This window comes from Hyalella azteca, unplaced genomic scaffold, assembly GCF_000764305.2.
Source record: "Hyalella azteca isolate HAZT.00-mixed unplaced genomic scaffold, Hazt_2.0.2 contig10761, whole genome shotgun sequence".
NCBI lineage: Eukaryota > Metazoa > Arthropoda > Malacostraca > Amphipoda > Hyalellidae > Hyalella > Hyalella azteca.
Window position 1 is genome coordinate 185,578 of NW_025940784.1, and position 288,358 is coordinate 473,935.

General features: G+C 37.9%; 8 protein-coding genes across 12 annotated transcripts in view; 2 read left to right on the forward strand and 6 right to left on the reverse strand.

Moving 5' to 3' along the window:
* Positions 1-5,589: 5,589 nt before the first annotated feature.
* On the reverse strand, positions 5,590-12,454 carry LOC108680828 (neurotrimin). Its single transcript, XM_047882574.1, has 10 exons — positions 12,400-12,454; positions 10,924-11,051; positions 10,549-10,759; positions 9,127-9,285; positions 8,858-8,983; positions 8,497-8,672; positions 6,829-6,946; positions 6,474-6,626; positions 6,201-6,272; positions 5,590-5,748 (listed from the first exon to the last, which is right to left on the reverse strand). Exons 1-10 carry the CDS (start codon positions 12,452-12,454, stop codon positions 5,630-5,632), a joined length of 1,317 nt encoding a protein of 438 aa, XP_047738530.1. The 3' UTR covers positions 5,590-5,629.
* A 17,125-nt stretch (positions 12,455-29,579) lies between these two features.
* On the forward strand, positions 29,580-30,955 carry LOC108680829. The gene is made up of 2 exons (XM_018169743.1): positions 29,580-30,209; positions 30,941-30,955. Exons 1-2 carry the CDS (start codon positions 29,580-29,582, stop codon positions 30,953-30,955), a joined length of 645 nt encoding a protein of 214 aa, XP_018025232.1.
* Positions 30,956-41,192: 10,237 nt separating this feature from the next.
* Positions 41,193-46,599, reverse strand: LOC108680824 (inositol monophosphatase 1-like). Its single transcript, XM_018169738.2, has 7 exons — positions 46,423-46,599; positions 45,563-45,696; positions 44,593-44,675; positions 43,883-44,059; positions 43,461-43,566; positions 42,568-42,719; positions 41,193-42,266 (listed from the first exon to the last, which is right to left on the reverse strand). Exons 1-7 carry the CDS (start codon positions 46,486-46,488, stop codon positions 42,160-42,162), a joined length of 825 nt encoding a protein of 274 aa, XP_018025227.1. The 5' UTR covers positions 46,489-46,599; the 3' UTR covers positions 41,193-42,159.
* Positions 46,600-48,758: 2,159 nt separating this feature from the next.
* LOC108680851 (inositol monophosphatase 2) lies at positions 48,759-67,132 on the reverse strand. Of its 2 annotated transcripts, none has more exons than XM_018169766.2 (6): positions 66,875-67,132; positions 58,086-58,219; positions 57,594-57,853; positions 57,295-57,400; positions 51,906-52,057; positions 48,759-50,418 (listed from the first exon to the last, which is right to left on the reverse strand). In XM_018169766.2, the coding sequence occupies exons 1-6, from the start codon at positions 66,938-66,940 to the stop codon at positions 50,312-50,314; spliced, it is 825 nt and encodes a 274-aa protein (XP_018025255.1). In that variant the 5' UTR covers positions 66,941-67,132; the 3' UTR covers positions 48,759-50,311. The 2 variants fall into 2 exon arrangements, with proteins under 2 accessions (XP_018025255.1, XP_018025256.1); XM_018169767.2 differs by lacking the exon at positions 51,906-52,057 and adding an exon at positions 54,089-54,240.
* A 3,298-nt stretch (positions 67,133-70,430) lies between these two features.
* LOC108680845 (inositol-trisphosphate 3-kinase A) lies at positions 70,431-186,084 on the reverse strand. 3 transcript variants are annotated; one of them, XM_018169761.2, is made up of 9 exons: positions 185,993-186,084; positions 176,486-177,713; positions 85,123-85,225; positions 77,967-78,091; positions 75,048-75,197; positions 74,662-74,744; positions 73,920-74,088; positions 73,536-73,607; positions 70,431-73,267 (listed from the first exon to the last, which is right to left on the reverse strand). In XM_018169761.2, exons 2-9 carry the CDS (start codon positions 177,695-177,697, stop codon positions 72,698-72,700), a joined length of 2,484 nt encoding a protein of 827 aa, XP_018025250.1. In that variant the 5' UTR covers positions 177,698-177,713; positions 185,993-186,084; the 3' UTR covers positions 70,431-72,697. The 3 variants fall into 3 exon arrangements, with proteins under 3 accessions (XP_018025250.1, XP_018025248.1, XP_018025251.1); XM_018169759.2 differs by lacking the exons at positions 176,486-177,713; positions 185,993-186,084 and adding an exon at positions 106,931-108,491; XM_018169762.2 differs by lacking the exons at positions 176,486-177,713; positions 185,993-186,084 and adding an exon at positions 89,581-89,999.
* Positions 186,085-191,578: 5,494 nt separating this feature from the next.
* Positions 191,579-202,542, reverse strand: LOC108680846 (GATA zinc finger domain-containing protein 7). 2 transcript variants are annotated; one of them, XR_001931453.2, is made up of 6 exons: positions 201,887-202,542; positions 201,171-201,687; positions 200,854-200,984; positions 200,364-200,528; positions 199,001-199,106; positions 196,602-196,666 (listed from the first exon to the last, which is right to left on the reverse strand). XR_001931453.2 is itself a non-coding variant. In XM_018169763.2 (5 exons), exons 1-5 carry the CDS (start codon positions 202,232-202,234, stop codon positions 196,553-196,555), a joined length of 1,275 nt encoding a protein of 424 aa, XP_018025252.1. In that variant the 5' UTR covers positions 202,235-202,542; the 3' UTR covers positions 191,579-196,552. The 2 variants fall into 2 exon arrangements, 1 of the variants encoding a protein (XP_018025252.1); XM_018169763.2 differs by lacking the exon at positions 199,001-199,106 and having other exon boundaries at positions 191,579-196,666.
* A 12,051-nt stretch (positions 202,543-214,593) lies between these two features.
* On the forward strand, positions 214,594-230,193 carry LOC108680831 (glutamate-gated chloride channel subunit beta). The gene is made up of 9 exons (XM_018169744.2): positions 214,594-214,675; positions 218,123-218,320; positions 219,013-219,110; positions 220,878-221,189; positions 228,030-228,138; positions 228,609-228,835; positions 229,002-229,169; positions 229,309-229,499; positions 229,793-230,193. Exons 1-9 carry the CDS (start codon positions 214,594-214,596, stop codon positions 229,845-229,847), a joined length of 1,440 nt encoding a protein of 479 aa, XP_018025233.2. The 3' UTR covers positions 229,848-230,193.
* Positions 230,194-278,757: 48,564 nt separating this feature from the next.
* Positions 278,758-288,358, reverse strand: part of LOC108680837 — a 24,444-nt gene continuing 14,843 nt past the window's right edge. Inside the window, exons 2-11 of the mRNA XM_018169752.1 lie at positions 286,833-286,961; positions 286,293-286,386; positions 285,397-285,741; positions 284,799-284,992; positions 284,177-284,302; positions 283,781-283,853; positions 283,160-283,260; positions 281,776-281,880; positions 281,392-281,538; positions 278,758-280,956 (exon numbers count right to left, since the gene is read on the reverse strand). Of these exons, the coding sequence (XP_018025241.1) occupies positions 281,395-281,538; positions 281,776-281,880; positions 283,160-283,260; positions 283,781-283,853; positions 284,177-284,302; positions 284,799-284,992; positions 285,397-285,741; positions 286,293-286,386; positions 286,833-286,952 (1,302 nt within the window). The 5' untranslated portion in view covers positions 286,953-286,961 and the 3' untranslated portion in view covers positions 278,758-280,956; positions 281,392-281,394. The remainder of the gene's footprint in view (positions 280,957-281,391; positions 281,539-281,775; positions 281,881-283,159; positions 283,261-283,780; positions 283,854-284,176; positions 284,303-284,798; positions 284,993-285,396; positions 285,742-286,292; positions 286,387-286,832; positions 286,962-288,358) is intronic.

Below are 288,358 nucleotides of genomic sequence, written 5' to 3' on the forward strand. Positions count from 1 at the left end.
TGAGTTAGGTATATTTTTTTTGTCTTGCTCCTTATTTTATGCGAGCCTTTTTATTTGCACCTTATTTTAGACCAGCCTTTATTGTGTCTTGTACTTTATTTTAGACCAGCCTTTTTATATCTTACACCTTATTTTAGACCAGTCTTTTTAGCGCATTTTCTCATTTATGGAAAAAAATGCACTATTGTGCTCGCCATGTCCGTCTGTCTGTCCGTCTGTCCGTCGGTCTGTCCGTCTGTCCGTCCGTCTGTCCGTCCGTCCGTGACCTCAAGTTTTCGTCGACGAGAAAATGCGCTCTCTGTCACTCACTGCAGTGAGTACTGAGTTATATTTTTTTTTGTCTCTCGCCTTATTTCATGCCAGCCTTTTTATTTGCATCTTATTTTAGACCAGCCTTTTTGTACCCAAGATCTTGTTGTGGACCACCTTTTCGGTGCCCTATATTGTACCTATGAAATAATGATACAACTTGCTTGCTTTCAAGTTTACATAAATAAAACTGAAAATATATAAGAACCTGTATTATAATTAGTTATTAAAAAGACTAATCTGCCATTCAATTCATTCCGGAGATCAATAATTTGTATTTTTCGTAAAGTGAGTAGGTAAATTGATGTAGTATTCAAGTAATTTATTACTTTTAAAGAAAACATTCGCTTGAGGGCTTATGAGCATCCAACACTTCAACTGCATGAAACAATTATTTGTTATTGTTATATATTGTTAACGATAAATGACACTCGCACCGCTCATGACAAAACTACAACACCAACAGCAAATAACTCTCTTCATTTGCAGCCATTCGATTTCTGTGGTCATTTGTCGAATATTTTTATAGGGCGTCCAATCCGGAAACGAAAGTTAACAGGTCCGAAATAAAGGATGAAAAGCATTGTTATTAAATTTACTCCCACGGACTCCCACAGTCTGTCTGAATATCGATGAGATTATTCGAGAGTTAATGAATAAACTAGCATGGAAATACGGCGAGATGAGGCCAGATATGGGGCGAGGGCATCACGTACATACAAGCTGAGCGTGATGTTTTGTAGCGGTAATTACCCGTCAGCCGTGTCACCAGAGCCTAATTACCTCTCCAAGAGAGATGCATTTGCCCCTAGAAATATTATATGCTTCGTAAATATCTGTTTTTGTCCAGCCGCACTGATGGGATGGAGTGAGATCAAAGCTACGTGGCATCGCACCGCTCATCACGGTATGATTTCTTTACATCCTGTGGAAATTACGATGCGATAAGGTGTTGATAAATGGTTGTGGCATAGCATGCATAATCCAGTCTGTTTATATATAATTTGTTAGACAAAATCGAAAAATGCTAAAGTAAGACTCTAATTGATATGATTCGAGTAATTTCTAACTTGTTTGTCACCTGGTAGGTCTTGGTGAAGGTTAAATTACTTACACGCCAGACTGCACCTAGAACTGTATCTAAAACACTTTAAACCATGAAAAATACATCATTTCATAAACATTTTACATTTTCAGATTCTGCCTTTAATATCGGCTAATGCTATAAGTTCAGACGCACATGCAACATGCATGTTTAAATCATTTGTCAAATACTGCTGAAAATAATCCAATCATGATTGACATAATGTTTTCGCACATGCCAAACGCAATTCTAGCGAAGCTGAATCTTGAACTGGGATAAATTACTGCTGTGAAATTTGAATGATTTATATGATTCTCTGTACCTAAATAAGAACACATTATTCTATCTTCAATCTTGTATTCTGAAGAGATTGTGATATTTGTTTATGTAGCCGAGCTAGCTGCAGTTTTTTACATATCCCATCGACAAAATAACTGGTAACTAGCGATTTAAGGCACTTGAATAAGTGTAAATAATTTCAATATGAAAAAATATTAACTGTTAATACATCATCAGGTTTAAAAGTGGCATCCGCGAGGTAGTATTTCTTAAGTTGTTACATTTGAACGAATTCGTTTGCATAAGACGATACTGGCTTCAGAACAAGAGCCTGATGCATATTACAGACGATCTTCGCGTGCAGGCTGATGTGTTTCTTGTGATAAGAGACAGTCGGGCACAGTTAATATTTTTTGTCATGTTAAAGTTATTGGATTAAGCAGGAAACGAATTGGTTAAATAAACAGGAGCGTCTAAAAAATATAGTTGCGGATACAGTATCTATAGCATGATCTGCATAATACGTACCCTACTTTTCAGCATAGTTTAAGAAAATTCACGAATCGCGGACCAAAAGCGACTTTTTGGAAGGATGCAATCCCCTGTTGAGCTGCGGATTCAATCAGCATTGATACCCAGAATATAAGCACAGCCAATCCGCGAGCCGTACATATTTTATTGAAGTCTTTGGCTTCTCCGCTTAATTTTTATTACAGCTTAAATCATATAGAAAATATATGTATATATAAATGATATCCATTGTCACTGCTTCTTTCAGTTTGATATGAAGGCGTTGAATTCAAATATTTTATCAACTTGAGTCACCTATAAAATCAACAAGCAGGCCTGCGAACAGAACATTTCAGTTTGCTGTGAAACAGTTTCTGTTACTAAAACCTTACAGAATGGGTTTTATATGGAGAATGAAGTTATAATAATAACTTATAATTTAGTAGGGTAACATGGGGCAGCGAGCCCACCGCGGGTCATGGGCCCATAGCGGGTTTCTCGCTAAGTATGGCTGATATTGGTCCGTGTTCTCTACCGCCGGTCGACAGTTTCACTGGGATGAAGTGTACGGATTTACGTTTTGCTAAGTGCTTGCGTTATTAAGTTATTTGTGATTAACTGTTTTAGCCAAGATGAAATTTTTTGCTGCTAATTAAAACTGGTTTCGATTACTGTAGGTGAAGCTTTTGAAATTACTGTGAATTATATTTTGAAAGTAATATTTATAGGGATTATTTATAGATCAAGTTTAGACTATTAGCTTTTTAAAATAAAATGTTGTCACGATATAAATTGAAATGATACCTAGTGGGGGCAACGGGCCCACAGGTGTCACGGGGCAAAGCGCCCACGGTGAAGTCTTGTGTTATACATCATTAGATTTGTCTCAATGCCCTTTTCAAAACTATGACTGGCTTTTTGAATTACAAATTACACTTCATATTGCATGACTTTTTTATTTTGCCGCCTCAAGGCAGCAGGTTTAGTTTCTAGTTATGCGTATATATGACCCCTTCTCGGGTTATTGACTCTTGCCTTGTCAAAAGTTGATTTCAGTCAATCAACACCAATGGCAGAAATAACGATTATGTAGGAATTCTCTGCACATAATATCTGAATTATGGACGAAATTGGAACGAAGTTTTTTCTGATCAACTAAATATATGTTTTCTAGTCAAGGATACATTTTTTTCATGTCACGGACGAATTTTTTATCGCAAGGATATATTTTTCAAGTCAAGGATACATATTTTTATGCCAATGAAATATTTTTCTTCACGTCAGTGATAGATTTTTTAAGCCAAGATTTTTTCTCAAGTTAAGGATAAGATTTTTTGAGTTGTTTATAAATGAATGAATGTCATATTTTTTATCACATTTTTCGTATTTTTACCTGTAAAGTGCTGTTTCATCATTTTTTAAACGAAAAATATGCAATTGTGGTAAAGGGACCAAGGGTGGGCGCCTTGTCCCAATCCCATGGGCCCATTGCCCCACAGGTTGGGCCATGGGCCCATTTTGACACTTTTTACAAAATACTGTTTCATTACAAATTGAAAAATCTATAGGCGACTAATTCACATCATACATTACTCATTAGTTGTACCTTTAAACAAAACAAAGAACCACCTCGTATCAATTAAAACTTCGTCAAAAATTTAGTTTAAAAAGGGGGGGGGGGGCGCTGCCCCATGTTGCCCTACCAATCTGGACAGAATCAAAACTATTTATTGTCATAGAACAAAAAAGAGAATCTAGTTTTCATCAACGCGTGTACATTTTCCCTTTGTTCATGGAGTTGACTGCAGTTGCAATGGATTCGGAAATACTAATATAGGATTCAGCAATTTTACCGCAATGTTGAATGTCATTCTCTCGAAATAGTAATGAATGTGCCTCAAACATGAATAGCTGAAAATCATTCAAGGCTCTCAGCAAAACATATCGTATAGCATGGTAGGCTTCCAGCGAATCTTGTTTCTTCCTACTGTGAATTTTTCAAACAATTAATATTTACCGATATTTCAGTCTCATCTGCATATCCTCTTCAAATGATACAGGTACGACAAAATTCATTGTAACGGGCGGCAATGTCATAATTTTTGGAAAAATACATGTCGAGTATAGAAAATATAAGTCGAGCATTATCTAGGCACATGTACACCTATTTCATCAAGTACCAAAGAATATTTTTTACCCATTGTTCAGCCTCTTGAAAAGCTTATTGATCCTTGCACAGGCCAATACTTTGCAAAGATGTTTGGAGACTTCAGCTTTCAAGTTTTTCATGAGAAAGATCCGAGCACGATTTTTTGTTCTGCTGAAAAGGTCTCAAAATTTATCTGTAAGATTAGAAGAAATATATTATTACCGAAAGAAAGCTTATCAGTTTTTAAGAAGATGAAAATAGCATCAGATGGTCAAATACCGATCTCATCAATACATTGCATCAAGTCAAACGTCCCAACATTCATCGTAATTTACGGAGCTCAAAATCGCATCAATTCGATTTTGTACATCCCCACGTATATCTCCGCCCAATTTTGTACATCCCCGCATTCATTACGTCCGGTCGCCAAGTTTTTCTCCCATAAAACCTTCATATTTCATATGGAAGTCTTTCAGAAGCATTCGGAGCATTTTTAGCGCATTTTCTCATTTATGGAAAAAATGCCCTATTGTGCTCGTCATGTCCGTCCGTCCGTCCGTCCGTCGATCTGTCCGTGACTTCACGTTTTAGTTGATTTTGAGAAAATGCGCTCTCTGTCACTCACTGCAGTGAGTACTGAGTTATATTTTTCAACAACTTTCGTGTAGACAACAAAAAAAACACTTTACTTCCAAAATTTATTAATATTAACAGTAGCAGCATTACAAGAACACTAGAGTAACAGTCATGTAGTCCGGCGTGATATGTGCTTATAGATGGTCACAGTGGTAGATATTTTGCACTGTCGCTCGAAATGACCTTAAACGCTTACATTTTGTAATTACTACGTTTAGGATGCATTGTACAATGAACGATACGATTGAAAGCTTGATTATGATATGATAAAGCATTAACAATAATGTAATGTTACATGTAGCACATGTTTGATACTTTGGCACATTCTACTCAAAAAGGTCAAGGTGTTGAATATGCTGAATATCTCCAATTATTTTATTGAACAAACTATTTTTGAAAATTAGAATTAAATCTTCATATTTGAACTTAACACAACATTCAATGAACTTATGTCATCGTTTTTTGCCGACATCTGAGTTGATAACATCAGATAACATGTTTACAACAAGTTTGTACTCCTTTAGAATGATTGTTCTACAAAAACCCATCTGAGCAATTCAATCACATATATTTACAATGGCTTACACTACCTCGAGACAACTCAATGTTCAAAATACCCTAATTATAACATTTTAATTATTCAAAATCAATTATATTGATTTTTATGCTTGTCCGTTCATAAAATGGTTGGCGAGGAACAATATCGTCTTCACTACGAGCAAATCGATGAGCAGGAACCATTGAGGTGGCCGGGGGCGAGGGCCTGCTGAAACGCTGCCTCCTGTCGGCATCACGTGACAGTTTCCACATTAGGCATTTAATGTTATAGCTAATTAGCTTAATAAATTTACAGAAATATAAAAAAATCAGCTGTTGAATATGCACGTGCTACCTCCAAACAAATGCAATGGATTAAAATTCAGTGTTGTAATTTTTTATTGGATCAGTGACAGTATTGCAAGGTGAAATTAGTTTTTTACGTTTTTTACATGAATACGCTCGAGATTACAAAATAATGTAAAAGTTCCTGTTCAAGACAACCTAGCATCCGGTAATGCGGAGCACCTGATCAAAAATAATAAATGCATTTCTGGACATCGAAAAAAAACGCACAAGCTGAATAAATAAATAGATGAAGATCTGAATGTCAGTATACGATAATAATTGTGATGACACTTATATTGACAGCGTCTCATAAACAAGATGTATGGTAAGCACATCATACTGCAGTACCTTGGAAATACTGGCCCGTGTGTTTGCGTGGACTGGGCGCCGCTCCAGCGCCTGGCGCGGGGGCAGAGGGGTCTAGGGGTGGGGAAAACACTATTCCCACCATCACTTTTTTTATTGTTATCAGGATTTATAAAATGTATTCACGTGTCTAACTATTATCAATTATTATGAAATCAATCATTATTAAATGTTAATATTAATGATGATCTCTTAAAATCTAGATGGACTAGTTCATTGTATAATTAACATTAGATCACACATTAAGAGACTCACCAAGTGTGCTGGGACCCCACCAAGGGATGAAGGGGGGTGGGGAAGAGGTGGGCCACCAGGTGGTAGTGATGGCGGGCAATTGTGATGAAGGTGGTGGTGAGGTCCAGCCTGCTGTAGTGGTGATGGTTGTCGGAGGTGTCGTGGTCGTCATTTCTTTTCCGAAACGACATAAAATTTTCATAAATATATATGAAAAGACGGCGAAAAAAATGCCTAGGAACAACGTATTAACCCATATGTATGCATCGATACTTTTTGATACTTAATTTCCATTAAAATACTGATCTTAAATATTATTATTTTCACTATTTCTATTATTTATGCCCATTGCCGAGCACAACGCAGATGTGCTCACCGAAGAGCGTGAAGGAGAGCGCATCGCTGCCCCTGGCGTTGCGCGCCTCGCACTTGAAGCCTCCGAAGTCTGCGCTCGTGACGGCGCGCAACAGCAGCGAGCTGCGCCACCGCTGCGGCTGAACCAACGGCACAATATACATCAACAAATCTGTACAATTTTGTATTTTTTGTACAATTTGTATATCTATGAATGTATTTGTTACAACACTTCTCTTTAACTTCACTTCTTGTTGTTTGTTTGTTTGTTTGTTTGTCTGTCTGCTACAAATCTTATAATCGATATTTAACACACTTCTACCTGTCCAATCGATCTGAAATTTTGCACACTTGCGTAAAGTTGGATACAATGCATGAATCAATTGATAAAATAAATAATTTTGAAAATTAAATTTTTTTCAATATTAAAAAAATTGACAAAATAATTTTGTCAGCTACAAATCGTTTAATCTATATTTAACACACTTCTACCTGTCCAATCGATCTGAAATTTTGCACACTTGAGTAAAGTTGGAGACAATACATGAATCAATTGACAGAATAAATAATTTTGAAAATTAAAAAAAAAATTTCAATATTAAATAAAATTGACAAAATAATTTTGTCAGCTACAAATCTTATAAATGATATTTGACACACTTCCACCTGTCCAATTGATCTGAAATTTTGCATACTTGTGTGAAGTCAGAGGCAATGCGTGAATCAATTGACAGAATAAATAATTTTGAAAAAATTTTATATATTAAAAAATTTTGAAAAATTAATTTTTTTAATTTTCGAAAATAAAATGAGAAATTCATTGTACATCTTTAACATTGGAGACACTGGATTCTTTAGAAGTGTTGTCTTTAAAAAGTAATTTTTAAACGTATATTATTAAAAGAAATACCCGCGTAAATTCGCTGATAAATCTTTGGTAACATTCCGAGTTTAAATTTTGTGTGTTTTTTTCACCTTATAATCAGCATTTTATATTAGGACCACAGGAACGGCTAAACCAACGTCACATTATTTGTCAACAAATCAGCACAATTATTTATTTTTTTAACATATCTATAAATGCATTTTAAAGCAGAAATTACAGCGTAAATTTGCTGTAAATCTTTGGTAATATTCCGAGTTAGAATTATGTGTTTTTTTTTAGCTTATAGACTGCATTTTAAATGAGGATCAACACGGTCTAAAACAGTGCATTAAAATCAAATCAATAAATCAAAGTTTTCATTTCTACGCCTGTCACAAATTTGAATACGATATTACACCCTGCGTCCAACAGAATTGTTGTCATAACCTGCAGTTCCTCGTTGACAACGGCATTAGCAGACTCAGCAACTGCCAATGCAAAGTGTAATTTTGCGTCTGTCATATATATAAGTAAAATATTACACCATGCGTCTGACTAAACTGCTGTCCTTACCAGCAGTTCCTCGTTGACAACGGCCTTGGCAGACTGAGTAACTGCCAATGTAATGTTTCATTTTACTACCGTCACAAATATAAGTAAGACATTACACTGTATGCCCAACTAAATTATTGCCTTTATCTGCAGTTCTTCGTTGACAACGGCCTTATCAAACTCATCAACTACCAATGCAATGTTTCATTTTACAAGCGCAACAAATATAAGTACAACATAACACCATATATACAACTAAATTATTGTACTCACCTGCAGTTCCTCATTAACCACGGCCACCCTCGGGGACTCGGCGACGACTCTGTCAGCGGCGTCGCGCCACGTGAGCCGCGCCGCGGGGTGGGCGGAGAAGCTGCACGAGAAGCGCGCGTCGCCCCCCAGCACGGCGCCCACGCGCACGCTGCTGGGGGGCTCCAGCACGGGGGCGACTGGGGAGAAGGCAGAGGTGGGTCATGGGGTTGAAGCATGAATTATTCAGTGAATAGATCATGGGGAGTGGTGAAGGGGAGTGAGTAAACAAACATCTATTTAGTGAACCCGAAGAAAAGTAACCTAATGATATTATTAAAGAAAACTTTGAGCAGCACACGCTTGCTGACGCTGCAACACTCACAGTTGACGTTGAGCAGCACGCGCTTGCTGACGATGGGCGGGACGCCGTTGCTGGCGATGCACAGGAAGGCCCCCGCGGAGCTCCGCTGCAGGGGACCCAGGCGAAGCTCCCGCCCCACCCACTCGTCTGTGAAGAGTTCATGAAAAGAACAAGATGTAATGAAAATCACCAATTAATATATGTTGGTAAAAATAAGAAAATAGTCCCCAAAGTTCACTCCAATAATGATTTAATAGCAATAACTGTCCTCCAGCCATCTTTGGTCTCACCGGCCGCTTTGCCTCCGCTGGAGATTTTTGCGCTGTCCTCCCTGACCCAGCGGATGGACGGCTGAGGACGACCGCGTGCGTCACACGTCAGCGTCACGTCCTGGCCTTCGTCTGCAGTGACGTCTCGACTGCTGCCGACGTCCACTATCACAGGTGGCACTAGAAAAGCACAAACACTCACATGGTTTATTGAGTGTGCGCTTTTGCTGACTTGTGCGTATGCTTAAGCTTGCGAGAAAATAATCATTTTTATCTATTTGGTCTTCGTCAGAGCATAGAGGGAATTTAGAAATTGGTATTTTATTTAAGTTCTTATTTTGTCCTGTCCCAAGGCGAGTTAACTTTTTTTCAAATGAAGACAAATATTTACCAAAAACATATCCTCTTCAAAAACATATATATAGCCACGATCCACTTTTATGCTCAGCTGCCTATATACCTGACAAGAAGCGAGGACAAACCTAAATATATTTTAATTTCTTTAAACTTATAAAAGTTTGGAATACTTCCTTTTTCATGAATACAAGTTTTCACGGAATATTTTTACGAATATAAGATTTCACGAAATTAAAATTCTAGATCGTGAAAACTGATTTTACTAATCCTATCAATTTTAGACAAAATCCATTAGTCTCATATCAATAGTGTGAAAATTCCATACGTATAAATGACAATGCTGCAGATGGGCAGTGATCTGAAAGTAACATTATGGACCCCCAAAGGTTGTTAAATGGACGACGCCATGAATTTTTCACCAATCATACGGACCGTTCAGTGCTGACCGTATTCAAACCGTATGGTTTGACCGCCACATCCCGACCATTTCGAGCCCCAGCGTTCGACCAGGACTACCAAAATATTCCTGATTGAACCTTCAGTTCACACTACGCCCCTACAAGATTGAGCCCGAGGTTTGGCCACAACAGGCCAATAAAATTAACACCATGATTGATCAAATTAAGCAGCACTACGACTACGATTTCCAGAAGGATTGAGTAACAGGAATTGATTGTTACCAACTACATTGATCACCAAAAGTCCACTGCCGTTCACCGAAACCTTGTGCACCAGAATTGGTCCATTATTTATCAACCAAATAAAGCACGAAAATATAACGGCTACTCACCACCCTCAACGAGTGCAATAGATCGACAGCCATTCAAGAACCACATTAAGCACCATGTTTCGACTGTTACTCACCGACCACATTGAGCACCAGAATTTGACTGTTACTCACCGACCACATTAAGCACCATGTTTCGACTGTTACTCACCGACCACATTGAACATCAAAATTTGACTGTTACTAACCGACCACATTGAACACAAGAATTACACTACTACTCATCAAGCACATTGAACATGAGAATTCGACTGCTGCTCACCGACAACATTGAGCAATATAATTCAAATGCTACTCACCGACCACATTGAGCCCTAGAGTGTGCGTGAGGGTTGGCTTGGTGTTGAGCTGACAAAGGTAGTCACCCTCGTCCTTCTCGGTGACGCCGTCGATGTTCAGCACAAAAGTTTGTCCTTCCCTCGTGACTGAAATGCGCGGATTCTTGGTGACGACCTGAGATCCTGTTGCTAAAACAGCGCGCCTCGTAGTGCCTTTGTGGATCCACGCCATCTGAGCAGAAATCGTAATGTGCTAAATTAGAACCACCATTAAAGAAAACGAAAAGCTTCATTAAAATAAGAAGTTCCTGAGACAATTTATTCGGCAAATATCTCCTCATCACATGGTACATGCCTTATCATTACCTGGATCTATTTAATTCCCGACGAACTTACCTTGAAGTTACCAAGTGCATCGACAGCGCAGACGAGGCGTGCACTACGACCCTCTGCGACGGTTATGTTACCAGGACGTGACACGAACCGAGGACCAACTTCATCTCCTGATGAAGTCCCCGCCTCAACTGCGGCGTGGGTAGAGTAACAACGGAGAATAAAGTCTGAGATGAAATGGAACATTAACGCTCATGAATACTGTCTGGGATTTAAATGAAATGAAATAAGATCACAAGGAAACTACGTCTTGACGGGTGATCTCAAGAAAAAAATCAAATATTTTAAATGCATAATAATAATAATTATAATTTTCTGAACAATCACTGGGAATTTATTGACTGATATGCATAGATGTGATGGGAGCCTGTGAATGGAAAGTGAACCACGATATATCAATTGATTTATTCATGGAAAAGATATTAAAATTACGAACAAGATAAAAAAAGGAATGATGAATCTGTCGACCGAAACCTCGTAATTTAATTAACGAATTAGACACTTTGAATTTCGGTCAAAAGATGGGTCTAACACGTTGATATTCATTACAAATTCTGAAACTGTCGGTAGAATCTCGAGAATCTGGTAACACTGTTCAGAGCCTCAAGGCACAGGAGTAAGAAGTTATTACGGCCTCCTTCCTTTGAAGGTAGATAATTTTCAATTATTTTTCTTTCATAGAACATTGACAGGCTTCACTTGAGCGCGGCCTTTGATGCATTACAACGACATCTTCGAAGCTTCATTAAAGGTAAATGCTTCCATCACATTAATTCGCCTTGACAATAACTGACGCTTTTCTTTCTCGGCGTTGAAGGAACCCTTGTCTCCTCTTGTAGCGTATATACGAGATTTGCGCCAGACAAGGTGTCGTTCTCCTTGTACAGGGTTTAATTAATTCCATGCCTACTATTTTTACTTGCAAATAACGCCAGATATTTGAAACAAAGAGTGTAAATTAATTTAAATTAATTATTGAGTGGTGGCTCAAGAAAGGGCGACTCGCATCTCATCTAGAAACACATAGGCACAATAAAAAACATGGATGTATTGATGGCACCTAAAGCATATATGTAAATCTCGTTTATTTATTATTAGGTAGAAGTAACAATTATAAACAATTGAATTTACAATTTATGAATTATAATAACCTATTCATGTTATACTAGTAGCTTTATATTTCTTGAACAAGCATCATTAACAGTGATTTACCATAAAGAGTCTTCGTGCAATCCACGTACGTACATCCACCATGATGCTAAAAGCCACATCATCAACTCTGTTTGCTACAGATGTATAATCTTTTAATGAAGAAAAAGCCAGAAAGCAAATCTAGGCGAAAACTCAATAAAAATTGATTGACTTCAGGGTATATTTCAAGATATATTCTCTAATATTCAAGTACCTTAAAATCATTCTATTATTATATATATAATGCATTTCTTGAACTAAAAAATATAATGAAACCACATTTCTCACCTGAAGCGCAGATGTACATCAGCCACAATGTCAGGGCCGCCGCGTGTAGCTGCATTCTTGCAAGCCCCGACGACGAGTTATTCAAATTTCCTGCAACCTTTGCAACTCACTGAATTTCAATATGGGCATTTGTGAGGCGCAAAATATTCTGTAGAGAAAGAGCCCTCAACTGATTTGATTCAATTTGCATTATGTTTCTCAGAAACAGTTAGATCTTCACAATTCTTTTGATTTCACTATGATAAAGGATTTTCTGATAGAAATTACTAAGCTGTAAACAATAAAACAAAGAATAAAATATCTAATTTTAAAACGAAATGAATCATTTCATTGACATTGTCACATTTATTATTAAGTTGGTGTAAAATCGTCAAGCACAATCTTCGAGAGAGAAGTAAAATCCCAGTTAGAGATTATTTACTGTTCTCACCGACACCTTTTTGAAGGCTCAATTTATTTTATTCTGGTAATATTTTCGCTTCTTAGCTTAACTTAGACTTTCCGTAGACGACCACAAGATTACAAGCTTCAACAATCTTCACACTGAACCGAAATCATAAACGTCATGAAGTTTCAACTGGTGTTAACTCAATCTTTTTAATTAGACGTGTAACGTTGCCGTTTTGTTCATCAGTAGGTATACCGTTAATTAATGTAGTAATTTCCAGCAGACTTCATCGCGCATGGCTTGGAGTCTCATGCTAGGCCTCCACTCATGGTTGAACTATATAAGGTTGACCCACGAGAAGTTCCGTCTTTCAGTTCAGCTTTCACGCTACGTCACTGAGATCGAGAAACGTCAACAATCTCGTCATTCCCATGACGGATTGGTTGACTGGTTTGATCGCATTTCGGTGATTGGTTAAGGCCCGTGACGTCACTGAGATCAGTAACTTCACTGGCGAACAACGAACTACACTTTCTTGTTACGTCACTGAGATCGAGAAATGTAAACAAACCCTATATTCTCTTGACGGAATGGTTGACTGGTTTGATCGCATTTCGGTGATTGGTTAAGGCCCGTGACGTCACTGAGATCAGTAACTTCACTGGCGAACAACGAACTACATCCGCAAAAATGGGCTTCTGATGGGTCAACCTTATACTAGTTCAACCATGCCTCCACTCCTGCGGCCTCTTCTTAAATCCAACCCGTTAGCTCAGGCGGCGCTCGCCGGAGGCGTTGAAGCCCGGCCGCGCGTTCCCTCATTTCAGCGCCGTTCGCTTCCCGAATTTTTTTTTCGTGATAGGTCACCCGCGGGCGCGGCCGATCCTATCGCTGCCTCGTAAAATCAAGACACGCGCATCAAAAATGCAAGGCCTTCTATCAAAGCTCGAGATTCTTTTCGTAGATTAATCTGGCGCCAAAGTCTGTATGGAGGTTTTCTTTGGGACTAAAGAAACAATTCGTGGTTCATTGAAAATATGTTTAATGAATACAGAACGTTTGGTATATATAAATTTATTTCAGTTTGAATAGTCCAGTAAGTGAGCCTGATTGAGATGAATTTTGAACTTTGTTAATAAATTTATGGTAGGTTAGAGTATAATTATAGATCTTCAGGTGAAAATACGAAATATACGAGAAAAGCTATATACGAAAAAAGCTTTTCATGTTGATTTAAAAAAAAATACTTGCCAAATACGGAAAATGCTGCGAAGATTAGCAACAGCAGTTTAATACATTATGAAGTTTGACAAAAACACAGTGAAAATACAGCACCTTAGTTGGACTTGTTTTCGTTTAATTAAAACTAATAACTGAAGACTATAGAATCATTTAAATTTATTTTTTGAGTGCAATATTCTAAATTTTGTTTTTTCCCTCAGAATTCATGAGCCTCACTAGAGTACTTTGACTAGAAAAGATTATCACATACCTAGCAGTAAATTAAGGCCATTATTTGAACAGTGACTTTGAGTCGTGAGCGAGATTTTTTCCAATACGAAAATATTGCTCTGACGAAATGATGCATCTTTTATATATTGCATTGCTTAATTTACCTGGTTTACCTAGTTTACATGAGTTAATCTTGTTTTGATGTAGAGATATAATTAATTACATTTATGTATCTCAATAGATATTTTTCAAATCAAACCAAATGATTTTAATATCACTCATAGGCTACTCGAGTGTTAGTCAACTACACACAAATCTTTGACATCAAAACCCCATCGCCTAACTCAGTGAACGCACACAAAGGTTGTTACTGGATTTAATTTTCCATCACTCTAAAGGTCAAGACTAGACTTCATCATAAGACTCCGAAGGTCAGCTATGAACATTTAATTTGCTTCGATTTCGATTGCGGACATCAGCCGATTATTGCTAGTAATATAGTAAATGATAATTTTTGATACAATTTCAAAACTGATAAGCTAGGCATACTGCGCGTTTACATTGAAAAGATTTCATTTTTTTATTCTGGTGTAAATAAAATGTCACCAGTACTGGCTGAAAATTTTAACGTATATTGAGGATCAGGATCAATAACTTTATTCGCTTGATGCTATAAGTAAATATTCTAGAAGTAGAGCAAACCTTACCACAGATTTCCGGAAAATTATATTAAAGACTTGACGATTGTTTGAAAAATTATCATTAATTCTTTCTAACTTTTCTCCTGCAATATCACAAAAGATCTGTATTTTGCAGTCTTTGGCTATTAATATTTCAATTCGAATGTCAGACTAGTAATAATAGGATATGAATGTAACATAATTTTCAAACAGAAACGATTTCACCATTCCATTCCATATCACAGCGAATCTCGACCGTCTTTTACGCAACACCGAATGCAAGATATTACCTGAGACACTGAATATTCAATGACTACAGAATAATGTTTAGGCCACGGAGGATGACAAAGCAAATACTTACTTGCACGTAATCTGAGAACAAATATTTTTTTTCCGAAATAGCCAATCAGAGAATTCAATTTGCACTGTATTCAAATTATTTTTAGTATAAAAATAAACGAATATTGCAATATCAACTCGGCTCACGTAAAAAAATAACTCTTATAATTAGAAAATCAGGACAGTATTACGAAGAGGAGCGCCTGGCGAGGATAACTATCCTGTGAGAGTGAATGTGTGGAGCGTCGTCAACCGTCCCGCGCCACAGCCTGCAGCAGACTGCGGTTTGGACCACAGGAATTCGGTATTTTCCCTAACACCGTCATATACAGACGACTTATTGAGTTAAGTATATGGGCATCTTTTGAAAGCTCGTCCCTGACGAAATCGTAGATTTACCAATTTTCATGAAAATCAGTGCTTTTTAAATCCACGGATAAAACTACCAGGATTTAAGTATCCTTCTATGAGATGTCCTTTGATTATATTTATGATCATTTCTCACCAAACTTTTCATCTTAGGTTACGAAATAGAATATATTTGATGATATCAGTGCAATAATTAATAATGGGTAAATTCAGCTTATTATGGAGGAATTTTATAGTCCGTATTTTGTTTTTTGCATGAAAAATTTCAGCATGAGTTTCGCATGTGTGAATTGATTGAATGTGATCGCAAATCACATCACACTCGTATCACCTACTGTTCAGGCCTTACCTCCTCGCACGCTTGAAGCTCATACGTCTCATGAATCCAACAAAAAAATGAGCGAATCTCTATGATAAAAAATTATTTCTTCACACTTTCGTCAGAACTGTACCTCAAATCTCCTCTCAAATTTTGTTCAGAGATTGCGTTGCAATTTTGAGCCATTGACATCGTCAGTAACCGCGTCTGCTGACAAAGCAGCTCTTGCTTTGCTTCTTTTATTCCAAACAGAATGATTAATTGAATTACATTCTCAGAGCTTCTTAAAAGAAATAAATCAAAACTTCATTACATAAACGCGAGCGAACTCAGGCTCGAGAAAATGAACGTGAAGTGGCTTACAACAACACTTTATCAGCTTTCTTTATTGAATAGAATTGGAGTGCGTATTGCAATCATATTGTAACCAGAAAGACTTATATACGTTATTTATGCAACATATGATAGTCAATTTTGTCTTAAGTAATAAAACTTATAAAAGAGTGGGCAATCGCCCTCTTAATGAGCAACAAATATAAATACATGAATACAATAGAGCATCCAGTTTTAAATTTACTCTGATGACTGGTCACTAGTTGTGACCAATTATAAATAGTTGTTTCAGCATGTTTCTTTTGATGGTAGGAAACACGAGAACTTCAATAACGCCTCTAAAAGAAACATAATAATTTTCATTATCTGCAGCCAACGGCATCAGTTGTATTGAAATTTTGAGCTGTATTGAAATTTTCTAAAATAAATAAAGCATGATGGTCCCTCGGTGGATGCCAATCAAGAAAAGCTGAGCAGTTTTCTTATCAAGGTGGTCGTGGTGTCGAGGTTCATATTCATCACAGAACAAGTGAAAGATGTGGATTGTATGAGCTTTCAATTATAAATGAATTTTCACTCGGTCCAACAAATAACATAAAAAATTGTAGTGTAAGGAATTACAAATATTCGTTTCGGTGAATTTAATTTGCCGTGAGCGAATTTTATTGACTTAACGTGTTTTCTCAATTTGCATTTTCTACCGTCGATTATTTTTCAAAATTATGAACACATCTCCCATTCGTGTAAAAAAAAGAAGGAATTTAACCCGTTTTGAATGAACTGATGCCAAATATGTCGGCCGTCATGACATCAAATCACCGGCGCATATTAATGAAATGAGACTACGATAAACAGTTGCTCATCAACAACGGTGATTAATCCTCATAAGGGAAATTATCACGTCGGTAATGTTGCCACAAAGAGATTAAAGCTCTCGCATTTAGCGGAAACTTGTGCAGGCTGCAGCTGCGCCGCGGTTCACAAACTTTCTGCTTTAGCCGCTATGTTTCTAGAGACGTTCTCGGTGGAGCGCAGTGCAGTGTTATGTTTAACTAGGGGGTAACTTCTCGATCGTTTACTTCATTGCAAAGCTAAACAAGTGCGCAGCGAGGAACTCCCACAACATTGTCGTGATTAAGTGTTTCCCGAGTTGTATTTAGTTCCTTCAGTCAACTAAAGTCGGGAAGTTGGAAGATTTTTCGTCCGTCCAAATTTCTTTTTGACTTGATTCATTTTTTCGAATTATTCCACTGTACTTGTAGTATTGTTTCCCTTACAAATCATGAAAAACGTGGCAATTTATGCGTTCCTTATTCATATAGAAAATCACAACATAGAAATAATAATTAATAATATGGTATATCATTTATCACTAAATGATATATATCTCATTTAAACAAACATGTGATGAAACAGAAAACGGCATGTCATGATAGAGACGACAATATAAAAAAAAACAAGAAAACAAACATCATATTCAGAAAACAATCATGAAAACAAACATCATATTCAGATTAAATTGACGCTTGACAAGAATAAAACTAAGAAATCTTTTCTCAGAACAATTTTGAAGTAAAGTATTCTAAGATCGTGTAGCAAGTCATTAAGATATTTCCCCCATTATAAACTGAACCAACTTTTTAAATTTCAATATGAATCTTGAACCGCTTGTAAGTGAGCTTCTGCCATTGAGAATGTGAAAAAATCATTTAGATTGTGAGAATGCTCAGAAACACGAAGAGCGATCATCGGCTCAACAGTGATTTATCGTGGAAAAGTGTTTTTCAAATAATAATTCAAAAAATAGAAATTTATAAGTAACATCAAATTTTGATATTTTCGATTGCCTATATATTTCTAAGTCCGTGTAAAAGAAAAAGGTTGTCGTCGTAACTAACTCAAGGCGTGGACGATATTGACTTATTAATAATTGACGTTAATCTTAATTAAAAGCACCCTCCAGATTGATAAATTTTTCATTATTCGAGTACGTCATGAATGATTCCTGAATGAATAATTAAATTTTTACTTGGATAATAATTATTTTTAATTGTTTTTAATACTATTTTTTATTACTATTATCTATTCAATGTTCACTATCCCATCACAAGTACTTTTTTCGGAAACCTTCAAGCTTTTTATATGGTAGTTCAACAAATAATAGGCTGAAAATTGTTGTCGTCTCCAAATTGTAAATAACGCGGAACGTGAAAGATTGAATAACTCAAAGTGCTCGGAATACCTAGGCTCTGTTTCATTATATATTTTTGTCCTTCAACTTTGACCAGATTCATAAGGAAAAAGGAAAATACAGGCACCATAAGTCGGAAAATAAGTACATGAAGAATTGAGCATCACCATTAACAATATTTCAGAATAATTTATCGAAAAAAAATAATGTCGAGGTAAAGAAAAATAAAGTTTCTTATCTCCCGACTACATCCACTCGAAATAAGGGAAATTGTAACGACGGATTTTATGTTAATTATGTTTATGGTTGCCATATTCATAAGGTTATTAGTACTTTCTAATTGCCAGGAACTGATACAAAAAAATTGTGAGAACCAAGCGCCAATTTAGAAATTTTTTTCTTCATAGTTTTTTTTCTCAGAAATTTTTTATTCATAAGGTTATTAGTACTTTCTAATTGCTAGGAACTAATACAAAAAATTGTGAGAACCAAGCGTCAATTGCGATATTTTTTCCCCCTGCACGTCAAAACCCGGTGCTGATTGCAGGGTTGATACGAGGCGCGTCTACGGGGAAGACATTGTTAGCGCCACAATGGAATGTTCGACCAGCAAGCAAGCGTGCCGGCGCTGCTGTGTCTATCTTCATTGAAAATTTGGGACTTAAGCGATCGGTGAGCTTCGAGGCAGAGGTCGTCCATCAAGGCTTCGACTGGGAGGAAACCTGCCAAATGAAGACTGATCATCAGCGTCGGGAGTCTGGCTCGCACGTCGGTCTTCAGCGGATAAGTTCCTTCACTCAGAGCTTAACCGTCGAGCACAGCATGCTGTGCTACTTTCAATTTGTATATGTGAGACGTATTGCCATTAAAATTTTGAGACATTCTTACATATAGCGTACACAGGACTTAAAAGCTTTGAAAATCCACCACAAATAATTGAATAAATAACGAGGTAATAATCTCCAAGAAAAAGAAGTTTGGTGTCTGGCCGCCATAATATAACATTGAACTCACTATTCAAAGCTCAATGTATCGGGGATATCATCTGCTTCTCTATCATCATCCTAATACAACGTCACACGGGATCATAACAATGCTGACTGTTAAAAATGTATAAACACTATCATCTTCGTGGCAAAATTTGATCCTGTATGGCAGCCGATGCGCATTCCAAGAAGTCTTATTGGAATATCATTTGCGTAGCAAAGTCAATATTTATAGCAGTTCAGGTAAAGCTCGGAACACCATTTACCCAGGTCCTTCGTTTTTAGTACCAAATTTCCATTTAATCAGTCCTGGTGTTTTCACGGACTAGAAGAGCTCAATAATGCTCTACGAATCGGTGTTTGATTCAATTATAGACCACAAAATAATGGGAAATAATCAACCGTGAGAGATAAAACTTCGAAAAAACTTCTTAATTGATTGAAATTTGTATGCAGCGCACCACTCGGGAGTTGTGAATTTCGATTCTTTCTGCGTATTCATGGCTTCCATCAAAAGAACTTGAATGATGTTTTCTGACTTGGTTCGTCATGTCATCGGTTGTCGAATTCTCCAGCACGAACCTAATAAAGTCATCACAACTTTAGATAGCAAATTGAGCAACTTCAGTGCGAGTGCAATAAAACATTGCTGACTGGCAGCGTACGGTCCAGACACTCGGCCGGCGGTAAGATTCCTTTGTCGAACATTTATATTATCCAAAATTTTATTTATTGCTAACACTGGGAAATATCCCTGCAATCGGAACACTTGAGCAGAATTTTCATAACAAATTTGATCTCAAATAACTCAATCTGAGGAAACGAGGATCTGAATTCAAATAGTTTGTACGCAAGATGTTCGATTCACATCTTCCGGTTTCCGATCTCGCATTTTCAGTGAATATTTCAGATTGATTGCATATCCTCTCTGCCATCCGAGCGAAATGGTAATGACTAATTGGAGAGCGCCGTGGGAGACTCGTGTGCAGTTGACAACTGAAGTGTTTGCAGGAGCCTGGGAAGATAAAAAACGACTTTGAATTTGAATCTGCCAGAAACTAACAGTTTTGCGCTCATCCAGAGTTTTTTGCAACCCACGAGGTCAACTTTAAGCCATCTCGATAACCTATACCTTGATATAAATTTAACATAAAAAATCATTCAATTTATTCTCATATGGGCTTATGTAATATTTATAGAAGTGTAGGTTTTCATACACTACGAATATTATGTATATGAGCATGGATACATTATCATTTCATTATGACAACCTGTTTATCAGAAATGAGCGTGCCTTTGATGAATGCTTAAAAATATAGCACATTAAAACGATACACATTATTAATTAAATTAACAGTCGCTTGAGCCGTCACTCGTTTACTAGAAATTACTCGGTAAGCCAGCAAGCTTCATGAACAATGAGTGCCTGAATACCTAAGTCATGAAACCTAAAAGCAGGGATTTTGGAGTGCTGAGAGATGATTGTCTGTTCACCAAAAATGAGATAGTAAAATTAAAAAAGTACGTATATTTTACTGTGTGTATGTAATTGCACCGAACATGGCCTCTGTGTTCCTTATTCCCCCAAAACGCTAACTTATTATAAAAATGGCGTCGCTGACAGTCCGAATGAATCGTTTATTAAACACTGGTGCATGAGGCCAAGAATTTCGAAGAGAAATCTATTGATGGTTTTGGAAACGCTGAGTCACAGCCCTCTCTGTCAGTCTCCTTGACGCTGCTTCGCTTCACAAGGGCCTCGTCGAGCTGCCTTTAACGAGGCAAGTGTCGTCTAGAAAATTGAAGAGAAGAACTGAATTGAACAATTCGTTAGAATTAAAAATTTTTAGCTTAAATTTGTACCACTTAGTCATATTCTAAAGTAAAAATCAAATATGGCTGCATATTTGAATTATCAGTGAGAATTTTCTCACTATTGTCCAGAAAATTCATTAGATTTTTACCAATATATGTCTAATTTCGTCCCTTTATCTCATCTGTTGTTATTTTTTGTTCTTTATATAATAACAGTATGCCAGTAAACAGCTTTGAACTTTCCAAGTTTTCAATATAATGAGAAAAATATCATAGGTGATGAGCTCATGTGCCTGCGTTGCGCCCATGGAGTTCTCTGGTCACAGAGGCGCCCGAGATCTGCCGATTGATGCCGAGGGATCACTTCAAATCTGACGGGCATTTGCGAAAGTCGCAGCCGACGATAAGTCTCGGCCAGCAGAGTTATCAGCGCTGATACTCGTGGCTTGGATAAATGCGATAAATGGGTAATGGGCCACGTGACGCTCTTCAGTGAAATGATTCAGAAATGCTAGGCATTGGGACTGAAAAAGCTTCATGTCCCTTGGGTCAATCTGATTTGAAATGGAACGGACATGAGAGAATAAATTTTATTTACTCTGCACTTGAAGTTCAAACTTACTTGTTGGTAATCTATTGATCTATTTGAAAAGAAAAAGAGTATAAAGAATTGTTCTTCAGCGCTTTTGTTTTGTATTTTAACGGAGGAGCAAAATGAAATTCAAAATTGGTACTTCTGCTCCAAAGGATGCTTCTTCTCCAAAGGATGTAGAAACGTCATCATTTACATTGATCAAAAACTCGGCAAGAAAATTTGCTGTGCACGTCCAGACCAAGATAAAAAAAATTAACATAACATTTGATCGGGCAAGGATCTCGCGACGTTGCTTTAACATTGATGAAGAGCAGTGAGACCAGCGCGCTGCATTTCGTTCCGTAAGCTTGGCTGCACTCTCGTAGATATAGATTTTTTCTTCAGTGGACAAATCAGCTGAACCGAAATTTACGAAAGGAGCAGCAAATTATGCACCAAATAATTAGCTGTGTTTGCGGCAGACATGGTCTTTTGAGGATTGTACCTGAGATAATTATATCTCTTTCAATATAGTCAGGTAATCTGACCTATGCATTTAGTTGAAATGAGTTCAAACATCTTGACTCTTCAAGTAGGAATATAACGTTTTCATATGGAAAGAAACTATTCATAAAAAATAATCACGCAATATTCGCAATATACAACATTAATAATTAAGGAACATAATAATACCATAATAACATAACTTAATAACACTGCACTAATTAACTTGTAAATGTTCCTCTTATTGCCTGTCCGTATTGCGATATCGGTTTTGACCAATTTTTTATTTTCTGTTTGACATAACAGAAGCTCACGAAGAGCCGTTGAATGCAGTCGTTGTATGACTTCGCATGCAGGATCGTGGTGTAATACGGCAGATAAAGGCGTCAGTGCTGCAGAAATGCAAATTACTTTGGCGAAGCTAAGAGGCTTAGAGCCCGCGTCACCGGCAGCGGTGGTCGCGATGCTGTTCTCTGACCCGTTTTCCATGGCAGGCTCCGTTGGACGAGGAGGTCGGCATTAAATAACGGCGTGTGATCTCGTAGGTCTCGAGAGGAAGCAGTTCTCGGGTGGATATCTTTTTGAATTTTGTCGTGCATCCAATTTTTTGAAGTTGATGTTCCGGGCTTGTCTGACCTAGTAATTCAACATATCTGTGCGTTTAGTTATTTACCGTCATTGCATAATTTGTTTCATATTTCATTTTCATGAGTGACGGAGTTATCAACGAGTATTTAGTGCATTTGCACGTGTTTGATAAAGTATGTATTGGAAATTTTCTTTCTAACTTACCATGCAGCGTTGTGCTTATCGAGTGCATCATTGTCTCTTATTTGAAAGGTAAAACTGAATACAAAAAGCGCTTACCAAAAAAATTAAATTCGTACACAGTGAAGAATATAAGCTGCATATGACAGTGGAAAAATCATTATTTGTTATCGGTTCTGAAGTATTTCTTCAGAATGACAGGAGAACGTTATCCGAATGCAATGATCGAAACAAGACATTAATTATGAAAGCGTGACTGTACGTTCGGTATTCAAAAAATAGGTTGTGTACACTGTCTTTTTTACTGAAATAGTGTATTATCCCTAACGCGCTTGACCGCCGATACTCAGCGATATGGTTCATCTCGCAGGAAATCTAGCAAGCCATGTGCTGCGTGCTGTTGGTTTTCAATACATCATCATTCCAGTTTATTAATAATTTTACCCGTTTAACATCATTTCTTCTGACGATCTACCTAAAACTGAGTTCCAATAAACGTATACCTTCAGATCGCCGAATATGCACGCTTTCCTTGATTCTGCTGAACATAACTTTTTCCTCCCGAAAATTATGAAGTTTCGATCAGCTAGGGAGGAAAGTTATCCTAAACTGTCTTGAGACGTTCCCAGTGGAGGTTCGAAATTTTTATCAAGAAACACACTTAAGCTAATTACTTAACATGTAAAACTGAGCACGTCTTTTTTTAAATATCTATTAATTTTTTGCTGAGTTGTAGAATCATATTAGTATTAATACATGAAATTATACAAGGAATACTTGTACGATATAATTCCAAATTCTCTTTGTTGTCTTACCTCAACACTTTAAATACATGAATAAAAAATCTGCAAATCTATGTAAACGATGTGGCTACAAACGCAGTCCTTTCATTAATCTATTCATCACAGAAATAATCTGAACATCGATAGCAAAAATCTTAGCTTTGATTCAGCCTCCGTTACACCGCAGAGGCTGCGTGGCAGACACGGAAAGATGAGCTTCATCCTGGGAGTGGAAACTTTTTCGACTTCCGCACCGTCGACATTCCGCGTAACGAGCGTGCGAGCAGCGATGCATGGGACAAATTTAGCAAGTAACTTGTGACGGAGAACGTTATCTGTTCCACTGAGTAGCTTCCAATGTACCTTCTTACTTTTTGTAACAATGAAGGAGTGTAGCCATGTGCAACGAACTAAATTACAGAAGTAAGCAAACACGTTTTCAATACAGCTTTAGGAGCTAAAATCAGGAAGTATCTTCCATCTTTAAACAGCTTATACTTTTAAGGTCTAATAAATGTCGTGTATTAGGTAGACGGTTTCAACAACTTTTTGCGAACTCAATCAACGATCCATGGGTTACTAGTTCTTATAATCTTGAAGCTTGTTGTTTTACGTAGCCTGTCCAGCGGCACGTTTATCGTAACTCGACAACGGCGACGAGTTTGTTTGCTGGAGTCACGTCGTCTTGCGACGGCATAAGCGCTCTCAGCCTGATGAGACTTCAGGTGCACGGTATTTGTCTTTGATCTATAGTCCGTAAGCTCACTTTGAGCATGATAACCCTTATGCTCAAAGTGTCACGCTCCATTCCGTCTTTTTTCAACACTGGATGCTGATATTTTTTGCACCTCAAAAATATATAAATGAGTACGAATTTATTTGGGAAGGCCGCTTTCTGGAAGCTACAGAATGTTGAGTATGAGAGATCATGTGTACGATAGCAACTCATCGTCCAATAATGAGTCAACACGGTCGCGCTTGATGGGTTTGAAAAATTCCTGCTCTAAACTCATGAGACGTTGGAAGCACTTTTAAGAAAAACAGGTGCATTATTCGCATGTAATATCTTGAAGAGTACTTTGTGATGAGCGACGCTCGAACAACTTGCTTTGATGATCAAGATCAAAATGCAGCCCAGGATCTCGATGACTTCTTGCCCTAGATTGCAAAGCGTGTTTAGGGCGCTACTCGAGCCGGCGACGATAGTGTATAGCATTTGTTATTTAAGGTCTCATGTAGAATCCCATGAAACTTGAAGCTGCTGACACAATTACTGATAACACTGATTCGGGTCTGATGAGTATGATCAGAAAAAACATTTTAGGCGAGATTACGTAACCAATGTTAAATAGTTGAACGCGGTTGTTAGAAATGTTTATATTAGATAATCAACTACAACAATATTTCTATTCATTAAACAAACTGTTTGTTATCCCGATGGCAATATTTAATTGCTAACATTTTTTATATATGCTTGATGTATTTTATTTCATTTTACTCAAGACCAAAATAATGCCACATTATGCTGACAATGCACTGCACTGCATAAAAACTTTCAAGTTTCCTTCCGCATGTTTTACTTTTCGAAGGATCATGCTAGACTGGGAGACAACAGTCAAGCTGCCGTTATCTCGGGCTATCAGATCCCACCATCGCTGCCCGGAACGCCTACCAACCAAAAGGAAATCCAGTGACCTGCCTCTTTACAGCCCGCCAAACTTATCGCGGTCTCTTGGGACGATACAAGGAATCCTTGGTTATCTCGTAAAGTTTTTTTTTTTTTTGGCCGCTGATAAGCACTTGAGGAAGAAATTCCGAAGTCAAGGAATGTCAAAATTCGATGCAAAATCCGCAGACTTTCTTGCATAAGAGGAGCCTAAACGAAGGAGAAAAGATAAGTAAAACCGCTAGAATCTTGTGAAGTAGAATATTTTCATTTTTACATCATGCTCTTACTCGGCAAAAGGCAAAAATATTAATCGAATATTCGACGAATTTCAAATCTATAGATTATAAGCTGGTCGTCATGCAAAAATAACATTGTAATTACAACATGTAAGGCTCTAATGAATCGAAGCCTCGCCTCGTATTCATTGACATCCAATCAGAAATCGAGTTTGGCTTCGCGATTTTTCCTCCCCGACACGCAAAATTTCTTAATGATTCCTTTGGCCAACTCATTTGCTGTCACCAGTGTTTTATGACTGAAAATTATGGCATCGATATTGACGGGATAATCTTCTGATTATTCTGATATTCTTCACCAGCAAGTTTTTCAAGTTTAATTGGAGGCAAATAAAAGTATTTAACGTTGTATGAAATGCTGGATTATATGTCAATTCGTCTATCTTTCATGTCCAAAACGCGAAATGACTTCGCTTAAAAAAAATTGCTATATTCCATGTATAGTATATTCCATGTATAGTGATGAAGATTTTCTGGGCCGGACTTTTACACATAACATTTTGCGATTAAAAGGCAACCTTTGTAGATTTTTTATTATTTCCTTTGATATTCGCCAATCAATTTGAGCCAGGTTAAGGAACGTATTAAAAGTTCGTTTTTCTTCGACTCAATGAACACCGCAAAACAAGACTTTTTTGTAGCTATTAAATAGTTTCTGTGAGGGTCTTACTTATGAGTACGAAAATCCTTTTTTTTCATTCGCGTTTGTGTAGATTTGCAAAAATAACAGAAATTGACTTCGATGTTCACAGAACCTTTCCGTTAATTACTTTCCGTGTGTTTTTTCGTGATCATTTCTAACAATTTAGATGTAATTAGAATCACTATCCTTCAAATTTTTAAATAATTTATTTATAATTAGCTAGAAAAGAATTCTAATTAGCAACAAAATTTATTTCTGAATTGTGGTATCAATTACTACTTTTACATTTCCTAAATTCTTAGATGTTATCTCTTGTAGCATAAATATTACTTTTCTGTCGCCATCCCAGAGAATTCATTGAACAAAACAATCAAATCGCGCAAGTCAACAATTATGTGGAATTATATCATGCATGTTATTTCAATAACAATACATATTATGTATTCGGATGACGCAAGTCAACGTCACATCATCGAATCATGCAAATTTCTTGTTACTTCATCATGCAAGATTCTTGTCTCTTTTTATCAGTCGTAAAGGTCGTGGAAAAATATTGTGGGACGCTTTAATGACTTTTTGGTTAGTAAGATAATCGGGAGTGTAATGACAACAGGATTACGACGTCGTTAAGATTTTATGTCCTAGATAAACAGTGTCTTAGCAAGACGCTCGTAATAACGCGCCATAAATATCGAGGGGAAAATTAAAGCTCTATGAGTGTCATTACGAAATACTGATTAACTTACGCGTACAGTCTGGAATGCACCAAACGATCCTCGGGAAAAGTGCTTGTATCAATTTTTAATGCAAGCAAATTAAATTCTTATACTATAAGCGACAATCAGCATCTATTATCAGTTTCAAGTCATTAAAAAATCTCAGTCTCTGTGGCCTGAATACAAATTTTGGTGGACTGGATTGTGTATAGTTTGAATGAAAAATTCGTTAATTATTCTGCAGATTCAAAATTCACTGTCGTCCATATACAACAATATTATCATTATATTTCAACCACAACATAGTAATTTGCGAAAGGAAGCAGACAACAGTTTCCACTTGCTATATAGTAGACAATTTCGATTATTCGTAGCAGAGGCTTTGTGGAGCGCGACAGTTCATCGCAAGGTAGCAGGAGCAGTTGTTGTAGCGTGCGGGGCGAGCAGTCACGCATCCTAAGCGCGATGTGATGTGTGAGGTGAACACAGCACAGCTTCATTTCCTGCACATCAACTCACTTGACGGACGATGTTATGTGTACCGCTCCACCATGGAGTCGGCGAAGGTATGAACCATAGTGATCATACATACGGCATCGTTGAATACATACATACACCGTTGAACAATGAAGAACTTAGATTCTATAGCAACACGCTTAGTTCATACACTTAACTATTATGTCTGCGCTGCCGTACCATGTTAGTATAAATTATATGCTATAAAGCAACTGCGTACAATAATTTGCTTTGCGACACATTCACGAGGAACGTATAAATTTGTTGTAGCGAAAAAGAGGCATTATACTGATTTTCTGTGCATCGATCCAATTATCGATCGAAAGTATTTTTATTAGGTAGGTATTAGAGTTGCCTTAAAATATGTTGTCATGAGTCTTATTGTAGCGAAAAACTTTGTTCTCGAATCCAACTCACTTCAACCATATGGTAAAAATAACATCAAAAACTGTTATAGGTAAGAAAAATTCAGAATTTTCGGCGCAACATTAAAACATATATTATTTACAATGTGCATGGATCGTCCTAGCCTTCATCGTGGTTGGTTCTACTGACCTTGCAATGGTTTAAATTACTTATATTAAGGTTTATTTTAATTACTTTAGATTTTTAGAAAATTAAGCCAGTGCAATGCAAAATCTTTGCGAACGAATTTTTAACAAAGAAAAAAAAATTAAAATGCACTATTTTCTTGAAATCATGAATTAAAAACTCCTTTTAAATTAAAATAGTTTCTTTGCTGAGTTTTCCAGTTTTCCAGAGCATAAAAAAAGTTCAAAGAACGGCGTTCATGAATCCTTTTCTCGAATAGAGTAGCAATTGTTGAATTGATTTGCACCACTATTGTATTCTTAAATAATCTTTTGATTGTAGGGGTTTTCATATGAATTAAAGTGAGCAGAATACAGCCGCTTGTGCGTCGTCTGAATTCTTGTTATCTCGGCCCCTACCGCAAGAATAGGATTCCTGGCAACTCCATCTCGCTAGTAAAGGGAGCTTCTGAATATAACGTCATTATTCATAAGATCTTTTTCTGACACTCTTCAGGGGAATTTTGGTTGAAATATCTTCTCATGCGCTGTGTTCTCGACGTACATTTGGGGGCAAAATGATGGCTGAAAGTTGATGCTCATAGAGGTGATCGAGTTCGAGTTGAATCAAATCAGGTTCAGTTGACCAAAACGAGATCGATAAATCAGCACGGAGTAAGTTGAACTCTAACTTGAATAATATCATTAGGATTTCGTTGCAGAGGAGAATATTTGCTGAATAAGTATGCTACAGGGTGACACAAAAAAAACAGAGCTCATAAAAAGTTGAATAATTTCCACAATACTCAAGTAATCCTGTTATTTGTTTCAGATTCATTAAGAAGACGGATTGATCTAAGAGTCTACCACGTGTGAGCTTCGAGATGCCTTGGACTACAGAGCAAAAGACATTTGCAGTTGAGACATATTTTCGGCTAAAGTCTTTCCGGGAAACGCAATTGCGATTCAAAGACCATTTCAATTGTCGTGAATTTCCTGTCAGCTCAGTGATCTGCGGATGGGTTAAAAAGTTCAGAACCCATGGGACTGTGAATAACCTCAATGCAAAAGACAAAAACAGACAATCACACTCTGGGCGACCAAAATCATCACGGACACAAGACAATGTTGCTGCAGTCAGAGACTCTGTTGTCCACAGCCCAAGCAAGTCTGTGCGTCGGCGAATTCAAGAGCTTGGCATCAACCGGAAGTTTTTAAGAAGAATTTTGATCTCAGATCTCCATCTGTATCCCTACAGGATTCAAATCAAGCACAAGCTCACAGCTGACGACATGCGGAAGCGAGTCACCATGTGCCAGTGGTTGTCAGACAAGATTGATGATGAACCGGAATTTCTCGACAACATGTGGTTTTCAGACGAGGCCCACTTTCTGCTGTCTGGGCACGTTAACTCTAAGAATAACATTTTCTGGGGCAGCACACCCCCTGACCACTGCCTGCAAAGGCCCTTGCACTCTGTCAAGTGTACTGCCTGGGTGGCCATTTCAACTCATGGCATTATCGGGCCATTCTGGTTTGAGGACGATGACGAGCGGTCCTTGACTGTGAACACGGAGCGCTACATCCAGGTCCTGCGCAAGTTCTGGGTAGCACTTGGCCGACGTAGAGGCATTGACAGAGCCCTCCAGTGGTTTCAACAGGACGGAGCCACCCCTCACACCTCCGATAGATCCCTGGAGTGGCTGCAGCAGCGCTTCGAGGACCGACTCATCAGCCGCAGGTGCCACCCGGAGTGGTCACCGCACTCACCAGACCTGAACCCCCCAGACTTCTACCTGTGGGGTTACCTCAAGGACAGGGTGTATGAGCACAACCCCCAGACCATCCCTGACCTCAAAGCAGCCATCACAGCAGCCATCAGAGCCATCCCGAGAGAGGAGTGCAGGAGGGTCATTGAGAACTTTGCCAGGCGAATCCAAGTCTGCCTGCAGCGCCGGGGCGCGCATCTGGAACATATCTTTGAGCGGCTGTAGAACAAAGAGTTTTTGTGGTATAGAATTGAGATTTTGCAGATGTTGGCTACATAGGTTGTACATAATTCCATAGAATTTTTGTTTCAAACTGAATAAAATTTCAGGAGTTATAAGACTTTTAGTGAGCTCTGTTTTTTTTTGTGTCACCCTGGATTTAAGAAATTTTCTAATTTGTTTTGGGATTGGAGTTGGAAGAAATATTTAGGAAATGTTTGAAGGATGATCTGCATAATGAGATTATTTTTTTGGGTGGATTCGGGATAGACGAGAAAATGTAAAGCTACGGTACCAGAGGCGCTAATACCTAAACGATTTTTTCCGAAAGAAAGCATGCTTACATATCTAGGGATTTCTGCGAATTAATGTCATTTTTAGATATAAGTAAGCATTGCAGAGTTAAGTTTTCGCTAAAATAAACTGGATTTATTTCAACGGAAGAAATCCATATTTTTTAGTTACCATCGATGGAAATAAATCTGAGTTTTTGGAGAACATTTTGAGGACCTGCACGGTCGCTGCCTGTTACTAATGCTTCATCGTTGGCGCAAATATTGTATCGAATATCAGCGGCGTCAATATGTTTTAAGGACTGAGGGAGGTAGCTAAAATCCCTACGATTTATGATCATATTCAAATTAATAATGATTGGTTGTGTAATTATTTATCTGAACTTTCAGACAGCTAATTTGTAATTATTTTTTGAAAATTTTTAAAAATTTTATAAATTAACATGAAATTATTTGGGCCTTGCGAATATTTTTGAGGACCCGAAGCTCACGAAAAATAAACCTTTTGAGACCTTTGCATTTATATTCCATGTTGCGGTAATGCATGATGTGTGTTTTACGGAATAATAAAAGCGTCAAATAAAAGTTCAGCTTTGTGGGGTATTGTAGCAAATCGTTGATTTAGCAAATCGATTTATGATAGGCAGTATATATTTTTGGCAGGTAAAATTAATTGGCCTTGACCTGGCTACGGTGCGGTAGTTTTAGTTTGCTGAGGGAGCCTGGCTACACGGAGCAGGAGTAGTAGTAATTGATTTTATCTAACAAATTTATCGGTTTATATCACAGTATATGACCATATAACACACAAAACAAAACATTAAAACAAAGCATACTTATTTTGCTTCTTAGAAGAAATCAGACGAGTTCCTAATGAAAAAACGAAAAATAAGGTAACAATAATTGGTATGTCCACTCGCCTTAAATTGGCGATTAAGGGTCTGCAAGCCTGACGATTTACAGCTTTGTTAATACAGTAATGTAGGAACGCTCCACCGACGATAAAACGGAACGGGGGCGAATTCCAAATAAATAAAGGTAAATTTATAATAGGCAGGAAAATGGCGTCATAATAGGTCCGCAAAGTGAAAATATTAAAACAATTTCATCCCGATTCAACGAAAGATTAACCATATCGCCTATAATAAAAAGAATCTGGTGAAAAATGTAATATAAAAAACGGATTTTTTTATTAACAGAGTAGAGCTAAATTATCTTATTGTCGCCGCAAATGTCTTCTTAAATTACTCTGCTACGAAAAAATCGCCCTGGACGAAATTTTAAAAACTTGCTGCACAGCTAAATTCAATTTAGCGCTCATTGGTAGAATGTTGCTAATCAATGTTGTTAATGGATTTTCAACCGTGACTGAAAATGAATGTATGATTACGAATAAAAAGTCCAAATAAAAACTAACGTATAAGAAGAGCAGAATATTTCGCAGATATTGTGACATGTCCTAATTCAATTTATTGATATTGTGGTAAAAAAAATTATCGTCTGATGTGCAAATATCGCAGACATGAAAATTTCACGAATGGAAGCATAAAAAAAGAAACAAGAATGTTGTAAGTGGAATTGCAGATATAGAAATTGCAGGTAAAGAAGCAGAAGCAAACAGCGCTCTCACTGAGCTCTTCTTCAGACTAATTGCACGGCCGTTGATGGGGGCTTGATTTGCCTCGCGTGCCAGGCTGTGAACCTGCAGGCAGCTACACTTACCTGCAAGACGCACGTTACCTGCAAAATAATTGTGGGTAAAGTTCAGTACGTCCTCATGTAAATTCCACATTTTTTAAATTATAATTTATATTAGGTTGAAGATCCAATATCTAGAATGACATGTGGCTAACAAGTAAAACGTAGAAAACACAATTAATTTACTTCAGAAATTTAGTGAAAGAAGACGAGGAAATTTAATTCAGCTTTAGAACCTTGATGGAGATGTGTAAACGCATTTTAACAAAACAATTCAATACAGCGATATAAATTCCTATTTTTAAAAACGATTATGCGCTGTTAGTTTTGAACTGAACTATCTGAACAAACAAAAGAGCACGACCCAAAAAATAGGAACCTTGATCAGGGTAGTAATAGTTTTATGTAATTAATTCATTTAAATTTATCCATGGTATCAAATCATTAGATTGCAGAAATAGAAAAATTACGTGTGCTCAATCAATTATAGTTATTTTATAATCGTTAAAATTATTGAATTTCAAGGTTCCCAATATATTGTTTATCGTGAGGCCTAGTTGCTGGCCTAAGGCTGATGTTCTCTAGCCCCGTTTACCGAAGGTCTGAGGGCCCCGTACCTAGTAGGGGCCCTTAATTGGGCCTTTCGCTAGCACAGCATAATAATTAATGCTGTGACCATTTTGAATACTTATATTTCTTAACATCGACTGCTAGACAGAACAGTTACTTTGGTGTTCCCAGAGTTTTAAGAAAAAGTATCATTTGCTGCTTGCAACTTTCAATACTAAATATTTCTTCATGAAGGAGACGCGAGATTGGACTGTAAAACCCACAAATCCCATAGTACGATCAATAAAATTGTACATATTTGTTATACAAATTCTGATGACCTTGCAAAAACAACTAATAATTAAAATTACGAGGGCATCAACCACTCTAATAGACTATGGCCTTCAGATGATGTTGCTCCATACAAAGTCGACTAATTAGTTTTCTGGGACCGAGAGAGTGAACGCTTGGGTGCTCGGTGTCGTTGCCATGGCAACAAGACTGCACTGACGCACTCACCTCATGGAGGCATATCTTCATCCACACTTGGAAGCGATGAAGCAAATATTTTGTCTCAAGTCGGCGCATCATTGTTTATAGCTCTTAGTTAAAGACACTCTTTTTATTTGATCGTATTATTGATATACAAGCAGAGGAAATATTATTTATAAATACCAGAAATTGGAAGTAATTGGGATTTCTTAATTAAAGATCTTTTAATGATCACATCGTATGATCCAGACATTTTAACCGAGAAAAATGCCAATTTGCACAAATTTTTGTCCTTCTGTTAAGTTTATAAGTTGCGTTCAACGAATATTCAACAAAAAGGCGCGTGTCGGTATTTATTGCCCAACATTGTCCGATGGAGAGATGTTGTTGGTGTAATTTTTTTTTCTTACTTTTGTTTACGGGAACCGTTACGGTGGACCATACACCACATTAACGGGAGACCTTTTCTTCAGTAAGAGTTAATTTTGTATTTTTTTACAACTATTCATAAGCATAGAAGATTATTAACGCATGTAATTAAGCTTGTTTTTTCGACTTCCTCCTTTCAAGTCTGTAGATGGACATCGAAATGGTCTCGGTAGTAATTAATATTTGCTTTTGCGACAAACCTCATAATTAATCTCCCGCCTCCTGTAGAAACTTAATGAAGATCTCGTGGAAATATTTCGACGACATGCATATTCCGCAAGAGATCGCTCATCAGGCATGACCTGGAGCCATACTTTCAAAACTCGCTAAGTGAACGTAAGTACTTACGCTCTATTTTCTTGTCTATGATTGGAGGATTTTGCTTGAAAGGCCGTCAATGATTGGCTGATGAACTTACGATCTCTTAACTTTTTTTTTGAAGGTATAGGCCCTGGAGGCTTAACATGACGAAGAGTTTTAGAATGACGTAGGCACTCCTGGAGTCGTTCTCGAATAATGTATGAGCTGTCAAGTGCACCTATGAATTTATTATTATATTAATATTTCTTTATTACGTTTTTCGAATGTACATCTACGATAAAAATTGTTTTATTATGCATGCGTGAGTGAGTTAAAATTTTGAACATTAAATAACAGTAAAGAATACGTCTACAAAGATATCAATAAATAATCGTTAAATCGACATTTTGACCTCAGTTGTATGAAGGTGAAACGCGTAAAGTAGAACACCATATGCAAACGCTGGTCATATGATAGACGTGGATGACCATAAGTATTGATGACATCGTTCGGCCATCTAAATGGGACAAGCTAAATCTCTTTTCCATTCTTAGTGACAACTTACCTTTCACAGATACATTGCATAATTTACTGCAATCGACTCCTTCCAGTGGTAGCGAAACATCCCAGTCATTTTCTAGAGTAGTTTCGTGGTATTGATAGTCTTTTGTAAATCGGATTTCGTTAACTTTCAAAAGCCTTAAAGTCTCATTGGATGAGACTTGAGGTCACCGTCATTCGGCGGGATCTCCAGCTGCGATGTCGTGGTCGTGAGAGAAGAAGAATGTAATAAAAAGGAACAAAAATATAACAGAAAAAACGATCGAATTGCGCGGGCTTACTGGAATATACTATTCCACACGTGATTCGGATATTCATTGAGAGATTAGTTACATACGTTCGAAAACGGAGGTTCATGCGGCATGCAAGGGTAATAGGGCAAAACAGAAACATGAAGTCAACAAGTATGGCACATGATGACTTGAAAAATTAGGATTGATAAATCGACATTTAAGTGACTAAATGAAAATGCTCATTTATTTTCAAGTCCAAACGAGCGACCGTCTAGCATCAGCATCAACAGCAGCAGCCGGTATATGCATGGAGAGCAAAAGTGTTCCTAAAAAGAAGCCCCTGACGCACTCTCCTCGACGAAGTTGATCAGACCTGCTTCTGTGTTTGTCTTTCCAGTCCAGCCGTCATGGCACAAATTTGCTTGTCGGATGAAGATTACGAAGAGGAAATTCGTCGAGATTTTACGGAGAGTTCGCGCTTGCAGGAGCGAGAGGGACAAAGGCGAAGCTGGCGCAGGGAGTCACGTGCTCCGAGGCTCAGCTCAAAACAAGCAACTTGCACCAAGTCCGCCAAAGAAATTCTGTTTTCTTTGCGCTCTGTTCTAGGTTCGGAAAACATGTTATTGAATAATATATGGTACATTTTTGAGTAACTTCGAGCGGTTTGCATGTGCTCCGTTTCCATTTAAATCATTAATGAACAATTTAAGGGATGGAAGTGGAGTTGGCATGCAGGGGAACAAAATTCTTTGTGACCTATTGAAAAACTAATTGCCCAGGAACGTTTAAATTTATGTATAGGATATTCGAAATTATTTACTTGTTGATCATCTTACCATGAATCTCTTGTAATTCGATGCCTGCGCAACATGTGTTTAAAAAAATGAAGACAATTGGGTATTGAGAAATACGTTTCATTTACACAGGTCATTAAAAAAAATATTTCCGGTGGATCCTTTAGACACTGCAAAGCAACATAGGAAATAAAACAAATTGGCTGTCATGTCAACAACCCTTTTGGTCGTCATGTCCTCTATGACATCAAACATCTTCTCTATACATTGTAAACGTGAAAAAATAATGCTTCATGGTCCTATACCGTTGATGTCGGCAACAAGCTATTTATCCGTCTTTCTGATATCAGTCGATGGCATAATTACGTCTCGGGTTTAAATATGTTCCGTAAAGAAGAAAGGCAGCCTTAACTGCCCACAAAACTATTAAATGGCGGAGAAGAGCCGATTATGGCGGAAACTTGGAGTCGGAACTCGCTCAGGAATTTCGATGAAGCGTTGCACGCCGAGCTCCCTCAGGGCAGACTTGCTCAATAAATCGCATTTAATTGAATGCTAGAGCAGAAAATATAACTATTATAATTCTGTGCGCGAGCAGACACTTAAATGCGCAAGCGTTCGTTCAATGAAAGGCGAACAAATTCAAACGATTATAACTTCGGTCCCTGATCATTGAATTGAGGACTCTATAGGTATACACAAGAGTAGTATATAACCTTATGCCCACTGAATTTTATTTGTTACTAGACCTTCTGATAGGAAGTGTTGAAGGAAATTATTCGTATCTGTAGTGCAGAATACCACGCAAATGAGGATATTTTGAGAAATCTCCATTTTCGATGCAATCGGTCCGTCAATCTGAGTTCACGAAATGTGTTGGTTCGCCGATTGGAACTCAGACGTGTTTATCGAGACGGAATTTTAGCAAGAATATTTACTGTCGGTTTTTTTGGTATGTTTAGCTATTGCCGGTATTGATCGAATAAATTAACCGTCATAATAAAGAACATTTTAACATTTTGACCTCATTAAGTGCCATAATACATACTGTATTTTACGGGCGTCGCAGTAGTTTAACGGTAAGTGAACTTGCGGTCGCCGGTATCTATCTATATATCTTAATATCTATATCTATATATCTAATATCCGGTATCTATATATCTTAATGAAAATATGCAATTGTAGAGGGAATCGATTTAATCTATTATTGTATACATTAAATTTTCATATTGCAATGTATCAGGTTTAGGATTTTGGAGCGACCCCTTACACAATGATATAAATTTAGAATTAGAGCCGTAGGAAGAAATCGAACACGTATTAATCATTTTTCTCCCACACGTTCCTAGTATTAACTCAAACTTAGTGTTCATTTTTTACCAAAATGTTATGAAATGGCAAAACCTTGCAACGTTTAGTGAAAGCTTCTCAGGCGCCGAGCTAAGACTTACTTAGGGGCGGCTGTTGGGGCATCTGCACTGGATGCTCTGGAATCTAGATGAATATTTTGAGGTCAATAAATTCCCTCCATGAATGAGTGCGCCTTTAAATTCTTTTGGTACCCCGTGGTATTCTGAAAATATTTTCAACATTTGGAAGTGAAACATTTGTTTCAGGATATAAGGTAGTAAAATATCGATTAAAAAGAAAATAATGACATTGGATGTTTTGGTGAACATTTTGCTTAAAGTAAATAGAATAAATTATCGTAACCAATATAAATACTATTTATTCCAGTGCGCTCAGCTTGCGCGTTAACGAGGACTGAAGTCAGAATTTTTACGATTACCTATTATATGAGCAATACTTTGTTAGCAAATAATTACTTCTATAAAATCATTGAACTAAATTCTACTATATGTGATTCAAATCTTAGAAATCCATTAAAAACGACAAATATGCTCTTCAAGAATTTGCAGATTTGGTAAAGTCATAGAAAGTTCACCGCCTCGGCTGCCATCGGGTGCCGAAACAGCCGGTCAATATCCATACCAGCGCTAAACTTGATCACAGCTGTTAATATGCATGCCGAGCATCATTGAGCATTAAAGTTTGTTTTCGACACTATTTTTTTTCAAAGTCCACATCAAGTGTATCAAATCAGGTTTCAAGAGAGTAATGGCTCCAAAATTTAAGATGATGTTTTCCCCAACATAGGAATTTCAAGACGTATGAGAAACCCTTATAGCAATTGCGATGAAAGCGGTAAAAGCTGTCCTGCTCTCAATGATTATCAGAATTAATTAATCGCCTATCATCATCATCAATATCATCGCGCGCAAGTTCAGTAGGAGACATCAAATAATTGGCTCCCAGCTCTGTGCTTATGGCCGAACCTACAGCTTTGACCTGCGCTCGCGCACTCCCTGATTGATGATATAAAAGCGGATGATTGATGATTTTGATGCAGGTCTACAAGCCTATCAGCTATAATATCGCTGTTCAAATCACAAATAAAAGGTTTACTGTTAACCTGGATGAGTCCCTGGATTCGAGATGACGGTAAAAAATAGGAGCATGCATTAATTCGATTGGTTTCCGATATTTAATAACTGTTCTCCATCTGATTAAAAAATTTTATTTGAGACCGAATTATAATAATGAATATATATTAAAAGAATGCAAAATAGATTAATAGATATTCTCAATAAATAGACATTCTTGCTAAAAAGTTTTAGCTTTCACTAAAAGACGAACGAATCTAAACTAAGTTTCGTCTCGTCGTTTCGAAACTCTTTGTAATTCGTTGCAGAGAGCGATGCCATGCATGTTTGAAAACATTTACAGTCTCCAATCAAGATTCGTGAAAGGAAGTTAAATCCCATGCTTCTCGGCAAGTGAAGCATGAGCTTTCAATTCACCGGCATCATAAATATTTTTCTAACGTTATTTCCATCAAATGACATATTTAAAAAAATTTCCATATCGCGTGAAAGGTTGTGGACGTTGGGCAAGGCTATTTCGTTTTGTTATTTTGCTTTTTACAACACTTCTCTTTAACTTCACTTCTTGTTTGTCTGTCTGTCTATCTGTCTGCTACAAATCTTATAATCGATATTTAACACACTTTTACATGTTCAATCGATCTGAAATTTGGCACACTTGCGTAAAGTTGGAGACAATGCATGAATCAGTTCACAGAATAAATAATTTTATATATTAAAATGTTTTTTTTTCATTGTTACAAAAAATTAAAAAATAATTTCGTCTGCTACACATCTTATAATCCATATATGACACAATTTGACCTTCCAATTGATCTGAAATTTTGCATAATTGCATAAAGTCAGAGACAATGCATGAATCAATTGACAGAATAAATAATATTGAAAATTTACAAAATTTTGATATCTTAAAAAATTTTTGAAAAATAATTTTTTTTCAATATTTGAAAATAAAATTAGAAATTCATTGTACATGTGTAACATCCAAGACACTGGATTATTCAGAAGTGTTGTCTTTGAAAAGTAATTTTTAAAAGCATATTATTTTAAATTCTAAGATATAATATATTTAAGTCTGCTATCGTTTGATCGTTTTCGCAAGCAGAAATTGCTTGTGTTCAGTTCAAGATTATAGTAATATGCCCGGTAATATGTTATTTATTATAGGGTATAATATATTTGTGTCTCCTATCGTTTGATCGCGTTAAGTAGAAGATATCGCTTGTGTTCAGTTCAATATTATAGAAATAAGCCCAGTAACCTTTTTTTAAATTATTAGGTATAATATATTTAAGTCTCCTATCGTTTGATCGTGTTCACAAGCAGAAATTGCTTGTGTTCAGTTCAAGACTATAGTAATATGCCCAGTAAATTTTAATTTATTCTAGGGTATATTATATTTAAGTCTCCTATCGTTTGATCGCGTTAACTAGAAAATATCGCTTGTGTTCAGTTTAAGATTATATTCATAAGCTCAGTAACATTTTTTATATTTTAATAATATATTTAGGTCTCCTAACGTTTGATCGTGTTGACAAGCAGAAATTGCTTGTGTTCAGTTGAAGACTATAGTAATATGCCCAGTAATTTTTTCATTTATTCTAGGGTATAATATATTTAAGTCTCCTATCGTTTGATCGCGTTAACTAGAAAATATCGCTTGTGTTCAGTTCAAGATTATAGTAATAAGCTCAGTAACTTTTTTATATTCTAAGGTATAATATATTAAAGTTTCCTATCGTTTGATCGTGTTCACAAGCAGAAACTGCTTGTGTTCAGTTGAAGACTATAGTAATATGCTCAGTAATTTTTCATTTATTCTAGGGTATTAATATTCAAGTTTCCTATCGTTTGATCGCGTTAACTAGAAGAAATCGTTTGTGTTCAGTTTAAGATTATAGTTATAAGCTCAGCAACTCACTTGTAAAACTTCTCTTTAACTTCACTTCTTGTTTGTTTGTCTGTCTGCTACAAATCTTATAATCGAAATTTAACACACTTCTACTTATCCTATCGATCTGAAATTTTGCACACTTGCGTAAAGTTAGAGACAATGCAAGAATCAAATGACAAAATAAATGATTTAAAAATAATTTGTTTTTTCGATATTAAAAATTTTAAAAAATAATTTTGTCAGCTACAAATAAAAACGTACTTGACACACTTTTACCTGTCCAATTGATCTGAAATTTTGCACACTTGTGTGAAATCGCAGGCAATGCATGAATCAATTGACAGAATAAATAATTTTGAAAAAAATTATAAATTAAAAAATTTGAAAAATTAATTTTTTCAATATTCGAAAATAAAATGAGAAATTCATTGTACATCTTTTACAGTGGAGACACTGGATTCTTTAGAAGTGTTGTCTTTAAAATGTAAATTTTAAACGTATATTATTATATTCATGGCATGTAGTTCCTGAGGTTTTTACGCGATGATGCATTTGCTGTAAGCCAAACAGATCCATAGCTGACGAAGTAAACAAGGTGAAATATACCGTAGCGTCGTCGTGAAGTGCGGTGTGTAGGACACTTCAGATTTTTGTAGTGCGCGTTATGCTTTTGGCCCTATTTAGCATGCCAACCGTAGTGTTCCATGCCGCACTATGGCTTGTTGTGCGTAGTGCTACTTCATAGTGCTAGTGCCCTATTTAGCATGCCAACCGTAGTGTTCCATGCCGCACTATGGCTTGTAGTGCGTAGTGCTACTTCGTAGTGCTAGTGCCCTTTTTAGCATACGGGCCATTGAATGTACGGTACCAGGAAGTAGATTGAGCTGTTAGGCTGCAGAGCTATCCGCTGTTGCGAGTCTGCAGTTCCTTTTACTTTTATGTAAAAAGTGGATTTGTTTACACCCCTTTTATCTTGATGTATTGTAACCCGATGATCCTGCTGTTTATTTATTCATGTTATTTTATTTATCTTGTAGGGCAGAGCGTAGTCACTCTTTTCTATAATTCTCCAAGTCTTGCATATACTTGACGGCTTCTCGCTACTTAAGTTAAATTTTGCCAGGGTCATTTTTAAATAAAACTAAATAATGCTCGTGTAGTGAATGAACTTTATACAAAATTCTGAGACTCCTCAGCAAGATCTGGAGGTAAAAATCCAGTTTATACAGGAATTAAAATAAAACTTCATTGAGAACACGAAGGTTCCTGTAACAATAGGTCATATACAAATAAATATCCAGGTCTCGCCTAATTATTCGGGACTAGAATAATAGAAAATTAATAAATAGAGCAAAATGTAAGAAACTGGTGTCCTACTCGACGTAACTAGCCATATGAAAATAATTAATAATTAATTAGTAATAATAATAGTAAATAATTAAAATGGAGCTATATTTAACCATGACGCTCCTAAGCGTCAAAATAAATAGATAAAAAAAAACTGATCAAAACTTAAACATTGCTAGGAACAGATGTACGCCTCATTCTAAAAGTTTCTCCTGGCACATCTAGTAACTCGGATACAAAAAGAACTAAAGTAACCAGGCTAGATATGGCAAATAAGCATAGGGGTAGGCCACACTGCCAATATTATTTCTTTTTCTAATAATGCATTCCATCTTTACTGCACGTCCAAGCATAATTTTCCTTCGTTTCCTATTATTGCAAACTATGTTGTCAACCAAATAAGACTGTTATGTTGTCTAGCGATGATTCATAGCCATGCAATAATACAAAATTGATTTGAATAAAGAGTTGTCCATAAAATGTTTACGTAATAAAACATTCATACCGCTGGCTGTAAAATAAAACCTAAAATATTGAAGACACTCACAATTTTGAAGAGCATAAGACAATTATGATGCATTTATGCTCGATACAAAAATTATATTTTGAACCTTCAATGATATAGAATCAAAAACCACCAAAAATTTGAACATGGATGCATGAACAAAATTACATGGCAACGGTAAAACTTATCTCAGCGAGCTACAGGAAACAAAAATTAAATCGAAATAAATAGCTATAGCGCAACGCGATGGAATGATGCGAAAAGAACACAGTGGGTGTTATCAAGATCCAACCGAACAATTCATGGTCTGAGAACATCTGTGTGACCAGTCACACAGGTTGCAGCCTCGTCAATATCTTCGTCTCAATCCCGGTCTTCGTCGTACACCTCGAGGAGCTCAACCATCTGCTGCGCCAGCTTCAGGTTAGCGGCACACAACACGCGTCGATTCATCAAATCGTAAGGACCGCCTGCCGAATGTTTGAACATGGATTAAAAATGTATCGGATAATGTTGGGCATGATAAATGCTTGAAATGAAGAGAAATATATTGAATTTTTTCATGATTATACGTTTCGACTTCGATCAGCAATATTCTCGAGCAATATTTCCGTTATCAATATCCAATGATATAGGCGAGAGATCTTTTCTAAAATATAAATGAAATAATTACGACCATTCAGTGGAAAAAGCAAAACCCACGCAAAACTTGAATAAATTTTGACCCAAAGTAACATAGAATCGTAGAAGCAAAGAAAAAAGTTAATGCACCAGTCATGTCCATGACGACACCGCCGGCCTCCCTGACTATGAGCGAGGCAGCCGCCGTGTCCCACGCATGGATGCCAATTTCGTAGTAGACTTCAGCCGCACCCTGCGCCACGTGACACATGTTCAGGGCAGCCGAGCCCATACAGCGAGGCCTGGACAACCAACCACAACAAATTAAAATTGTTGCACCTTGAATTATAAACGCACGAGAACGGATAATGTCTACAAAGCTCAGGTAAAAAATAAAAAACGTGTTTAAAAATTACTTTTTAAAGACAACACTTCTGAGCAATCCAGTGTCTTGGATGTTACACATGTACAATGAATTTCTAATTTAATTTTCAAATATTGAAAAATAAATTATTTTTCAAAATTTTTTTATGATCTCAAAATTTTGTAAATTTTCAAAATTATTTATTCTGTCAATTGATTCATGCATTATCTCTGACTTTATGCAATTGTGCAAAATTTCAGATCGATTAGACAGGTCAAATTGTGTCATATATGGATTATAACATTTGTAGCAGACGAAATTATTTTTTAAATTTTTTTTACTAATGAAAAAAAAAATTGTTATTTATAAAATTATTTATTCTGTCAATTGATTCATGCATTGTCTCCAACTTTACGCGAGTGTGCCAAATTTCAGATCGATTGGACAGGTAGACGTATGTTAAATATCGATTATAAGATTTGTAGCAGACAGACAGACAGACAGACAGACAGACAAACAAGAATTGAAGTTAAAGAGAAGTGTTGTAATGAGGATGAAGCCTATAACAATTTCATTTGTTAGTTATAATAAATATAAAACCTAGGAAGATAACATTTACGAGCTAATTCCCTCATGATCCTATCAACTCTGCCCACAAGGCAGCGAAGACAAGCCTCACCCGTGGCACTTCTTGATGACTTTCATGGCGTTGGCTGTGGCGACGGCCATCTTGGCGGGGTCAGGGCGGCACCAAAGCTCTGTCATTACCAGCGACTGCGACAAGTCTGAACATCAGTGGATTAAAGTCTATCAGGACTTTTTAGCACATAATCTCATTTATGGAAAAAATACACTATTGTGCTCGCCATGTCCGTCCATCTGTCCGTCTGTGACTTCACGTTTTAGTCGACAAGAAAATGCGCTCTCTGTCACTCACTGCAGTGAGTACTGAGTTACATTTTTATTGATGATATATCTGTATGACGAACGTAAGATCATTCTTAGAATCAATGCTATAAAAGACGGCCAGGGAAGCTAAGCCTACTCTGGTAAGACAAAATGTCTACGCAGCTTTCTTCAATAATTTCACGGCCATCTCACCGTCCTTGAGGGAGACGCTGAGCTTCTTGCCGTTGAGGAATGCACCGTGGTCTTTCCTGGCGGTGTAGGTGAGGTCCAGGATGGGGTTGTGCACCACAGCCACGCACGGCTGCTGCTCGCACCACACTGCCAGCGAGATGCACGTGTACGGGAAGCTGTGGACGAAGTTCATTGTGCCTGCACGAGAATAAACAGTTATGCTTCGAATTTGGATTAAAACAAATCTTAGGAAAGAATGCAATGCGAAAAAATGTTATTTAAACAATATTCGTCTTAACAAACAGGGGCGGTGCGTTAGTGTTAGAGTAAATAAAAATGCTGTCACTGTTTGAAGAGAAAAATGGTTAGTGTTTGAAGCTATAATTTATCGTCAGGGTTAGAGAACACAAATTCTCTGAATTTTGTAACTGCCATAACGGTCATTGCTATAGCTGTATACGCTCATAGCGATCAATCGTCCACAGAAAAAGCCTGAATGTTTAAAGCCTTCACATGATCCCCAAAATTATATTTTACCGGAGACATTAGACCGGCTATTAAATGTTCAGGAAATCCACCAACCATCCACAGGGTCGATGATCCATTGTATGCGTACATAGCTATCAATCCACAGGAAAAGCCTGAATGTTTAAAGCCTTCACATGATGCCCAGAATTAAATTTTAAAGGATACATAAGACCGGCCATTGAATGTTCAGGTAATATACCTACCATCGACGGGGTCGATGATCCAAGTAGGGGAGTCTGTGAGCTCGCACTTCGCTCCTGCAGCTGTCGATTCCTCGCCAATGAATCTGAATTAGAAAATTTGAGATGAAGAAAAAGGGATTCACAATTTAATGTAATCACGATTTCCGACGATAGCTTAAAGTTGTTTGTAGCTTTAGAACGAACAACGGTGTCTAACAATTAGGTACTTAATTCAGCTGAAAAAAAATCCTAAATTTCGTGCACGACTGAAGACAAAACTATGTTTCGTTTGATTAAAAGGAAGTAAAATCTAAAGAAAACGTACACGTCCACAGATTTATGCTAAATGATAACTCAATTCACTTCCATCTTTACTCCGCGTCCAAGCCTAATATCTCTTCGTTTCTTATTATTACAAACTATGTTGTCAACCCTATAAGGCTGTTATGTTGTCTAGCGATGATTCATAGCTATGCAATAACACAAAATTGACTCGAATAAAGTGTGGTCCATAAAATGTTCACGTAATAAAACATTCATACGGCTGGCTGCAAAATAAAACCTAAAATATTGAATACACTCAAAATTTCAAAGAGCATACGACAATTATGATGCATTTATGCTCGATACGAAAACGATATTTTGAACCTTCAATTATATAGAATCAAAAACAACCAGAATTTGAACATGGAAACACGAACAAAATTACATGGCAACGTTAAAACTTACCTCAGCGAGCTACAGGAGATAAACAAAATTCATGAAGCTCAGTGAGCTGAGGTTCAAATTTGGAAATTACGTAACTTGCGCCCAATACAAATGCAGTACTTGGTATTGGGAATTCCAGTTAGTAATTAAGGGATTGCTCTTTTTTGGCAATTGGAAATGTATTCCGGCTCTCTGCCCTTAATTAAATCAATAACATTAGTTCATAACATAGAATTAACCATATATAAAAATTTTATTGCCTAAATTAATACTTAGTACCGACTTGTGGTCTGGAAATGTCTTAGATATTTCACCGATGACGAGAGCCTCGACGGCCTTGTCCGTATCCGTGACCAGGTCTCGTGGGTTGTCTTTCATCTCGATCGTCTTGGTCTTCTCGAAGCCGTCTTTGATCACCTACGAAGAAATGACAGTCTAAGACAGGGGCAAGATAATAGTAGTGAGTTCAATCACAAAGGCTGAATATTTTGGAGTAGACAAAGTCGACGGCACAAGCTGAGCGAACAGAAACAGAAGTCTCCATACAAAGTTGCTTACAATGCACGTTTGCTGCCCGCAACAATGAACGGGTACATTCTTGTGCCTATTTGCCGCCATAGTTAGGTGCTACGAGCTTTGTTGCGTGTTATCAAGAACAATGTCTGTGCATTTTGAGTCGTCGAATATTTCGCCATTTGACGTGCACATTCTTATGCGCTGTTAACGGATGTGCAGTGCCATCATAGAACACGATTTCACGTATTATTTCATCTCTAAGAATGAAATTACCTTAGCACAAATGTAGGTAAGAGCGGCGCTGCGTCCATCAGACAACACAATTATGTTTTTTCTCCGTAAGGGGGAAATTTCTCGAACATCGATGAAGAATCACTTCGCAGAGTGATTAACAACATGTTTTGCATGAATATTCGTGACAGAGAGTGTTGGTTGCGAATAATACGTTTGAAAAATATATTAATTTACAGAAAATTCAAAGAATGCATGGATAAACCCTGAACAGTTTGATACTTAAATAGTAGGGACAGAATAAATAAATAATAAGGAATGTCCTCAAAAATAAGGACAGAATTAAGGAAGTATGGTACATTTCATTATGACCAAATATTAATTATCACCACTCACCAGCCCAGCCCTCTTGGCGATGTCGAGAGCGAAATCGAACCATTGTTGTTGCTCCTCTGCCGACATGACGTAATTTGAATTTATATAGTACTTTAGATATCAAGTTGGACAATTTTTTGGAAAATATACTTCGGCATTAATTGAAGAAATTTAGGCCGAATGGATGCAAAAGTGGATAAACTCTCGAGGCAGAAAAATGTTGTCGAATTATTATAATGAAATACAGCTCAAGAACCAGAAAGATCTTCATTTGAGGCCCATTTTAAGGAGGCGTCAGCCCCTTATTATGCTCCCTCCAGAATTTCATGTTTACTTCTTAATTTTTTTTTAATTTGTACAAATTCAAAATAATGCGGTCCTATTGAAAGTTTCAATAAATCATCAAACAACCAGTCATGACTGAATTAAATACAATTGTAAATCTTCGAGGGCTTAGCCCCCAGCCCCTTCCCCCACGTCGAAATTTTACGACTCGTTCCAGAAAATTTATTCCTAGTGCGAGAAAAGTAAAGCTCCCGAATATGAAAGGATTGGACCAAAAATGTAACTTTGATTTTTAAATTGAGATACATGAATTCTATTTTGAATGCGACAAATAGTTCTTTCCCGTACTTTTAAACGAGAATGAAATGGGAATTCCATGTAATATAAAATCTCGAACGCGCCTGTTACTTGATTAACGAACATCAAATTCATTCTTATCCCGGAAAATAGGATTCTACAATTGTAAGGATTATTGATCCTAGGCAACGCCGGACTAACCTGCTAGTGTACGAATGTAATCACGAAACGTCGAAACATCGCAAAATACCGCATGACGTTAAGGCCCGCTAAACGTTAAACGCCCGTTAGAGGCAAAATAAACGTTAAAGGCCCGCTAAACGTTAAATGCACCACGTTAAAGCCGCTAAACGTTAAACGCCCGTTAGAGGCAAAATAAACGTTAAAGGCACCACATTAAAGGCCCGCTAAACCGACAACTGTAGTGAGAGTCGCAGCGGTACCAGGGGGTGCGACCACGAGCCCCTCCAGAGCAACCACTCTGCCGCCGGGCCGTACAAGGAGTTCCAGACCACAAAAGCCCAGAACAATATGTATTAAGCAAGCTAATAGAAATGTAAAGTAACTTACTTTCCAAACTTAGGTTTTTTCCTATTCAAATTTAGGTTTTCCTCCTAATTGTTCATATTTCTTAATTTTTTTAAATCTCAAACATCGTTCATACATCATCAATAAATACGAAACCATTTTCTAAATTAAACCAAAAAACTTCATGGGAAAATGAAACCATAAAATTTTAAGAAAAAACTTTCATTTAATAAAAATACTGTAAGAAGATAATTAAAAGAAAAGAACCCGTTTGAACTCGTCGAAAAAATTACTCAGTTAAAAGATAGCGACGAGTTTTCATGGAAAAAACCGTAAATATCCCACAAACATATCAAACAAATAAAGTAATCATAGACTCTAAACAATCCCATGTTTGAAACCGCGACACAAAAAATACAGAAAATATCTAACAAAGACAATATGCAGAGCACATGCACGAATTCGAATAACGACACACAATATCTAGTACAAAAACATAGCGCAGCAATTCATTCAGCATGTGACGCCGGCAATACCATTAACGAAAACGTGACAACGTGCAGACAAGAGCTACCACTGCCAAAAGTCGTATGTCCGCTAAGCAGGAAGATACCAATTTAAGGTTCCTGCACCAATTCAATGGTTCAATCAAATGGTCATCTGACGAGACGTACGTAGCAGGAAGATACCAATCAATAAAAAGCCGAGAATAAATTCAATCATAACAGAACTGGCCTCAGTGCAGAATGCAAATAAAATTGTATGAATATTTTAGATTGCCTCGTCTATTAACTAGTAAGTTCATGAAATATGACAATCGTCTCTTACGACCTGCCTCAAGCAAGCAGTCGGCAGCAACCCGGAGAATTTTAATATTCCTATATTTTTAATCTCGTATTACATAGTTGCAAAATTTCATTAAACAATTTTGGTGATAAAATTCATTTCAGCACGATAAAAATAACAATTTACATTAGTAGTCAGAGAACATGAGCACAAATAGGAATCAGGGTGGCCCAGTGGTTACAGTTCAGAGTATCAAGATTGGCGCAGAGAGGCGCGGGTTCGATCCCAGCTCTGTGCGCCAGTTTCTGGTCAGAATCGGCGAGGAGGCCGGGCGGTTAAAAGCAGAATTGAAGCAGTGAGTTGTGGGTTCGAGACCGTAAAATACTGTGAATGTTCTGCGATGTCAAGAATCGGCGACAGGCCTACGGCCTAATAAACGCTGAAAATGCTATTATTATTATTATTATTATTATTATTATATTATTATTAAATAAGCCGACACTCCTTAGTTAGTTTACTGGCCCCATCAATACAGGGAAAGTTTTGCATTGCTTACGCGATACCCAGCAATTGAGAGATCAGCAGGTCACTATGACAGTTCAGAGACAAAAATACATAAAAGATAAGAGAAATACTTGGCATATGTATGCATATAAAAATATTTATTTAGGCAGTAATAATTATAATTATTAATGTCTAGATTATTACTTAATATTTTCTCTCGAGCATAAATCTGCAAAACAAAAGCTCCATTGTACATCAGGAATTTGTAAATGTCCTATGGAACAAAATTTAAGTAATGGAAAATATGAAAACAGTATAAAAAGCATATGAAATCTAGCGTAAATTTTTTTCAACTTTAACAGAAAGCGTGTATTATATTGAAGGCTTTGAATACTTTTGTAACTTTTGCAATGCTAGCTGCCTAATATTCAATTACAGACAATTTCTAACAATTATGCGGAATGCTTATTTTTAAATCATAATTATAGGTGCATAAGAGCCACGATTATTTTGTGGCGGGGATGGTGTTAATTAAACTTAGTTAACTAACTTAACTTAGTTAAACTTAACTTAGTTAAATTAACTTAAACTTAGTTTAATAGGTTTAATAGTTATGAGCGGGAAGTTTAAAAAGTGAATGAAGCTCTCAGAATGAATTCCTCGGAAATGTGAGCACATTAACAGTTTATTTCTTGAAACCTAGAAACTACTTGATATGTGTTAAAACCCCACTAATAATTTCACGATTCAGGCTAGAAGTCTGAAACAAAGCATCTTTACATAAAAAATATTCCCAAATGATGATCAGTTCAACCAGTTGAGCTGGTGTTTAATTTACAATTGCACTTAAATCTTTTGAAATATGGCCTGAATTAACTAACGAGTTGTTAGTAACAACACTTGCAGCGATACAGTCCAAAAGCGGCAAATTCAACCCGAGTGCACCAGAAGTAAGCTGCCAGGTGTCGCTATGCTTGCTTTTTGGTCAACCGTGAGCTTGCTGCACGATCACTGCGCTCTGCAACTCAACCGAATATATCCATACAACGACACAGAGCTCTCGCACTACAAAATTGTACGTAACTATAACATGTGCACTGCTCACGGGACAGCTAGGTATTCCGCCGCACATTAATGCACAGCTATCGCGTAGTACAATCGTGCGCAATGCGGTACAATCTTTCAGAGCACAATAAAACTGATGAGTACAACATAATTCATTGCGCAGTGCATCAGATTATCACAACAACTGTCACATTCATCAAACCGGCAACTGCACCATACACCAGACAAGTTTGTGCACCGTACACCAGACCAGTCGGTGCACCATGCACTAGGCCGGTCTGTGCACCATACACCAGACCGGCCTATGCACCATACACCCGACAATTCTGTGCACCATACACCAGACAGGTCTGTGCACCATACATCAGACCGGTCTGTGCACCATGGACCAGACCGGTCTGTGCACCAGATACCAGACCGGTCTGTGCACCATGCAGACCACGCACTAGTCGCGGTCTTCATCGTAGACCTCGAGCAGCTGGACCATCTGTTGCGCCAGCTGCGGAGACGCGGCGCACAGCACACGGCGGTTCATCAGGTCATGGGGGCCACCTGGGGCAACAGGAGTGTGTCATGGCGGCATATAAGACAATAAAAAAAATGTTAATATTAAACCTAATATATAATATAAAATTTATAATGTAATTTTATACATAAATAATTGTAATTCAAATGGGTGACGAATATACAGGATATGGTATGAAGATGTCCCATATTTTGATCAGGAAAAAGATGTTTTTAAAGAAATAATTAATATATAATTCAGGAAAATGCACAGCAACAATTTTCGTAAAATGGGCTTTAAAGGTCGTCTAAAAGTATGGCGGCCGCCTTTGTCAAAACATTGCAGACGACATAATCGGACGTTTCGATTATTCTATAAGTAATTCTCGGACAGAATGGCGTTCATTTCCTGGCTTATCCTTTTTTTCAAATCCTAAGAACAAAAAAATGACAAAGCATTTCTGATATGAACTTTTTAAGTATTTTTAAAGCAAGCAAGTTCTACAGTTGATTGCATTAAAAAAACATTCCGTGCTTGTTGAGGCGGTTACTTACAGGGCATGCACATGTCATATGATTAAAAAAACAACATGCTGGTCATCTGGATAGGGAGCGTTTATCTACAATGTTATTCAAATGTATACTAGTATTTGAAAATACATTTGACTAGGGGAAAACTCGATTTCTCGACACTAATTATTCAAATAGGATTGCATGCAATATTCTCATATCATTTTGGCATCACGAAATACTATTACCAAGGGCCTTAACAATTTGGAAATGCTCATAGTTTCAAGAAAAAAAAATACATAACCCACTTGGTCTGCATGATTTTAAAAAGCCAAATGCTGAAAATTACCTTTGCAAAAATTCACTCGCACCTAATGTCCAGTAGGTACAACTATTCAGCCCCACTAAGCATAAGATCTTTAATGAACAGCGTGATAAAGCTGGCATGAAAAATGAAGCGTTAGCAAAGCCATGGAGATGGAGAGTGGAAAAAGGATAGGTTAAAAGCAACAGGAACTAAGATAATACAACAATTGGTAGCATGCACAATAAATCGGCCACCCGAGAGATTGACACCACAGGGAGGAGCAAGAATGCCAGCCTACCGACCAAACTTAACAGAAACTGCGACTCGCATTCAGATACCATGCACAAACTCAATAGTAAATCGCTCAGTCAAGAGAATAGAACCCATCGGGTATCGGAAACTTTAAAACTCTAGGTAGTAAGAAAAACGGAATACGTTCAACAGTCCACTCTAATATTATCTGCATCAAGCATAAATCAAGTTCTAAGATTCAATCGACTTGGAGTTGCACTCCGAGAAGCTCCCCTTAACTTTGATATCAACGTATCATCCGTGGAGTTAATCGATCAATCATTCCTATCCGAGATCAAGCACTACCCTCATAAAGCCTCACACCCGTTATTACTACTAGAACTCACAAGCAACGTCTTTCCTCTTAGTATGAAGAAAACTTTAAAACCATATGTGACTACAGATACGAACTGCATGCATCGCTCACCCGTGATATCAAGAACCACTCCCCCGGCCTCTGTGATTAAGAGCACCGAGGCGGCCATGTCCCAGGCATGTAGCCCGTTCTCCCAGTAGACTTCGGCAGCGCCTTCAGCTACCAGGCACATGTCCAGCGCTGCCGAGCCCAGGGCGCGCGTCCTGTGAGGCACGAGTAGCCTCAGTGACATCGACTCACTTAACTTAGGGACTTAACTACTACAGGGGACTTGACTACTACACCCGTAACAGTGGGACTTAACTACTACACCTCAACTTAACTACTACAGGGGACTTAACAACTACACCTTAACTCAACTACTACAGGGGACTTGACTACTACACCAGCAGCAGATAGCGCGCTATTCTGAGGCAAATACTAGACTTGATAATGAAAATCACATCTACGGTGTATTTTAGTAGGCTAGGGACGATACGGCTGGGGATTTAAAATAGTCCAGAGAACTTAAAAATAATTATTGATTTGCCACAATAATTTATTATATATAATTTATATAAGCCACACAAAAGAGTAGAAAGCAGGAGAAACACTAATTGTACAGAGTTGAAGAGAAAGAAACCTTGAATCGTAAAATAACGTCTATACAACTTTGCAGTACAGGCGAAAGCCAAAAATTTTACCAAAGGAACTTGTTAAAACGGCTCAAGCAAACGAACATAAATAATTAGAAAGCTATACGCAATAAGGTATGCATTCTAATGTGATGGTGGTATCTAATAAGAAGGGATACATAATAATTGAGAGTCCATACGAACAACATGAACATCAACCAAAGACCATCAACCCAAACAAAATTTGAATGCGGCTCGACTGTGCACCATGTGCCACCTATGTTTCTAGTAGCACGTAATAGCCACTCTGACAATTATTATCTGATGATCGTGAGGTCGAGCAAACCGACAATAACTCTAAGGTCTAAGCCGGGTGTAGCGTCTCCTGGACAGACGCATAGGCGTTAACATATTTTGTTTAGGGAAGCGGTGCAACAGATCTTGTAAGTGGATTCAGAAAAGGCCAAGTTATAAGAAAAGAAAACAAGAAAAGTTATATACATGTAAACATGAAAGAAAGATGTATATACAGTTATAAAAAGTTAGGCAGAAAAGTTAAATAGATGTAGAAACTTACAAATAAAGATCAGTGAATTCTTTAAAAAAAAACAAGATTAACCTTGTCTTTAATTATGCGTTAACACCGTAGATTGTGTAACGTGTCGAGCATGTAGACGTAGTTTAATAGAAGTGATCAAAATTGCCGTAATTAGCGTGTGGTAAATACAATGACATTATTGCAGAGCTCGCGTGCATTTGATTTCCCCCATAGAAAATCACGGAATCATCCAGTGAATAAAGAGTGAATAAGCAATGAAAGAAATGCGAAATATGTGTGAATCAAATGAAATTTCTCAAGAATCATTGAGAAATCGTTTATTACAAACAAGCAATGACTATAAAATGCCAACAGTGAAGCAAAATGAAATATCGGCGTTTGTTGAATTATAGATTTTTAGAAATACTGGAATTAAAAACTGGTATTTCTATTTGTCTAGTTTAGTTTTAATCAATTCATTGAATAAGTTTTTTATTGCACGTTTGGCTTTCGACCTTAGCTAAATGATAATTTTAGTTGATCCTTTTGGAAATTTCGATGAAGATTTTAGAGGCAAGCATTATCAATTGTACGATATTCCTTATTGCATTTGCAAATTTGAATCCAGTAGAGAAAAGTTAAAATATTGGTTCTCACTGCTTTTTTGCATCATTTATTTGCAAATTTTTCAGTACAATAAAGTTGATAAGTCATCCACGGCACCAATTTCTTTGTAAATATTTAACGTTGAATTAATATGTCTAAAACATATTTTCCATTGTTATTGTAAGTTTAAAAAATCACTGTCTCGAATATTTTATTTTCCCTCTGATTCAGTTCAAGTTTTCTTCCTCGAACGTAAACGTAAGTGCGCTGAATAATAATACTGTAACTCAAATTCTGATTTTCATCATTCTATAGGTAAACCCAATCTTCAGACGAGAAAAATTACGATTTGGAAGCTCGATTCTCATACTACTCAGTTTCATCAGCACTCTTCTGGGGCGTTCACAAATAATTCTTTTATCCTATTGCCACCAAATAATCTCAAGAAGCCACAGCAGACAACCAGCAGCACAAACCTGCGTTATCGAGGACAACACCACCAGCCTCCTGCACGATGAGCACTGCGGCTGCCTTGTCCCAGGCAAACAAACCCAAACTGACGCTGCCTTCAGCTGCGCCCTCGGCCACCATGCACATGTGCAGCGCAGCTGACCCCAGCGACCGCACACTGCACACAACGCGCCCCAACACATCTAAAGTAGGGTTCCCCGCAAGCGAATATTGAGAACGACAAAATTATCATGCTGCGAAATGGGACGCCTGTCGGAGACCACCACTACCATGCATTGAATGGACTATAATGATCCCTTCCCTCAAGAAAGTAGCCAATAAGGCTATAACACTTTTTAACTGTAACATTATCAGCCGCAAGCCACCAGACTGATCTCTTCCATTGAATTAGATCAATCAGCTCACAGGAAAGTAGCCTGATGTAGAATGTCCCAGCATCGTCTGCCAATATGCGAAAAAAATTTACATCACATTGACGGAGCGCGCCGGAGCCGTCCATATCTGTCCCGTGAATCAGCCTATGGTCGAATGGCCACGCGTCCTAGGACGATAAATTTTGGAACAGAACTATGCTAGCTGAAACCTAACCCAGATGCTGTGAGCTAGAAGTTACGTGATTTAACAAAGCTGCGGAAGTCACTCGTCAATGGACGATAGATTTTGGAACAGAACTATGCTTTCTGCAACCTAACCACTGATGTTGTGAGCTGAGACCGTCTGGTAGTGCACGGCAGGATGCATACAGTCCGTTGTCCGCAAGTTACAGTTCGAGCTAAAGTCAGGGTATGAAGTGATGATTCGATGCAATGTACCAATGTTCAGTGGGGGACAACCATTTCTCTATGGGTTATTCGCTTCAGAATATGGTGACTTAAAGCTCCTAATATTCAAAGCAAGATGGGCAGGGTGGGCACCACTGGGCAGGGTGACCCAGTGGTTACAGTTCAGAGTACCAAGATTGGCACAAAGAGGCGCGGGTTCGATCCCAGCTCTGTGCGCCAGTTTCTGGTCAGAATCGGCGAGGAGGCCGGGCGGTTAAGCACAGCAGAATTGAATCAGTGAGTTGTGAGTTCGAGACCGCAAAATGCTGTGGATGTTCTGCGATGTTAAGAATCGGCGACAGGCCTATGGCCTACTAAACGCTGAAACCGCTATTATTATTATTATTATTATTATTAAGATGATGTCACGGGCTGGTTACCGACGGATGGCTTAATCCGTGGCCGATTGGTGGTCATCCGGAAATATTCAAGGCTGATTGGTGCACAAATATGGTGGTGCACGGCTTCGTACCCTACGAAATGATGCAAATGAACACCAGGAGATGAATACTTGAAACACTTTTCAAAAAACTGAAAGAAAATATGTTACACTTTAACATCAGTCATAGGATATATAAAATAATAGCTGAAATAGAAATGAAACTAACATTGAGCCATTGTTCAAATGTTTTGAATTAGGATATCTTAATACAATAAAGAGTGTTAAAAAGAGACAATTTATCATTCAGAAAAAAAAGAAACATGGAACAAGAGATAAAAATTCAATAAGGAGAAAAACGCATGTAACCATTTAATAGAAAAAAAGTATTTTATCATTAATTGATTTGGTGACAAAATTCAAACTTGATTAGCCAAGGAACAAACTTTTGTCTTGATGAGCACATAAATCATTAGAAGTACCTACATCTTCAATAAAACTATAAATTAGAGGATGAATCATTTCGTTCTCGATCCATTGTTGCAGTTATTTGTTGCTACTAAAGAATAATACAAAATTCACCCATAAACAGAGAGATTCAAAATAAACAGATTGAAGATTGTACCTGAAAAGCTCGTTCTGAACAAAATTTGGCATGCAACTTACCTCAATGTCAACCAATTTAGATATCAAGTGATATTACGATCAAACATAACAAGATATAAATAACAAGTTGATCGAATAAAAAGACTACCATTAAATAAATTTGGATACTATACCGACAAGGGGAAGTAATAGTAAGTAATTAATATGTAAAGCCCACATAATGCTCAACACCCATGACTATTACTAAGAGATTTAAAGGACACTGCATATGGAAATTTAAAAGTAGTAGGAAGTTTCCACCATCCAAGTGACTATGGTACTGATTAGGATAGAAATGCTCAAAATTGGGAATATATGTAGAACCGTTGACGATTGGATAAGCCGACGGTTGAAAACGAGCGGGAATACGACTCTCCGCGCGTGTAGCGTTCGGGACTATAAAAGCAGTGAGGTAGGAGAAAAAGGAGCTCAGAGCGTGGCGGACAGCGCTGCGTACGGACGTGTGTCAATAATCTGTGAAGGAGTCTCGTGTTGGAGGCTGGGACAATCGTTCAACGACTAGTCGTGCTGGAACCCGGAGTTATTTTGAAGCCGATACTACCCGACCTGCGAAGATTCTGCTGTCCAAATCCTGATTTACCGGCAATCGTTCAACGACGAGAAACCGATGTCCACCGAGATAGAATGTTATTCCGGAATACGACATCTACAGAAATAACCAGTATCTACACCCCAAAAATCACGTACACCCGGGAACGCGGACTGAAGACTTCCGAATTATAATCTTCGCCGTCACTTAGCCTGGGGAAACTCGCCACCGCTGCGTATTGGCCTCACGTCTTCAAATTTCGGTGATGTACTCCGGGAAACTGTTAGAAACTATCTTATAAAAACTGGGTGAATAGGTCGGGATAGGATTTTATGTGTACTCTGTATGAGCTACCTATTTTGGTGACAGTATAGGACTATATTTCGTGTAATCGTGCTCTGCCGACTGTCTCATTTGTATTAGACTAGATTTTTCCTATAATATAGTAACTATGGAATTTATCCCCATGTGTTGTCATTGTTTTCCTTTGCTAACTAGTTCGCTGTTCTGACTTTTGAGAACCGTAAATCATCGCGCCGTTTACCGCCACTCTGGCATAAAGTCAACCTGGTCAATTCCAAATATTTATCAGAAGGTAGAAAGTCGATGAGTTAACTCAATAAATTTACGACGGAAAATGGTATTTCAGATTTAAATTCGTGGCCAAGTAGAAATTATTAACGATCTCGAAAAGAGATAAATAATAGTGAGAATTAGGAAGTCTTAGACTTTATAACAGACCTACAAACCAAAGTTTTATTCAGTACTATATAGGAGGTAGGTATATAACCAAAGATGCACCATGAATAAACTTACCCATGGCAACGTTCAATGAGCTTCTTGGCATTCCTATGCACAACTTCCATCTTCTTCTCATCTGGACGGTAGCCCATCTCCATCACCACCAGAGACCGAGATAAATCTTGTAAAATAAAAATTTATGGTTTCAATTTACTGCTTTTTTCATTGCAATTGGATGACTTTAACAATTTGCCTTGCTTCTACTCCAAGGTGATCAAAGAGAAATATTTACAATACAACTGTAGTCCCATTTTTACTTGTGATTTGTAAAAATAAATGCAAACATTGTATGCATTATCTTTAGAGTTTCTCACCTTCTTTGCCAGAAACTCGAATTCTTTCTCCATTGAGAAAGGCTCCAGCATTTTTCCTAGCAGTGTAGAGCTGCTGAAGAACTGGATTATACACCACACCAAGACACGGCTTCTTGTCGACCCACAGTGCAATCGAAATGCAGGTGTAGGGGAAGCTGTGGACGAAGTTCAAGGTCCCGTCCACTGGATCGATGATCCATGTTGGATCGTTTGTCAGCTCACATTTAATTCCAGCAGCTGTGGATTCTTCTCCTATGAATCTAGAGAAGCGACATGTTTCAAGTGATAGCTTGAATATATATGTTTTACAGTGAATACATACAGAATAGAAAAACTGAAGAATAATAGTTTGTTCTTCCTTAATAATAACAATTGCAAGAAGTATAGGAAAAGTGTACACAAACAATTTTTTTGTTAGTGGGAGCAACAAATTAATCAGACAAACCTGCTCCAAACATGAATAGATCCAATTGAATGAAATTTGGCACTTACTTGTGATTGGGGTAAAGTTCTTGTAGCTTAGAGATGACTTGATCTTCAATGAGCTTGTCAGTCTCAGTCACCAAGTCCCTTGGAGATGTTTTCTCCTCTACTTTCTTAGCTTTCTTGAAGGCTTCTGAGATAATCTGCAAAAATCAAAATAAATTACCTATAAAATATAACTGAAGCATAAGACTGAGAACTGAAGATTTGATAATGAGAGGAATTCTAATTGAATCATTGGTCATGATTCACTTGGTGAGTGAAGAACTCAAGACATATTGACCACTTATGGTAGCCTGAGCACTGGAAGTCATTTCTCAATACATTTATTTGAATCCAAGTTCAAATAACAAATATTTAGCCAGCTGAAGCACAAGCTGGACATCAATCCTAAAGCAAATTGGATCACATTCATAATTAAAAGAAAAGTAGAAGAACAGTACAGCAGCAGGGATCCAACTATGTATGGGCATAAATCCACTACAAGTATTGCAGTGTGGTGAGAAGCTACGATTTTGTCATCATAGAGCTGCCAAAAGCTGGCAGCAGCACTATCTCTGCAGTCATCATCATGGAACTATGGATGTCAATGATTGACTATGCTCATTGCTGCCTGGTGGCATGGTAAAAATACCATGTTGCCTGTACAGTACCATATGTATATGTATATACAATATCATCACACAGTGGCACAGATGCTGCTGCTGACAGGACAAAGGCATGTATGTATGTAATATGTATACATGCATAGTCATGAGATGAGAGAATATGATTAAGTCAGTGCATAGCAGTAAGCCATGCATCCAAGTTTAAACCCTTTTTAGTTATGGGCATGACATATTTCAGTACACCACACAGATTAGAGAAATAACAACATAAATTCATACACAACTGGCACATATTCCTGACTTTGGTCCCCTGTATCCATTGTCTGGAAATTTCATAGCAAAAATAAAAAAAAATGGGCCAAAGATACACACGAATGAGCCTAAATTGCCTATGCTTGTGATTAATTTTATTCATTTCTATGGCCTTTGATGAATTTCTTTCATGAAAATAATTAATAATAACACATTTTTGCCTCCTGTTTTTGGAAATCATAGGCGAATCCATTTTTTCACCTATGATTTCTTATTCTGCTCCATTTTACAGATTGATTTGACATCTCACAGGGCTTGGTGCTTGGACCAACCTTGTTTCTGATATATGTACATACTTCAATGACATTGGAGAAGGAATCAGCACCAGAGTCAGACTTTTTGCCAATGACAAATTCCTAAATGCCCACATCAGATCCCAGCTTGATGCACACCATCTTCAAGACAACCTGGATAGGCTGGAAGGGTTGGAGTGGAATTGACAGATGGCCTTGATTAATGCCACCTGCTGTGACTGACCTGCTGTCAGTCACCAAGTAGAGGGAGGACTGAGGAGTGCCCACTTTTTATTTTTTATAACTGGGCAGGTACTGAAGCAAGTTCCCAGTGCCAAGTATTATGGCATTGATGCATCAGAAACCTTGCATAGGGGGAAATACATTGAGGCAACTGAAGCCAAAGCCAATCAATCATGTGCCAAAATCTGAGGGATGCCAACTCAAATCCAAGCTCAGTGCTATAAAGGTCTAGCCAGTGTGGGACTTTGCATCACTGGTCTAGAATCCACATCAGCAGAACCTGAAGACCACCCTTAAGATGGTACAATGCAGGGCAGCCTGCAGGTTCCTAGGTTTCTTGAGCCTCACATCCAGTACCACATAGATGGCAGCCAGACTGGAATTCAACCAGTTCCACCTGAGGAGAATGGCAGACAAGGCATGCATGCTGTCCAGGCTACAGAATGCTGCATTGCCTGGTTATGGTCACGATTGAGAACTGCAAGCCCTAAGGCAGGCTTGGCTGGATACCTATTAGAATCTATTACTACCGTCAACCGGGGCTACTCGGGACAGATTTGATCGTTTTTTTTTGTTGATAACTGTTAATAACTTCTTACGATTAAACATTTCATAAACAAATTTAGGCTCATTTTATAGCTCTTTGCGAGGGCTATCGAATGGCATTGTCAAAAAAATTCCATATGCTATTCGTAAGGTGCCAGACGCAAAATAAAGATTGTCCCGAGTAGCCCCGTTGGTCGGGGCTACTCGGGACAATGGGAATAAAACTTCATTTCAAAACATTTGAAGCATGCAGAGCGTACTCATCCATTACTAACAGTACTCTGAAGTCCTCCTCTTTCATTGTAGATGATGTAGAGGTAGAATAAATGACATTTTCTGTGATTTTTACTTGTTTTTCCTTTATTGATATGATATTGCCATATACATTAATTACCGTGTTATTGATGTGCAATTATCATATTATTGATGCAATATTACCGTATCCATGAACATGCCGTTGAGCATTTACAACAACCTTGGCCACTGCAAGCTTCATATCAGCAGCCTTATAGCATTTTCATATCTGTAAGCTTACAGGACGGCTCGTAATTTCACATCATTTCAATTGGGTTAAGTGAATTCACTATGGTAAAAAAGATCGTGAAAAACATACCTGAAACAGAAAGGAATGTTTCAGTGACAACCAACGTATCTTTTGGAGAAATAAATCATAGTTTAGGTCAATTATTTTTCATTCTATGATGCCTGGTGCACAATTCTATGCATGACATGCTATGCACAATTTTGTGATGACCAATGTTGCACTAATTTTTTGATAAGTGAACTTTTTTGCTAAGCAAGGAAAATGTGATCAATATTCTTTGTTTTTTATCAACTTTTTTTCGTAATTGGAGCCTTTGCTAACTGAGGTTCTACCGTAAATGCGTTTTTGGGGTGTCCCGAATAGGCCCGGGGGGATGTCCCAAGTAGCCCCGCTGTGTGGAAATGGCTGCCATTTCTTTTTGGAATGAGATAGGCAAATTCTGTCAATTACGTTTTCAAGCGGACACCTGGGTGCAACTTTTACGTCAGTAAAAATTTTTAATACAGCGAATATTTTTTTTGCTACATACCTTAGCAGTTGTAACTTTACAAAATATAGTTTTTCACCATTTTTTTCAGGAATTTTTCAAAGCAAGTAAATGTAGTATTTTTCGACTTCCTTTATACTACATAGATAGGAAAAATGTTGACGTTTACGCCACTATTTTTAGTTTTGCAATATTCCAATTAGTTTCGCTACTACAACAGTTTTATGCCGTGTCGGAGGCCTGTCCCGAGTAGCCCCGCTTGTCCCGAGTAGCCCCGGTTGATGGTACATATATGTAGTCGTTATAACTTCGCTCGTAAATGAACTATCAATCTAAATTTTTCATGCTTATTCAGCTATTTATTTACAATTTCCCAACAGTTACAAAATATATGTAAGTTTTGTATAACATCAGTTATGATAGAGTAAAATGTTGCTCATCAATGTTCATTACAGGGTTGGCAATGATTAAATCAAAATGATTAAATCATGTGATTAAATCACTTGATTTTTTTATAAAAAAATCATGATTTTTTTTATTTTTTCGATTTATTTGATTTTTTTGATTTTTTCATATATTTAAATATATTGAGTGGCAGTCTTTAATTTATATTGAGGTATTGTTATTCATGGTTTAGTATAAATGTCCTATGAATGACAGATTGGCATATAAACTTGTTGCCTTTAGTGTGTATTAGGTTCCAATAAATTGAATGTTTTTGGTACAGAGGCATCAAGTGTGCAATACATTGTACATAGCTAGCAGCTTAGCTAATTCTTATAAGGCTATAAGTAGTCTTCAACTATTTGACTATTTGTTATATATTGATTACAATATACAATTTAAATGTGTTAGCTAGCTTATACAAGGTGGGGCAGAACTGATTGAACAGTTTTGAGATGAAATAAAAGAGTAATGGAGGTACATAAAGAAGAAAGTTTATTTTCCTCAAGATTACCATAACATACCATTTAAAATACTTATGTTTTGAAAAAAATATCAGGAAGATGGGGTTTGTTAGCTGCATCACACTGTTGGAGTCATGCTCGGAAGTTTTCTACAGCACGTTCACACTTATGGCGAGGTATGGCCATAACCTCTGCTACAATAATCCGTTCCCTTAGCTGTGGTATATAGGGTGTGAAGGCGACTTATGAACCCCTTTCTTTTAGATGTCCCCAAAGAAAGAAATCGCAAATGCTCAAATCAGGTAACCTCGCAGGCCACTGTAAATTACCCCTCAGAGTTTGGGAACATGTGTTTCAAAATATTGAGTGACATTCGAGCTGTGTGAGCTGTAGCCCCATCCTGCTGGAACCACATGTCTCCCAATGCTTCATTTTCAACAATGTTTTCCATCATGGGCTGCAAGAAATTTTGCAACATTGCAGCATAGCGATCGGAATTCACTGTCACGGTTACTCGCTCCTCTGAGAATGACTCCAACAGTGTGTTGCAGCTAACGGCCACCATCTTCCAGATATTGTTTTCAAAACATAAGTATTCTAAATGGTATGTTATGCTAACCTCTAGGAAAATAAACTTTCTTCTTTATGTACCTCCATTACTCTTTTATTTTACCTCAAAACTGCTCAATCGGTTCCGCCCCACCCTGTATATTGAGAGGTTGAGATTGTATTGACATTTTAGGCAATTAGAAAGATTTTCCACCCTAATACGAGTATGCTAATTAAAATATTTAATTTCAATCTTCAAATAAGTGAATTTAATACTAGGAACAAGACAATTACAATTATAAGAGTATACTATATAAAATAATTATATGCAGTGAATGGATAAAAAATATTTGAATTGTGCTCATATTTATTTCGAACAGTGTTAGATTTTCTCATAACTTAAGCCTCGTTTCAAGTCGTTTGAGGTTTGTTTGGTTATCGTTCAGTTTATGTTTAGTATTGGTTTATTGGTCCTAATTAAATGGGAACAGTGCAGTCAGTCACTCAGTCACTACTAGTCGGTGTGTACAGAGGGTAGAGTCTGGTAGATTTATAGGACATAAAACTAGTAGATCTATTGATAGTGTTGTGCACTGTGCTATCAGCTACCTATCTGTTACTGTTATGTGACTCTTCAATGTTTAGAAGATCTGCATTCCTGAAGTGTTTTTGTATACTGAAGCCAGTTAAATGGTCAATATTTAGCTCATTACCTTGCTCCATACAAACTTTACAAAGCTAATGAATAGACTAATCAATAATTGTTTACCTGAAAATCCCTAAGTGGTTAACACCACCTTGGCCTGTTGGCCATTATTGAAGGCAATAAGTGCCCTTTTTAGCCATCCATTATGATCCATATACTGTTATTGTTAGTAGGCTAATTGCAACATAAAAAAATAACACTTCAAAAAGACAAAAAAGTTGAAAAAATCAAAAAAATCAAATAAATCAAAAAAATCATGAAAAAATAAAAAAAAATCATTGATTTTTTATTTTTTTGATTTTTTTAAAAAAATCAAAAAAATCGCCAACCCTGGTTCATTATAACTGCGAGTGATGCGACTGACCAAATTTTAGAGACATGAGGAAGTAGTACTATTCATTCTCTATTGATTGGTAGGTAGGTATTATAGTCATTTTTGAATCACCCTCTAATTTGTGGAAATATTTGAACAAATACTTTTTCATCACTCCTGAATCATAGATTTCCAATTTTCTTTGAGCTGGCCCTGAGCATGTTAAAATTGTTGTACCGTTAGCCATACCTTTCTCGACGATCATAAATCAGCTTGCGTGAAGTGGCATAGTTCTCCTCTACCCTCTCCCTTGGGGGAAGAGGGACAGCCACCTTACCCTCCTGGCTTGTTGGTGTTAAAAGGCAAGAATGTTTAGATTACAACCTTCCATTGTTTGTGTGTAAGAACACTGACAGCAAAATGCATTTCTCTCAAGAAATAAAAAAAACTGTGCCTTTCATCACCACAAATCAATAAAGGTCTCCAGTTGAAAAGATGGAGGTAAGATTTATTACAGTCATTACTTATGTATCATAGATATAACAAGATATGAAGCTCATCAGTAAGAGGTCTCTAAAATAGAAGTTCAAAATTCCTTTATTTATTATAGTAAATTTTAATAATGTCAATGGTGAAAGCCAATGATTGCAATGAAGTACAGGGTCATCAATATTTAGCATTACAATGTAGCAGTTTTGACTATTGTTATGCGGGTGTGATGAACTCGTCATCAGCTTGTATTTGTCTATTGCAGCTACTTAGTTTATGGGGAATTAAAGTTGGTGTTTTCTGAGTTTTAATAAACAGAGTTAAAACAATGATACATAATTTATTACATGGGATCAGCGGCTTATGAGAGAAGTCAAGGATTGTGCCAGAACAAGTAGTTAAGAACTTGCGAATTGGGGGAAAAAGAAGTAGTAAAGAATTAAGGAATAAAGAGGAACATGGAATAGTGAAGAATTAGCAAATAAAGAGGAACATGGGATAGTGAAGAATTAGCAAATAAAGAGGAACATGGAATAGTGAAGAATTAGCAAATAAAGAGGAACATGGACAGGTGATGATGCCTATACCATGGAGCAGATACATTCAATGAGCACTTTGATCAGACTATTGCACTTGCTGGTTGAATTCTGTTTATACTGTAATTCTGTAATACTGTAAAGAAAATAAGAAAAGAACAATATTAACTAACACAAAGTAAAATGAATGCTCTACCTGTCCACTCAATATATTATTAAAAATGAGAATAAAGATCATGAACGCAGGAAGGTTGTGCTATAAAAATAGTATTTACAACCCCCAGTAACAACAACTTTGAGTGGTTAGAACTATGAAATTAAACACAATTGTGAATGTTTGAAAATGTATTTATGTAGGCAGAGATTCAGAGATACAATTCCCACAATTTCATTCAATATGTCTACCATCTGCATCAATAACGAGTTGTAGATGCTTAGAGAAAGCCTTACACAAGTCACGAATGACACTCTGCAGGATTTTGGCCCACTCCTTCAGCAGTTTGACCTTTAGGGCGTCCAAACTGCAATGGTAAACGTCAAACAGTCCCTTGCTCTCAAGGTATGACCAGATCCCAAAATCCAGAGGATTCAGATTGGGTCTAGATGGGGGCCATTCATCTTTGGTAATGAAGTGGGGAACATTCTCGGACAGCCACTCCTGAATCGATTTGGCCTCATGGCCCATGGGATGGTGCAGAGTCCTGCTGGTACGACCAGGGATGTTTTTTGAAGTGCTTTCATGCCCAGGGCAACAATGCACCAACAAGGATGGCATCTTGATAGTTCTTCTGATTCCATGGTCAGGAAGATGTGCCAGGTGCGCGGGAATTTATTTTGTCATTTTAACAACCTGCGCGGTGCGCCGTACTACGTTGGTAAAAAAATGCGCAGACAATATACACGAGTATATTGACTACACGAGTCGAACTGACAATAATAAAATGTAAGACATATCCGGGTTACTTCTGACTCTTCCGGTTGTCCGCCTCGTTGGCTACAGAACGTACGGTAATCGTTAACTGTGGCTGTTATACATACGAAATGTAAACAGATGGTGTTCAGTGTTGCCATATGACTTTGGAGAAAATTTCTTCTAAAATAAAATAAAGATGGCTGGGATTGCGCGAACACGTGCGCAAAGATAATCAATTTTCATTACATTGCGCGAACTGTGCGCAGCAATAGCTTAAAAAAAGTGAAAATGCGCGGGAATATTCACCGAAAACATACATCATCCTGAGTGTGGTTCTGATTCAATTTCACCCCTTTGTCACCAAAAAAGAGGGGACTCCTTGAGGACTCTGTTACAGCTGCCCAGACCATCACTGAGGTCGGGCATTGCTTCCTAGTCACCACACATGATCCTTTGTCCCTATTCTTTGACCAAATTTGATCATTTTGGGAAATGAAGTGGTGTTCAACATTGAATATCTTCTCATCACTGAAAATGAGGTTTGGCAGCATGCCATAAATCATGAATGCGGGAAAGAAGAATCTTGAATCTTTGGAGGCATTTGTCAACAACTTGAGCAGACAGTTGGTGTTTTTTGACACCATAAAGATGATAAATGATAAATAATGATAACGATTAATGAGAAGGTATAAAAAAATAACAAATATTGAGGACAATTATCAACAATTGATTTGTAAAAAAATGTAACGTTAAATATTGCTGACCACTCATTAGTATCAATGTATCATAGTATGCAGGGCAAAATTCCCAAAAAACATGCATCATCCTGAGTGTGGTGATTGTGCACTTTTCCAGCAATGGATTGGTGCAAGTCTGCAAGATGAATTAGCTATCTCCTATACAATTATTTACAAAAAATTTAAACGACAAGATATTTCAAACATTTAGGGTTAATTTGGAGCTGCTAAATTGCATTAGCTAATAAGCATAGTGGCAAACCAGTGATTGTTTAGGATCAGTTCATTTTTAATTTCCTCATTTACTCAATATTTTAACAGATTTCTCATGTATGATAATTCTGGTATCCAAGATACTTTACTGATCTACTTATAGGACTCAAAAATGAACTTGAGGGAGAGTCTAAAAAACTCTCTGCTTTGCCACTATGCTTTACTTGTCTACTTATAGGACTCAAAAATGAACTTGAGGGAGAGTCTAAAAAACTCTCTGCTTTGCCACTATGCTAATAAGTAGGTAGTAAGTAAGAACTAAGAAGTTTATAGCCTAATAATATGGTTTAAAAATTTTAGATGACTCATGCCTCATTACATACAGGCTACAGCAACCAGCACTCGCCACTCTTGAGTTCAGCAGTTAGGTATATTAGAATTTCTTAAACATTTAAACTTACCAAGCCAGCTTCTTTTGCCAAGTCCAGAGCAGTTTGGAAGCAGTCATCAAGATCAAGAGAATTCATCTTTTCATATAGAATAGGTAATTTAATAGAGAAGAACTTAAAATTTAGATCAAATATTTTGTGTTAGACTTTTTTGAGTCAGAGATAAGCATCAAGCAACATGGCAAATTGTCAATGATGTCATCATGTCATGGAATAACGATATAAAAAAAAAATTAAACAGAGGTCTATTACAAAACCTAGAGTCCTAGACTTCTACCGAGATAGGCCTAACCGAGGTCCGAGTGAGAGTTCTACGTTCAATTTTTATCCATCAATCAGTTTACTAATGCAATTCTTCACAGAGGCAGTCGGCATGAAAATAATATGTGGTAACGAGGTAAGTATTATGTAAGGCTTATACGGGCATAACCTACATAAAAAGTTATGTTTATTCGTTTTTTGAGGATAAATAAAAAATTCGTTTTTTTTTTATTCCGGTAGTTGTTGACATCCTATACTATTCATCCGCAACCGAAGAATGAACATATTTTTGAATAGAATTTAATTTATATTCGAGCAAATAAATAATTACGTTACTGCAAATATTTGCGATCAAAATGCTATTATGATGAATATTTTAGAAAAATGAAAGATGATCAAAGAAAAGTGGAAATATCGAAAGAATATGTGATACCATCAATCATTCATCATTATTAGGAATTGTTACTTGAGAAAGGAAATTTAGTTTATTATCTAAAAAATTGAAAACTATATATTGCAGTTTCAGGGCATATGTCTGTCTCTTCACTGCATCCAACAGGTATTTTTATGGGGCAGGGCGACCCTGAGGATACAGTTTTTGATAATACAGAAACCCAGAGCAACAAAATTGGAGTAGGTAGTTCATAATTGTGCTATCGATCACGACTTTCTGTAACGGTCCTGAAATCATATTCTCAAAACTCGCATAAGTATAATTATTAACCAAAGGACACTTACCGAGCGATTCTTCGAAGGTAATGTGTGGTTTCAGCTTGATAAGCCGTCTGTGATTGAATGACGGAATTACGAACGCGTAGCTATTATTTGTAGTGCGACTTCAGGTCAATTGGATTAATTAGGATTAAGTAAACAAGGTTGACGCAGTTAGTTATGGGTTCGATACCCGCAGCAACCTGCGGAAATTCTGCGATGTTCAGAATCATAGATAGGTCTATCAGATTTAAACTTCAATTTCATATGAAATGACACAGGTTTCTCTCAGAGCCCTCTCAGCTCGGTTCTTCCACTCCTATGTAATTATTGTATAAACGTGGTCGGTTAATGACCAGAGAATTCATTGATTTAACTTTCAAGATCGAAAAATATCCTTCAGATGACGTTGGTTGTTCAAAATGCAATTTCAATGAAGTAATTTAATTTATTAACGACATTTCGAATGTGAAAACATTCATTTTCAAGTCTTCTAACGCTCATTTCATATAATCTTCTGACAGCATTTATGTTTAGTTACTAGACTATACAACAATTAGTATAAGATAGCAGAATATATATAATATTAGTATAAGATAGCTTCAATGGAAGCACTGAATACTGAAATTTAGGCGGAAATGAGTACATAATACACGTAAGTACGATACAACACGAAAATTTAGAACCAGAAAAATAATTCCAAAACAATCTCAAGGTTAAGAAAATCTGGTAGTTACGAGATGGATAGCTGGAGTCCAATCCGTAGAGATGAAATCGAGTCCAATCCGTCCAATCAGACCAATTCAAGATGACGATGCTGCATGGTGGGCTCCTCCAGCACAGTGCGAGTTGTTGTCAAGGGTGTCATGGAGCCTGTTAAATTCATCACGGATCTTGAGATGCAGTTGCTCGATTGAAATACTTTGAGACCTTGTCTGGTTGGGAGCTTGTCTCATGTGGCAGGAAGAACGGCTGCTCAATGTCGTTGAAGTTACTCCAATTACTCCAATGTAGTCCAAGAAATGAAGAAGTCTACAACCTTCTTGGAAGCAAAATTTATAGATCACACCAGATTCTTGACGAACTCCTTCTTTTTCAGAGAGGCCGTTGCTGCGTATTGTTCGGCGTTTGATGTTGTTGTCAAGGGTGTCACTGAGCCAGTTGAATTCATCGCAGGTCTTGAGATGAAGTTGCTCGATTTTAATACTGTGAGACCTGATCAGGTTGCGAGCTTGTCTCAGGTGACAGGAAAGTCTACCACCTTCTTTGAAGAAAAATTTATAGACTACACCAGATTCATGAAGAACTCTCGCTTTTTTGAAGGAGCCATTGCTGCGTATAGTTCGCGATTTGACGTTGTGGCAATGGGTGTCACGAAGCCAGTTCAATTAATCGTGGATCTCGAGATAAAGTTGTTCGATAGAAAGACCCCGAGACAATTCGAAATTGATTCCCGAGTTTTCAAATTTCGTTTTTCTGAGTTCCCTTATGGTTAATGGGATTTTCATCAAAATTAATTCAGCTTTGTGTCTCACAGCTGTCATTTCATCTCTTGCTTCCGGGTCACGGGTGCAGAAATTTGAATATGATAGCAGAATAGCTTGTTTAAAAACGAGTGGTTAATGACCAGAGATTTCGTTGATTTAATTTTCAAGATCGAACAATATTCTTCAGATGACGGTTCCAAATTTTCGTGTTGTATCATATTTACGTGCGTCATGTACTTATTTCCGCCCAGATTTCAATATTAAATGCTTCCTATAACTTGAAAATAAATGTTGTCACATTCGAAACGTCGTTAATCAATTAAATTACTTCCTTGAAACTGCATTTCGATCAACCAGCGTCATCTGAAGAATGTTGCTCGATCTTAAACATTAAATCAAAGAATTCTCTGGTCATTAACCAACCTTGTTTAAACAAGCTTATTCTGCTATCTTATACTAATTTCTGTATAGTAACTAAACACAAATGCTGTCAGAAGAATATATGAAATGAGCGTTAAAAGTGATTGCATCGTTATCTGTTAAGATGGGATGGTATAAATGCAAAAGTGTCAATGATATCAAGGGATGTACTCACACATGTACAATATTATATATTTTCCTCAAAGTTTGTTTGTGTAAGATTCGACTACCGAGGTACAAGTAGCTCATGATCTCAAGGAAGAGAAAATTCGATCAAGGTTTGAATGTCTACACATACTTTAAAATCGCAGTGTAGTTATTGGTTGATTTTCAAGCTGTTCACGAGCGTGAACAGCTTGATCAGCGTTCAGGATATCCCCTTATCCCTCATAATTTATAATTACCTTTAATATTTTTTTAATAATTAGCTCTAAAAAGACTCAGTGTGTCATATTTTACAGATTCAAAACATCCGTCATGTTATCCTGTGAGACTAGATTAAATTAGGACCCGAATACATTAGAGCATTAAAGCAATTGCTCAGGGGAACTGAAGATCGAGATCCCGACCGAAACAGAAAATATTACTCTATGATATTTTGACCTTGAAACTCTCTTTAGAATTGTTTTAAATTTTGCCCAGGAGTGCCTGAATTTAAAACGTGAAAAGAAGGAAAATGAGCGACAATGCAATCCAGAGAGATTCTTCTGAAACACATATTGTCAACAGAAACTCGTTATATTTTCAGATAAACATTGAATTACGAATGACAACACTGGAAAGCTGAACCTAAATGGGAACCACTCTAAAAAACTCATCTATCGTAACTTTGAATTCGTCGGTGATGAAAACGAGTCAATTACATTCATGGAATTGACCACTAACATTTGCTTGGAACATATATCACACGTTCTTGCGGAAGTCATTGACTTCATTTTTCAGCAACCAAGATGACGGCTGAAATACGAATGGAGTAACACACCATTAAGCGATTGTCTAGTAACTCTCAAACATCTCAATTGTAGCGCGATTGTAGCGAGTAACTCTCAAACATCTCAAACATCACTGGCAGTAATTGAGAAATTACATTTCATTCAGAAATAATTAGTGTAATTAATTGAAGGTAGGTCTAAGTCACAGAAAAATTTGCGAGCACTTACAACAAACGATTGCGTGTCGATGCATCAAGTCAATCATACACACAAAGATTTTTCGGAAAACGTTTCCATGCAACCAATAATTTGCATCGACATTTGCTGAAAATCTCTTTACATTTCAACAAAAATGAACTATCCCGTGAGAGTACAATGACAAGAACGCTAACTTGTGACGTGGCACTCATCCCCCATAAGCCAGTCTTACCCGAGAACAGATCATTTTAAAAAGAGCAATTTAAAATGAGCGACAGATTTGTTCCCAATGCAACTACAACCTTCCCCCCCTAAATGGTAAATTTTCTATTAAAATGGCTTTATTAAAGCCAATCGATTTACATTTGGGGTTCGATGAATGGCATCTATATGATGGACCGTCATCGTAATGCTGGTAAGGCACACCAAGGCAGTGTATTCGCTGCACGCATATAGCAATGAATGTCCAATCAGATGCAGAAAAATATTATTGAACGAACAGAATTATTTTGTATAAATAGAGCATGCATTTTTTTTCATTGCATCAAACCTAGATTTAGAAAAGCCGTGTAGCGGCACGATTGCATTTGTAGTCAATAATTTGTTCCGTCCGAGCAATAAATGAAGTGTATTCACACACATACACGGAATAGTAGTTATAATAACAATAAACTTCGGTATATATTTAATACGTAGGTTGTCATGTACAATTTGTAAAATAAGTGCTAAACGATCACATGCGTCTCTTTTCGGTACATAAAATATCGATATGAAACATGCGACATATAAAAATACAAAACTAAGGATAACCGTAGTTAGGTGGAATAAGCTTTTCTTGCAGATGCACCTCAGCCTCTCGAGAGACAGTGGCGTCACTAGGCCTATTTTAGGGGGGCCTCCGCTCGTCTACAATATTCTAAAGCCCACTAACTAATTGTATGTTTAATAATTTTCTTTTAAAAAATGCCGAAAAATTCAATATATTTCGGCCTGATTTTCAGCTTTAATAAATATTCATGCAACCAGTCATTATTAACTGGAATATGATAATAAATCTTTGGGGCCTTAGCCCTCTCAGCCTTCAAAACCCAGTGACGCCAGTGCTAAAGGATAAAAGGTACGCAGAAGTTTACTTTAATTCATATCTATGGACTCACAGAGTCAAAGCAAGAAAGCCAATCAACGAGTTCGGGCGAATAAAATGAACCCGAGCAAATAGATAGACGCATTGTTTAGAATTAAATCGATCCAAGATGCCCTCAGACCGAAACGATATTAGCAAATACACGTCGCCTACGAGATTCAACTTAAACACACAGCACTACACGTTTTCAACACTAGCATGATAGAGCTAGTAAAACTTGTGCCCTTATTCTATGTTGTTCTTTATTTTCTCCATTTACGGTTTCTGTTCCATGACGTGTAACCTATTTCAGCTTAAATATATGGATTTGATACAAATGCAGCGCAATGAGAGGACGAGGAAAAACATAGGCCAACGTTCAAAGCTTAAATTTCATTCAACTAGCGAGAAATTTTAACTAATTAGCAAATTTTAAGGCACTCGGATGAAGGCACTGCATTTGTCTCAAATACTGCATTGTCGTGCGATACATCACAGCTCATTTGCTTCCATTTCGCCGTACCAAGCGACTAGAGGAAGTACTTACGTTAGTTCAACTATTATGCGTGCTTTAAATTACAATAAAAATATAGCGGATGTAATTAGAACGGCACGATATGGCTGCCTCATCCCATACACACGTCACGTTCAGTCACAATAACGCATGCATAGTAACTTTAGGTCACGCTCTCGTGACTCAATCTCATGACGAACTAACACCGCCCGTTGTCCGTAAATCTGGACCGATACTAGAATCATTAACAGATATAAGGTCGGTGTTCCTATCATTTTCGGATAAAACTTTAGTGTTTACTATAGAAGAATCTTTCGTCTGTGAATTGGGAGAAGATGCGTCTTTAAAGCTGTTACTTAAAGATGTGGAGTTTGATATTTTTCCAGAATCATTATTTTTTAGTTGAAGATTTTCGAGTCTGTGAGCGGCTCCTTTGAGTACATCATTTTGTAACGTCTGAATTTTAGATACAGAATTTTTTACTCTGTCCAGAGGGTTATTACTATGGGAGCTTCGTCTCGAGGAGCTGTGTTCGGTGGCTTCTTTTTTACTTTGGTTGACTTGAGAGTCGAGGGTTGTCATGAGAGCGATGAGGTTGTCTAGCCCGATAAGGTAGCCGTCCTCGTGGGAACCTTCGACCCACGGAACTTTGTGAGTGACGACCACGTCGTCAGGCAGAGGGATGCTCTTAGCGAAGTCAATGAGCCACACGACGGCGTCGTCTTCGTTGTGCACGAACAGCAACGAGCTGCCAATCAGCTGCGGAACAGCAATAATAATTGAGATAACCGAGTTTCAAAATAACAATTTACAGTTTTAGATTCTTCATCATTAACAGTCCTGAAATTTAAAGAAAAAAAATCAGACTGAATATGAAAATGTATAGGTAATGAATAAATTTCACGCACAAGCAGTTATTACGATGCATATGAAGAACACTGTACGCGTGAAAATCTCCCAACCTACATTTTAGAACTCGAGTCCAACATAACAAGCATTTCTTGTTAAGTGGCACAACACTACTCACCTCATGCGACTTGAAAAACTCGGAACTCTCGAGAGTGGCACGGATTTCCTTAAGACGTTTCAAATAGCGAGCCTGCAACAGAAATAATATGAAGATTGATCCTGGGCTTTGCAGTGTTATTTTGATCAATGTGATAAACAGCGGGTAATTTGAATATCTTGAACTAAAACAACTCTTATATTTTTGAAAATAGTTCAGAAATCGGAGACGCTCAACAATAGTTGAAAAGAAACTCGTTAAACATTTATTGACACTCTGTAAACAAAATTAATTACTGTTGGACATTCAGCAGACTTGCGGCCAACAGTTATCACCTACAATCCATCCTCTTTCAAATAAATCTTTACAGCATCCTGGCATGGCTACAGTGCAGTGAAGACTCACGGGGGCGTGATCGTATCCCTGGACGAAGGACGCGAGTGATTCAAGGACCTGTTCCTGCGTGCGCGTCGTCTTGAAGTCTTTACTGGAGGTGCCGTCGCTCTTCTTCACGCCCTCGATGCGGAAGCCCAGAGTCGCTGTTGAGGAGATCGTCTCACGCCACACCATGTACCTGTAACGTGTGGTGCAGCTAGCTTTACAATATGTTAATCTATCCAATAGATAATATATTAAATATACTATATTACTCTATACCCTATATATTATATACAATACAGCTCTTCTTAGTATGGTAATTAACTCACGATAGGAAATTAAAGAGCTTGGAGGAGTAAAATAATTAATAAATATTTTTGGAATGAAAACGGTCACAGGGATGAGTGACGAATCGCTTAGTAAATAAATTCGATCAAAACAGACAATTAAAAGTATACAGAACATAAACTAGTGGGAAATTATTGTAGAACTGTTGAACAATGTGCAGTTATTGCAACAGTAGTCAACCAGTAAGTCAAGAAAAAAAAATTTCTTCGCAGGTTCCTATCATTTTCGTAACACGAGAAAGCGTCCCACATAGGGAGACGTGCATCAATCGAAAGCTCTTCACACAGAAGATCTCGCTTCGATATGAGATCACTCTATTCATAGGAGATCATTCTATTCATAGAATGTTAAAAAATTTTAAAATCGCCTAGTAAAATACGCACCACGAATGATGCATGGCGGCAACGTTTCTCTTGCGTACCTTGGCTTGGTGACGGCCTGGGCTCGCTGCTCGGCGTCTGACGGAGCGTTAGGGTCGATCTGGACCATCTTCTCGAACATGTCCTGACATAACAACATAATTTTCATTATGAACAGTCATAATGACACCCTCTCATCAGAGTTGATAATGAAAAGAAGCATTAACTTAGCCCATTCATCTTGCGAATTAATGACACTTTTGCAAGGTAGTCTAATAATATGAACAACATTATGTTGCCGTTGAATGCATAGGGCATAGCTTCTTCAATGGCAATGTGAAAATAAGACATTGGGTGATCCCTTTTACTTCTAGGCACAAGATCCATTAGCACTAGTAGAAACGCTAGGGATTTTGCGTATGTGGTTAAAAAGAAAGATTATACTTGCCTTCCTGAGCTTTGGCTTGACTCTAGCCTTGGCGAGCTCTTCCTCCAAGTAGGTTCGGACGCCCATCTTGATGTCCATCACACAAGGTGCCGTGAAGTTGCTCAGGAGGTCCTGCAGTTCCAGGTACTGTTCCTGGTCTCCTTTGTCCACCTGAAGGGACAAGAGAAGGTTCAGTATGAAACATACAAACATCAAATCGCTCGCTAAAAGCTTTTACCCTCACGCCGTACCTAGTGTCACTCTCCGGGAACATAACTTGCAACTTAAATTATACGTAAACTATCGAGTGTAGCAACCTGAGGACGTTTGTACGCAACAGAGAACATTTTAAAGTAACTTTCAACTTAAATTATACGTAAACTATCGAGTGTAGCAACCTGAGGACGTTTGTACGCAACAGAGAACATTTTAAGTTGACGTACGTGGCGGCAACCATCAGTGCAAGTCATTTTGCGCTCACTAGCAACGTATCCTTTTTGGATAGGCTCGTGTTACAATATTGCTCCTGTTGCTCATGACAGAGGGTAGAGGGTTAATTCCTTTCTTAAACTTTCGATTCGAGAACAACTTTAATCAATAGAAAGATCAAATTTACACGGTAGATTAAAACCATAATTGGTCAGATAAACAGGCAAGTAAAATTAAAATACAGAAGAATTTCTAATGGATAAGAACTACAGGCGCAGATATGACAAGATTTTCATTTGAAAATATGACAAAATTCTGGAATGTGAGACTTCCTTGAAGGAGCGTTAAATCCTTAAATAGCTTCAAGAAACAGGAACGTCGAGATGGTGCACAGCAGGATGGGGCGGATGGGCAAGTCATTTTGAAGTACACTAATACGCACTGCGCATAACTATATACTCGTAATCCATGGAAGGCCGTATCCGCGCGGGAGTTACATCCTTACATCTGATGAGGAAACCTTTTCACAAATTATTGACCGACAATATATGCAAGTGAACATTCCGATGGTATTTCTTGTTTACCATATCTAATCCATATGACTTTATTTTTTACGCGGAGTAAAAGCTGGGTAAGGTGCAATAAATGGTTTTCCTCTGTTCAACCTCAAAAACAACTTTAGAAAATCGCCTAGTTATTTTGATACTCGCAAGATTTGATGATAATTGATTCAGGTGAATTGGTGAAACGTAGTAGGGTTTGTAATAGGGAAATCTGTTGCAGGTTACTTTACTTTCGTTGCGAAATCGAAACTACGTCAAACGAATAAAATGTTCTATTAATGAAATAGTTTTCGAATGTTAACTTGAATAGGTATATTGTGGGTCAATCATTTAAAGATAGGTTAAGAGATCAGGTATACGGAGGTTATCTTGTCGGATGCGGGTCTTTTTAGCGCATTTCCTCATTTATGAAAAAATGAACTATTATGCTCGCCATGTCCGTCTGTCCGTCCGTCCATCCGTGACTTCAAGTTTTCGTCGACGAGAAAATGCGCTCTCTTGTCACTCACTGCAGTGAGTACAGAGTTATATTTTTTGTTTATTATTACAGTTGCGTGCAATGCGCGTCGTGATAAATCGTAATGACATCTCGATCTTCTACATCAGACTGGCCGAACACCAGGGCAGGAGTTATCGTTGTGAGCTTCTGCTTGCCTACCCGCCTCATTCTGCTTAGCGAATTCACGTTAAACAGAGCTACGATCCTTTTCCGAAAGCGATTTGAGTTCGGCCTACCTCTGGCGCTTTTTATTAACGGATCTCAGAATCGCGACATATTTTTAACAGAAAACCTAGTCTTACAAACACTTAAATTTATTAATCGCTGTAAATTATTCATCGATAGGTAGCTTCTACCTTTTCTAACCCGTTTATCAGGTTACTTGGGTTTCTGTCTCTTCGGTGTAAATTGGATAGTGCCAACGATGATACTTGTATTATTGGAGTTTAGAAGCTGGCCATCGAAAAGTTTTCAATGAAAATATGTTGTACTTAGATGTTATTACCTTTGATTTGAAATTTTTATTCAACTTGAGTTTAAAGCAAAGTGATAATTCCTTAATTATATTGTAATATAATAAGCATTTATCTTAACGACTTCCATTACGTTTATTCGATGAACACGGAATTATTTCTCCTCTGAAAAGTTTCATTTGTTATTTTCTCGAAGCCTCTTCTTGGAGAATGGAACTTTCAATCTCTGTGGCTTGCTGAGGTGCAGCGGTGACTACAAATAGCGTGATTATATCTCAGGCAGCTGTACAAGCTGCATGCACAGGTGGAGCTCCAAGTTGGGAGTATAGGTATTATTTAGCAAGAGATTATTCAGTGACGAACAAGAATTCACCTCCATCAACTATGAGATGTGATAAAACCGTAGCAGGGAAATATGATATTGGGGCACAATCAACGACATTAATTCACTAGATAATAAAATATCAACTATATATTAGCTTCCGCAATGGCTGCAAGGGGAATCAATGAACACAAGAAGAAGGCGAGACTCGTCAACATAGATTGTGTCGTTGATCTAACACATTCAAATTTCTAATTTGAGTTCACAACTTAAAAACAATTTTCAGGTACACCACCCTAGCTTCTGTCACTGTTTTAAAATAGTTGAGCAGTCCATATTAAACAATATTGAACAAAGTTCCGAAATGAAAAACAGCGCTTTGATTTTGCGATTTGCACAAATTTGTCGCGTTAAATAAATGTCCATTAATATACTTCTCTCTATAGTTTCGTTCTGATTTATGTATATCTAATTTTCAATAGTTGGCATTAACACCAGAAGTTCGAAATTTAGGTTAAGTACCGTACATATCGCAATAAGTACCATAATTTAGATTAAGTATAAGTAGTAGCATGAAGTACTACTTATGGTACTACTACTTTCTCATAAGTACCATAAAGTTGAGATTGTAGACTGCGAGAAAGATAGACTCACCAGGCCCAGGTAGCGAGGGACGTAAGGCTCGAGCTTGTCTTTCATGAGGCGCTCCAGCGCTCGCTGCTCGGCGAGGCAAAGCTTCTTCAAGATCGTGCCTTGCTTGTCGCCTGCCTTGAAGTTCCCTAAATAAAATAAAATTCGTTTAACAATAAAATAAAATTAATACACAAATGAAGATATAAATACAGTTCTGCATTTAAATTTGGAAAGGATACCAATGCCGCAGCCTCATGCGATTGTCAAGGCGATTCAACATTGATCATCACGAATTAGAATGCATAACGATTAAAATATTCATTGAAATATTTTCAACACCGAAACCGGATATGAAAGGAAGGATTCGAGGAAAAATGGATTGGTCCCGTCAGCAAGAAAAATTTCAGTCATTAATAAATCAACTGACTTCTTAACTATCATGAAAAAACTTGCAACATGCGGACAAAGCACTGAATGAAATGTACTTATTCCTTTTCACGAAAAGGTAGCAACTATTCAGAATGAGTGCCTATAGTCGATTCCATTGACTGCAAGATTGCATAGTTTAGGTGAGAGGCACATAAATTATTTTGGAGCACATATCGGATTTTACAGAACGTATCTTAGTGATAAGGCAATGCAACGGAACCAAGTATGTATTATCTTTAAGAACAAATATCCTCAGCTGCTCTCAAATTCTGACTGTCATGGCGTCAGGAAATTATATATGGAATCCAAACGCAATAGCCACGACGCAATGTAGTGACATAAAGATTCCAGTTGTGTGCCCAATATTTAATTTTTATTATGATCATACATGCAGAGTTGAAGGGAACACGTAGCAGAAGTCCGTGCCAAGAATACAGATGAATTACACAGCACGACTAAGAAGTCTAAAAATAAAACATCACTGACCCTATGTGCCAACGAAATAACATTAGTGTTGTGGTACACCAAATAACCTCTAGGAGTGTTGGCGCGTAAAGCAGGTGAGCGTTTGGTGCAAGTTTGGAGCATTTCCAGATTTTAAGGACCATAAATTAAAACATTTAATTCAAAAACTGCATTGAATTAGTAAATTTCTAGTGAAATTTTAAAAATAGTAAGGGCCAGAAGATGCGTAAATTTGTTGGCGCGATTACGATAACCATTGCAACGAAGAGGTTTTGTATATTAATGAACCAAAATATGAAGAATCGTCAGTGCCTGTCTAGAAAAACATTCCGTCATCTAAACTCGTGTGCAATTGTGCAGCAAGGTTGCGTGCGTAGGATACATGAACGAAGAAAGCGCGCGTCAGGCCTCAGCTCCGAGACCGAAGAAAATTTCAAAATTATCTATACGGAGGTGCTGCAACCTCTCGTGCTAACCACCACCGAGTGCTAACGAACTGTAATTAAAAGAGCACCTTCAAAATCCACGGAATTTGAGGCAGGTAATGAAATCTAAATAGTCACACCGAAAAACACGAGCCTCAGTAAAACAAATTAATCCCATAGCAGTAGTCACTTGACTTCACACAGTTGTCATTCAACAACCCTATTCAAAATTGTAGGAGAGAAACAATAAAGTTGCCTTCAAGATAATATTTCAGACTAAAAATGCAAATTATGAGTGACATCAAAATTCTTCAGAGGAAAGACTGTTACTTTTAGACTAAATTTTTCAGAACGTAAGTTAAAACACCCAGCCACCTACAGCTCCCAGACAACTTTATTGGACCTGATCAACGTTGGACGAAAAGTCGGCAATAAATCTTAATATGCCGTATTACGCGTCTAAAACATTCAGCAAAAAACTCTTCAGTTAGCAAATAAAATTCACAGACCTTAAATTACTCGAAGTAATTTAAGATAATGGGTACACCTCAAAGAAAGATCTCTGAGGTGGCGACATCAGCCTTAGTAAAACATTTTGATTAATGTACATTGATAGTGCATTTACCCTAAATTGTTTTAAATACTTTATAAAAAATATAAAGGGTGACGAAAAGAATACTTGAGAGCTGCAGAAAGAAGCGTTAAAAGGTTGAGGACTCCTTAATGTGACGAGAGCCAGCAATCCGACGACCAGTCGAATGAATTGGATTACTTTACTACAAAGAATAAAAAACATGGACCAAAATCTATCTAAGAGTGTTGTATAGATGATAATCAGACAAGGTGTCATTAAACGTTTAAAAAGTAACAGCATTCATATTAGAACATAATATTGAACTCCTTTTCATTCACAACACAAGGATTCAATGGTTTATTATCCAACATTATTTTTCTATCGATATTTATGAAAGAGAATTTATGATTTTGAAATTTATATTTAATATTAAAAATGACCCAACGTATCATGTGTTATGAATAACCAATGCTTTATAGTATGATGCATGATTTATATCGCTTTCAGTCACAACTCTGTCCGACTTGGGGAAAAAACACGTGAATCTAACAAGATTAGACGTAACTTTCGTCAATGAAGCTATATATATTTTGAAGCTATATCTTGCGGGTCGACGCAATAAAATATAATCACAAACAACACTGAGCATTACCAGAGTACTAAGATATTTAACACTTAATTAGTTTTCATGAACGGTTGCGATGTAAAGAAGCGTCGTAAAGATGGTATAAAATGATGCATAACACTTAGGAGTGAACCTGTTCTCGAGACAACGACATGCAGATATTCCAACAAGTCAGATATGTACTTCTATTGAATGTGAGTTTGGACACTGGCAATGTACTTCGCGGCAAGGCTTCACTTCCAGACTTCTGTACATGGTTGCGCAACTAAATGCAGGCTTTGGTAATCTCGAGTTTATTTTAGTCATTTATAGAACCCACTCAATGTTAAGTGATGCCCTAAAAAACGTATATAATCGTCTCCATAAATAATATGATTCATCAGAGATTCCAGATAGTGGGCATCATTGGTCGCATAGTTGTCGGCCATCATTGTGTCGTACAAATTCCTTCGCAAATTGATTTAAATCGATGCTCTTAACTATGAACTGAATCTTGAACATGTAAAAAATGGAGTATAGATGGAGAAAAAACGACTAATTGCCAGAGACGTGAGACGTGAAGGTGAGAGTTGAGACGGCCATCACAATAAGAATAGAATAGAATAGAAGTGTCGGCGTTGAAGAAATAGGTCCATGGCCTGTTGCCGATTCTTGAACTTTTCGTGACTTGATTCACAAGGGATCCGGCCTTCGAAACCCGATCTTTCCAGAGCTGACGATTGATTGAGATAGCTGCTGGACTTATTGCCTGGTCCGTAATTTGCTAGGCATTTAAGATTGAACATATGCTCCTGCATAGCTTCGTCGACTAAGCATCGGGTCGAGCGACAAGATTTAAACCGAATGACAGAGAAGTTCTTAAATGACGTCTTTTATTATTGATAATTAATTTCGTCTACTTTAAAGCAATAATGCAACATTTTAACAAGACGGAAATTATATTAATGCAATTCTAACAAGTTTGAAGTAGTCAATAGTGGAATAGCGAAGTGAATCATAGAATTCTAATAATAGAGCATGGAAATATAAATGAGCATAGGTTCAAAAATGTACAAGACAGGATAGATACTTGGTTAAAATTGCATCTGATTAAAATTGCATCTGACTGAGAACAAGTTCGGCGAATATAGAAGCTCGGTACAGCAATGAAGTAGCAAGCTTATCATCAAAAAAATTTTTTACTGCTGCTGCAGCTGCAGCATTTAGCAACGATTGCAAGTTGTCTATGAAAAAAAATCAACCACTTTGAGCTTTATCCTTGAATGGGCGCTATTCTGGCCACTAGAGACCAGTTCCTTGAGAGCTCAACAAGTTCCCAAACAAGTAAAGCTTATTACAGACCAGCAGCTCCACATGCAGAACCGGTCCCGAAGGTTCAGAAGTGTCGTGCAATACTACGCACCTTCTGCATCGTCGCTGACAACGACAGAGCGACGGTGACGTGTAATAATGACGATACTAGGCGTGCCTTTCATGGTAAAACAACGTCACTGATACCGGATATACAAGTCAGCTATCACGAGAGAACGACATCACCAGCCTCAGTAACGCCGCAGCAACCCATGTTTTGACTGTCCACTCGTGTTCACGACCAATTGGTTCACTGAATATCGCAATGAAATCAAGAATTCAATGATCGTCGCTCGGATCACGTCGTGGTCAAATTAATATCTTATTTTATTTCAGACTGCAGTATTCTGAATAGTGATGACTAAGCTTTGAGTAAGCTCATAATTTTGAAATAGTGGAGTTGGGCTTGGCGGGGATCTTCGGCTGGTCGCGGTAATCGGCTGAATTAAGAAAAAAATTTTTAATAAAACCACGGAAAGTAGCTCCTCCAGAATCACTGCATGATCAACAATGTTCCAGAAAGACGTCCAGAATTAGAATATTGTAAGAAAATTTGCGAGAGAAAAATAACTCATTTAACTCTTGTAAATTTACACAATGACACAATATTGACATACACACAATACTATGCAAAAGGAGGAGTAGGTGACACGATATTTGAGAATTTATGATGATTACGAGCTGCGAAGCACAATCGAATAAAAAATAAACCAACAGGAGACAAACTTCTCCTCTATTCGCTATTAATAATAAGCAACAACACCGAACACGAGCGACAGACGAAGTAACAGCCACTGCGGAAAGCCGCACTCGGGGCTCAGCGATAACGCAGCTGCAGGTGGCGCTGTGTTGTCACCACAAGCCATGTAGCAGTCGTACATGTACTAACATAACATAACATAACATAGTGATGTCGGCTCTGAAGTGTAGGCCTGATGTGGCCTGTCGCCGATTCTTTTCCATTTCGTGCCTTGTTCATAGATCTAAACTCGTGTCATTTGACCGGATCTTTTCAATACTAGCCGTTTTTCTCACTATTCGCACAATTTTGATTGAACTGCACTAACATTGAACCTTTCACTGAAATCGTTTCGGTACAAAATTCGCGAGATAAGTCAAACCGGCATAGTAAGAAGTGAGAAAGTTGGGACCCGCAAACACTACGTGCGTCCTCGATCACTGCCAGAACTCAACTCTGGTCTAATAACACTGGTCACTCAATACTGGTCTAATAACACGCATACTCCTGCAATAGCACAGTCAATAGACAGCACACACTCCCAAAAGGTATATTATGCCTCTACCCTTGAAAAAAATTGAACAGCAGTATGCCTGAATTCATGTATCTTGATATTTGAACAAATCTTATTAGTGTTGGTGATAACGCAACCGGCTATCACTAACCCGTCTCCAGCCATTTTTCTGGTGCATTCAGGAGCACATAAAAATTCAATGTTTGTCAAATCGTCAATAATTTATTAAAATATAGATACTTAAAGCACTTTGTCATAGGACAGTCCACTCAAGACCGAAAATGGAGCTCAAAAGCAAACAAGCAGAGAGCTTCGCCCACGAGAGCTAACAGCCACGCGAGGCCCAGCGACCGCCCACCACTGCGTCAATTGCAGCCGCATGCCGAGCGCAGCTCACGCACTACGTTGCTATAGTGCCAGTGCTTACTCGATGAAATGCAAACATTACTTCATAAAACATGAGATTAAGAAATAAATGTTTATTCTTTAAAGAAAATAAAGCGCACATGTAATTAGGTAAAAGAATGATGGCGATTGAGAGCCTGCAGAAATATAAACTTCTCGCTTAATCTCTGTGAGCAAATACACTTGAGAAGCGAATTTGTTAACGCCTTCAAAATACAAATGACGCTTTGAAAAAAATTTCCCGTGAATATAGTTTCTGAATCAACATGAAGAATGTACGAACGAACGAACGACTAAGCTAAATCAGTAAGAATTACTACGTATTAAGAACCGGAACTATTTCGCCATCAATTACGAATTTTTTAAGTTTTACCGGAAATATTTCGCCATTCCAATTACGAATTTTATATTTAAATGAGGTAATGTGTATATGGTTGTTACTCTGTTTCTGGCTTTCATTTCTAGCTCTCAAAATTGCCAAACAAGCTTTTTATGAACATTAACCCACACTTTCCCTAAAGTTGTTTAGACGAAGGTACAATTCAGGTGGCACTCTTTTATGAAACTGGTACATGTTTTGATTGTCGAAATATTCGAAAAAAATTGAAACAAGACACTAAACTCTAATCTACGAATGTATTAACTGATTTCAATGTTCCTGCTGCAATATTTACGCCTGATAACGGGATTAACCTTCAGTAGAAGGAGAATTAAACTAATAAATTTAGCTACTTTTATTACGGGAATAGAAAATAATAATGATTACGGGAATAGAAAATAATTTTGAGTAACAGCTAACGCGAACGACACGTGAAAAACTGCTTTGACAAACGAAAGTTCGCCCGCCGTAGCCACCCACTAAATCCCGGCATGGCAACGCATTATATTCGACGACTGACGCACTGAATTGAACAAACAACAAACATACGTCAGATAGTCACTCGAATTAAATTTTATTTCATTTTTCGGTAATACAACGTCATGTCGAGTGCGCCTCCTCCAAGAAATGATAAGACCGAGAGACGTGCGACATTGACACTATGCGCTACATTACAGATAAGCGACACCTTGAGTCGCAGGGTGTACAGAACTGTGAAAGATTTGTCTGACATCGCAAACATCTAAATCGATTGTTGATGAAAAACGGAGACAACGAAGCGCCAACACAATTGCTACAAATATTTCCGTTGAAAGCACCAACAGTTGAAATAACGAAAAACCTAGGTATTAACATATAAAGCTCCTACGAACGCTGAACTTTCATTTATACGATTTCGAGTTAGTTTAAACCAATTCAAAAGATGAACGATTTAAGAGAGCTTTGGTAGGTTAAAGGAATACGTGTACGTCGTCCTGATAACATGCTTCCCGTAACAGATTGTTTAAGGCCGATAAGCTCCGCGATAAGATACGAACCTCAAGTACCATAAATAATGAACATTTTATTAAATGCGTGTTAGAAGTGTCAAAGTTAGCACAAAATTGCACCTTCAGGAATATGCTTCCACGCAGTTTAAGTAAAATCGAACAAGAGTATTGGAAGAACTTTAATCACAACCTGAGGGTAATAAGCTTAAGCAACTCATCGTACGCTTCAAATGATCTTAGTTTATGAGGTTAGGTTAAAAGGTGACAAAAATCGAGAGCTCACCTTGATGACCAGCGAGTTGCACCCAAGGATACTTGTGTCTCTTGTACGTCTGAATAAACGGCGTCCACTGAACAACATTCTTCACTTTACGCCAGTTGGATGTCTGCAAAAGAAAAAAAACGCTTTCGTTGATATTGTATTGCAAATAAAATTTCCAGCAATAAAATACGATGAAAAGTGCTTCAGTTATTAGCCGGTTTAATGAATCATCGCATCCCTTGCTTTAGAATCTTAACAAAAACTAAACGATAGGAAAAAGGAAACTACAACATAGTCGCAGGTAGCGGATCACTCGTACCATGACGTGAAGAATTAATTGCTCCCATTGTTTCTCTAGCAGGATATTCGGGGATCATACAGGAATAAGAGAGACTCGTATAACCCGCATGCGGCAAGCTAAACCGGCGCTTTTTGAAGCACCGCTAAAAAGGCAAACATCAAGAACAAGTCATGGGGAAAAGTGAACTGATGAACAAAAAAATAACAGGCTGAAACAAAGATGTACGGGGAGCTAATAAAAACAATCGTTAGTTTTCATTTTTTAATAAAAATATGGAATTTTGAGAATTCTCGAGTGAAGAAATATTAACTAAAATTAATATCAATTAAGGTGTTGAATTAACTTGAGCAGGAGTCGCTGTCCAAGGCGAAGAACTTCAATGATGCTGACCTAATTACTGACTTGATTTTCCTTGGCTTCATAGAATCAGGAGACCCTAGGAGCTGAAGTGCAAGATATGATTTATGACCTCGCACACCATGCATTAGGAGCCCTGGATCAACAGGCGGGAGCTTTAACATCGAGCCTTGGACCACCAGTCGCTTCAGTAAAAAAAAATAGCCTTTTGAATGTAGTCTTCCTTCGTTGCATGGCCAGCGCAATTTAGGCTACGATAAAAAAATTCAAAAATGCTATGTACATCATGGCGGCACACTTTAGTAGATGATACCAGACACAGCCGAATCATGTATGAATGTTCTGCGAGCACAGGGCAAGTTCAATGCTCGAGAGTTGACAGAATTATTCAAATGAAATTATCTTGACAGTCCCTAATAACCTGCATGCCGGCCTCAGCAAAAGTTCAGAGTGCACCACAAGCGAACTGTTTGTATGAACCAACCCCCATAGTGGATGCAAAATAACCCACGCCGGCTACAGTTATTATTTGACAAAATCAAATCAGTAACTGAAGAACCATCGCTGAACATGATTGCATAACATTTAAAAGAAGTTCGAGTAATTTCTTCGAGAGATTACCTGATTGAAAACGAGTTGCATGACTTGCCAACCGCAGGAAACATGGCCTAACACGAGACACATCAAGACCCAAGCCTGAGATTACTGCACTTGATTCGTGATCAAGAAATTTAGAGCGATAATGAAGCGAACTGTTAGATATGCTACAAGAGACATACGGACCTCATCAATACAAATAAACAACCCATCGAACTTCACACCTATAGAAGATATCAGGCGAAGTATGGAGGGTCATAGCAGAACAAACGATTCATCAAATTAAGGTGCACGGCTTGAAATGTAAAGATTCATGCTCAAATAGGAGCAATGGATGAGCTTACGCCAGTTAATTTCCTTCCTAATAATATTTCCAGGTTATTAAAATCAAGAAGTATTAAAAAATGGAAAGATTTACCACGTGCCGTCTAGCTAGGCTTATCGTCCCAAAAAATCGCCTAGTGTAGAACCTACGGACGCCCACGCTGCTTCTATAAAAGCGGAGCTTCGTTAAGCTCCGCGCCCAATAAGGAGGGAACGACTTCAGGAAAGACGGCGCGCTGGTATAACCTAACTTGCGATTCAACTACGACATGGCTGACGCCAACGACAGAATGGCTCTGATCAACGGAAGACAAAATCTAAGTTGGCGTAATTTCAAGCTATATGTAAATTATCAATCTCTATTACGAAATATCACCTATTGATTTTTCCAATTTTTAGGCGATTTATTGGTAGGGTTGAGATGATTGCATTGATGATCAATTGAGAAATTATTGTATTACAATAAATTGTCCAAGTTCTTTTTTAAATAAGCAAGCAATTGAGCACTCTTATTTATCAGTTACTCAATTTTTTAATCACCATAACAATCGCTAATGATGATCATTGCAGAGAAAAACGTATGTGCTTGAAACAGAGAATTATGAAGCAGATTAGTTTGTCAGTTCACTCAACACATGTCAGAGCAAATTCCGTATGTCGGATCAGGTCACAACACAAATATTTCATTTTCTTGCCGACATATAAGTAAAAAATACTAGCTCAAGACTGGAGTAGTTTCTATCATGTGACTTGATCGTAAATATTCATTGTAAAGTTCCTGCCCTAAAGCTGATGGTGCAATGTAATTATTTGGCACTCACACGCGTTTACATTATCACCGTAATGAAATATATCATTTCCGAAAGAACAAAAGATCATCATAACGATATGCGCTTAGACCCAAATGTGAGCATTGGTCATCGAGTTTGTGCGTTTGACTCGAGAATTGAATTATACCAGGACAGAAAACCGTTTAGAAAAATAATTACATGCAGCCATCGCTTCAAAAAAAAATAATCATACACCAGAATTACTTTTCAAGCGAACGAATACTATATACACCATTGTAAATAAATGAGTAGTGATGTAGCGAGAATGTTAAAATTATTCGGCAAAATTGCAAAAAAAAAACTCATTCGACATTTGCCATGAAATAAAAAAACAGCTACTGGTATCTGTTTGTTTCTCTGGTATAAAAGCAAAAATTTACTAAATTAATAATTCTTTCGTCACTGTTATAGCGTATTTATCAACTTAACAGAATGAACTACAGAAGTTAAAATATATTAAAGAAGGTAATAGAGGGACGTGACGGATGAAGCAACATCCGAAATTTACAGATGATAAATTTTGAGATTCCTGTGCACCACAATCCATAACTATGCAAAAGGAAGCGTGCCGTCACAGGTGTTACAAATCACAGGAGTGGTGAATACATGACTGACATTATTAATTGAATTGTATAAGTTAGAAGTGCCGGTCATTTGTCATAGACAATTCCACCCACGCGAAGAAAATATGGTATCTAATGAAGTTAGACGTTCCTCCATTCACTGGTATTGGAATTGGGGGCGTGGAGACCTCCAGGTCAGACCTTAGCATACATAGGTCAGCTCATAGTCATATATTCAACGAGTACAGCAGCACACTTCCCTCCCAGACAATTAAAATACATCCATACCTCTCAGATAGTTGAAATATATTTAACCAAGATTATATATGTGACTTAAGACGTTCTTTGAGACCAAAATTACCATCCAAAACTAGAATATTGAGGATTGTGGTGTTAGGCTTTGCAGGATACCTACGGCAAAAAAAAATTTTTTTGTTGCAAAAAAAAAAGACATTCAAAATATAAATACATCCTGAAATAGGAATCAAGGCGAAATATTTGGTAATGTTGGTGCTCAATTATTTACCTAATCTCACTCACCAAGCATCGAAAATCAATCCAGGTCGTCCACCGAATCTTTTTCTTTCTTTCTCATCATCCAAAAATATCTCATGTCACCATGAGTCACAGTCACACCTGCTCCCTGTGACTAACTCACAATTACTGGAATCCACACATCGCCCGTTTCCTCTCATCTAGTCTCTCACACATCACAATTCACAATTCTCAAACACCTCACACAACAAAATTAGGTGCTGCACAGTTTCCTTCACACCGCAACCGCCCAAGAAGTAATTAATACTCCTCTGCACTCTTCCACTCATCTCCTCACTCCACGAGTATGCACAGACTTGGTAATTACTTCCATTACGAGGAGTCGAAAGCAATGCTGATTTATAAAGGTGGGAACAGGCAAATTTTATTCGTAATAATTCTGTATTAATTAATATTGCAGAACCATATTATCACAAAAACTGAAGTTGAAATTCGTCAAAATACCTGTAGAGTCGTATTGTATTTCAATTGCCTTTGAGTAACATATAACAGGATATCCAACTCAACTGCTAGTGTACACTGTCCACAAATTAGTATAATTGAAACCCTTATACTGGAAAATCGTGTCCGCACTTATATCACTACAGTAACACGGGACATTTTTTATCTAAAGTAATAATATTTTAATAGTAAGCAGAATGTAACCGACATAGGCAGAGTTCTGAAATTTACTAGCGACGGTATTCTTAATTCGAGGTTATTAATGGAGATTAAGATGGCCTGCAATGTGGTGCATTCGATTCAACAAATACCTAGAATAGAAACACAAATACGGTACAAATTTTGCAGGAAATCGCGCACTTGCAAAATTAGAGTCGTCTTCGTTCCATGTGAAACAAAGGTCTTACGTAGCGTTAAAGTCCCCTTCCACTCACGCCCTTAAAACAAAGTTTGTGAAGATATAATATGCGAGTTTTCAATATTATTTAGAGACTAAATTATTTGTTTGTACCTTCTGCTGAGCGGGAGGAGACTCTTGCAGAGGTAGTTCATATGTCTCGTCAGCAGACAGATCATCGTGACTGGCGGAATCGTACTCAGTAGGAAGAGGTAGCAGCAGCGTGAGCTGGTAAGTGTCATACCCGGGTGACAACGTCACCAAGCACTTCTCGCCCTCGGCCGCAGTCACGTGTATGGGAGGTGTATGTGTGCCATCCCGTGAACTACTCATCGTGTTCTAAGTCCTGATAAATGAGTTCAAAGTTTTGTACAGACGCCGTGACTGTACGATGTTCATCGACTTGCAAATGAAATGCTATGCTGGAAAACTAACAGTTGAGAATTTTCAAGACCCGTTGAAAGGAACTTTTTATTCAACGGGGGAGGAAGTTGAGAAACACTATTAATATTAGTCCGAATAATGTGGGAGGTAAAAACGATTATGCTGCATATTTAAACATGAAAATATTGAATAGGTTTCAAACTCAGTTAAGCTAGGGACCTTCATGGATTGAAGGAACGCAAATGCTTCACCCGTCAAATGCATCAAACTGTGGGTTTATTGCAAATTTCCAAATAAAAGATTATACGTAACGTAACGGTACGTATAATCGTATAATCTTTTAGTATTATAATCGTATAATCTTTTTTTATCCATTGATAATTCTGCAGGACGGACTGATTGCTGGATTTATCCCCTATCAAGCCTATTAATATTAAGCTTGATACCTATTATCAAGCCATTAATTTTACTAATAACAAAATAGTAACATATCATGGTAAAACCTTATTTCAAAATACATTTAGTCGTTCAAATGTTTGAGAAACCTAGAATAACGTCTCCAGAAGCATGAATGCGTAATTGAATCTTCCAACTCAGGCTACTGTGCAGTACCCAAAAAGCTACTCAATTCGAAACTACTTATGTCTACAAGCAGCACGAGAATCGAATTCGACAGGGCATCACCTTCCTCAAGTCAATTGGCAACAATCGGTCTTTAGATCTAGAAGTATTTCAGCAAGTGAACATCACGCCTCGCCATCGGTCGATATGAACAATACGCGTTCTGAAAGACATTTAAACGCACGAAACGAATCTACACAAACCGACTTTTCACATCACTCATAGCCAACTGTTCTCGGCACGAACGTGTAGCGTGAGTTCCTTTTAGCGTGACTGCAATGCACCGAAGAAGCACTCAACACAGGAAGGGGTAACGCTGTTCAAGCTGGACCGGAGTGACACGCACCATCACACACGACTTGTAGGCACTCACTGAGCGTCTGACTCTGAGACTGAGAGTCAAGACTCTGAGAGGCCAAGTTAGGCTACTCCTCCATGCTACTGAGGCCACTCTGCACGTCACGGCGCAGTATAGCTGACTTACAAGAGAGCACTTGTGCTATCAATGACGTCAAATGACGTATATGGACGCACCCAAGCTATCAATTTTCAGAGAATTACATTCACCGATCACACATGTTCGTTACCAATCTCAGCTCAAGTGTCGCACTCCTGGCAAGACCGTGCCGTCAAACGAATCGAAACTGACATTACTTTTCAATTGGCAGCTTACGATAATGTGCTAAGATATCACGAACATAAACCCTTCTAAAATTCATGTTAATATTCTGCAAACGCTTCCATACAACAGCTCTTTAGAAGCAGAAAAAAAAACTTCTCAAGATGGATACATGACAGACCTCGCAAAAAAATGCATAGAGACCATGCAATACCATTTCGTTCGTAGCAAATTAATCTAACTCAAAGAAGAATATTTTATTTCAAATCTACAATCACACAAAAAATAACTTTATGGTCCGTCATCACCTCTCTGAATGCTGTTCTCGAACGGCTTCACCTCAAGCGCCGCTCACGTAAGATGTGCCATACACTAAAGATCCTCATATTTTTTCAACATTTAGGTATAAGAATCTCAGGCAAATGAGATTCACTTGAACATTTTCACTTTAATGACTTAAAAATTTAGCGCAAATTTTTCAGAATTTCAGCAATAACCGGACGTACAGTGCGTGCGTGACCGACAAAGAATAGCTCCCCATTTTAGAAGAGCCTCTTGTTGATCACAGGATAAAGCATGCGTCGATTCGGCGAATATTAAAATCGACTGCGTCAGCCAAGCCAGGCTCTGATGGTCGATAGCCAGCACTCATTACAAATACAACCAAGAATATAACGCAGCCGCGGGTCGCTCTGCATTATCCAAAATCTTGTTTAAAAAATTCTAGCGACAATAATTAGGTGCGAGGTTAATAATTATCGTATACACTTCCGCTATAATCAAATTTATGCATATAATTCGATCATTTCCTGAATACCTGAATACCACATACATTTTGTTTATATTCTGGATGCGTCTGTGAGTTGCTAAATGAAAAAAATAAAAGCCAGGGTCGATGAACGTCGAATATTGGAAGAAATTCAGCGAAAATCGAAAAAATTCATGTCTCTCTGCTGACGCATAACAACGTAACCAAAACAATGAGAGCAACTGGCTGACGTAAGGCAGTTACCAATGGATGCAGCAGACAGGCATAAGCGAGGCGATCATACATGAAGATATGAGAACCCGGAATGCTAGCGCCACGTTCTAAAACAATAGAAAGTAATTTTGATTTGATTTTATACCATTATTTTGAACGTAGCTTGTGTGCGCCGAAGTTAAGAAGGAACTAAACGACGTTAAGCAATTTAAGTCAGCGTATGACTTCACCACAATACGGGTTAAATAATGGGAGTTTTTTTACCGACGGAGGGCATCGCGAGGGCTGACCAAAAGGGAAGCCTAGAACCATCGTTAATGGCACCGCATCGTTTCCTATCCTTTCATTAATGGTGCATTCGGTAGGCCTAATTGTGCAGAATGCCTGCATATATAAGGATGCGAAACTCGCGCCAAAAACTGCTTGTTCTGTTGTAACCCTCACGTAGGCATGATCTACAGCCAGCTCCGCAGACGTAGGATAACGGGCCGGCCGTCAGCCGGCGGGTTTTGAAACAACGGCAGCGCAAAGCTTTACACAACTAGGACTTCTGCAGGTCCTGTCTAAGAACTTGATACTACACAAGACGTCCACGACTTCGCCAGATTCATGTACGGCCAACTTGAACAATACAGCCGTGAATTGGCCGTGAGGCAGCGAGGCGTTCAGCTAATATAAACCTGCGGCAAGCACGACATTGAAGTATCGAGCACAACGCTAAAATTGTCATCGTTACCGTCATTAATACTGTACGAGTACGACGGTCAAGGTCATGAAATAACATGATCGAGGGTGAAGACGATGCCAGCAATCCGAAGTACGGTCTTTTAAAATCTACGGTCGGATCGACCCTGAGGCATTACGGCAGTGACTGCGAAACAAGACGGCTGCATGTTCGCATTGCTATGGCCGCGATACGGCTACTCGGAACAAGACGGTCGCGAGCACTCGTGTGAGATACGGTAACGCGCGGGAACCGTACCACTCCACGTATACGGGGCAGCACCACGGTGCAACGTTTCTAGTAAAGTAATAAGTTAGGGTGATGTGAAGGGATAGGCGACTCTGATTTTTGCGGATTACTTTTTCCACCTGCACTAGTAATTTTGTTAACTATGGATGTGCTCTTGATTCAAAGTTTAATATTGAATGCATCAGGTGATTCATTGTCATCCCCTCTTAGTACTATTTTTACAGTGGCCCATTCTTAGGATAACTTTTACACGAATCCTCCTAATAAAGTCTTGAACGCTACGCCACCTGCGGTTAATAAAAATTCAACACCGGTCATTATAGAATAAAAAAATTGATAGAACTATAACATACCAGCCCTCGAAATAATTCAATACGATCTACATATGTTTAACATACTACTATGGAACTTGCAATCATGCAACAAAATTTATGTTTAATTTTGCAGGTTAATATTATAAAATAGGTACTGTATCTGTAATACTACGGTTTACTTCTGTTACTACTGTATATATAGTACTGTATAATACTATCACTCTACTCTACAATTTTGATACATAAATTTGTAGGGATGAGCTTACACTTGATGCCTTACTTCATACTTCGAACCTTCTATAATGCCGCAGTTTTTGCACAAGTGCCTTGTGGCACAGAAAGTATAACTGAATCATTCATCAATATAAATGAAATATTTCGAGGAAGTTTACAACAAATTTCAGATAAATTAATCATATTTAAGTGTGAGCACAGTGGGCTTTAAATTTAGAAAATAAAATAGTTAGCAGAAAATACATTGGAAAATTTCTTTGATATAACACCCTCTGTTTTCAATTGACAAACCAAAGTGACAAAAAGTATTCCCAAACCAGACATAATTTATCAGACAAAACAATATTCTCAGAAGCCATGTGGAATCGAAGACTATATAGTAAAGTTTAAAGCCAAGAAACCGAATGGAGATAACATTTTTTGTAAACATGCCACAAAATATTCTAAAAAATCAAGAGACCCACAAATAGGTTACGAGATGGAGCATACATCAAACACTCCGCTGGCAATAATTTGGTAGAAATTTAAGACTTGGTTCGTCCGAAGTACGCCATGAACGAAAGAATATCTAACGATTTCTGTGAAATCAATGTTGAGCATCCGAATGCGAGCAAAGCAATAAATAAACGTTGACCAAATGCAAGATTATCTCAAAGATAGCCTTCGCTGGAAGGCGTATCTTTGAGCTGGAAGGCGTAACGCATGCATTCAAGAAAAATCCCGTAAATTATAACGGAACAACTAAAAGTCTTGCAAACTCAGTGCTTTCCTACGGCGTAAATATTGGAGCTTTGTACAAACTGCGTGTGTCTTCCTCTTGAACGAACAACTTAAAGGAATAAGATTGAGAGGGTCATTCGATAAGCATCGCAGATCAAGGTGACCTCAACTTGCTTTTTTAGTACGTGCAGAGTCGTAATTTGGAGTTGGCCCGCAGGCAGCCTAATGTACCAGCTAGATGAATGCCATAATATGCAATACCATGCAGATAATGAGCAGAGAAGTAGAAATTAACACGATGATTTAACAGCTAAACACTGGACAAGCCTGAATGAATCATCTATGTGGGCATTATCCATCACGGACGAGTCTCTAACGAGCCTTAACTTCTATTCTTACAAGTCTTGGCTGAATAATGATTGCACCAAACATCTTCAGGCACCCGATCGATGCATGTAAATTGGACTGACCAGTAAGTAAGGCCAGTAAGAAGAGCGCTAAAAAACATTAAGACCGAGAAAGAGTCGGGTTGAGTGAACCACCACGTATACACACGTCCTCACAACCTGGTTGAATTAATTGAGAAATCGAGGACTTTTACCGAACGTCCATGACACTCAAAACTGACAATACTGATATGAAAGAAGCATGGAATGAACTGGCCAATTACAGACATTTTTTATTACCAATCCTAGAGACTTTAAAAAAAATTGATCTTTGTGAAGTTGCCGAACCGAAAAGTCCAAGCAGAACACTATTGCCTCGAGCTAAAGCTCAACGTAGTTGTCATGGTTCCGCTGGATTTCCGCTTAGCTCTTTTTGAGTGTTTGAACCGTCGGATTCACCAATAAATTATCAGATTCAAGGCGGGAAATTTCTCAACCATCCAACTAGTTACTAATTAATTTGAAATCACCTCAATGAAAAGAAATATTATCAATAAATCAAATAATAAATAATCCAATGACAATAATTCAGTTTAAAATAAACAAAATAAAGGGGGAATGCAAAACAGCAACGATAGCATAGAGTAACTACAGTCTCAAACATTGATGCATCTGAACAATTACCATTAAAAAATACCATTAAACAATTATTAAGGTAGCAGTTGGAACGTCTGTTATCAGCCTTCATCCTCGTATTAAAATTCACTATCACAAACTGTTGACCTATATACACGAGCTATCTAATTGTTCAACAAATGAGCAAAGCACAGCAAAATTTATAAAACGAGACAGCAAAATGTTTTATGGACAGGGCTTCAAATGCCTTTATCAAATAACTTCTTTACATGTATAACCTTTGAATACTTCAATTAATAGTTTCAATGCAACTAAAGCAGAATTAGTCAATTGCTTTTGAGCAATGCGCTCGTATTTATATTAGCAAAAAAATCTTAGTTTATACAGGGTGTTTCAGAATTAAGTAACCCTTTTAATTTGTTAATAAATAAAAAACTAAGAACGTTATGAAGTTGAAACTTGTTTTATTTAAAAGAAGAACATTTTCATGGTAATATTGTATCATAGTTACGTCATTATCCTGTATAGTTGCTAAATTTGTGTTTAATTATCAAGCCTTAAATTTTCATCATGATTCGCTACAGCAAAGAAGAAAGAACAAAAATTATCGCTAGTCAATAACGATGTCAATAACAGAAGTTCAACGTGATTACAGGATCCATTTCAAAACAAGGATCCTTCAAAAAACACATTTAAATATCTTTATCGAAAATTTGCGGATATCAAAAATTTGCACTCTCGTCAGAAACACTAATAAAGGTTATGAAAGCAACGAAGAGAAGAGCCCTATTTTGTCAAAACAATTGTGGTGGGCATTTAAAAGATATATTTAAAAACTAGGATACAATATTACCATGAAAATGTTCTTCTTTTAAATAAAACAAGTTTCAACTTCATAACGTTCTTAGTTTTTTATTTATTACCAAATTAAAAGGGTTACTTAATTCTGAAACACCCTGTACATGCGATTCACAGAAACTTCCTGATTTGAAAGTTCACTTCAAAAAGAACTGGTAAAGATATCATTACAATATAAATTTTATTGAAAAAAGTTGCTGTTGGCGTATGTTGTTCTTCAAATGAGGTAGAGTTCTTGGACAGTCATTGTAAACAATTGATTCCAGATAACTTGCCCTATATGTGTTCACTCACGTAACAATCGATTTCCGACCTGAATCGATCGATTTCTGGAATCCGACATGATAGACGATTGTGGAACCGATTCCGGCTTCATAATTTCAAGACGAACGAAAAGTTCCGTTCATTATTCGAAAATATGTAATTCATACGGAATGCTTATTGAGTAGTTATAATAAAATGGTCATTAAAAAGCACCCTGAACAGCAAACGCACGCGGCTCACTTGTCCAATGCACAGTGTCAAGTGACTAGGCGGGACACACAACTTCATGACCATGTTTTTCATATGAAATATTCGCTGTCCTTTTCCTACATCATCTGGTTGCTTGGCGCGAAATACAAAACAGGAACTTTCCGTGAATCACTATAATGTACGGGGTACTTCTCAGCAACAGGAATTCGACTGAAGCTTTTAGCTCGTTTATCCTATATATACATAGTCTATCTGTGAGCAAACGAATGTTTGTGTTAACAGGTGCGACAAGCTGCGAATTTGTTCAAAATTTGTCTAAGAGTTTGTCAAACATGAAAACGCCCAAGAAAATACTCAGGCTCAATCCTTCTAGAGTACATGCATGAATTTAGTTCACTCCATCATTGTAAATTGAAACTGAGTACAGCGATCGGAATCATAGCTGGTAAGCTGGATGTTCGCTTAGTATTGCTTTTAAAAATACGTTCAATAGTGAGTTGCAACTTTTATTCCTGAGCGATTCGCATCGATAATTTGAAATTAAAGTTTATTCTTTTTGAAAACCTATGTTTTCAGCCAGTGAGAAGTTACAAACACGCTTATTCTAGTTGGATGCGAATTGTTGCATCATCATTTCTCTAGAAGATAGATACCTCTCACATCTTTGCTCCCATCGAGTGCAGCGTTTCGTGGAGGGAGACAAACAGCCTCATCAGGAGATAGAATACCTTTCGGACACTTGCGTGCAATGCTGCACATGCCAAGTTTTCTACAGTCTAGTAGTGCGCATAGAAAAAATGCATTAATTCAGTTCTTGACTACGATGCATTCCGAATGGAAGAATGCATTCAGTTCAGTTCATTCAAGAACTGAATGCATTTAGTTCTTAACAACGTTATCGCTCAACAGCACGCGTGCACAAGAATCTAGTTAATTGTAATTTCCGCAGAATACCGGCTAAAAGTATGAGGAGAATCATGCATCTCCGCTTGATTTAAGCAGGCGTTGAGGACGTTCGATAGTAACATATTCCAATCCTCAAGTATATACTCAATGCAAAGTTTCTTTATTATTCAGAAAATTTCGTGTAATCAAAAAACTATCCGACCAACACACGACAACGTACGTTCACCGATTACTTTTCCGTTTATAAAGCTACTTAGATCTAATCAGTTTTCCTTTGATTCGATCAGAGCGTGTATAATACACTGATTTCGTTAGATTTATCTTTCATCCACCTTTTTTTTGTTCAAATTGTGATTGCAGATTTTTCGTATCCGTTTAATCATGCAATAATGGCATTCAAGCTCAACCCACACTATTATAAAGTTTTAGCTAGTTTGTAAACTCCATACGAACTAAAACGAGAAATATTCAACTGTATCGCGTCATTTTCTTTACACGATATCGTCCCATTACATTCTACTCAGTTAGAGGCATTATGTCCATGAGCGCACACATAGAAACGATATTTGTTTCAGGCAAATGCGATTCAAGTCCGATAAGGAATAAATTGTGCGTATATTGAAAAAATAATTTCACACAATTGGGCAGTTGAGATCTTGCATCCTAGAATTTAAGCGCCCGCTGTCGGTATTAACAGCTCAATAGAGTAATTAAGTATGAAAGTTAACAATAGATTTGTGGTGATGATGATAGGAAAATTTCTTCGTGCTACGTTATTTTCCGAAATTAATAAAGGTTCTCAGCAACATCGTATAATTTCAAGGTTAATAACGTCGCAGCTAGCATCGCTTGCCCACTGATGGGCTACGGACATCTGCGGAAACAGTGTCTAGGGTGAAAGTCTACATCAGAAAATATGCCTCCCTGAAAGATGCATCTTGTTGGCGCAGGAGCAATTTTACACTTTGCATCAATAAAAAATATACCTAAAACGGTAGGCTGACAGGACATTAGAGCATGGAAACAATTTTTTTAGGCAGTTAAAAATTCAACCTCGTTGGTGAACAGTCAGAAAGTCGTTCCCATCAAAGGTTGAGAATGAACAGGAAGTCATTCATGCCACGGTTAAGTGTGAACATGTTTTCGGGTGCTGCTCATCATATGCGTGTCAGCGAGTTACCGCCATTAATTGTGGTGCGGTGATGGATTATGGTGCAGCCTCTGCACGCTTTCCCGAACACGAGTCTCGGGCAGAACACTCACGTAGATGAACAGCCTCAGATATTACTCGTAAACCTTCAGGTATGTATGGCAATTCGAACAGCACCGACTAATTCTGAATGTACCTAATATATATTCCGAATATATTTGAATCCAAGCTCGTATGCAGGTGAACTAGCAAAAAAAAATCCTAGACAAATATGTATTGAGACACATATGAAATTTAATTTAAAATCAAGTCTCCAGGTTAAAAAAATTCGCATCGCCACAATTAGCATCGTGACCCAAAATTGATAATTACCAAAACGTAATTCTCTATTTTCATGCAAATTTCACAGATACATTTGATAGTGCTCAAATGTATTATGTTAACGAAATGTAGAGACGTATTTTATAAATTTTAAACAATCTTTGAATGCACTTCGTCAAATTTACCTACAAAAAATATAATGCTCAACATATGAAGACCATCCTTCGGTGGATTTTAATCTCCTGACTCTGCTTCGATTTCACTGTTTTTTGCACACACTTGCTAATCCAGAAGAATTTCATCGTGAAAATATTAATGTTATTCAATACTCATTTCCGAAGAAAAAAAAGTTATAGTCGCGATGCAACCGTACGCTGTCAATCCGGGTATTTGCAATGGCAGTTGACAGAGGATGTTTAACCACCGCCACTACCGCATTTTGTACACGACGTGCGGTCACGCTTAAGATTTGTCAGGCGCAAATCAGTGATGACAAATTGTCTGTCATCCCATGCCCAAAATAGCATGACAAACAGCGCGTCGGATTTACAGTTAGTTAAGGACCTACACTCAACTTTAGAATACAAAGAGAAGACGCAGCACTCGAAAAGACCAGGCAAATGGAAAACTCATCTTCTCCAAATCCCGAAATTTTAATAAACAAATAATCTATTTTAAAAATCGATAATTTTTTAACGTGGATAATGAATGCCATTAAAGAATAAGAATGGGATTTTGTTTAATAATTTTCAACCCCATTTCACGCAGTAATCGTTAGTATTCTAGTCCTTGACTCTACATTGACATTCAAGAAGGATGAAAGTAATGGTGAACTGCTAACTTGTGACTCGCATTATGAATTAAAGTTATATAATCTGCTCCAATTTTAACGTTATCACCAAAAACCACAGGATATCAATTTTCAGCGAAGCATACAAACAATTCCCTCTAAAAATTGCCCTTCGCAACCACAAAATTAGTGGTAGACCTCATTAGGGAAACATTCAAACGTTGCTGGTTATTGTATATTGCAAAGAATCTAGCATATGAAACTCACGGATTTATCAGATGTATACAACACAGCTTAGGTCCACAGGAAGTCTTCTCAGATACACATGATGATCAAATAAAGTCTGGACAACAAATACAGCTGTACTAGCAACTTAGCAAGTGTCAATCTTTAGATGAATTAACACTAATAAATTGTTCGTGGCACACAAAACTGTACTAGCAAGTGTTAATCTTTTGATGAATAACACCAATAAATTGTTCGTGCATGGCACACAATACCGGCACTGAACAAACTGGTCAATACCCAAATAAAAATTGAGAGTGGAGCACCTATGTTTTTATGGTGGCTATCGGCGGACCCCATAGGTGGAGCTTATATGATTTATACAGTGAATTAAGGGTGGCGTGCACCACCTATCCCACACCTATAACCTGCCAATGGCCACCACACCCGTAAAGCTTTTCGTACATCAATAACTACCCATTGGCACCGGTGGCGCATCAATGAGCCACCAGTGGCCACCTTTAAAATGAATTCAATAAAAAATTTTCCTTTAGTTTCAAATTCGATGCTTCTGCATTTACTGATATTGCATCACCCAATCACCATTCTAAGTCCTTAGTTTCAAATCCGATGCTTCTGCATTTACTGATATTGCATCACCCAATCACCATTCTAAGTGCTACGTATGCAAATCTACCATGGCAGTACAAGTAACAATGTCAGACATGTAGCAGGAACATATAATCAGAGTACCATACACATACCTCGTGAGAAATCGACTTGAAGAAGTCCCTGCCTGCAGGATTCGAACTCCGGTCTCCCACACGCAAAGCAGAGCCTCTACGTTGCGCCATCGGAGAGGCCATGGCAGTCGAGTAATTTTAAAAAATTTAACTGAAGTATTGCAAATATTAATTTCATCAAATGAGCAAAGTTAATGCTACCACCGTGATGATTAGATGGCTTCATCACCAATTTTATTTGAACATGCTACTACATTCGAGTAAACACCCGCTGAAAGAAACTTCATTAATCCGTAACGAACGATGGTTCAGCTCAGAGTAAAGGCTACGGGAAAATGCTTAATAAGTATCGAAGTTCATAATATCAACATTACACCAATTTTGACAGCGGCTTAATTCGGTATATTTTCACCAAGAATTTTTCTGACGTGAAGTAAGGAATTGATATTACACGATTATTTGAAATATCAGACGTGAACTACCTGCACCACTTCTAGTCACAATTTTTCTATAGCTTAATCTTTAGTCTAAAGAATTTTAGTCTTTAATCTAAAATCTAAAGAATTATCTGACTGTATATTAAATTTCACAATCGATGTCAGGATGGATAACCGAATTTTTACTCAAAGCACACAAAACGAAGTCATGGTTTCGTCTTGATCTCGAATGACCCGCAATCCAATAACACCTTTCTACGTTGGATAAATTACTATGGCAAATATCTTCGTGCATTGTGTAGGCAGACGGTTTTCGGTGGCCTAAAAGAGATTTGCCTGCAATGTGCTATTGATTATTCAGACCTTACAAATCAGCGATGATTCATAGATGACTGCCACCTTTACTCGCCACCCTCTCGATTTATTGATGTTTTATTGTCGATTTTTGGCAAATCTGGCCACTCACCGTTACGCCACCTATAAACTACTATCGCCACCTATAATCATCGGTGCACCACCCTTAATTTTTATTTGGGTACAGATGTTCAGCTCATGGAAGAAACGCTTAATCTTAATCAGTGCAGAAGTTCAGCTAACAAAAATATGTATGCACTGGAAACCCTGATGAATGCAGATGCTCAGCTCACGAAAAGTTGCACTGCAAAGCCTTATCAATGCAGACGTTCAACTCAACGCCTCACAAAATATCCTGATCAATGCTGACGTTTATCTCATAAAAGCTGCTCTTATTACATTGGTCAACGCAGACGTTCAGTTGACTCTAATTGGATTGTGTTGAACGATGCGCAAGTGACGCAGCACTTGTATGAGCAAAACCATCTTTTACTAACAGTGTATATTCACGCAGTTTATTCGCAATACGTACCGTCGTTTAGAATTCATTTTTTTCTGTACATTGTGTGTGGTATCAGCTATGTTTAACCTTCCGTGTGCATGCAGAAAATGATAAGGAGCTCCTAATTTGAATAATTTCTTTCATAAAAGAAAACAATTTTGAACATGGCTCAGCACAACAATTTGAAACAAGAGACGCTGAGCTGTAGGCACAATGAAAGTCCTTGAGTTGTTGGATGACAGATGTGCTATTGTGGCAGTTCACACATGAGCTGCCACCTGCAGCCGTCCATTCTTTGATTAATTACAAGTTTGATTAATTACATTCTTTGATTAATTAAAAAGTTAAATTCGGGAATGAATTATTGAATACTAAACGAAGGAACGTGAAATAATTTTTATTCTAAAAAGTTTTAACGATGCCCAATAAAATATTAATTGAATGTTATAAAACCATCTCAATTATGCTTTGGAAGTGTTGCGAGAATGTTTTAAGATCAGAGTCGATTTTGACTTGTTCAAGAGCTAACGGAACACAAGGCCGAATGGCGTCAAGATAATGAATTTCTAGAAATAGTATCGTAGAGACTATACGATTAATTCGTAAAGTTTTCCCGGTACAAGGTCTTTGCGCTAAACAAAAAAGTACGATAAGGGCCACATACGTCACAGTGCCATGCTGCTAATAGAAGTACAGCCGATCTAGCAAGACGACTAGACTAGTTTAATCAAAGAGGTTCTTCACAGCTCCGCACAAGCGTTAGCTTAAGGATGCATGACGTCAAGGTGACGTCACAGGAGGGCTCTCAGCAGCAATAAGTAACTGGCCTCAGCCAGTACAGAAGATCCTCGCAATATCAAGCTCTTCCTTATAAAGCTCTATTGTCCACACACAACTCTTGACACAATAATCGTAACCTCGTTTAATTCAACCAAATACAACAACACACTATGATCTCTATTGCAAGTGAGATGCTAGACATTGCAATCGCCCTAGATGCAGCAGCTCAGTTCGCCAGTGTATAGAGAGATACGAACAATTCCTCCTATATGCCAACAGATAGGAGAGCAAGGCAGCAGGGTTGTGATGCTCTCAAGAAAGATCATTAAGTTAATGATCTTAGGGGAAATAACAAGATTCCATGATACCGAGCTGTAATCATGTCTCCAAAATATTCACGATTTAACTAAAATTTGACGTATTTTATCATATATTTGTAAGATTACATTTGTTTAATCGTGTGTTTGGAGCCTGAGTTGTACATATAATTAAGGATTACTCGAGCGCGTATCAAAATACAAGTACATTTCGGTAAGGATATATAGCAGGTTAGGAAATTTTATTTGAATTGAAGGAATATAATGAGCCATTTGATTTGATTTTTAAGAAGATTTTAAATTTCTTAGTCGCAAAACTGAATTTATACAATATAAACTATTTTTCACATTTACAAACGAAAGTAAAGTGGGAGTTCAATGTTGAATATCATTTCGAGCTCGTCTTTTCTCAACAACCGTTCTTTTAGTCTGGAAATTGAGTGGATTCTGGACAAAAATATTTTAAATACATGGATTACAGTAGCTGGTATAAAGAATTTTTTCCTCATGACTAGACATTCAACTGTACTTCTTATTTATTTATTTATTGACGAACATTTTTTTCTGGGATTTTCTATTCTCTATGCATATAATAAACATTATTAAAAAGTTTTGCAAATATTTTCCATAAATTTATAACACATTTCGTAATTTACTGTGCATTTCTTGAGGGTTTTCCGGAGTTGTTTTCATGACCTTACTAAAAATACGTCGAACATACTCCTTAAAATTTTCATACAATCCCATGCATATTTTAAAACGGTGTTTAATATATACACTTCCATTTATGTATATTTCTACGCTAATTTTTTCATTCCCCTTATATCATAATTATCGAACCATGCATCATACGTCGGTCCAAATTAAATTATTATCATACAATTAACATTTCATTTGATTCTTGATTCGGTACAATTTACTATTTATTCGAAAGAAACTGTTCAAATTTAGATTTAAATCGCAGAACGTATTAGTTTTTAGGGATTTGGTCATTATTAATAGGACTTATATAGTTACGAATACATTTCATTAAAAAATAAATAATGAAACTCGACGTACGCACTCGTATAATATTGAATGTAATTTTAAGGCGGTTCAGGGATTATCTTTCCCGGCAGGATGGTCTGACAGTTTGTAATACTGTTATGCAATACTGTAGTAACAGTTGTAATACGAGTATACTATTTGGTATTACCTACGGTTAACGTAACGTATGGTTGCCTAACAATTTGTATCAAAATTAATACAAATCATGTTTTACATATTACATAAAGGTCATTATTATTCACAAACAAGTCACAAGAACGCGTAAATGATAATTTCTCAACAAAGAACAGTGCGGAAAATTTAGTTTTGGAAAAAATACGCCGACAGATTTATTAATCCACTGAATTACTCGATCATAAGATTAAACGAATTACGAGTTAAATACTTTCCATTAATATTCAGTTTGATCAATAATAAGCAATGAAGTAAGTAAATGAAATAATAATCAAGATTTGTTGATGAAGATGAAAATTAAGTAATTATCTACGTTATGACCCTAGCACGGCAGATGTGAGAGGAATCTGACCGTTGCTATAGGCATTCGCAGTACAATTGGCGTGGCAATAGTTTATCTCTCGGAATATTTAGCAGGCTGGTACCGCAACTGAGCTTTTGTATCTCAAGATGAAATTCTTTGTCGAGATTAATAGACGAGTTTATTCGATTAAATATGTGGAATAAACAAATCAGTTGACGAGAGTCGACTACCGTTATGTCGTAATAAAACAGCGCGATGAACATCACGCTACTACGTACGCATAATAATTCAATGTTGCGTACACGTTTGTCGCGGCACAACAAACCCAGCGCTGCTGCGGAGATAAGGAATACCAGCGAATAATTGTAAGCGTTTAGGGGGAAACCGTTCCTAGAGCATATGGCATGCGACTAAAGGCCGTCAGACACACTTCATAGGGATTTACCCCAACGGCGTTCAGCCGAACAGATACGGATACATTAGATCAACCGGGTATGAATTCGTTATAATTTAAACACGCTGAAATCGAACGATCTAATTATTCCATGCGCTTGAAACATATATCAACAGCGCTATACAGAAATGAAGATTCAAGGCAGAAGGAAACAAATCGATCAAATGTTCAAACAAGAGGGAACGAGAATCATAGAGGAACGCAGCAGCCACGGTGAAAACTCAACGTAATTTTAACTACTTCAACGTTAAAACTCACGTAGTACGTACCACAACAATATTCCCATTTCTCACAAGGAGAACGTTTCGATACATGTACTTGTCACTGAATGAATCTCCGCTGTTAACAAATTATTCAATGAAATAAATCCTTTGATTGATAGTACACGGGTTCAAATATTTTAAGTATGTCAGCATAATGTAACACATATTAAACGCTGGGTACAGGCAAAGAACATCACAAATCCTATCCCTTGACAGGGCCCGCTACCGATGTAGGGTAGAGCCCCAGCTGCGGCCTTCATCTGCGTCATCTCACTAACACAGCTGAGCGTCATCGTATGTACAGCTGTGTTGCTCGTATCACTGCTACGAAATTGGAATGCGAGTGTTCCTCATCTCACGGAATCCTATAAGCCTTAGGCCACATCTGCACTGTCATTAAATAGAACTCGGTCAGCAAAATAGAGGGCGAATGCGCAATGCTCCATTAAAAACACTTGTGCGAGCCAACACCACTGGATTCTTATGTGTCATGAAATGACAGTTTGTCTCATATACAGTTCGACGAACGAAGAGAGAAGCTTCGAAAATGTGTTCAAACAACTTATTGTATAAAATTTCTACAGCCTCTACTTTTTAGATGAATTGAAAAAGAAATGCCTGCTGTTTGTATATTTAAAGGAAATAAATTTTAAAATAAATAAAATTCGCTTTTATTGTAAGTGGCAAAAATGCAAAGCCAATTTGACCGACAAACGGACTGTAAGATTTCGAAGCAATAGGAAAGCCGAAATTTTTTTCAATCGAAAATCCTGGTATCGCAAGATATGTTCAAGAATTAGCCCCTGAAGGATCTGCTATGTATGTACTAGCGTCTAGCTGCGATTGACATAGTTCAACACCTCGTGACTAACAACACTTCAGTTATGCATCAATTTTACAGTTTTCTAATTTTCACGAATGAGACCATAGAAAACGTATTTTCACCAGCAACTGTGACTTTATAATCTCGTTCTTCAGTGCTATATTCTGCTGACCGGCAGAGAGTAAGCAGGCACGCCTGCATAAATTGAGAATTGTATTTTATTGTAACGAAAAATTCCCATTACCATCCTAATGATTAGCACCTCATTATCAAGACTACAATAACACTCTTTGTCAAATCAATTAAACATAGCTGGGCTCAACGTACGCATATAGCCTCACTCGAAACGACGATTACAATTTACAAACTCCTGAGTCCAGATCAAGCTTTCGATGCAAAAATTTATCCAATACATGTGATATTTTACTCGAATACTCAAACCTATATTCACGAAGCAAGCGTTGCTTCGATCAATTTAAGTGCAAGAAAAATAGAAATTGTAATTTCCTACCCCAATCAACACATTAAATCAAGTCTTTTGATGTCAGTCGGTTTTATAAGTCATGAAACTTAACAGAAAGTATAGCAATGTTTTTTCATATGTACTCATGGCATCTGCAACAAGATGACTTTAAAAATAACATCGTAAGCACAATCAATACTATTGTCTTACCTTCTTTGGTCTGGGCGGCTGCGTGAGGCCAAGAAGGCAGTCATCACAAGGACAGCCCGATGTGTCGGACGCAAGGCTGGACGTTAGGGACGACGCAAAGGACGAAGCGCTGTCCAGACTCTCAGACCTGACGAGGTTACGCCAACCGCCCTTCTTGGCTGCGAGCACAGCCTCCAGCAGCGAGTCTCGCCGTACGAGAGGGTCGGGACTGTAGCCTGTCTCGCCCGAAGTGCGCCGGCTCACCGTCTCTTTTATGCCAAAGACAGAGTCAAGTCGTCGACCGATGCGGTCTCTCTGCGTGACAAGAGACGATTCGTCTATGGGTTCGGTGGCGGTATTGTTTGATGAACGTCTGCTAGGCGCCTCGGAACCCTCTTCGTCTATGCTTTGTGTTCTGCTGTAGGAGCTACGCCCGTCAACGCTGCCGATGCCACTCGACGCTCGTCGGCTTACCGACTCTCCAGGATCAACGAAACTTTCGTTATCGCCGGCATTACTAGATGCTCGCCGACTGAACGAATCAGAGTCGTCAGAAAAAATGCTTCCTATTCGTCGAATTTCTCCCGGCCAATCTTCCTCGGCCGCGGGGTCGGCAGTGAAGTCCACCTCGATATTCTCAGGGAGCAGCTTGAGGACGCTTTCGTTCAGCGCCGATGTGAACGAGGAACGCTTGGGAAGTTCTCTGACTGGAACCGATCCCCTTTCCTTCTCCCTAACCCGTTCAGAAAAGGAAATATTTTCATACTGAAAATTGTCAAAAGTTTCAGAAAGGTAAGTCGGTGTCAACTGATTGGATAACGTTGGTCTCAAGACCTTCCGTTCAATAACTTTACGAATAACTTTGTTTTCTATATCAACAGGAGCAATCAAATCACTCTTTTTTATATCAGCCATGACCGCACTGCACCGGAAAGACCGATTAATTTTCAAGCAGCGCACACTTTGGTTTTGACCAGAAGTTCGCAAACATACACCCTTGCCCAATCTCTCGGCATGCATCTTGATGACGCAGTTATCCCTGAGATCAGGCAAGGAGGTCGATTTCAGATTCTTGACTATTTTTGAGCTCGTTTGCAGAAGCTTCAAAACTTTCTCCCGATCAGAAGCGGTCTCTGCTGCACCATTACCTCCAGGATTTCCGACAGCATTACTGTAGGGCTTTTCTGGAGGCCAGTGCTCCAAGATTGTCTGATCGACTGGAGGCACCAGTAAAAATTTTGAACCAGTCATGGACGATGGAGAATCACCCATGTTTTAAAAATAATTAAAAGAGTTCACTGAATTACGATGCACAAATAGATAAACATTATTTGTTCTATGGCGAAATTTCAACAATATCAGACAAAACGTTTCACCGTTTGATCACAGACTAATGTTCGAGGGCAGAATAAGAAATCAAAATTTCACGGTTTGGTGGTTTTACAAGTATAATGAAAAAGGCATTTCATTTAGTGCAGCGTGTTTGCAAGTGGTCACCGAAAATTTGATAAACTACGAGTGTGAGGAAATGTAAACCCACATTGAATTTAATTTCAAAATTATATGCCCCCTACTAGACCCTGGAAAATGAACAAAAATAATTATGGTTAGTTTGATTACGACTATTAAAAATCGAAGAATAAGGAGTGTGCGGAATCGATCAAGTTACGTGTGAATCTTCAAAAATAGAAGTAGCTCGCGACCAAATTAATACATATTTGCAATTTCTAAAGTAAAATATGTGCTGAGCCATCGACTATCTCAAGACTTGATCCTGTTTTGCTGAATTCACAGAAACTTACGTGTTTAAATTATGGAAATAATATCATAACCCTTCTAGTTTTAATAACAAAGAATGAATACAAAATGCCAAGTTGTTCAAAATGAGCGGAAGATTTTAGTGCTAAATGCGACCAACATGGTATAATCACAAACTAAAAAACCACTGCTTTCAAACATAATAGGTTCAGATCCTATATAGCAGACAAACAGAGCGTTTCATTCTCGCTGGTATCACAGAAGGCAGATAACAAGTTGCTCAAGCAATAAAAAAAGCAGGCTAATAGCAGTTAGGAGTGCTTTTAAAAAGGAGCAAAATGCTAGCAAACAAAAACGAGTTCCTGGCGTCCAATAACGCAAGTTAAAATACAGTTGGTTTGAATGATATATCAATTCTAACGATCGAATCGTCTGCGCCAACGAGGCAAATTATTAGTGGAATTTGGAAAAAAAATTATAAACCAAGTTCAAGATAACAATTGTTTTGAAAAGCAATAAAAAATAATATCAATGCATCATTTTTTCTATAAAATTGAAAAAACACTAATAACGACGCTAAAAATATAGTACCGCGGTATTGGCTAAAAAAACGAAGACTTGTGCATAACAAACGAACTAACAAACGCTAGTCAAACAACCAGCCATGCGACGTCTCAATTATCCAACAGTGTCCGGTATTCAGAGCCTCGGCGTGTCAAAGACTACTCGCACATTATCCATGCTATCCAATTATCAGCAGCTTTGGTTCAGCAACGATTTAAACGATATTATTATTAAGTGTTCCAGACATTTTCCGACTAGATAAGAAGCTAGCCCATAAGGGATGTGAATAGAAACAATTTTTGTCATCGTTAATAGCTTTTGATCTTTAAAAAAAGATAGATTCTAGTGCAAATATCATAATGAAGGAGAAATCGAAACAATAAAAGGCTGCAATAGTCACGGAGGTTTCTCCTTATGCCAAGACGAGGATGCCGCAGGACACGACGATGAGGAATGATTTTCCATCATTGGCGCACTGGCATGACAGGTCGCTCGTCTCGCACCCTGACATCAGCGGACGCTAATGATTTCGCAGCAGCTCTAGTCACACTCCGAATATCTCTTATTAACTTGGCAAAATAAAATGAAATGCATTCGCTACACAAAGAAACATCACGAGCAGAGAAATGGTCCGTGATTATATGAAGCTTTCCACCTTCGTTTTGAGGAGACCGCGAGTTTAGTTATTTTTAAGGATTTTGCGATAGAGCAAAAAATTTGGTTAAAGTTGCAGACGTCAAATACACGCAAAAAAGTGCGAAAAATAAAAAAATTAACTGTAAAAAAAGTGCCTTATACAGAAACAAGACATAGAAACAGAGAGAGACTGTGATAAATATTCGACCAAATCCACTTCCAAATGTAAAAATTGCGAGTTAAAATTTTATGAAACAAAATAATTTGATTACTTTTCAGGCAAGTAAATCGGTGGCACAAATCATCAGCAGTAAACGCACAAAATTAGCAATGAAATCATTTCAAACGCTCAAATAAGAATTTGATGATAGTTTCAGGCACTCATGGAAGAAAACCTTTTGTCATTTACTAGAAAAATCAATCGAGGACTTCACGGAATATGAAATTAGAACAGTCAAGTTTCAATATGCAAAATATCGTTAGATTTAATTCAAATTGGACACATTTTCGTGCTTACATTTTTACTGCTATAATACCTTACATCGCCCGTTGAATTGCTAAAGTGACAATCCAAACATTGTATATAACCATATACAGAAATTTACTGATTTACTACTGAATTTACGGATTGAATTTACTGAAAGAAATAAATCAGATAAGTTTCGCAGAGATACATAATTTTTCAGCAGTATTTCAAGCTTTCTTCAGAAACTCAAGGGCTTCGTTCAATTTCGCTGTTAAGAGTTTCAGAGTTAAACGCCACCTTGAATACCTCGTCTGAAACTCAAGCTTCAACTCTGATATTTATGAGGCGGCAGCCACGTTCAAGCGGTATTTTATGAACGAATGAGAACTCCAGAAATGAGCCCCTAGTAGTCAGTAAGAAGTGAGTCAAGAAACATGAAAGAATTACATCTCTTCTTCGAGCAGTCTGAAAATTTGGCCCAAAGTGGAGGTTTCTAAAAATTGGCTACACGTAAATTCTTTTAATACAGTCAAGGATAAGATGTACATAGATATTTCACAGCCAACAATACTTGAAATTTATATGATTATACTGGGTTTGTTCAGTGATTCGATGAACTGTGGTATTAGTAAGTGCATTCATTACTCCATAAAGTGTAAACTACCATGACTACTTTATTGTGAGTAGTTATTTACACACCACTCTGAGGGCACACCACTTGAGTACACATCACACTGTGTGCACAACCATAGGTGTGTATATACACCACTCACAGTATGCCACGTTGTGTACACCTTTGTGGGTACAATAGTGTTTTTGTGAGTAAGAATGGTAATGAATCAAAATTAATCATCAAAGATGAGATCATTGAAATATACAGATGTAGATAGGATTTTAAAATAAAACTGTCACTAATTGATTGAACGTGACCTAATGGGGGTTTGCGAGTAGAAAAAGTTAACTTCTGAAAAGAACGAACTCTAAACGCAGGTGTAATAACAATCAATATAAGCTTAGATTTGCATATCTGTGATAAAAAGTTTCGATTTTAGCTAGCTATGCCTGAATTATTAACGTATAATCCACAGGTTCACTAATTCAATTTGCAAAGTAATTATCTGAAGACAGAAGCATTAACAATACGAGATACTAGTGCGAAACCATGCAGGAAAAAAATTCCCGAATTCTCAAGTCCAGCAAGTTGATAGAGACTATACAAAGTTGTGTCCTTCAAATACCTTAAGTTATGCGCGCTATTTAGAGTTTGGCCTTCGAAAAGTAGAGACAGTCATGGAGGCCACGTCCACAATGATCTAAGAAGTCTCGGTAAAAAATGCTCTCTGCCGCACTGCATGAATGCAAGATTAAATCATGCAAGAAAAGAGCGAAGATGAGATGAGACTGACGATCCTTTGAGCTAAAGCTCTGCGTGTAATAATATGAGCTCCAAAAGTTGCTATGTTTGCGTACGCTTGGACTTGATGAAATAAAATTTTATTTATATTCAAGTTATCAAGTTCTTTTTTACGCAACCTGGCACTGATGAGATTATAGGGCGAAAATTCATGCTTTGTGACAATTATGGCTAAAGCAAAGACCGCAGCTATCAGCCATGCATGTGAAGTAACTCGTCAATGAACTTAATCCCATAAAGTGCAGGTTGTTTAATGATACACGACCCAGCCGAGACTAAGGTCATGTGAGCTGGCCTTTAAATATGACGATTTAAATGGCATTTGGTTTTGTATTGCCGTCCTCCAAGTTATGTTACATTTATTAGACAGTGGAGATTTTTACTGAAGCCTGGTTTTTCTCCTACCCGTTCTAAAATTCACTGCATTGGCAAAGAATTTTAAATTGATGAATGAGAATTAAAGACCAATAAAACAGGAGTCGACCGTGTGATATGAGCAGAAAGATTAGGGCAGTGAGTTGCTGGTTCGGTCCTCAGCAAGCAGTTAAAACTAGATATTGCTAGGTGGCCAGGTGATTCGAAACACAGATAGCGGAAAAAAATCGGCGATATCTACAATCAGGGCGGTGACCGACTGGATATGGCCTTACTATTCAGCGCTGACACTATAATATTATGGCACATATTATATTTTTGTGAGACCGCGAAGAAAATGAGGAGTTCAAAATCAATAGATGATATACTTTTCAAAAAAATCGTCCATAAATATAACTAACTTAATTACCGAGTAACATGTTACCTTGCAGTATACATACACAACTTCGATATTTGAACCAATTCATTTAAATAGAAGGAACCATCTTCCTTCCAATTCAGAAATATGAAAATACGAGGATAAATGATTTTAGGGCAAATATGAGAACAAATAATTTTCTTTCATGCAGAGCCTAATTCAACAGTTCTCGCTATGACGCAGCTTATCACCCATTAGAATAATATTTCAGGAATATTTTTCAGGAAAACACCAATATTATTCTGTTAAAGGTACGTTAAGATCACAAAAAATTAATGCGTGCTTATAGTTATTGACCTGGCTGAAAGGAGCACCGGTTTACCTCCTAGCTGATCTTAGGCATTTAATTGAGAAACAAGTCACTTGGAAGCTACTCTTCGATCGTTGCAATGCTAAAAATGAAAATTTTTTGAATTTTTTACTTCTCAGCTGTTGCGACTCAATTCAAACGGAAATTTTTGCGCTTTGGAACTTTTGATTGTGAACTGGGCCCAACAGTTCACAGTTCACAACAGTTCGGTTGATTCCGGTCAACTCAACAAAACTTGTGTCCAGGCATGCGCAGTCAAATGCTAAACATGCTTGGGCTCTCACTAACCTTACCCAACCATTTCACAGTAACATGATAGTCCGTCTGGTGTAATGCGATAGTAATTCCAGGTGAACATATCTAAGCCATGTAAGAACACGGCCCACGCATGCAAAAGAACAGTTTGGGTAAGGTAATGAAGACGTCACGGAGGAGGAGGTAATAACCCTTTGTAATGCTCACGAGCCTTCAGTTGACGTCAGTTGGCCGGCCCAGTCATGAGGATAAGATGCTCGAGGAACCGAGCGGGCGCTCTGTAATCCGCAGGCGTGATCAGCGCTGATAAGGATGTGCTATTAGCGAACATTCCAACCACTGAACAGCATTGCGTGCCTATTCTACGCGGAACATATTGCAAATATATTTTATCTTAAATCTGATATATATCGCAAGGCATTCAACATTAGTAATTCGAGCCATCACAGAGGGTTAAATGCAATATCTATGAAAACTAACAGTTTTGCGCAACAAAAAGATGCCGACCGATATCGTTGGCACGAAATGAATAAATTTTCCAGATAAAGTACCCATAATAGAGCAAGGAGAGGCAATTTACTGAGAAACAATATTTCGTTGCAGTCAAGATTTACCAACAATCCATCGTAAGAGAGAATAAATCATGACAATAAGTGGGCTCGCTGTTCCATGGAAGGAGATGGAAGCCGCTGAGAAGCTCGGCACTGCACAGCCGCAATAAAATCTGGACCACAGAAAGCAGACATCGTCTACGGCACGAAGCATCTCCATCAGACACGAACTGACCGAGTTCGAGTAAAACCCAGAACGAACACAAACGTCCATAGAGGAGCATTATAGGTGGCTGCTGAGCAATAGATCAGCGGTGCGCGTATATGTTTTTGGGCGCTAAATGGCGCCTAGAGGAGCCCATGGGAGGTGGCCCTCTTTCTGCCATTTCCAGACAGTTCATAAATCATGATGCCGCTCCTTTCAACATCTCCGTAATTAATTTAATGATAGACCTGAGAGAAAACAACGAGACTCCGCAGGGATTCGAGCACGATCTCAACCTTTGCTGAATATGGCTTACGAGTTGGGATTACGTGCTCGACTAGACTTGAGAAAGCAAACTGAGAGGGGCAATAAGCTTGATTTGAAAGACAATTTCATCAGGACAAACAGAAGGCACGGAAGAAAAGAATACGAGAGCAACGAAACACGGATATCAAGAGTAAAATTAAAGCTTACGATAATATCAATACTTCAAGATATATGTTAACAACTCGCAAATTAAAAGATATGCCAGCTAGCAATAAACGACGGACAAAACTATAATAATTATTGAACTGGCGTTTTGTAGTAAAACAAATGATAGCTGAAAAAGGTATTGAATAGAAAGAAAAAAACTTACAATAACCACGATCGAAGTTATACATAGAAAACGTACGACGATCAAAAATGTAGTACAAAACCCATGAAACTTTTAGGCTACATTTTACGGTACGATAAGCCTTGATTGAGCGCAAATTCGAAAAAATACTACTAAAATATTTCATTATTCTTGATTTTATTATTTCCTTTCTTCAGCACCGCGAGAATTTCCTTGAATTGTGGCATTAGATAGTGTCCAAGCACGGGCTCCCAAGTGACCATTTAAGACGTAATTCACTTTGGCCGATTAAAACCTTTATTAATTAAAGTCCGATACAAATACAATTATTCAATCTTCTTACAACAAATGATTCCCTAATTACATTTTTCCCTAATAAACATGTACGGCAATGGGGAAAAACGTTTCAAATATCGTTCACTAAGATAATGACACTGTGGCTGTATGTCAGGCAACATTTCTAGTCATTTTTACTACGAAACCATTGTAACGTCCAAATCAAATCCCGCACATTTCTCGAACATAACCTTTCTTCCGTACCACGTTAATCAGGTATATAATAAATAAATGTCTTGATAATTGCATTCATTCAGAAGGTTACGTTCCGACTAGACCAATGTCTTGTTAATGATAACCCTTGCAACAACACCGCAATTATTGCAAGCCATGTTCGAGATACGACGAATAATGCACAACGCTGATAGCCAGCTTCTTGAGATATGCTTCAGCAAATTTACGGGGGAAAAAATACTAGAACTTAAATTCAAGCATGAAAGCTAGCTCAATTATTCTTTATTCTTGATTATGCACGAAAGCAAATTAGGCGTTAAGATACCGCTAACATGCATGAGTTATCGATACTGCTCTCTAATTTTCAATTAATTTATATGTAAATGAATTAGATAACGAGAAAAATAACGGGCTCAAAAATGAAATTGCAGCGAGACATTTTTAACCATGAAGCCAGCATGCCGCTAACTTACAAGAAACTGAGACTTGTATTAACTGCATGTGGAGAGGAAAGAACGTATGAGCAATGTACATGTGGCCAAATAGTTGCGATAGCGAACGACTGGGAGAAAATTTGAAATTTGATGAGAATCTTCTATGCTGAGCAATGGACCATGCCTGATGAGCGACAGATGCTATAAAGTGGCGGCAAGTATCAGCCTGCAATGTGGCAACCACGACGTAGCAGCCTGCAATGTGGCAACCATGACGTAGCAGCCTGCAATGTGGCAACCATGACGTAGCAGCCTGCAATGTGGCAACCATGACGTAGCAGCCTGCAGTGTGGCAACCATGACGTAGCAGCCTGCAACGCGGCAACCACGACGTAGCAGCCTGCAGCGAGGCAACCACGACGTAGCAGCCTGCAGTGTGGCAACCGTGACGTAGCAGCCTGTAGCGTGGCAAGCAAGATGTAGCAAGTAGCAGCCTGCAGCGCGGCAACCACGACGTAGCAGCCTGCAGCGAGGCAACCACGACGTAGCAGCCTGCAGTGTGGCAACCGTGACGTAGCAGCCTGTAGCGTGGCAAGCAAGATGTAGCAAGTAGCAGCCTGCAACGAGGCAACCACGACGTAGCAGCTTGCATTGTGGCAACCGTGACGTAGCAGCCTGCAGCGTGGCAACCACGACGTACGTAGCAGCCTGCAGCGTGGCAACCACGACGTACGTAGCAGCCTGCAGCGTGGCAACCTTGTTGTAGAAAGTAGCAGCCTGCAGCGTGGCAAGCATGATGTAGCAAGTAGCAGCCTGCAGCGTGGCAAGCAAGATGTAGCAAGTAGCAGCCTGCAGCGTGGCAACCACGACGTACGTAGCAGCCTGCAGCGTGGCAACCTTGTTGTAGAAAGTAGCAGCCTGCAGCGTGGCAAGCATGATGTAGCAAGTAGCAGCCTGCAGCGTGGCAAGCAAGATGTAGCAAGTAGCAGCCTGCAGCGTGGCAACCACGACGTACGTAGCAGCCTGCAGCGTGGCAACCTTGTTGTAGAAAGTAGCAGCCTGCAGCGTGGCAAGCATGATGTAGCAAGTAGCAGCCTGCAGCGTGGCAACCACGACGTAGCAGCCTGCAGCGTAGCAACCTTGTTGTAGCAAGTAGCAGCCTGCAGCGTGGCAAGACAGTGTAACCAAGTGAGTGACAGCACAGCGACGCAGGCCAGCACTTGAAGAGCGCAAGAGGCAGCCGACGGCATGAGGTCAGGAGCATCGTTGCGCATGCCGCAGCCGCAGCGCCAGGGCCATGAGAGAGCGACCACAAAAACATTGCGTTACGTCGGCCACAATGCGCTTTGTCTTGATTTCCTTCACATGTCACTGTGAAAATGGACCAATATATAGTGGAAATATAGAAGATAATGAAATTTTGTACACTTGTACAAATATTTGAACCACGAAACAATGGCCACAATGCGCCTGGTTTTGATTTCCTTCACATGTCACTGTGAACATGGACCAATATATAGTGGAAAGATAGAAGATAATGAAATCTAGTACACTTGTACAAATATTTGAACCACGAAACTATGACCACAATGCGCCTATAGTATTGATTTCCTTCACATGTCACTGTGAACACGAAAGAAACTCTAGAAAAAATTTATGATAGTGAAATCTTGGACACCTGTACATATATTGGAAGAGAATCAACTAGAAGTTAACTGCGAGCTTTAATGTCGAAGTGACGGATACATACGGGTAAATATACTACCTTATTTAGAATGACGCAGTTTTAAATTTAAAAAATGCAACACGATATTTTAGAGTGACTTCACTGAATTCAAGTCCTGGATTTTTTTTTAACATACAACACGATATTTCAGAGTTACTTGATTGAATTCAAGTCCTGGACTTTTTTTTTAATATGCAACACGACATTTTAGAGTGACTTCAGTGAATTCAAGTCCTGGACTGAAAAAAGAAATCATGCATAAAAAGTAAGATAATGGAAGCCATTTAAGAATGCATAGGAGTGTTTACTTTGTAGTAGACAATGCGCTCACATTCTTGTTGATTGACAAGAGAAGCTGTCCTTCATGATCAGATTGTAAACATAAATATATAAATAGTAGGAGATCAAGTAAAACATAGAAAAATGCATGTCAATTCACAACATATTTGTTAACTCTTCAATAGAAATTACATCCATTTTATTTTTTTTTCAAGTAGGTAAACTATAACTAGAATAAAAAAGCCGACGCTCAAAATACCGCAATCAGGTCCTAATTGCTCAGGATCCTTCATCACTGCTGGGCTGTGGCAATAATTCATGAAGTAGAAGCGCGACGACAGGATTAAGTTGAATGGAAACTGACGTTTGTTTATGGCCCGTCGCAGTTACGTGAAGGAGACATCGCGAGCCTGGCGAGGTTAATTAAAATCTTGCTTTAATTAGCGCGAATTCCTAGAGCAACACGACAAGAAAAACTGAGCAAGAATTAATGCCTCGATCTCCTCACCGCAAAATTAGCTAGATTATTTAAACTGAGCGCAAAAAGCATTGAGCAGTCACGGCCGAGCTCATTACGAGCAGGCGCCGGCCATATAGGAAGGCATATGGACGGCACTGAAGTCGGTATAACCAGCCAAATATTGAAAAAAAAAAACAGTATAATAATAATGCTCACATTTTCAACAACTCAAACCTTTTTAGTGTTCGCATAAATCTATGTAAACAAAGAAGGATACGGTTAAGAGTTTCATCTCAATTAGAGCTGCATTTTATTTGAAATTTAGGACAACAAAATTAAAATTTCATATTGAGCGGAGAATAACAAAAATTTGGGGTTTGCTCAATGGCCGCTAATTCAATCATGAGCCTAGTACTCATAAAACCCTTTCTTTCATTTTTACATAGTTTCTATTTTTATTCTGTAGATTTGTGACGTAGCGTTTCGCTAAATATTAATTCGTATTATATTAATAAATCATACCGACAAGAGAAATAAATAAAAAACTAAAGAAGCATGGAATAAAATTAAATTTGTGTTATCCATGAAATCACGTCATCGTGTAACAAATATTTAAGCTCGATAGAAGGAGAAAAAAAAGAAAGCACACGTTCAGAGATTCGTCTAGATTGAAAAGCGCAAACAGAGAAGAGTTCAGAGGTCCCTTGCAGTTCTCTCGGGGTTCACAATTTTTTCCCACGGCTGGTCGCGTATTTGAAGGCGAAAACGAGCGACGGGTTCGGACACACCGCATGGTGTTGTTGGAGCAACACAAACATTTATGATCATTTATGATGTCTGAAGACCCAAATAAAAGCGCCAATACACGCCGTTCATGAGGTAGAAAATAAAGCCTTCTACTCTACGCTCATAAAAAGCTTCAGGGACGACACGGCGGGTCCTAAAAAAAACTCCACAGTCTAGCGCTAGCCCGTATCGCAGAGTGGCATCGCGTCCGACTAACATGAATCACAAGGCAAGAGTTCTTGCGTCGGAACAATATATTCTGGCAGCTCTCTTACTAAATAGACCTATACTTTCGGTCGATAAAATAGAGCCAGGGCGTGTGAGGCGGAGAGTGGCAGTGAGCCGTGTCTATCACAATGAAGCTTAGTAGAGGACAAAACTTGGTGAGAAGAAAGCTGAAATTTCATAGAACTCTTCATGAGCTATACAAGCCATTGTGACTAAATAAAATGAGATCTTCAGCTGCAATAAAACTGCGGTCAAACTGAAGTTATAAACAAACACAAAAACCATAATCATATAGTTAAAGGATATTAAATTGGTTCATGAAGACATGTTTTGAAAGTAAGTAAAATTACTGAAATCTTTTCACGATTTCACATACCGGTACATCGTGACCAGTTTGTGGAATATTAAGGGGAAAAATGATTAGAATTATTATTGCTCGAGGCAGTTCAGGCGAATGAGCGTTTCGAGTAGGTACTTGACAAGTCTGCAATATGTAAGAATATGAGTCATATTCAAGCCAAACGATTTGAGGACATAAGATATATTTTTCGCACGTTTTTTGACAGCGCAATTGCTCAACTATCACAGTACCGTATGTCGATAATTTCAACATTTCTTATTAATAATTAAACTCCATATGTGCAAACATCACAGAGCTAGTGAGAGCTTTATTGAATAGATACTTTCGTTTCCTAACACACTGAATGATGACTCATCACTGCTGTTCATCCAGGTAACATCCATCGGTCTGATAAATTAGCAACCCTTATAATGTTTGAATTAGATTCATTCTCTAGGCAAGTTTCTTCCGGGATTCAATTTACGCAAAACACAGGACCATTATTCACACTTGCATAAAATTACAGATAAATTATGTTCTTACTTTCAAATTTTCTCCTTCCATTCTTTAGCTATAAAGTTCAAATCAAAGTCTTCAGTTTAGGCAAATTTTATGACGTCCACTTTTTGCCTGATGGGACCCTTGATCTGACCGCACGTTCTCGCTACGATACGCGCGCCATAAGATTCGTTCCAGGAAAAAAGTCAACTGTGAGCAGAAAGTCAAGAAAGCCACGCTGGAAAAGTGCCTTATCAGCGCAATCGTATCGTCGTTTACGAGCGTAAGAAGATTCATTGCTGCGACTGCCAATGCTGCAACGTCCTTATAGATTTAAACAGTAATATAGTCACGCAGAAACTTTTTTCAAATGCTTGATACGAAGAGCAAGTAATCATAAGTTAGCAATAACGTACGAAAAATAAATTTTTATTTATGTAAACTTGCAGATGCTATGCGGAAATATTCCGCGCTACATTGTTAAGAAACAAAAAATGTAATGAACTAATCTCAATGTATAGGTGATCAACTTAATTATGGGTTAATATTTATCAAACGAAATTCTAATAATCATTCGAAGATGTCCTGGCATTTATCGATATTAAAAAAATTGCCGAAAATATACAAAGTTGCGTATCGCACCCTGGACTAACATTTACAATTTTTACTCTTCAAAATACAGTGAATCTACGGCATTAAGAAATATATTCAAGAACATATGAATACACTTTATAAAAGGTATCTAACTGAGACGAACTTCAAAACTCTAACGAGAAATCGCTTAGGAAGTGTACGATAAATTTCAAGAGAGTTGGCTCCTAGCAGACAAGAAGTGTGAGAAGTTTAGCACTAGAGTTACGAACTTTCAATGGCGAGGCGTTCGCAGCAACAAAAAATACAAGAAGCGTGGAGCACACATGGCATCTCATGAACGGACGCAACTCTGAGTAAAATGTTGGCAGCGTGTGGATCTCGAGGAGTGAGTTATCTCGGGTTCTTACTCACCTAAATCATCGCAAGAGCCTCATTAACATAAGCATGAACATAAGAAACCGCGTCAGGACCTGTCAGTAATGTAGTGTCTTGCAAGAGATCACGCCGGATACCCGCTACAGAGAAAGCCCGACTGTATACAATATCAAAAGAGCGAATTATATTTTTTTGAATTCATGAAGATTATTCACTGGAAAATGTTTATTCGCACTAAATTTGATATGAATGATAACAAAGAATGAATCAGTTACAAGTATTCATGTTTTAAAAACGGTGCGGCTAACAAATTTAATTCGGAATTCAAGTTGGTAATAAAGGCCTACAGCCGCAGCGTGAAAGACCATAATACCTGTGCAATTGAGTTCTTAGTATTTTAATTGCACTGGGTTTAAGACCGACATCGAAAAAGAAAGTGTTCATATCGTTAGCTCACTATTATTGAGCATAGAGAGGAGAAGGACCACACGTTCTGCTCGGTATTATCGAGCAGAGATGAGAGGGCATCGAAAAGAAAGGGCCCGTTCCGTGTGCTGGGGCTATCAAGCATCGAAGAGGTTGATTGGACGCATGCTTTGTTGCGCTGGTAATTTGCAGCACACAAGTACACAATGGATGCACCCTCCATTAATGAGTTCTGATCCATCACACCAGACTCAGTTATGAAGCGTATCAACATCTGCCTGCAGCGTCAACCAGTACGGCGAGCTACGAAGAATGTGCAGCGCAAGTTTTCTTCCTAATGGCACGACGACGCTCGGCTGTCGCTCCTATGTCTATAGCGCAGCCAAAAGCCCACTTTTTACGAGACTATTTATCAGGGGGCCGATCAACGGCGGGGACACCTCACAGGTCGCCAATTAATCAGGGCTGCGTTCAAGGCAGTGTCAGGCTGTGCAAGGTGCAGCGTTGCATGCAATGCATAATGCAGAGCGTAAGGTTTATTTCTCACTGAATTGCAGTCCGATTAAGAACATACCTGTGTACAACATGCATTTAAACATTATTTTAATTAGTGCAACACGGCCACGCAGGAAAGTTGTGATGGTCACTTCAATTCGATTTGCGTCGAGGTTTCTTTCCATTGATTTTATTTCAAAAGCAGAGAAATTTATTAGCATTGCAGAAGCAATACCAATAACACAAACTAGCAAACAATCAAATTCAAGAAAGCAAATTTCAACTTTTGTACTAGAATGCATTACTAAAAAGATTCCACAAATCAAAAATTAGAAGATGACTGTAATGAGGAAGTTTACGGCCAGTCTCGAACCAAGTTGAGTTCATTTACTGAACTGAGTCTTCAATTTCCAAAGAATACGCGTATGGTCAAGACTGCGGATTTCGAGCTAAGTACGCAATAAATAGATGAGCGTTGGCCGATGTTAATGACCTGATTTCGAGGAATCAGAGAGGTTATCGCACCTAAAAATCTGGCGAAGGTTAATAGCACATGAGATTACGGTCTTCAGGCAGCCATTAGTCTGTTTCGTTCCATGGGCAGGGGTTCGAACGATCATAACCGAACTACATGCCCTATGGGTAAAGATTTATGTCTCCTCCTTAATACAAACAATACAGTTTGATTGAATGTAAAATGCCGAGAATAAATTGTAAACATAATAAATTGTTTTTGTTCTAGAATGAAAATCTTTACAGTTCATACAATTTCGCTGCCGTGCGTCGTTAATACAACTAAAAACCTGAAGTAATTATAGGTTATGTTGAATGCATATCTTCTAAACAAAAGGTGGAAGGACATCAGTGAAGACATTTTTTTGTCTAGGTGATCAAGACGAATGATTCAGTCACTTTTCCAGTTGAAATTCATCCAAAGTTAGACGGAGAGTGAGGCTAACCTCGTTTTCACGCAGCGGACAGGATAGCAGCAACATGTCGCGCTCAGACTCGCAGGCGGCGCACACCTAACTAATAAGTTGGACTAATACGCGCACACCTAAGTTGGACTAACTAATCGATGCACCCGCCTTTATGCGAGTAAATTATGTTTCAATGCATCAGACGGTCTCGAATAGAAGTAAAATGTTCCTATTTATTACCCAGAAATATAACGCAACTTAATGCTAAGGTTACTCAATGCGTCCAGAATATGAAAGTAGACTAATATAGTCTAAAATACAAGTCTAATACTGTATATAGATTAATAAGAGTAGAAAGACTAACGCTTTCATTGTGTTCTCGTGAGTGCACCGTTAGCGATTCCAGTTGTTAATTATGGTACTGTCATCGATGATCGGATTTAAATTTACTGCAAAATTAACGAAGCAACGTTAAATTTCAAGTGGTAATTTGATTTAAAAATTGTAAGGGTGGGGGAATCGGTTGCGGCGGTTCGATTAGGGCATGTCGTAGAGTGCAAATGTGATAACAAAATAAAACTCAAGCAAACCACCCACTTCTACTGTCCAGAGCTTTTAACGCTGCGGCAATAACAAGCTCGGCACAGCCCATCAACGACAAGCAAATCCTATAAAGCTTGAGTGATTCCCTTACTTGTCGCGTGTCAACTTATTTTGATGCACTACGAAACCTTGGCTCAATAAAAACTTGGTTCGGGTTAGGTTCATTTCTCCCATGCTTAATGGAAGGCAAGTAAAAATTTCATTCTTCAGTGAGAAAATGAATAAATAAAATAGATGAGTTATATGAATCCGGCTTAACATTATGTACGAGTATGCCAAGTGAGAGCAACTGATAGTCTTATGAGGAGTCGAGAATAAATTAAGTCATTCACTCAAACGGCTCGCAAAAACCATAGGAATTCAATATTAGGCATGCATAGACGCACGGATTAAAATTCTCCACCTAGTATATGATAAATCGCAGGACACAATGAATATCGAAGCATCAGACTGCATCATCAATTATCCCACAAATTTTCAGAGTGGAGTCCGATTATGCTAAGCGGTCTAGACACTTGATTCATTGGCGAAAATTTGAGTGGTCGATCATAAAGCAATCGCCAGCCCGCAAACCCGATCCGTAGCGCTAAATTAATGAATAATAGACAAAGGTGTCCAACTTTATCCCCTTCACTGAGAGAACATGCAAATGAAGGGCATTCGATGGAGAAAAAGCTCACCACATCTAAGAAACAAAGAGCTCTTTCTGTTGATATCTGATGGCTAGACTTCAAACGAGAGAAAGCAAGCACGGCAAAAGCAGCACAGAAGGCCATGATTTAGGAGTAGAGTTTCGCACTGGGCGAGAGGTCGGATGTACAATCAGGAAGCGCAGTGCCTCATTAATGAACGATAGAAGTCTGATTAGCGGACACAGTCTAAGCTGGTCAACTGGAGGAGAAATTAAGCGCTTGACTGATCATCTCCGATTGCAGCGGACGGATGAAGCGGCAACTGCCATAAACCATCAGATCTCAGCCGTGTATGCAGTCAACAAGCGATAGTTCACAAATCAATCCTAGGAATAAAAATCTCCACTCGCGAAATAAAATTGCACTGCAACACATTTGCATTAAATACAGTTCTCACATTGATAGATTCGTCGAGCTTTCGTCCTGCAGAGTACATAAATTTTACAACTAAGGAACACTTAATATAGTATTCGAAGAAATAGTCATGAAAAAAAACAAGATAAATTCTTGGTGTTCTTTCGACTCGGATTAGTATTGGAAATAAGATCGATATTTAAACATACCGTAGTATAATTTGAAGTAAGATTCACATCTTTAAATGAAACAAACGTAATGAAATGTTAAGCTAAAAGGTCAAATTGAGTGATGATCACACCACAGGCAGCAGCAAAAAGGACAGAGCATTTGGTCCAGTAAATGGGGTTTCGGCTAGTCCAGCCAGGTAATAAATTCCCCTATAATTCAATTTAATTGATTAAAGAAAATAAATACAAATAAATACTGCATAACTGGTGGTCGGTCAAAAATTGGTTAGGCCAAAAAAAATTGACGCCGCATATGATTGGGTGAGTCATGCAATGATGAGATGGTCTCCGAGCGCACGTAGGAAGCTAAACAAAACGTATGTCCGCTAATGAGTCTATGATGAGTGCAGGGCAAATCCTCAAGAAGGAGATCAAGGTTCAGTTCATTTGACTGTGACCACTTTTGCAGCAATAAGAGTCAATATAGCCAGTCACTTCATGCAAATGCTTTCAAAGACGCCAGACTCATGCAGCTATATGTGTCTCAGAATTAGCGGCTTTCGAGCACTGAATTTACTTTTGAGCATTGCTGACAATTTGCACTAAAGTTATCATCGCCATAATAAACACTATCCAAATTTTAATGATTAAATGCGGCACACAGTCAAAAGGCTACCATGTTATTTGAGTGTTAACAATAATAATAACGATAGAGATCTGAAAGGTAACTTTTTAACACAATGAATACTTTCCTTCATAAATAACTGGAGAATTAATTTTATTCCCTCTTTCTCGATAAATCGACGTTTCAACAACGTAAATTTTCAATTTCCTTCACAGTATGTGGGTTGACACTTGATAAATTCGTATTACGTTGATAGCTTATAAATTACATTCTGACGTCGAATTGTAATGCATTCGTGAGATTTGGATGCAGGGAACGTCTATCAAAGCTGAAAGAGGCAAGATTTTGCAAAATCGTATAACTAAAAATATTCACTGATAAATTCGACGAAGACCAAGCAAATGATGAAAGACGACCGGTACTGCAGCGATGTAAAACGAGTTCCTGGTACTAGTAAGATAGTACGCGAGTACAGTTTACACCAAAGAAATAAGACATTACAGCTCAGGGTCCCAATAAAACGAACTTAAGATGTGATTCCTCGCTTTATAGTCATTGTTAAACACGCGCATATAAGAAGCACCGCATTCCGCAGGCAGGTAGCTCTCACTCTGAGACCGTCTTTACGATCAAAGTTGTTTTTCATGGTGATTCAGATGAGAATTATGATTTAACCTCCGGAATGGTCTCTCACGAAGTCTTCTTCGGGGCACAGTCCTCAAAAAAATTTCAAAAACAACACTAATTCTCTAATAAAAAGACTGAAAATTTGACTTGAACAGTTTATCTTTCATCGATTTTGCGTTTATATATATATATTGGTTATTCCAGGCCCTCTGTTGAATGGGATAACCTCATAACCCTAAGTTTCTGCTAAAATAATTAGAAAATCTTTAATTAATGCGTACAATCTGGAAAATCATTCGCAGATACTAAAAATAGGCGCGGAGGATCAAAATTGTCACAGGTGCAAGGCCCCACAATTAGCGAGCCCAGCACAGCGATTAAAGCAGATCAGAGACACCGCCACAGCTGTGTCCTCAATAACATCTCGCTATTATTAATGACTAAAGCCGCAGCTAGCTTACTGCCACCGCACATGTGAAAAATTTAATTTTTCTGCTAGCAGATGCCATTTCAAGTAGGACATGTTGTATTTTCAAGAGCGATTTCGCTCTGAAAACGTTCAACTTCACATTTTCTTCATAGCCTCAAAAGGACGCATTAACATCGTAAAAGCAAGTCTAAAATATTGATGAAAATTGTTCAGATCTCAGTTTGCCCATTAAATCTCAACAATTCCCAGAAAATTTATAAGTACAAATCCAGTGAACATGATTTGCAGCTTTTGCTTCAACAAATAATTCCTGACCCGAGACTAAGAGTAATGTTGACTTCTCAACGTCTAGGAATCTTAACGCCACGATAATTCAATTATTCCGCTCAATTCAACGGGCAGCCAAAGAAAACAGGGTGCGCCTTTGGGCAACCGTGGAGGCAGGCAAAAGTTCGCGGATGCATCATGACGCAACAATATTAAAATGATAGGATGATTTGACTGCCAAACAGTTTGTAAAATTAGTGTTCATTCCTTCCAAACACATCATTTACATAATTATACTTTATCTTCAATCATAATATAACTCGTCTGAATTTTCCACATTGATAACGTAGCCGTTAACTGTAAATAACTGTAGCCGTTATTCCAACACACAATTTGCGCACAGAAGACGGTCGCTACTATCCATTAGACATAAATTCATGCCAGCAGCTCGTGACCACAAGTATCAATAACTAATAGCGATGGAGGAGGCTGCAATGTACATATGCGTCCAACAGTTGTTAGGATATAGGAGCCAAGTTTGTATTGCAGGTGAAGCCAGCATCGCCATATTCTTATTGTTTACTATCAGGTCAAGCATTTGCGGCATGGCATCGAATGTTGTCTCAATGGAAGTAATTGGCAACTGAGAATGCGAGGTTTAATTAGCATGCATGATGCTAAGTGCCGACGAGTAAACCTTTACAATTGGCTTATGACGACGAATTGAATAGAACCAACGAGAAAAGAAGCGCAATTCACAAAAAAAACCCTACACAAAGACACAATAAAATGTTCCCGTGTTCCCTCAATTTCATCGTATAAATTCTATAAATATTTCCACAGAAACGCATAATTTTTTTGCTGACGAGTATTTGTTATACATGACGACGACCCACTAGAAAATTTAATTGAGAAAATACACAAGCGCCATCACATTGCCATCTATGATTTACGAATTTCCTTGCCATGGCTCAATTTATTCAACCAGTTTTGGTGGCGCTTAAGTGAAATGCACGACGTTGCAATAGAAGTCATTTCAGATTCAAATATGTACATTATTGATATCATAAAAAATTTGAATTTTTTAAATAATCAATCAAGTTCACATGTCATATTCATTTTTACATACGGAGCATCGTTGGCATCAAACGAAACAACGATCTGCATTTAGGGTAGAAGAATTAGTGGGTGATCGAATAAGTGGGCTACATCGAAGAGCGATGATACGATCTCACTATCCCATGCGTTACCTCTTCAGAGTATAGAAGGAAAGCGAACATAATTTAACGAGTGGCTTATAACGCTCAAGCTCACCTCAAATAAAGAAACACGAACGTAAGCGCCATTCATCTAAGCACTCATCCATCACGCGACGAAATAAGCTTATTTTTACATGCTCAAAGTGTCTATCATTGCGCAGCATGCATGTGCTTCCTGGTGCGGAACAGATCTCGTATTTGCATGCCAATTCCAAGAAAAAAAATTAATATTTAGGCGCCAGGTCAATGTTCGCACGCAGAGACCCCAGACCCCACAGACACGAAAAACACCGTTCCTACATGAGAGGTCAGCGATGGAGAAATACGATATGCAAAGAAGTCCCGGGCCTCCATTCGAATGAGACGCTAAACGTCTCGTTTAATGTCACGAGCAAGTGTTTCTTCAAGTAATGCGATAAATTATGTGACAAAAGCCAATGAAGACTCAGTCGTTTATCTCAAGTTCATAATGTAAATGTAATACGATCAATAATTTTTTCAAATCATCAGTCAATGCGGATGACACTAAAAATCGCATCCGCAGCTTTATGCTGCGAAGTAACAGTAGCAAAGCTCTGTCATTTTCTTGAACGATCTTAACGACGAGAAAAAGAGGTGCCGTGCCAAGCGAAAGCAAAGGTGAGGCAGAGCAGACTCGTAACGAGCATGAAGGGAAGGTAAACGATTTGCGTGATGTTATGAATGCTGAGTCACCCAACAGACCCGTAATAACCTAACAGAAAGCGGCGCTCTCATAAGAGTTGCAAATCTAAATGAACATCAAGAAAAGACTAAAGATAAACTGAGCAAATCAGCCCCTCCCGCTATCTGTCACGAGCGCACTAATGGAATAGAGCTAGAGAACGTTCATGGTAATGCATCAATCGAGATCTTCAAGAGAGCTTAGCGCAATCCCAAACTAATTTGACTTCGTGATCAGCATGAAATTTGCCATTGGCTGGGTCTGAGGTCCTCAGATGCAATAGGAGATAGGGCGTCTCCTGCATGGTGAGGGCCATTTGAGAGCATCGCTCAACACCTTCCTCGATCGGAACTCCGATTTATTCTCATGGAGGTCGCGATTTACATGCAACGATTGCCAGCTTTAGATAAGTTTTTTCTTGTAGTTCACGGCAAGAAACATTAACGTCTCGTCTGGGTCGCCACTATCACCCAATGCTCCAGCCGTAACTTGAATCTTGGCGAACGAGTGACTTCCTACAAGCAGATAACTAGGCTGCTCCCAGACAACCTTCACAGAACGAAGTTCCATGCATTCGACCTTACATTCACAGGAGCCATAAAGATCGCGATGACAGTTGGAATAAAGTCGTGAAGACTTCTCTCGAAAAAAGACCATGAGACATGAGAATGGAATAGATTATCTCGAGAATGACACTTTAAGCAATAAGGATGTATCACTTTACTTGCAAATCGCTTCTGCACCCAAAATTTGTTCATGCGTCAGTGTTGGTGGAGGGAAGAGGTAGCACACAAAGAATTGGCTCTGCAAACACAGCGATGCCACCACACGGAGACCAAGATGACTTGCACGGCCTCACAAGACACGACTCATTTCCCTGTGCGCCTTAGAGACGACAATAACAGCAAGGCTGCACGCAGGAGCTGCATGGCCACGTTAAATATCTTTGCATCCACACAGGTCTCTTAACATAACATAGTGATCTCGGCGCTGAAGCGTAGGCCTGATGTGGCCTGTCAACGATTCTTTTCCTTTTCGTGCCTTGTTCACAGAAGATCTAAAATCGTGTCATTTGACCGGATCTTTTCATGACTGACGATAGTTTGAAGACATGGACTTCTTGTCGAAGTCTATGTCGAAGCTTCGAAATTGATTACGAACTGCAACGCTTTTAACTACTATAAGCAGCAAACTAGTTTCGGGGACTCGAAGAGCTCTGATATGTTAGGAAAAAAAATTCATCACGCCAAGCTTGATAAATAAACATTCATCATTTCAGATTAAATAAAATAAGATAAGAAATTAAGAGGCAATGACCAGCGTAGGAAGATATAGAAGACGGAAAAATTAAATCCTGATACCGTACACAAGTTATCAATTGGCAATCAAGGTAGTATTTTATTCGAAAACATAGATGTATGATCACTTCGTCTACAACTTCCGAGCTTCCCAAAAAACTCAACGAGGGTTCGGCACAATTATTTGAGCGCCAAGAATTTGTAAGGTGCAGTGGGCGGCGTATGTTAAACTTCTAATGTAGAATTAGACGAGGTATAGATAACTCAACAATAGGTGGATATAAAATAGGTGTCAATATACGATTTATATCACCGACATCACATTTTCGAAAGTGAATGAACTTGAGAGACTTCAATTATTGAAGGAAAAAAAAAATAAATGATTGAACGGCAAATCGTACAATTCGCCATGTTCAAAGACTATTATTTCATTGCTGTTTTAAAATTCGCAAGTAATTCGTGGACACAAAGATGATGGATGATAACTTGCTACGAGTTCACGGAAGTTGTGCGACTTGCCTTGTTTCCAAGGCTGCCAAAGGAGATAGTAAGTTCGCCCGATGCGACATGGCTTTATATCACAGCCGAGGTTTAATTATGGCCCAGGCTCAACAGGACTCGGCAGATAGAGCAGCCCTGCGTGATGGAATGAGCTTATGTGACGCCCACGTGCTCTCCGTGGGTGAGAGTAAAATAATACGGAAGTGAGCGCGCCATCAACTGCAGCAGAGGTGAACAACAACAGCAACGCACCCAAATAAGGTTGGTGAGTTATAATAGTGAGGCAGAACTGAACATTGGTGACAGATGTTGTCACTGGTGACAGATGTTGTCTCTGGTGACAGATGTTGTCACTGGTGACAGATGTTGTCACTGGTGACAGATGTTGTCACTGGTGACAGATGTTGTCACTGGTGACAGATGTTGTCACTGGTAACAGATGTTGTCACTGGTGACAGATGTGGTCACTGGTGACAGATGTTGTCACTGGTGACAGATGTTGTCACTGGTGACAGATGTTGTCACTGGTGACAACACAAAATCATTATTCACGGTACGTAGCAAATGAGCTAAACAAATCCAATACACTAACGCCAGATAAGTATATATCAAGGAGAAACGCGTATTCATTAAATAACAATTAATACTTGAATACTTGAGAAAAATATTTATTATTTATTGTTTTCATTAATTAGCGATCAATACCGGGTACTTGTATTCAAATACGCTATTGGAATCCGTTGATAATTTGTAATCAGTACATTTGCACAATTTAATTTAGAAAATTGAAATCTTTTACTTGGTGAATTTCAAATTTGATTTTCGAAATGACATTTGAAAATAAACAGAGGAAACGAGAATGACGACCAACAATGATGATAAGACAGGAAGTTCATCAGAACGTTACTCTCTCCTCATCCTCTGATCAGATTTATGGGTGACGAAAATTCATTCAGAGCTTTTATTTGCTAGCAATACGACGAGGGCATCAAACTATTTTTAGAGTGATTGCTTATTCAAGTTATGAATGTATTGCACTGCATTACCGAGGTTGGTAGTTTAAACAACTTTGGATACCCCATCGTTTCCAGAGTTGAGTTTTTGTCTATATCAAAATGAACTTTTCCGATCAAGTGTCGAAGAAGTAAATCTCGTCTAAGCACCGTAAGTAATAGGTGGTACTAAGTACTAACCTGAAATAGCTGCAGTACTACAAGTGATGTTGCTAGTTCCAGCAAGCGATTGCAATCACAGCCATGCTGAAGAATTCATATGGCTATAAAAATGCACTGGCAAAAAGAATGGACTAAAGATAACTGGGAGATCTTCATAAAAAGGATGTAGTCTATCAGCCCAGCTGATCAAGCAGAGCGGTTCAGGTGGCTCGCACTTCAAGATTTATATTAAAATACGTCGCCTAGCGATAAATAAAAAAACTAATATATACCCGAGCCCGGATCAAATCGCGCGAGCTGGATCTCGATCTCACCGAGATCGAGTGGGACGGCAATGATATAAGTTGATGGCCGGCTAGGATCAAGTCGCGAGCGTCTAATAACACGGGCTGGAGTCGTTGTCTACCGCAAAGCATTAAGTAAATTCATTAGATGATAGCTAAGAGAATCTACGAGAACGCTCAGTAAAGTCGTCGTAGAGAGATTATCCAAAATTAGGCGCCACTCGGGCGTGTACAACGATGATGCGACCCAGTAAACCATTTAATGTAAGTATAGTTGTGCTAACAAAAGACCATGATCGGTATCGCGGCGCGCAGTTTAAAAAGAGGCACTATAGCTGCGCCACGCAGCGAGAAAATGACGAGCGCCAACACAAGAAAATTCCACGAAAATGAAAGTCATTAATGCTCGCAACCTTGGAATATGTAGTTAAATTTTCTATAAACGCTTTACCATAACATAATAACCATTTCTTAATAAAATTAATAGTAAAATTTTTGAGGCAGCACAGTGTAACTGCATACTTAGCAAACTGTTTCGGCTGAAACTTTGAGATCTTCTCAAACTAAAAAAAAATTAAATTGTAGAGCATATGAGAATATGAAAATGAGTCAGATCCACTTTGATGCTTGGGAGGTCTCTTTTAAAGGCTACAAGGCTACATGACGTCGAAAACTTGAGATTGAAGCTATAAATACGAGCATATATGTGGTAAACACAATTCAAGTAATTCCAAACTTTAATGATGGATTAAATTTCATCACACGCATTGCTTCGTTGTCTTTCAGCAACGTAATTAATCTTAACTAAAGTAACAAGTTTCGAATTCATTGAGAAGAATTATATGTACATTTTGGCATTGTTTGTCGAGCGGTAACATGGGATCGTGAATTAAAACACAGCACGAAAAGACGTTAGAAACCTGAGAGGGAGATATAGACTACCGCGCATCAAGCAGTGATTTATACCAGTATAATCAAAGGCCAAACTCAAGAGAAATAACACTCGGAGATAATTAGCAACAAACTCGGCCAGGGCGTCGCCAATTAGAGACTCATCTCGTCAAGGAGTCACCGAGATAAATTGCTAACGACGGAGCTGTCAATTGCCCTGTAATCCGGCGAGGGAATTAGAAAATTGGTTAAACGGGAGTCGCCAACTGGTAGCGATAAAAAACATTGATACTTTTATCCACACTTTGATCGTGCAAGCGAAGAATCTTCCAACCGCCCTGGATTTCACTGTAATATAAGTAAGAAAAATCGTTACATTAGGAGGTACAGTTGCATCCAATTAGTAACTTGGGTGCAACTTAACCTAATGTAAGCGATTTCAAAAATAACGGTGAGTGTTGCTGCACAATTAACCTTAAAACTTAAAATATGTAGATAAATAACTGTAGACACCCCAAATTTGCATGACTTAAAAGGAATTGAACATTGATCTGTTGCGTAGGGATCAACAGAGAAGAAATATAAACATAGATCTGTTGCATAGTGATCAACAGAGAGGAAATATAACGCTAGAAACCAAATATTGAATTTGTTTCTCTCAACGACTAGCTTGCCTTTGTATTGAGATGTTGCACGAGGCCTAATATTTTACGGGGCTAATGGCCAAAAAATGCTCGGATAGAATCTTGACCAAGAAAGGATGTGAAATCAATCAGAGGAGCTCGGATTACGATCGCTCAATACCGAAACAACTTTCATAGTAGCCAAGATCGTAAGCGATCAATTCTCAGCCATGACCTCTATTGCATTCCTTGCAAACGTAAGCGAAGTTTTTAAGAGGAACAAAGGCAATCTGTCAGAACAGGACGGCCAGTTATTCAAACAAAGGGACTTTCAAACCCCAACCTCTGAAACGATAAGTGGCCGCTCGTACAACGCAGCCCTTTAGACAAGACACATGCATGACGGATATTAAACATAGACTAGAACCATCACATGGATGGGTCAATATTGCGACTCTTCGTAAATACATCCTATGTTCAATGAAAGCTACACGTGCCAAATTCGTATGATAGCCTGATGGTTCAGTTGAATGAATCGTGCAGCTGCGCGAGAAACGAAGCATGAAAACACACGTAGAATCAGAGCAGTTGTGCACCATTGAAACTGTCACTATGCGTGCTGGTGTCAGGAAAGCTTCACATTTATCGCCAAAGTCCAATTATATTCAACCAGGAATTCAAAACAATTATAATAACTAACAATTGCAAGACCCGATCTAATTGGTATCCAAGATAGCATAACTGCACGCAGAATGTCATATATACTACCTATATTACTTGGAGCTAACACTAACAAAAAAAAAAAAATTAAACTTTTTATGTACTTGGTCAGTTTAACGAACAAGCGACAAGTAACGTGGCCGACACTCGCTCATGTGCACAGAATGTGTACTTATCCAAGAGTGTAATGGCCTCTCGCGTGTTCTCAATAAAATTATATACTAATTGCATGTTCAATCGACCATTATGGAAGCAGGGACGCATACCTGTAAGAGCACGGCCCAGAATATAGCAGCATAGACGTTCTGTTGCAAATGAACCCTTCGCTAATTCGACCTTACGAGTTTCGTCGAATAAATGACTCGATCTTTCTCCCCCAAGCGGTCGCTGAAATTAATAGCAGGATAATTCAGCAGTTTGAGCCGGCACACATTAATTACAACTCACTTTGACTTGAACCTTTTATGAAAATCAGACTTAACGAGTCTGGAATTTTTATCTTACGATTTACAGAGTTCTAAATGGCCACGCCTTACAATAAAATATCACTAATCAGATGCTGAATGAGTAAGACCGACTATAAACAAAGGTGGATTACAAATGAAAGGTAATTATTTTAATCTTACTCTATGCATTCATTATTTATAACGGAAAAAGGTTAAATTTCTCTAACCTTTTTCAAATTCACTAGCACATCGTGAATGAAATCCCTAATGCGATGAATGCAGGATGATAGAACATATTATAAATAATTATAGCGACTAAAGTTGCCGCATCACTTCTAACCTGCAGTCTAAAAGCATCAATTGTAACTTGCATCACCAAGCATCAATTCTGGCGTGTAATACAGATGAGAAATGATAACACACAATAAAGATAGAATCAGTAATTAATAAGGGAGTTACAGAAGCAATACTAAAAACTGGAATGCATTAATTACACTATGTAATGAAGAAAAAGTCACTCCAAAATGTATATGTTAGAAACCAAAATTGCAACGTTCACTTATGAATAAGTAATTATAACGAGCTTCTCAACAGCTTCCAAGCAACGACCGCTGGGTCAAGGATCGGCTCGACAAGTCGCGATTTTCAACTCGGAATTTTCCGCACATAGGGACAGCTTTATGGAGGTATGCTGGCTCTGTATAATAGCTTCATTGTGGCCACCAAATAAAATAATTTCATCGGCGCTTATAATAATTGCAACATCACTTACAGGTTGCGATTAAGGTTGGTTGAAAACAAACGCAGACATCGCAACGGTTGAAAATGAGGCCCTTGTACGGGCTGGAAAAAAAAAACTACCACCACCGTAAGCTATCGAGAACTTTTGGTGATGTGGAGACCAAATCATTCCTCAATTAGGCTCGGGCATCAATAAGAAAACTTCATGGTTATTCATACGAGAAGCAATTAAAGCTACTATTATCCAGCAATATTCAAGTTAAACAATAGATCGTTGGTCACAAGACGTGCATTATACAGTGTGGACAAGCATCAATATAAAGAGATAAACACCTTTGGCAACGCAGTCTGATGAACAGGCCCATTCATCAGAGCTCCGGTCAAGCATAACGACACAAGATAGCACATATTTGGGCTATCATCACAAACATTTGAACTGAACACGCGATGAAAGTCTGGAATTAAAATGCATACCTCGTGTCTCATAAATCGAGGTGTACCAACAGCGGACAATGTTCAGATTTGCAACGTGCAGACGACACAATGAATTAGGAGAATCAGGCACGTTGGAAGCGGAGAGCCGAGGGTGCGGCCGGCCTGTCGACATTACCAGATTAACGGCCAGCAAAAAACAAAGGCGGGACAAAACGATACCAGCAGCAACTCGCCACGACGCAGGCGCTGTACACCGGATCTCATCGCGACCCGAAAAAAATGAGTTTAAGAATGTCATTATGGAGGCAATCTCGGATTTCAACGAGTTAAATATTTTATTTTATTCAATTGGCACGGGGGTTAGCATTCATGAGCAGATTGAGCTTGACATTCATGAGCTGGACGGAGTTCCATGAAGTCGCAGCAGCTCCCCCTGGGCATAAGTGAACAAAAGAATCCATAAATTAAAACAACAAAATAATGATATGACTATTAGATTTGCCGTGATAACCTTATGTGGGTTCCAATAATAAATTCAAACTGACATTTTTAGCCACAGCTGTGGACAGACAGGTCACGAATACAAGAAAAATTACGAAAATCTCCAATAGAAGAACTGAATGCAACGTAAAAGACATAAATTAATTTAGAGAATAAATATTTATAATTAGCCTGAATTTTTCAGTGACAAAATAATCGGAATACTGGAGCAAATCCAGAGAAGATTCACCGATGAGTTGCCGTGTTAAACACACGACGAGCCTCCGGCAACAGCAACTTTAGGGGATATTAATACAACAAATACACCAATTTTCACAAAAAAAAACTTTATAAATTTACAGCGGTAACACGATTGAAAAAATGATAGGAACGCAACATCCAAACTATAAATACAGAATTGAAATCAGAGTCAGCTCTGATAGGCATAAGATAGAACCCGGGATTTAGAAAACGTTCAAAATTTACGAAAAATTAGCAGAGCTGTAATAAATTTCATGTGAATTCGAAAAATATTTCCCATGAGAGGTGAACAAGAGGTGAACAGCCATGGCAATGAGGAACTTCTTGTTCAACAAGATCCTCTTCCACATCGAACAGTGCACTCGTATCAGAAAATTTTCCTCTTAGAGTCAAATGGAATAAATTTTGTAACCTATATACAAGACCATTCTGCTATGTCTTCCAAGAAGAAAATTAATCTCAAAGGCAAGACGAGTTTCGTAACTTCAGACATTAAAATAGAGTTTTCTATTTATGTAGCGCATAGATAGAGAACAATGCATTCAAGTAGCGATAGCGAATAATTTCTGAACGGAATAAACAGAAATGGATGAACCAAATGCCCTGAAAGTAGTTCAACGTTAAAAGGAGTTTGGCGTTAACAATAATCAGTATATGCAAGGATATCTTGATCGAAAGTTGTTATTTAGTCTGACGAGAAATAACTGCGCTTCGATGCGGTCCATATGTAAGATTAAGAGAGGAGCTGTTTTTAATCTGTAATATTTTTGCAGGAAGCTTGATCCACTCTCAGCAAGGCTATTGCAACTTGAGGCGTTACCGTGCTAGGCAGAAAGAAATAGTTTAACATAATATGTATCTGAGTACGCGTAATCGAGAGCTGTAATTTAAACGTATAGAGCAGGTTACTACTTCGCACGGTTTGTATCACACGTCAAACTGGGCACGAATTTGAACCCGGGAGTATAATTAATGTAATTAAAACTCCAAAGGAAGAGTGACAAAAAACTTTCTAACAATTCGTTCTGTTTCTTTCCACTGCTGCTGGAAGTAAATGGTACATAGATAAAATATTCATTAGATACTGTGATAGCCGACTTTTAGATCTATCAAAAAATTCTGCTGCATTACAATTCTGAAAGTCACATAGTATACATGATAGCTGCACTTGAAACGTGAAAAAGATTCAAACCCACAGCGACTTTTCATACAAAATGTTCTTATAATAATAAATCAATTATCGGTATCTCCACATTCGTGATTTAAGATACGCGTTGACACTATCTCGTTAGGTGCATGAATGCGAGATAATCAAGTGCGTCGTGTGCGTAAAGAAAAGATAAATGGCATGCAGTGCGTGCTTTGACGTCAGTGAGATAACGCACAGGATGAAGGGTAGTCGAGCATCTGCCACGGGATAACCTCATTGATATACTAGAAATATTTACACTTGACAAGCAACAGATTGTGAGGCTGACCAGAAACGAAACCAAAACAAATATGGTAGCAAATCATCTTAGAGATTGCAAGGCTCGTCGCAAAAACAAGTACGTAAAACACACACCCGTTGGGCGAATATTTACGTTGAAGGATTGAATAAAACATCATTATTGGAAGATATTGAAAGCTCATTGTAAAAATAAAACGTCTAAACGACAGTCGATCCATAATAATTAACTGGACCAAGATGGATTGTTATAAGCTGACGAAACTGAAAGCCTTGTGAAGCTCAGAATTTTAAAAAATCTAAAATGCAATTTTTCCGACAAAAACATGCGTGAAAAATAATCTTTTTGCACATCATCACTGTGAGAGGAGCTTGAAATGCAAATCAGATATCATAAATTACGAAAATATACGTACAAAATCATCACTTTGATGCCCAAAGAAAACAAACAAAATAAGGAAAAACAAGGTAGAAAATAAACGAGATATAATTTCAAAAGAGGATAAGGAAAACAATTTGAGTGAAGCGATAAAACTTTTCAAACAAGAGAAATGACATTTGGATGCAAATGAAGGCTGTCCCAAACCCGAGGGCTGTAAAAGCACTCAACATCAAGTCTTTGCTTCGAGCGCAATAGCTCTCTTCCAGCTGTACAGTAAAGTTTGATCGGTAACCAAAACACGCCATAAGATGCACAAAAAGCCGATGAATCTAAAGAATCAGTAAGTATTACCTTGTGGCCATCGTTCATTTAAAGACATGATCAACAGAATCAGAAATTTTTGCCAATCATATAGCTCACAAGCTAAAATCCTTAAGTAACAAGATCCGCTTAATAAGAGTAATTAGAGCCGAGTAATTTATTCAGCCGTGTAACTCATTCAGTCGTGTAATTCATTCAGTCATGTAATTCATTGAGCCGTGTAATTCATTCAGCCGTGTAATTCATAAGTGTAATTTATTCGGAGCTGCGGAATTAACCAATGCACCCATGAAATGCAACTGGCTTCCGAGTGTTAATTCAGCATACATAACAATGAAGGGACCATTAGGAAATTATCCGGGATATAATCTATCAAATTGGGAGGTTACATTTCATACTTCACGTCACATGCGTTTTACTTAGTAACAAAAAAATATTGGCAAGAAACAGACGGCTTTAAGGTCGCTTGATGAGTTCGTGAAGGTTTTTGTTTCTCTTGTTCCGTCCAGGAAGGTCAAGAAAAGAAGCGGTGCCAAATTTGACGACCTTTCGAGTGTACACAATTTTATCAACTACGAACTTCAGCGACCAAGACCAACTTTACTTTTGATGCGAATAAATTCTTGCGTAAATGCAAAAATCACGAGTAACTAGTACAAATAATAAAACATTGATATTAAATGAAGGAATATATAGTAAACTATTTTTCTAGTGCTATTGCTGTCAGGTATTCGCGAATACTAACGAAGAAATTTAAAAAATTATTGAGAACTTAAAATACGATATCGATGCCGCATTTGATTAATAAAATATAACTCAGTACTCACAGCAGTAAGTGACAGAGAGCGCATTTTCTCGTCGACGAAAACTTGAGGTCACGGACAGACGGACGGACAGACAGACAGACGGACATGGCGAGCACAATAGTGCATTTTTTCCATAAATGAGAAAATGTGCTAAAAACATCTGGATAAGAAATGAGTGTCGATGGCGAATGAAAGTAGAACTGCCATGAGCACAACGCGGCCGTGAGGGAACCGCATGAAGCCATGGTTCACGGTCGCGGGCGTTCGCCACGCATATGTGCGTAGGCTACGCCTGAACTGCGATCTCTGAACTCGTGTTCCCAGTAGCGCGACCATACAACGTAACTGAGCCCTAAAAGTCACTGGGTCGGTGACGTCCAACGAAGCAAATAGAACCCTGTACGTCATTGGGTTCATAGCAGTCCAATAGGAAGCTATACATTCGTAATTTCAGCGCAGTTAGCCAAAGGACCAGCAGAACTTCCAAACGTTGGCTGATTCAAACAATTTGATACAAAACAATAGAAGTAATACTGCTGAGAGTCAACTGTCTCCGGAAACATAAGCCTATTTGTTTATATCGCGTCTTGGGACAAAGTTGATTATTTGAATAATTAGAAAATATTTGATTAAGATATACTTTATAACACCTCCACCGAATATAAATTTCAAGGCTCCGATTTAGATACTTCAATTCAAAATAGGCTCCGAACAGAAATCACCACAAGCTGTGCGTCATGAATAACAAAAATTCATAATCAGACATGACCACATATGGCTGCCGTACAGAACCATCATGGGCCTAGCAGTTTACATGTATAAGTGATATTGAAGAAAAATTAAATAATGAATTTGGATCCGAGTGAAATTGTTAAATTTAAACGAGCCTGTAACTCGAAACTCGAAGAGCATTAGTTCTGAAATTATTTTGATAACACAGACGACGATTTGATGACTTGATACTCAAATTTAAGTGATATATGTTTAGCATATTAATCGGAGTTGTGCAGTGGTAATTAGCAATTAATCATATGGTGAGAGGTTTCTGATATTTTGTGCCCGTTTTGTTATTGTTTCTCACCTCAAAATTTGTTCCATCCCCGCTTCACCGTATTACTCGGCACATGTCACCCATAACAGAAACCTCCATGATATGGTATTGAAATTAGTACAAATTTTGAGAAAAATAACCGATAATAATGGGTATATTTCGTAAGTTGCCGATGCACTCGCAAATTTCGAGTGACATGGAAGCTCAAAATACAAGCTTCCAGGTATCGAATGTACGGCGCTCACGAATTTAAAGTGGACGCTATCACATTGAAAATTATATTTAGTGGGTTGTTGATTAAATAAATGTTTAGAAGATTAGAAAGAATTTGGCAAGTTGCGCGCATGGCGATCCGCACACCAGTCGTGTAGAAACAGCAAGAATACGATAAAAGAAGTGTCATCGGTATACTCGAGATGAATTCTATGGAAATATACTTGACACAATTTACTTACATGTTACTTTGACCCCATATGAATGGCAGTCCTCCACCAGTTGAGAATGGTGGAAAACGACGAAACTTTTGTATAAAATTTACGTAATCACGTAGCCAATAAATGCATTTAGGTAGTGGCATGAAACTCAATACAGCAAAAGTACTTTGATATGCATAGCAAATTGTGAATTCAACGGACAAGTTAAGCTATACCAATAACGTTCAAATGCACGCTCGCAATGTTGAACTTCATGATGCATTCAAATATTTGTCTTCAGCCGAAATTGCGGGAGCCTCAAGCCTCTTGACAAGCAAATATTGTGAGCCTTGCAACTATGGATTAAATAACTAATATTATATAAACAATGTTATTAATAATATTGATATGTTCAATGAATAATATTAGTTCAACGATACTCGCTACGCCATAGCGCAACGCAGCAGCGGCGTCACTCCAACCGCGCAATTCGCTCACTGAATTCGCATTACCGAGGCTGGAGTTGGTTTAAATACGCTGAAATTAACAGAGAGTTAAGGGTTGCATTGTAATTATTTTCATGAATGAATTGATATGCACTTAGATGAATAATCCGTAAAAGCCGATTTTGAAACCTTAAAAAATGAAATTTTCTCTATAATAACAGTCGCAGATAATGCGTCTAATAGCTTTTTGGGTGCTGAAACAAAAATGTCTAAGATAATTTTTCCCAGGATCTAAAAATGAAAGTCACTGAAATTACTTTCATCAATCAAAGCAGATAACCAGTACGAGGAAATGCCGATCGTTGAATTACGAAGCTATTCCCGCGTACAAAAGACCATCTCACACTACGATATTACCTGACAGTCGAGAAACAAAGTAGTTTGATGGTTAGTTGCAGGACGCGTGTATAAATTAATTAAACAAACATAATTCCCTCAATAAAGAAATAAAAATAGCACAATGATGTTCAAGTAACACGCATATTCTAGCTAGAGCCATTAGTGCACACCACGTTAGCACGTACGTGCAAGTCAGTGCATCTTTACATTAGATACTAAGCCACCATTTAATGCGCATGAATCAAGCCGTGTATGATCGCACCACCGTCACTCCTTGCGTCAATGCCATTCATCACGACGAATGAATTAAGTTGAGATTTCATGAATGACCGCACGACTGTGCGACGGCATCTCGGGGCCACCGGGACAGCTCTGCACCACACGCGCGCACCTCCCACTGCGGCAGTCGCGGGCACACTGACAGAGGGCAGAAAATATTATCTGATTTAACGCCATGACTGGAATAGTTGCATGGAGTGATCCTGCAGCACATTCGTGGACGATTACAGGATGGCGTCAAAAATGTGACTACAACCGACTTTTTGAAGTCGAGACGAAATCCGCTAACGAGTCGTGGCAATGGAAATATCTATAAGAATTTCCTTATTTATAGAAATAAATAGGGTTTGTAAAGCGCAAGAAGGTAGCCTGAACTTGCAGTAACGTGGTCAGTCATGGACATCGTGAAGCACTACATTTGAAAGGAATACAGCATGAATTTTAAAATGGGTATCAAAGTAGAGCTAAAGAATCTTTCTGAGTAAAACTCATTTCCTCTTGAACTGGGAGTACACTTCGAAAATGCGCGGCATGCAGGGCTTACTCCAGGCAAGGGTAATTAGAATAATAAATTTAAAAATTCTATGACGTAAGAGTTTATAAATCCACACAACTATGGCATTAAGGCCATTAACAGCAACTACACAATGCCAGAGTTTTATATAAAACTGGTGGTGCCAAAAAATGTTCAATGCAAGAACATATTCTTCCGCAAAAATATTTTATTCCAACAGTACGTACACTACAGTTCAAAAGTTTGTGGTCGCACTGACATGTCCTTATTTTTGAAGTAAAAGCACTGTACTTTTTACAAACTTTAAATAAATACACTGTATACATTGTTAGGGTATTAAATGAATATTCTAGCTGCAAATGTGTGATTTTCGGGGCAATATCTACATAGGTGTAAGGAGGCTCATTTCCAGCAACCATGAATCCAGTGTTCTAATGGTACAATGTGTTTGTTCACTGGTTTGGAGAACTAATTGATGATTATAAAACTATTGTGCAATCGCTCGTGTTCACACATCTGAAAGCAGTCTAGCTCATTACAAAAGCTACAAAATTTATCTTCATTTTAGCAGATTAAGTTTCTGAAGCATCACGTTTATGGGGTCAATTAAACACTCAACATGACCAGAAAAATAAAACTTTAGTCAGAAGCTTGACAATTAATTCTTGTTCTTAGAGATGAAGGCTATTCCATGCGCATGCGAGAAGTTGCTAAAAAATGAAGATTTCCTACAGTGGTGCGAGACAGAACAAACAGGCTCAACCAAAGTAGAAGAAGAAGTGACTTTTTCACAACTAAGTAAGAAAATAAGTACATTAGTTGCACTAGTTTCAGAAACTGACGCCTCACAGGTATACCTATAATTGGCATCTTAAAATAGTTCCCTCAAAACACAAGTGTCAACATCTACACTGAAGAGGCGGCTACGGGATGTTATTACGGTATTATATTGTAATTACAATGTTATCTAAAATGTAATCATTTGTAATCTTGTCAATGTCTTGACTCTATTACAACCCTTCTCTTTAACTTCACTTCTTATATATTGTTTGTTTGTCTGCAACAAATCTTATAATCAATATTTAATACACTTCTACCGTTCCAATCGATCTGAAATTTTGCACACTTGCGTAAAGTTGGAGACAATGCATGAATCAATTGAGAGAATAAATAATTTTAAAAACTAAAAATAAAATAATATTGAAAAAATGAAAAAATAATTTTGTCTACTGCAAATCTTTAAATCGATATTTAACACACTTCTACCACTCTAATCGATCAGAAGTTTTGCACACTTGCGTAAAGTCGGAGACAATGAACGAATCAATTGATAGAATAAATAATTTTGATTTTTTATATATGTATTAAAATTAAATTCAAAATTAATTTTTTAATATTCGAAAATAAAATTAGAAATTCATTTTACATGGCTAACATCGGAGACACTGGATTCTTTAGAAGTGTTGTCTTTAATAAGTAAATTTCAAACGCATATTATTTCTATTCATTTCACAACGTATGGTGTTGATCAAATGTGAATTTTCACGGAAAATACAAAATCGCAAAATTTTTTGGGTGACCCCGAATTTTTGAACGGTAGTGTATCTTGTCTCGCTTGACATGGTGTCCGTATTTTACAATTAGCCGATCCTTAGAAACAATTTCACAATTAGCCGATCCTTAGAAAAAAAATGAGATGGGTCAATTTAACTCACTTGCTATGATCGAGGTCACGTTGGATGTTCTATGACGTAAATTGTGGGCATCCAAACAGCAAGAGCAGAGAACAGGATGCAAACAATTAAAGCTAAATGATAGGGATAAGCGATACAACGATGCTGACGTCAAGAATCATTGTGTGGAGCTGCCTTATATAGCCCCTCGTCCTGCGCCACAATGCGTGGCACTTTGCAAGCTAATGCAAATTGTACACAACAGGGTCCTCTCTTATAATATACATGCATTAAGAGGATCAAACATAATGTAATGTTCAAGTTACAACTAAACAAACAAGCGTATAAAACGGTGCTTTTAGATGGAAGTTCCCAGAGTAAAATTTTTTCGCTTTTTGTCAGGGTTTTTCGAAAATTTATCCAAACTTAAAAAACATTTTTCTAATCCAAGTCTATTCGAAACCTATTACATTTATTCCGTTTGTTGACGAGAAAACTGTTCCTAGGCGTTTAAATATTAAAATTAAAAATCAAAGATAATTAAATCCATCAGAGTTTTGAGCCACATGTCTTCATCACAACACGAAACTCGACCAAAACAATAATGCAGGTATAAACATTTGTGCCTGCATCATTGAATATCGACAACTGAATTATGCTACAGTGCTATTATTTCCGTGAGTATATATTATTCATGGCTATTAAATTATAACATTTCATGAAAATTCCCTCTCCAGCCGTGCCATGGTTTCAAAGGCAAAAAGTTAAACACCAAAGATGGACGACTCTGCAACAAAATCAGTGTAAAATAAAAAGTTCAGTATCGTCTTAAGCAAATATCTAATGGTGCATCAAAAAAAAAACGGTGTTCGGGTTTTGTGCAACAGCTGTGATTTGTGACAGCTGAAAAAATCTCTAAATAAATAGGCAAAATTACATATAGAGAATTTTTAAATCGCATCATTTAAGCATTCGGAATGAAAATGAAACAATTTTGTTGGAAGGAATAAGATTTGAATTTGAAGATTGTGAATATTGTGACTTATTGTTAAGACTTATGGGTGACAAAATAAGAAGGCTTTCGATGAGAGTGTAATCTCATCAGGTTGACCTGCTCGTATTGATTGCTTGATCTGAAACAACTAGAAAAGTTCTACTGAAACTGTGTTTACCCGTTGCTCTGTTTAACATGCCGCAATGAGCATCTTACTCCTTTAACTTGCTTGACTTAATTCATTCATACCTGCAACTAAATTGAATGAAGATTTTTTTCTTGTACTTGGAAGTGTCACTTAGATCTGTATCAGGAGATCAACTACCTCCACATGAAGTGAAGGTAGTTGAGGATTTTAGCTTCGTGGGTCTAATTTCGAACCTTTTCAGTTAGTTTTCTTTCAGAGCATAATTTATCCCCCGTTTAGATACCTCCTGCCATCAAAACTCAACTAAGCGACTAACGGGTACACCACTTTCCATATTCTTCACAAGAGATGAAAAGCTTTTCATAATTGTTGCGAGTCAATACATTTGTTCCAGTAAGATCTGATAGGCCCTTTTTCCAGCACACACTTTCTACATTGGCTGGTAAAAGAGAAATGTAAACGCTTCATTTGCGCAGAATGCCACAGCGAGATCCCGCTGCTGTAATAGCGGCACTTATTCGCCGAACAATGCCATGCGAGTAGCAGACTTTTTACAAATGGCATCGATTACGGCGGCTGTCGTGCCTTTGTGTATTCGCCTACACCTAACAAGAGAAATTCCACAGCATGACTTGATGTCGACTCGTGTATATTAAGCACGAGATAATTGAAAATAGCGCAATTATAAGCCTCCCCTCTTTTACTATAGTCAGACGATCATTCAAGTCGCCCAAAAGATTTCGTAAAAATTCATTCTGCTGTGGGTGAAATCATGTAACGAAGTACATTAGGAGTGGTCGGCGGTACATAGAATATCATTAATTGAAAGCAAGCCTTGATAACACGAAAATGAATTTAAATATACAAAAAAAGCAATCATCACCAGTTTGATTTTTCAGGTAATATGTACCTGACAATTTAAATTTAAGCTGATGAAACTGCCTATGAGCCAACAATGGTGAGAGAAACAAAGATACGAGTATCTTCTACATTAATGTAAAAAAAATAATTTCCGTGTTGACCGAAAATGCGCTTCCACTCTCGACGACACATGACACGATATGAACATTCTTGATAAGTTAATAATAACTACTTATCCTTAATAAGTAAAAAGTTTCGTTGAGTTTCAAATGAGCAATATTACGATATATTGTTATCTCCGGAGGAACCGTTTTGCAGTGATCGACTCTATATATGTGTGAGTTGACGGCGATTATTTGGAGTAGCCATATATAGGGGATAAGTGTCGGCAGCCTACGTACTGTGTTGGATATGTGACACTTCATGCGTTCGTAGTCAAGCGTGCGTATAATATACCTATAACATCTTCGAAAACTATTACTGTCGCAGGTGAGCGAAAAGATCCTCAAGTCAAAAATAAATTAGCACGAAAAACGAACATTAAGCACTTGATTTAACAGGTATCTTGATGCATCCTGCAAGTGAATTGAATGACGAAAATATATTGCCAAAATACTTCATTGACGAAAGTCTTGGTCATATTCAGAGTCTAGGTGAACTCGGCGGCAGTTGCAAGTCAAAATCAAGAATCATTTTCCATCCACCTGCTTGAAAATGAAAATAAGCGTCATCTGTGCCATAAATGAACGCATTTGAAATAGTATAAAAACAGCAACGTTACAATTATACCGTAAAATTGAATAATTAACAAACTTCGGTTCATTTCAAAGAAGATAGCCACACAAATAATTTTAATCCAATAAACGCTAGCAACTACAAATACCCAAATGAAGTCTGCAGAAGACGAGGCTAGCTAGCATATTTCATGTTTCCAATTAAGCTCTCGTAACGCCGCAAATGATTAATCTTGACAATACGCAAAAGATATTCACTATAAAATCAATCAATTTAAAGGGTATTCCTCGGGAATTTCAAAACAGATGAATTAAAAAGTTTTGATTTGGTAAAAAATAGGATAACAGGTGCTCGTTAAGAAGAAAAGTTCGGGCTTGCTAGCCAATGACAACGATAGACATTATAGAAAAAATACGAAATAGTTAAGTTAAACATTTAAGAAAATGTCCAATATCTATAAAAGAGCTTTTCCACGAATGGTGAAGGAAATTCAAAATTAATGTGAGGTGAATCCAATCGATGGCATAAATTTTGTTAATGAATGAGATTTACAATTACTGTTCAAATTATTGCTATTCTCCTCAAGACAGATACGGTACAAAGATACGCAGGACAAGTTTTCGAAGACAATCGAACACTTTTCAGCAATGCTTGCTTCTGCATCTATAAGCAATCCAATAAGTTTGTCGATATAGGGGACTCTTTAATATAAATTTCAAGATTTCCTCAGAAATGCGAGTACGATTTGTATGTACGATGATGAACGGAGTGAGAAAGTTTCATAGAGACCTTTAATCTTTACGACTTTAAGTCTCACGTCAAAAATTTACTACATTTTTCTTAATCGGAATCTATTTTCCATTTTTATCGTCTCAGCTGCAATTCAAGTTCGGACCTTCAGATATTCTACAGCATTTACATGCAAAGTGTGGTGGTGATTTCGGAGACGAGATTTTCGAGAGCCACCACGAGCAAAGGAGCGGCGGCCAGCGAGTGCGGCAGCAGTCGGGGATGTGTGCGCGAGAGAAGTCGCTCATTTGGGACTCTCTTATCAGTGAACACGACGCCCGTATCAGGCGCGCATTGTTGCGCTCTTACTCGTAGTCGCACTGCATTTGGGAGAGGGGGTAAAACTACCACCGTCTCCAGAAACTTCGTCCTACAAAATCCCATTCATTGCATTATCGATCTTGATTGACATGCGAAACTGTCAGTGGCGAAGATTTTCCAGACACAAAATAATCGAATAGCAACACCTTCCGCAGCAAGAGCGACAACTGACCTAAAAATAATCTGTACACTTGTGCACGCTCAATTAATTTCCACTTGTCGCTCCACTGGCTAGGTCATTCGACGAGACTTGCAAAACATACAGGAAATCGAAGCAAATTCTAGGAAGTTAAATACAGTTGACAAAATAAATGATGTCCTACATACCAACGGAAAAAACGTCTGATCTGAATCTGCTATTCAGAATAGTACACAAGAATTAATATTTCATTGACACCTTCACACAATAATTCAGAACTATTCTTCATAAGAAGTCATTTCACCAAATAGCAATTAAAGTTAAATATGAATGCTTAAAATGTAATCGAAGCATCAACTCGAAAATGCACCACCCTTAAAAGTATGAAAGGAATTTTTCAGCTCAATAATGAAATTATTTTTCACAAAAACTGGACCATCAGTAATTCACCATAGGATGATGCTTAATGACGAAAGTCTTGGTGCTACCTGCTAACCTAACCTATTGAAACTTAATGCCAAATAAATGTTTGATGCACAACTCTACGGTAACAAATCATCAAGTTGCGTTTCATCTCTAAATTTCAAATATTACTCGGCTTCTTAGTTTCCATGTGTAAATCGAACGAAAATGAATCGTTAACATGAAGCAATAATATGCTAGCTTTTAAAAATAACTTTATCTTTATTTATGTTTTATCTAAGTAAACACTATCAGCAATGCATGCAAATAAAATAGTCTTGAGGTCATGAATGATGAATTTTTCACATATTAATACGGTATGCGGCATAGAAGGTTTCTCAGTCAACAATCAGACTATAAAACCTATCCTAAGATTATGCTTTTCGCATTACTTGTGCTTGCGTAATGCGGCATATTTGACATATTATGACACCTTCGACCATATGGTATTATGACAGCTGCGATACAAATGAAAATCAAGCAGGAGCTATCGCGAGAACCTAGCTGTTCCGTTAGAAATTATATACGTTGGTGCGGGTTCTATCGACGATTAAGGCTGTTACTGTACACTTTGAAGACGCATACTGCTGCAACAATCAAATCAGTATGTAACAGTATCAGAGTCAACATTGTGAAGTTAGTAGATACACCATGAAATTGAATACGTAATATGACAAGCGCCGATTTCAAACTGCATCGTATTAATGCATGCAAAACGAACGAACCATTCGGAACAGGAATGGAGGTCACAGAAAAAGTTTCTGAATATTTAATCGACTTAAAATCGGAAAATCTAAATTGATCATGAAATGAGTCAGTAAAATATACAGAGTAAAGAACCATGGAGTAAATCCTAGCAGCGTTGGCCGGCCAGCCTAAAAGAAGTCTTATGAAAGCGGTGTCTCGGAGAACTGCCAGCCCTATCAAGTGTTCACATGAGTAGAGCTGAAGAAGCTGCAGAAAGAATGCCACGAGGATTAGTTTATGGCGCAAGAATATGCATGTAGCGCATTAAAAATCCTTAACGAACACTCATAGCGCGGCTTCAGCACCACGTAAGCCGCAAGCACGCGCACGACGATGCACCTGACGAGACAGCAGACAATGAAAGCGTGCGCGAGTTAGGCAGGATACACGAAGCATCAAGTGGTCAGGGCTAGTTGAACATGACACTTGACAAGGACTCGAGCTGACACTTGATTGCATTTCATGATGAGCAGTGACTGGAGCTTGCGTAACTGCAGGCCGACGATGTGAATTGCACACCAACTCTTGAGCGAGTGAACGTGATACATCAGTAATATTAATAATGTTATTGATATATGAAATGTATTTTAAAAGGAGTTAATTGAATGGCTGTGACGAATGGGAACCGGAAAATTGAGTAGTGTGTCAAACATTAATATGCTACAACAACATTATTGGAATAAATTACTTGCTAAACGAAGCGTATGATGCTCAAGATACATAAAAACTATATAACGCAGTACTCACTGCAGTGAGTGACAGAGAGCGCATTTTCTCGTCGACGAAAACATGAAGTCACTGACGGACAGACAGACGGACGGACATGGCGAGCACAATAGCGGATTTTTTCCATAAATCAGAAAATACACAAAAAAGAGGGGCATGAAGCAGCCATCTGGCAGCACAGCGATGCAACATGGAGCACGGCGCAGGTGGCTACCGCCGTCTGCCGCAACTCGCAGGCATGACCAAACGGGGCGCGTGATCCTTGACCTAGCGCAGCGCGGCTAACGTAGTCGCCGGCCGCCTCAACTGCCGCTGTCGATAATTAGGAGCAGCGACTAAATGCGAATGACCGTGAACGAAACCAACGGAAGCGAAGGATTAAATGAAAATGATCATCAGTAATCCAGGAAGGAATCGATGAGCAAACCGAGGTGCTTTTATATAATAAATACCGTACTATTTTAGAAATCATAAGGTCAAAACACACTGGATTATTTAATGATGATCACATCAGACTGGATTATTTAGAATAACCGAATTCCGCAAGGCAATCAATAAGTAGATCAAGAAAATCACACTCCTCAAACACATAAAACAAAAATTCAGCATCATCAAATATTTTTAAAGACTGATTGATCCTCGTCTGTTTCTCAACATTTCGATATTTAATCAGATTGATGGCAGATTGTTTCGATTTCATGTTACATAATTTCAAATGGTTTAAGCGTGGTCACCGGATTTGTTCTATTCACAACCTGCTATTCATGTTTTCAAAATAAAATTTTTTTAAGGTTTTCAGGAGTAATTATATCTAAAATTTACCATTATTTCTTTTACTAACCTCAAAAAATTTAATTCCAGTGTATATGTTATGTTCGCCGTTAACGAAACCCAAAAGTGTCAGTCACTGATAACAGAATATAATTTTAAAAATTAATTCCATCATTTTTCAATGACGAATGGAATAAATCGCGTCATTTACTTATAAACATTTCTAAACAAGAATTGATACATTTGTTTCCTACATATTAATTTGATGAGAGAAAATACATGAAAGTTTTTGGCAAATGCTATTAAATATCTTCGAGAAATCTCAGTGAGGACGGAATCCAGACAATTTGGATTCCGCCGGTAGATCAGAAAATGGGCTTCTAAATTATCACCAGCATCGACAACATGGTAGTAAAATTAAGCATATATTAGCTTACAATTACTCCTTAATTATTATGAATCTGAAGATTGTCAACCACTTAACGACACTAGAAAGGTTACATCTTATAAATATTTGTCAAAGTTTATGGGTTTGTTGGTGTGTTAGAAGCCTAGCACCATAAATTTTTAGAAGTTTGGGCCCGTATCCCAAACATCCCGTAGATCATAATGTTAGTAGGTATATATTATCAGAATCCGAAATTCAAATTTTTTTTGTCGTAGAATAGGAAAGGATTGGATCAGAGGAGAAATGGATTTTCCAAATTGATTTTTGACATTGTAATTGGGGATAATATAGTTAATGTAGAAGATGCCTAATTTTTTCCGTATTTTGAAATATGAACAAAATGAGAGTCCCATCATCTGCTTAAAATGTGGGTATGGTCTTTATTAAATTGAATTAAATAGGTTTTATTATTATTAACTGGACTAAGGATAACGGGAAAGGGATTTGTGATTGCAGGATTCAAAATTTCCTGGAGGAATTTAGCCCTGGCTTTACCTGCTGGTGTTAAATATGAGACATTTCATCCAGAACTCATGGTAAAATGGCAGATGAAAGCAATAATGAAAGGAAACCTACCCTTAATCTAAACTTGCACTTAAGCATTGTAGGAATTGCAGAAGTCGCAGCAAGCGTTTCTTACCGTACAAGAAGGTAGCGAAGGTTCGGCCTCTGCCTACCTGCAAGAAAAGTGTAATTAGTAGGTATTAATAAGTAAATAGTGATTGGCTTTTTGACATATTTAGTCTACCCATTGAACTAAATGCCATTAATTTGAACCTGCGTGAAGCAATAAATTCCGGTCAGACATTAACCGAAAAAAGTAGTTCCAGTGCATGACATCAATAAATAATTATAACTAGAGATCATTAAATGAGTAATTCCACATTACGAAGAATCTAGTGGACTAGTATACTAAGGAGTTGAAATAAATGACATGTGTATTACACTGAATTTTGTTCAAAATTCACTCATCTTGATAGCACGACTATACCAAATTGTTCACAAATTAACACATAGGAATAAAGCCTAGTATTTCAGTGATTACTTGCAATAGTTCGAAGATCCAAAACATAAAAACAGATGGAGAATCCAACGTCATTCTCAGTAAAAAAATCGCTTCACTTAATTACGACGACTCAATGGAAGAATATATAGCACGAAACCAAGCTAATCTTCTCAATATTTGAATGAACATTCAAGAGGTGACTGGATAAGCGCGGTAAGAAAGGGAGGGGGCGGTGCCATAGAGACCGAAGAATTATTGTCTGCATTAATCTACAGCGAGCGTCGCTATCTCGTGGCATGCAGCAAATTTCTTGGTTCTGCAGCCCATTTACACGCCCGCCGTACCCAACATTTGCAGATAATCCCGCAACCCCAGTAATGATAAGTTGTGGCACAAAAGGAATAAGACAGCAATAGACGGTAAAAATTTGATGCATGCAGACATACTTCAGGCGTGGGAAAGATGGAAGTGGTTAATCCAAATGGAGAAATTTTGTCACGGAGCAGGACAAAGCTGACGCAGTTTATGAAAAATTCCGCGGTCGCAAATGTCTTTCCCATTCCTCAAATGACTATTTAAGGATGCAGACGACAATGCGAAATTACTCTCATAGCGAAGAACGTTTGTGAGAAAGAGGAATCCTGAAAGTCAAATGTTTGGGTCAGATCCATGGAATATAGGGGCAGACCTACGGAAAGGTTCATGCTTAAATTCGTACGCTATTTCACATCTCTTGCAATGTCTCAGTTTTTTCGTGCAACAATTTTTTCCCGCCTTCTCAGAAATGTCATGTCCTAAGTATGTCATAATTACTCGTATTCGGGTCTCGCTTATTAAATTCGCTCGGGTAATGTAAAGATTAGATAATGTTACAGGTTGAAGTAATAATGGATAAAAACGTTATTAAGGGAACTGAATATGATATTAATACCAAACTCATTGCAAGAATTAACACAATGAAGACTGTTGCAAGAATTACCTAAAAATTATGCAATTCCTTTTCTATTTTGGGGAGATGATTGTTTGGGAGTCACCCATGAAGGGAGAAGATTCTTGCCAAAACGCATGCAGCTTCATATTCAATCTCAGGGCCGCGCAATGCCAGAAGATTTTCCAGTAATAAAAGAAACTAGCCTGATGATCGCTTAGATTCAATTATTTTTCTGAAATTTTTGTTTCTGAAACTATGTAATTTTTTTGCATTTAATCTTTTTGAGTTAAAATATTAAAAAATTTCCTCTAACTTTGTACTCCTTCATTGAAATTTATGATAGAAAGACTGGAATTGAAAGTTCATAATCACTCGCTTTCTCAACAACAATTAAATATATTGGTTCTACATTTAAATCTAATTGTGATAAATTCTATTCTACTAGAAATTCTACAAGAAAATTTTTACTAATTTGCTTGTCATTCATGCAGATTGACGCTTTTATAATCTGAGAAGCTATTAATTGATAAAAGAGCCGCTTCCAAGTGTTACAGTAAAATAAATTGAATTTTACCCACAAAAAGTTAGAATGTACGTGTATGTGACACCTCGGTGCCAAAACAAATATTTTTTACGAAAAATTTATGAGCGGATGCCCATTTCAAATCGACAGCGAGGCCGACGGATAAAAGAGCCAATTAATTAAACAATTCATCATAAATGGTAATTCATTTCAGCCCAGATTGACACACGGAAAATTACATCAGTTCTCAGCACCTTTATCACCATCAGCGTGAAGTCGACATGTGCGAAGCAAGCATTGAAACGCAGAGAAACTCATCAAGCCTGCGGAACGCCCAATAGCCGATCTGGCAAGCAGCAGACGCAGATATGGCCAGCGATAGCCGTAAGAGTGGCTAGGTCAGGGGTACTACCCGGCATTTGTATTCAATAGCGACCAACCACACGGAACTTCACTTAAGTTGTCTGATAAGCAACCTCCGAAAAACTGTTCATCCACAGGTGCTGCCGATGCAATACTTTGTGCAATCAGCATTAACACGAAAGTTATGAACAAAGAGCTTCCAGTAATTAACAGAGATTGATTTCAACATAAAATCGAAAGAAAACTGGTTTGCGACCCTCATAAAACAAACAATATGCATTTAAGTAAATTTAATTTGCAGATGGAAATCGCGATACAACTAAACGTCGATATAGATATGGCAGCCTCATGAAGTGGATGGAAGCCATGGCTGCCGAGGCTGCTCTATCTTAATTGAGTGCATAGATGGCGCCGCTGACGATTTAGGTGCGCCGGAAAAGTCATGTCATATTATTTTCCTCTAATGTTAACGCAAAAACGATACTGTAACAAGAATACCGCTATGAATATTTCATTAAATGCAACCGAAGTCATTTTGTTAACCGAAGCCAACACAATTGAAAATGAGTGAACTTTTTCGAAAATTTGTCTGCAGAAAACTCGTCTTTAAATATGCAAGAGACATCAATGTAGTACAAGAGTGATCTTTTGACTTTACTTCATCCCTCTGGGACCAAAGCACCGTGATTTACTTCATCATGCAAAAGGTTTTCGTAATGAGATGACAAATAAAAAATGTTCTTTAATAGAAGCGCAAATCCAAGCAGGATGTAAACTGCCGATTCTAACATATTTCAACTGCGAACTTGAAATAGTTTTAGCCCTACAATCTGCATCGGTAAGTCTCCACTAAATTTACCCATTTCAATGTACTTCCCAAAAAATTCTCTCAGTAAACCGTATATATATGAAAGTACTGCAATTATGCAGCACATTAATTTTACGAAATATCTTACACTTATCAAGCACGAATGCTTAGGCCGATCTCGTCAGGTATCTTTGATCACGAAAGAAACCCTTTGAAGCCCTTCTCTGTTGACATTCATTATATCGGTTCTGGAATTAATTTTTGTCATTGCTTGTCACGAACGCAACCAGAGGGATATTTAACAGAGCTTGAAAACAGTTTAACTTTATTTAAAACGATCGATGTTCATCATCGAAAAAAAAGCGTGATAATTGCGGCCTGGATGGCAGCCCGACAGATGGGCCCGGGACGAGCGCCCCGACTGATCGAGAACCAAAAGACGATCGCATCAAGTGGATCAAGGCGTGAAAATCGATAGCCAATGACTGCTATAGAAACAATAATAGTTGATGACTATAGCGATGTCTTTTACAACTCAAAGCACGTTTTTATAAGGCCATTCGGCGGTCGTTGAACCCGTAGAGAATTAAAAATGCACTAAATTATTGGACTTTCACCAATGATATCTATATTCAATAGATTTGAGTAGCGAAATTATATTCATACAGTTGTAACTAACGCCAAGCACAAATTTATTTTTTTGCCCGTTTCTGATTAAAGTAACAATAAATAAATAAATCTTGGAATTCAGTTGACACTATTGAGACTCGTCCATAAATATTCTTAGTTTATCAGCAATATGTTCACAAACAATAATCAAGCTATAAATGACCGAATTTCATCGAATTATCTACGTACATCCGCATTAATCAACAATAAATGCAGATATGAATTACTCATTGATGAAAGATTGTCAAACAGCCTTCAAGAAGGGCCAGGTAATCGCGGTGAAGAATTAAGTGCCGTGACTAAAGGCGATTTTCATCCTCACTTTTATTAAAAAGGAACTGTTGCCAAAAACACGACGACCCAAGGGTTTATCCGACGAATACACTCCTACTGTGTAACCTTATGTTAATTGTCATGCAGCACTCGAAGAGGTGGTTTGGGTATGGAGTATGGACTAGGAAGTCTATCGCAAAGTTCCGACTGAGGAATGCTTATCAATACTTCGCCAGCTTGTGAAGCTCTAAGAAGAAAGCCAAAGAAGTCCTTAACAGGTATGGCACTGATAAGACGAGCAGGCAGGGCATGTACACTTGTACAGTTTGCAATCACCTTCCCAAGTTCGAAAGGCGCAATGATACTCAATATCTGACGAGGATGTAACGAACGAAAAAGCATATCCTCCAATCCGTGAAGCATTATTACAAACCGTCATAAAACGTGATACGCTATTACTTATTGATCAGTTAACATCGCTCATTATCATTAAATATCTTAATAGTATGGCATGTCATGATCGAGTACTCATGACTCATTAGTAAGAATACGGTAAGCGATCACACCAATGCCTATAGCTGGCTAGTCACGATGATTCAAGATAAAAATTTGTACAACAGTCATCGCTTTTTTCGCAGCATAAGTAAGACCAAAAGGAAATAATCCAATATTGGGCGACAGCTGGTATAGGGAAAATTTGCAGATGTATGAATTATAATGTTACAAAGTTGAGCGAAAACTTTCGGGTGGCGCGGCAAGTTTAGGTCGGAAATAATTACTACAACGAAATTCAATTCTAGAGAACATGAACGGCATTTGCTGTATTACTATTTATGGTGGGACCAACTTTAGCAGCGTTTCCAGGTTCATTCTAAAGATTACAATATACTTGTTGAGCCATGCCTCTCTTGAAACGGCGAAAGAAAAATTAGTTTCTTGATTTAGAAATTTTCCATGCGTCGGCCTACGACTCTGAAATCGCTCGAGTCGTCCATCGATCAAGCTTGATGCGACAGCACGATGCACTTGGCCACACACGTTGCTCCTGACGAGTGATGGACGACCAAGGCAGACAATATCGGCTCCCCGTAGCCGTTCATCACGCTTGATGTACGTATTGCCCGTAAGAATTGCTGGTGGCAGTTCGTAACGTCACTAAAAACTACGAACGCCGAATAAGAAATCTTCAAAGATGTGGTATTTTGTGAGAACACGACACACTTTTTGTCAAAACGGTTTCTATTATATGTGCAAATGTGATGAGCATTTTGTGATTAAGTTTGATGGTGTAGTGGATTTTAATTTTTAGGGTACTCTATATTAAGATTTTAAAGCGTCTAAAGTTAGGGAGAAAGACGCCGTACAGTAATAATGGGACCAAAGATGATATGACTTTCGGCCAACAACAGATGTCTCATTGTCCACCATTCACATGAGTAAAATGAAATTATGTTAGTTCTTGCTTAAGATGAAACAGCTTTATGTGAAATAAAAATGTGTTACATTTAATTATAGTTACTGAAAAGCTTAACTATGTAGGAAGCTCACTCAAAACTCCGCATTTATGAGTAGTTGATACTTTCAACTAAACCAACTGTTCCAATCATAACATGAGCCGTAGCACAGACAGCAGACTGACACTTCAATTAGGTACAACACTATTACAATGTCCACTTTAATGCACAGCACATGAATCTGAGCGCAGCAACCGCTGTCTTAATGGAATCTGAGCGCAGCAACATTGATGACATTAATTAAAGGCAGCGCTAAGACTTGAAACGAAGTCATCCATAAGGAACACTAATCCTGTCAATGTGTCGTGATGTACATTTACTAGTCTTCTAGAGACGAAAAAGAAACCGCTGGCGGCGCTGGATCGAGCATCCGAGTCCCTCTTGGCACGTTAAGTCAACAATCGTACTAGCCACATAAAGAAATAACTTTGGAGACGGGCACAGGCTTAGCCAAAGCAGTACCGAGAAAAGTTTCGACACCCGATAGTTCAGGTCGCAACCTCAATGATCAAATGATACACAGAGCCACTGCAGTGATCGCATCAGCCGATAAAGCCTCTCAAACACACCCTGCTTATTTCCTGAAGAGCATGCATGAATTTGAGAAAAGCTGCCTTCTCTCGATGATGGAAAAAATGTCAATGTATCAATATTGGCAAATTTTGTCTTAGAATGCAGTGTGAGACTCAAGTTCACAATAAAAAATGATTTTAAACATCGATAGTGGATTTTGGCTCGTTGTGAAGAACATAAGTCAGCGTTCAATTTCTTCACGGTTATTTGCAAGGTACAGCATCATGTCTCACGAAACTCTTAAATTCCACGGTGGTTGCTTAAACTCCTTAAATTTTAACCTACAACGAAAGCGCCAATAATGCTCTGAGATCCATGAAGTATTCAACTTTGTGGCAATAAGGAGGAAAAAACGCAACAAATTTTGCTTCTAAATTCTAACGCAGCACAATTTCATTGCAAGCCAAATGAAAACCCAGGGAAAAAGGTTAACAGTTATTCTGACATATTGTGCTAGGTGTGCCGACTGCAATTGAAGAAACGAGGCCCTCAGCATCGCCGCCTCGTGCCAGCCATTCGCAGCACGCAAGCCAGACCCCTGGTATCCGTTGGGATGACAGAACGCGGCAGTAAAGAGACATTTTTACGGGGGGCAACATTAGAATGAGCGGTCATAGCCGTGCATCAAGACGCCATAGTTCGTATTGCTACAAGACAAGGCAAGCCTAGCCGAGCAATTCAAGGCACTCAACGCTAACGAACACCGACAGCCACCTTGGTTCACAGCGCGATATTGACACGCCTTGCGCCGCTGGTCAATCAGACTTGAACAAGCGCTAGGAGTGCCTGCGCTGGGCTCAAGTACCATGACGGTCCGTCCGACAGATAAGCGAGGCATGAGCAGCAAAAGTGAAATTATTTTTCCTCTTTCTTCTTTCATTCGTCTTTCTTTCAGGAGAACGTTTTCAAAGATCGAAGTAAGGCCATATAGTGTTTTCACATCTAAAAAGAGACCATAATTATGACTTGTGTTGTTTAGTCGCAGTTATTCAAAAATACATGATTGTATATATATTTCTCAAGCTGGAACCATGAGCAATAGGTTTAACAAAAGGAAAAAAGTGATATAATCATCTTTCGAAATTATTTTTCACTCGCGATGACATGTCGGATATATTATAGTTTTAAGATGATACCTGCCTACCTTAATTATGGGTTCTAATTTTTTACATTAAAATGATTGGCTTAGAAAAACATAACCATAGATTTCCAATCAATACTCCATAATAATTTGAAAATTAGAATGATCTAAAACGCCAGTCACATGGCTACTAATAAAGTAGTTTTCTTTGGTACATTACGCGGTAATCAGGGCCTTCACTGCACACGCCAGCGAATCGGTTTTACTCTACTGCTCGCTATACGATCAAGACGGTAGCTATTCAGTTCTTCATTTATCATTATTTTGCGATATTAAGCCACCTTACCAGAAGCTATGAGAAGCACGATTTCCCAGGGCCAGGCATGAACCTCTGATCGAGCTGTGTTAGGGACAGCTGCCACCTGCAGTCAGTCAGCATCTACCTAAGCGCAAGTCTGCGCAACAACAGCCAATACGGGCGAGTGTGTCTCTGACTGTTTCATGAGGATGACATTTTGTTGTTCTTCAAAAACAAAAATTATGTTTTTATTAATCCTCAAAAACAAAAATTATGATGTTACATCACAGGCCAAAAATTACAGTTGTTAATAATAATATTTCACAATACATAAATTATAAATCGAACATATACCTACATGCGGCATTCCAAATATTTTTATTCAGTAGGACAGGCTGTGTCTTCGGACAGAATTATAATAGATAAGTGATAATATTGATTAGAATTTACAAACTTTTCACAATTATATCCTTACATGGCTGAATATTTTCGTTTTTGATTCAGGGAAGCACTGAACGGAACTAAACTGGCTCATTAGCAGCAAAAGGAAAGTTTCTCTGTCAAGTAACCAAATTGGCAAATAAGCGATGTTCTGCCAGCCAATTTTAAAGGTAATTCAGTAATAAATTTAGTTCCCTCGTCACAGTTGAACCTTGAACGTCAAGTGTAATATAAGTGTCTTCAGTACGCAAATTAAACAGCTTAAATCAGACCCGAGTTTTGGAATATTCTCCTACTCTTGAACCCAGGAATGAACAACATATTATATACTGCGACTTGTTATATCATATTTAGCCACTCATTGTGCCAATCAAGGGTGTGTGATTTCATGCATTTGTGATGAAATTTAAAAATATATTAGATTGTAGGGGCCAATTATTGCTGGTCATGCAAGTAATCAGTAAAACTTGTGATCATTATTGTGTGACGTAAAGCAGTAAGAGTTGTTACGACTGTGCCTTTGAAAAGAAAGTGAATTGGTTACCATTTTCTTTTCGTTTCTAAGATCAACTGAAGGGTCGTGAACAACAAATTGAACATCCCAAGTATAGACTTCTTCAATTAAAACAATGATCAAAGGTTTTCCCAACTTATTACTCTGGCCCTCAATTAGTCAGGGTCGGCACAAATATACACGGTTCCTCAACTAAAATAAATTTACGGGCTTGAAGTTTCTAATAAAACTAGTAACGTTAATTTTTTCATCGTTCGTTTAAAGTCTATTCAAATTTAAAAATCACTTGAAAATTATACCTGAAAGATAAAAAGTATTGCGGCTACAAAATAAGGAACATTAAGACAAGCTCGAGTCAAGCAAGGCAAGTGCAGACTCATGTCAACAACACTAAGAGTTTTTTGAGAGAGAGTAGAAGAGTCCTAAACTCTCATGGCTTTTGACAAGTGCGGTTACTTGGAGACAACCAAAGAATTGCTGCGCTCATCGCCGGCACAATGTCTGCGTGGTCCGTCCACTTTTGGAGCACAGGAGAAAGTTCACAACGATTCATCAACAAGTACATGTGTTGAGGTCTCGGCAGCAAAATGACTTGACTAGCAGCTTTAGCTTATGATGGTGACAAGTTACCTACATGTCAAGGGTAACTTGAATTTTTAACTCTTGCATAATATCGGAGAGACAGTGGATACATTTTAATTTACTTTCCTACGAGGCATATACAGTATACAGTATACAGTATACATGTATGTCCAATTAAACGCTAAGCTTGCAGTCATATTAGTAATTTTTCCCTTAGTTATTACGTAAAAATACTCAGCAATATCGTTTAAGTGTTATTACGTATTGTCCATAGTAACTTTGACACCACATTAATTTCAGTCCAACGATTTATTAACGTTAACTACTGTTATGTTTAACGATCTGAATAAAAATTCTTATGTTCGCATTTCAATTAATGCAGCCGTTTTGTGTTCATTAAGAAGCACTCACCTCGGAAATTTTATACGAGTAAACTACTAATTCCGTACTTAAAACAAAACCAAATATTTGGTCTGTATTCTACAGTATAATGGGGCATAGGTTAAAATCAGAATGAACGTTCCAACTTCCAATTATTGGTATTTTTCAGAAAACAAACAATTGATCTATGTTGTTCATGTTGCATAAGTGAAACTAAAATATATATTAACCTTAACACGAAAATTAGTTTTATAGAACAAGCGGCGTGGCGATTATTCTGATTGCTTAAATTAAAAATACATATAAATTGGAAGTGAATCATGAACATAATCTGCGTAAAGATATCTCAGTTATCCAACGAATCAAATACGACGAACGTTTTCTATTATATGCTTCACAGAAAACGTTCTTGCGCAAACTTGCCAATTAAACATACTATGATGTTCCTCATATTCAATCGTTCTTTGAGGTGAGGGTGCTCCAGTAACTTTCAAGAATCTTGTAAATCAGAATTTATTAACATAATTTGAAGCTGAATTAAACTATCGGAATATTTGAGATATCCGCTCTGAGAAGCAATGAAATTCTTTCAATTAAAATACTTTGCTCATCGGAAGCAAGGTGAAGGATGAGGCTACCGTACTTGAAATGTCGGCCCAAATTCAAATTGGCCTCTAATATTCTCCGGGTCGGGCTGGAGGCCACCTTATCATGCATATGCGGTGACTGCATCCCTAGTAACATGCTAATAAAATACGCGAATTTTAATGTTACGTTCGTTCCGCATCATTTCAAAATGATGAAAGCATCAACGTCTTTTCACGTAATTTCATTAACTTGACAATATTGTATTGTATCACAGTTAGATACTTCTTTTAATGTCTTAATATCAAATATCGAAACGCGACATGAAATAAACGAAAGGGTTTTCTGTAATTTTTTCACTAAACTTAACTGACATACGAGTCAAAGTGCAAGCGGAAAGGCCGAGGAAATGCGAAGGCGACATGCGTCACAACTCATAAGTACTCTTCACTTTCACTAAATTGGATTCCGAGTGCCGGAGTTAGCGGGAAATATTTACTTCGCAGTTGCTGTCACCTCCACAATGGTCGACATTATGTCACAAGTAATTGCGCAGTATAAATAACCGCGGCTCGTCCGTGCTGTTTAGGTTTGCGTTCATTTCCTGGCGAACAGAATGTAAATACATATATTACACTAAACATCAGGAAAAATAATAGAATTGCGATACAGCGTGATGCTAGCAACGGGCTAGGGGCTGGTCGTCATGTTGTTTTAAGTTGAGGCGTCGACAGCGTCACGAGGAAGCGCTGTCGTAGCGTGTGAGATCCTTCGTTGTTTTTTCCATTGCGGGAAGTCCTAGTAACTTACACGTGATATGCCAGGTCATCATCGTCAACGGGAATGCGCACGACTTTTATCAAGACAACATCAACAAATAAATACTCAATAGTTGCGATGCGCAATATTTCTTTGAAATTAAATATAATAAGAGTGATTTCCGGTATCATTTTAGGTATCCAAAAATGTATTACATGATCTGCATGGAATAACTACACAAAGCATGAATAAAATTTCTTAATTATACTTCAAGATTGAAGTTAGAAACGTTTCCGGATAAAACCATTGACTACACAACGTTTTCCGAAACAAAACCGAGTCGGAAAGTATGGCAGCGCGAGAAAGAACAGGGTCACAGTTTCTGTGGGCGAAGCTAATACACCAGTCCACGGCCGCCGCCCCTGCTCCGCTGTGTATGCCCGAATTAGAACATCGGTTAGCTCACAGGCTCGTTTCGGCGTTCCCCTCTTTTAAATTGAATAGTCAAGTTCAACTAAGAAGCTGACGATGACACCAAATGAACTCACACCCTTTTCCGCCTTGTGGCTCGCAGGTACGGTGCAGAATCATACGAGGACAGCAATAATGAGCCCCCTCACCTCAAGCTGTATAACTAAAATAACAGAAGAATGATTTTTTTACAAAAAAAAACTGATTATGGCTACTGGCAGCATGATATATTTGTAGCAAATATAATAAACTCGGTCGGTATTTAACCATACGCATGTAATGTTTACATTATCATATGAACGTCAGAAAGCTATAGGAAATGACGCACTTTATTCCAAGCCTCGATGGTAGACTTGCATCTGAAGATGCTGCTCATTCATTCGAGCATGACTCCCACGCTACATGATGAAGAGCTTACACATCAAGGCAACTTAGAGGAAAGGCAATATCAGCTTATATACTTCGGGTATGCTTAAAGTATTCAAGGCGGTATATGCCTAAACTCGGACTATTAAAACAAAATCTGAAAAATTAGCAATGTTGCGAATATCAATTTCAGATAAATAATATTCTCTCTCTCATTAATAACTAAGCGTCATTCTAATTATGAACAGATGACACTTATGCTCTGAAAACACAAAGTCATGCAGGAAAATAGGATTAAATCAAAATACTTGTTCTACAATAAATAAATTAAACATTGAGATTGATGACGTGGGTCCGTTGCAACACCGGACGCATATACTTTGTGCATGTACGAGATAAGTCATTATCTGGAAAATACAAGAATGTTTTTTTTTTTCAAATTATAGAAATTAATCACCTAGTCGAACAATCAACTTCTTTTTTGTTTTAGCATAAAAAAGTTCGATAATAGTTTCAACTTAAGTTAATAGAGAATTTATAGTTAGCCCATAAGTTTTAATTCACTCGCATGCAATCTAAGCTTCAACGTTGCTGTTATTTTGTACGGAAAAATATTTAAGAACAAAATATTCAATAGTTTTTCTTAATACTTTTCAATCAGTACTTTTGTAATTATCAATACTCAAAAATATTCAATAAAGACCTAATATTTTCGAAATAATTTCAGTCATCGCGGTGAAATTCTCATATGGTAAGAGTATCAATCTAGATGTTCTAGTCGGTCTGCCAATCTCCAAGAGTCCAACTCAATCATAGGAGACATTTTAATAAGTGTGTACGTAGTTCTGATTGAAATTTGCACTGCTTTAGATCTTGTATACCTAAAGTATGCGAATATCTGGCCTAAGTGACAAGGAAAAGAAATTGAGACTTGAACCGCTTGATCGGAATGCGCTATCGCGTATCCGAATTGAACATGAATCGCTACAATAGGTGCATGCAGTCTAAAGGATATGGTATGCATAATTCAAATAGCAACAGCATAAAATTTTACAATGTTTCTTCTTGTGGTGGCGGCTCAGCATATCTAGAACGACTTAATTCTTGAGGCACTTAGCGTCGTTTGCGGTTACGAAAGCATCCCAAGGCTTAGGAATACAACTATAATGAGGAGCGTGTGAGTGAGGAGACATCCGTAGAGCCAATCTCATCGGTATCTCGTTTACGAATGCTGATTGCAAACGGCGCAGCTACTGACGCTTCTCAGAACAACAAACGAAACGCTGCGCGGTGATTTCATCCTACGTCACAACTCAGAGTTATTTCTTATTTCCTGTCGTTATGATTTTTGACGTAGATTTATTCTCGTCGTTTCATTGATTACGAGTATCAACAACGTGACTTCAAGGCTTGTTGGGCAACAAGGTCAGAGTGGAACCCTTTTCCAAACAAAAAATCATAATTATTACACAAATATATAATAATTTCATTTCTATTTGATGCCCTTGAATACACTTTAAAAGCACTGCGGTGTCGAAATTAGCTTACAATTTTATTACCTAGGAATAGAAGTGTCCCACTGGTTCAAAAAACGAACAAAATAAAATAATGAGAGTAGCAAGCGAGTACTGCAAGTAGCATCTCTTTCAGCTTATTCCACGATTATGAGTGGCACCCTATGAGAGAAGGCAGCATCTCACTAATGCAGGTTGCATCAGTGCATCTCAAGGGTGCCAGTCGCACAAATGCCACCGCACCATAAAACCTGTGGCACTTTAAAGAGCTGGTGGTATCATATATATAGAGCAGGTAGCATCCAAAGGTGCAGGTGGCACACCACGAGTGCAGTGAGCATGCCACATACACACATCTGGTCTCACAATTGTGAAGGTGACACCTCACAGAAGCTTAAGGCATCCACACAAGCTATAATGGCATCATAAGAGAGAAATTTGCACCTCACGAGTTTGAAAACCTCACGAAATGCACCTCACGAGTTTGAAATTGCATTGAAAGTTAGGGTGTAGGAGTTGAGAATGTTAGGAATGTGGGATGAAACGATGTAGTGAGTGTAAGACGCGATTGTTTCAAGACAGTGAGACCAAGTTTGTTTACACCGAAAGCGGCGAGCTCAACACGAGGGAAATTCCACTGTGTGAGGAATTCGGCGTCACTTGGAGGCCTTGGGCAAACAGTGCGCGCTGGCTACACATTGAAGGAGCCAAATTTCGCGCCAAGGAGGTTCTTTTGAAATCACGGTCACGCGAGTACGGTCTCCAGTCTTCGGGGGTTGCGACGCCCGCAGTCCTGAGGCCAGCGGCTTCGCCCGTTTTCGAACATTACCGGTCGCAAGAAACTTAGGCTCGTCGATCGATACAGTTAGGATTCCTGCAGATGCACATACAATCTGTAGGAACATCTTAACGACTTCGCTATTTTTCTGTACGGTCAACAACAGCGCAACAGCCTCCCTGGCGCAACGGTCGCCCCGTTAACCATTCTACGGCCATGCAGAACTTGAGCTATCTTTCGAAGAGGTGAGACTCCAGCTACAAAACGACAGAAGATACTTAGCCCAATACCACCGTCATTATGGAAGAGGACCTTTCTAATGATCGATACGGTAGCGGCATAGCAACCGAACAACTCCCCGGGTAGGATGGTGCTAAGGATCAACGTTTCCCGTGTAAGTATAGGAAAGTACGAACAAGGGTAGGAGACATTTAAAAAAAGGAGGGTGGCGGGGGGTGAAAATCGAGAAATTTTCGAAAAATTTACGAAAAATGCTCCCCCACCCACAGAAATTTGAATTTCGAAAAAATGAATGACTAATCGATAGATACGTATAGCCTTTACTTAATTCTTTACTTAATTTGATAAGAACTAAAAGTATTGTTTCCATATGGATGAATGTCGATTTCTGAATTTATTTACATGTCAGTCATGTCTTCTGTAACATTGATTTTCTACAAGTTTTTGCACCTTAATTTTCGCAATTTTATTCTAAATAATAATGTTTAATTTGGACCCTCATGCGCTCAATTTGCCGTGATTAATTCCTAGAGAATTTGCCTATACGCGCTTTACTGATCGTCTTGAGCCAGCTACGCTACCGAATAAAACTATAAATCTAACGCCCTAGGTGTGAGAAAAATTTCGACTGAAGAAAAATACAAAATAATAATAACAAACAGAACCGAGTTTATAAAGACCCTTTACGAGAGCAGGTGGTACCTCACGAATGGATATGGCATCCCAAGAATGTAGGTAGCATTCCACGAGTGAAAGTCACATCCAAAAAATGTAGGTGGCCTTCGACGAGTGGATGTGGCATCCAAAAATGTAGGTAGCATTCCATGAGTGAAAGTGGCATCCAAAAAATGTAGGTGGCCTTCGACGAGTGGATGTGGCATCCAAAAATGTAGGTAGCATTCCATGAGTGAAAGTGGCATCCAAAAAAATGTAGGTAGCATTCCACGATTGAAGATGGCATCCCACGTACCTATGAAGGTAACATTCCACGAGTTGTGTAGCTTTTAGAGGGTGGATATTGCATACAAAGAGTGCAAGTGACCTACCACGAACGGAGGCGGCAGCTATAACTTTGCTCGCACATCTCTCCTCTACTATGTTAGATGTACTTTTTCGGAATGAATATATCGACTGAATGTGTAGGTTAAAGAGATTAATTTTAGTTTAAAGAAAGCATACAATAGCATAGAGTTAAAAAGTATTCATTAGGAAACTAGAACATGGTCGCTAGGAAGCACTTTATAGATAATATTTGAGCCACAGATGAGAGGCCGTACCTATATACCGTGATATTTCATATTGACGTAATGAATGTGTTACATGCTCCTAGAAGCTTTATGACAAGCTAAGCTTGAATTGTTCCAGTAGAAAATACTTTTACATCACTTCATTGGTATATATAGTTGTGTCAAATCATGTGGAAACTGTGGCACAGGGTCTTCCCACAAGTATCTTACCATCATCTTTAGACTTTAATTGCGTTCCAATTCGTGAAAACCAAGTACTCGAAATAAATTTAGCTTTATTCTTGAGAAAACATCATACAAACAGCTCAAAAGAGAGAGGACAGCTGTGGCCACAGGTGTTCACAGCCACCATGAGAGCCAGACGCGAGCACGAGCATTACGACGTCGACAAATGCGTGGCACGCACAGCAATGACGTCGAAGAGCGAGGGCGTTGACGTGTTATACGGCTGGATCACAGATGAATCAGATGCGTAAAAATAGTCCTCTACTTTTAACAAAAATATGAATGTCACTCTCTCCCTAAAACGGGATGAGAAAATCCTTGAATTTTCATTTCCAAAGATGACATGTGTCTGTGAACGCGAGTTACAACGGGCAAAATTATTTTGTACGCAATAAAATTGAAACGTACTCTATTAGAGTACTGCATATCGCTCTCAGGCATCCACTTCCAGGAGTTTAAACATTTTCCTTTTACATCTCTCATCCGGAGGCACTGCTTCAGGAACAGTAAACGACCTGGTCGCAATGACTTGCAGGATTTCACTACAGGAATCTCGACTCTCTATGGGAAATTAAAAAATGATCGAAGTATCTCAAGGCAGACTTCCATAAATGGTCAACGTGCTGGCAAAAAATAATCGAAATTAAAGCAGCATAAATGCTTGACAAAAACCGGCAAAGAAACTCAAGTTTAAGAAGTTTTATAACATGTTAACTGTAGCAACGATACTAAATTTTGAATTTACTTTGCCTCATTGACATTTTGAGACACGAAGCCAGCAGAGAAATAACATTAAAATCAATAACAAAAATATAGTGTTATAAAGGAGGGGAATAAACCATTCTTCTCGTCGGAGGAAAGGGACACGAGGGTATAAATATTGTATATTAATTGTAAGGATAAGACTAGGTCAGGTGTCGGGTTTTAGTGACGTCACGACGGTAGGTCATCGAGGCCGGCGCATGCGCGGCTATACAGATACCAGGTGTTGAGTTACTGGCAGTGCGCAGCGCCTAATGGAATCGTTCGCTTTATTCGTTGACGTATTGCAACCCTGAGCAATAAAACAAAAAAGACAAGAGATTCAGCAATTGAGCTCTGTAAAAATCTTCCACATAACATGAACGATGTAACGGAAAAGTGAATATAAGACCATATTTTATCAGAGTAAATATCAAATGTGGATAATTTGTAATGATAGAAAAGCCCTCACTCTCCCTCTTCGGGATAGTGAGAACGCTTTGCTTTTAGCGAGAGGAAAATCAGGATGGAATTTCACTCGGCAATCAATTCAATTGAGCTCGCTTGGCCAGTTTACGCGGCGGCAGAATAGTGCCTATTGTATGCAAGTTGATATTATGCTCGTATGTATTAGCGAGGCAACAGTACTGGTAATTTGAGCTCATGAGGGCGAGTATCATTTAGCACAGGAATTAAAACCATTGTCTGGAAATTAAGCAAGACAGGCAAGGTATGAAGAGATATCATAGAATTGAAAATATATTCATTTATTCCAGGCACGGACTGCTTGAAATTGTAAATACTACAATTCCAACGACCAATTTTTCTCATGCCATAAATTTGTATACTATAGATATTAATTGTTGGTGGTTGCTCGGGAAGCGTTTAAATTTCAGTGGTTTTGTAATGCGGTGGACAAACGATTAGAAAATGGCAATACTGTGTACTTTAAAAGAATAGAAGAATAGAAAATTCAAGTATTCCTATTAGTTCTAAGTATAGTACCAGGTCATCAATATTGCAAAGCTTAGCCAAATTTTTCAATACTCAGAACTAAATCAACTAATGTTTGTAAAATGTATATCACTGAAAAAGCATTGAACGAGAGCCTCAACCTCCACCACCACATGTCTCAAAAATAACCCTGCCCCATCATCACAGTGAATGTACTCTAAACAGTGAAAGTGCTTTTTTTTAATAAACAACGGGTTCGTTGTCCCGTGACAAACATTAGTGGCGCGTCTCAGAGTAAAAAAACTGATTTTTCTAAATACATAAAATCAGATCCCAAACTCCCAACGATTCAGGTTTGAGCTAACAGTCTTGGCCAAATAGCAGAAAGACAGTGTAAAACCGCTCGTCCCATGATCTTCACAGGCGCTCCAGCTCTGGTTCACTACTTAACATAACATAGAAAATTTAATTAACATAGGTACTTATATGCATGCTCAAGTGACTTCAACATTAGCGTTTACCATGTGCAAATTAAATATAATTAAAAATTAAAATTTTTATCATAGGTATTTCATTAGAAGTCTACGAGCAGAACGTGAACATTGAAAGCCACGTTTTAATTGATAAAAAAGAAACCTAATTATAAAAGCATACATACAATATAACTAGGCTAGCTTCTCAGGATGAACGATATTTGCACAGGAGAATTTGACAAGTAAATGTCAAAAGTCGATCATGAGACGGAAGTAAAGCAGCGCCAAGTGTTGGAAAAACATCCTCAAATTGTTAGGCAACACAAGGAGCTGAAAATTGGAACACGTACGGCAGGCGGCGCAAAGAAAAATGAAAGATTTCTCTCATCTACATTACAACCTGCAATGGTTGTATATAAAGGAAAAAATTTAGCGTATAGAGAAACAAAGCCGAGTAGCAAGGGCAAATTTAGTGTTAGCGCAGGGCAGAAAATCACGAAGCTACAAAATAATAGCTGCCGTAGCGCACAACAAAACTGAATTAAAAATTAAATTAAGTTTCAACATCAGAGGCTCAGAGCAGAAAAAGAGCTGAATTAGTTAGATGAATACTAGTCCGACGAATACTAGTTAGACGAATACTAGTCAGATGAAAAACTAACTGGGCTTTTGATGTGCATAGAATTTTGCGGATAACTAACACGCTAACGCTGGGTGATCGTTTGATCCACGAGACAGCCGCATGCACGCAGCGATTCTTGAACGGGGCATCTGAGGCGAAGGTCGCGCGACGCTAAGCACGCGACCAACGCTAGCTGAGCGGCTCCTACAGAACACACAAGAAGTGAAGAAGCGGAAGCATAAGAGGGCTTGAGGCTGCCAGTTTGTTCAGGTAGGCGCATTGTCTTGAGCAAGACGTGGTCGCACGAGCGCTCCTTACATGGCATACAAGTGATCCTTCGCGATCTTCCCAGAAACGATGCGCTACACAGAAAGATAAGTGCAAAATTCACATCATTTTTGTACTAAAAACGGCAGGATTCAAGACATGCGCAACTCAGAACACCGCAATATTAGTAAAATTTCAATTAAAACACTATATTGATGAAACAAATAAAATTTCAATTCAAAGACTATATTTATAAAAAAATTCGAGTGACACCCGGGGAAAGTAAATGTTATTATATTTGTTAACAACCATGTTCGATGGCAACAAGCTTTGATACGGGAAAACCAGACTGGGAAAATACGGTCATAAGTTTCTTTCAATTAAGCATTGCGCCAAAGATTTCACTAATCTAATGCTTGAATTTTGGCTTCCAGCAAAACCGGAAGGAGAAACTGAGCGAAGACGGAAAGCAGAAAAACACTTTCGAATAAAGAAATTTACCAGTAATTTATGTTGTTTAGAAATTTCAACATTTTAAAACACAAATTTCTCGCGAATTATTCAAAAGACAATTTACCGTCTGTTGGAATACACGAGATATGCCTCAGCCCTCAGTACAAATAAATAGACGGAAATGGAGTGACAGCTGCAACTTGACGAGGAAGAGACTTATTGACTTTCTTCATGTCGCACCAAACGATCATGCGAAGCTGATGCATCATCGGATGTGCAAAAAATATATTTTTCATGCCACAGAACTACTAGTAATTCGGAAATTATTGGACCTAATGAATCTAATATAACCTGAACATAATATAACCTGAACCTGAACCTGATAATTGAATTCAGAAAGAACGGTATCAAAGATATGACTTGTCTTACAAAATCGTGCTCTATCGGATTCCTGAGGCTCCTACACTGCAGCAAGTGTTTCACGAGTTTCTTAATGAGGTCACAACAATATAAACTCAGTAAGGTCCACGTGCCTGAACACAGAATCACAGATGGCTGAAGAAAAGAGTGGCAGATGGTAGACCTCCTAAGACAAGTCCAGCCGATGCAAGGTTTTACTATGCTTGACAAGTTGAAATTTGGCGCACAGCATGAGTTCCAGAAGAGGGTGAACAAATGAATCTACAAATGAACGACTCAGAGATAACGCTGAACTGTGGGAAGTTTCTACTTTGGGAGAAATTTTGATTACTTTTTTCATCTTTAATAAGGTTGATCGATTGTTTAAATATTTGCAATTAATTTATCAGTCTTTGGTAATAGATTTACCCGGTTATAGAAATTTTCCAATAGGAATGGCTTGATTCTGCTAATAAACAAAAATACATGTCCGTTGTTGCACCAGATAATAGCACCATTCATCTTCCAGCCACACGCACGATTCAAATTAGGATGAAGCATTATTTTTTTTCGAAGGAGCCGCAAGCACACAGCAGAATCCTTACGGAACAGCAACATTGTTAGGATTGCCCGGCATAGGATGAAACATTATTTCTTTCGAAGGAGCCGCAAGCACACAGCAGAATCATTACGGAACAGCAACATTGTTAGGATTGCCCGGCATAGGATGAAACATTACTTTTTTTCGATGGAGCCGCAAGCACACAGCAGAATCCTTACGGAACAGCAACATTGTTAGGATTGCCCGGCATAGGATGAAACATTATTTCTTTCGAAGGAGCCGCAAGCACACAGCAGAATCATTACGGAACAGCAACATTGTTAGGATTGCCCGGCATAGGATGAAACATTACTTTTTTTCGATGGAGCCGCAAGCACACAGCAGAATCCTTACGGAACAGCAACATTGTTAGGATTGTCCGACACTTCCTATGTCGAGAATTTCATGACAGGGATGAGTGGCTACGTTGACCCTGAGCCTTCCGTGCTTCACACGCTCATCGTCGATGTGCTTGAACGTTCGATGAAAGGCTCACGTTAACCATGACACAACTTTTTTATGTTAAACGGCTGAAAATTAATAACTCTTCTCTTTGATACGCAGAAGATTCATTTCACCCATCGTACAGACATAAATCTAACCTGGACAGGATAATATAGCAAGCAGATTCACAGATAATGAAACGGGAGTTTCATTTCGGTTTAATGTTACTTCAACTTGCAAATTAATCGAATTCGTGATCCTTTATGACCATATACTGTAATCAATTCACTTGTACGTCAACAAAGCTAACTTAAATTCTGACAACGCAATGAGTAAAATAAGACGGGCTACTCCTATAGAGAGCCATTATGAAGCTATGGATGATATTCTTGTAATGTAAGAAATGCTCACAACGATGGATTGCCAACTACTTGAAATCAGCATGTGGCAAATACATTCATTACGTATAACTTCCATCGGTCAATCACCAGAAATTTACATTTTTATTATTAACTTCATGTTATTAATTATATATTATATATTATATTGAATATTCCAAATATTCGACATATACGTACAAGAATTTTGTATAAAGCGGAAAAAAATTCTCACGAAATTATCGAATTTTCTGTTAGTTAATTTAGGACTAATTATCCTTTCCATTAAAATTCTTCTTAGCCGTAAAATGTAAAGAATGGATTTTTCTGGTCCTATAGGCGGGTCCAATTAACCAACTCACGGTTCTCAGCGCAACAGTCATTATAGTTTAAAGCGACCGCAGAAGGCCTCCAGCATTACAATTACGGCAATATCTACGTAGAGACATTCACACACGTACGACCGAGGTGGCACCATGTATTGTTCTACCTGGAATAATAGACGTAATTTTTAGGACACTAGGTACAGAAAGTACCCTGGACGTGACGAAATAAAATCCATCGAAGCGAGCATAGTTCAAAACTACCAGTTCACACCGAATAAGATTGTCGTTTCGTATTATAGGTATTATTATCGGAAATTTTTCATTAGCTTTTCCTTAAATTTCTTCAATTAATTCAATCATCCTTTACAACACTCTCGAGATATAAGCTGCAATGCATTCAATTAGTCTTCAAGTCATTCCCCTGAGATAATGTTCCCTCGTCGATGAGAAACCACATCGCTGTCCTGCTGGAACAATTCAGTGGATCAGAAGCGGCTATGATGGCTGAGGTCAGAGCAAAGTTTACGCAACTAGCGACCGAGAGAACTGTTTTAGAAAATGGGCAGGTACGGAAAGGATCAAACGTCAGAGATCCGGAGGGTATTACTTCAAACTGGTATTCAAGTCATAGAATGAGCGCATATTGAAATGCCGTCTGGATGCGGATCTTGCTGACAGCAGCCGATTTATTATTGATTCAAGCCTAGCTAGACAATGAGCGTTTTCGATAAGCGCAGCTCAATTGAGAAAGGAAAAGAAGTAAAAGAAATTCGATCAATGATAACTGTTACGAGGTCGCTAAAACGGAAGTCGTTTTTGCTGCATGGTTACCAAGTTCGTTAACGAGAGCTTGAGTAAGTTACAACTGTTGGCCTTAACAGACGCCCTCGCCTACATCCGCTGATAATATATTTAGCAGAGTTAGTTAGTGCTCTATGAAGATAGGTGCACTACCGGTGCATTATTTTTAAACTCAAGGAAAAGAAAAACTAAGCATACAGTACCTAAGCAAGTTATTTTAACAACAAACTAGAATAATAATTTATCAGCTGTTCGTTTTAAAAAAAATCCGGTATATCTTCCAGTATAAAAATATGAAGATATGCATATATATCAAGTATATTTTCGAATAAAATTATGCTGGCACATGCAAAAAATGAGATTTTAGACAAGTTATCGAAATTTACATCTATTCACTCATTATCGCAACCAAGAAGTCTGAAGCTATTTTCACCAGTACCGAATCCGACGCCTATAGTTATTTTTAGAAGAAAACTTTCATTAACAAGCAGATCTATGTAAATCACTATCAATTTCCGACTAAGTTCATAACATTCCATGCCTGGATAATTCAATCAATAAACTGAATATCATGGCACAGCTTCCATTTCCTGACATGGTGATGCATATTCTGGCATCGGGGTTGTCACGTCGTGATGAAAGTGATATTTCGCACGCTTTCTCTTTGGTACTACGTTTGTAGGTCACACCTGCGCTGCCAACTGAGTACAGTGAACACCAGAGTAACTCTTATATATACTCATGCGTTCATCAATTTATATCGAAACTTGATACTAGAATTCGAGAGCAGAAACAAAGAAATGTAATTCTTTGGTCGTTAACCGATTTCCTGACTTAAATTATGTTTAGATTATTATTCGTTATCATCGCCATATAGTGCATGGCAGTATGCTAATCAGGAAAGTTTTAAATATATTATATAAATATATAGTTTCGTTTAATATGTATGTATATAAATATTAAATGTAAATAATAAATAGAGAAATATAGTTACATAATATATGAAATTTTAAACCAAACTTGGTTTTTCGATAATACCTGAGAGAATCCAATAATAAGTCAATCGAACACTATCACAAACATGAACTTTATAATTTTTAGATGTGAAATTCTTATTGTTAATTACTTTTTTGCGACTGGGGCGAAGTGCAGTCGAGACAATGCTGAAGCCGTCACATATGTTAAGTGGCTTCATTGTTCAAGACATTTGTTGGAAACAATCTGCAAAAAACACACTGCTAACACGGCAACTACAATTAACCGGCCGTAGAAATTTTTTGTCTTTAACAATCAGGTTATGAAATTGATGCTGCAATTAGAATTGAGCAAGTAAATAACTTGAGCCAGCGAAATGATAATGGGGTCTGAGCAGGAATATGGAAATCTCTTAAAAACTGAAGTAATCAGCTGAAAGTACGTCTTTAAACAATTTATATAGACGCATGTGACAGTAAAAACAGGAATATGTTGTCAATCAACATCAGCGCCTCAAGGCAGAATATCAATTATCGCATTCTAATTCATAAGATCACAGAAATTATGTGCACAGCAGATCAAATTTTCGCGCAAGTGTTATGAATCTTCTAAAGTGGAGACATAAATTCTGCGTCTTATACTTGATTAATTAATCGGTGTTCATGGGCACTGGACAGACGACATCCCAGCATCCATAAATGAGAACTTGAAATGGTGAACTCGTACTAAAATCCAATGAGCTGAAACTCAATTGACAATCATCTCTAGTTTTTAATTTGCCACGTTCAAGTTTAATACCGATAATGATATCAATGCTAGGAAACCAAAAATCTTCTGAGGTGAACACGCCAACTTGTAGCATCGATTGACTAAAAAACTCGCACATATTTTAAGCTAGAATGTGTGGTGTACTGCACACACATAAAACTACGAGCAATGATCTACACCAGGAGTTAGATGTACCAAGTAAGTTTATATAAGTAAAAGTTACAAGCATAAACACGGGATAGCTTGAGGTAATATTATGAATACAACTCACGAATCTAACAGGGCATAGGGGACAAGCCATACAGAGCACATTCGCAATGCAATAGGCATGCCCAAACTGATCTGGTCAAGACGCACTTGAGATCAATGGGCACAACGAGCTCGTCGCGGGACAAAGGCCCACGAATGGGACGCGATTGATAAACAGACGCAGCCAAGCACAACTGAAGGTTGGTGAGAAGCACGATGTTTGAAATTGGCTGATTTTAAGGAGAATTATTCTCGCCATGGTTAAAACACTGAGCTACTGCATAGGGTAAATAAGCCATCCAGATTAATTTAAACTGAAATTTTATGTTCCAGCGAATATCTAGTTCGTAGGTGCAACTTTAGCATTTTGCAAGATAGGTACAATTATTTCACATACGTCTCAAAAATAATCATTAAAATGTATAATATGCAAGTTACACATTTAAATTCGTCGCTTATCGTAATATGAAACTGTGGCTTGTTATTACTTTTCGTAAATCCATCTTGTATTTTATGATAAGCGATCATTTGTTTTAAATTTGTCATATAATCAATTTGCCGTGCCCATAACTAATTCCAGTGAACCGGTATTAACGCAGCATCCTAGTTTCCGTATGTTGAACTATCATGTCATAGCAAAAAAAATTCTTAAACTTTAGTGCTGGAAAGGCCAAACTCAGACTCTAGGAGTAGCAGCAACATCACCGTTGGTGAATCTTAATAGAAATTAAATGAAAAATTAAACTATACAGAGACTGGAAAAGACAATGAGTAGCAGCAACATCACCACATGTAAATATTACACAAGAAACTAATTGAAAAATAACACTATACAGAGACTTAAAAAGCAAGATTTTTTCACCATTATATTGAATTGATTTTGCTTACCTTATTCGAGTCGGCTGTTCCATAAGGGTAATTTTGATTTTCAGGAATTTGCGGCAGGTCTCCAGATTCCTCCGAGGCATCCGAGACGGTGTAAGCGCTGCAGTTGGAGCAACAGGACGACCGACGTGAAGGCGAGAATTCGTCCAATGACAAATGACTATCAGGAGACATGTCGACGGTGCTAACGCTGCTACACGTAGAGCAGTCGGACACTTTGCGAGGACAAATCGTGGATACGGACAAGCCATAATCATTCAGAGGTTCCGTGACAAAAGATGCTTGTCGCGTCAAACTGGAGAGTTTGAAGTCTTCGGTCATGTGGGCGACGCGCAAACTTAAACAAGCGCCGCTGTAGTCACTGACAACAACTGCAGGCGGTTTCATAGATTGACGGCGTTCGCCTTTTTCAACTGTTGATCCTTCATCTACCACGGATTCCCAAGGCTCATTGAAAGCAGACGTACAGAACTCTGTAAATTCGGGCGAGGGGTTTCTAGACACAGTCGACCCACACTCCAAGCCGACAGCACTGTCGTCTGAGAGCGCGAGACTCGCTCGGCCGGGCAAGCGAGAACACGACGCCGACCGAACCATGCCGAAATCCTCATCGTAGCACAAGCCGGGCGATCCCCTGGAAGAAGTGATGGAATTGCCACGGGAATATTCGTTGGCATGGAATTCTTCAGTCCATGCTTGAGAAGATGAATAGTCTGATCTGTTTGTGGGATCAAATCCTTGCGGCAGTTTAGAGCTGGCTGAAAGGTCGTTGGAATTTTCGTCGCCATGTGGAACTTTCCCGATATCTGAATCGCTGAGCCAACGCTGCGGGTCCAAAGTCGTGTCCCATGTAAGCCACAAGCGGTCTTCGGGACACTCACGGTAAGGCCGTTTCCTTGAACGTTTTTTTCTCGATTGTTGTTCGTAGAAAATATGAGTGGGAGGGGATTTAGGAGAAGATCGCTTGGCCAGCATATTTGTGTAAGCTTCAACCAGTAATTGCACGCGGGGCAGTTGGCTCATCACCGAATCATTTATTTTTCTCGGATAATAAGAATTAAAATCTAACATTGAGACATGTGCAGAATCGCTGTGCTCACTTTCACTCACGTCGCCAACAGATTTTGTAAGTAAAGAACAATTTTGCAAATATTTCTGGCACACATTGGGCTTTTGTACATCGCTCTTCTTATTGACTCTGGTAGGCAATGTCATGCTAGGCTACCCGGCACTGGAAAAAAGCGAGAAAAATATTAATTATAAAAAAAATTCACGCAATCTTACCTAAGAAAAACGTGCGTACAAAAATTATGGGTAGTACTTCATGATTGAGCTTAAGCTCGATTAGAACGACAAGTAAAACTATAAATATAAATCCCATACAATCCCTTACTTTAAAAATAACTCGGGGGCAACAAATTTATGTTTTGCTTGGCCTTGGGAGCCCAGATTATGTAATGAATGTAATTAAATCTAAATGTCAAGACATTTAGAAATACAAACTGATATTAAATAATAGTCTAAATTTCGTATTTGAATATAAATATAATCTAACTTTTTTATTCGCATCGTTATATCGATTTTAACTATATTTGTATTGATCACACGGCGGGTGTCAGTCCAGCTACCAGCTACATGGCTTTACCTGCGTTTTCTTATACTTCTCCAACACGCAATATCTCTACAATAAAAATATGACTCCGTTTTTCTAGATCTCAGCTACAGAACGCGGACAACAAACGTGTGCCTCGCTGAGGCCGTCCCGTAACACGACTCGCGACAGGCACCGCATGCACCACGTGACGCACGCGATTTTTTAGCACGATGATTTTTGCGAGGGCACGAGAATGCGCTTGAATATGGACTCAATAAAACCTCATAAAATACTGTGCGTAGCTTTTATAATAATCAAATACAGCTACCGTGCATTTTTGGCAGAGATACTAGGTAACATTATAGTTATTTCACTAAAAGCGCACTAGTGCACAGCCCACATCTGCACTGTGATTTAGAATAGCTCCATAAAAAATTATTTGGGCGAACTTTTTGTCGGTGTATACAGTAGTTTTCTGATTAATGGCACATGTAATAAATTTTAGCGTTCCCAAATTGTTTGTTTGCAACACGAGTCAGTTTAGAAGTGACCAACACAAATTTGTGTTCAAATTATTCTATGCATTATCAGTTATCACAATGATTCATATTTAGCATTTGCTATATTACGTAAAGTTAAAGCAGTGAATTCCACTTCAAATTTTTCGTTTCGCCTGGATTCATTTCCTTCCTCTTGATAGTAAGTTCGAGGGCAGCAATTAAGTGCAAACGCTAAACCATTACAAAAGAACAAAAGGTTAACTAGTAACGTAAAATCGCTTGATTGCACGCAAGAATACGGAAACAATCGCATTCGTTGATTTTCAGGCACCGCAAGGGTCGAAGTTTTTCACCGCAAGGGTCGATGTCAAACAACTTTTGTGCACGAATTGATTGACGTCATTTCTAGAAAAAATAATAATAATGCGTCCAAATGATGAAAAACTGCAATCACACATCTGTTATATTATAACTGAGCGTGTCTGACTTGGCACTTTTTGAACACAGGCCAATTGTCCCCAAAACTGAGGTGCGCGTAGGCTAGGTCCAGTGGTACATAGAGGCCTTTATTTCAATGCGACGCGAACACTCTTGGGGACACGACCTATTCTCAGTTCGTAAGTTTATACTTCACAAGAGAAGATACTACCTATTTATAAATAGTACCTAAAATAAGATTATCTTACAACGATTTCCAACCGTTGTCCCAGCAACCCAACCTTATCTTCAGAAAGCGTGTACTTCAAGTTCGTACTCAATACCCTAAGTACGCATTAAATAGAATAAAATACTGCTGCTGCTACATATTAGCAGGCAATGCGTGGCATCGGAATTCGCAAAGTAGAGCATTCAGCAATATAAAATGTTACTGATGCATAATCACATGCGAGTAGGTTATGTGGTGTAAGTTGTAACAGGTACCATAGAGCGGCGCCGGGGACGCGGCTAGGAGCTGTGGCTGCGAGGAGAGGTTTGCCAGGCGCTCGACCAGAGATGACCTTGGACGCACATTGCTGCGAGCACATTGCCTAAGTAGCGTTTTAACAATTTGGAGACTAACATAGAATGTGTTTGTAATTTAACGTAGGATACACACTGAAATTATTCTATAATTCAAGAGAGCCGATTAGAAATGAATAAACCGAACAATTCATCGTGTGTTGGATCAATAATCATTTTTAGACGTAATCGACATCTTCATCCGCCGTGACCTTAACGTACCTGAGCACAGCCTGATCCGGACTAAATTGTAATGCACCAAAATTCTTCAACAGCCCAAATAAGCTTCACATCCAATGTGTCAAATTATCCTTTGAATTCATCATTCTGTATGGAATTTACTGTGTGATACGTTGAACGTTTATCCTTTACATGTGGCATAGCGCAGAAAAAACGCCAATAGCAAAACCATCAACTAAAACCGCATTGGTTCTCTATTTACTCGTATAGAAGCATTCAATAATTATCTTAAACATCTACGAGTTTAAGATAATCACTTTCTCCTAACCTCATTGACCTCAGGAGGTTGTTCTCCGGAATAAAATAAAATAGTTTATTTATAGGCATTGGCCCTAACGAAGCTGCAGAAGGTGTTTGGCATGTTAAAGCAAGACAGCCTAGGACTAATGCTCCGCCAGTTTCAACGTTGGGTTGTCTAGACTCTAGATGATAATTATTGTCCGATGTCAATCACACCTTTTAAGACTGCACGTTTCTGTTAAGGGGATACTTAAACTTCTACACACTGTGGCTCAAACGCACCTAGCTTAACGGATGTAGAAAGACCTTTACATTTTATTACAACCGTCAACGAGGAAGATGCATAGCAAAAAACTTCTGCAGCCTGAGCTTTTAAACAAGCATGCTGGGCCGGGGCGTTCAGTAACGGGACTTCGATACGACGGAAGGAGTGCAAAGAGGATGAGTGATTCCAACGTCCAAGCCATATATTGGAGCAGCTCAGAGCCACTCGACGCGATGATCACTATACAGGAAAGCAAGTATCTTACAGTCGAAATTATATTTGTAGAGCCAAAACTAGGGCAAAGTGCACGCAAACTGCGGTACAGGAACAACAACTTGGATGCGAGAAGATTCCAGATGTACGCGAAAATTAGCGATTTTAACACAATAGTAGGTACTTTATTTCGTACTTTCGTACACACAAATTTCGTCTCCCAACCACAACATAATCACGCTACGATTTGCAATCGTTATCAAGCGGCTTTATCTGTGCTAGCGGCCCGCTATTGAGTACCTTAAATGTAACCAATTGTAGTTTATACCAGCTAATATGTAAATTTAGTAGTACACAGCGGGTGCTTGGTAACAACAGAATGGAACTTTCAAGTAATACGCAATCACAAAAAGTTGGGGAAACCCTCAGGTTCATATGAGGGCTAAGCAGTATCAGGCTAGGAAGTCAAATTTAGAGCAGATGCAAGCATCAAAGCCATTTTTGGAAAGGAGTAGATAGAGGGGATTTTATATTTACAGTAAGGTAGGACGACGACTTAAAAAATTATGTTTCGAATAACAGTTAGCTGTGACAGCTCCTGACATCCTTCAATATTCGCTAAGTTTGGTTTAACTAATTCAAAGTATGATGGTTCTTTTACGCCACATCTACACCGGAGTGTAACTGGCAGCACTGCGTTATTTACTCATATTAATATACTAACAGCGATTGCACATTTAAAATTGATTCAGAACAATGTTTCCAAGACTTTCCAAAAATAGACATTTTCTTCATAAACGTGTAGCCGCAAACCAAATAAGGAATTATGTTAATGAGCTTACTGGAATTCTTCGGTCAAGGCTTTCCCGGGTTTTTTCTTCCATTATAAGTCAGTGGCTTAACACGATTCTCTGAATTCGTGTATGGAATATAAAAATGCTTCAAGTGAGTTTGAGCGCAAATTTCAAGCTAATGTCTCTCAGTCGACTTAATCGAATCAGGATGCGACTCAATTCGCATTAGAAGATGCAGGTTCAAGATTTATTGTGACCATTCCATAAAATGTAAAGTAAGTTGAATAATTACTAAATCACCGTTTTCATACATCACAGAAAATATATTTAGTTGTCCCAATTAAATATGGCAAAAAATGCGGCTGAACACATAACAAGTAAATTAAAGAGCTCGTAAAATCAATTAACTTCCCTTTAGCTCAATTTCCGCTGTAGCTCAAAGCTAAAGGAGCTAAGCTAATCACACTATTGTAGTTATTCTATGGCAATTTCATAAATTCGTTAGTACCTATTCGTTGATTCGGGGCTGAATACCACTGAATAAGGTAACAAATCAACTGAACACACGTCGTGTGCCAGAGACAGCTAGACGATATCACTGCTCGGCCGTAAGGTGAGCAAGCCATTCCACGTAGCGGATGTGGATCAAGCAGCATAACGGTGCCACTTCAGTATTTTACGTCAGCAGCGAACTCTACAGCCACGCCCTCGGATCGTCGCAACAGCAGTGACCTTCGATATCAAGTCTATCCCAATCTAGAGAAGGAAGAACTATTTTTTTCTGAGCCGCAGCGCGACAATGCACATGTATCGCGTAGCTCGCAATTTAGTGACCCATTGAATGAGAGGACGTGTTGATGAGGCAGCGATGCTGGATTGACGAGTTGATGAATCAAAGCTCACAGATATAACAATTTACAGGCACGGCCCAGAATAACGAGTTGATGAACTGAGAATAACGAGTTGATGAAGGTTAATATTTCGGTCCTTGAAACCTTAGAAGTTTTTACCTATGCCTAACACTAACATTTCATCCTCTAAATACGGCATTGCAGTTACAAATAAACACAAAGTCATATCACCTTTTTCTAATATCGGCAACAAGATAATGTTCAACAGTTTCATTCCTTTTGTTCAGAGTAGAATTTTCTTTCGAATCTACCCTCAATACATCAGCAGAGGGTTTCTCCATACCATTTTATTTATAATTCCATATACGATGAAATTTGAATTTTTTATTAGACTCGCACCGAAAAGGTTAGTCCTTGGATGGCTTCTGTTGTCTTTAAGAAACAATAGTCGTTTGCGCCTGAAGGAAGGACGACATGGAACCTTCTACACTTGTTAGGACTTATAGGATTGAAGCCTGCAGCTTAAAAGACACGATGAGAAACAGAATGACTCGCAAAAATTGAGGCAACATATAGCCTCTAAGAATAGAATAGTTCAAATAGCTCATCGTGTTTCGGATTGCATGTGCTGGCAAACTTGTCAGCTTATAAAACGCATCGTGTTTTTGACGATCCTAATAAGTATGAAATTATTTTGTTTTCCAATAAAAATGAATAATAGTAATTTACAATAATAAATAGTAAAAAGAAATCAAATTCTGGACAACCATTTAAATTCTCAAGAGTTTAAATACTTTGTGCAAAATTATCGCAAAATTTAAATAAAAATTTTCTGAAACCAATTAAAGCAACCACTGATAAACTTTTCAAGCATTATCGTAATTTTAAAGCAACCTTTTAGTAGTGCCTATTCGCGTCCACCATTTGAATTAAGAAAATGTCCAGCACGCGCCTCTGCGAACTAAGGAAACTTGGACCACATTTCAGGAGAACAAATGGCAAGCAAGGCCGATGTAACGATTTTACATTACAAGAGTTTTAAATCATACATGGTAATGACATCGCCACAGTTTCCGAGTTTATTATATTTAAATTAAATTAAATTAAATATATTAATTATAATTAAATTAAATTTCGCCTGTGTAAAATTATATTTACACAGGCGAAATAAAGCTAATCCAAAATGGAGTTCCTAGTCTGATTGAAAGTGTTCACAACAGATATCTGAACGACACTAAAATTATTCTAAACCATTACCCCAATAATTAAAAAAGCCTATTACCATTGACCCATTCGTATCATTAACGAGTAAAAAGTTGTACTCAATCCCACTGCTTCACAAGAAATTTCAGTATTCCATCTATTTGCGTCGTGTTGCAGAAACTTGAAGCCAAACAATTCAGATGCAATGTTGCTGTTCGATATTAAAATGAATTCACATGCTTTCTCGGCAAGCATTGCCTTGGGGCAGACACCTAAAGCTCAAATTATCATCTGTTAATTTAATTAAAAATATCGTGTTTGAATATATGTACTTTGTATGAAAAACGATCTAATTACAACGAAAGGTCGGCTCGCCACAGTCAATCTTAATTAAATACGCTGTAAACAATCTGCACTATAAGGGCATAAAAACGTATTACCCAAGATCAACTTGCGGATGAGAAGCCGAAATGTCAACTATGCACACCAATAAAGTCATCTTTCAAAGAGCGGTAATCGAGGGCGGTTGAGGAAAAACAAGAAAACGCACGTTTCCAACTCTCAGATGACCGAGTGGATATGTACTGGATTGTGTAACTGCCTCACGTGCAACATCCCTACGCATGATATTATTCCATTTCATTAGCAGAGCACAACTCGGGATACAGGACACAATTCACAATGGTGTAGTACACACGCAGATATATGGTCACCTACTAGTGCGCACCATGCACCATATGAAACGCACAGTTGTGCACCTAATTACCCTCCAAAAGAGTACAAGATTGAAGAATAATCATTAGATGAATACGAAACACGATACAGGTTTCTCAATTACCAGGTAATTGATACCAAAAGATGGAGAAGCCTCATATCAAGTGGAAAAATTCCGTTTGCCGGAATGAAGGTATACGTAGAACTGGCCAATTAATTTCCTCGACAGCGATACCTAGGAAACCAAGTGAGTAAAAACCTAATTTTGTAAAATAGGCGCACACGACGCAAGTTGACTTGCTTTGTAGTTTGTACGAACTGAACATTCATTTGCTTCAAGATTCACACAGGAAGAAAGTGTAGACTGTAGAACAACATGTTACACCTCCCGCCCTCAATAAAACCGCATTGCGAAAATTAAGTCCTGTCAAATACTCCGCTGCGAACAACGCACGACAATAATCTGAAAAGCATACGGTATATGAAGAACTCGCGAAAGAACTATGAAGAACCTAACCATGTTCTCTCGTGGGACGCTCGTGATGTCAACGAACTCGTATTAGTCATGGGGCGTCATGCATTCGTGCTTCCCAGACAAAATTATTGACCAACAACTTCCCAAAACTCAAATCTGATGCAACATAACAGAAGCCAAACCCGTTGGCACGGCAAACAAAAATTATGCGTCAGCTCTCAACAAATTGAAACTTGTCCGTGTAAGATGCTACAATATAAAAATATATTCAATAGTACCAGACGCTGGTCCTATTATTAAACTTAAAATGTCGTCTAGGAATGTTAAGAATTAAGCTGATTGTCACATCACCCTGAGACCTTTATTTTTCGTGCGAATTTGGTATTTTTTTGTTTGTCCATCTATTCTTACTCTAGTTGCTCAACATTTATACATTTTTTCAAGGTCAAAAACAACTTTAAATAAAAACTCAGTCCGTACCAAAACCAATAAAATAAATACAGAATAATATGCCGCTTCGCCCATTTCTGACAATCCTTGAGCAAGGCCACAACCCGACATCATTGGACACTCTAGAGACAACGATGAGGCGGGGGAGAAGTCAGGGTCTGAAGCTGATCAGGTCTATTAGGGGATTATACCAGAGCCTTGGTACCTCCATCATACCACTAATTTCATAGTTCCTGGACCGCGACAAGCAAGACGACCTAAACAAGTCTCCCACGAGTCCCACTCCCAGTAACCTGTTGGCTATCTCTACTGTCGAGAGAGCGGATTCTTTCTAAGGAAACCAAAGATATTTTCCAGAGTTGGTAATTCCCAGCAACTAATAACTACGTACGTTGGCGGTACGTTCGTAAAGCTTTTCTGGTTAGGCTAATTCGTTTTGCCTCAAGGCTCAATAGATACAGGCATGCATCCTGGCCATATGTATATGAGCAATCGCTCACGTAAATATTTATTTGTAACAAATACAAATGGTCCAGCAAACAAGTGACCATTCTAAAATATTTTAAAGGTTTAAACGAAAATTTTTGAATCTATTTTAAACGCAATTGTGAAACCTAAAGTTCATTTTTTTTGCATGATTAGAGTTACGAAAACCAGTTACCAGTTTTTATTTAGGATGCAAATAACATCGGAAAACTTTGCACGTAACTGATCAATACTCGTCTCAAACTATTATTGGTAAGTAGGCGGGAGAAATTTCAAATTAAAACTAATTATATCAGGATTACAGAGAATAACAGTAAGCATCCAGAATTTCGGTTTTGACACTGGATAGACAGGTACGCTGTAATTGTCGGATTCCTGAAAGAGGGTAACCACCGGCTTGCGGATCTCTCTTTTTCGAATCACAGCAAATACCGAATCCAAAATCTCACGCACAACCAAACTTCTTTAGAAAAATCTTCAACTTACAATTACTTTGGACGATATAATCCAGAAATTCAAACACCAAGCGCGACTCAGGTCTGGAATATCACAATTATTTACTGGGCCAGTTGAGACAACCGAGAGCAACACTTACACCGACACACTCACTACCACAGCCTCATGACAACTGAAGTCAAGTTAGTCAGTCAAGAGTCAACAGCTCTGCAGCCTCCCCTGCTACTGCTAGCTTGCTACGTAGCGTGACCGCAGCCTGCAATATCTCCGTAAGCAGCTTCACCGCCTTCACGTAACCAATTCTGTATTTCCAATTCTGATTTTCATTATATCCCAACAAACTTCGGCTTAAACTTTGTTACAAAACGGGATCATGGTTATGAAATTTAATTGCATGAAACAATTTGACGATTCTTGGGAGAAATTTAGCTCTTGGCACTGATGGAATACTCCTGTGGTCCACTAACATTTTTTTTGCAATACAATGCAATTTTTCTGACTTTACCAAAACTACCATACTAATAAACTAATTCATATGAATCAACCATTGGTATTTCGAACTGATTTGAATTAACACTATTTGCGTTGAATGCGAAACACATCAAATAAGACTTGAATAACCGTCATTAATTAATTACATCACAGACAGGACATAAGTCACCGTAATTAATTACATCACAGACAGGACATGAGTCACCGTCATTAATTACATCACAGACAGGACATGAGTCACCGTCATTAATTAAGTCAGAAGCGGTTGTATGGACATCCAAGTTTCCTAATAATTTTTCATGGGTTTGGAATAACACATTAGAGTGTGGGAGTACAAGTAAGGGTACTGTTAAACGAATACAGTAGTGGCGGCCACTACAACTTTAGAATGAGAAATTAATTATCGTGCTACATGGTCTCGTGGATTACTGGGTCCTTCCATAGCCAGTAAATCCTTTACCCGGAGCCAATAGCTTGGTTATAGATAGCGGCGGTTGGCGTTTGGAAGTTACAGTGGCCGCATCTACCGCATCCATTTAATTGGTAAATGTAATGAGTAGAACGACTAATTTCTGTGTTACCCCTATAAAGACCAAAAATTCACTTTCCTTACTCCTTTCAAAGGTTCTGTAATACATAATATTAGAAAAAAAAAACATTTTTTTTGTTACATACTTTGCTGCATACCTTGCCCACTGAAAATAAATTCTTATGTAAATAATTACCAATAATAAGCAGATCTTATCACATATGATCACTTTTTCGGGTACTGTTTGTAAATGAGCAGCAGCAACATGAAGCAAAGGGTGAGAGTCCCAGCAAAAGGGGAAAAGATAGCTCATTAAGATTCCGGATTTTCTCAACTACTTCAAGAGACGTCGAATTAGATCCGTCCAAGGTAGGCGAATAGTATTGATACCGATATAAAAACATGCCGAAATGAAACGATAGTAGCTTTAATTCTATTAAATAATTTTTATTGCCTTGTATGTATGTGTGGCTTTGTAGCTTTTGTGTTTACTAGTCGTAATCTTGACAGCTTCCAAAGAAGGTATAGTACATGGCAAAATAGCAAAATTCGAAATAAGTAACTAATCTTGACACGAATACGACATTACATCGACTTTTTTGCTCATATTCGTAAATCGAGCGGGACATTGATTGAGCACCATTTCATTATGTACAATCATCACTCTCAAGAGCTGTATTAATGGTAATTAATGCTCAAATATTTCACTGTAGTGTTGGGATTAATCATTGCTACGTTTATTTTAATCTCACCAGACGTTTTGTAAAAAATTAGCTGTACTGTGGTTCGTTGGTTCGTTATCACTTACAATCCGGGAGTTAAAGCTACACAATTTTTTTTTTATCAGAGTTGCAAGTTTCTTGTCGAAATAATTCCGAAGATCAATATCGCTGGCACTGTATCTGGATGAGTTATTGGAATACCTTATTGGGATAAATTTTCCTTGCTTCGATCTCATGTATATTGGGAAAATCTAACTTCGTTAATAATTAAGTGGTCCTAAAGTCTCCTACCTCCAAAATTTTCTAGAATCAAGATAGTCAAAAGATAATTTTTTAACAGTCAGCCCAAAAAAGTTTTTTCTCTCTGAAAGAAACATTCTCATTTATGTGTTAAAGTTAAACAATTATATTTTTGAGATATCATAACTGACGAATTTTCTCCACATTCTCCAGAGGCTCAGAGATTATTTCCATGGCGCGATAATATAATTTTATATTTAATGAATTTATTGAGAATCTTTAGCATTTGTGGTACCAAATGAGAAATAAATAAACTTGAAAAATTGGCATATAAATAATGATCAAAAGACAATCGATGATTCAATCAATCGTTCTAATTTAAACAATTAAGTAAATTTTGGTTACCTTAATGGCCAAAATTTATCATCCTACGTTCAGTGGCCGTTCGACCGTAGGCTGATGCGACACACGTGACAGATACGGGCGGGTTGGTGGCAGCAGGGGTGGTCTCCGACAGGCGTCCCTATATGGGTATTATTATTATTTTTTTGTAGACTCAGTAATATACCCTGAGTGTGGTTGTACAACGTTTGTAGGTTGTAGAATAGAATTAGGTTTGGGGCAGCTTGAAAAGTTTTTGCCAAATTAGTAGTAATATTCATGTTCGATAAAATGAAACATTTCGTGGATATTAACGAATATTGTATTCAACAAACGAGATGTAATCCACGAATTAAATAATGATGAAAACTATCATTGTGGAAGTTGTAAATTAACATGACAGCTTTTGATGAATACCAGTTCTCCTACATAGCTTAGGTTGTCAATCTAGACAATTTTGTAGTTTATGGCTTAATGACCACGTTTCTTCGAACCTCAAACCAATGTTAATTGCACTTGAAGTTTTTGTGGCTGGGACGTTCTCGTTCTAAGTACAGCCTTGGCAGCTTCGAGCATTCGTAATTATGTATGTGTGCACGAAGTTGAGCGAGACTTAGCTTTCCCAGTTTAAAGTACTCCCCTCATAATGTATCATTATGTATGGCATGAAAACAAGCTTCAATGCAGCATACTTATAGTGAACCGTAAAGCATACCAGTTTTTTTATATTGAATGCCTCCTCAAAGACGAATTACTGCCAACCTTGATCCTACTAGTCTTGCTAATACATCAACCGGAGTTGTTAAAAATGTCATCGGTTTTAGTCAATTTCTTGCAGGTTAGAACTTTATTTTTCACTATTTCACTAATGACAAGTGACGATTCAGTACTCAAAGAAACTCAATTTTTTATTTCTGTGTGAACCTGGGCTTTGAAGAATTCCGGAACATTTCATACGTTGCATGTGATCTGCGGTTTACTGGATGTTGATGATTACACAGGCGATAGTCAGATCCGTATTGCAGCTTCTTTACATGCATGATAAAGCTATTGAATGCTTTATTTCCATTTCAAAGATTTCACTCTTGCTTAACCATATCAAATCTCTGACTGCAGACGAAGCATCTCATGCTAACCACGAGCTTATGAAACTCTCTAATTGTAACTCAGTGGCTGGCACTAGCCGGCCAACCGCCGGCCACTCAGCGCCCTCTTGTGGGACGCGGACAATTTTACACGCGGCCGTTGCGTGGTCAGTTGTGTTCTTCATGCTTCCTGCCACACGTCGAGGGCTGCTCACCAGACCACCTCCTAGCGGCTTCACAGAATCCCCACACGGTTTCAAGTGGGTCTTCTATAAATGAATATGATTTTGAAAGTGACTTTGAACTTCTCTTGCGAATGCCGTTTCGCATGTGGTATAAAAAAATACTCAAATCAAAGTAAATCGAATTTCAATGGTATAAAATAAATGCAATTAACATCTTTAACAATAGATAAATAAAGTAAGTTATAAATTTCAGAAAACTGATTCTAATTTTCTATCTATAGCAATTAAATTACATCTGGTTATTAGAGCGCTATCTAAAAACTGAGCAGATTTTGTTATTCACTACCATGCTCAGAACTCAATTTGGTTTTGAAGATTTAACATTGTTGACTCGAATCGAATCATTCGGGACCTGCATATACTTATGAAAGTTTTCCACACCTGTTGTTTTAGCAATTTTACGATATTTTACTCCCATAAACGTGACATGACTTAGACATGAGTGCAGGACAAGCTTACGAGTATTCACCTCGCATCCAAAAGCAGAAAAAATAAGTTGTATATGCCTCACCAAAGTTTACCAAGACATTCGGAATTTTGTTGATTGACATTACTTTACTGCCTTTAAAAAAGTTTCTGGAAACGTTCATCACGAATAAGTTATGATTGGCTAATCATGTACTTTACCTAAATATTAGATTGCTTCAATTTCATCTGATTTTTCAAATGACTCTGTCTGTGGTAAGTTATAAGTATAGCCTTGGCACACCTTGTACAAAGAAACAGAAGGCAAAGCAGGGGCGAGTCATCGAAGAGGAGCGACGCTATTTTGGGGAGTTCTTGGTTCCCTGCAAACCCAATGTCTTACCAGCCACTCTAACAATAACAAATTTGTTTGTTCCTTTCTCACTGGCAGCCTCGCTGGTCGTTAGTTAGCTTCTCTCGAGTCTGCAGCTCTCTGCTCAGCTCAACTAAAAAGCTTATTCATAGAATGTGATCCTCATTTTTTTTTCTACAGCCCGTAATAAAATTATGATCCTTGAACCGCAGAAGTAAATTTACTACTTTTGAATTCACATAACGCTCGTGAATGATCTAAATAGCGCGTCACGGTATCATTGATCGTCACTGATGCCATGAATACGTGGACAAAGCTCCAATATCAGTGAGCTTCGAATTAATAATTATCAATATTTAATTAATAAAGAATTACGAAGTCTCATTTCTCTTTTCATGCTCTTATAAGAGACCAAACTGCTTTCTATTAATACTCTTCGAACGCTATAAAGTGGATGTTTAATCTGGCACGCAGGAATGGGCGAAATTCTGGCTCATGGAATGAATATAACACGGGTTTCGTTATTGTGACTTTCTATAGCCTTTCCAGAATATTGCGATAAAAAACAGTAATGACCTTCATGAGTGTTAATTTTTTATTCAAAATATTCTTGTCAGAAAAATCTAAATCCCTCAAATGAATCATAGCAAACACGCATCTCCATAAGTGTGGACTGTGTACCTGAAATTTGTTACTGAAGCTGTGAATTGAAGGCTGAGCGGATCCATGGTCGGCTGAGATGTTACCACAGCCTTCTTGTTTACGTTGCCACCCGACACTGTCTCAGCCCCTCTGGTCGGGTCTGGCTTACCCTCGCGTTACCCTTCTCAGACCAGCGCAGTGCTGTTGCAACTTTACGACGAGATGACGACTTTAATTACGAGAATTACGAGTATGAATCGTCCACCGTGATGGTGCAATGTCACATTTTTTCAAGGACCCTTGCAACTTTACAATGACGAGAATTACGAGTGTGATGTATACTGAATCGTCCACCGTGATGATCTAATGTCACATTTTTCTAAGACCCTTGCAACTTTACAATGACGAGAGCGGATCATCAATGTCAGATTTTGTCTCCGACCCTAAAATTATGTTGCATTTAGATAAAATTGGCCAACGAAAGATAAGGAAAAGTCATCCAAAAGATATCAATGTTTACGGTCACCAACAGACATTAGTACAGACAATCCATCGCAAAGCCGCACGTACGTGGGTGGTCAAGCGTATTATTTACAAATAATGTTCCTATACAAAATAAGATAAATCGAATAAGGCACGATTGTGATTCACGAGCAACGCCACCATTGACGAATGCAAGATAGTTAGTTAAAGAATAAAACTTAATTTCTACAGGATATATGTTACAAAATTAATAAGCCCTCCTACCAGCTTCTAGAATTACCATAAAAAATACACACACTCACATCGGAATCATTATTGTTACATTAAATAGGCACGATAAATACAAGGTAATAGCACCTGAGATTCTGCATGCTCAATCTTAGCCCTCCTGGGCGATTGATTATTTTTAAAAATACTAAAAGAATTCTCTTTCAACAAACAATAGTTGGAAATTGGTATGGAAATTCAATAAGCATTGCATAAAGGGAATTTTATTTTAGGCATTGAGGATTACTCACAATGTGAAAAATTTAGTAAAATTCACCCTCATATGTCAGATGATATATGTCACTTACGAAAAAAATATAAAAAATTTATATATAAATGATTTTAGAATGTTTTTTCATATGGCAAATTGCAGAGAGAGAAATATTTATGTAAATGGAGGCGATTAGGAATTAAGAATTACGTTGTTTCTCCGCTTGTTTTTAATAGCATAACAATAAATCAATCAACATATTGATCAATTTAACAAAATTTCTCCAGTTTTTTAAGTGATGAAAGCGAGGACACAAACTACTATATATATGGTCCGAGGAGAGGCATCAATAAAGGCCATACTGACGAGACAGACTTCCATTGTGAAGCTGTTGCTCTGAAAGGATCAAAGGCTTCGTCTCCAAAGATAACTGAGCAACTGACACGGTACTAACAGACCTCCATTCTGCTGGGTAACTTGCCTACTCCACGTGTGCACTGGCCAATATTTATAACCTTATTACTGGGTCACTGAACTAGCAAGTAATTTTCAATCCAGTAATAGAATCCCTTCATTGCCATCCCTTTATAAGACTCGAAAATTTGTGGATTAAATATCTTTTATGACTCTTTAGCAGACTCCATTTAAGTCATACAAGATTATAACGTATACAAAGAGTTGGGTTAGTTCGATATTTAACATCACGAGTCCATAAAGATAATTTACCCATCATTAATTTCATCATGAATAAAACGAGCGATGAAGAAATAAACACATAGAAAAAATTGTAATTCCATATGACAGACGTCGTTTTACCTCCTCAAGCGTTTATTCTCGTATGTAATTTAGCATTTAACACTTCTTTTTAAATACATTTATTTTTTAACCAAGGACTGGATGGTTCAATTGCGCATGGAGAGTCCATTCATTTGAAAGCTATTTGATAATTTCAGATGCTTTTGACGATGAAACTCAGTTTCCGTATAACTGGAATTTCTCTATCGTATTATTATTCCATCACAAAAGTTATGAGAGTGATAATATATAAGCGAACTCCATAAGCAACAACACAGTAACGGTGAGAGACCAAATAGAGCACAGTGCATGAAATTGTAAGTTAGGATCCTTTGTGTTATAATTTTTTATATGAAGAGTACAGTCAACTCAAGATATTAAATTTCAGAACTAAAATTTTAAGAATTGTCGTTATTTTTTTCTGCAGGGAAGTTTTCTTCGAATTCACAAGTTCAGGAAGCTATGGAGGATGTTCACATTATTTATGAACGATCCATTTTATGTTGTCAATAATAATGGAATCCATTTGCGAACAAAAGCAGAAGTAACATTAAAATACTACATTCTAAAATTACTATGTTCTTAACTAATATTTTGAATGATGACAACGTACTCGAAATAATTTAAGTTGTACATTAAGTTTACAAAAATTATGGTTTAACAAAAACTAAAAAATGCAAACACACTCAATGTTACCCATATATAAAAAAAATTTCGACCAGGTTCAAATATGCTACTAATCAGCTGAAATCTAGCTAATCTAAATACCTACATAGAAAGTAAAAAACTTTGAACGACCCTAAATGCGTAATAACATGTGGCTAGACTACATATTCGAAAATCTAGAAATAGGCAAATTGCTTGTCTGTTTGTTCGTTTGTTTGTTGATATGACTTATACGTCAATCTATAGTATTAATGATTCCCGTAAATTTAACGGTATTCTTAAGTTAAACTATACAGAGCATATGCATAGATGCACTAACTTAACCAACAATGACTTGGCATGCAAAATTATTTAAAAGTTATAATAAAACACAATACAAGTCACATGCGTATCCAAACATGATTCTATAGGTGCTGTTGCAGAAGAAAGAAACGCACTAAAAATCCCAAAAAGCTGTTTTTTATAACCATATGATTGCTGCGTAGGTGGGATGCGTACGTACGTACGTGGGAATTCAGATAATAACATGAAAACTTCACACATCGGCAAATACAGCGAACAAAGCAAGATAATTGGAATATTCAAACGAACAATAATTATATGGCACCTCTAAATTAGCATGACAGACTCTCAAAATACGAATAAATGGCTTTGGCTCCATCCCAATATTCCTTGGGTGAATTTTAATTGTTTCCACTAAACTAGAAGGATCTGGAAAACGCGTTTTAGAAGGCAGAAACAGAAATGTACATAAAACATTTCGACCAGGATATGAACAATTAACACCATAGTATATACAAACACTTAAACCATCTAATTTGAGCGCTAAAAGCGTTCAAATTCAGTGTAAAAAATACCTGAAAAAATATAAATTTGTTCGCATGATACTTGAAACTATCATACACATCATGGTTATGCAAAAATTATACATGCTTCGATATTTTTAAATTGTTGTCGAATTACCCACACCATAGTTTTTTGACAACATTTATCGAGTACACGAATATTATAGAAAACTGGCCTCACTGTATAATAAAAGAAGAACAGTGAATCAAACAGGTAGTATTTGATGCATTAAAATCTAATTTTAATTATAACATTTCATCTCCGATGTTAATACCAGATACCATAGCATTAACAACCAAATAACGCTTCTGAAACGTCCGGAAGTCAAAAACGCAGACGTACAACTTCACTCCAATTAAATCAGTTCGGTCTCAGGATTTACCCTTGGCTTCATTAAATAAATCAGCTCCATTACATGTTAATTTTACTCTTTTTTTGCAAGGAAAGAACAAATTTCATCTGTAATAGAAACAGTCAACAAAAAGTTTTTTTTCTATTCAGCAAGTTTACAGCATTTTGAAAATCCACGTAATTGTATAATGGAGACTTTTTCCGACTGGGCAGAGCCTGACCAAAATCAGGACGTGAAAATTAATCGAACTGGGAAATTCAAATTTTCAACTTAGGCCGACTCTGCAGGACTAACTCATTGCTGGCAACTTTGATCGTGTAAGCTACAAAACCGCCCCACACTATCGTCTCAAAATAGCATGCTGTAATATGCCGGTGCAACCAACCCATTACCTCACTGAGCCTTAAAATATGTCTAGCACTGAGTAAGTTGATCAAAAATTGGTGCTGAAGAATGATTTGGTTAATTTATTCATCATGAACCATGCGAAGCACACATTATTACTTGAGATTGCGTAGGAAATTATAAATGGCCTGTTGCACGCCTCTGGTGTGCCACTTGTTTTTTTATGTTTTATGCAGCCTAATTGGCCCCGTAGACTTTCACAATTGAGTAATCGATGATATAAATAATTTTGTAGCAGTACCAATCTGAATTTGGAAAGTAAAAAAAGGCTCCCGTGTAAAAGATTTGCTTCTTTAAATGAAAAATTGTTTTTTTGTCCCCACCAAAACGACGAAGATTTTTCCTAAAAAATTTTCAGCACTTCACCACTCGGAGAAGCTAACAAACTTTTTCTATCTTTCCTAAGAAGTACCGGCCAGAACTTTTACAGTTTCCATTCATGGAGCAAAAAAATCCATTCGGTGCGCAAGTTTGACGATAACTTTATGTCTTGCAGGTAGTTAGGGGCAGTCTATAGTGCTCAATCGTAATGCAATTAATGCTCAGGCATGTTAAGCTTATCATTAATCAATCTAAGTCACGTACGTTTACTGAGGAAGCGTCTCGTAAGTGTAATATTTATAGCACCTAATTAAGCAAACGACTGATACTCCGTTTTGACACACGCCGATGATGTCATTATATAGTAAGCATCCACTGGTGTAGGAATGGTTCTAAAGAATGACGCTAAAAATTAAGGAATAAAATTCTGCGAGCAATGTAACGTGCTGCTCAAATTGTTATGGGTATTTGCGGAAGCTTCAAAAATTAAATTTTTTAAATCGAAACGTTTCTAATACTATTTTCGTTGCAAAGCGAGTTGAACGATATCAAGAATAATTATCATCAGACTTTCTAATTGGACTAAATCCACAAAACAAGCCTTATATCAACTCTTCAGTTATCAAGTAGAAAAATACAAATACAATACATATATGTTCTTCATCATCTCGCAATATCCAGGCTGCGAGTGTACTGCTCATGGCATCATCCGAAACGTGCGTAAAATATATCGTTCACTCATTCATGAACACACACAAAGCATTTGTACAGAAAAAAAATTCTTCTTGCGTCTAGCCAGGTTTCCTCCAGATGGCATACCCTAATGACGTGATGTGGATTCCAAGTGGCAGTTGATAATTTTTATTTTTTTTTTAGAAATATTCAATCTACGTTGCACTCGAATGCATTTTCAACTTAGGCCGACTCAACTCTTTCAACTTTTGGGAGTTGGCATGATATTTCAAGTTTTTTTGCAGGTTTTCAGAAAATACTTTAATTATCAGGCTGCATCGGTAATTCGAGAGGAATGGATAAGCTAGCAACGAGGAAATTAAGCCGACGTCTTGTGATGCGATTTGGATAATCAACAAATTTCATATGCTTACCAATATGCGCAAACGACCAATACTCTAGTTCACCCTCCTGCAATAATAGCCGAGACTCTTGCATTTTTCGCAGAGATGCTGAGGGTGAACTTTCGACTGGTCAGAGACGTCCAAACCATCCGGTTTGTCGAGAGGTCTCTGAAATAAAAAAAAGCGGAGCATGGTTTCAGTAAATGGTATGATATTTACACCGCTTAACTCATGTACTTGGAAAATCAATTGCACTAAAAGGGAGGTCGAATAAGTTGGGTAAATTAGAAAATGAAAACCTTAAATGCTAGAAATCTAAGGCCATTTTTGTTGATGTTGTAGTTCATTTAAATCTAGGCATGCCTTTCAAGTAGTTAAAGTACAGTGAAAAAACTGAACGTGCAATCAAAAGTTTATGATACTTTTTAGCGGGTGATAAGAATTAATTGAGGAAATGAATAAAGAGCATCTGCAGAGACAGGCAAGGGAAAACAATGTCATTTCCGTGGTACGGTCAGACGCAAAAGTTGCCATAACTACTTTGTAGATTTCGTTAAAGCAAACAACGCATATGAATAAAGCACTCACAACTACACGAATGTATACGTCTAGAAAAAGTTACGCAAAGAAATTTACAAAGAAATTCGATTAAAAAGTAAGAAATCAATTTTAGAGTACGCGGTCTAAATTGAGTGGCAGTGCCAGACGCGGGGATGCAAAGCCGCGCATCGGAGCATCTGCGCAAGCCATCTGTGTGACGTCAGCACGAAGCGTTAGCTAAGCCTCTGACCTGGCAAAGTTGCCAACCGCAATCATCAAAGGGTAGTGTCGCGAGATCGGCTGCAATATTGACGCATGCTCCAAAAACGGCCCACTTTCCTGCTTACTTGTTTTCGAATTATGTTGAAGGTGTTGAAAGTTGGGGCCATCGTATTTGTGATTCGCAGAAATGTTTACAATGAAGTTACATAAGATATATTCTACACGAATCAACTTGCAAAAGTTCTAGGTTGGGAGAAAAGGGGGCCTTCTTTAACAACAAAACAAATTTCTAAAACGAAAAAATTGAGTAAAATAAAACATTACAGTGGTTAACATATTTTTACTTACAATTTATATCCGCCAAAAATGAAACGCCGATTTAGAGAACCAACGCAAAAAGAAAAAAATAGAACAGTTAAAAGCTAACAAAACATTGACTAGGTAGAGAAATTCTGCTGGCAATCGTTCGAGCCAAGTGCTCGAGATTAACGTGATTAGGAGTCGCGGTCAACAACGAAACGATTCAACGATGACTTTATCTACCATGCAATCGAAATTTCATTACTAACGAAACTTATCAAGAACAAAAAGCATAAATTTTAGAGTCTGCGTTAAATTTTGTTATATAGGTAAATTTATTATTAAAAACCTTCAATTCCCAGCATTTCGTAAATGATTATAGTAGAGCTTTCACTGTACGCAAAGCAAATTTCTAGTTTTTGATAAAGCCATAATGTCCAGACGGGATCCAAACTTTGTGACAGTCAGTTTTAAGGATCGAATTAAATGTTTTGAGATGGCATAACAGCAAGCAAATGCCGACCGTCTATCGAATTTCACTTGAGCATCGGTAATCTGGTTTCCGTGACGTTGTTAGAGATGCTCAGCTGCATCTCATTTTTCACACAAGGGAATGAAGATATCTAGTGACCCGAATATCGAGACTTCATGGCTACACAAAATTTCGGCAGTAGATTAGCTCATGAGAGATATTTTTCCTTGTTTATTCATGCACTGGAAATATGGAAATTACTCTTCTCGTCGTTGACCGGATAGAAGCCCGCGAATTTTGGGTGTTTAAATACTGTATGTTAGAGAGGAAAATTTCAATAAATATAATAATATAAATATAAAAAAATTCGCTACAATAAATTTTAAAGGAAATGAGCAGCATTGTGATTAGTTTCCTTTTTATAATCAAATTAGTTTTCTTTTTGGCCCATTACCTTATAGGTAATGGGCCAAATACCTTGGCCCGTACAAATATCGGTGGCATGAGTCTTATGTAATGCAAATTCCACACTAATGTTACTAAAATAATTCGTTTTTAGGGAAAACATATGCTTGCTGTAAACATGCATTGAATATAAATGCGACCTTCCCAAATACTTTGCTTAAATTTGCCGTAATTCCTACATCGACGCGGAAATTCTCTGGAAATATTTAGGAATACGTAATTATATTAGATAAAATGCCCAATCAACTTGACAGTGCACTCTCACCGCATGCAAATGCTTTACTTCAGTCGATTCAATGCGATAATTCGTAGTGATTCAACAAGCTTGCTTGCATCCTAGTTGTGTGCCACTATATTGTATTATCATGCCGATACAGGGGTAAACGTGCTCCCGACAAATAAAGGAATAATGCAAGAATTGTTCACCGCAAAGCTGGTTGAACGTGCTTCTCACTCCAGCCGACTCAACGTGCAAGATAGAAGTAGAGTTGCAGGCAACATACTTGCGCGAGGCCGTGAGATCGAGCGCCGTGTTAGGTTGCGAGGGGAGACGAAGGTTCACACAAACTTAGGGAAGCAGTCCCTGGTGCTGCTGTCTTGCATGATATGCTGTTCGAGGTGACGACAAAATGCAACACGAGCTTTAGATCAAAAGCTTTAGAGGCCAGTAAGCTCGGCCAGAGAACAAAAGTGCTAAATGTAGTGCTGGATCGACACTTATGAAGGGATACGTGCAATCAACTGTTCAAATTTAGCCACTTTATTTATTCAATGTTAAAAAAATTTTATTTAATGCTTTAGCTTCCTGTCAATGTTATCAAAGAAAACAGAAAAATTGTATTGAACATCAAAATTTTGAGGTGAAATTTGGCGAGCTGGTAGCACCTTCGCATGAAAATACGAGTAACATAGTACAAACTCTACAAGCAGAGCATAAGAGCGATGAACGAAAACATTTTTGGAGTTAAGTGACGAGAAAGGAAAATGGCTGGAGATCAACTTTCTCTTGGTTATTATCTATTAACATTTAAAACTTTACCGACTTTTAAAATAAAAACATATAAAAAACACATGTTAATGAAAAGCTTCTTGTAGTCAAGTCTAATCTTATTTTTATCAAGGAGAAAGCTAAATAAAGTGATATTACGTCCTAAAAATTCGCTTCATTGTTATCTGTTGAGCTTGCACAAAATATAAAAAAATTTAGAAGCAATTAGATATTAAAAAATTATTTAATTAAATATGTTCCCTAAGGATACAACAATTAGCATGACATTTTTAAAACATCGATATGCCCTGGCTGACCGCTCCAGTGTCAGGTAAGTGTACATAACAACAGATAATGCCGGCATGCGAAGTATGGATTTAATGAAGCTCTGTTCAGGTCGTATAGTTATTTGCAGTAATTTATAAAAACAAAGCAAACACATAATTGGACGATTCAGGATCTGAATAAACTTTTTAAATTCGCATTCATCAACTGCAGACAGAGACACAGGTTATAATTCATCCATTAGATGTAAATTGGAATAGAATCTTAGTCGCATCCAGGAGTCTTTCTAGAATAAAAGATTGTATTTACAGAATACAATGTCTCTATTTACTGAAAAGATATTTCTTTTTCAATTCGTTTTAATTTTTTTTAACTCCCGCACGCATTATTCAACAGTTCAAATCAGATCTCTCTTTCCTCAGAATATAATTTTGGTCAATAATATTGGCGTTGACTCGGTGAATAGGTAATTAAACTGTACACTCTTCAACTCATTCCCCGATACTTCAGCAAACTTTGGCAAGTCAACATAAATAAATAATTCTTATACGAGAAACTGATATCAAGTCTCGGAGATATAGCAGAAACCTCACCTGTTTGTGCGGGTAGACTTTAATCCTACATTTGATGCACTCCTGACTGCAGTTGGCCCACGAGTTGCCGCTCATCCATTTCCTCTTGCACTTGGTGCAGCGAAACTCGCCGAAGCAGCGCTTCTTGCCCTGGTAGGGGGTCAGACCTTCCCCCTTCGGACGCGCCTGAGAGAGGAACACGTACAAATCTCGCTTGAAATATTTTCGTAGCGATTGTTAAGTAATATACTAATTAATAAAGCTTGTTTCCGTTTGTAGTTTATTTACATGCTGCTGCTTGTTGCACTTAGAATGGATTGAAGACGTTTACAGTAGCTGGAAACGGCAACTGCTCAGGTTGAGTAATTACTTGAAGTTTAACTATAACGAAGCCATGAAAATTAATGTAAATCATGGTATGAATCATTGTAGGGCAGGTTGGTGTTACGTGAAAGAATGTCGCTCACAAACCGATGTAATTACTTTTTTTATGCAGTAACATTGTCAGTACCTGAGGGCACTCTTTGATATGATGTCCTTTTTTGAAGCACAGATGGCACAAGTAATTCGGTGGAAGCTTGCGAATTTTATTTTTTCGATCGTAAGCCAGGGAAAGCTCGCTGAGCTGCTCTGTCAGCTCGCCTGCAAATAGTTCAATCAAATTCATAAAGAAAATTGAAATATCTAACGTGAAAAATATATATCAATGAAGTGTAACAGTTACATCAACCAAGTAATTCACCAACACCTTGTAAACATTGGTCGCAGCTAAAAAAGTGTTAAGTATTATTATTTAAAATATATCGTGATATTTGAGGGAGTACTTACCTATACTGCCATTGAGCCCTGTTGAGTGCACAGGGCTATGTAACCCATTGAAGGACGACCCATAACCGTATCCAGAATCAGGATACGAGGCCAGACTGTTCATGGAGCTAAAATTGTTGACGCCGTTTAGGGCAGAGCTGAGGCTGTTGATGCCGCCTAGACCCGAGAAGGAAGAGAGCGACGATAGCGCGGCCAACTCTGCAGCCGACATGTTTGCCAAACCGTTCAAGAGCCCAGAGGAGTTGAAGCCACTGGGAGTCGTAGGGTTTAAAAGAGAACTGATGTCGCTCGTTGCTCGTAGGTTGTTATTCAGAAAGCTCGTATTGTTATTGGAGATATTTGAGGGAAAATTGTTGTGGTTAAGATAAGATGAGCTGCCGTTGGAGTGTTGGGTGCTGGATAGACTGGATAGCGCTCCGACAAGGCCCGAGTCTAAGTTGGAGTTGTAAGAATTTGGGCTGAGGACACTGCTGCTGTTGCTACGACTATTCCAGATGCTAGAAGTTGCCTTCCGGTTCTGAATAGAGAAAAAAATCAAAATTGAGCGTTCATTTACACTAGTTTCTTATTTTGAAAGTTTGAGAATGCGAAATACGAAGGAGCTGGAAATTCATTGGAAACGCTAATTGGACTAATTGGTTGAATTGTAACTATTTCAAGGTTTATGAATACTAGGACGTTGGTGTTACTTGAGGTCATTTCACTCCATTAGTTACCTGTAGAGCGTCGGAAGGGGACATGTGGTTGTTAAGCGTCGACCCTTGCGTTTGATTTTGGTTGCGATGCTCAGCAGCTAGGAGACACATCCAGTTCAGGAGCTGCGACGGGCTACAACTCCCCGATACTGAACTGCCGACACTCCCCGTTAGACTGGAATTACTGCCACTGCTACCGGGACTGCAGTTAAAATTGGTCGAATTGCTGGCATAACTACCAGATACCAGCGAGTTGTTGAAGCTGGAAGAGTCCAGTCTTGAATCGAGGGCTGTTCCAGACAGCCCAGTTGAACTCCATCGGTCAGGAGTGGGGGACATGAAGCCTGGGGACCTCAGTGACGACAACATCAACGACGCCAAACCAACGACACTGGTAAATCCTTACTCATACAATTCTACGTTATCGTTAGTTCGTTTAGGTTTCGCAGGGGATCGTTTGTTAATAGGTAATTCAATGTCTATATCATGCACGCTAATAATCGCAAAATTTATTCACTGCACTGCAATTACAAGCATTGATTAGTGACAACTCTCAAGCCTGATGATAGAACGCACCTCTGGCCACAGTGAGCTAAGTCCTTGTCTGACTTGTGCGCACACTGACCTCTCACGTTGGACGCATTCACGAACACAGTGCGGGATTTACTGACTCATACAACGCCTGTCTGTGTTCCTCATCAAACAGCCCCACACATCCTCACTCCGCCCACAGCTACTCCCCACACGTCTGTCAACCCACCCCTCAAGCCCCAGTTTACAAGCAAGCCTCAGTTCGGTGCTCCAATTCGTTACGTGTTAGTGAAGTCATTTTTTCACGTCAGTGGAGACCAACAGTCGCCGGCCGAAGAAACAGTCATGTTCTGTTTAGAGTTTCAGGCCTCAATTCTAGCTCAGGTTGGCCTCTTGAAATGGGAGCATGAGAGCGAACGAATAAGGCATAGCACATAACATTTTCTCGATTTAATTATTCAATCGATTTTATTTTAATTTCAGACCTGCAGGAATGTTCTTATGCGATTAACTCATAACGTGCCTCTGTTCCAGTAAAAGATCGCGCGCTTTGACACTAGAACAAGGGATGTATTCATGAGAATACCAGAGCAGACGCAATCCTCGTATAAAGATGTGTAGTTTGTCTATCAAGATGTCATTACATGATTCAAAGGTTGCACTCAAGGTTCGGAAATTTATTGCCTACGTTAGTATTTCTACATCCTAACAACCGCAAGACACTCCTCGAGTTATTCCTTGCATGTCAAGGACTGAATCGATGTAAGCTCATAACATAATATTGCTGCATAATAGACTTAAACAAATATTTCATAACTGTCTTGTCAAGAACAATTAGCTTCATTGTAGCTTGATGAACTACCTCTTCCATTGGCTTCCACATTGATGGCATATAATTTTCCTGCCATAACGCAGAGCTCATTCATTCAGAAAAAAATTCTTGTAAAGTAATTGAAAATGAAACTGGGAAGCTGAGAGGATGAGGATGGAATGTCTCTTCGAATATATTACATTGAAAATTGTTTGTGCTACTAACCAAGAACGAAAAAGTCCATATTAATTTTATTCATTTATAATTACAAGACTTGCTACAACGGCTCATTGTCTCTCTTCCTCTACCAACAAAATAGTTAATATATATATATTGTACAACTGATGATCTGACACTATTCAAAAGAGAGAGAATCGTACAATCAACGTCAACACACGCATTTCTATCATTATCAACATTACATTTTCTATCACATTTATTGAAAACGTAATGGAAGTATCTCATTTATAGAAAATGTAATGGAAAATTACTGGATTTTCGTTATTTATTATCATGATAATAATATTCAAATGTTGCTATTTTACGCTGGTAATCGATTTCCTTGTTAATATCTACATGAGAAAATGACTTTGAAAAAACTCCAAAGTAGCGAAATTAAAATTATTGGTTTTGACGGCAATTTGATACAAACATAAAAAAAAGAAAGGCGAGGAAGGGGAGGAGAGGGGGAAGGAATACCCGCCAAACGCTTGGCAGGAAGAGGGGCAGTGCGGGGTTGGGCATGTGGGGAAGAAGGGAGTGTAAGAGAAGGCCTACACAGTGGGGCTTTTGGGGGGACTAGGAGGCAGCCTTGTACCGGGTACGCGGGGCATGAACATGATAGCAGTTCTGGAATGTCAGTAGCTGCAGCGGTATGATGGGGCTTGATATAAAGACGTCTATGTTATTAACAAATATATGTAGTGTGGATAAAATCGATTACTAAGCAATCCAATGCCTCCCAAAAAATCTAATCCATTCGCAAACTAGAAACTTCACCCTTCAAATGTATTATAATTGGCGCCATTATTTGCAAAATTATACCGCTGGTGCAAAACTATAAATGAACTGTAATTGGGAATAAACTATTGAACTTTTCTATAAATGAGATTTGGTAAGGGGTATTATAATGAATTATATTGTCCCAATCATTCACTTTCCGATATTTCAGATAGATGCATGTACTCGTATTGAGAATTAGACAAAGCAAAATAATAACAATTATCTTGTTACCAATCCAATTCATTTCAATAGCCTGATGAAATTAATTTATTATTTTTACGTTTTTTTAAGATAGGTTTTACCTTATTGTAATTTCTTTTTATTGATATAATTTGACAAATGCGTTAGGTAACTTCTCAGATAATTCTAACTCAAAAGAAAAGCGTTCAATCGACACAATGAAAAATCTATGTTGAGGTCGTAAATCCACTAAGTTTAATTTGCTCTCTATATTTATAAAGCAAAATTGCGTTCAATACTTCTCGTTTAGCTTGAATTTTTGAAGCCGAGATTTATTGAGAGCAGTCGGTAAACTTGTACGAAATGATGCCAAATATTTTAAGCTTAAGAAGAGTCATTACGTTGAGCCATGATTTTAATGATAAATAATATGTTTACGATAACATAAAGAAATCATACCAAGCCCTTGTACGTGGACGAATGAGAGAATTTGACATTATTTACGTAATTTTTTATTGCATTATTTGATCTTTTTTGCTCATGGTAAAATTATTGGTAAATATTCACCAAACAAATAAATTTTAATCGACTTGAGAATCTGGAGCATAGTTTTTAATAATATTGTAATTGAAGAACATAAATCTGTGTTATAACATTACATCAATATATTATTATGAATATGTAAGCAGTAAACATAAGAGTTCAATCTAAATAATACTCGCCTAGTGACGCACTTCTTCTTTCGTACATAAGTTTAGGAGCTGGTAAAAAATCACTCCCCCGCGGTTAAATTTATAAGTTGTAATCAATCAACCCTCGTAGAAACCCGTTACAGAACCAGTACTTCATGCAATTTTAATGTCAATCTTACTTAGACACGTTTATATAATTTCTATAATATTTGGTTAAGATAACACATTCTATAAGATTAACGAGCTGACACGTATTGTCCCCACGGCGATCAGTGAGTCACTGAAGAGCTTGCTGTGGGTAACCGCTAGCTAAGCAGCTCCCCTCATGCGCGCTGCCCTCGCCAGCCTCCCGCTGTGCCTGCGTCACTGCTAGCCTCATCAAGTGCCTCAGCCACGACGCTTAGGCGCTGCCCTCGCCAGCCTCCCGCTGCGCCTGCATCACTGCTAGCCTCATCAAGTGCCTCAGCCACGACGCCTAGGCGCTGCCCTCGCCAGCCTCCCGCTGCGCCTGCGTCACTGCTAGCCTCATCAAGTGCCTCAGCCACGACGCCTAGGCGCTGCCCTCGCCAGCCTCCCGCTGCGCCTGCGGCACTGCTAGCCTCATCAAGTGCCTCAGCCACGACGCCTAGGCGCTGCCCTCGCTACCTTACAAACAAAACTATATCCAATTTAATATTACCCGTTGTGCAATTGTTGGGGACTATTTACTGTGAAGGATATGCTTTAGAATTAGCATTTGGTTCTAGCAAATGCGTATTTTCTTCTGTTTTCGGAGCCTTTTTATAGAAGTTTACATGACTTAACTTACACGAAGAATGAATTCGAATGATTGTTTCCGAATGGGCAGTAGCTGATATTTCAAATTAATTCTCTATTTTAGGATTGTTAATTTTTAGAGTCGTGACTTAGATCCAGAAAATACAATATGCAGCATCAAGGCATTTTGGTTACAGCAGCGGGAGAAACTAGATATAAAGTTGCTCCTATTGCAAATAACAAAGGTATTCAACATTGCAGATGTATTTGAAGCATAGTCAATCATACACATTTTCACCTACAACCGAATTTGAGCTCATATTCTTCTTTTTATAGATGCAAATTTCTGTTTATGAATGTTTAATTTATTTACATCGACATTAAATTTCCATACAATAATAAAATCCCTCTAAATTCGAAGCTAACTGTGGTAACTCAGCCCCTCAATGAACGAATGTTCAGGGGCGGAGATCTGGAATTGATTAACTGCCTCTATTGTTCATGACACTGAACCCTGCGGGTGCCCTCACATCGCACATGTCCCCTCAGTTCTAGCGTCGGCATTCGACCGACGGCAGAAACCTCGATCATGCGGGACGCATTTTTTTTAAATGAAATTGTTCAGTGTAAAAAAGTTCACCCAAATGCACCCTCTCATATAAATAACGAGCGACTCCATGACCGTCAGTGATTATGCATATTTTATTCATTAACAGGACCATTCATTCATGAAAGGCTTACTCAAACTGAAACATTGCTAGCAAAAAAACGCTGCATTTACAACATTCATTTCTATTGCTATATTCTTTGATCTTTAACGATCTACTTTCAAATAATAGTGCCGGAAGTTGGCTCCATGAATATCCTATCATGGCGAGTAATTTTTTATTGAACAGCATGAAAAAGCGATTAGACTTCATTTTTCTTCTTATCGGTATCGTATTACTTCGGCCACCTTGCGAATAATTAGCGAACAATATGTTCATACAACATGCATATCGGGTGTGTGATGTATTTCCGAGTTAATTTTAAGTTTTTAATTGGGGTTTAGATTCAAAATCACGGATTAAGCCCCCATGAAACATTATCTCCATAACAATATACAAATTGAGATAATTAATTAAATTAAAGTAAAATTCAAGTAAAGTTCTCGTTTGATACGCCGGCCATGACGTAAAAAATATCTATAATTTAGCTCAATAATTCCATGATTAATTATTGGTTAAAAATAACATTTTAAAATCCCTGCAGTGTTGAGATTGCACAATCGGACCCATGAACAATTTTCTGTAACGATAGAATGCAACGATGCAGAAATTATTCCTTCAGTAGCTCAGATGCATAGCTAGATAGATATATAGGTGAACATAATATTAGGACGAATATCTTCAACAAATCGGATATGCTCTTTTAACTCAATGAGTTTTTAATGATCACAACATATTAATGTTCTGATCATTAAAATAATTTCATTATTAATGTCACATATTAATTAATGTCACATATTAATGTCATTTGGGCATGAATAACGATTCTCATTTTGAATTATTAAACAATGTTACTAACATTTTTTCTGCATTGATATCTAATATCGAATCAAATCCAAATGATCAGCTTAATTGCTTTTAACCCGAATTCTAAATTAAGGAGTGTTGATCAGTAATAATAATTTATTACGATATTCGTTAGTTTGGAAAAACACTCGGCTTAAAGAGGGATCTTGTTTATCTTTTTTCCATCTTGGTTCCAAATTCCAGAAGTTTTTTTCCAAAACGCGATGAATATCGTAAGTGTTTCGACCGGGTGCTCGATGTGCGTCTTTGTACTTTTCATCGTCATTTCGTGCTTAATTGCATCATTATTATACGAAATACTTCATTTCTTTAATAAAAATTCTAAGATATATTTACTGTCTGAAATTCAGATGAAGTCCACACACGGATAAATAATGTTGGCTTATATTTCATAGACTTTGAAGTCGCAATCTCGATCTCTGTCGCAATCTCGATCTGTCTTTCACCCCTGCACTAAAGTTATCGATAATTCTCGAGCATTCACAGTAATCATATACATGACAATTATCCAAGATTGCATCAGCGCCAGAGTGTACACCAGTGATATGAAAAAACAGGAGTGCATCACGCGGAATGCGGCTTCTGAGGTTATTAATTTTGAGAAGATCCATCCTTCAAACTTAGGACCGACTATGCAGACACGAATTATTCACCTTATATGGCTTCTACGCCGAAGAGATTTAAGTGGAACTGAATTCACTTATATTATTGCCGTGACAGTCATGGTGAGCTGGGTCGTAAAATTTAGTTCTTACCAGAATTAAGCAACAATTGGTAGAATTAGCATGAAGAATTGAGATTAATTGGAAATATGCTACTCTAGCTTCGAATTCCATTGTTAATGATGCAATAAAATTCCAATAAATTTATGAAGTTAGGCCCGGCGATATTTGTCTGTTCTGACAGTACTGGTCATTCATTTTACTCCAAACCTTCATCAACCCTTGGTATGTTAACCGTTCAATATCCTTGCACAAATCAAAGCCCGCCATGTAATTTTCTCATCATTCAACTTTCCCCCTTGAAACTCAACATTGATCCACGCATAATAAAAGGTTGGGCAAACAGCCGATTCTTATTTCGTTTCGTTTGATCAACCATTAACCAGGTCGATTTAAACGTTCGATGAATAACTCATTCATCAAACCGAACAAAACTGAAATTCGCGAACAGGGCAATTCTTTACCCTAAATTATTGAACGTCATTTTGTAATCTTCAAAAAATAAATGGAAAGAAAATCAAGTACTGAACAAAGGTATTGCGTTCAAGCATTTATTCATTTCCTAACATCTTTTCTTCACGTTAATCGTTTGACAATACAAATGGCACTTGTTCTCCTTCCCACAAAACAATAAAATTTTTCACGCGATGGACGGCGATCTTGAGAGGTTCTGCTAAAAGATGTTCAAAATTAATTCGACACAAAGCAGGCTAAACATGTTTTGTGCCTTGCAAGTTAACGTCCGTAGCGCATTCATGTGACCAACTGCACGTCTGCTGGTTGTCAATAATGACCACAAGTTAGAAATTTTTATATTGGAAAGGTTAATACCATGGTGCAAAAGACGCATGCTTACCAGCAAGAAATTGTCGTGAGTAATGTCTGGAAAAAGTATGCATCACGTAACCTTTCCTTGACAGCATGTGTGAGCACGTTTTTGTAGCTCTGTAATGAAGATCACTTGATATGGGGAAAAAGAGCCATTTCTGTTGACTGCTTTTAAGCTGTATATTTTTCATTCATTTAAGGTCAATTAGAAATTATTAAAAGCACTCCTCTGTTTAAAGTACCTAGAATTTTATGTTAATGAGGGGAGCTACAAAGAATATACTTATAATGATAAGACAATGCAGGACAAATCAGGGAGTATTTCATACATTGTATTGCTGTTTATAAATTCCTCTTGTTTATCAATATTTTTCATGAATCCAGACAAAAACCTGCATATCCGAATTGATCAGAGAAATTTGTCGCAATCGCAGAGAATTATGAATGATTATTTTCATTAATTATGATGAGGAATCACTTCGCCTGCAGGCTGCGTTATCGGAATCAGATAACTTGCCTGGCGAGACGCTCTACGATTTCCGATCTCATTTGCCTAATGTCTTTGCTCCTCAACGCTGATAAATTCCCACAAAATTAATGTAATCAAGAAAGAAATAGCGCATTTGATGTGTGAAGTCTGAAAGACAAATTAAAGCAAGCAGAGCTGGATTGTAGCGGTTATACTATAATTTATTTTTGCAGCGGTACATAACGTAACGATGAGCTCAATGACAATCATACATAAGCCTCACGCTCAATGGAGCTGCGAAATCTAAAACAATTTGTTGAATAGAGTCGTCTCGTAGCCTGGTTATGTAATCTTTCTTAATTAAAATTCAAGGGAGAATAAAACAAACTTAAATGACCTCAAACAAACCGGCCAAATAACTCTCACAAAAAGTTTGTATCAACAAACTGGACTTTTAAACCTTAATGACATTAAAGACAACTAGAATTAAACTATAATGGGGCATAACAGACCGGCAGATCAACTAAATTATAATAAGTAAACTGGACAGATCAAACCTAACTGGCACCTCACAGACTAGCCAGACCTAACGTCTATGACAGCCCATAGACCCTTATACATTATCATGTAAGATGGGGATCAAACGTCACAAAGATAGGTACTATGCTAATCTCGAGTGGCGTAGAGCGGACCGGCATACATTGTGCGTCTTCTGAAAACGAGCACCAAACTGTCAGCCAGCAAATAATCTTAAGTGTCATAAATCAGACTTATTTTAATAAAGTAAATAAAACAATGCACACCATTTGTGACGGGGTATCAAACAGTCAGCCAGCAAACCATCTTTAATAACAGACCGGTTAACATTGTAATCATCTGAGTAGCAATTGAAGAAATGCTGCACAGATTTAAGTATAGATAGTTTGCCAGCTTCATTCTTAGGTCAGCAGTCACCTTTGTCTTGACCGTCGTCCTTTCAGTCATAATAATTCACGTAATAATTCACGTGAACGGCAAAGACGTAAGAGGCAGCCGATGGTCCGCACTTGCTGCGCGACTGTGATACCAGAGCGACGTCCTGTCCTCAGTTGCCGTGGTGGCACGGCTCATCAGACTCCCGTCATGGCCGTGAGTTCCTAAATGTAAGTTGCCGTGGCTAGGCTTTTCGAACTCTTGTCATGCGTAAGTTCCTAAATGTAAGTTCCGTTGTGGCACGGCTCATCAGACTCCCGCCATGGTCGTGAGTTCCTAAATGTAAGTTGCTGTAGCTCAGCTCTTCAAGCTCCCGCTATGGTCGTCCCTCCAATTTCCCTGAATGTAAGTTGTCTTACCTTGGCTATTTAAACCGCTGCATCTGTTGAAAGTTTATAAATGGGCATGATCGCTATTTTTTTAAGTTTCCACTCGTTAGGAAGAGTTCAGTCCCTTATAAAGAGTACGTAAGCAATCTCCAGTAAGTGTCGGTTCACTTTAAAAACAGTACAATATAACTTTATTTTAAGCAATTATGTAATTCTTGAGATGTTTCTCGTCACATGTTTCAGCTCAGAAAATTGAGTCAAAATTTGCCGATTATATTATTAATGTTCTCAGTAAAGGAAAATCTTTTGAGCGCGCAGCAGTACATGCACTCAATTAATGGCTTGATGGTAAAAATAAACAACGAACAAAAAATTAATTTATAATTTTATATCTGTAGTCGTGCCTGAAAAAAACTGTGTATGAGAGTAGAATATATATGACGTTAGAAAAAAATATTATTCGGTGGGAGTTTTGTTGTAGAAAAATTGTGTTTAATCATCTTGCAAAGGAAATTATTATCGTCAAATTATAATTAATAAACGAAATTTTTACATGATTATATTACTGGATTTAAGATTTTATGGGCTATATTGAAACATTATAAATAAAAACATGCTCGTATTCTACGTTAAAAAATGGCAAGGCACCTGTATGCCAAATTAAGATAATTATATGCCAAATATTGAATTGTTTGTTTACGTAAATAATATGAGACGTTGAACTTTAACGAATTTATTTGGAAAATAAATTATCTTGGTATCTCCATTGCGTTTTTAAAATCATGGTTAACTCGAGATTAAATAAAATCATTGTTATAAATGTTTGTTTCACTACTTATAGAACATATTTGAGAATCGAGGTGAAACAAATATGAATGCGTTAATTACGGAGGGTCTTATTTTGCTATGGAGTGCAGTCTTTGTCGTGGAGCGCGGTATTTCCCCATGGGGAGCCATATACTTTGTTATGGAGTGCAGTATTTTCTTATGGACTGCCGTTTTTTATTATGGAGTGCAGTATTTTGAAATGGAGTATGGCATTTTATTACGGAGTGCCGTATTTATTATGGGGAGCTGTATTCTGTTATGGAGTGCCAGATTTTGTTATAGAAAGCCGTATTTTTTTAGTGCCACTTTCGTTAAAGAGTAACGCATCTCGTTATGGAATGTCATTTTATGTTAAGGATTAACGTATTTTGTTATGTAGAGTCGTATATAATGGTATATTCCTATTCGTTTTGAATAATAAGTATTGCTATTCGTAGTAAACATTTCACGAACACTCCGGTGGGAATCTTCAAAAATTGATCGATGCCGTAATATTTATTTCACTATTTAAATTACTATATTTTTTCTTTTTGTTTAATCCCCTCCGTTGAATATTGCCAATTTTAATTCCCTGCTGGCCTACAATATATTATATAGGAATTTATTCAGTGTAATTGGTATAAATTCTTTGATAGGTAAAGTTTACATAATTAAGGTTCAATGCTGATGAGTCATAAGGTTGCAAGGCTTATTGTGTGCTATATATTTTATTTTCTCCATCTTTTTAATCACACTATCATAATATAAAAAATTCCATTAAACAATCGAAACAATGCATTGAGTTTCTAATCATTATACCTATTTGAAAATACTTTTACATTTGAATTTTTTTTATTTTGTTCTAAGTGCAAGGTTGCATTTTCTGTAGCGAACAGTAAATGAACTCTAAATACATTGACGCTAATTTATAGTCAGATTTCTTTTTTTAATGAAATTTAACAGATGCTGGGAGTTTGAGGTAACTTTACATTAAAACAGAAATTGATGGGTAATTGATCCTGAAAAACTGTTCTTGCATGCATGGGGAAGTTAAATAATCTTTTAAATTAAGAATGGGGGAATTTAAATAACTAATCTTTTCTATTAATCCCTTTTTACCATATAGTCACTGTAATTGCTGAGAATAAATTACAAACTTACTGCTATGCTGTACAGATTTTTATCACCTGCTATGACTCAAAGGACGTGCACAAACATCTACTTCCATTATTACTATTGCTTGTCTGAGTTGCTTTCACAAATTTATTTCGTAAAAATTTAACTTATGAAAATATTTTCTTGTTTTCGATCTGATTAACCTTTTATTTCCTTATTAGTTTCAAACAAAACCACCCCAGCACGGCGGTAATCAATGGAAATTGACGTGAAGATGACTTTCGCGTGACCGTATCTATAATAATTATATAATATATAGCTGCAGCTCACTTAAATTCAGCTACAAGATAGCTCATGGTTTTAATGCCCACAGCAGAATACCATAAACAGTCGTAACTTGGCTTCCCATTTGTTTGGTTTTAAGAGTGGGGGAGAACTATAAGTACCTCACCTTCAATGTTAATGTATTATTAACATTGAACCATGTGTTTATCTATTGAAAGAGAGCAATATCGATCAGGAAACTCATACACAGGGAATTAGTCTATCCCAATAATAATACTAATAATTCGCAGGATCGAGCAACTGACTGCATTATTTATTGCATTGAGCGTCAAATATGAAGCACACAATGACGAACTAAAGTTTCATATTCCCTAAATGTACGAAGTTTGAAAACAAAGTTTAAGATGGAAAACAACTTTATAATTTGGAATTAAATCGATCTAACAGAACAAGATTTATTGAATCTTACTCTATAATTAATTAGATATCAGAAAAAGTAATTTCGAAAGGCGCAATCCGGCACATTTTGCATTAGTTTTATTAACAGCTTTTGTTTGTCTAACGAAGCTCGTGCATCATAATTTAGTTCAATAGTTGAAGTCGTGGATGTCCTTTCCGTTAAACATTTTTAATTATTTAGGATGTTCAATGCTTCTCGCATCCGTCGATACTTCGCATATGTTTTTTTATTCGCAGTATCATTTCATAATTTATGTGCACGAGCTTCATTGACACGCGTTTTTAAATAAAATGGTAAGCTTCTCAGTGCTCCGAATTCCGCAATAACTATAGTATTTGCTGAATAAATGTGCGTTGGGTCACCTCGAAACGTTTGTAAATGCACCAAATTTAAGAATATCTCACATTCATGTCTCCACCAGTGAACGAATGCACTGCTTCATGCTATCATAAACTGACTGGCAATGACGGAGCATTTTAAGGATAGAATTAAGTAAATAAAAATTATTTCATAACGAATGAAATTAATTAATGATCTTTTGGGGTCCTCATTTAACCAATAAACACCATTTAAATCTCCATTAGGTGATTTGAAGAGATTATGCTATTTTGACCTTCAAATTAAAATTCTTAATGATATATAATACTATTTAAATAATTTTTAAGCATGGTTTCGAAAAACGATAAGTATTGCTATGGCGCACTTGGAACCTTTTTTTTGTCGCACTGTAGATTCCAAAAAATGTTCTAACATACATTTTTTTTAGATACACCATTCCAATTGTTATTTTAGTCAAAAAAACACCTTGCTCTGTGGTATCATAGCTGATTTATTGCTTGAAAAAAATTATAGTGTTTGCCAAGGCTATAATTATAAAATTATAGTGTTTGCTGACTAATAGGTCGAGGTAGGACTCGAAATGAGAGAAATAGGTAAGTTCAGAAAGTGAGTTGTATTTTAAACGGCCTTCAGATTGTTCTATTTCTTCAAAAAATCTTCTAGCATTACCAGATTTTATAGATATATATATATAATATATTCATATCTGCGTTACTATTTTTTTCTTGATCAGGTACATGCACTTCGCTCTTAGGCAACTAACATCACAGAGGCAGAGAGAATAACGTCAAGAGGCACAGAAATAAGCAGGTGGGACTGCTTCAATATCGCCCTGCGAGGCGCTGACCTAACGCGATGACAGCCCTGGCGACGCTGCTGCTGGTCGCGAGTCTGGCAGCAGGCGGGCGCGGGCAGGACATCCAGCGGCCTGAGCCAGGTCAGGTGCAAGAGAATAGGCAAAGCGCTTGAAAAGTATAATAAAGCAGCATGTTCAATCAAAATTTGTTTTCAAGTAGATAAATAACAGAATAGAATATACTTCAGTTCTCATTTTTACAAGACTTCTCTTTAACTTCACTTCTTGTTTGTTTGTCTGTGTGCTACAAATCTTATAATCGATATTTAACACACTTATACCTGTCCAATCGATCTGAAATTTTACACATTTTCGTAAAGTTGGAGACAATGCATGAATCAATTTACAGAATAAATAATTTTATAAATTAAAATTTTTTTTTCATTATTAAAAAAATTAAAAAATAATTTCGTCTGCTACAAACCTTATAATCCATATATGACAAAATTTGACCTGTCCAATTGATCTGAAATTTTGCACAATTGCATAAAGTCAGAGACAATGCATGAATCAATTGACAGAATAATTAATTTTGAAATTTACAAAATTTTGATATCTTAAAAAATTTTTGAAAAATAATTTTTTTTCAATATTTGAAAATAAAATTAGAGATTCATTGTACAGGTGTAACATACAAGACACTGGATTGTTCAGAAGTGTTGTCTTTAAAAAGTAAATATCTAACGCATATTATTTTATATTCTAAGATATAATATATTCAAGTCTGCTATCGTTTGATCGTGTTCACAAGCAGAAATTGCTTGTATTCAGTTCAAGACTATAGTAATATGCCCGGTAAAATTTATTTATTCTAGGGTATAAATATTTAAGTCTGCTATCGATTTATCGCGTTAACTAGAAGATATCGCTTGTGTTCAGTGTAAGAATATAGTAATAAACTCAGCAACTTATTTATATTCTGAGGTATAATATATTTAAGTCTTCCATCGTTAGATCGTGTTCACAAGCAGAAATTGCTTGTGTTCAGTTCAAGACTTTAGCAATATGCTCAGTAAATTTTATTTATTCTGGGGTATATTATATTTGAGTCTCCTATCGTTTGATCGCGTTAAGTAGAAGATATCGCTTGTTTTCAGTTTAAGATTATAGTTATAAGCTCAGTAGCTTTTTTTTATATTCTAAGGTATAATATATTTAAGTCCCCTCACGTTTTCTCGTGTTCACAAGCAGAAATTGCTCATGTTCAGTTCAAGACTATATTAATATGCCCAGTAATTTTTCATTTATTCTAGTGTATAATATATCAAGTCTTCTATCGTTTGATCGCGTTAACTAGAAAATATCGCTTGTGTTCAGTTTAAGATTATAGTAATAAGCTCAGTAACTTTTTATATTGTAAGGTATAATATATTAAAGTCTCCCATCGTTTGATCGTGTTCACAAGCAGAAATTGCTTGTGTTCAGTTCAAGACTATAGTAATATGTCCAGTAACTTTTATATTTATTCTAGGGTATAATATATTTAAGTCTCCTATCGTTTGATCGTGTTCACAAGCAGAAATTGCTTGTGTTCAGTTCAAGACTATAGTAATATGCCCAGTAATTTTTTATTTATTCTAGGGTATAATATATTTAAGTCTCCTATCGTTTGATCGCGTTAACTAGAAAATATCGCTTGTGTTCAGTTTAAGATTATAGTAATAAGCTCAGTAACTTTTTTTTATTCTAAGGTATAATATATTTAAGTCTCCTATCGTTTGATCGTGTTCACAAGCAGAAATTGCTTGTGTTCAGTTCAAGACTATAGTAATATGTCCAGTAATTTTTATATTTATTCTAGGGTATAATATACAGGGTGTTTCAGAATTAAATAACCCTTTTAATTTGTTAATAAATAAAAAACTAAGAACGTTATGAAGTTGAAACTTGTTTTATTTAAAAGAAGAACATTTTTATGGTAATATTGTATCCTAGTTTTTAAATATAATATCTTTTAAATGCCCACCACAATTGTTTTGACAAAATAGGGCTCTTCTCTTTGTTGCTTTCATAACCTTCATTAGTGTTTCTGACGAGAGTGCAAATTTTTGATATCCGCAAATTTTCGATAAAGATATTTAAATGTGTTTTTTGAAGGATCCTTGTTTTGAAATTGATCCTGTAATCACGTTGAACTTCTGTTATTGACATCGTTATTGACTGTAGCGATAATTTTTGTTATTTCTTCTTTGCTTTAGCGAATCATGATGAAAATTTAAGGCTTGATAGTTAAACACAAATTTAGCAAGCTATACAGGATAATGACGTAACTATGATACAATATTACCATGAAAATGTTCTTCTTTTAAATAAAACAAGTTTCAACTTCATAACGTTCTTAGTTTTTTATTTATTAACAAATTGAAAGGGTTACTTAATTCTGAAACACCCTGTATTTAAGTCTCCTATCGTTTGATCGTGTTCACAAGCAGAAATTGCTTGTGTTCAGCTCAAGACTATAGTAATATACCCGGTAATTTTTAATTTATTCTAGAGAATAATATATTTAAGTTTCCTATCGTTTGATCGCGTTAACTAGAAGATATCGCTTGTGTTCAGTTTAAGATTATATTAATAAGCTCACAATTTAATACAATTTGACCTGTCCATTTGATCTGAAATTTTGCACAATTGCAAAGTCAGAGACAATGCATGAATCAATTAAAAGAATAAATAATATTGAAAATGTACAAAATTTTAATATCTTGAATAAATGTTGAAAAATTTTTTTTTTTCAATATTTGAAAATAAAATTAGAAATTCATTGTACATGTGTAACATCCAAGACGCTGGATAGTTCAGAAGTGTTGTCTTTAATAATATGCGTTTAAAAATTACTTTTTAAAGACAACACTTCTTAACAATCCAGTGTCTTGGATGTTACACATGTACATTGAATTTTTAATTTTATTTTCAAATATTGAAAAAAAATCATTTTTTCGAGATATCAAAATTTTGTAAATTTTCAAAATTAGTTATTCTGTCAATTGATTCATGCATTGTCTCTGACTTTGTGCAATTGTGCAAAATTTCAGATCAATTGGACAGGTCAAATTGTGTAATATATGGATTATAAGATTTGTAGCAGACGAAATTATTAATTTTTTAATAATGATTTTTTTTAATTTATACAATTATTTATTCTGTCAATTGATTCATGCATTGTCTCAAATTTTACGCAAGTGTGCCAAATTTCAGATCGATTGGACAGGTGGAAGTGTGTTAAATATCGATTATAAGATTTGTGGCAGACAGACAGACAGACAAACAAACAAACAAACAAGAAGTGAAGTTAAAGAGAAGTGTTGTAATAAAAAGTAATTTTTAAACGCATATTGTTTTCTCTTGAATACCATCAAGTTGTCGTGGGTATCGTGCGTGCGTCCGTGTTTCGAGCAGCGGAGGTGAATCAGAATATTCTTTCTACTTACTCTACTTTCTACGCAGATTCTCATAGATTATTCTTAAACAAAATACTGTAATCCGCATGGAATTTTAAGACATGCTGCTGTCGTCGTCATGCTGTAGGCAGTGGTGAAGAGACGGTGATGTTGCTGCAGCGCTCGGGCACCCCGACGGCCACGAGTTTCGCGCGGCTCTTGAACCCGTTCCCCGAGCTTCGAAATTTCACGGCGTGCTACCGCATCCGCATGCACCGCTACAGAGAGGAGGGAACCCTTCTGTCCTATGCGTTGTCAGATAAAGAAGATAATGCCCTCAGGATTGGTTCGTACGAGTATTTATAATTATTCTCGAAAAGTCATTATAGGTTTCAGCCAATTCCTGACGGCATTTTTTGAAAGAAGCGTTGATTTTTAAAATTATTTTTCGTTGATGAAGCGAAAGAGAGAAAGCATATTTCAAGTGCATTCAGACACCAAAATGCCATTACAATTTTTACAGCGCTTGCATTATTCTTTTAAGACGAGTCTCATTTCTCACTATAAAAATTTTGTAATTTCATTCCGAACAAATTCCCCAGTTTTAGATTTCATTTGAGCACAAACTCTGGTATGTCTTAACTTTCCACGCGTTATTTTCGAGAGCAGATCACAGGCCGTCAGGCTACCAGGTGACTCTTCGTGGCTCCTGGGCAACGTCCACGGTAACGACTCCCCTCAGGTATTGGAGTCACTTTTGCTTCACTTTCAACGACTCTGACAAGTCCTGGATTATTTTCAAGGATGGGGAAAAGCAAGCGGAAAATAATATACCTACTTTCTCTGGAGTGATTGCTGGAAACGGATCATTCGTCATTGGTAAGTTGCCTTAAACAAATCATTAACGATCATAATTTGCCCAATTAACAGTCAATCGTAATGACTTTAACTCCCGCTAAGTTACTTAGCCCGTGATGAAGGTTTATGAGAAATAACCTTTAATTTAATTGTTTGCAACGCTAAGCTGGTTCTGAGCAGGCCAGGATCAAGACAATTTTGGGGGAGGCTTCGAGAGGGATCAAAGCTACAGCGGGGAAATCACTCAGCTCAACTACTGGCACCGAGCTTTGGACGCGGTAACAATAAAAAATGTATGTTCAAATAAACAGAAACCAATAAAGTACCGGTATTGACACACTCGAGATTGAACGAACAATATTTGTACAACTACTGGACAATTTAAACGACCAATTCATATTGGATTTAGTTGTTTACTATAACTTTATATATAATCCTATTATCTGGTATCAGTTCCGAGTGTCTGGGTCAAATTTTATTTCGGTTATTTACAGCGGATCACTTTGAAACTTGGCACACATATGTAAAACAGAAAAATAGACGGCTTTCATTCAAGTAAATTTTTCGAAAAAAATGAAAGAAAACGTGAAATTCTTATAAAATGGCCAAAAGGGGATATCCTCCAAGGATTTTCAAGCTAAAACTCGAGATGCACGTTATTCGATGCGTGAAGACCAACCATATCTATCGATTGGTCGTAGCTTCTTTTAAAATTCTAATTTTTGCGGGTAGGAAGAATTTTTCCTGAATTTTTTATTTTCCATCCCTTTTTTCAAAATATTTTCAAAACTAAAACGAAATTGAAAAAAAACTACGACCAACCTCTAGATCTTTTATTTACGAATCGAATGGTATATCTCTCATTGCTGTAGCTTAAAAACTCTAGGAGGAGATTGTTTCCCAGCGACATCAAGTGTGAATGTTCAGTAGAGCCGACAAAGCCCAGAGTGCCCCAAAATAGGCGTTCAAGGTGGCAAGGATACCAGACGAAACGCTACTTGAGCTGAAATTCAGTCAAGGATGGAGGTAACAACTGCATGAGCACCATCCCGCATGACAGCTGCCGGGTAACTAAGGTGCAGCGTTTTCAGACCGTTCATTTACGTGAAAGAACTCCTCGACACCAAACACTTTCGCGATCTGTCGTGAACGCATAAATCAATGCACAAAGACGGTTTTGGCACCGTTCGATAGGTCAGAATGTCAGCTTTATGATGAGATTATAAACAGGAAAAATCGAAGTTTTCGAATTTACCCCCCCCCCCCCATCCTGAATAATACCGTTTGTATACCCAAAGCCGCATTTGAAAAATAAATATCATTTAAGTCACTAAAACAAAGTTCATTTACGGTGAGGCAGATCGCAGAATGCAGGAGCAAGGAAGAAGGTGATGCACTAGCGTGGTCCGAGCAGCACTGGAACGTATCGGGTGTTCACCGAGACGGTCGAATGGGCGGGCCACTGCTCCAGTTACCTCGGATCCAATTACTTGTGGCTGGGGGCTACGGACGGGAATGTAGAGGGACGTTGGGATCGTTTCGAGTCCAATGAATCAATCACGTACCAGGGACGGTGGCGTGGTGGAGGCCCCAATGGAGGCACCGTCGAAAATTGCATTGTGATGTTATATGGTCCTGGCTTCGACGGACTCTGGTCAGATATCGCTTGCTTGGACTCGTACAAATTCTGCATGTTTTGCGAATTCAAGAAATACACAACAATGTATCTGAAAGGAGCTCTCTTATGTGAAAACTCGCCCTTCAACAATCAATACCTACTCTACGAAAGCGTGAATAACCGGCCTTCCCTCGCTGGCTACCTTCACTCGGACATCTTTTGGAATAATGAAACCAAAGAGTGGACTCTAACTTCGAGAAAAGTAGGAGAATGATTATAATGAGCTAAGACATTGGGGTTAAGCGAATACCATTGGTAATTAGATGTTTTCTTGTATATTATGTCACTATTTTTGAATATTTCACATTTGCAAAAATATCAGCTCTAAATTTCCTTCCTGCAAGAAGATATTTGAAACGTTTTTCAGACACCAGATGCCTTAGCCTTGTACAAGCCTGATGAGCCGTCCGATTACCCATTTGGCAAGAAGATGTGGCAAGTAGAATCACCAATTTGTGGATACAGCAAAGGCGAAAAAGTTCTTCTGACTCTGTCAGCCTGTTCATCTGGCAAATACTCGTGCGATGATGGGTCGTGCATAGACTTGAGCAAAAGGTGTGACCTCAGGGTGGACTGTCGCGACAACAGTGACGAGGCTGGATGTTCACTTCTGAGCATCCCAACCGGATACAGCACAACAATCCCGCCTCCCCCGCGTGTTCGGAGCGATCCCTTGCCAGTAAATATCTCTGTGTATATTTCTTCATTCCCTGTAATCAAAACTGAAGAGCTCTCGTTCGAAGCACATTTGAAGCTTTTGATAACATGGCAGGATTCGCGTCTTGATTTTCTGAACCTGAAGAAAGAGCGTTCTCTGAACCTGCTGCCTCCAGATGATGTAACGAAAATTTGGACCCCGTTAGTCTTCTTTTTCAACGCTAATGGTAATCTGTTTTCCAATTTGGAGAAAGGATCTCGGATTGAGTTAATTGCTGGAGGAAGTGCTAGACCAGGCGGACCAGACACGGCAACCGAAGGTAAAATTTCTTAGAAATGTATGAATACATCAACTATATGACAGGAGAATGCTTCACTTCTCAATATGACGATAATCACTTCTTCATCAATGAAACATTAAGGAGGTCGCAAGCGAATTCATTAGATTTTTTCATACGGTTACATACTTGAAAAGAATTAATTGAAATTGTCTTGATATATTGATCACTTTCGCAAATACGAGTAATGAATGGAATTCTAGTTTGCATTTGTTTATTATATTTTCAATTTTGTCCTACATTGTATAATGAATTGCCGACGATCGATGAATCTAAATAGGCAATAAGATATTTTGAGGCAGAAAACATAATAATATTTGCCGTTTGATATAATTATTCGTGCGTTTCACGTCTTCTTTAAACAGTGAACATATTCAGCGGCAATGAAGGCGCTGTGGCGATGAGCCAGCTATACAATGCGGTTTATTCCTGCGATTTCGATCTGCTCATGTTTCCATTTGATGCCCAGGTGAGTTGAACGTGAATTTTTACTGGTGTAAATTCTATCTTTATTTGGAAGTGATTATGGATCAGGAATTTAAAAGCAAAGAAAATAACCAAAAAATTCACCATTTCTTATAAGGGAAAACGTTTCGGAGTCCAGCTCCATCGTCAGTCCAAAACCTAGAACGCAGGAACAATTATTGAACAAACAATTAGAAACCTAAAATTCACATTCAAACAATTCACCTAAACTTAAGGACATTAGAACCAAAGTTGAAATAAAACAAATATAAATGAGATGGCATGAGCATTGGGTACTATCTATCTACAATTTGTATAGGATAGGAACTGAAAGCAGCGGCATTCAAACTGGGCTTCTGTTTAAATAAAATAATATGCGTTTAAAAATTGCTTTTTAAAGACAACACTTCTGAACAGTCCAGTATCTTGGATGTTACACATGTACAATGAAATTCTAATTTCATTTTCAAATATTGAAAAAAATTATTCTTCAAATTTTTTAAGATATCAAAATTTTGTAAATTTTAAAAATTATTTATTCTGTCTATTGATTCATGCATTGTCTCTGACTTTATGCAATTGTGCAAAATTTCAGATCAATTGGACAGGTCAAATTGTGTCATATATGCATTATAAGATTTGTAGGAGACGAAATTATTTAAATTTTTTTAATATTGAAAAAGAAATTCTTTAATTTATAAAATTATTTATTCTGTCAATTGATTCATGCATTGTCTCCAACTTTACGCAAGTGTGCCAAACTTCAAATCGATTGGACAGGTAGAAGTGTGTAAAATATCGATTATAAGATTTGTAGCAGACAGACAGACAGACAAACAAGAAGTGAAGTTAAAGAGAAGTGTTGTAATAATAAATAATGTATGTTTAAAAATTAATTTTTAAAGACAACACTTCTAAAAATCCTGTGTCTCCAATGTAAAACATGAACAATGAATTTTTAATTTTAATTTCAAATATTAAAAAAATTAATTTTTTTATTATTTTAATACATAAAAGAAATTAAATTTTCAAAATTATTTATTCTGTCAATTAATTTATGCATTGTCTCTGACTTTACGCACGTCTGCAAAATTTCAGAAAGATTGGACAGCTAGAAATGTGTTAAATATTGATTATAAGATTTATAGTAGACAAAACTATTTTTTCAATTTTTTAATATTGAAAAAAATTTATTTATAAAATTATTTATTCTGTCAATTGATTCATGCATTGTTTCCAACTTTACGCAAGTGTGCAAAATTTCAGATCGATTGGAGAGGTAGAAGTGTGTTAAAAATAGATTATAAGATTTGTAGCAGACAGACATACAGACAAACAAGAAGTGAAGTTAAAGAGAAGTGTTGTAATAAAATAGACATTATTCTAAAATCCGTAGGTCAGAAACACCGGTTGTGCAAGCTAAAACTCTAAAATCACTTTTGGACACCGGGACGTTGCACTGCTCGGCATGAATACGTGCAGCTGAATGAAGGGGATGCGCAAATATGTTTCCCTACTCCTGCCTCTATGCTCTACTAGCCTAGTATAAAAATTGCGTGATGTCATACCGACATACGCAGATGCGCACTGCGCACAACTATATTGATAAACTAGGGATGATCGCATAAGAACAGAGAGAGGACCTTTGTATCATGAAAACGAGCTAATTTTAAAATTGTTCACTAGCAATACATGAAGATTTACATTCGGGAGGTAATTATAGAGAATAGGTCTTTCAATTTCTTTGCCATAGTCTCAGATGCGGGGCCAAAATAAGGAAAAGAACAATGAACTCCATTCCTATCGTCACGCTTGAGAACCACCTCATCATATTGCTTAGACAAGAATTTCTTAATATGAGTATACACCAATTATTGTGATCGAAACCCATTTAGTGAAAAGATACTGCGCAAATGTCCAAATTCAGTGTGCATAGCATGGAAAGTACAGGGTCCGCAATATTTATGGCAACGCATGTTTTTTGTTATTTCTCAATGAAACAAACAGGTGCATTGTTTTTTTATTGGATGAACTAGTAGCCAAGAATTACCTTTAACAATTCTAAGATATATTTATTCAATATGACCACCCTCATTTTTAAAGACGGCCTCCAATCTACGCGGGAAAGCTTCACAGGAGACACGCAGCATTTTTTGAGGGATCAAGTCCCATTCTCGTGTCAATTTAGACTTCAAACTATCCAAAGAATCATTAGGTGTTCTGCAGACCCTAGTCGATCTAAAATAGCCCACACAGAAAAGTCGAGAGGATTCAAATCAGGGCTTCTTGAGTGCCAGTCATTTTTACGAATGAACGCTGGGATGCGACCCTGAATCCAGTTTTGGGTCATGTTTGAGCCATGTGATGGGGCAGAGTCATGTTGAAAAACTCCATGGTGAGCCGTTGAAGTGTTTACGGGCCCATGGTAACAACACAGCTTCCAAAATGTCCGAAATGTATCGCTGACTGTTCAATTTCACTCGTGAGGGGACAAAAAGGAGTGGGGACCTCCCAGTGGCGGTTACCGCGCGGCCACCATCACGTACATGGGATTTTGACGTCGTATTGCTGTTCTGGTTGCCACAGATCCATCCCGGGAGCGCAGCCGTGCACCACCAATTTTGTGCACCAATAAGCCCTGAATCGAACGCCTAGCTTGGATCTCTTCGGACATCCACCAATCAGCCGTGTACCACTCGGCTTTGACTTCCTCCGGCCTCGCATAGAACCTGCCGTGCACCACCAGGCCGCGGATCGAATCTGACTTCCGGGCATCGTTAAATTACGTAATTCTGCGTTCGCCGCATCCGAGGTTAGGTTTCAGATAGCATAGTTCTGTTCCAAAATCTATCGTCTTTCGACAAGTGGCCGTTCGACCGAGGGCTGGTTCGACCCACGGTCTAGATACGGACGGCTTGAAGTGTTGAAGGCTACGTCCCGGAAGGCAGGAATCATGATGGTCCATTAAATCTAGGGCAGTGGTGGTCTTCGGCAGGCGACCCATCCATCCCGACTCCAAACTCTGTCATTTTGACGGTTAACGGTTTGTTCAATGTCTAATTTTTTCTCGCCACTGAACACCAAGTTGGGCAGCATGCCATCCTCAATGAGATCCAGAATGTGCTGGCATCTTTCGAGCCTCATTCGTTCATGACGGTCTGTTAGTTCATGCCTTGTTTGCATCTTGTAAGGGGAGGTTTTGAGGTTATCTTCGAGGACTCTACGCATTGATGTCTGACTGACTCCTGCTTCTGCAGCTGAGCGACGAAGGTTTCTCCTGAACTTCTCCCTCGTGTTTTTGACAAGTTGTTTTGTTCGGAGACTTCGTTTCCTTCCTTGACCAGGTCGATTGCATGTTTCACCAGTTTTCATGAAATTTTTTTGCCACCTTCCACGCAGTTTTACGACAAATTTGGAGCTTTTTGCAAATGACTGAATTACTCTCGCCCTTTCCATGATGGGTTACAATTGCATTTCTATCTACTGCCATAAGTATTAGTAAATTTAGACACCTTAGACTTATGCAATATAAAATAGATGAAATAATAGATGATATTAAGCTTCATTATCAAAGAAAAGTCTCCTAGAAACCAATTTATTTTATATAGCAAACATCCCTTGCCATAAATATGGCGGACCCTGTAGAGCAAACTCTAAAGCCGCGATTTAACAACGTTTGAATACCATTTAATTTAAAACGAGAGGAAAAAAGCTTGGAAAGGTGGTGCTTAAGCCAGTAAACATCCATTTTGGTAAACAGATGTCTGGAAAGTGCCATCAGATTTTATGACCTTGCAATCAAGAAAATGTAAATTCTTGTTGGACTCAAGCTCCGCAGTAAATTTGATGGATTTGTGTTGGAGATTAGATAATCAAAGAAAAGGCCCACATGAGAGGGATGTTTGAAAACTAAAAAAATGTATCATCTACATATCGGTTATAGAAAATTGAATTAAAATCAAATAAGACAATTAACCAGCCATGTAGCCTCATGAAAACTCATGTAAATATTAACAATGGTAGGACCGAGAGGAACACCCATGCCCAAACCGTCAATTTGTCTATAAAACTTGCCAGCAAATACGGAAACAGAGTTCAAACTGATAATTCAAGAAGAAATTTTAAAAAGTTGTGGTTCAAACCCATAACAAGTTCATTGACACCTTTAAACTAAGAATTGAGACAAATATCAATAGTTTCAGAAAGGGGTTTGTTAATAAACAAATTTTCTACATCAAATGAAGCCATAGTCAAGCCCTGAACATTATTGAAACTCTTCAAGCGGTCCACAAACATGTAAGTATCGTCTGCCGTATGTTGGTTGGTGGTAAGACAGCTCACAATCGGAACCAGAAATTTAGCAAGTATGAAGCTTGGAGTATTGTAAGCAACAAAAATTGGGCGAAATTGAAATTCCGAAGTGAAATCTAGTTTATTAATTTTGGGCAAACCATAAAAAATACTAGGACAAGAGTCAGAGGCATGAAGTTTGAAGTAAATTTCAGGTGACAGTGCCGCGGAATCTTGAAGTTTTCGTAGGAAATTATTAATTTTGTCTTCGATCTTCAAAATAGTTTGGCAATTGGATCTGTTATTTCTATAAATTCAAAAATGTCCGTAGTGAGAGCAGAGAAGCTGCTATTATAACGATTACGACCAACAAATACCACTCCCTTGCCCTTACTTGGCTTACAGATGATGAAGTCATAATTCTTGGCTAGGTCTCTCTGTAGCGGTCCGACTTTCTGTCGTTCGCGCTCTTCTTCTTTCTTTCCGACGCATTACTCGGAGCTGAAATTGGGCATGAGCCGGGGTTGGCTCACTCTCGATTGAGCCGCCTGCCTGGGCGGGCGTGGCAGGACGCCGTTATTGGTCGGCAAGGATATACCTTTGATGGACCTCCGATGCTGCCGTCAAGCATTCATTTGAACCAGAGTTCTTGTATTTTGATTTCGTCATTCGTCGGCCATGGACAGGTGCGGCTGCAGGCAATCGGAGCTACAGTACCAGTCTCAAGACTGTAACGCTTCCGGCGCTGAACGTCGCATGGACTTGGTCGCTGTGAACATTTGTCTTTCCACTCGTGTAATAGTGTTGAAGGAAGCTGCAACTTGTTCGCAACGTCGGAAAAGTGTCCCGGCGTAATCTCTCGGCAAGCACTGCGCTCCTCCGCTAGATTCACACACTTTGAATTGATTTGACTTGGACGATCTTCGCTAAACTGTGATTTCCTCTATGCGATAACGGATGGGCCCAGCTACATCTATGTAGTGTTCTTTAATGTTCACCTGTACATTTTCGGTCTGGTAGCCATCTATGATTAGTGATGTACCTCTCATGAGGTTACTTGTTCATTTATATGCAATGTTTACTAAATATATAGTTGATGCTTTCATTTATGTAGTTTTTCATTCTTTCTCACTATCCCGTTGGGGTAGCCCTTATGTGTTGCCCCTTCTCCCGCAACACCTCAATAAATAGGTGTCACAGGGCTCGAAAACAGTTAAGAAGACTACCTATATAAGAGTTGAAGCCGTAAAAATGACGGTAAGCTAAGCTTTGCTAATCTATCCAAGAAATGGGTAGATAAGTTAAAAGTAAAATTGCGATTAACCACAAACCGATTCATTCCCGTTTGAGTTGACCAATAAGTTGAAGAGTATTCCACCTACAGAATATGGAAAGGAGGAAAATGTTGTCGCAATTTACAACCGGCATTTTACCCGTATCCTAACAATTAAGTTCTTCAAATTACGTACTTCATATTCATCTAGTATGTGACCTTTTGATGCAATAGTTTAAAAATGGTTCATAATGATAAGTGCACACTGTTCATATAAGTCTAAAGACGATGATAAAACGCCCTATTTAGAATGTAATTCAAGTTCGTTCAGTACTGATGAAAATTCCTATTTTTTCGAATATAATGTACAATGTAACAATATCCAGCACACCCATCTCCGTGTTCTACCGCAATTGAAAACATATTAAAAATATTTATACATATTTTTGAAATAAATAATCCAGAAGTTTCATTGCAATTTCTATATTTTGGCCAGGATTGCTCCATGATCTTCGCTCTGACGTCGGCTGCTGCCAACTACATGCTGCTCAGGCCTGATAACATCACGTACATCGGCAGGAAGGATCTCATAGAGTACACTATAAGTAAGTCGTTCGAAATATTTTTCTTTAAATTAATTCGGATCCATTATGAGTAATAAGCAAATTATAAACACGCCACCTATCACACACCTTGAATTGTACAATTTCTAACAGGATCCTTAACAATTTTTCAGGCAATGGTCACCGCATTTAATGACTTTCAGATATCTATAAGCATTACGTTTTAACAATTCATACATTAATATTAACAAGGATCAAACATTGCTAACATTGGTTATAACTATTGTCCCGAAGCTTCTTTTGCGCAGTTCAGACTCAAGAAGCGTTTTGTTAATTGATATTATGCACTTCTATGGGCCTTTAAAATGGTTGTTGCGATCTAGTTTTCAAATTATTCGTGATCTGAGAATAAATGCCTATCGTGAAACTAAATAATCAGTAATAAAATTACAAAGAAGGTAGGTTAAATGCATAACAGCGTAAATAACCTGAAGGGGCTATGACTTTTTCAGGCGATTTCATAGAGGCAGAGCACAACGTCGAAAACGAGTTCTCGCAAATGAAACTCGGCGTTCGGTTCATTCGACGTTCTGGCTTCTACTTACTTACCCTGTACATCCCTACGGTGCTGCTGGCTGCCATTGCGTATTTCTCGCTCTTCTTTAATCCAGTGGAATTCGAATCGAGAATTTCGGTAGCGCTCACGTCATTGCTTGTGCTAGCATCGCTCTTCACTCAGGTGACGAACGTAGTCCAAAAATTTCAAGACATGTTGGAATGACTACGTCGACCATTGTAATTCTTGGATTTAGTCCGCTTGCATGCTGTCACTATTCAATTTTACTTTCCACAATTAAATACTTTTTTTTAAAATGAGTATTTCACAAGTCAATTTATATCTGCAGACTTCAAACTCCCTGCCAAAAACTTCGTATTTCAAACTGGTGGACATCTGGCTATTCTTCTCCATCGTCATCATCTTCATGATCGTCCTCTTCCAGACGCTCGGGGAATACTTCTCTTACGATTCACTGATTCCTGCCAAGGATGACGACAAGGTTTATGTCCTTAAGGTCGGAAATACTTAACATGAAATAATTCATAATATATTTATGTAAAACAGTGGCGATAACAAATTACAATGCGGTAAATTTTATGTAGCATCTTTCAATACATGCACGACACGATGACAGTTGAGTAAAATTCTTCTAGGTGCTGAAAACCGCCTCGGAAACCAAAAATGATTCAGCATGGTCCAGACTGCGATCGGCCTCATGGTTCAGGAACTCCAGGCGAAGGTTTCGGCAAATACCAAAGAACATTAAAATTCTTTTGGCCGGTCGCATCATCGTTCCTCTGACGTACTTGATTTTCAACATAGTTTACTGGAGCACTGCTCTCCAGTGGGTTACATTCGTAAATGTTCTTATCTTTCAGCTGCTCTTAATATCAAGAGTAGCTTCACAATAGTGCTGTGCAACCGATAAAATTTTATGCTCCTTAATAGTTCTATTAGTGTTATTGCTTTTCTACAAGATATTTTCTCTTGTTTAGCTCGCTCACATACAAATAATTATTTGTGTAACTAGTAACTAATAACTACCAATAAATAACCATGCAACAGCAACTATCATCAACGCCAGTTAGCAGTTCATTTTAGAGAATTACTTTATAAACTGTGAATGAATTTCAACAGATACGTGATGGAGCTGCGGCTCCGTGATGATCGACTTCAGAGCCGGAAAACATAGCCTTCTATATCTGACTCGGAAGCTTCACATTTTGTGTCGAGTACGCATAATATGTACGGACACATCAAACCAAGTTATGAAATCCAACAGACACCGTCCAACTTAATTTAAAAAAAAAATAATTCTAATCAGGTAGTATGTGCATTCTTCAATAAACTTCCCCAAAATATTCACGTGAAAGTAATATTATATTTCATGATTTGAAACAAATGGACTTGATAATGGCAAAGCACTTCACACTTTGCTTCAGGCTTTGACTAGCCACATTGAATTGGAAATTTTTGGTAATTTAAGCCTAATCACTATTCCCTAAACAATGAGTAAGAGAAATAAAATACATGCAACATGAGTTTTTTTCATCCAATTTATTCAAACTCGCTGAATAGAAAAAATAGGCTTAGTCCTTCCAGTACCAGTGAAATGACTCTTAATGCCGATGGAGGCACACAAATAGGTGACGCCTTCCTCTGATATTAACGAGCCAGAACATCGTAGATACACACGGAATCACACTAACAGTCAATGTAATTATAGCAAGTATTGTCGTCTGAACCAGGTTGCCAGTCGACAGGGTTGCGTCTCGTAAGCTCGATCACCGCACGCACGAGTGTACGAAACGGCAACACAGGATCGAAAGAGAGCGAGGTCAAGCTTGCACTCGGGGAGACGGGACTCGCACACATGAAACGAGAAGCTCCCGGCAATAAGCACGACCATGCCGGAGATTCCGTATAAAATTCAATTAGCGTGTTTTCATTTGGTCAAGAATGAGCTACATTGATTGTGTACAGTAATTCAATAATTCATGCGAATTTTCATCAGCAATATTTTGTAGTTGTAATTTAGCGGCATGTTAAGCAAAAACTGATTACAAGTGGCACCTAAAAACACCTTTAAACATAAAAATGTCTACTGGGCTGCTTGGATCTTAAGGATCACGTCGCCAGAAAAAGCGGCCTGTAACGCTGCAGCAACTTAGTTTGCTCGTTTAAAGTTTGCACATTCGATTTCACCCTCCCTAATGCTTGTGCATAATTAGATGGCAAGGTAGGATGATCCTTCTTCCAGGCAATCTGGCAACAAACTAACCATCTCTGAATGTGATATAACGATTGAACTCTTCAACATTCTCAACATCTTCATCATTATGGGTTATGCCTATCGAATCTAAATCCCAACATTTTTCCAGCATGGTAGCAAGATTACGTGCGACGTACCGACCCTCAATACAGTCACTGGATCGACAGTCGGCGAACCATCATCAACATTCGGAATGGGATTTTCTATCAAGTTGCCTAACTTAGAGGGAGGATAGCAATTTCATTCGCCTCTTTAGATGGAACAAATATGAAATACTGACCAATACATACGAGAATTTCTACGCTCAACTTATCGCTGTTATCTGTAGGATCAGTAAAAGAAATACCTAATTTCTTCAATTCTTTGACCGCATCAAATCTGCCAGGTGTGGAGACATAATCCAAGATAGAACCCACGACAACGGCCTCTGCTGGTTTAGATTCACTATCAGTCCGAACATCAAATCGAAGAACATCATGCATGGTAGATTCTACGCTACTTTGAAATCCATCAACTGTTAACTTTACCCGGTGGAAGTCTAGTAGCTACTTCAAACTATCGTCAGTCATGAAAAGATCCGGTCAAATGACATGATTTTAGATCTTCTGTGAGCAAGGCACAAAAAGGGAAGGAATCGGCGACAGGCCTCATCAGGCCTACACTTCAGCGCCGAGATCAATATGGTATGTTACACTGCAAACTTCAGGCATTCTCAACATTCTCGCGACTTTTCACTTAATGAAAGTCTTTTGTGAACCTGAGTCTAGGAACAGTCGTACCTTGAAGCGATAGCTACCGGTGCTTACCTTATCTATGGTGCAGTCGGCAATATGGACGAGCACTTTCTTATTTATTCTTATAGGAGCACTGGAAACTAGTCCATAAAGCCCCTTGCCTAAACTGGGTTTAATTGGTACCTAACAGTTGGACGAGCACCTGTTGTCGCGGAATATTTCAATCACGGTAACCGCCGAGTTGTCCTATCCGTATACACGGGTTCGAAGTCAATAAGGTTCCAAAACGACGATACTTGGAATTAAGTTTATTTTCTTCATGCCCAGGTAAATCCTGCACATTCAGGATTTTGTTAGAATTTGTCTAAGTAAACATCGAATACAATTAGAAATTAGATATTGAGTTCAAAAGGAAATGGTTCACTATTTGTTGCTCGGAAATACCAATTGTACCAATTGAAAATACCTTTCAACACAAACTGGATCTAGAAGAGTGATCATTCGATGCCTAGTACATTTAAGACATTTAGGATTAGCCTTGGTCCACTCGTTGGACATTGATTAGTATGTGCTGAAACATTCTCAATTATTATATCAGCAGAATAACGCAAAGTCAAGGACATAATAGGTTGCGAACATCGTGCCAACTAGCAGCTTAGGCTAATGCTATCATATGTCCCAAAGGCAAAAATCATATTCTTAAAATAAATAACTAGTACTAGTAATCTCGGGTGCAATACTAGCCTCAGATCAGCTTGAGCAATAAACTGGCCTTCCGTCAATGTTATCACATTTCGACGTAGATTACATACATACTGGTCAAAACATTGGTTCCTCACGTTTTGTTGGCGGCTCAAAAAAGTCATTAAAATAGACCGACTTATGTGATTAATTTTTCGATATCTGCGTAAAGAACAATAGTTTATCATGAATAAGAGAAGAACAGCGATAGAATCCATTTAAAAAAATCTGCACCACTATTAAAGATCCTGACATCAGCACCTCAATTGAATGAATTACTTCAATCAACTTCAATCATTCTAGCTGTTCAGACTGGATCTACCCAAAAAATATTTTGTATGAACCTAGTGATACGTCCGATTACCCACTAGCCAGAAATTATCTCTGTGTATATCTCTTCTTCATTCCCTGTTATCAAAACTGAAGAGCTCTCATTCGAAGCACACCTTAAAAGCTGTTGCTAACATGGCAGGATTCGCGCCTTGATTTTCTGAACCTGAAAAAAGAGCGTTCTCTGAACCTGCTGCCTCAGGATGAGGTAACGAAAATTTGGACCCCGTTAGTCTTCTTTTTCAACGCTAATGGTAATCTGTTTTCTAATCTGGAGGAAGGATCTCGGATTGAGTTAATTGCTGGAGGAAATGCTAGACCAGGCGGACCAGACACGGCAACAGAAGGTAATAAATTATAAAATGTATTAATGTATCAACTAGATGACCATAGTATTTATTCACTTCTCAACATGACGATAATTACACCTTCGTCACCAAAACATTGTGAGGCCACAGGCAAATTCAATAGATTTTTTAATACGGTTACTTACTTGAAAATAATTAGTTGAAATAGTCTTATATTGATCACTTCAGCAAATACGAGTAATGAATGAAACTCTAGCTTGCATGTGTTTTTTTGATATTTTTAGTTTTGTATTTCATTGTATAATAAATTGCCGACGATCGATAAATTTGGATGAGCAATAAGATATTATGAAGTAGAAAACATGTTAATTTTTGCCGTACGTCAAAATTATTCCTGTATTCGTGCGTTGCACGTCTTCATTCAACAGTGAACATATTCAGCGGCTCTGAAGGCGCTGTGGCGATGAGCCAGCTATACAATGCGGTTTATTCCTGCGATTTTGATTTACTGATGTTTCCATTTGATGCCCAGGTGAGTTGAACGCGAATTTTTACTGGTGTAAATTCTGTCTTTGTTCCTAAGTGATTATGGATAGATATGTAAATTTAAAGTAAAATCACGATTAACCACAAAAAGCCGATTCATTCCCGTTTGAGTTGAACAACAAAGTTTAAGAGTTTTCTACACATATAGAATATGGAAAGGATGAAAATGTTGTCGCATGCGATAGTTTAAAAATATTAAAAATTGTTCATATTGATATGTGCACGCTGTTAATATAAGTAGATGATAAACACCTTATTTAGAACTTAATTCAATTAAGTTCTATTCAGTTCTTAATTCAATCAGTACTGAGGAAAAATTTTATTTATTCGAATAAAACGCCCAATATAACAAATTAAAATCCATCACAGCCATCGCCGTTTTCTACCGCCACTAAAAACATAACAAAAATATGTTTAAATATTTATGAAATAAAAAATCAGGCAGTGGCACTTTAATTTCTATATTTTGGCCAGGATTGCTCCATGATCTTCACTCTGACGTCGGCTGCTGCCAACTACATGGTGCTCAGGCCTGATAACATCACGTACATCGGCAGGAAGGATCTCGTTGAGTACACTATAAGTAAGCAGTGCGAAAATTTTTATATATTAATTGCACTTTAACGGACAATGATTATTTTTGACCCAATGACCCTTGGTCATTGGGTCAGAAACAATCATAGTCCGGTAAAGTGCAATTACGAGTAATAGGTAAATTATAATCACGTCACATACCGCAGACCTTGAACCTTGAAGTGTAGAATTTCCAACAGGATCCTTAATAATTTTTCAGGCAATTGTCACCGCGTCCAATGACTTTCATATATCTACAAGCATTACGTTATAACAATTCAACTTAATATTAACAAGGATCGAACATTGCTAACATCGGCAAATCAAAAACAAAATTCCCAGAAGATAGGTTTAATTCATAACAGCTTAAATAGCTTGAAGGGGCTATGATTTTTTCAGGTGATTTCATAGAAGCAGAGCACAACGTCGAAAACGAGTTCTCGCAGATGAAACTCGGCGTTCGGTTCACTCGACGTTCTGGCTTCTACTTACCCTGTACATCCCTACGGTGCTGCTGGCTGCCATTGCGTATTTCTCGCTCTTCTTTAATCCAGTGGAATTCGAATCGAGAATTTCAGTTGCGCTCACGTCATTGCTTGTGCTAGCATCGCTCTTCACTCAGGTGACGAAAGTATTCCAAAAATTTCAAGATATGTTGGAATGGCTACGTCGACCACTGTAATTCTTGGATTTAGTTCGCTTGCATGCTGTCACTATACAATTTTACATTACACTATTAAATACTTTTTGAAAATAGGTATTTCACAAGTCAATTTATATTTGCAGACTTCAAACTCTCTGCCAAAAACTTCGTATTTTAAAATGGTGGACATCTGGCTATTCTTCTCCATCGTCATCATCTTCATGATCGTCCTCTTCCAGACGCTCGGGGAATACTTCTCTTACGATTCACTAATTCCTGCCAAGGATGACGACAAGGTTTATGTCCTTGAGGTTGGAAATATTTGACATGAAATATTTCATAATTTATTGATTAAAACAGTGGCGATAACAAATTACAATGCGGTAAATTTTATGTAGCATCTTTCAATATGTTACGTGTTTACGTATTATGATCAAATTCAAGTAGAACTACTATATTAACAATAGTATGTCAATGTAAGGCCAGCAAGCCTTTGTCCTTCATTTGAATACCCGATTCCACCAAATACAGTTCCCCAAATCTCTAGTCTCGTTTCTGACCATCTTCCTCCTTAGCTGGGACTCTGAAGCTATACGACCAGCGAACGTAACACAATACATGATGACTGTTAAGTAAAATTCTAGGTGCTGAAAACATCTTCGCAAACCAAAAATGATTCAGCATGGTCCAGGCTGCGATCAGCTTCATGGTTCAGGAACTCCAGGCGAAGGTTTCGGCAAATACCAAAGGACATTAAAATTCTTTTGGCCGGTCGCATCATCGTTCGTTCCTCTGACGTATTTGATTTTTTAACAGTGTCTACTGGAGCACTGCTCTCCAGTGTGTTACATTCGTGAATGTTTTTATCTTTCAACTGCTATTAATATCATGAGTAGCTTTACAATAGTAATGTGCAATCGATAAAATTTTATGCTAGCTAATAGTGCTCATTATGTTATAGTTTCTTCAGAAGCAATTTGCATGCCAACGACTGAAGCTCCGCTATGTCCTTGTCGATACCGGCAACATCAATGAGGTCCATCACACTTTCATCAAGCCTGATGATAGGATCACGTTGTTTACACAACTCACTGCGTAACATTTGAATGTCCTCAGACGGCTGGACGGCTTCAGCAAGAAGTGCTTCGACCCGCTTAAGTAGCAAGTAACCTCGGCCCGATGACCTCTATTTTTAATGGCGCGGACTTACACCATGAAAAACTTTAATATAGCAGATAAGTTCACTGTTCGGACTATACAGAGTACAACACTATCCCGGTCACGGCACTATGTTAATTCCATAGCGGTTTGAATTAAAGAGTAGAGCGTTTCGTAGTTTATTCAACACCCGAGGAAGAACATGCCGATACAAAGACTAACCTTTTATATATTACGTCAGACAAGATAAGACGAATAGCGTAGTAGCACAAATCACACATCGGTTTACATTGTTAATCATCTGTGTTGCAATAAGCGATGCTGCTGCACAGATTCAAGTATAGATGTTCTTCACTCATGCTCAAACAAAGGCCGCGAATTTAAGTAAGGCGAATCAATGGTTAGGTATACAAGGAAGTGCAGCAAGTTGTGAGCGAGTAAGTATGATGTATTAAGGAAAGTGTGGAAGAGTGTTGCAGTTCCTATAGTATTATGTATGGATTGGATGTGATGACATATGGTGATAGTGGGCTAGAAAAACTGGAAAAAAAGTCGCGAGATTGTTTGCAATAGGATCACCCAGTTGGACTGCAGTGAAGGCCCTGAGAAGAGACATGGGATGGAGTACCTTTAATTAAGGAGAGACGAGTGAGATCAGTTTTAAGAAATAAAGTGAGACTAGAGCGAATGGACAATGAACGTCGGACACGAAAGATGTATATGTGGAACATAAAGGTGAGCAAATGGGCACTTAGATGTCGTGCATTGGTACGTAAGTGTGCATGGTATGCATGAAGCATGGGTGCGCCAATAAAGATGAATGGTGACAGTACGGGGTGCGATTGGGATTAGAGTGGGATGAAAAAGAGTGGGAAAGAGAAATAAATAAGCGAGTGAATGACTATGAGCTGAAGGTGTGGAAGCAAGGAATGGATGGAAAGAACTCTCAAAAACGGCATCAGATGAAAGCGATGCCAAAATATGAATGCATGTACGATGGCAGTAGTGGTGAGGACCATCTGTTTTGTGTTAGGACAGCTAGGGGCGCTAGGTGTGAATGGACGTACATAAAGGTGGAATGAGAGGAGGGAAGATAAATGTTTTATGTGTGATGGGGCGATGAGAAGGAAACTGTGGAGCACTTGCTGATGGCATGTGGGGCATATGAGAGAGAGAGCGTCAGTTTATGATGGAGGTGATTCTGAATGAGGGAGGTGAAATTAACAAAGTGTGGCATGAGAGAAAAAGCGAAGAGTGGATGGCAATGATTGTGAGTATGTCTGAGGGTGCAACTGTAGCTATACTTGAGAGTGTGAATAGATATTTGGAAAACGTGTCGAAGTTGAGGGAGAGGAGGAGGGTGGGATCTTGAGGAGTGGAGGGTTGAGAAAGGGGAGGGTAGGAAGGCAAAGTGAAGGCAAAGGTTCCGAATGTTCGTATTACATTTTTTCTGTATTTCTTTTAGGATGTTGACATTGATCAAGGGAATATTTAGTCCTTTTAGGATTGTTGTGAATACTTGCTAATTGAACCTTTTGTTAACTGTCAAGTGTGACGTGAATTCATTTTTTTACGCTGGATTTTAATGCTGACAAGTGTAAAGTAATCCACCTTGGCAAGAACAATGAACAGCAAGATTACAGTATGAGAAGACATGGTTGTAACGAGAGAGTGATGATGATAAGTCCAGCTATCTCAAGCTATCGTCAGTTATGGAAAGATTGGGTTCAAAAGGCCGAATCCCTTGTGGGATCAAGTCACGAAAAGTACAAGGATCGGAAACAGGCCATGGGCCTTTGTCTTCAGTAACGACACTTCTATCCGCTTCTAGTAAAATAGCTTTTATTCATCGTGAATGACCGATTTAAAGGTCTTGACCTGAGGTCAGCACGAATTCAATTCCAATTCAAGATTATATACCAGCTTCGTTTTTTGGTCTGCGGAGTCACCTTTCTTTGTCTTGACCGCCATTTCAGTCATAAAAATTCACGTAATAATTCACATGAACGGCAAAGACGTAAGAGGCAGCCGATGGTCCGCACTTGCTGCTCGACTGTGATACCAGAGCGACGTCCTGATCCTCCGTGCTGACACGGCTCCTCCAACTCCTGCTATGGTAGTAGCTTGCCGTTGCTCAGCTTTTCAAACTCACGCCATGGTCGTCCCTCCAAGTTAAATGTAAGTTGCCTTACCTTATCTATTCAAACCGCTCTAATTATTATAAGCTTCTGAATGGGCATGAACGCAATTTTGAAGTTTCAACTCGTTAGAAAGAGTTCAATCTCTGATAAAGAGACGCCTCCAGCAAATAACACTTCAATTTGAAAAATGTTCAATGTAACTTTTATTTCAGAAATTATGTAATTATATCGATGTTTCTCGTAATATGTTTGATCTCTGAAAATTGAGTCAAATTTTGCCGATTATTTATGTTCTTAGTAAAGGAAGTGAGCCACCAGGAGAAAATCTTTAGAGCGCACATCAGTGCATGCACTCAATAGCTCAATGGTAAAAATAAACAACGAATAAAAAATTAATTTATTACTTTAATCGTATCTGAAAAAAAACTGTGTATATGAGAGTACAATATATATGACGGGAGACAAAAATATTATTCGGTGGGAGTTTTGTAGTAGGAAAATTATGTTTAAACATCTTGCGAAGAAAATTATTATCGTCAAAATTATCATTAATATCCGGAATTATTACATGATTATTTTGTTGGATTTCAGATTTTATGAGCTTTATTGAAACCTTATAAATGAAGCATGCTCTTATTTCACGTTAAAAAATGTCAAGGCACCTTTGTGCAAATTAAGATAAATATATGCCAAATATTGAATTGCTTTCTTGCGTAAATGATACGAGACGTAAAACTTTTACGAATTTATTTGAAAATAAATTATCTTGGCATGTCTATTACTTTTTAAAAATCATGGTTAACTTAAAATTAAAGAAATCAATTATAGAAATATTTGTTTTCCTACTTATAGTACATATTTGAGAAACGAGGTGAAACAAATGTGAATTAATGTGTGAATTGTGGAGTGTCGTATTTTGTTACTGAGTGCCGTCCAAAAGTGCCAATTTTAATTCCCTACATTATATTATTTAGCAATTTATTTAGTGTAACCTGTGTAAATTCTTTGATAGGTAAAGTTTAATATAATTAAGGTTTAATGCTGTCGAGTCATGAGGTTACAAGGCTTAATTGTGTGTTATAGATTTTTCTCTCGAGTTTTGATCAAACTTTCAAAGTAGAAAAATTTCTATTAAACAATCGAAGCAATGCCTTGAGTTCCTGATCATTATATTTATTCGAAAAAACTTATACATCTACATATTTTTTACCTTCTTTTATAAATGCAAGAGTGCATTTTCTGTAGCGAAAATTTAATGTATTTAAAACACATTGACGCAAATTTAAAGTCAAATTTCTTTTCCTTTTTAAAAGAAATTTAACTGAGTTTATGGTGAAGTTGCATTCAAACAGAAGCTGATGGGTGAAAAATATTGAAAAACTGTTCTTGCATGGAGAATTTAAATAATCTTTCATATTAAACCCTTTTAACCATCGTCACTCTAATTGCTGAGAATAAATGACAACTTACTGCTAAGCTGTACAGATTTTTATAAACTGATATGACTCCAATGACGTGCAGAAACATCTACTTCAATTATGTTTTTTGCATGTCTGAGTTAATTTCACAAATTTATTTAGTAAGAATTTAACTTATGAAAATATTCTCTTGTCTTCGATCTGATTAACCTTTTATTTCCTTATTAGTTTCAAACAGAACCACCTCAGCACGACGGTAATCAATGCAAAATGACGTGAAGATGACTTTCGCGTGACCGTAGCTCATTAGGACTGAGAAGAATTAAGTACTTCTCCTTGAATGTTAACATCATTTACATTGAGCAAAGGTTTCATCAATTGAGAGAGTGCAACATCCATTATGAAGCTAATACACAGGGAATTAGCACGCAATTACGAACTAAAGTTTCATATTCCCTAAATCAATGAAGTTTGGAAACAAAAGTTTGAGATGGAAAACAATCTTAGAGTTTCCAATTAAATCGATTTAACAGAATAACTTTTATTTAATTTTACTCGATAATTTTTGGAATATCAGTGAAGCAATTTCGAAAGTCACAATCCAGCACATTTTGCACTAGCTTTATAAACAGCTTCATGTTTGTTTACCGAAGCTCGTACGCAACATCATTTAGTTCAATGTTAAAAGTCGCGGATGTCCTTCCCGTTAAATATTCTTACTTATCCACAATCTTCAATGCTTCTCGCATACGTCGATACTTCACAATGTTTTTTTATTATCATCATTTCATTATTTACATGCACGAGCTTCACTGACACGAGTAATTGAATAAAATGTGAGCTTCCAAGCGTTCCGAATTCCTGCAGAACTACAGTTTCTGCTCAATAAATGTGCATTTGACCCTCTCGAAATGTTTGTAATTGCACTAAGGAATTTAAAAGCAAAGAAAACGCCAAATAAATTGAATGACGGGTGGGAAAATAAATGTTTTATGTGTTTATTTAAGCCTCCGAAAACGTTTCGGAGCATGGCTCCATCGTCAGTTCGAAAATGTAGAAAGCATGAAAACAATCATTATAATTCAACTCCAAAGTCAAACATTATAACTTAAAATTGACAAAAAAGAGACAAATCAACCATAAAATCGAAAACAAATAAGCACTCGCGGAGCATTAGAAAATAAACACTAGAAAATAAAGGCCTAGCGATTCACTATTTCAAGAGGATAAGGCTTCTATGTATTTTCTAGTGTTTATTTTCTAATGCTCCGCGAGTGTTTGTTTTCGATTTTAGGGTTGATTTGTCTCCTACGCCAATTTTAGGTTAGGTCTGACTTTTGAGTTTTAATTATTATGATTGTTTTCATTATTTCTAGATTTTCGAACTGACGATGAAGCTGGACTCCGAAACGTTATCTATATAGATATGGTCAATTTACTTGGCGTTCTCCTTGCTTTTAAATTCCTTGTTAACTTGCGTTTTAAGCAGACCAAGGATAGAAGTACCTAAATGCACCAAATTTCATAATATTTCACATTCATGTCTCTATCAGTGAACGAATGCACCGCTTCATGCTATAATAAACTGACTGGCAAAGACGGAGTATTTTAAGGCTAGAATCAAGTAAATAGAAATTATTTTATAAGAAGTTAAATTAATTAGAGACCATTTCGGGTCCATATTCAACCAATAAACCCATGTTATTCTCCATTTGAAAATTTGAGGGGATTATGCTATATTGTCCTCCTAATTTAAATTTTTAATAATATATAATACTGTTTAAATGAATTTCAAGCCTGGTTTCGAAAAACGATAGGGATTGCCGGTGTGCGATCGAAACTTTGTTTTACAGCACTGTTTTCTGCGAGGTTCCAAGGAAATTTTCTATCTGATATTTTAGATGTAATATTTCAATTGATATTTTAGTCAATAAAATAACATGCTCTGTGGTTGATTTATTGCTTGAAAAAATCATAGTGTTTCAATTATGATTTTTTGTAAAAGTGATAGTGTTTGCAATACCAAGCTAACTAATAGGCCGAAGTAGGACTCGAAAAGAATCAAGTAGGTAGATTCAGAGAATGAGATGTATTTTAAACGGCCTTCAGAATGTTCTATTTATTGAAAATATCCCTTGGTATTACCGGACTCAAGAATTAATATATTCATATCTTCGTTAATTTTTTCTTGATCAGGTACATTCATCTCACTCGTAGGCAATCAACATCACAGAGGCAGAGACAATAACGTCAAGACGCACAGAAATAAGCAGGTGGGACTGCTTCAATATCGCCCTGCGAGGCGCTGACCCAACGCGATGCCAGCCCTGGCGACGCTGCTGCTGGTCGCGAGTCTGGCAGCAGGCGGGCGCGGGCAGGACATCCAGCGGCCTGAGCCAGGTCAGGTGCAAGAGAGCTGGCATACCGCTTGAAAAGTATAATAAAGCAGCATGTTCAATCAAAATTTGTATTCAAGTAGATAAATAGCAGAATAGAATATACTTCAGTTCTCGTTTTTTCACTTGAATACCATCAAGTTGTCGTGGGTCCAATGGCAAATAAAGTAGGAATACAACTGGTAATGAATACTATAATAATAAATAACCGATTAATACAAGTAAACAAAATATAAACCTTGCGTCTTTCCTGCCCTTGCCTATTAAACCGTGATCATTTCTCAAACTCGGAGCCTTTCTGAAATAGATATATGAACACCAATTAAAGACTTTATTAATCTAACAGTTCTAACACTAACGAAAGAATATAGCGTACATAACTACATAAATATTAAACTAATATAAATGATAATATTCAAGATCAGTAATAAAATCCACCATCATATCAAGACAGAAAAATAACATCCAATAAACAATCCAAGTACTAACCTCTCTGATGGATCACACGGTAATGACAAGGTACATGGCAAGTCTACGCGAGGTGTCGTTAGGAGTTCACTCTAAACCTAAATGAAACTACAAGAACCAGAATATTAATAAAACATACAATACAAGACGACGTTACCTAACGAAGTTGAATGACTTATGATTTTCTGTTGTCATAACGAGAACTGATTATATTTGCCGTACTTGAGGTAATATTCTCTAGGTTAATTGTATTGCTCTTGTCGATTGTTGCGATAGGTAGAAATTTTTGTCAAACTAACACACAATGCGGTAGAACTCCTGCGTCCGTGTTTCGAGCAGCGGAGGTGAATCAAGAGTATTCTTTCTACTTTGCGCAAATTCTCATAGATTATTCTTGAACCAAATACAGTAATCCGCATGGAATTTTAAGTCATGCTGACGTCGTCGTCATCTTGTAGGCAGTGGTGAAGAGACGGTGATGTTGCTGCAGCGCTCGGGCACCCCGACGGCCACTAGTTTCGCGCGGCTCCTGAACCCGTTCCCTGAGCTTCGGAATTTCACGGCGTGCTACCGCATCCGAATGCACCGCTACAGAGAGGAGGGAACCCTTCTGTCCTATGCGTTGTCAGATAAAGAAGACAATGCTCTTAGGATGGGTTCGTGATTACAATTATTCTCGAAAAGTCCTTTTAGGTTCCAACCAATTCCTAACAGCATTGTTGAAAAAATCGTTGATTATTTGAATTATTTTTCGTTATTGAAACGAAAGAGAAGCAGCCCTATTCAAACGAACTCGGCCACCAAAACATCATTACAATTTTCACAGCGCTTGCATTCTTCTTTTAAGACGAGTCTCATTTCTCACTATAAAAATTTTGTAATTTCATTCAGAACAATTTCCCCAGTTTTAGATTCCATTTGAGCGCCAACTCTGTTTTGTCTTGACTTTCCACGCGTTATTTTCGAGAGCAGATCACAGGCCGTCAGGCTACCAGGTGACTCTTCGTGGCTCCTGGGCAACGTCCACGGTAACGTCTCCCCTCAGGTATTGGAGTCACTTTTGCTTCACTTTCAACGACTCTGACAAGTCCTGGACTATTTTCAAGGATGGGGAGAAGAAAGCGGAAAATAAAATACCTAATTTTTCTGGAGTGATTGCTGGGAGCGGATCATACGTCATTGGTAAGTTGTCTTAAGTTAACTTTTCATTTAACTCCTATTTTAAGAAAAAACTAGTTTCCCAAAGTTTATTTAAGCCTAATTAAGTCTCATTCACAGTGACTATAACTCCAGCTAAAGTATTTAGCTCGTGATGAGGGTTTATAAAAAATAACCTTTATTTTAAATGTTTGCAACGCTAAGCTGGTTATGAGCAGGCCAGGATCAAGACAAGTTTGGAGGAGGCTTCGAGAGGGACCAAAGCTACAGCGGGGAAATCACTCAGCTCAACTACTGGCACCGAGCTTTGGATGCGGCTACAATAAGAAATGTATGTTCAAATAAACAGAAACCAATAAAGTATCAGTATTGGCAAAACTCGAGATTGAACAATATTTGTACAACTACCGGACAATTTAAACGACTAATTCATATTGGATTTAGTCGTTTACTATACCTATATATAATCTTATTATCTGGTATCATAGTTCCACCTAAATAATACCGATCGTAGACCCAGAGCCGCATTTGACAAATATCATTTAAGTCCCTAAAACAAAGTTCATTTACGGTGAGGCAGATCGCAGAATGCAGGAGCAAGGAAGAAGGTGATGCACTAGCGTGGTCCGAGCAGCACTGGAACGTCAGCGGGGAGGTGGAATGGCTTGTACTAAACTCGACTGATTTCTGCTCCCAGTCCCAGCACAACATAATCTTCTTCCCTGATCAGTTCCCATTGAACGAGGCTCGGGCTATGTGTAAGGTGACAAATTCAGTTATTCTCCGCATATCTCTGATCTCTTTTAATGTTATTCTAAAGGATAACACTAACTTTGGTAACATTCTATGATTAGTACGTTTTACCTACGCTCCAAAAATGAATATCAGCTTTTTAAGAAATTTTGAAACGATAACAGAAAATTTGAATGGCCGCTAAGGATAGATAAGGTGGAGATTACAGCAACTGTTCATTCGCTTTTGATCGACACGTCGCAATGTTTATCTGGGTATGATATCGAATTTTGCAAGTTTACTTCACATCGATCGATAAATAATATCGAAATTTTTACACGTTTAGACACTCATCTTCAGAGGGCCGAAATGTGGCCTAAATTTATAAAAATTTGAGCTTGTAATCAAATTTAACTGTATTGATTGTTCAAAATTGATCATTTGCCTATTGCAAATTCATTTCTAGGCCCGTTTTGTTCTCGAAACTTTTTAGTCGGAATATCTAACCTGTTCCACTTTGTTTTGAGAACTAAGTCGTACGAGATCATTAAATTCCGTTCAAATCATTGTCCATATTATTCGTTTAGGTTGTTGGTGGCGAAATTGGCATTCCCATAAACGACGCAGAGAACGCTCGGGTGTTCACCGAGACGGTCGAATGGGCGGGCCACTGCTCCAATTACCTCGGATCCAATTACTTGTGGCTGGGGGCTACGGACGGGAATGTAGACTGAGGTTAGGTTTCAGATAGCATAGTTCTGTTCCAAAATTTATCGTCCTTCGACAAGTGGCCGTTCGACCGAGGGCTGGTTCAACCCACGGCCTAGATACGGACGGCTTGAAGTGTTGAAGGCAACGTTCCGGAAGGCAGGAATCATGATGGTCCATTACATCCAGGGCAGTGGTGGTCTTCGGCAGGCGACCCCGGTTCGACCCACGGCCTAGATACGGACGGCTTGAAGTGTTGAAGGCAACGTTCCGGAAGGCAGGAATCATGATGGTCCATTACATCCAGGGCAGTGGTGTTCTTCGGCAGGCGACCCGCTATGAAGTCCAACATGTATACTTTCCAACTTAACTTAGAAAAATAATTTCAATCGTGTATGTACATTCTTCAATAAACTTCCTCAAAATATTAACATGCAAGTAATATTTTATAATTTGAAACAAATGGACTTGATAATGGTGAAGCACTTCACACTGCTTCATGCGTCGACTAGACACATTAAATTGAAAAACAATTTCAACAACCAGGTGTAATTTGAGTGGGATATGATGCCCGTGTTTCCATGTAAAACTCTAAGTGAATCATCATCTGAGTTCTTTTTGGTAATTTATGCCTAATTACTATTCACTAAACAATGAGCACGAGAACTAAAATACATGCAACATGAGTTTTTTCACCCAATTTATTCAAACTCGCTGAATAGCAAAATTTTTTCTTTAGAATTCTTTTCACTTTATCCTTCCAATCCCAGTGAAATTACCCTTAATACCGATCATGGCATACAAATAGGTGACACCTTCCTCTGATATTAACGAGACAGGGCATCATAGATACACACAGAAACACGCGTACTGCAACAGTCAATGCAATCATAGAAAGTACTGTCTGAACTCGCCGTTAAATGGTTAATTATGGCTATAAATCATATTTCGACACGAATTTATAATGTTGTGCAATCTTTAAGATCGCTATGTCTTCAACGAATTTTTCATTAATTAACCTCTCTATATTCTTGCACTTTACAGTAGCCTTTAGAATTGCTTGTGACCTAATGAAAATTTAAACATTTCAATTGAGAAATGAGATATTAAAAAAATCTACGATTAGTGCAAATGGTACCAAGTCCTTAGTGAACTGCTAATTCTAAATATTAAGATTGAAAATTTGCCATTTACTTAGCCTCAAGGCATTCCCAATCGTCCCTCACGTCCGTAGCCTCAAGGCATTCCCAGATCGTCTCACACGGTTAATGTCTTCTCTGATCTTTTTGGAAAGTTTGCGAAAAACAACCGTGGCATAAATGTAACCTGCTTCGTAGATGTTGCCATCTAAGGATTTTAGACCTCTGATATGTCTCTCGTACTGAGCTCGGAATCTGGAGAGATTTTTGGCAGTCTACATTGGGTGTTTCAAATCTAGAATAGCTTAGATGTGAGCTTCAACTACCTTCCATTTGTTGCCATGAGTATCATTAAGGAGTTTAACAGCTTCTTGGTATTCTGCACCTGTATGGTTAAAGCCAACCATATGAGTTGAGTAGCTTCACCCCGCAACTACGAAATCAAGTAGTGAAACTTCCTTGCATCCGACATATCAGTGCGGTCGTGAATTGAGGTTTTGAACAGGTCTCAAGACTGCTAACACATTAGGAAAAAATTTCAAGTTGATAGTTGGCAATATAACCATCTTAGCATTAGGAACAGCGGCACGAGTATTGCTTGCAAGCTCTCAATTAGCTTTAAACAAAAGTTTGTCTATCGTAGAAAACGTTTCAGCAATTTGCATGCTGACGACTGAAGCCTCAGCTATGTCTTCGTCGATGTCGGCCACGTCAATGAGGTCTATCACACATTCATCAAGCCTGATGATAGAATCCCGTTCACGTTGTTATAAAACTCCTTAACACTTGAAGGTCCTCAGACCGCTGGACGGCTTCTGTAAAAAATGCTTCGACCCGCTTACATAGTTTGGTTACCTCGGCTGGATGACATCCCCTCTTTTCAACGGCGAAGTCTGTCATAATGAATAACATTAATATATCAGTTTAACTTCACTTTTTGGACCACACAGAAGACAGCACTATCCTGATCACGGCACCATGTTAATTCCGTAGGGGTTTGAATTATGTACTTATATCCTAAGTCTGCTTAAAACGTAAGTTAACCAGGAATTTAAAAACAACGAGAACGCCAAGTACTGTAAATTGATCATATCGATATTGAAAGCGTTTTGGAGTCCAGCTCCATCGTCAGTTCAACAATCTAAAAAATGAAAACAATCATTTCACATAATTAAAAATCCAAAGTCAGACATTAAAACTTAAAAATAATAAATGAAAGATAAGTCAACCCTAAAATCGAAACAAGCCCGAAAAAAACACTAGAACATAAACACTAGAAAATAAAAGCCTATTTATTCACTATTTTAAAAGGATATGAGCTGCGTGCTTTATTGAGACAAGGTTTCCGTTTGAAGATATGTAGTGATTCCAGAATCCTCAAGTCCCAACAGCCAGAGGTGGAGCCGAGTATCCTGAAATAACTCTCCGATACAGCTACGTCGCAATGTTCCGCATATAGGCGCACGGAAGAATGAGGAGGCTTGCCGAGAAGCAAATTCGAACGATAGCTCCTGCCACGGTGTTCAGAAACCCGGTTGTAGAAGTTTCGCGACGTCATTTCAACGTACGCTGCGGTGCGCAGCGCGCACAACTGTACACATAGACCAGGGTTCAGTCGCATCCGGGCAGGAATAACGTAATTGTTCTTGAAGAAAGAACCAATTCAGTAGCAAAACCTGCAAATTAATATTCGGAAAGTATTTCATAAACAAAACCCCAAGTTCTCTGGACATTGCTTCAAACGCGCTTATACCAAAATAGGGCAAAGTGAGGGAAATATTTTTCTTACTATCGCCTCCATCCACAGTTTCTGAAAATTTATTAGATACAAAACACTTTGATTTTACTAAGCGCAAGGCACGATGAAAACCTATTCAGCTGAAATATATTGCGAATAAATTCAAATTCTGAATGCATATCATGGAAGGTGGAACAATTTCTGTAGCCGCGGTATATCAAAGTTTGAAGACTATTCAATTTGAAATGAAACGAGCAGAACCCAAAGAAGCTCGTTCCCAAGCCGGTAAAGGTCGGTTTACGATAAAAGAATATATGAAAACGACAACGAGAATTAGTTATTTTACTATTGAGAAACAGCAATTAAGCTACTGTTGGTTTCTAATTCCATCGTGAATTTTATTGAAGAATGTTTGAGGTTAATTAAGATGATCAAAGTAAAGGCCAGCATGAACGGGATGCTTGAATATCATATAGGTATCATCAATATACCTACTGTAAAAATCGGCTTAAAGTCCGTGGGTAAATCAGCCAACCACGAAACCTCATGACATCACATGAAAATAGTAGCAAATGTGTGACACCAATGAGAAGGCGACTTCCTAAACCATCAATTTATTTATAAAGTTTACCAGGAAAAACGAAAAAATAGTTCATGACCGATAATTCCAGTAGCTTTTTGAAAAAAACTGCGGTTAAGACCAATGACCAAGATCATTAGCATCTTCAAACAAAGAGTTAAAGCACCCTTTGGGAAAAAAAAGTTGGTTCTCTTTTGGTGCACCCTTTGGTGCTCATTTCCCTATTTTGAGAAAAGAGAACTTAGGATTTTGTCCAGAAAATTTAGGATTTGTTTGTGAAATATTGTCCGAATGTTAATTTGCATGTTTTGCTGGTAAATAATTTTAAAATTGGTTCTTCCATCAATTATAATGAAGTTATTCCCACATGGATGCGATCGAACATGGTCTAGGAGTATAGTTGTGTGCACTACTTGTCAGCGTACGTTGGAATGACGTCGCGAAATTTCTACATCCGGGTTTCCGAAGACCGTGGACGGAGCTATCATTTGAATTTGCTTCTCGGCAAGCTTCCTCATTCTTCCATGCGCCACCCTGCGGAACAGTGCGACGTAGCTGTATCGGATAGTTATTTCAGGATACTCGGTTCCACCACTGGCTGTTCGGACTTGAGGATTCTGGAATCACTACATATCTTCAAACGAAAATCGTGTCTCAATAATGCACACAGTTCATATCCTTTTAAAATAGCGAATCGCAAGGCTTTTATTTTCTATTGGTTATGTTCAAGTTTTTAGCGCATTTTCTCATTTATGGAAAAAAGGAGCTATTGAGCTCATCAAGTCGGTCTGTCTGTCCGTCCGTCTGTCCGTGACTTCACGTTTTCGTTGACGAGAAAATGCGCGCTCTGTCACTCATTGCAGTGAGTAGGGTAACATGGGGCAGCGAGCCCACTGCGGGTCACGGGCTGATTACGAGGCTTTTTTTTGGATTAGATAAGCGGCCTGAGCCAGGTCAGGTGCAAGAGAGCTGGCAAACCGCTTGAAAACTATAATAAAGTCCAATTTTCAAACAGAATTTGTACTTAAGTATAGAAATAACATAATAGAATATACACCAGTTAACATTTTTCCCTTGAATATCATCAAGTTGTCGTGGGTATAGTGGCAAATATAGTAGGAAGAATAAAAAGTATAATGAAAATTATAATAAGAAAAAACCGATGAATACAAGAAAACAAAATATAAACCCTGTGTCTTCCCAGCCCTTGCCTATTAAACCATGATCATTTCTCAGGCTCGGAGCTTTTCTAAATATACGTATACGGTATATATTTAAACACCAATTAAAAACTTTGTAAATCTAACTCCAACGAAAGAATATAGCATTCATAAATAATAAACATATATCAATGATAATATTCCACTAATAAAATCCACCATCACATCAAGACAGAAGATTAACATCCAATAAACAATCTTAGTATTAACCTCTCTGGTGGATCACACGGCAATGACATGATACATGGCGAGTCGGTGGTGTAGCCGTGATCCACAAATTTTACTCTTAAATAAGCCATGGTGCCAACACTCAGCCTCAGCATGCAATAGCTTTACCCAGCCTCAGAGAAAGACGCCGCAGTCCACGCCGGAACACCATAATTCACACCAGTGATACACTGCTTAAAGATATTAGCGCCGTAGGTCTTCAGCCAAAACTTCGGCATTCTCGCTCATAAGCAGACAGTTCTGCATCTGGCCTCACCTAATATGGCTTAACCTCTTCTCTACTAACCTTTTCACGCTGCCTCGGTTCACAACTTTCTTGCAGCCAATAACTGGCTCTACCTTCTAACTTGTTTCTCCTCTCTAAGCCCCATCCATACGCTCAAACTTATCGACAATCCTGCATGTTATGCCAGGTTTGAGGAGTATCGTTACTGTCACGTAATTAATTCCTATCTAATTAGTGATAAACCTGGAAGAATAGGTTCGATTGCATTTTCGACCCTTCCAGGTCCTTTAGTTTCTAAGATAATGATTATCTTAAAAAACGCTAAAACACGTCTAAGATAATTTTCGATTATCTTTAACTGGGCGAGAGACCTCAAGGTTAGGTCCAGTTAGGAACAAGTTCACTTATAAGCTTTTTTAAAGATAATGGAACCAAACCTAACTGGACCTAACCTTTGAGGTCACAGTAGTTTATCTTTATTATCTTAGGTTTCTATCTTTAAAACTGTGGAATTTTCTTAAAATAGGGTCGTTCTGTTTGGGGAAAGATAATTGCATATATATATAAACCTGTCAGTTTTTCTGGGGAATAGGGTCGAAACCTGGAAAACCTGTCACTTTTATAGGGTCGAAACCTAAGATTCTGGGGAATAAAGCCCGTAAGGGTCGAAACCTGTCACTTTTTAGGTTCGAAACCTGTCAAACCTGATGCAGGGAACGAATCGCCAGGAACAGTTAGCGTGTGGACGATCAAAGTTTAACGTCTTGCATGATGATTGGTCGGAGTTTGAGGTTTGACAAACCTGGAAAAGACGGACGGGCAAGAACTCTTTATCGAAAAGATTGTGCCAAAATGAAGTCGTCAATGCCTTCTGGTGCTGGTAGGGATGCTGTCTTATCAACCTTCATTGCGGTACTTTTTAAAATCATTTTTGGGACCATCGCATACGTTTGCATCGCTATTAACCTAATTATGGTGGGACAAACAGCGATCACTGCAGCGAGCAGCACTAGCTCCTCCATTGCCGGGAGCTCAAAAGACTGAAGGAAAGTTTGAGCGTGTGGACGCTCCTCAGACTTCCGTTTTATCGGTCAAACTTTGGCATGACATGCAAGACTGACAAAAAGTTTGAACGTGTGGACGGGGTTTAAGCCCCGTCCACACGTTCAACGTGTGGCTTGAACGTGTGTCTAGTTTGAACGTGTGTCCAGTTTGTCCAGTCCCCCATCAACAAGGGACTCAACAACGTGTAACCATTCCCCCATCCAGTTTGAAATTGAACGTGTGGACGTGGCTCACGTCCAGCAGCCAAAAAGGTTAGGTTAGGTCCGCTCAGGTTCGTTTTGCGTGGTGGAATGTTGCAACGTTTGTGTGTGTGTGTGTAGGGAAGGCCAGAAGAGAATGGGCGGGAATAGGTTTGGCCAGATGCTGTAGGACTATGCTTAACTTGGGCATGCTTACGCTGGGGCTGAGGACATACGGCATTATAGCTTTAAAAACTAGACTTCGTAGGCTGTTCTTCCTTCTAGGGTTCTTAACCACGAGAAGGAATGTGATTCAAGTATGAAATTGGGCGAAGCTGGTCTCAGGCATGCTCCCCAAATTATGTACCACAAAGTCCTGGAAAAATGCATTTCGTGGTACTCATATGTTTCACTTCGGGGTCAACGTGTTAAGTCATGCTACCGTCGTCGTCATGCTGTAGGCAATGGTGAAGAGACGGTGATGCTGCTGCAGCGCTCGGGCACCCCAACGGCCACTAGTTTTGCGCGGCTCATGAACCCGTTCCCTGAGCTTCGGAATTTCACGGCGTGCTACCGCATCCGAATGCACCGCTACAGAGAGGAAGGAACCCTTCTGTCCTATGCCATGTCAGATGAAGAAGATAATGCTCTCAATATGGGTTCGTATTTATAATTAATTTCGAAAAGTGATTTTAGGTTGCCGGCAATTCCTAGCGGCATCTTTGAAAGAGGCGTTGATTATATGAATTATTTTTAGTTATTGAAGCGAAAGAGAAGAAGCACTCATTAAACGTATTCAGCCACAAAAAATATCACTACAATTTTTAAAGCGCTTGCATTCTTCTTTTAAGGCGAGTCACATTTTTTATTATACAAATTTTTTGATATAATTCTAAATAATTTCCCCAGTTATATATTCTATTTGGCGAACAACTCTTTTGTGTCTTGACTGTATTTACGGGGCGCAGCCGTAGGCCACGAATTCTACTCTTAAATAAGCCCTGGAGCCAACGTCCAGCTTCACCATGCATTAACTTTACTCATCATCAGAGCTAGAAGCCGCAGACTAGAGACTACGCTTGAACTCCGTAATCCAGACAAGCGACACAAAGATAATGGCGCCATATGCCTTCAGCCAATGCTTAAGAATGCTCGCTCATAAGAAGGCAGTTCCTCATCCGGCTGCACCTACTTCGGCTTGACTCTCTTTTGGCCTAACCTCTTCCCGCTGTCTCGGCTCACAACCTTGCCGTCAGTGACTGGCTCTACCAGCGCTCATGGACCGCCTTTCTAACTTCCTGCAGATAATTAGGTTGGGTTAGGTCCGCTCATGTTTGTTTTGGGTGGAGAAGTGTTGTAACTTGTATAGGTTAGGCTGGAAAATGTTTGGCTGGATGCAGTATGGCCATGCTTACCTTTAGCAAGCTCATTTTTGTGGCTGTGGACATCTGACGCTATGGCTTTGAGCACTTGACTTCATGGGGTGTTATGCCCTATGGCGTTCTTAACTACAGAATGAATATGAACTAAGTGTGAAGTTTGGCAAAGCTAGCTTCCGGCATACGGCCCGTATTTACACGTTATATTTCGAGAGCAGATCACAGGCCGTCAGGCTACCAGGTGACTCTTCGTGGCTCCTGGGCGGCATCCAAGGTGACGCCTCCCCTCAGGTATTGGAGTCACTTTTGCTTCACTTTCAACGGCTCTCACAAGTCCTGGATTATTTTCAAGGATGGTGAAAAGAAAGCGGAAAATAAAATACCTAATTTTTCTGGAGTGATTGCTGGAAACGGATCATTCGTCATTGGTAAGTTGTCTTGAACAAATTATTAACAATCCTAACTTGCCTAATTAACAGTCACTCGCAATGACTCTAACTCCAGCTAAATTACTTAGCCCGTGATGAAGGTTTATCAAAAATAACCTTTAAATTAATTGTTTGAAACGCTAAGCTTGTTCTGAACAGGCCAGGATCAAGACAAGTTTGGGGGAGGCTTCGAGAGGGATCAGAGCTACAGCGGGGAAATCACTCAGCTCAACTACTGGCACCGAGCTTTGGATGCGGCAACAATAAAAAATGTGTCTTCAATTATGTTGAAACCAACATAGTATAGTAAACAATATTTTTAAACTACCGACGAATTCATACGACCAAATCATATTGAATTTAGTTTTTACTATAACTATATTCATCTAAAAATTATACCAAGTTCCCCCCAAATTATACCGATCGTAGACCCAAAGCCGCATTTGACAAATATCATTTAAGTCCCTAAAACAAAGTTCATTTACGGTGAGGCAGATCGCAGAATGCAGGAGCAAGGAAGAAGGTGATGCACTAGCGTGGTCCGAGCAGCACCGGAACGTCAGCGGGGAGGTGGAATGGCTTGTACTAAACTCGACTGATTTCTGCGCTCAGTCCCAGCACAACATAATCTTCTTCCCTGATCAGTTCCCGTTGAACGAGGCTCGAGCTATGTGTAAGGCGACAAATTTAGTTATTCTCCGCATATCTCTGATCTCTCTTAATGTTATTCTAAAGGATAACAATAAACTTTGGTAACATCCTGTGATTAGTACGTTTTACATACGCTCCAAAAATGAATATCAGCTTTTTAAGAAATTTTGAAACGATAACAGAAAATTTGAATGGCCGCTAAGGATAGATAAGGTGGAGATTACAGCAACTGTTCATTCGCTTTTGATCGACACGTCGCAATGTTTATCTGGGTATGATATCGAATTTTGCAAGTTTACTTCACATCGATCGATAAATAATATCGAAATTTTTACACGTTTAGACACTCATCTTCAGAGGGCCGAAATGTGGCCTAAATTTATAAAAATTTGAGCTTGTAATCAAATTTAACTGTATTGATTGTTCAAAATTGATCATTTGCCTATTGCAAATTCATTTCTAGGCCCGTTTTGTTCTCGAAACTTTTTAGTCGGAATATCTAACCTGTTCCACTTTGTTTTGAGAACTAAGTCGTACGAGATCATTAAATTCCGTTCAAATCATTGTCCATATTATTCGTTTAGGTTGTTGGTGGCGAAATTGGCATTCCCATAAACGACGCAGAGAACGCTCGGGTGTTCACCGAGACGGTCGAATGGGCGGGCCACTGCTCCAGTTACCTCGGATCCAATTACTTGTGGCTGGGGGCTACGGACGGGAATGTAGAGGGACGTTGGGATCGTTTCGAGTCCAATGAAACAATCACGTACCAGGGACGGTGGCGTGGTGGAGGCCCCAATGGAGGCACCGTCGAAAATTGCCTAGTGATGTTATATGGTCCTGGCTGGACTCTGGTCAGATATCGCTTGCTTGGACTCGTACAAATTTTGTATGTTTTGCGAATTCATGAGATACACAACAATGTATCTGAAAGGAGCTCTCTTATGTGAAAACTCGCCCTTCAACAATCAATACCTACTCTACGAAAACGTGAATAACCGCCCTTCCCTCACTGGCTACTTCCACTCGGACATCTTTTGGAATAATGTAACCCAAGAGTGGACTCTAACTTCGAGAAAAGTAGGAGAATGGTTATAATGAACTAATAAGTTAGGGTTATGTGAATATCATTGGTAATTATATGTTTTTCCTTATATAATGTCACTATTTTTTAATATTTCACACTTTCAACAATAGCAGCTTTAAATATCCTTACTGCAAGAAGATATTTGAAACGTTTTTCAGATACCAGATGCCTTAGCCTGGTATAAGCCTAGTGATCCGTCCGACTACCCATTTGGCAAGAAAATGTGGCAAGTAGAATCACCAATTTGTGGATACAGCAAAGGCGAAAAAGTTCTTCTGACTCTGTCTGCCTGTTCATCTGGCAAATACTCGTGCGATGATGGGTCGTGCATAGACTTGAGACAGAAGTGTGACCTCAGGGTGGACTGCCGCGACAACAGTGACGAGGCTGGATGTTCTCTTCTGAGCATCCCAACCGGATACAGCACAACAATCCCTCCTCCCCCGCTTGTTCGGAGCGATCCGTTACCAGTGAATATCTCTGTGTATATTTCTTCATTCCCTGTAATCAAAACTGAAGAGCTCTCGTTCGAAGCCCACTTCAACCTTTTGCTAACATGGCAGGATTCGCGTCTTGATTTCCTGAACCTGAAAAAAGAACGTTCTCTGAACCTGCTGCCTTCAGATGATGTAACAAAAATTTGGACCCCGTTAATCTTCTTTTTCAACGCTAATGGTAATCTGTTTTCCAATCTGGAAAAAGGATCTCGGATTGAGTTAATTGCTGGAGGAAGTGCTAGACCAGGCGGACCAGACAAGGCAACCGAAGGTAATAATTTTTTATAAAATGTATGAATTCATCTATTAGAAGACAGGAGAATGTTTCACTTCTCAACATGACAATAGTCTCAACTTTATCAACGGAACATTATTAGGTTGCAAGCGAATTCAATAGATTTTTTCATACGGTTAGAAACTTACAAAGAACTAGATGAAATTGGCTTGATATATTGATCGCTTCAGTAAATACGAGTAATGAATGGAACTCTAGTTTGCATGTGTTTTTATATTTTTTGTTTTGTATTTCATTGTATGATAAATTTCCGACGATCTATGAATTTGAACACGCAATAAGATATTTTGAGACATATATTAATATTTTTAAAACATATTAATCTTTGCTGTATCATATTCTTATTGGTGCGTTGCACGTCTTCTTTAAACAGTAAACATATTCAGCGGCTCTGAAGGCGCTGTGGCGATGAGCCAGCTATACAATGCGGTTTATTCCTGCGATTTCGATCTGCTTATGTTTCCATTTGATGCCCAGGTGAGTTGAACGCGAATTTTTTCTGGTGTAAATTCTGTCTTTGTTTCGAAGTGATTATGGATAGATATGTAAATATAAAGTAAAATCACGATAAACCACAAACACCGATTCATTCCCGTTTGAGTTGACCAATAAAGTTGAAAAGTTTTTTACGCATATAGAATATGGAAAAGATGAAAATGTTGTCACAATATCCAACCCGCATTTTACCCGTATCGTAGCAAATTCTTCACGAGCAAATAAAATTTGTTTGTCAAATTCACTCAATCTATGACCTATTGATGCCATAGTTTAAAAATTATTCATAATGACATGCGCACGCTGTTTTTATAAGTCGATGATAAAACTCCCTATTTAGAACTTACCTCAGGTTCTTTCAGTACTTAGGAAAATTCCCATTTATTCGAATAAAATGTCCAACATAACAAATTAATATCCCTCACAGCCATCTCCATTTTCTACCGCCAAACATAAAAACATAACAAAAATATATTTACATATTTTTAAAATACAAAATCCAGAAGTGTCATTGCAATTTCTATATTTTGGCCAGGATTGCTCCATGATCTTCACTCTGACGTCGGCTGCTGCCAACTACATGCTGCTCAGGCCCGATAACATCACGTACATTGGCAGGAAGGATCTCATTGAGTACACTATAAGTAGGTCTTCGAAAAATTTTTCTCAAACATATATTGAGGATTCGGATCCATTATTGGTAATAAGCAAATTATAAAGGCGTCACATTTCGCAGCCCCTAAAGTCTACAATTTCTAACAATACCCTTAATAATTTTTCACGAAATGGTCAGCAAATATAATGACTTTTATACATCTATAACCATTACGTTATGACGAATCATACAATAATATTATCATGGATCAAACATTGGTAATATTGGTCATACCTATATTGGCCCAAAGCTTCTTTTGCGTAGTTCAGACACAAGAACCGTTTTATAAATTAATATTATGCACCTTCATCAGAAGTAATGGGCCTTGAAAATGGTTGATTCGAACTAGTTCTAAAATTATTCGTGATCAGTGGACAAATTACCTATCATATAACTGGAGAAATCAAAAGGACCAATAAGCTAGGTTATATGCATAATAGCATAACTATGAGAGACTATGACTTTCTCAGGTGAATTCATAGAGGCCGAGCTCATTGTCGAAAACGAGTTCTCGCAGATGAAACTCGGTGTTCGGTTCACTCGACGTTCCGGCTTCTACATACTAACCCTGTACATCCCTACGGTGCTGCTGGCTGTCATTGCGTATTTCTCGCTCTTCTTTAATCCAATGGGATTCGAATCTAGAATTTCGGTTGCGCTCACGTCATTGCTTGTGCTAGCATCGCTCTTCACTCAGGTATGAACATTGTATACAATTTTCAAGCTGTTTTGGAATGACTACGTCGACCACTGTAATTTTTTAATTGAGTCCACTTGCATTATGTCACTATTGAATTTTTCATTCTACAATTAAATACTTTTTTTGAATGGGTATATCACAAGTAAATTTATATCTGCAGACTTCAAACTCCCTGCCAAAAACTTCGTATTTTAAACTGGTGGACATCTGGCTATTCTTCTCCATCGTCATCATCTTCATGATCGTCCTCTTCCAGACGCTCGGGGAATACTTCTCTTATGATTCACTAATTCCTGCCAAGGATGACGACAAAGTTCATGTCCTTAAGGTTGGAAATACTTAACATGAAATATTTCCTAATTTATTGATGTGAAACAGTGGCGATAACAAATTACAATGCGGCAAAATTTTTTGTAGCATCTTTCAATATATGATGACCGTTGAGTAAAATTCTTCTAGGAGCAGAAAGCCGCCTCACAAACCAAAAATGATTCAGCGTGGTCCAGGTTGCGATCAGCCTCATGGTTCAAGAACTACAGGCGAAGGTTTCAGCAAATACCAAAGGACATTAAAATTCTTTTGGCCGGTCGCATCATCGTTCCTCTAACGTATTTGATTTTCAACATTGTCTACTGGAGCGCTGCTCTCCAGTGGGTTACATTCGTGAATGTTCTTATTTTTAAACTGCTCCTAATAACAAAAGTAGCCTTACAATAGTGATGTGCAGCCGATGAAATTTTATGCTCGATCGTTAATGGTGTTCTTAATGTTTTTGCTTTTCCACAAGATATTCTCTCTTGTTTAGCTCGCTTGCATACAAATAATTACTTGTGTATCTATTAACTATTAACTACTAATAAATACCCATGCAACATAAACTATCATCAACGCCTATTAGCAGTTACATTTTGGAAAAATACTTCTTCACTAACTGCGAGAGAATTTCAACCGATACGTGATGGAGTTGCGGCTTCGCGACGATCGACTTCAGAGCCGGAAAACACAGACTTCTATCTGACCTGGGAGCCTCACATTTTGTGTCAAGTACACATTATATGAACGGAAAGACTAATCCAAGCTAGGAAGTCCAATAAGAACCGTCCAATTTAGCTAAAAAATAATTTCAATCGAATTAGTTCATTCTTCACTAAACTTCCTCAAAATATTCACATGAATGGAATATTATATTTCATAATTTGGAACTAATGAACTTGATAATGGCTAAGCACTTCACACATCCAGGTTGAATTTAAGTGGGATATGTTGCCAATATTTCAATGTAAAACTCTAAGTATATATTTCGAACGTAGCAGTAACAGTACTAGGCCACGATGGATCTCCGCCTCTTACTATCGCGCATTTTCCTCATTTGGGCAAGCTGTAGCTTGCTTCTCGCCGCTGGTAGTGGTGTAGGGGCAGTCGATAAGGGATTGTGTTTAGGAACATGTCGTTCTGTCGTCTCTTGAAGGTCTCCAGGGTGAACTCACCCTTTCTTAGAATTGAAGTGTCGTCACTGAAGAAATAGGCCCATGGCCTGTTGCCGATTCTTGTACTTTTCGTGACTTGATTCCACAAAAGATTCTGCTTTTTCAACCCGATCTTTCCATATAACTGACGATTGATTGAGATAGCTGCTGGACTTAATTGCAAGGCCCGTTAGGTGCTAGGCATTTTAAGACTGAATATATGTTCCTGCATAGTCTAGCGACTCTAGTCTGTTCTTAAAGACGTTTATCCTCGGAGCGTCAACGATGCTAGGGAGGCTGTTCCACAGGTCTGCGATTCGAAGCGAGAAAAAATGTTATCGCATGGATGTGTTACAACGCAGTTTTTTTAGTATATAGCCGTGGCCCCTGGTGTTAGTTCTTGTTTCAAATTCTAGTAATCCTTCTGACCATTGTATAAACCGTGGGTATACAAGGTATACCCACGGTTGTGTGGGTAAACACCACGCAGACGTCGATAACAGAGGCTTGGAAGCTTCATAATCTTTAACCTTTCTTCATAAGGATTGCCTTTTAATCCATGAACTATCATTGTTGTACGTCTTTTGAACACTTTCGACTAAATTTTAGTCCTTTTCTAGTTTTAGTGACCACACGGCGATCCTTAGATCCTTTGGTAGGACGTTAAACAGCCGCTACCCTGCCACGGAAAAAGATCCATCCTGCAGGGATTGAAATCTGACGGCAGATCTGTTACGTAGTGATTGGATCCTGCACAGGCTCCTCCATCTCTTATTATGGTATGTCTCGATCCTGAAGGTCTCGCTTTCGAAGTTTGGTGACATTTCGGTTATCATTTTCCATGTGTACAGAATGACATAGTATAGTATAGTATAGTATAGTATCTTCGGCATTAAATAAATAGGCCTGGATAGGCCTGTCACCGATTCTTGTACTTTTCTTGACTAGACTGGCCTTACGGACGGTAGATTTAAAATCGCTCCTAGATATCAGTTGTTCCGTAGGGTACGAGGCATTTTAACACTGAACATATGCTCATGCATGGCCTTGTCTAGTCTGTTCTTGAACGCGTTCAGACTCGGAGCGTCAACAATATCTTCAGGGAGGCTGTTCCACATGTCAGTGACTCGAAGCGAGAAGAAATGTTGTCGCGTGGATAAGTTGAACCGCAAAGATCATTTTGCAGTTGCATTTTATTTGACGCATCCTTAACTGTATTATAAACTTTTGTGTCATCGGCATACATGGAGCACACGCTTGACACTATACCTCTGACATACCTCTGCCGTTTTCTCTGCAGTAAGTACAGACCCGGGCGTTCCAACCTCTCCCAGTAGTTCAACTCCTTTATCCCTCTGATCCTGGAAGTGAAAATTTGTTGGACCCCTTTCACTTGCCGCACTTAGTCAAGTGTGAACGGAGTCCAGAGTTGGCAGCTGTATTCAAGGATAGGTATTACCAGGGCTCTAAAGAGTGTTATCATCCGTTCCTCTTCTCTTGTTTTGAACGTCTGCCAGTTTCATCCTATCTGTCACCTGCCTCCTGCGGTTATTGTCGTTATGTGATCACTTAACTTGACCTGGATATGCATCAACACTCGTAGATCACGAACGAGTCGCTTCCATCCGATTTCCGAGTTGTCAGGTGCCAGGTAGCGGTGCTATTCTATAACGATAGTGGGAGCTATTCCGCTATCTCTGTATCTCAAAACCTCAAACTTGGTCCCGTTGAACTGCATGGTGTTCACTTGGTCCCAGTCGTATATTGTAAAGAGATCTTCTTGCAACCTCTCGCAGTCCGTCCTGTCCGTGATGGCCATTAGTATCCTGATGTCGTCCGCGAATGAGTTGTCGTCCTCCTAGTAGTTTTTGAATGACTCCAATTTCTGTTCTTCTGTCCTGAGTATCGGGATTTGCTAAATACTTTTTTAAACGGTGCTCCTAGCAGTTCGCACATGCCTTGGTCATCTCCAACAAGGACATTGTTATTTGTCAAAGGCCCCACTGAGGCTCTGATTTTGGCCTTAGACTGGGCATATTTGCAAAAATATTTGAGATTCTCCCGAATGGCAGCCACCGCTCGCGCCTCCGCAACTTTTTCCTCAGCCTCGTGCGAGTCCTGCAACTGTCGTTCAGTGTCCTCAATTTTCTCTAGATGTTCCAGCTTCCGGCTCTCAGTATTCATGGAGGCGGCCGCTATCAGATGTTCAAACTCGCTCGTTTTCTCATGAGGATTTTTCTGTCTCTTGGAATTATGTGCCGTTTTGTGGTCGTTCTTTTCGGCGTGTGACTTGCGCATACCTGCAGTAATACTTCGCAAAGTTTGTTGTACATTGCTTCGACACAAGTCCAGGAACTCGGATCTGCAGTCGACTTCGAGGAGTTCGTTCCCAGTCTTTTCGAGGCCTCCCGGTCTGTTCTCGATTATGAAAATTTAGCCCAGCGAGCCCCTCTCGAGGCCTGGGCTGATTTCCACTCCCAATTGCTGTCTCGACCATCTCTAGTCGATGGTCTGGCGGTGCGGTCTCCTAAACACGTATAGCGGATTGGTGAGTTACGAAACCGCTATAATTCAAGAACTTAGAACGGGGATTATAATACGAATTTGCCGAGGATAGTGTTTTATGTGTATTTTGTTAAGTATGGAAATTGCACCTGTAGAATGAACAAACGGCTATAATACTAATGGCATAATACAAATCGAGATGAATAAATGAAGTACATTATACAAGTAAATATTACAAATTAGATCAATATAACAGGAGCTATTTAATGTCTTACCCCAAGCATCGGCGGATCAGGCTGTTATGATCCTATCGATAACTGAATCTACGAAGAAACAAAATTTTAATCTATAAGTAGCTCGGATGGTTTGCGAAAAAGACAAATATTCTAGAAAATTAATAAAACTGATAACAGAGATAAATAGTGTCCCTACACACGAACACCAGCGGCCAGTTTTTCATTGCTGGTAAAGAATAGATCCCGGATATCGTATTCTCTTGTTGGTACCCGCACCTGCTGACTTAAAAGGTACTCCTTAGCAAATCGAAGTATTAGTGTTGCCTGGGTTCTGTCCTGGCCTCTGTGCCGTCCTAAACAAACCTAGTGTGGGCATCGAATGCGTGGTAGGTTAAAATCTCCCGCAACCACATATTTAAAGAAGGTTCACTGAAGTTGGCCACCTCGCTTCCTATTCTCTGGAGAGTTTAAATTAATTTTTCCGTCGAACATGTTTCACTTATCCATTGGATCCTAAATGAAGAGGCGCTGTTTTGCCGTGAGGGAGTTTGTGAGGTAGACTATGACGCCTCCTTTTTCGGTCTGCTCGGTAATGCTGAAAGCCTTTCATTTCGACTTCTCCATCTTGGATATCCTCTCTTAGCTGTCACTTGGCCAAGGCAAGCATGATTATTCCTTCTGTATCAGCAATTTCTTCAAGTCTTGTGGCGTTTTCCTCTTAGAAAGAGCCCCTCGATGTTGGCTATCATGATGCCAGACTCATCTTTTCCATGCGTTCTTAGTTGCTGCAACACTACACTGCCATTGGCCTCTGGCTCAGCAGTTGTTGCATTTATTGCTGTGAATCCGTTCCGTTGCTGTTGTTCGTGCAATGTCAGCAGCTGCTGCATTCGTTGTTAAATCTGATCTACTTGCCTCTGCAAGCCTAAAAAATTACTGCGACTGATATCGAGTCCACTGTGTTGTTCTCCACTCCATTAGGTTACGGTGTCCGGTATAGTAGTTATTGAATCCGCCCTGTTGTTCCGCTGATTACGATAGATTGACCCTTACCATTACGGATTTTTTTAAGGAGTGCATTTTTTTCTGAAGTTTTGCGTTTGGGAGTAGAATCCATCCGGTGTTCCGGGAAGCTAGTATCATTGTCCCGCCTCCCTTCGGTGTTTCCTCCCACCTGCAGGCTGAGTCTAAGATGATGAAACCGACAGTTATGTTGTTTGCAAGATACATTTTCATAATATTCCAGCACAATAACGGATGATAGTATTGTCAATCTTTCTAATTTTTGCATCCGCGTTGGTTTTTGCTTCCAAATGTTGAAAATTTGCGACAATTCTTACGGTAGGAATAATTACAATTTATTCATTCATTCTCCCAAACGCACTTGAGTCCGAAAGTAGTTTGTGCAAACAAATCCTATAACAATAAAAATATTGTATTGTTTGTTCATGCATTTCAGTAGACAGCGTACCTCCGTTCATCGGGTTCGTGTCCTCGTGACACATACATATGCTGAATAATCTGTCGACTCGGCGTCTGAGGCAAGCTGTCATCGACACCGTGGACTCATAGCTAACTAGGTCTGCTTGTATACACACGAGGATATGTATGCATAAAATACTCTCGGACACTTTCCCTGAAGATGTCTCCAGCAAACGCGTTTCTTAACCGTTAAATGACTCCTGCTCGGGGCATTTAAATGGGAGAGGGAAAGGGCAACGTTGTGCTCAAGGGATGGGTGGGCGGGGAACTATGACGAGCATCAGTGAGGGAGGCGGAAGTAGATGGGAACAACACTTGAGTAGAGCTTAGTGAGCCACTCAAGATAGGCCTAATTCAGTTCTCTTCCCTTGCTGGAGCAACCTGCACACTCTCCGTACTTTCTTCCACTCTTCGTTCTTCACGCTTGTTCTGCATATGAATGATGCTCTAGTCTTTAAATATCTTGCAAGTTAGTATTCTGGAAATAGTGAACATTCGAAGTGACAAAATTGGCTGCATGATATACATCTTAGTGCCAATTGTCCAAAATTTGGTTCGTTGAATTCAAGACATTCTCCGGTAGGCTTGCTAACACAAGCTTTGGCCGCCATGTTTACTGAATCAATGAATTTTTCTTCGGTATCTTTTTATTCTCTCTCACTTATACTGACTTCACTGAACAAATTTTTCTGGCCGAACTTCATGCCAATTTACTGCAAATTTATTAGACTTTTATAAGAAAGTAGACTTTTTTAAATTCAATAGACTCGTGCAAGTTAAACTTTACTCTATTCCAGACTTTTCACTGGAAAACTTCAGTACATGATGAGTTAACAGATTTAAAACGGAAAATGAAGCGTCAAGCCAGGAGCTCAATCTTGAATATTGGTAGAAGTGATTTAAAAATCAATTACAGTGAGCTTAATGTCGTGAACTGAAAAATCTTCGTCAAATCGCTGAAAAATCTCCGATCTAATTTTTTCCTATACTCTTACTACTTTTCTCCATCATCTAATTTCTTCTTGGCAATTTATGAATAATCACTATTCACTAAACTATGAGCACGAGAAATAAAATACATGCAGCAAGAGTTTTTTTTCATCCAACTTATTCAAACTCGCAGCAAAATCCGGCTTAGTCCTTTCAGTACCTGTGAAATTACCCTTAATACCGATGAAGGCATACGAATAGGTGACGCCTTCCTCTGATATTTACGAGCCAGAACATCATAGATACACACGGAAACACACTAACAGTCATTGCAATTATCGAAAGTACTATCTGAATTCACTGTTAAATGGTTAATCACGGAAATAAAACATATTTCGATACGAATTTATAATATTGTGCAATCACTAAAATAGCTATGTCCTCAATGAATTTTCCATTATTAAACCACTCAATATTCGTGTACGTGTGTCTGTAGCTTTTATAGCTGTTTGTGACGAATAAAAAAATCAGATATATCAAATGAGAAGTGTAATGATTTACGTTACTTACAACGGTACCAATTCCTTAGTGAACTGCAAATTCGATACATTAAGATATGAAAATGCTCCGTTCACTTCACCTCAAGGCATTTCATTTGAAAGACAGCCAAAGTTCGACAAAACTAGCAACATGTGCTTTGAGTCTCTAGAGAGTAAGTAACCTAAGATGTGCTCGTCTGGTAAGGTCATCTTCTCTCTCTCTCTCTTGAATGTAGAATAGGCTACCGGACACTCAGTCTGCTGCACGAGAGCCGAGGAGAACGTAATTATTTTCAGTTATCCATATCGACGGATAAAGCCAATTGTCATTAAGGATTTGAAGGACTATGCCAGATGGAAAATCTCTGTAGGTGAAACAATTACAGTGAGTTGAGATATTGTTGAGATTACAGTGAGAATTACTCACTGTAATTGTTTAATAAACAATTACAGTGAGTTTTAAGTCGTGAACTGAAAATTTCAATCGTATTGTCAATCGCTGAAATGCAACGTCAAAAAATCGCCGATATAATTGTTTTCACTGTACTCGTGGTCATGCTCTCCAACTTCCGCCTGGTTAAAGCATTGGAATCTTGTAAAATTTTTACAAGACTACCGACAAGTAGCATTGAAGAGAAAGCTAAAGAAAGTTGCAGTGATACATGCCAGGTTTGGTTGAGCTTGGGAGTTTGCCAAGTAGATCCAACTTGTTTCTTTAAAGCCACTCTAGCATTTGTTGAACCAGCAAACTATAATTACGTACTAAACCTTGAAAAATTAAAAAACCCGAGTGAAATTGAAAATAGAATGAGAGACATCCCTTCCTTGATCAAAAAGAGAGCTCTAAACGAAATTGAGAAACTGTTCGAAAAAATTATTGATATACACACGAGAAGTACCAACTTTATCAATGAACGACAGGATCTTTCTCCTCCGTCGATCCCGACAGATGCGAATAAGGACAACGCCACAGATGGATATTTGCGTCCTATAGGCGTCAACGACAGTTGTTCTAAACCGTGTCAGGTAGTTGAAGGAAAAAATTGCCGTCATGATATCTTGTGCTTCTTTAAAAGCGAAATAAGTGTCCTCCGAACGGAAAATTTCTCACTGAGCAACCTACTTGATCTATCGGCGTTGGATGAAGAAATTTACAAGTTTGACGAAGAGAAAATTCTCGAAGAGCTTATCAATGCTTTGAATGCGGAGAAAATTCAATTACAAACATTTCTGTCGTATGCCCTACGTACGTATAACATCATGGTTGACATCAACAACCGCAATCTTGATTACATAACGCAAAAGCTCAAATTGCACCCATTAGACCAAACATTAAGCCCTGAATTTTGTGCTAGTTTTGACCACAGATTGCTGCTTCACCGGCCACAGAAAATAAAGTGTTTAGAAGACGATATAAACTTTTTCAAGCCTAGCGATGCACTTTACTCATTGGAACGAGACCGAACTGGATTTCCTGGGCCACCTTTTGCCTTTGGCCCTCCCCCTATGCCTGAGTCCATGACTACATATAGTTCAGCAGGATCCATCAGTCCTCGCTCCAACTGTCCTGCCATCTGCCAACGACGCAACTTGAACGACGACTGCGTCAAAGACATACAATGCTATCGAACAAAATTCAAATTCTTCTAGGTATTGGCTATTTTCATTTTGTAATATCGTTAAAACATACAACGCATCAGCCTCAATGCTTCATTTTTTGTAATATAGAGTAAATAGAAAATTGATTGGTAATTTTAATAGATGTTCTTCAATAAGAAATGGACTATTTTGACGTATTGTTTTTTTTTGAGCAAAGAAATTGATCGAATGATATTTTCTGTTTTTTTCAGTTCGTTATTTCAAGGGATAAATTCACTAAATATTTAAGGAAAACATTCTCAACTCGACGTTTAGTAGAAAATATACAAAATAGTTTTGTGTTTATTTTTACATTTGATACTATACCAGCCATTTACTTTGTAGTTGATATTGACATTGTTAAAAGTTTGCATAACGGCAACAAATCAATCACGAAACTTGATACAGTACAGTCCAATTAATTTGTTTACCTTCAGTTTGAAGTAAATGTTATTTTTGGAAATATGCATTATATACTTTTGTTTTATGCAGCATGGTTTAAATACAGCTATATGAGTGAAGTTCTTACCCTGATGTTAAAAAGGTATGAAAAACACAAGTGGTACAAACCCTTCTTAGCGGCAGCTAATTTGAACACAGTAACTGATTGAAATATTCTCATCTTCCTGTACAATAATCACGTTCTTAATTGGACGAACCTTCTCCTTTAGTGAAAAATCTAACAGGCATAAAACTGAATAAAATGAAAAAAACAGTGCTGCTATTGAAGATGCGAATAAATTGAAATTGATGCGAACTATTGTAGAGTCATACAATAATTTATGTATAATCATTACTTGAGCGAGGTACTTCTTAAACTAAATATGAACAGAGTTGATAAAAAAATTAAAATTTTCATTACTCGATACAATTTATTATCAAGTGAGCGAGTCATATGATGAACGTTGTATAATTATTTTCATGCTATAAAAGGCAAGAGTCCAGAATCACCATAAGTAATGTTAGTCATATATTTGATTTAGCATTTCTCAAATTTTGTATTTTTGGTATGCTTCTTAGTTTTCGAATGCGGAAGTTAAATTAGAAAGTATGGTCAGTCCCGCTTAGGAAACCACAGTGTCAAATTGCATTATAACTTGGTTAATGTCTGTTATTTGCTTTGTTTATGTTTTATTATAAATTTGTTTTCGAATAAACTATTAACCCATGAAATGAATGACCATATCCTGCTGGCAAATATTGTAGGTGGTTAGATCTTAAGAAGTGTTTTGACAATATTTCAGTTCATGAAAATATTTGCTCACAATCAAAATGATCTCACGATGAGTGAAGCTAAAACAAGTTTAGAATCATACTTGTGAAGTGAAAAACTTTGTCAGCGTCATTTATAGATGCGTTAGACGTTAGCTTTGGCAATAATTATTTCGAAAAACAAGTATTTGCACCAAAAACAGGTGTTTGCACCATATCCGCATTAAAGATAGGCATACGAAAAATTCGCAGTATTTAATTTATTTGCCGATACATGCGTCTTTGCATCAAGTTAATGCACCTTGTTACTAGTAAAATGTGGATTCATTGCAACATGTTAACATGCATCGTTAATACCAACAATAGCGAAACTAACATGTTGAATATCGCGCCTTAATTAATCGGATGCAAATAAATCTTTTAATGGTGTTTACAGAGATCGAAGACGGCAATTTCTGCTTCTCTGAAACTAATTTCGAGGGTAAAACAGAAAATTCATAATTAATGCATAGGCTTTTCCACACAGTGCTTTTTAATATTAATTGCAACGTAAATTGTTTTTATTTTTTTATTATTATTGCTTTTCACTTGACATAACAAGGCACAGCTCAAATTCGTATTCACATGAACCTATGTAGTTTGCTTTCAATGCTGAAGCTAGGTGAATTCATTCTGAGTTTATTGCATTTTGTTGCACGCAACATTATCAGTACTTCCACCTCAGATCTAACGAAATCAAGAATTTTGTTTACATTACTCGGTGCGAAATTTCACGGGACGTAAATAATTTATTTATAAAAAAGTAATATATAAGCAAAAATATTTTATCTGTTATAATAATAAAAAACCAGTGCCGTTTATTTTTATTTTCTTATATGAGGAAGGAGTAAAAACTTCTTCCTATGATAAATTTTCTTAGAAACTAAAAATCTTAGAAGTGTACAAAATAATTTATTTAGAAAATGTACAAAACTAAATGAATTATTTTTTGAATCCTAAGAATATTTTAAATAAATAAGTTTCGAGACCGGAGAGTGTTTTACTTGTCTTGATTTAAATCGGAATATTTAGTGTATCATCCTATCCTAGAAATATTTTCTAGTATAGAACGACGGTGATGAACGAGTTTAAACTAGGATAGAACGAGTTAAGCCGATGCCTCACTAGATGTATTGAATTTTTTCTAGAAAATGAGACTAAGACTCATCTAAATGTTATTCAGAACAATAACTACGATATGAATTAGCAAGTCGCATCACAGTTTGCTCAAATCACGTCATGTATAAGCGTAGGAGGCAGGAATCTCAAGCCCCATAGCTAAGAGTAAGAAGCATAACAAAAACTATGAGAAGCTATTAATCATGCACCATATGCTTATGAGTAATCATGGTACATGATTATTGCATTGGGAGCCGCGAGCATTGTTAGAATGTTTCAGCATCAGTGGCTGAATCTACATATGTCATTCAGTCGAGTAATAATAGAGCAATTCCCCGTTTTCGGGATTGATAATTGAGTAATAAAGTGCTATAAATGAAATTTAATCAGATCAAGAAATATTCACGTGTCGATGTATTATTATAAAGGCTTGCTTTAAAGGGCAAATAGGTGGAGTGCCTATAATTATTTCAATGATATAAAGTAATTTGAGGAATAATTTGTGCACATGACATCTTCACAAATATGGAAGTAATTAGTAATGTCATCTTGTGTTGATACCTCAGGGAGCTTGGAGGGCTGCAAAATGTATATATATAAATATATATGTAAAACATAATTGTTTACAAGGCAACTCCAATCTTTGCGCTGAATCTCTACCAATATTTTAGCACTTGCAACATACTGAGCGAACTTATAAACCATTAAATTCGAGTGTCTAATTTTCCAATTGAGTAGATTATGTGTCCAAAGAACGGCATCGGCTAAAAATTTGAGCGATAGGGCTACAATTTAATATAGATGAACAATAATGATGGACCGTGGTTATTCTAGTAACAGGTAGAAGTCAATAAAACGACTGCTCAATGTTCGGCAGCATAGCTACACATGTCCACAATTTACTCAACTCTCATGAACCCAATTTCATTTTCTTTGAGTACATTATTCGGACTATATTTTTATTCTACTAATCCAACATAAAATTATATGTGCTAAAATTCTGTGGCTGTGAGTGCAAATAAAACCTATCTGGTACCCGGCCGCCGTGGTAGGCGCAGCCCAAAAGAAGAGCGATTGAACGTTCTGCCTATTGAAGCTGTAGTCCGGCGAAGCAGCAGAGCCATTGCCGACTTCTAAACTGTTCTCAGAGTCGCCAATCTGCCAACCATACTTGATAATGACTGGTGCTACAGTAACCTCACGATGCACGACTCAGAGATCGGTAAAACTTTATACGACAGGAGACACAAAGATCTCGTGATCATATAACTCAATTTAATACATGAAATGTGCTTAAATATTGCACTAGCTTGCTCTAATTGTTTCACTAGAATAGTCAGTTGTTGAAAAAAAAATGCAGGTCATTTACTGAATTTCCTTGTGAACGTTAAAAACTCTTCACAATTCTACTTAAATTTTCTGTACGACTAGTGGCATTAACAATTCAAAATATATATTTTGCAGGCATCGAAAGCACAAATTCTATTCTTTTAAAAATTTTAAAGAAAACTTCGCGTTCTAAATGTTTTTATGAGAATGCCCAAATTCTCTTAAAAATGGATTCCATGCATTTTTTTACATTGGATAAAATTAGGAATTTTCGCAGCGGTCGATGTTATATAAGTGGACTTTTCAATGACAAATTTCGCCGTTATAATCTTCCAACGTCAGCAATAAGTAACTCATTAAATTGCAACAACACATGATTCTTTGGACTCTATACTGATAAATAATTTTGATTAAATACAGTAAAGTATCTATGTTAAATTTGTTTTCGGGATGACTCAAAACAGTTGACAACTCACCTGATATCGAAATCGCTGTGGTTGAAAGATGAATGGAGGTCATGCAAAGGATCTTCTTGTAGCCAATAGTATCGTTTGTATTGTTGATGATCTCATTATTCTGTTAACGTCACGGAGTTATTGCCGAACTCTATAAGAAGCGTGCGCATAGATGAGTGCTACAACTGTTGAGCGTGTTTTCGAACTATTGTGTGGATCAGCTTAATAAGGGAAAAAATTCCGATGTAAGACAATTCCGTAACACAAAAACCTCTGTACTTGTGAAAAATCATATTATTTTGACATGGCTGAGAAATTTTATCCGCGCTGAGTAAATTAATTAATAACTCTGCTTAGGTTTAGAATGAGCTTCTTTCCATTGGATACAGTATATTCGTACGTGGCATATATGTCTTGTTGATTCCTTTTCTACAAATACGCCTATTATTAGAAACTATGCCAAAAATTGTACACAGCAATGGGTATAGGAAGACAAAATAAGTCAGGATAACATTGATAAGAATTTCCTTAATAGTCATTTCAAACGAGCTTGCAAGAACAGAGCGTGGCGGCATGTTGTTGCGCGCAGCAAGCGCTCAGCACATGCAACGGTCGTCACAGAAAATACGTCAGATCGAATGCGACCAAATGTATAAAGAAATGTACTATCGGTGTTTCGTGTTTTCCGTTTCACATACGTCGCTAAATTTTGCTCGTTACTCAAACACAACGACATATTTTGCAGCAAGATCTCACCCTAGTGCAGCATTGGTGTTAAAGACGATCGCATACATGTAAGATTCTATGTGCTGGCGCTGAACTTTTATATACACGTGTCCGAACTGGAACGTTCCATTACTTCTATTCCGAGGAAAACTCATTTAGGAACATCCTTTATTTTTCCTTCGTGAGTTTCTTTTACATTTTATGCTACAATGCCACACCTGGAATTAATTAATTAATATCGAAACGTGATCCCTTTGGTGCTGTTTTTGGATGACAATAAGGCTGCTATTTATAGAGGCAGGGTAAAACCTTTCTAAGGTAAAACCTTTCAAGTTTTATTCCTGAATGAGCTCAAAATTCTTGATTTTTACCCAAAAATTTATTTCATATTTACATTGATTGATTAAGTATGAGTATTTATGTCGCTGTCTTCTATGTATAAGGCACTCTTAATGCCGCCAATAAAACATTCAATTTCATGAAAGAAATTTAGAAGCTGATAGAACCATCAAATGACACGCATCCTGTTCAATGGTGCAGTGACAGGGTGAATGTTTCGCATCGATTTGGGTAAAACAATGTCTCTCTCGGCATCACTTGTCATATATTATGAAAATACCAATATAAATATATACATATATACGGAAATAGTCCGTTGCGAATCATATTTGTTACTGAATTGTGCGAAAATTTGGAATGCGCATTATTAATTACACCGTCATTGCTCTATGCCGACGGTCTTTCAACGGTTCAGACATTTTCTTAGTTGAGTTTGTATGTTTGACTTCATCACATTGTTCTGTTAGACTGTGAAATTGACTCGAGACAAGAATATGGCCCCGGATACATCTAGTGAATTCATGTGAAGTGTAAGAATTATTGTTTTATTGTGTAGTGAAAATAATTTGAACCTGAAACTCACCTGAACACTTGAAATTAATGACAAGCCATGTTTCCGAGGAATCGACAACTTAGTACTAAATCACCTCAGTTGATCAAATTATTGGGAAAAGTTTATCCACAGCTCTGGTGAATGTTCCAGCTGTAGCTGATTAATTAATGGTTTGATTAATGAGATCGCAATGTTCAAGCTCTGTTCTAAAAACTTCTCGCACGATTGGACTCATTCATCTATAAAATTAAATTGGAACTCTTTTTATCGAATATCCAATTAAACCGAGTAAAAACAAAAACTTTCAAAACACTTGACTTCCGATACCGAAGGTTCGAAACTAAATAAATTTATGGCAGGAATTAGTACAGACAATTATAGGGTATAATTATGAAGAATACTAAAACTATCCTATTGAAAGTTGCTGCAAGCTGATCATTTCCAATTAGAATTGTTGAAGGCCACGAGATTTGAACTATTGTTGATCGTTTAAAATCAAGCTTCACTTTAATGCTCGAATTGTTTCTTTTTGGGCTGCAAACTACGTGAATATGAACTACTGTGCAATTTATTTTTGTATCAACACTACAGAGCAGGAATAACGATTTTTTTTTTCAAACGATATCATGGCTTCTCATTGTTATCTTACATTGAATCTTGAATAAAACATTTTTCAATAGAATAACTTTAGAGTGGTGGGCATATCCACGATACTTCGCTACCCCATGTAAAGCGACGCCACGAATTCGTCTTGCCTCAATTTCTGTGCTCTTCGGTTTGGCTGCTACTCGCGGGGGCTTGGAAGTGATCGGACGACTCGCTTCGCCACGAAAAAGGTAGCTAGCCGACTGCCAGTTCTCCAGGCCAAGGAGCTGTTCGGGAACTGCAGCGTTGAGGAAGTCTTCTCTCACTCCCAGTGGCTGCATTTGGGCATTGCAGTCCGTTGCACGGGGAGGCGTCGTTCGCATCAATTTTCTTGCCCCGAAGGCAGTCCGGGTAGCACGCCGCCGTTGAGCATGGGATTGGGGCCACCCTTTCTAGATCAAGATTAAATACTGAAGATATCTGAAATATTTGAAATACTAAAATATTTGAAATACTGAAATATTTGAAATACTGAAATATTTGAAATACTTAAATATTTGATATACTGAAATATTTGAAATATTGGTTACCGTGATTAATCTTTCTCTTGCAGGACACATTAATTTTCATTTGCAGTCGTCATATTCTGTCTCCGCAATTACTTTCCGTTTATTTTTTCCACCACGTTGTTTTCAACACCATTGTTACTGCATAGCAAAATTGTGACGCGTGAATATTTAGTTGCCACGCTTTATTAATTTCTTTGTCGTCGATCAGATGATACCAGGACGAAAGAATACCAACAAAGTGCTGAGTGCCGAGCACCTGCAGACTAAAGCAATCCAAGCAAAAATCAATTCCGGCTGAGCAGCTGTCGATCAAACAGCAAAAGCAGCTGTCGGTCAAAGTGCTATCTATATTCAATGCTATACGCTCGCCAGGGACGGGATCGCTCTAGACTCGCAAGCTCTGGGGCCATACTTTCAAAATTCGCTAAGTGAGCGTAAGTACTTATGCTCTATTTTATGGTCTATGATTGGTGGATTTTGCTTGAAGGGACGTCAATGATTGGCTAATGAACTTACGATCTCTTAACTTTTTTGAAAGTATGGACCCAGGATCTTGTGGCCGTTAGTTGTTGTTCAGGATGAAACAGTCCCAGGCCACGATGATGTCGGTCTTCGTCTCTTCGTCGTCCCTGAGGACCGGGAGCCAGGTCGTCTCAATCCACGATCGTGCCGGTCTTCGTCGTCCTGAGGGCCGGAAGCCAGGTCGTCCCAAACCACGATCGTGCCGGTCTTCGTCGTCCTGAGGGCCGGAAGCCAGGTCGTCCCAAACCATGATCGTGCCGGTCTTCGTCGTCCTGAGGGCCGGGAGCCAGGTCGTCCCAAACCAAGATGGTGACGGTCTTTGTCGTCCTTGGGCCGTCAATCGCCGATCAAATCGTATTGGATCCACGTAAGTACTGCTCGTCTTCTTTTAGTAAGTAACTTGTACTGTGCAATTTTTAGGTTTTCTTATTGAACGAAGTGCCAACATCCTGACTGGTTGAATTCTAGGATGGTGGAGTATAGGAGTTTATTGGAAATTTTCTACGTAATGTATGCAATATGTAATTTTATGTATATATGTAATTATATGAATTTTATGTATATATGTAATTATATGAATTTGTGTAAGTTTATGTAATTTTTAAGATTTAATATATACCAAAGTGCCAACTTCCTGACTGGTGGAATTCTAGGATGGTAGAGTTTAGAAGTTGATTGGAAGTTTCCCTACTTAATGTATTTTTTAGGTTTTCCTATTTAACGAAATGTCAACTTCCAGGCAGGTTATCTAAATAATAAAAAAATTATAATTGGGGTAATATAACATAATATAATATAATAAAATATAATGTAATGTGATATAATTTAATATAATATAATACAATATAATATAATATCAAAGACGGGAAACCACGGAAAATACCGAATTTGCCGAACATTTTTTTTAGCCAAAAACCCATCATGAAGCGGTTATTTCCACAATGTTCATATAGATAAGACGGACAATTTGATTATCAAAATGCTACAAAAGATTAAATATAATTAAGGGTTACTTCAAATCAAGAGAAGGCGACAGTGCCAGAAAAACTCCCTCATATTGACCGGTTTATATGTCACCAAATTTCGGCCAGTGATTAATAACTCAGGCGAATGGTAAGATATGAATGTGACAGTTCGCTGGCTGCTTATAATATTTGGAGCACTTCAATGGGTGAGCGAGAGATCTCGTGAGAAGCTGCAGCCACAACGACGCAGTATTGTTGTTGGACGAATGCAGGGACCCACAAGAAACAACTGCTGTATTATTTGAGAGGCTGCCCGATTGTCCGATTATCATGATCGCAGAAAGTGAAAGCCTGGAGAAAATGTTTACAAAGCTAATGACATGCGCCAACATGAAGATTGATGGTTATTCTCAAGCGTTGAGGTAACTCAAGATATAATAGGGACTGATATATGTAGTTGCTTTGCGTGTTGAGAAAACTGAATAAAAATCCTTCAATTGGTTGCAAGGTTTTCTCACCAAATTCAATGACTTGCCTGCCATTGTTCCCTTGAATAAACATCTAAATTGTCCGGTGCTTGGATCTATAAAGGATCCGACCAACAACACTCCAACGATTGCACCATTCAAATAAGGAACAATAATATTACTTGCTTCGGCGGTACATATACGATAGCAATAGCTACTTCAGCGCTAGAAAGCAGCCTAGCTTCCCTATGATATGATGATACAACTTTGTATGGAGGCAAACCTATCTGTTATACATACGTAAAATAACCACGATAAAAAAAAGTTATATTTCATAGTCTCACATCCGAAATGAAGTTACACGTAGATTGTATCAAGATATCTGGCCTGTTTCTCGTGGTAAAGAAAGTAAATTCAGGCAAAGTCTTCAATAAATGCTTCACCTGTAGGAATTTCAACCGCGTGCATCAATAAAGTATTGCATGATGATTAACTGCACACCCATAAGGAGGAACACAATGATGAGAACGAGCGACAACAAAGAAATTGATAAAGCGTGGCAACTAAATATTCACGCGTCACAATTTCACTATGCAGTAACAGTGGTGTTGAAAACAACCTGATGGAGAAAATAAACGGAGAGTAATTGCTGAAACATGTCAATTCCAGTGGAGCTCGAAGCGAGCAACATCTTGACTCCGTTCTACGCAGCCCCGGATACCTGCTCTGGCGCTTTCTTCATAGATGGCAAACGTTATCTAACTCGGAAGATGACTATAATCAGTTCCAGGAGGAGCATGGCGTTCTGACACGGTCGACTTCAGCATCCATTTTTCTCATAAGAAATGACAAATACAATATTTTATTCCAATTAATTATGATATTATGAAATTATCTGCCGTGTCCTGTTCTTCTGCAGCAGGTGAGCGTCATCAGCTACAACTTCGTGCCTTGGGCGCGATTAAATTAATTAAATTACAATCAATCTGTTCTGTATTTGAACTATCAGATGACCCGACTTCTTTATTTTGAATTTTATTGAAGTTTTCAAGGTCTTAGAACAGTTTATATTCAATAATTTTTGTCATTAAATAGATTTTGCTAGCTTCAGCAATTACCATTGTGAGAATCCAGCTTTAGTATGTTTATTTGATAAGTAGACCATTGATGCTTTAATTTTATTTTTATTCCTATTAATTAAACTGAAATCGCATTAGCCATGAATAGTGAATAAATTTTCGATTCATGGTTACAAGAAGTCTTATAAACGTGTGTTTTTTCCTGGAAACTGTGGTATACAGAAATGCATACAATTAAGAACTCCTGGATCCCTGCGTATTTATGTAATCTGGCACGTGACACAGGAATGCGGTTAGAAAGATTTTGGGGTCCCAAACATGTACATTTTAACTGATGAAAGAGCTGATTAAAAGTGTTGAGAGCAACAGATTAATCAATTTAACTGAAATTAATTGAGAGAGCAACAGATTAATCTATCTAACTGAAATTAATTGAGAGAGCAATAGATTAATTAATTGAGAGATTGAGAGCAACAGATTTATTAATCAATTGGAAGGTCGAATGATTCCACAGCGAAAGAAGACGTCTTCCACATCATCAGCACGTCAGGACGTCTTCCTCCAAGACGTCCAGTGCGAAATAATTAACGCTAGCCAGATCTACGAACAGCTTGGGTGCCTGAATTTATTTTCGATTACTCGTTTACGTGTAATTGCATCCAGCCTGAGGCATTGATTTTCATTAGAAACTCTTCTCCTCTATCAGACAAGTTCTCAAAAGTGCTATTAAAAGTGCTCTATTTGCGGAAAACCGTATAGTGTCATTTCCTACATCAAATTCAGTCGAAATGCTTTGATTTTAGAGCATCTTTATGATTTGGTTAGAATAACATATTCACGTACTCGCTTTCACAAAACTCTAGCTAGGTCGTACTGCTAAAAATAATTACGAGTTCGATACTATGTCAGTCACTCAATGACGCCTTCTCAGGCTAAATCCAGTAATCGCAGACGAGAAATCGACCGGTTCAAGTACTTACTCTGCTACTTTCTTTACTGCTACTTACGAGGTTTGTTAGTATATATATGTATGGCCCTAGCTAACTGGAGGAACTTTTGGCTTCGTACTTGGTTGCGCATATTCCCTTCTGCTCACTTGCGCATCCTGCTAGGGTTTTTCATGGCTCCTGCAGCGAGAACGAACAACCAGTTCAAACTTATGGTCCAAATAATGAGGGTAAACAACAACAGCAAACGTCAACAGCAAACGGAAATTGAAACAATTGCATGGTAGTTGGCACTAAACTCTCGCTGGACTTAAATGGGAAAAAGTATAACAATGGGCCTGACATCATATATAGTTTTTTACGGTTTTATCCTTCATCTTATTCACCATTATGGATGTAAATTAAATATTTTCGGTTCAAAATAATATGTGTTAACTACTATGGTATCGATATCTCAAATTTCGAACAGAAAAAAAATACTTGAAAATTTTTGTGTATGCTTAGCTGGAAAAGTGTTTGCCATAACATTGACTTCATATTTAGAGTAAATTATTTTTACTCAATTGAATATCCCATTGCTTGAAAACTGGTGAAGCTGATGATGGGCGTCAGTCCAATTCACCGACAAAGCGGAGGTAGTCATGTGTGATCACAGCATTGATGAAAAGACAGATGAAAGCGAAGTTGTTTATTGATTAATGAGGTGTGAGAGATACAAGTTATCCTGGTAGGAATACTATTTCCCTTTCTATGCTATCAGTTTGTACGTAACAAATTTTCTCTAGTAACTTATCTAATTTGCGTAACTCAAAAAATTAATAATGTCAATATTAAAATTATTAAAGTAATCTCAATATTATACACCAAAATCATAGAAATATATATATACCTATAGATATTCATAATAATGTTTTACAACTAAATTGCCGATTGAAATAAAATCTAAAATCATGATTTTAATCCGTAAGTAATATTATAGAATGAAAAAAATTTAAAAGATAGTAGGCAAGTAATTTACGAGAGACGAAAAATCATTACCATAATTAAGTGAAAATAATTGGAAGTTAATTTTATTCTAATTTTTTTAGATCAAAAAAATTTAATCAAAAAGTACCAATACTTTTTTTCAAGTCCACAATAGTCTTCATCTGGTGTAATTCGAAAAGAAACATCATCACCGGATGCAAAAGTCTCGGTATCAGCCTGAATTTATAGAGCAGCTAGCAGCTGAGACGTACGTCAGAATAAGTGCATGACGCTATATTGTCAACAATAAGAGTTAAGACCAAATCTCGCTTCGTATCACATTTATTGAGTAAAAACATTTGCGTGCTTCATGCAAGAATGCACAACTCATACGCAAACAAAATAATTAGTTAAAAAAACAACCAAGAATTTACACCGTATTCACAGAATTTATAGGCAGACAATTCATTCAAAATAAACAATATATGCAGATACTGTAGGTTCACTAGTTACTCAGATTGAGGTCAGTTCGATTAAGGTCAGTTCGTAACATATAAGGTAAATGCCATATCGAATACTTATGGGGACTATCAAGTGAATGGAACTTATACTCGTATTTTGGATATCTCAGAATCGATTCAAATAAGCTACTTTAAAGGTTAAGCTTCCTGCATCACCGTAATTTAATATAAAGTGAAAAATAAGTATTACAAATTTTCATTTCGTCTTCCAAAATATAAATAATAAATAACCATCTACGCATGTTGAAACCAGATCCAGATCACAAAAAGGCCGTGTAATGTTTTACAACCAGTTAATTTTAATTGGTTTATTGTGTTTCTAATTCGTCATTCATAAATTCATAATCAAAGACCATTGAACCAACCTTTTCCCGATATAAAATTGCTGATTTTACTTTTGTTTTCAAATGAGGTTTTCTTTTTGTTTCATGAAAGTGAAAAAGGAATCACTTGAACTGAAGTTGCTCCCATGTAAATAAAATGTTATAACTATTATTTTCTGTCCGAATCGTTGTGGGAAAGTTCCCAACAAATAAACTAATCCATAATTATGATGTGATTATTACATAAGCATTACAAAAGACATTAAGTATGGCAGGCGCGGTTAGAAAATGCCCATGTTCATAAAAAAACGGAATGAAAACAGGGAAGATAAGTTTAGAAATTACGCATTTCCATAGAAATTATCATCCCTAACTCTGAATTATGTTTCGCACATTCTCTAATGGCTAATAATCTTACTGAAAAACAACAACATGAAGGGAATGCAATATATGAAGAATCTTTCCACAAAAAATTGAACATAAATGAGAATTGAACATAAATGGCAGGATTTCAATCATACAAACGATAAGTATTTGAGCAAATGTGAGAATTGAACATAAATGACAGGATTTCAATCATGCAAGCGATAAGTATTTGAGCAAATGTACATTTTCATATTTATCTTTTTAACAATTGAGTCAAAGTGACAAAAAATACGATAAGGAAACGTTGTCAAAATTTAGATATATTCAAAAACATGCCGGCAGAAAAAGCGTAAACGATCAAAAGAATTGAAAGTTGTTAAACAACTTAAAAAACTAATTTGTACACGTGTTATTCTCACAGCCCAACACATAAAACTACTGTCATTATTAACGTATTTTTCAAAAGTTGGAATGTTTGAGATGGAATGTTGAAGATTTTCGAACAAAATATATTGAGCAATAATGAGGTAGAATAACTTCTAATGAATTTACTTCACGAACCTTCTAAGGTGATGCACATCATTGTTTTTTTATGATCACAAATGTTTTTTAGCACGCACGTCCGACGCACTTAATTTTGGGACGTCTGTCGGATACCAAGCTTCGAATGGACTATCATGATCCCTTCCCTCAAGAACGTAGCCTACAACACTTTCTGCTGTAACATTATCAGCCGCAAGCCACCAGATAGATTACACCCATTGAATTGGATCAATCAGCCCACAGTAGCCTGCGTAGAATGGCCCAGCATCGTCTGCCAATACGCGAAAAAATTTTACACCACCTGGACGGGGCGCGCTGGAGCTGTCCGTATCTGACCAATGTGTCGAAGCAGCCAAAGGTGATGTTTACGTGCTTTCCCGCGTATTGTAAGAAGCGCTGTTGTTTAATTGCGAGGTAGCCTGGGGCGTGTGGTCTGTGGAGGGACGGTGCATCAGGGTGTGGTATTGTCGGTGACAGAGGTCGCACTTGAAGTTCGATGAGCAGTCAGCAGCCCGGTAAGCCCCCAGGCAGCGAAAGCAGAGTTCGTTGTTGATCGCAATTACTCTTCGTTCGGAGTAATGGAGCTGTCTGAAAACCTGACAGTCCAGGATCGAGTGGCTTAGTATCATCTAATTTCATTGGTATGCTTGGTCCTTGAGATCCATGGTATGTGTTTAGGACATCGCAGTCCCATGCAGGCAATGGTGGGGAGCCGTCTTCGGCTCTCCTCGAGTGACTTTATGGTAATTCCATCACCAGTTCCAGAAAGTTCACAAACGGTTGAGCACATTCGAGTATTTTGCACCAAGTTGCTAATGATTTGGTATATTGTTGGAGTATAGTACGTAACTTCAGCTGCATGGCTGTTGTCAAAACACTACATAAATTGATGAGCCTCGAAGTCATACCAGCTTGTAAACACGCAGGTTAGGTTAATGAGTGAATACAAATTTCCAGTTCAACGGAAGCCAGCGAGTTGAAAGTGGTCCCGGCTGAAAAAATATGCATAAATTAGGAATGAATTATTCATAAGCCTATAGCGGAATATCTAATTTTATTTGATGAACACGAGGAATAAGTTCATCATAAAATGTAATGAAGAACTAAACTATAAGAAAATTAAGAACAAAACGTATGAATTTTATGGTCTCTCAATAATAAAATCAAGATGCAGAATTATAATGCTCATTGGCGCAGCATCATCCTACATTACAGCAGAAATAATCCAATAATTTCGACAGCAGAAACTTTGTTTGCTAGGTTAACAATTCTTCGTCTTTAATTAAACTAGCGAACTAATCTTCATGTTTAGGGTTTTAATTTATTTATCGTTTAAAGCTAGCGCATTCAATTTTATTCTTCTTGATACAGACTATTACTACCTGAACGATAATAACACTGAGGAAGAAAGTCGTTAATTGACTCACTGACTACTCGTGGACTTGAGGCTGGACTGAGGTAATAATTCTGTCACTTAAGTCAGCATGCAGCACGGTGCTGCGCAGCAAGCACATGAAGAAGCCAGCATGGAGTGGCGTTAGGCCAGGAATAAGCAGATCGCCTTTAGATGTCACCTGAATAGAAACATTTGAAATGTAATTAATAATATAAATAAAATAATTTGAAAGCTTTAACATGTAATATTCCTGTAATGAGAAATGAGTCATGCTGAAACTAAACCTTCGTTTCTTGGATAAGTCATTCTGATAGCTACAGTAACTGGTCACTTCGCCAGACGGAATACCAAAGAAAAAAATTCGATTGTAAATTTTTTCCGATTATAAATTGAAATCAAATGAATGAGAACTGACGGTAAAGTTGGTTGGCTGCTCCTGGAATAACCACGTGACTGCCATGTGGTCGCCCCGGTAGCGGCACGGCAACGTCAGGTTGGTTCCGACCGGCGCAACAACCACCTAGAAGAAGAACAAAAGTTACGGTTAATGAAAGGGTGGTGCCGACTGGCGCAACAACCACCTAGAAACAGAACAAAAGTTACCGTAAATGAACGTGTGGTGCCGACCGGCGCAACAACCTCCTAGAAACAGAACAAAAGTTACCGTAAATGAACGTGTGATGCCGACCAACGTAACAACCACCTAGGAACAAAAGAAAAGTCATGGTAAATGAACGCGTGATGCCGACCGGCGCAACAACCACCTAGAAACAGAACAAAAGTTACTTAAATGAACGTGTGATGCCGACCAGCGCAACAACCACCTATAGAAACAGGATAAAAGTTACGGCAAATGAACGTGTGGTTCCCACCGGTGCAACAACCACCTAGAAACAGAACAAAAGTTACGGTAAATGAACTTGTGATGCCGACCGGTGCAACAACCACCTAGAAACAGAACAAAAGTTACCGTAAATGAACGTGTGATGCCGACCGGCGCAACAACCACCTAGAAACAGAACAGAAGTTACGGTTAATGAACGTGTGATGCCGACCGGTGCAACAATCACCTAGAAACAAAAAAAAAGTTACGGTAAATGAACGTGATATGCCGACCGGCGCAACATCCACCTAGAAGAAGAACAAAAGTTACGGTAAATGAACGTGTAATGCCGACCAGCGCAACAACCACCTAGAAACAGAACCAAAGTTACGGTAAATGAACGTGTGGTGCTGACCGGCGCAACAACCACCTATAGAAAAGAACAATAGTTACGGTAAATGAACGTTTTGTTTGCATTCGAAATCTTGCCATCTAATTCCTTCGCGTTCAAGATTTATTCATGCAACCGGCAAACGTCATTTTTGTAGTAACGAGATTGCGCTTAAATGATTCGCCTAAATTTAAGCCCAATCGTGATTAAATTCGTGATTACACTTAAATAGCTGATTTAAATTGGTATTGAGGCGAGTTTTGTGCATGAAAGGAGTCATTGTGCATGCATAAAGTTTAAACCAGTCGTTATTCATCAAATTTGTATAAATACCGTATTAAAATGCACCTGTTATAATAAACTTCTTGTTGTATTCTATTATTGTAATCTAAAATTAGACGCCCAAAAATGAATGATAAGAATCCAACGTAAAAAACATCAGAAAAGTTTATATTAATTTAGAATTTAATTAATTTACGGCTTCAGACACATGCATGCACGTGACACATTCATAGACTTATTAAAAAATTCTGCCGGAACACTTAAAATTCCTTAAAGTTTCCTGTAATTTTCCAAAAGTCTCACCCGACTGAAGGCGTGGATGCGCGGTAGAAGGCGACGCTGCTGGGGCGGCAGGACGCACATGAGACCGCGCCTGCCATCGTGGTGGGCAAGGTAGCTGCTGTCTGTAAAGTTCATGTACTGCCTAAATTATTACGATCAAAGGCAAGAGTTATTCTTACGATTACAAGAAATATTACGTTTACAATCAAAGGCAAGAAGGTATTCAGTACTTCACAACAGTAGCAGTATTCACTTAAGATTATATCAATTATTATTGCTGTGGAGAAGTAGGGGAATGTGGGTCGACAATCTCTCCAATGGTGTAAAAGTTTCAGAATGATCACTTTTTCACTCGAAGATTTAATTTATGGTAATATAAATAGGCAATGAGAATTTTTTATTTCATGTTCACGGCTGTGATTACTGAAACTATTTTCTGAATATGACGTTACATTGAAGCTTCGCGAATAATATAATTTCAAAACAAAATTAATTCTGCGAAAACCGATTGAATTAGCGAGCCGACGTATTGTTTCCTTTTATAATTGAATTTTGTTACGAAAATCAATAGAATTCTAAAGAAATTGGAAGTTCTAATCAATAACTGGAGCAGATTCTCGACACATTGTATGTTATATTCACCCATTATAAAGACGGAGAAGTGACGGCTGTAGGTACGGCCACTTGGAGACAGCACTAGCATCTCGAATGTGCCCTGATGACAGGGTAAGGTGAGGGTGAACCGTACGTAATATAACAGTATTAAGTTTTAATGTACAGCGCCTTGGATAACTAAAGGAAGCTGCTGGAAAACTATGAAATAATATTGAAGTGGAAATTTGTGAGCAAGATTTACGTCGTATATATAGACTGACTTTTCGAAGTACTTTAGGAATCGGGCAACCAAGTAAACTGTGCACCCAACTTCTTGTCGTTGTAAATGACAATTTATCATTTATCATTCTGAGTATCAAACACAATGCATGACTATGGGATCAAATTCCTGGCAGTAAGTTTAAACCAATGCTGAGCAGTTACCCGATGTCCGTGGTGGGCGCAATCCAAGAAGAAAAACGAGTGAACGTTCTGCCTGGTGGAGCTGTAGTCCGTCGGAGCCACAGGCTCGTGGCCAAGGTCCAAACTGTTGCCCTCGGAGTCTTCGTTCTGTTGGTGCCATTTATTAATAGATTAGATTACTCCTGACCATTCCCATAATTACAGTTAATGGAAATATAAAAAGCTGAAAAAATATATTCAAAATTTGTTGTATTCTTTGCGTAAAGAGAATTGGATAAACATCATCTAGAACAGCCATTCCCAAACTTTTGAAAATGTTGTAGAGATCTTGTATAGATGAAACGTACAAGAAGATTACACAAGTATTCGCGTTTGTGAGCAAAATTATTTTCATTTTATACTACCAAATACGTTAATAGTTCGTGAATCTATTACATAGCATTTTTGAATTCCCGTTCTTACTCCGTCCCCGTTCACACCCCGATAATGTTCGCACCTGGAAGAATTCGCATTCCACTAGTGGTACGGACTTTGTAAATTTTGAACTCAAGTTGAAATCTTAACTCGAGTCCTTCCTTTCTTCGTTCCTTTATAATAATATATCATCCCGCAAAATATTTGTGGAAGTTTCCGCGAATCTCACATCATAAAAGTCCGTCCTAAGCGTCTGCGCCTCCTTCCTCCATCTGATGATAGTGCCCAACGGCGCCCAGACCTCGCAGCGCAGAGCTACGTCGTGGTGTCTATGGACCAGAACGAACCTGGGGGAGCACAGCCGCCCCCAGAGCACCTCGTCCTCGGGGTAGGTTATTATAGCCGTCGGGGTCATTGTTGAACCTTTTGGAGAACAAAAAATAACATTTTTTGTTATATAAAATTAAATTATTACTGCAGCCGAAATGCAATGTCTAGCGCTCAAAAATGTCAGACTTTTTAGCGCATTTTCTCATTGATGGGAAAATGCACTATTGTGCTCGCCATGTCCGTCTGTCTGTCTGTCCGTCTGTCTGTCTGTCTGTCTGTCCGTCTGTCCGTCCGTCCGTGACCTTCAGGTTTTCGTCGACGAGAAAATGAGTACTGAGTTATATTTTTTAATCTATTGTGGCAACGTAAAAAATGTATTTTGTTGCAGTAGGAAGTGTAATTCATACCTTAAATCCAAAAATCTAGATTTAATTCAATATATTAATATAGTTACGACAAACTTATGTGTAAATATCGAACAAGAATCGATAACTCACCTGCTGTTGTGGTGATCACAGAAGTCGAAGTTGGTGGGGATGCAGTGGAGCTAATAGTTTCTCGGTCACCATCATTATTAGTATTATTGACATTATTATCCTCCCGTTCACTGTTCACAGAGTTTAAATTATACTCATTATTATTACTGCGACTATTGTATTCATTACCAGCCGTAGCCTCATCATTAACGGAATGAAGATTGTTGGCTCGGTGTGTATTACTTTTGAAAGACCGCGTCTCGCCGTTGGATAGGTCGTTATAGTTAAAGTTATTCGCACCGTTCACTTCTCGCTTGCTGCGCACTCTGGTGGAGGTATCGTTCCACGAGTAGCTCGTAGCGACTCCTGATAATGATAAGGATTAACTTAGCTAGAATTATAGCTCCACCGAATCTGATAAGCATGAAGACATTATCTATTTCGGATAGAATGTTGGATCAAGGAAAATTTGCTCAATGATTAAATTTAGAGAGACTGGTTAGAGATAGGAGCTAGGTATAGGGAAGGGCACTGTTTGTACTGAAGGGAAATTTAATAGTGGGTTACAAAAGTTGTTTTTCATCATGTAATTGATAATAAATTGAGTGAAAGACTAATAAAGGACATGAATGATGTTCAGCGTTGGCTCCAGAATATATGTAGAAATTTTCCATCATGTTTATTGATAAAAATTGGAAGAAACTTAAAGATAAGTGCAATAAACAATTAATTCAAAGTGGAAATTCGAATTTATCGATTGTAATATGTTTGTGAAATTTGAAAAAATCAAGTCAACAAGTACTGCCATTGTTCTACAAGTGCGATATTTAATATATAGCAACTGTTTCCACATACAATATCGATTTACTGCTATAGATTCAAACAAAAATTTATGAAGTATAGTCTTCAACACTCACTTGTTAGGGCACCCAGCGATTGAAAATTGGGTCGATAATTGTTAAAAAGGACGGAGCTGAGGACGGAAAAACTACCAGGTGGCTGCCCCAGCGTCTGTAAAATAAATAACTTTTGTTGTTAAAATGAATTGAATTCAATAGCATATGTTGCACACCAAGAATATTTTCTCAGAATTACAACCAATATCAATAGTAGTGCAATAAATTACGCCCCACTACCAATTTATACTGGTAGTTTGACACCATTTTATTTTGTTCACAGACCTATGACTAAACACGCTACCAGGTGCTTCGAACCTAACGATTTTAAATGTTTGCAGCAGAGAACTATTCCCATCACACTATTTTCATTTCTCGTATCATTTCATAACCTTCGGCTCATGCAGTTCAATGAACTCTAAAATGACCGCTTCTCTCGCCTTCTGTATTCTGGTAAGCATAAGCAGCTCATTATAAAGTTTAATGAACTTCATTCATTGCTTAATGAACTGCAGTTCAATATCCTTAGCTTACTTACAAATGCACTTCATTTCCACCGACCGTATTATGCGCTGCCGTGACTGTGTGGCCGGCGATGTTGTTCTGAAGCTGAGCCTGCGCATGCATGTCTACTGCCTGACACACCCGCAGCAGCGCGACCAGCCACCATACCAGCAACATCACATCCACCTGTCCGTTCATAGGGTTTGAGATTAAGTTGGTACTGCGTATAAAAGTACTTGTATTAATCATTGAGATTTACGAGCAAAAGAGAAATTGTGAGTTTGTAAAGGCACACTGAGTATTCTGGTAAAAATCTGTTAACAATACCGCGGGAGCATTTGAATATCAATTAATAATTAAACAATAGAAACTCGAACATTCATGAACACCTACACACAGATTTATCTCAAAATAAATTTCTTAGAAGAGTTCCAATATTGGGCATAAATCAATCTGAAACTTCCAATAACTCGGTACAAGTTAGATGTAGCAATCCAATAAGCATGTACTTTCTAGTCGGTCAAAACCCCACAATGGCGCATCATTGTTCTTGCAACCGAAATCACGCTACATGGATTAATAAAAATGTTGCACTTCCCTGTTGACACAACGCGATCTTCCTAAGACATGTTTATGAGAAAAGGCCCGTAAATATGAGTTAGGGTGATTGGATTCAGTGTTTTCAGCTCACTGTTGATATTAGCAGAGATTGAATGGACGAAATGGCAAACACTTGCGAGGGCATCGCTCCTCTGCTGATCTACTGACCGAATTCCAAGATTCAAATGTATGGACGCAATAGCAGACAAGCTCAAATAAGGGATCATTCGAATCATTCATAAGATTTAACTGATATCTTGTTTCGAAATCAGCATGAATTCTGAATTTTGACTGATGATTAAACACAAGTTAAAATTTTCTCTTAAATATTTTTTTCTCTTCTTAAATTTTGTAGACCGTTGCCGTTGCAAGAAAAATTATGAAGCGAGATTCTACCTTCTAAATTTTGCTCGGTCGTCTAGCAGTGAAATGAAAAACGTTTACTCAAATGTTTACAAAACTATCACCACATGAATAAGTGGGTTTAAATCAGCTTTCACTTCACAAGTGTCTTTTCAGGAGCTGTTATATTCATTATTTTTCTTTATTTATGTTTAGCTGAGTAGGTGGTAAAAGTAAGGCTAGACGTATACCCATAACTTTAAAATTTAGGTCCTGATGTTCTTGGAAACAATACAATTACAGTTCAGCTACCCGTAAAATTTGAGAAAATCGGCCAAGTCATGAGGACAAAGCTTGAAAGCTTACGCATTCACAAATGAGATTTTTATGTTGCAAGTTCTTTCGGCAGTACTGCATTGTAACATTAAAATTTCAGCACGCTTGTATTAACGAACTTCAATTATTTTAGGCGCAAGATTGCCTAATCAGAAAAGTAACTGAACAATCTAGCCGTTTGTGCTTAGTGTCGATACATAAAAACAATTTTTAATTGATTCCATGAAGTATATGTTTTTGTCTTTGAATTATTTGAGTAATATGAATTTAAATTCTTTACCCCCGAGGTGAAAACATTTGGTCGC

Excerpts from the sequence above, each read along its gene's own strand:
- LOC108680831 (XM_018169744.2), top strand. The coding sequence starts at position 214,594 with ATGACAGCCCTGGCGACGCTGCTGCTGGTCGCGAGTCTGGCAGCAGGC. Across the intron at positions 218,321-219,012 it reads AGATAATGCCCTCAGGATTG|GCCAGGATCAAGACAATTTT; the intron begins GTTCGTACGAGT and ends GGTTCTGAGCAG. Across the intron at positions 229,170-229,308 it reads ACAAGGTTTATGTCCTTAAG|GTGCTGAAAACCGCCTCGGA; the intron begins GTCGGAAATACT and ends AAATTCTTCTAG.
- LOC108680845 (XM_018169759.2), bottom strand. The coding sequence starts at position 108,181 with ATGGGTGATTCTCCATCGTCCATGACTGGTTCAAAATTTTTACTGGTG. Across the intron at positions 75,198-77,966 it reads TCCCTCGCTACCTGGGCCTG|GTGGACAAAGGAGACCAGGA; the intron begins GTGAGTCTATCT and ends TTGTCCCTTCAG. Across the intron at positions 73,268-73,535 it reads AGTTTTTCAAGTCGCATGAG|CTGATTGGCAGCTCGTTGCT; the intron begins GTGAGTAGTGTT and ends GCTGTTCCGCAG.
- LOC108680851 (XM_018169766.2), bottom strand. The coding sequence starts at position 66,940 with ATGAATTCTCTTGATCTTGATGACTGCTTCCAAACTGCTCTGGACTTG. Across the intron at positions 57,854-58,085 it reads GAACTTTACCCCAATCACAA|ATTCATAGGAGAAGAATCCA; the intron begins GTAAGTGCCAAA and ends TCGCTTCTCTAG. Across the intron at positions 52,058-57,294 it reads CTCATTGAACGTTGCCATGG|GACGCGCGCCCTGGGCTCGG; the intron begins GTAAGTTTATTC and ends CGTGCCTCACAG.
- LOC108680824 (XM_018169738.2), bottom strand. The coding sequence starts at position 46,488 with ATGTCGGCAGAGGAGCAACAACAATGGTTCGATTTCGCTCTCGACATC. Across the intron at positions 44,676-45,562 it reads AAGACATTTCCAGACCACAA|ATTCATTGGCGAGGAATCGA; the intron begins GTCGGTACTAAG and ends TTTCTAATTCAG. Across the intron at positions 42,720-43,460 it reads GTCATCAAGAAGTGCCACGG|GCCTCGCTGTATGGGCTCGG; the intron begins GTGAGGCTTGTC and ends TTGGTTGTCCAG.
- LOC108680828 (XM_047882574.1), bottom strand. The coding sequence starts at position 12,454 with ATGCAGCTACACGCGGCGGCCCTGACATTGTGGCTGATGTACATCTGC. Across the intron at positions 9,286-10,548 it reads TCTAGGGCTCAATGTGGTCG|TGCCACCTGTGATAGTGGAC; the intron begins GTGAGTAGCATT and ends GTGCTTTTCTAG. Across the intron at positions 8,984-9,126 it reads CAGCGGAGGCAAAGCGGCCG|ACGAGTGGGTGGGGCGGGAG; the intron begins GTGAGACCAAAG and ends AACTCTTCACAG.
- LOC108680846 (XM_018169763.2), bottom strand. The coding sequence starts at position 202,234 with ATGTTGTCGTCACTGAGGTCCCCAGGCTTCATGTCCCCCACTCCTGAC. Across the intron at positions 200,985-201,170 it reads AGGGCTCAATGGCAGTATAG|GCGAGCTGACAGAGCAGCTC; the intron begins GTAAGTACTCCC and ends AACTATTTGCAG. Across the intron at positions 200,529-200,853 it reads ATATCAAAGAGTGCCCTCAG|GCGCGTCCGAAGGGGGAAGG; the intron begins GTACTGACAATG and ends TTCCTCTCTCAG.
- LOC108680829 (XM_018169743.1), top strand. The coding sequence starts at position 29,580 with ATGTGCCAGTGGTTGTCAGACAAGATTGATGATGAACCGGAATTTCTC.